This window comes from Pseudorca crassidens, chromosome X, assembly GCF_039906515.1.
Source record: "Pseudorca crassidens isolate mPseCra1 chromosome X, mPseCra1.hap1, whole genome shotgun sequence".
Lineage (NCBI taxonomy): Eukaryota > Metazoa > Chordata > Mammalia > Artiodactyla > Delphinidae > Pseudorca > Pseudorca crassidens.
Genome location: NC_090317.1, coordinates 28,367,905 through 28,656,262, shown reverse-complemented (window position 1 = coordinate 28,656,262; position 288,358 = coordinate 28,367,905). Strand labels below are relative to the sequence as shown.

General features: G+C 38.8%; 1 long non-coding RNA gene across 1 annotated transcript; it reads left to right on the top strand.

The window, feature by feature from the left end:
• Window positions 1-147,373: 147,373 nt before the first annotated feature.
• LOC137217342 (uncharacterized) lies at window positions 147,374-286,731 on the top strand. The gene is made up of 3 exons (XR_010940070.1): window positions 147,374-147,404; window positions 278,656-278,696; window positions 286,596-286,731. It is a non-coding gene; the product is annotated as an uncharacterized lncRNA (long non-coding RNA).
• Window positions 286,732-288,358: the final 1,627 nt, after the last annotated feature.

Below are 288,358 nucleotides of genomic sequence, written 5' to 3'. Positions count from 1 at the left end.
TTGCTGGTCGTTAAGTGAAGCTGGGTGTTGGTGTTGAGATAGAGATCTCTGGGAGATTTTCGCCGTTTGATATTACGTGGAGCTTGGAGGTCTCTTGTGGAGCAGTGTCCTGAACTTGGCTCTCCCACCTCAGAGGCACAGCACTGACTCCTGGCTGCAGCACCAAGAGCCTTTCATCCACGTGGCTCAGAATAAAAGGGAGAAAAAGTAGAAAGAAAGAATGAGGATAAAATAAAATAAAGTAAGATAAAGTAAAATAAAGTTATTAAAATAAAAAATGAAAAGTAATTATTAAGAAAAAACAATTTTTTTTAAAGGAAAAAAAAAAAAAGGACGGACAGAACCCTAGGATAAATGGTGAAAGCAAAGCTATAAAGACAAAATCTCACACAGAAGCATATACATACATACTCACAAAAAGAGGAAAGGGGAAAAAATAATATATCTTGCTCTCAAAATCAGCCTCCTCAATTTGGGATGATTTGTTGTCTATTCAGGTATTCCACAGATGCAGGGTACATCAAGTTGATTGTGGAGATTTAATCCACTGCTTCTGAGGCTGCTGGGAGAGATTTCCCTTTCTTTGTTCGCACAGCTCCCGGGGTTCAGCTGTGGATTTGGCCCAGCCTCTGTGTGTAGATCTCCAGAGTGCATCTGTTCTTCACTGAGACAGGATGTGGTTAAAGGATCAGCTGATTCGGGGACTCTGGCTCACTGAGGCCGGGGGGTGGGAGGGGTGCAGATGCGGGGCGAGCCTGTGGCGGCAGAGGTCAGTGGGACACCAGTCTGAGGCGCGCTGTGTGTTCTCCCGGGGTGGTTGTCCCTGTATCCCGGGACCCTGGCAGTGGCAGGCTGCACAGGCTCCCGGGAGGTCAGGTGTGGATAGTGACCTGTGCTCGCACACAGGCTTCTTGGTGGCGGCAGCGCTGGCCTTAGCGTCCCATGCCCGCCTCTGGGGTCGGCGCTGTTAGCTGCGGCTCGTGCCTGTCTCTGAAGCTCCTTTAAGCAGCACTCTTAATCCCCTCTCCTAGCGCACCAGGAAACAAAGAGGTAGAAAAACGTCTCTTGCCTCTTGGGCAGGTCTAGACTTTTTCCCGGACTCCCTCCCGGCTAGCCATGGTGCAGTAACCCCTTCAGGCTGTGTTTACACTGCCAGTCCTCTCCCTGTGATCCGACTGAAGCTCAAGCCTCAGCTCCCAGCCCCGCCCTCCCCGGCAGGTGAGCAGACAAGTCTCTCGGGCTGGTGAGTGCCGGTTGGCACCGATCCTCCATGCGGGAATCTCTCCGCTTTGCCCTCTGCACCCCTGTGGCTGTGCTCTCCTCCGTGGCTCCTGAAGCTTCTCCCCATCGCTACCTGCAGTCTCTGCCCACGATGGAGCTTCCTAGCGTGTGGAAACGTTTCCTCCTTCACGGCTCCCTCCCACTGGTGTAGGTCCCGTCCCTATTTTTTGTTTGTCTTTATTCTTTTTTCTTTTGCCCTACCCAGGTATGTTGCGAGTTTCTTGGCTTTTTGGAGGTCTGAGGTCTTCTGCCAGCGTTCAGTGGGTAAATTGTAGGACTTCTTCCATGTGTAGATGTATTTCTGATGTATTTGTGGGGAGGAAGGTGATCTCCGCGTCTTACACTTCCACCATCTTCCCCTTCCTTCATTTAGATTTTGACTTTGGAAAATTTGTCAAAAATAACAAAAAGGTTATAAAACACTTGGTCAAATAGGATCTTAGGTCACTGTGAAACAATGCTTAGCTATTCATTTAACCAAATTGACAATAGAAGATGTTAAAGGCAAATACAGAAAAGTTGTAAAAAACCAAAAAACCTTAGGTATTTTAATAGCAAAGTTTCAGTTTTTTGAACACAGGATATTATTTTGACAAAATACAGAATCCTTGTTTTTTTAGGCAGATTATTTTAAAAGGTAAAGCAGTACAAAAAAACCCCAAAGTTAGCAGAAAGGAAGAAATCATGAAGATCAGATCAGAAGTAAAAGAAAAAGAAATGAGGGAAACAGTAGCAAAGATCAATAAAACCAAAAGTTGGTTCTTTGAGAAGAGAAAATTCATAAACCATTAGCTAGACTTATCAAGAAAAAAAGGGAGAAGACTCAAACCAGTACAATTAGAAATGCAAAAGGAGAAGTAACAACTGACACTGCAGAAATACAAAGGATCATGAGAGATTGCTACAAGCAATTATATGCCCATAAAGTGGACAACCTGGAAGAAATGGATAAATTCTTAGAAAAGCACCACCTTCTGAGACTGAACCAGGAAGAAACAGAAAATATAAACAGACCAATCACAAGCAGTGACACTGAGACTGTGATTAAAAATCTTCCAGCAAACAAAAGCCCAGGACCAGATGGCTTCACAGGTGAATTCTATCAAACATTTAGAGACGCGCTAACACCTATCTTTCTGTAACTCTTCCAAAAAGCTGCAGAGGAAGGAACACTCTCAGACTCATTCTATGAGGCCACCTACACTCCGATACCAAAAGCAGACAAAGATACTACAAAAAAAGAAAATTACAGACCAATATCACTGATGAATATATACAAAAATTCTCAACAAAATACTAGCAAACAGACTCCAACAGCACATTAAAAGGATCATACAACATGATCCAGGTGGGTTTTATCCCAGGAATGCAAGGATTCTTCAATATACACAAATCAATCAATGTGATACACCATATTAACAAACTAAAGGATAAAAACCATATGATCATCCCAGTAGATGCAGAAAAAGCTTTCGACAAAATTCAACACCCATTTATGATAACCCTCCAGAAAGTAGGCATAGAGGGAACTTACCTCAATATAATAAAGGCCACATATGACAAATCCACAGCCAACATCCTTCTGAATGCTGAAAAAATGAAAGCATTTCCACTAAGATCAGGCGCAAGACAAGGTTGCCCACTCTCACCACTATTATTCAACATAGTTTTGGAAGTTTTAGCCACAGCAATCAGAGAAGAAAAAGAAATAAAAGGAATCCAAATCAGAAAAGAAGTAAAGCTGTCACTGTTTGCAGATGCCATGATACTATATATAGGGAATCCAAGGTGCTACCAGAAAACTACTAGAGCTAATCAATGAATTTGGTAAAGTAGCAGGATACAAAATTAATGAACGGAAATCTCTGGCATTCCTACACACTAATGATGAAAAATCTGAAAGAGAAATTAAGGAAACACTCCCATTAACCATTGCAACAAAAAGAATAAAATATCTAGGAATAAAACTACCTAAGGAGGCAAAATACCTATATGCAGACAACTATGAGACATTGATGAAAGAAATTAATGATGATACCAACAGATGGAGAGACATACCATGTTCTTGGATTGGAAGAATCAACATTGTGAAAATGACTCTACTACCCAAAGCAATCTACAGATTCAGTGCAATCCCTATCAAACTACCAATGGCATTTTTCACAGAACTAGAACAAAAAATTTCAAAATTTGTCTGGAAACACAAAAGACCCCGAATAGCCAAAGCAATCTTGAGAACGGAAAATGGAGCTGGAGGAATCAGGCTCCCTGACTTCAGACTATACTACAAAGCTACAGTAATCAAGAGAGTATGGTACTGGCACAAAAACAGAGATATAAATCAATGGAACAGGATTGAAAGCCCAGAGATAAACCCACACTTATGGTCACCTTATCTTTCATAAAGGAGGCAAGAATATACAATGGAGAAAAGACAATCTCTTCAATAAGTGGTGCTGGGAAAACTGGACAGCTACATGTAAAAGAATGAAATTAGAACACACCCTAACACCACACAAAAAATTAAGCTCAAAATGGATTAAAGACCTAAATGTAAGGCCAGACCCCATAAAACTCTTTGAGGGAAACATAGGCAGAACACTCTAAGACATGCATCACAGCAAGATCCTTTTTGACCCACCTCCTAGTGAAATGGAAATAAAAGCAAAAATAAACAAATGAGACCTAATGAATCTTAAAAGCTTTTGTATAGCAAAGCAAAACATAAGCAAGATGGAAAGACAACCCTCAGAATGGGAGAAAATATTTGCAAGTGAAGCAACTGACAAAGGATTAACCTCCACAATTTACAAGTAGCTCATGCAGCTCAATATGAAAAAAACAAACAACCCAATCCAAAATGGACAGAAGACCTATATAGACATTTCTCCAAAGAAGATATACAGGTTGTCAACAAACACATGAAAGAATGCTCAACATCACTAATCATTAGAGAATTGCAAATCAAAACTACAGTGAAGTATCACCTCACACCAGTTAGAATGGCCATCATCAAAAAATCTACAAACAATAAATGCTGGAGAGGGTGTGAAGAAAAGGGAACCCTCTTGTACTGTTGGTGGAAATGTAAATTGATACAGCCACTATGGAGAACAGTATGGAGGGTTTTTAAAAAACTAAAAATAAACTACCATACGACCCAGCAATCCCACTACTGGACATATACCCTGAGAAAACCATAATTTAAAAAGAGTCATGTACCAAAATGTTCATTGCAGCTCTATTTACAATAGCCAGGACATGGAAGCAACCTAAGTGTCCATCAAGAGATGAATGGCTAAGGAAGATGTGGCAACTTTATTTTGAAAGCTGGGCATCTGAGAAGATGGTGGATTACATCCTAGAGTACCATCTTATTGGGGTTGTTTACTAGTTTCTTTTATAGAAAAGAGAGGGGGTGGAGGTGAGGAAGTATAGTAAAAAGGCCATAAGTCTTTTTTTTCTTTAAATTTTATTTATTTATTTATGGCTGTGTAGGTCTTTGTTGCTGCGCACGGGCTTTCTCTAATTGTGGTGAGTGGGGGCTACTCTTTGTTGTGGCATGTGTGCTTCTCGTTGCATAGCATGGGCTCTAGGTGCGTGGGCTTCATTACTTGTGGCTTGCGGGCTCAGTAGTTGTGGTGTATGGGCTGTAGGGCGCAGGCTGAGTAGTTGTGGTGCACAGGCTTAGTTGCTCTGCGGCATGTGGTATCTTGCTGGACCAGGGATTGAACCCGTGTCCGCTGAACTGGCAGGCAGATTCTTAACCACTGTGCCACTGGGGAAGTCCCAAAAAGGCCATAAGTCTTGCAAAATATCTACTGGTTTTGGCCAGCCTCAGGAAGGGGCTGTGTTATTTTTTTCTTTTTTGCAGCCATTCACAGGTGGGCAGGGTCAGGGTGTTTCCCTGTGAGCTGAAGAAAGGCACTTTAGTTTAACATTCAGGCAGAGGGACAGGGTTCCCTGAGGTAGGCCATTGTGTATGCTTATACCTGTAGACAGAACCAAAGCAATGGAAAGCAAAGGTCAAAGTAAAAGAAACAGATTCAACATGGAGTCAGATATTTTTCTTCTCTTTTACAATATACCCAAATGTCTTTAGTTTTTCTGTAAGAGGAAGCCACAGAGGATAAACCTATATTTAGTAATTAATGTTTTAGTTATTTTATCTTATTTTTGGATGATCTAGGTATTCAGTAACTTTCCATCATTTAACTTATCAAAACTGTAAAGTCTCAAGTTACTAAAATTCACCTAAAATTCTTTTCTCACTTAAATCTATCTAAATCCCTTGTTCCTAACAGTTATGTTTTGATTACCTGTGAAAACTGCATGAGACATTAGACAAAGTCAGGTATCATCCCGAGCTATTTTTCTTGGTTACAAATTTTGTGACAGAGATAACATGAATTTATTTGACTAATAAATTCAGGTAGAATAAAAGTTGGATGTCTGAATTATATTCAGTGTTGATAACTCTAAAGACATATCTATTTTAATTTATCCAACAGAGTTAAATTAGCCCTTTAATGTTGGGGGACCGACGTGGGGGTTCCCTTTTGGTCCACCCAGCCCTTGATAGTGCTGGTAAGAGTCCCTTTGACACTTCCCTAGGCCCCTTCCCATTCTCTTGTTAATTAACATCATGTAATTATTGGCATTTTTAAGACCCATGGGGGGAAGGTGAGACAGAAAATTTGTTAAGGCTTCCTGAAGTTTTTTTTTTTTGCCGTACGCGTGCCTCTCACTGTTGTGGCCTCTCCCGTTGTGGAGCACAGGCTCTGGACGCGCAGGCTCAGCGGCCATGGCTCACGGACCCAGCCGCTCCGCGGCATGTGGGATCTTCCCGTACCAGGGCACAAACCTGTTTCCCCTGCATTGGCAGGCAGACTCTCAACCACTGCGCCACCAGGGAAGCCCCCTGAACTTCTTTTTTTAATCCAGTTTTCAGCAATAAGTTTATATGGGGTGTCCAGTGGGTAAGGGGGACCCTTAATCCCAGCATTTACCATGATCTGGATAGTGAACTCTAGGGTCTGTATCAACCCAAACATGCTCTTCCACTCTGCAACACTCAAAACCGAAGACACAGCCCCCCAAATAGTTACTCTTCATAATCTGTTTCAGTAAAAGTTCCTGAAGAAGCTGATGATTCTGATTTACAAAATGAAATAACTCCTTCACATTATACCCTTTGGTTTCAATGGTTTCTTGAAGATTTGATGCTGTCCAAGGGACATGAACTCTTTACAGTGGGGGTTCAGGATATATCCACAAAGGACATTACATAAAAAGGCCTGAAGCTGATAGAGCCTGATTATGGAGCCCTGGAAAGTAGGAAGAATTGTAAGGGATAGCGATGTATCCCCTGCTACCCATCTTGAGTGCTTCTACTAAATTCATTTCCTGGCTTTCAGTATTTACATGAGTAACCTGTATACTCTGGGCCTTGAGATTAGGCTGAAGTGCTGTCTGTAAATCTTATAAAGAGAGGGAAGTCAAAAGAGGCAGTTGGGTGTTTAAGGGATTTTTCTGGGGAGGTTGGAGGAGTTTTGGGATCTGAAGAAATTTGATGAGGTGATGGGGCTGTATTTTGAGAGCGAATTTACGTTGGATGTAGACATCATTTTTTGTTCTAAATCCAATTTCTGTTTTTTTACTCTTATTAAGGGGGTCCCTAAGGCTAACTGTTATACTTCTTTGTGTCCTCTTCTTAATTTGATGTTTTCATAGGTACTAATGAGACAGTTGTTTAGGATGAGAGTTCTCTAAGAAAAAGTTTTTTCTTTTAAATATAGCCAGTTCAAAGGATTCATCATCTGGCCATTAATGAGAAGGATTTTATATTAATCTCAATAGTGACTCAAACCAATAAGCCTTTTCATGGCTTAACCAAGTATGCAAGGGGCATCCCTAAAGGAGAGTGCAAAAGATGTAGGCCTCACAATATTCAGAAAGTTCGTTCCCAGTTAGTCTAAGAAAGCAAAGACTGTTGTCACAGGCATTAAGACTGGTATAGGGCAAATGATGTCTCCACTTTCTCATGAGAATGGGAGACACCTCCAGGTATAGACCCACTAATGTGACACTGGGCAGGCCCTACTGGAATGGGACTTTTCCAGCACTAATGAGACAAAGTTGACACGAAAAAGGCCCCTTATGGACTGGGACCCCGTATGACAAACTCTCCTGAGAGCTGGCACAAAGAGAATGCTGAGATACCAGTCACATGCCCAGGTTGTTACCTCTGCTTCTGACCAACTAGATTAGTAGTTCCACAGCTTACTCAACTGTCTGCCAGATGCATGCCAGTACGTACATCCACCAGTTGCCAGAGACCAGAGAGACTGTTCTCACTGACCATAAAGCCAAGCTCTCAGAACATAGACAACACAGGCAAGAGAAAACAATGACCATCTATGGGAGGAAAGGGATCAATAGAAAACAAGAGTACTCATAACAAATTTTTACCAAAGTTGCTATACCTGAGAAATTAGTTCCACAAATATTTTCTTCAGCTAATCTAAATTTAGAAAAATAAAAGGACTGTCACTACTCTTGCTTTCATCAGACCCTGCGGGCAAAGGGCTCTTTGTCAGAGGTCCCAGGATTTCTCAGCTACAGTAGCCTTGGAGGGAGCAGAGTCCAGCCGGGGAAGTTTATCTTGCCGACTACTACATCAGCTGTTGCAGAGGAAATATTTTTCCTTTACACTTCTAGGTTCTTTGGCTAGTCTAATAATTAAGTTGATATAAGACAGATTAACAGGAGAAAAACAAATTTAATGACATGTATATCTCATGTACACATGGGAGAGACCCAGGAAAACTGAGTAACTCTCCAAAATGGCCCAAGCCATCACCTTAAATACTAGTTTTGGCTAAAGATGAAAGATGATGTTGGGAGTGAGGAGTCAGTTATGGGAGGTTACCAGGAAAAGCACAGTAAACAGGGTATGCTTGTTATGCAGATTTAAGTGATTGCCTTCTCCATTGATAACAGGTTCTAGAGATCTTCCTCTTCTTGGCACAGTGAGGGAGACATCCTTACAAGTGGAGATTCCCTTTATAAATGTGAATGTTTCTTAAGAAAGGGTGATTTCTACTCAATTTTCAGAACTTCTGCTGTGTCTGCAGTTTCTTAAAAATAATCAGCCTAAATTAATCCTTATGCCAAAGAGACATATTTTGGGGTGGTATATCTGATCCCCTACAATTATTTGTTAATATTATATAATTATGAATTAATATTACATAGTATGGATATTAATATTTATGGTACATATAATGTATGTACAGTAATTATATATATATATTTATACATATATATATAATTTTTGGCTATGTTGCACGGCTTGTGGGATCTTAGTTCCCCGACCAGGGATTGAACCCTGGCCCCCAGCAGTGCAAGTGTGGAGTCCTATCCACTGGACTGCTGGGGAATTCCCAATACATTAATATAATAATATTGTTATATTAATACATTTTATTATCAGAATTTTAAATTCCACAGATACACACATACTCTTGTTACCAAATTAAGTCATATGGACCCTGCTCAGGCCATAGCCCAGCCAAGGCTCTCTGCCTTGGTGTGTGTGTGGGTTCTTTTTCTGTTTGGGTGTGAGCAGCCAGTAATGAAACCGAAGCCGAGATCAACCGAAGTTTTATCCAGTGGCCAAAGAATGGAGAAGTGGGAAGTAAGTTCACAGATCAACTTCTTGCCTACCCAGCGAGAGATCTAATTTTAAAGAGTAAAAACAAAGGGAGGAGGAGTGAGGCTAATGATGGGGAGGCATATGCACTAGTCTACTGGGGAAGGGGGCAGTACTTTTTCAAGGGAGTGCGGTGTCATGCCCTTTTTATCCTTTCTTGGTGCTTAATGTCTGGTCATGGCTGCTGGTAGGTGTGTCATTCAAAATGCTAATATTAAATCAAAATATAATGAGACTCAGTGTCTGTTGGAGGCCAAATTCATTGCCATCTTGGACCCAGCTGGTTCCAGCTGTTTTTTGTTTGTTTGTTTGTAGTTTCCTTTCTTATCTCTGGAACCTTTAACTTAAAGATTTATGTTGACCCCTGCTAAAGGTGGGTGTTGGCAGGTTTTGAGCAAAGACTTGGAGCAGCTCTGGCAACACTCTAACCCTCACACCGTCATGCCATTTGTGCTTTTTATTGGGATTGCATGTAATCTATTGAATAGATTGAAAAGAATTGATCTATTCATTATATTGCGTTTGGGTTTTGGTCTTTAAAGTACGTGAAAAATCATACTTCTAATTAGGATGTAAAAGGACACAAGACCTTTGCACCTGTTGCTCTGAATCTTATTTCTCTGTCAGTAACTTTCTTTCTTTTTTTTTTTCTCTTTGGTTTTGGCTTTCTGAAATGTCAAGAGGCTATGTATACTTGTCCATTTTTATCCCATTAGTTGGTATTTGGTGACTCCTTTCAATATAAAGTGTTGTTTTGACTCCCTCTTGCGAGAGAACTGGAATCACAACTAACTGCTGAACAGTCATCAACAGGAACACTGGAACTCACCAAAAAAGATAGCCCAAGGCTTCCCTGGTGGTGCAGTGGTTGGGAGTCTGCCTGCCAATGCAGGGGACACGGGTTTGAACCCTGGTGCGGGAGGATCCCACATGCTGCAGAGCAGCTAAGCCTGTGCACCACAACTACTGAGCCTGCGCTCTAGAGCCTGTGAGCCACAACTACTGAGCCTGCGTGCCACAACTATTGAAGCCCTCATGCCTAGAGCCCATGCTCCACAACAAAAGAAGCCACCACAGTGAAGCCTGTGCACTGCAACAAAGAGTAGCCCCTGCTCGCTGCAGCTAGAGAAAGCCTGCGCACGGCAATGAAGACCCAATGCAGCCAAAAAAAAAAAAAAAAAAGATACCTCCACATCCAAAGACAAAGGAGAAGCCACAATGAGACAGTAAGAGGGTCGCAATTACAATAAAATCAAATCCCATAACTGCTGGGTGGGTGACTCACAAACTGGAGAACACTTATACCACAGAAGTCCACGCACTGGAGTGAAGGTTCTGAGCCCTATGTCAGGCTTCCCAACCCGGGTGTCCAGCAATGGCAGGAGGAATTCCTAGAGAATTACACTTTGAAAGCTACCGGAATTTGACTGCAGGACTTCGACAGGACTGGGGGAAACAGAGACTTCACTTTTGGAGGGCACACACAAAGTAGTGTGCACATCAGGACCCAGGAGAAGGAGCAGTGACCCCATAGGAGACTGAACCAGACCTACCTACTAGTGTTGGAGGGTCTCCTGCAGAGGTGGGGGGTGGCTGTGGCTCACCGTGAGGACAAGGACACTGGCAGCAGAAGTTCTGGGAAGTACTCCTTGGCATGAGCCCTCCCAGAGTCCGCCATTAGCCCCAGGAAAGAGCCTGGTAGGCTCCAGTGTTGGGTCGCCTCAGGCCAAACAACCAACAGGGAGGGATCCCACCCCCACCCATCAGCAGACAAGCTGATTAAAGTTTTACTGAGCTCTGCCCACCGAGCAACAACCAGCTCTATCTACCACCAGTATCTCCCATCAGGAAACTTGTGCAAGCCTCTTAGATAGCCTCATCCACCAGAGGGCAGACAGCAGAAGCAAAAAGAACTACAGTCCTGCAGCCTGTGGAACAAAAACCACATTCATAGAAAGAGAGACAAGATGAAAAGGCAGAGGTCTATGTACCAGATGAATGAAGAAGGTAAAACCCCAGAAAAACAACTAAATGAAGTGGAGATAGGCAACCTTCCAGAAAAAGAATTCAGAATAATGATAGTGAAGATGATCTAGTACCTTGGAAAAAGAATGGAGGCAAAGATGGAGAAGATGCAAGAAATGTTTACCAAAGACCAAGAAGAATTAAAGAACAAACACCTAGAAGAATTAACAAACAGAGATGAACAATACGATAACTGAAATGAAAAATGCAGTAGAAGGAATCAATAGTAGAATAACTGAGGCAGAAGAACGGGTAAATGACCTGGAAGACAGAATGGTAGAATTCACTGCCGCAGAACAGAACAAAGAAAAAACAATGAAAAGAAATGAAGGCAGCCTAAGAGATCTCTGGGACAACATTAAACGCAACAACATTCGCATTATAGGGGTCCCAGAAGGAGAAGAGAGAGAGAAAGGACCCGAGACAATATTTGAAGAGATTATAGTTGAAAACTTCCGTAACATGGGAAGGAAGATAGCCACTCAGGTCCAGGAAGCGCAGAGAGTCCCAGGCAGGATAAAACCAAGGAGAAACACACCAAGACACATAGTAATCAAATTGGCAAAAATTAAAGACAAAGAAAAATTATTGAAAGCAGCAAGGGATAAAAGACAAATAACATAAAAGGGAACTCCTATAAGGTTAACAGCTGATTTCTCAGCAGAAACTCTACAAGCCAGAAGGGAGTGGCATGATACACTTGAAGTGATGAAAGGGAAGAACCTACAACCAGGATTACTCTACCTGGCAAGGATCTCATTCAGGTTCGATGGAGAAATCAAAAGCTTGACAGACAAGCAAAAGCTAAGAGAATTCAGCACCACCAACCCAGCTCTACAACAAATGCTGAAGGAACTTCTCTAAGAGGGAAACACAAGAGAAGAAAAGGACCTACAAAAACAAACTCATAGCAATTAAGAAAATGGTGATAGGAGCATACATATCGATAATTACCTTAGACGTGAATGGATTAAATGCTCCAACCAAAAGACACAGGCTCGCTGAATGGATACAAAAACAAGACCCATATATATGCTGTGTACAAGACCCCACTTCAGACCTAGGGACACATACAGACTGAAAGTGAGGGGATGGAGAAAGGTATTCCATGCAAGAAGAAATCAAAAGAAAGCCAGAGTAGCAATCCTCATATCAGATAAGATAGACTTTAAAATAAAGAATGTTGCAAGAGAAAAGGAAGAACGCTACATAATGATCAAGGGATCAATCCAAGAAGAAGGTATAAGAATTATAAATATATATGCACCCAACATAGGAGCACCTCAATACATAAAGGCAACTGCTAACAGCTATAAAAGAGGAAATAGACAGTAACACAATAATAGTGGGGGACTTTAGCACCTCACTTACACCAACGGACAGATCATCTTAACTGAAAGTTAATAAGGAAACAGAAGCTTTATTTATTTATTTAATTTTTTACATCTTTATTGGAGTATAATTGCTTTACAATGGTGTGTTAGTTTATGCTTTATAACAAAATGAATCAGTTATACATATACATATGTTCCCATATCTCTTCCCTCTTGCGTCTCCCTCCCTCCCACCCTCCCTATCCCACCCCTCCAGGCAGTCACAAAGCACTGAGCTGATCTCCCTGTGCTATGTGGCTGCTTCCCACTAGCTATCTACCTTACATTTGGTAGTGTATATATGTCCATGTCTCTCGCTTGCTTTGTCACAGTTCACCCTTCCCCCTCTGCATATCCTCAAGTCCATTCTCTAGTAGGTCTCTGTCTTTATTCCTGTCTTACGCCTAGGTTCTTCATGACATTTTTTTTCCTTAAATTCCATATATATGTGTTAGCATAAGGTATTTGTCTTTCTCTTTCTGACTTACTTCACTCTGTATGACAGACTCTCGGTGTATCCACCTCATTACAAATATCTCAATTTCATTTCTTTTTATGGCTGAGTAATATTCCATTATATATATGTGCCACATCTTCTTTATCCATTCATCCAATGAGGGACAGTTAGGTTGTTTCCATCTCCTGGCTATTGTAAATAGAGCTGCAGTGAACATTGTGGTACATGACTCTTGTTGAATTATGGTTTTCTCAGGGTATATGCCGAGTAGTGGGATTGCTGGGTCATATGGTAGTTCTAGTTTTAGTTTTTTAAGGAACCTCCATACTGTTCTCCACAGTGGCTGTATCAATTTACACTCCGACCAACAGTGCAAGAGGGTTTCCTTTTCTCCACACCCTCTCCAGCATTTATTGTTTCTAGATTTTTTGATGATGGCCATTCTGACTGGTGTGAGATGATATCTCATTGTAGTTTTGATTTGCATTTCTCTAATGATTAGTGATGTTGAGCATTCTTTCATGTGTTTGTTGGCAGTCTGTATGTCTTCTTTGGAGAAATGTCTATTTAGGTCTTCTGCCCATTTTTGGATTGGGTTGTTTGTTTTTTTGTTATTGAGCTGCATGAGCTGCTTATAAATGTTGGAGATTAATCCTTTGTCAGTTGCTTCATTCGCAAATATTTTCTCCCATTCTGAGGGCTGTCTTTTGGTCTTGTTTATGGTTTCCTTTGCTGTGCAAAAGCTTTAAAGTTTCAATAGGTCCCATTTGTTTATTTTTGTTTTTGTTTCCATTTCTCTAGGAGATGGGTCAAAAAGGATCTTGCTGTGATTTATGTCATAGAGTGTTCTGCCTATGTTTTCCTCTAAGAGTTTTATAGTGTCTGGCCTTACTTTTAGGACTTTAATCCATTTTGAGCTTATTTTTGTGTATGGTGTTAGGGAGTGATCTAATCTCATACTTTTACGTGTAGCTGTCCAGTTTTCCCAGCACCACTTATTGAAGAGGCGCTCCTTTCTCCACTGTACATTCCTGCCTCCTTTATCAAAGATAAGGTGACCATATGTGCGTGGGTTTATCTCTGGGCTTTCTGTCCTGTTCCATTGATCTATCCTTTCTGTTTTTGTGCCAGTACCATACTGTCTTGATTACTGTAGCTTTGTAGTATAATCTGAAGTCAGGGAGCCTGATTCCTCCAGCTGCATTTTTCGTTCTCAAGATTGCTTTGGCTATTCGGGGTCTTTTGTGTTTCCATACAAATTGTGAAATTTTTTGTTCTAGTTTTGTGAAAAATGCCAGTGGTAGTTTGATAGGGATTGCATTGAATCTGTAGATTGCTTTGGGTGGTAGAGTCATTTTCACAATGCCGATTCTTCCAGTCCAAGAACATGGTATATCTTTCCACCTATTTGTATCATCCTTAATTTCTTTCATCAGTGTCTTATAATTTTCTGCATGCAGGTCTTTTGTCTCCTTAGGTAGGTTTATTCCTAGATATTTTATTCTTTTTGTTGCAATGGTAAATGGGAGTGTTTTCTTGATTTCACTTTCAGATTTTCATCATTAGTGTGTAGGAATGCCAGAGTATTCTGTGCATTAATTTTGTATCCTGCTACTTTACCAAATTCATTGATTAGCTCTAGTAGTTTTCTGGTAGAATCTTTAGGATTCTCTATGTATAGTATCATGTCATCTGCAAACAGTTACCACTGTACTTCTTCTTTTCCGATTTGGATTCCTTTTATTTCCTTTTTTTCTCTGATTGCTGTGGCTAAAATTGCAAAACTGTGTTGAATAAGAGTGGTGAGAGTGGGCAACCTTGTCTTGTTCCTGATCTTGGTGGAAATGCTTTCAGTTTTTCACCATTGAGGACAGTGTTGGCTGTGGGTTTGTCATATATGGCGTTTATTATGTTGAGGAAAGTTTCTTCTGTGCCTACTTTCTACAGGGTTTTTATCATAAATGGGTGTTAAATTTTGTTGAAAGCTTTCTCTGCATCTATTGAAATGATCATATGGTTTTTCTCCTTCAATTTGTTAATATGGTGTATCACGTTGATTGATATGTGTATATTGAAGAATCCTTGCATTCCTGGAATAAACCCCACTTGATCATGTTGTATGATCGGTTTAATGTGCTGTTGGATTCTGTTTGCTAGTATTTTGTTGAGGATTTTTGTATGTATGTTCATCAGTGATATTGGCCTGTAGTTTTCTTTCTTTGTGACATCCTTGTCTGGTTTTGGTATCACGGTTATAGTGGCCTTGTAGAATGAGTTTGGGAGTGTTCCTCCCTCTGCTATATTTTGGAAGAGTTTGAGAATGATAGGTGTTAGCTCTTCTCTAAATGTTTGATAGAATTCGCCTCTGAAGCCATCTGGTCCTGGGCTTTTGTTTGTTGGAAGATTTTTAATCATAGTTCCAATTTCAGTGCTTGTGTTTGGTCTGTTCATATTTACTATTTCTTCCTGATTCAGTCTTGGCACGTTGTGCATTTCTAAGAATTTGTCCATTTCTTCCAGGTTGTCCATTTTATTGTCATAGAGTTGCTTGTAGTTATCTCTCATGATCTTTTGTATTTCTGCATTGTCAGTTGTTACTTTTCCTTTTTCATTTCTAATTCTATTGATTTGAGTCTTCTCCTTTTTTTGCTTGATGAGTCTGGCTAATAGTTTATCAGTTTTGTTTACCTTCTCAAAGAACCAGCTTTTAGTTTTATTGATCTTTGCTATCATTTCCTTCATTTCTTATTCATATATTTCTGATCTGATTTTTATGATTTCTTTCCGTCTGCTAACTTTGGGTTTTTTTTGTTATTCTTTCTCTAATTGCTATAGGTGTAAGGTTAGGTTGTTTATTCGAGATGTTTCCTGTTTCTTAAGGTAGCATTGTATTGCTGTAAACTTCCCTCTTAGAACTGCTTTTCCTGCATCCCATAGGTTTTGGGTCGTCTTGTCTCCATTGTCATTTGTTTCTAGGTATTTTTTAATTTCCTCTTTGATTTCTTCAGTGATCACTTCGTTATTAAGTAGAGTATTGTTTAGCCTCCATGTGTTGGTATTTTTTACAGATCTTTTCCTGTTATTGATAGCTAGTCTCATAGCGTTGTGGTTGGAAAAGATACTTGATACAATTTCAATTTTCTTAAATTGACCAAGGCTTGATTTGTGACCCAAGATATGATGTATCCTGGAGAATGTTCCATGAGCACTTGAGAAAATGTGTATTCTGCTGTTTTTAGATGAAATGTCCTATAAATATCAATTAAGTCCATCTTGTTTAATGTATCATTTAAAGCTTGTGTTTCCTTATTTATTTTCATTTTGGATCATCTGTCCATTGGCAAAAGTGGGGTGTCAAAGTCCCCTACTCTGAATGTGTTACTGTCGAATTTCCCTTTTATGGCTGTTATTATTTGCCTTATGTATTGAGGTGCTCCTATGTTGGGTTCATAAATATTTACAATTGTTATATCTTCTTGGATCGATCCCTTGATCATTATGTAGTGTCCTTCTTTGTTTCTTCTAATAGTCTTTAAGTCTGTTTTGTCTGATATGAGAATTGCTACTCCAGCTTTCTTTTGGTTTCCATTTGCATGAAATATCGTTTTCCATCCCCTTACTTTCAGTCTGTATGTGTCTCTAGGTCTGAAGTGGGTCTCTTGTAGACAGCAAATATATGGGTCTTGTTTTTGTATCCATTCAGCCAATCTGTGTATTTTGGTGGGAGCATTTAATCCTTTTACATTTAAGGTAATTATCGATGTTCCTATTCCCATTTTCCTAATTGTTTTGGGTTCATTATTGTAGATCTTTTCCTTCTCTTGTGTTTCTTGCCTAGAGAAGTTCCTTTGGCATTTGTTGTAAAGCTAGTTTTGTGGTGCTGAACTCTCTCAGCTTTTCCTTGTCTGTAAACGTTTTAATTTCTCCATCAAATCTGAATGGGATCCTTGCTGGGTAGAGTAATATTGGTTGCAGGTTTTTCTCCTTCATCACTTTAAACATGTCCTGCTAGTCCCTTCTGGCTTGCAGAGTTTCTGCTGAAAGATCAGCTGTTAACCTTTTGGGGATTCCCTTGTGTGTTATTTGTTGTTTTTCCCTTGCTGCTTTTAATATGTTTTCTTTGTATTTAATTTTTGACAGTTTGATTAATATATGTCTTGGCGTATTTCTCCTTGGATTTATCCTTTATGGGACTCTCTGTGCTTCTCGGACTTGATTAACTATTTCCTTTCCCTTGTTAGGGAAGTTTTCAACTGTAATCTCTTCAAATATTTTCTCAGTCCGTTTCTTTTTCTCTTCTTCTTCTGGAACCCCTATAATTCGAATGTTGGTGCGTTTAATGTTGTCCCAGAGGTCTGTGAGGCTGTCGTCAGTTCTTTTTATTCTTTTTACTTTATTCTGCCCTGTAGTAGTTATTTCTGCTATTTTATCTTCCAAGTCACTTAACCATTCTTCTGCCTCAGTTATTCTGCTATTGATCCCATCTAGTTTTTTTTTTTTTTTTTTGCGGTATGCGGGCCTCTCACTGTTGTGGCCTCTCCCGTTGTGGGGCACAGGCTCCGGACGCACAAGCTCAGCTGCCATGGCTCACGGGCCCAGCCGCTCTGCAGCATGTGGGATCTTCCCGGACCAGGGCACGAACCTGTGTCCCCTACATCTGCAGGCAGACTCTCAACCACTGCACCACCAGGGAAGCCCTAGAGTAGTTTTAATTCCATTTATTGTGTTGTTCATCGTTGTTTGTTTCATCTTTAGTTCTTCTATGTCCTTGGTAAATGTTTCTTGCATTTTGTCTATTCTATTTCCACGATTTTGGATCATCTTTACTATCATTATTGTGAATTCTTTTTCAGGTAGACTGCCTATTTCCTCTTCATTTGTGAGGTCTGGTGGGTTTTTTTTCTTGCTCCTTCATCTGCTATGTGTTTTTCTGTCTTCTGATTTTGCTTATCTTGCTGTGTTTGGGGTCTCCTTTTTGCAGGCTGCAGGTTTGTAGTTTCCATTGTTTTTCGTGTCTGTCTCTAGTGGCTAAGGTTGGTCCAGTGGGTTTTGTAGGCTTCCTGGTGTAGGGGACTAGTGCCTGTGTTCTGGTGGATGATGCTGAATCTTTTCTTTCTGGTGGGGAGGTCCACGTCTGGTGGTGTGTTTTGGGGTGTCTGTGGACTTATTATGATTTTACGTAGCCTCTCTTCTAATGGGTGGGTTTGTGTTCCTGTCTTGCTAGTTGTTTGGCATAGGATGTGCAGCACTGTAGCTTTCTGGTTGTTGAGTCAAGCCGGGTGCTGGTTTTGAGATGGATATCTGTGGGAGATTTTCGCCGTTTGATATTATGTGGAGCTGGGAGGTCTCTTGTGGACCAGTGTCCTGAAGTTGGCTCTCCCATGTCAGAGGCACAGTAGTGACTCCTGGCTGCAGCACCAAGAGCCTTTCATCCACATGGCTCAGAATTAAAGGGAGAAAGAGTAGAAAGAAAGAATTAGTAGAAGAAGGAAAAGAAAGAAAGAAAGAAAGGAGGGAGGGAGGAAGGATGGAAGGAAGGAGGGAAGGAAGGAAAAAAAGAAAGACAGAAGATAAAATAAAGTAGGATACAATACAATAAAGTTATTAAAATAAAAAAATAATTAAGAGAAAAAAAGAAAAAAAATTAAAAAGAAAACACAAAACAAACAAACAAAAAATGGATGGATAGAGCCATAGGACAAATGGTGGAAGCAAAGCTATATAGAGAAAATCTCACACAGAAGCATGTACATACCCACTGACAAAAAGAGGGAAAGGGGAAAAAATCATAAATCTTGCTCTCAAAGTCCCCCTCCTCAATTTGGGATCATTCGTTGTCTAAAGGAGGGAAAGAAGGAAAGAAAGAAAGAAGATAATGTAAAATAAAATAAAGTTATTAAAATAAAAAAATAAATAAATAAACAAAAAAAACGGACGGATAGAACCCTAGGACAAATGGTGGAAACAAAGCTATACAGACAAAATCACACACAGAAGCATACACATACACACTCACAAAAAGAGGAAAAGGGGAAAAAGTCATAAATGTTGCTCTCGAAGTCCACCTCCTTAATTTGGGATGATTTGTTGTCTATTCATGTATTCCACATATGCAGGGTACATCAAGTTGATTGTGGAGCTTTAATCTGCTGCTTCTGAGGCTGCTGGGAGAGATTTCCCTTTCTCTTCTTTGTTCTCACAGCTCCCAGGGGCTCAGCTTTGGATTTGGCCCTGCCTCTGCATGTACGTCTCCGGAGGGCATCTGTTCTTTGCTCAGAAAGGACGGGGTTAAAGGAGCCGCTGATTCGGGGGCTCTGCCTCACTCAGGCCGGGGGGAGGGAGGGGCATGGTGTGTCGGGCGAGCCTGTGGCGGCAGAGGCCGGCATGACATTGCACCAGCCTAAGGTGCGCCGTGCGTTCTCCTGGGGGAGTTGTCCCTGGATCCCGGGACCCTGGCAGTGGCGGGCTGCACAGGCTCCCCGGAAGGGGGGTGTGGAGAGTGACCTGTGGTTGCACACAGGCTTCTTGGTGGTGGCAGCAGCAGCCTTAGCGTCTCATGCCCGTCTCTGGGGTCCGCGCTCTTAGCCGTGGCTTGCGCCCGTCTCCGGAGCTCCTTTAAGCAGCGCTCTTTAACCCCTCTCCTCGCGCACCAGGAAACAAAGAGGGAAGAAAAAGTCTCTTGCCTCTTCGGCAGGTCCAGACTTTTACCCGGACTCCCTCCCGGCTAGCCGTTGTGCACTAACCTCCTGCAGGCTGTGTTTACGCTGCCAACCCCAGTCCTCTCCCTGTACTCTGACCGTATCCTGAGCCTCAGCTCCCAGCCCCGGCGGGTGAGCAGACAATCCTCTTGGGCTGGTGAGTGCCGGTCGGCACCAATTCTCTGTGCGGAAATCTCTCCGCTTTGCCCCCTGCACCCCTGTTGCTGCGCTCTCCTGTATGGCTCTGAAGCTCCCCACCTCCGCCACCCGCATACTCTGCCTGCGAAGGGGCTTCCTAGTGTGTGGAAACTTTCCTCCGTCACAGCTCCCTCCCACTGCTGCAGGTCCCGTCCCTATTCTTTTGTCTCTGTTTATTCTTTTTTCTTTTCCCCTTCCCAGGTATGTGGGGAGTTTCTTGCTTTTTGGGAGGTCTGAGGTCTTCTTCCAGCATTCAGTAGGTGTTCTGTAGTTGTTCCACGTGTAGATGTATTTCTGGTGTATCTGTGGGGAGGAAGGTGATCTCCGCATCTTACTCGTCCACCATCTTCCCAGAAGCCCCCCAGGAAACAGAAGCTTTAAATGACACAGTAGACCAGGTAGATTTAATTGATATTTATAGGACATTCCATCCACAAACAGCAGATTACAGTTTCTTCTGAAGTTCACATGGAACATTTTCCAAGATAGATCACATCTTGGGTCACAAATCAAGCCTCAGTAAATTTAAGAAATTTGAAATCATATAAAGCATCTTGTTTGAGCACAACACTATGAGATTAGAAATTAGTTACAGGGAGAAAAACGTAAAAAACACAACCACATGGAGGCTAAACAATACGATACTAAATAGCCAAGAGGTCACTGAGGAATCAAAGAGGAAATCAAAAATACCTAGAGACAAATGACAACGAAAACACGATGATCCAAAACCTGTGGGATGCAGCAAAAGCAGTTCTAAGAGGGAAGTTTATAGCAATACCGGCCTACCTCAAGAAACAAGAAAAATCTCAAATAAACTATCTAACCTTACACCTAAAAGAGCTAGGGAAAGAAGAACAAACAAAACCCAAAGTTAGTAGAAGGAAAGAAATAATAAAGATCAGAACAGAAATAAATGAAATAGACACAAAGAAAACAGTAGCAAACATCAATAAAACTAAAAGCTGGTCCTTTGAGAAGATAAATTGATAAACCATTATCCAGACTCATCAAGAAAAAGAGGGAGAGGACTTAAATCAATAGAATTAGAAATGCAAAAGGTGTAGTTACAACAGACACTGCAGAAATATAAAGCATGCTAAGAGACTACTGCAGGCAACTCTATGCCAACAAAATGGAGAACCTGGAAGAAATGGACAAATTCTTAGAAAGGTCTAACCTTCCAAGACTGAACCAGGAAGAAATAGAAAATATGAACAGACCAATCACAAGTAATGAAATTGAAACTGTGATTAAAAATTTTCCAACAAACCAAAGTCCAGGACCAGATGGCTTCACAGGTGAATTCTACAAAACATTTAGAGAAGAGCTAACACCCATCCTTCTCAAACTCTTCCAAAAGTTTGCAGAGGAAGGAACACTCTCAAACTCATTCTACGAGGCCACTATCATCCTGATACCAAAACCAGAGAAAGATACTACAAAAAAAGAAAATTACACACCAATATCACTGAATATAGATGCAAAATTCCTTAACGAAATGCTAGCAAACAGAATCCAACAACACATTAAAAGGATCATACACCATGATCAATTGGGATTTATCCCAGGTATGCAAGTATTCTTCAGTATATGCAAATCAATCAATGTGATACACCATATTAACAAATTGAAGAATAAAAACCATATGATCATCTCAATAGATGCAGAAAAAGCTTTTGTCAAAATTCAACACCCGTTTATGATAAAAACTCTCCAGAATGTGGGCATAGGGGGAACTTACCTCAACATAATAAAGGCCATATACGACAAACCTACAGGAAACATCATTCTTGGTGGTTAAAAAGTGAAAGCATTTCCTGTAAGATCAGGAACAAGACAAGGATGTCCACTCTTGCCACTATTATTCAGCGTAGTTTTGGAAGTTTTAGCCACAGCAATCAGGGAAGAATGTACAGCAAAGGAAAACATAAAGAAGATGGAAAGACAAGCCTCAGAATGGGAGACACAGAGGTAGACAACAAACGTATCGACACCAAGGGAGGAAAGCTGCGGGAGTGGATGTTGGTGGTGGTGTGCTGAATTGGGAGATTGGGATTGACATGTATACACTGATATATACAAAATGGATAACTAATAAGAACCTGCTGTATAAAAAAATAAATAGAATAAAGTTCAAAAATTAAAAAAAAGATATAAAGTTTGTTTTAAGTTCAGGGAAGTTTTCTTCTATATTTTTTCTTTCATTGCCTCTATTCTTTTATTCTGGACTCATTTTAAATACTTGTTCAGCATCCTCAATCTATCCTTCAGTTATCTTAACTCTTTTCTCATAATTTCCATCTTTCTCTCTTTTTTCTCTATGTCCTTGAAGATTTCCTTGACTTCATTTTTTAGATTGAGTGGTTTCATCTTATCTGTTGAGATGAAAAAGGTTCTAGGGTAATAATAGTTTTAATGTACAAGAACTCTTTTGTTTTTCTTTTTACATATCAGAGTGTGCTCTTTTATGGATGTTATATCTTTTAAAATATCTATGAGGATTATAATTAGAATTTTTAAAGTTGTTTTTATTCTTTGAATTATGTCGTTATCTCAGTTTTCCTTTCTCTTATTACTTTCTCCTCTACGGTGTTCCTTTTTGTTGTTCTTGATCCTTCTCTTTGATGCTTTTTTTTTTCCCAGATGTCTGGCTATCATTAGTTGTCCAATCATATCTACAAATAAAAGGATTATATTGATTAGTACAAGTAAGTTTTCCCCCTTTGTTATCAGTAAACTACTTTGAAACGGATGGCTGATTTGATTCTTTTAAGTGTATATGGAGTATTGATGGGCAGATCTTCCTATAGCACATGGGTTCAAGGGTCAGGCAGATGGATTCACAATGGCTACCCACAATTTCCAAAGTAAATTGAGATTTACTGGGAGTGTGGTTTAAACGATTTAATGATTATTATTCCTGAGTAGAAATAGTTTTCCTTTATTTTCCCTTCCTTTATCAATTGTGTTACTACAGTCTCTAAGCTGTTTTGCTGATAGGGTCTAACACCCAATATTAGGAATGATCCCTATGTTGACTGAGTACTTTTTAAAAGATAGGATTTGGGGGCTTTATTCTAGGGCTCTCAAAGTAAGGTCCCTAAACCAGTATCATGAGCATCATCTGAAATCTTAGCAGAAATACAAATTGTTAGGCCCCATCCCAGACATATTGAATAAGAAATTTGGGGGGATAAATCCCAGAAACTTGTGTTTTAACAAGTTCTTCAAGCGATTCTGATACATGCTCAAGTTTGAGAATAGCTGTCCAAGAAGCAAAAGCTGCTGTTGCCAGTTGCTCTTCTTATATCTGAGAGGCGGGGGTGGAATCCCCTTGATTCAGGTGTTTTGAATGCAATTTATTAAATGAAGTAAACTGATGATTGCTCCTGGGCCCAATCTCTGCCTATGGTTTTATTTTCTCCTGTTTACATTTTCATTTGTGGCTCTTTTTAGAAAAACTACACTTCCTTTTACTGTCCTGGGATGAGGTTTCATCTTCTCTGCTTATCCATCAATCCAGTACCATTTGACTTTTACATTCCAAGAATTCCTTAAAGATTGTCAGTTTATGTCTTGATAAAGTTTTATTCTTTTAAAAAGTCCTTTCAGTTATTTCAGTCAGACTGTGACCAGCTAGGGGAGGGGGTAAGATATTTTTTGCTTCTGATAAAATGTCTTTTAAGTCAAATCCTTTCCAACTAAGGGTCCATTAGGAAATAAAACTGGCTTTCTGGCTCCTTTTGATTTATGTTACAGAATTGTGTAAATTCATAGCCTTAGGTAATTATTAAGCATTAGAACTATAGAACAAATAATGGCAACATTAAGGTTGAATTTTAGAAATCATCTAGTCCTGTACACCCACTTTACATAGGAGGAATCCAAGAGTTAAAAAGGAAGAGTAGCTTGCCCTAGTTCAGATAGCAAGTTATTTCAGAGCTGAGGCTTAAACCTTGTATGGAGTGGTGATTCTCTCTTTCTAGAGGGAATGCAGAAAAAAATAGAAACAGGGCATCTTTCTGGCCTGGACAGATTTAACCCAAGGGTAACTTCATTTTTGAACTGTATTTTTTGCAATAGAGTATCTTCTACATTTACACCGATCCAACTTTTAGAAAATTGGGCTATTAGAAGTCACAGAGGGAATTAGCAACTGTTGTAAGAAAAACCAAAAGGATTGTTGCCAGACTTCATAAATCTTGGCATATTTGAGAAAACATCCCAGTATGTTACATATGCTTATTCATGTGTGTAAACCTTTGGCTATGGTGCTTTGTCAATATAAATACATTTTGTGTTATCATTTGGTCTGAGTGCTGGATTGCATGTTTATTAATTGTTGATAACCTCAGTACCTTCCCCTAGCTCTCTTTGCTTCTTTTCTCCTACTCTTTTGTTCTCATTTCCTCTCTGCACCAAGCAACAAACGAGGTGGGGAAAATGGTCAGGGCTATCAAGAAGTTCACTCTAATTCTTCTCTTCAAAAATGGGCAGAAGACCTAAATAGACATTTCTCCAAAGATATACAGACTGCCAACAAACACATGAAAGAATGCTCAACATCATTAATCATTAGAGAAATGCAAATCAAAACTACAATGAGATATCATGTCACACCAGTCAGAATGGCCATCATCAAAAAATCTAGAAACAATAAATGCTGGAGGAGGGTGTGGAGAAAAGGGAACACTCTTGCACTGCTGGTGGGAATGTGAATTGGTACAGCCACTATGAGAACAGTATGGAGGTTCCTTAAAAAACTACAAATAGAACTACAATATGACCCAGCAATTCCACTACTGGGCATATACCCTGAGAAAACCATAATTCAAAAAGAGTCATGTACCAAAATGTTCATTGTAGCTCTATTTACAATAGCCTGGAGAAGGAAACAACCTAAGTGCCCATCTTCGGATGAATGGATAAAGAAGATGTGGCACGTATATACAATGGAATATTACTCAGCCATAAAAAGAAACGATATTGAGCTATTTGTAATGAGGTGGAGAGACCTAGAGTCTGTCATACAGAGTGAAGTAAGTCAGAAAGAGAAAGACAAATACCGTATGCTAACACATATATATGGAATTTAAGGGAAAAAAATGTCATGAAGAACCTAGGGGTAAGACAGGAATAAAGCCACAGACCTACTAGAGAACGGACTTGAGGATTGGGGGAGGTGGAAGGGTGAGCTGTGACAAAGCGAGAGAGAGTCATGGACATATATACACTACCAAACGTAAGGTAGATAGCTAGTGGGAAGCAGCCGCATAGCACAGGGAGATCAGCTCATGATTTGTTACCACGTAGAGGGGTGGGATAGGGAGGGTGGGAGGGAGGGAGACGCAAGAGGGAAGAGATATGGGAACATATGTATATGTATAACTGATTCACTTTGTTATAAAGCAGAAGCTAACACACCATTGTAAAGCAATTATACCCCAATAAAGATGTTAAAAAAAAGAGGAATCAGAGATCTTTCATTCAGGTTTTGCCTCTGCCATTTAGTAGCTGTGTGACCTTAGGCAATTCATCTCTCTGAGTCAGAATTTTCTTATCTGTGAAGAAGCGCAGAATAAGTCACTGCGAAATACATCTTTTTGGCATAAAAATTATCTTGAGCTGGTTATTTTTAAGAAACAGCAGACATTGGAAAAGCTCTGAAAACTGAATAGAAATTACCATTTTATAAGGGAGATCTCCGTTTGTAAGGGTGTCTCCCTTTCTGTACCAGAAAAAGGAAAATGATTAAATTTGTAGAAACACTTATCAATGGAGAAAGCATTGACTTAAATCTGCATAACAACCATACCCTGGTTTACTGTGCTTTGCCTGATAAGCTCCTACAACTTCATCTCAACCCCCAGTCTTTTTTTGCCTTTAGATGAGTATGGCATATAAAGTGGTGGCTTGGGCTATTTCGGAGAGCTACTCAGTTTTCCTGGGTATCTCACATATATATGGAAGGTATACATGTTATTAAATTTCTGTTTGTTTTTCTTGTGTTAATCTGTCTTTTATCACGGGGCTGGGGGGCAGTTCCAGCCAAGACCCTAGAAGGGTAGAGTGTCAACTACAGTTGGCACTCATCATTGGCACTTGTCATCTACCTCTACAAGGATTAAATCATGTGCTGCTACAGCTGTTGATTTTTAACACACCCCTGGAAGGAGATCAGGAATGAGGCACTCTGTGCTCTGGGAAAAACTGTCAGAACAGGTCTTCAGATAGTTAGATATTTTCAGGAGCCGATTTTATGAGCCCAATTCTTGTATCTCCTCATTTATAGAAAAACAGTAAAATCCTTCATGGTGATGTCTGCTCCTCGTGACTAGCAGAAACCTTCTGCAAAAAATATGTGCTCGATTGCATGTACTCCCCCTTCACCAAAATCACATATATAGTGACCTTCCCCCTCTACCTCTTTGGAGCAGTTTCTCAGAGCTATCTGAAATGCTGTCTCCAGGGCCACAGTCCTCATTTTGCCCCCAATAAAACTTAACTCTCAACTCTCATGTTGTGCATTTTTTTAAAGTCAACAAGAGGGAAAATTATTTTTCCTCCCCTACACCTACTTTGTGCCCTGGGAGGCCGGTCTTAATGGACTGCATTAATGGGCTCCCTTTCCCTCTGCCTTTTGATTTGGGTTTAGCGAAGCGGTGGTGCCAACAGGAAGTTGGAGAGTAGGAGAAAAGAGAGATTGAGATGTCTATTCCAGACTCCCTTCCTGAGATGGTTTGGATTTAACTTTGTTCCTCTACTGAATACCTCAGTTCCTATCTGGTAGCTCTCCCTTGAAATTCTCTACAGATTCTGGTTACTCCTTCCTCCACTGCACCCTTTGATAAGGGTGGTGGTAAAGGCGTCTTGTCTCTGTTGCTAACCTTGAAATGCTTCAACTTCCCTTGTTGATTTCCCTTAAATTTTTTTTACAGCATAATAAATAGTCCCTTTATTAAATTATCCTTTTGAGTGTGCCATCTTTTTCCTGAGGGGGGACCCTGTTTAATTCAGTGTGAGAAAAATGTACCTCATTACGGGAATGCGTTTGCATCTTTGGAAAATATTTCCTAGAAGAAATATGGGTATGTTGTTTCCTCAGGCACATTTGTTATGTGAATAAGGCTGTGACATTGGTATTTATCTATTGACTCTTAAATTTAACTCTGGGCTTTTCTTGCCTTTCACTGTCTGTGGGCTCCTAAGAATGGTAAAGTCTGCTTGGGTGCTATATATACCCAAGATTCACTACTATAGGGCTTAGGGAAATTAGTGGCCAGCCAACTCAGTGATTTGCTCAGTTTGGGGCTAAGGAAGCCATGGCTAAAGTTTTATTTTTGTGAAGGGACAGTTAGGTAACTTGTCTTCAAAAGCTTCAGATGGTACTTGCAACCTTGGTCACAAATGATTATTTTCCAGAGTCAGGGAAAGATGGCTGGCTCCGATCAAGCTACAAAAAATACTTCAGTCTACTGATCTTGGGTCAGTTATGACCTCTTTGTCTAGGAAGAGCAGTGATATTTTCTACAAAGTTAACAAAGAGGCAACTTAAATAATATACCAGACAGACTCTACATGAGGTCTTCCCAAATAATATTTATATCCTCTTTTGGGAAGTGCAGCTTGTTTTTGCCTTTCCTTTCTGACTTGGCTGTCAGGATATGCATTGCTGTATTGAAAACTCAATAATAGTAATGATCTCATCTTTAGTTTCTGGTACAGCTATAACTCCCTTTCTTTTTAATGGTATCTAGTTTCTGTCTGATCTTTATTGAACTATTTTGTGGTTATTTGTATTTTACTCATGGTACTTTACATTCATTAGGAAATAGGAAGTATAAGTACTTGGGGGGAGCTTTAATGAGGTGTCCACAAGAATATGGAAAAATGAAGGGGACACATTGCCCTTTGAAATCAACACGTAGGTCAGGGTAGATCTATACTGTCACCCAAGAGAAGATGTCTAAGACCAGAACTACTGTAATATTGTCTAAATATGTCTAAATAAAGATAAATAAATATGTCTAAATAAAGACCTGTATCAATAAGAGGATGTGATCAATTCCATAAGCATAGAAAAAGGAGACTCAAGAAGCTACATGGTAGCTGTGTCCACCCAAGCATGCTCAGTGCAAGAGAGAGCCTGAGCCAATTTACATCTAGTACTTTGACTTATTATTGACAGCATCCCAATGAGATGGATTCATCAAGCTACCCTGATGATTTTAAGCATTTGATTAACTTTATCCTCTTTGTTACAATTTCAGGCTCATCAGATAACTTTCTGAGTATGATGTGGCTTTCCATGAACCATAACTACAAGGAGAAAAATACACTATTCATATAAACTATGAATAATCTGGTGCCTGTGACAGTTAATTCTCAATGTAAATTTAAAAAAATAACCTTTTATTGTGATTTGGCCATCCATGTGGTGTGATTACTGGGAGAGAATTCTCTCATCATCCTGCCTTGATTATTCCAGTCCATGTGAGAATTATATTTTACTTTGTCAATAAATGAATTGGCATTTTGGTGTCTGTCTTAGTCTAAGGAGCATATTTAGTGTGCATGCATTGTTGAGAGGTGGATGTGCTCTCAGTGAGCTGACAGTATCTGACTTCAGAGGTTGCAAGGCAGAGGGCCAAACTCAGGACTATGGTTAATTTACCAAAGTAATGAGCACCTTCCCGGGGGGCCTCTTAGGAGCCAGCCTGTAGGCATTGTTCGTAATGGCATGCTATGTAACTGAAAATGAGTATGCTTTTATTTTTTAAAATGATAGGGCTTCTAACAGGCTCTTAGCCAAGCTTTGTCTGCCTAAGGTACGTGTTTATGCTTCATCACAAGCCTATGGTAAAATGTGATCACATTAACTTTTTTCCAATGGAAAAAGTTTCCATAATTTTTGTATGAAATATTTGATCCACACAAAAGGATACATGTAACATATATGAAAGTTATTGGTCATAATAATAAAACAACTCTAAACCACCACTTTATCACAGAACTAGCAAATGACAAATACTGTTGAAATTCTCGTGTGTTCTTCCCTGATATCATATCACTGCTGTGTCTCAGAGGTAACTACTGTCCTGAAGTTAGTATTTTAGTATTCCTTTGAATTTCTTTAGAGCTTTCCCATATATGTAGATATTCTTAAACAATTTATTGCTTATTTTTGCTAAATTTTGAGCTTCATAAAAATTGTATCATGCTGTATATATTTTTCTGGGGCATGATTTTTTACTTTATATTCAAGGGTTGTTCTATGTTGTTGCATGTATCTATAGTTGATTCATTTTCACTGATGTATAATATTCCATCATATAACTATGTAACAATTTGTCTATTGTGCCAACGAACATTTAGCATGTTGCTGTATTGGAATCCTGTATATGAATATTGTTGGAAGTGTGAGAAGTTCTCCAGGATAAATACCTAGGAATAGAATTGCTATACAGTAGGATATGCATGTCTTCTACTTTTCCAAATAATGCAAAACCTTTTTAAATTCCAAATCACTGAACATATTTATATTTCAAGCAATGTATGAGAATTTTGGTGTACCAAATTCTTAGGCAATGCTTGGTATTACAAAACTCTTATTTTTTTCTTTAGTGAGTGTATTGTATTAACTCTTTGTGATTTTGCTTTTCTTTGGTTACTGATGAGTTTACGCACTTTTTCATATGGTTATTGGCCATTCAGGTTTCATCTTCTGTGATATGCTTGTTTGTGTCTTTTGCCCATTTTTATATTGGATATTGCTTTAAAATTTATTTTTAGGAGTTATTAATATAATCTCCGTACTAATACTTTTGTTATATGTGTTACAGATATCTTTCTCCAGGTTGTGGCTTATTTTACTTTCTTCATAGTGACTTTTGATCATTAGAATTTCTTGAGTTAGTGTGCTCATATTTATCAGTCTTCCTTTATGATTTAAGCTTTTTGAGTCTTGTTTAAGAAATCGTTCCCTGACACACTAACATTTAATGATCAGATTACCATAGCTTGAACTCCTATTGGCTTGCTATCTTGACCTTAGCACCCATTCTCCTCTCCACATATCTGGGAGTTCCTGAAAGTATCCAGTGAATGTTTTCACAAATCTGTCTGCCCTCTACCACATCACAACTGCTGTGATATTTTCCTTGTGTTCCACCTTCCCCTCCAGCCAATAGCCACTTCCCCTGAAGCATTTTAGGATGCCTTACTGTAGCTTGTATTGGGGTTATCCTTCAGATGATTGTCAGCATCTGTGCCTAACGTGCCATCTTCCAGAGGTACCTCTCCTTGGGCTGTCAGAGGAATGTAGGGCTCTTTGTGTAAGTAGGGAGAATGTCTGTCTCTCTAGCTATATATGAAATTTTGTCCCCTAGGCAACCAAAGCTACATTGCTGCACAGAAAGTCTCATAACATCATCTCTTAACAAAAACAAAACAAAACAAAAACTAAACAAAAAACAAAGTCCATGTTTATTTCTTTAGTCACAAGTAACTGTTCAGGTGTAATACTGTTTCAGTTCATACATAGTCTAGCAACATTTTTCTACTCACCCTTAGGTTGCATAAAGCTTCAGAAATAGTCCTTGCTCAACCATGAACAATTTATACTGCAAAACCAGAACACTTAATGTACATTCAGTTCATTTTCTTTTCACAGCCTTTATTCCATTATGAGATGAAGAAACGATTAGATCTACATACTCTTGTTGGCATGGTTTTGTTCTCCCAATTTCCTGGGAGCAAATATTTGGACAAAAAGACCTACTTAGAATTTCTATGAACAAAAAATAATTTTCAGAGACAATCCAATATAAATTTGTATTAAAAATATTCTTAACTCCAGCTAAAGATATACCCAATTTATTCAGTGGTAGAGTTGAAATTTCCATCTGTAGACTTTGCATGGACCTTAATAGTGACTACACAATTTTCCCCAAGAATAAAATGAAGGCTTCATCTCTAGAGAGAGAGAACTCCTTGCAATCCTTGAAATGACTGAAACTTCTGTCCACCTCTTTTATTCATCAGAGATTTCAAAAAAGATCTTAAAGCCTAAGTTTCATGCCATACACTTCATTTCCATTATTAATAGGCATCATAAAGTATAAAACAACCACCCCAGAGACAAAATTGACTGTGTGGAATAAGCAGTGTAGGACAGGAGATGATCTGAATTGGAATAGATGGCCCCCAGCCCTTTTGGTTAAGTGTTTGTGGGAAATTAAAGATGGCTTCAAATTCTTTGGCATTTTTCCCACCAAGTGTTGATACCTATCTCCCCTATACTTGAATCTGGTCTGGCTAGTCCCTCTTCTGGCTAATGAAATATGTAGAAATGATGCTAAGTCAGTTCTGGGCCTCGCCAGTGAGAGTACTGGCAGCTTCCCCTTTGGTTTTCTGGAGCACTGAGATATCATGTAAAAGGTCTCAATATCCTGCTGAGAGGACATGTGGAGAAGCCTTGAGACTCCATAGAAAGAGAAAGGTGTCCCATTGAGTTGGGTCTTCCAGCCGTCCTCGACAGGGCACCAGGAATATGAGTGAAGCGACCAGTTGAATACCACTAAGTGATCCCAGTTGGTCATGTGGAACAGAAGAACCACCCAGTCAAGCTCTGCTGGAATTCATAACCTGTAAAATCATGAGATATAACTAAATGGTTATTGTTTTAAGTCACTAGGTTTTGGGGGTAGTTTGTTACAAAGCAAAGAACATGGTTGATACCAGTTAGAAAGAGCTAGTGACTGAAATCAGAATCATTTGCATTCTTTGTAGTTCCGTATATCTAGGCATGAGAATTAAGTGTATATTGTTCTCAGTACGGATATTTGGTATAGTCATTCTTAACACATTCCTTTGTTCATTTTCATAAAGTTCTGAGTTAAACAACCCCTCTAACCATTGTTTAATGTAATCTGAATAAAGCTGGCCAGTCTCAATAAAGTGTTACATCCAAAAGAAAACACAAATCCCCACCCTAAGGAAAACTTCAGAAGTATTGTTTTTAGTAATGTTTTTTGATAAGGTACCAGAAACGGATGAAAATTACAGTCCAGAGTGAAACCTCTTAGAATCCTCATTTCCCATCTCTTTTCCGGTAACTCACACTGTATGGCAGTTGCCCTCCATCTCTTGTCTACTCTCCCTGAAATTCCCCAAGATCTGGCTGTCTGTGCTGGCTCTTCCATACCTTGTTCTCTCTCTATGCCTTCCCGGATCTAGTTTTACCTCTATGAGTGAGTGACTGCCCCTTCCAAAATCAAATCTGTCCTTCGACTTCTCCAGTTTAATGTCTTCGCCAAATCAGAAGTTCAGGAGGCAAGTTGTTAAACATAGCTGCATCCTTTGAGGTGGGGGTGAGGTAGGGTATGACTGTGAATACTCAAACGTTTGTATTTTTGTTCTGTAACATAAAAAGAAAATTTCATTTGGGTAGATATCATGTGTATTTTTTGTTTAGTGTTTATTGTGGTAAAATATATATAACATAAAATTTACCATTGTAACTATTTTTAAGTGTACAATTTGATGGCATTAGTTATATCCACAGTGTTGTGCACCCATCACCACTGTCTCATGTCCAAAGATTTTCATCACCCCAAACAGAAACTCTACACCCATCAAGCAATAACTTCTCATACTACCCTTTACCCAACCCCTGGTAACCTCTAATCTACTTTCTGTTTCTATGAATTTCCTATTTCGGTATTTCATATAGGTGGACTCATACAGTATTTGTCATTTTGTGTCTGGCTTATTTCACTTAGCATCATGTTTTCAAGGTTCAACCATATTGTAGCATGTATCAGAACTTCATTTCCTTTAATGACTAATATTCCATTGTATGTAAGTACAGTTGATTTTGATTATTCATGGATTCTGTATTTGAGAATTCACCTACTCACTAAGATTTATTTGTAATCCCTAAGTTAATACTAATGGCATTTTTGTAGTCATTTGCAGAGCAAATTTTTTGTAGAGTGACAAAAAGTTTGAATCTCCTGATGTACATGTTCCCAGTTAAGGTTGAATGAGGTGATGCTCTGCCTTCTTGTTTTAGCTTTCATAAATAAGTGTCTTCTTTGAAGTGTAGTTAGTGCCGTGGTTTTAGTTTGTTTTTTTTTTTCCTTTTGGGGTGATTTTTCTGCTTAAAATTGACACTGAATATAGTGTTGAAATGCTATCTAGTGTTTCTAAGCACAGGAAAGCTCTAATGTGCCTTATGGAGAAAATATATTATTAGATTAGCTTTGTTCAGGTAAGAGTTATAGTGCTGTTGGCTGTGAATTCAATGTTAATAAATCAACAGTATATATTAAATAAAAAACACACATAAGGCAAGGTTGTGTATTGATTGGATGATGAAAATATTGTGATCAGAGGCTTGAGCAACCTGAACCTGAAGTTCCCCTAGGAACAATGGTTTAGGATTTGCTAATTTGGTGTTCACAGCAACCTTATAATAACCATGAATAAAAAGACTAGACTATACCACATTTTGCTTACCCATTCATCTTTTGATGGACACATGGATTTTTTCTACCTTTTGACTATTGTGAGTAATGCTGCTATGAACATTGGTGTGCAAGTATCTGTTTGAATCTCTAATTTTGTTTCTTTTGGGTGTGTGTGTGTGTGTGTGTGTGTGTGTGTGTGTATATATATATATAGGAGTGGAATTGCTGGGTCATATGAAAATTATGTGTTTAACTTTCTGAGGAACCACTAAACTGTTTTCCACAGTGGGTGTACAATTTTACATTCTTCTTCTTCTTCTTTTTTTCTTTTGGCTGCACCCCACGGCTTGCGGGATCTTAATTCCCTGACCCATGCCCTCTGCAGTGAAAGTGTGGAGTCCTATCCGCTGGACCGCCAGGGAATTCCCCAATTTTACATTCTCACCAGCAATGTATGAGGGCTCCAATTTCTTGATACTTTCACCAACACTTGTTATTTTCCCTATTTTAAAAATCACAGCCATCTCAGTAAATGTGATCTCCAGTGAGATGGTTTTATTTGCATTTCCCTAATGACTAATGATACTAAGCATCTTTTCATATGCTTATTGGGCATGTGTATATGTTCTTTGAAGAGATGCCTATTAATGTCCTTTCCCCATTAAAAAAATTTTTTTTTGTTTCAAGGGTTCTTTATATATTCTGGACACTAAACCCTTGTCAGCTATATGATTTGCAAATACATTCTCCCATTCTGTGGATTGTTTTTTTACTCCCTTGATAGTGTCCTTTGCACAAAAGTTTTAATTTTAATGAAGTCTATATTTTCTTTTGTTGCCTGTCCTTTTGGTGTCATATTTGAGAAACCATTGTAAAATCCAAGGTCATACAGACTTGCTTGTATGTTTTCTTCTAAGAGTTCTATGGTTTTAGCTCTTAAGTTTAGATCTTTGATTCATTTGTGTTAAGTTTTGTATATGATGTAAGGTAAAGGCCCAACTTCATTCTTTTGCATGTGGTTATCTAGTTTTCCCAGCAGTATTTGTTGAAAAGACTGTTCTTTCCTCATTACATGGTATCAGCATCCTTGTTGAAAGTCAGTTGACCATAGATGTGAAGGTTTAGTTCCAGGCTGTCAATTCAATTCCATTGGTCCATACGCCTTTACTTATGCTAGTATCACACTGTTTTGATTACTGTAGGTTTATAGTAAGTTTTGAAATCAGGAAGTATGAGTCCTGTATATTGTTCTTCTTTTTCAAGATTGTTTTGGCTATTCAGGGTCCCTTGAAATTCCATATGATTTTTAGGATGGGTTTTTTCATTTCTGTAAAAAAGTCATTGGGATGTTCATAGAGATTGCATTGAAATTGTGATCACTTTGGGTAGAATTGTCATGTTAACAATATTACGTTTTCCAATCCATGAACACAGGATACCTTTCCACTGATTTATGCTTTCTTTAATTTCTTCAGCAATGTTTTGTAGTTTTCAGTGTAAAAGTCTTTTCCTCCTTGGTTAAATTTATTTGTAAGTATTTTATCCTTTTTGATGCTATTATAACTGGAATTGTTTCCTTAATTTTCTTTTTGGATGTTTCATTGGTAGTGTATAGAAATGCAAATGATTTTTGCATATTTTTTTTGTATTCAGCAACATTGAGTTTGTTTATTAGCTGTAACATTGGAATATTTAAGGTTTTCTACACATAAGATCATGCCATCTGTGAACAGTGATAATTTGACTTCTTCCTCTCTCATTTGGATGACTTCTATTTCTCTTTATTTCCTAGTTGCTCTGGTTAGAACTTATAGTACTTTATTGAGTAGAACTGGCAAAAGTGGGCATCCTTGTCTTGTTCCTGATCTTATTGGGAAAGCTTTTAGTCTTTCACCATTGAGTATGATGTAAGCTGTGGGTTTTTCGTTTATGGCTTTTATCATGTTGAGGAAGTTCCCTTCTCTTCCTAGTTTGCTGAATCTTTATATAATGTGAAGGTATAGGATTTTGTCAAATTCTTCTTCTGCATCAAGATGATCATGTGTTTTTTCCTCTTAATTCTATTAATGAGATGTACTGTATTGATTATTTTTTGTGTGTTGAACAACTCTTGTATTCCTAGGATAAATCCCACCTGGTCATGGTGTATAATCCTTTTTATATGCTGCTGGATTCAGTTTACTATAGTTTATTGAGGATTTTGTATCTATATTCATAAAAGATACTGTTCTGTAGTTTTTTGTAGCATACTTGTCTGGCTTCAGTGTTAGATAAATGTTGGCCTTGTTACCGAACCAGATTCATCTGTCTGATGCACAGCGAGCAGACGCTGAGACGCTGAGGTTTGTAGCAGAGAAAAGGTTTACTCACAAGGAAACCAAGCAAGAATATGGGAGAAGAAATCTCAAATCTGCCTCTACCAAGGCAAGGGGCTCTGGATATTTATGGGATGAAGCTGAGGCATGGGGAGCATGGGGAAAGGTGACTGAACATAAGAAAAAGGTGAGGTAATCATCATTCTTCACAGGCACAGCAAACACAGCTAAGCTATAAGCTTCCTCATGGGATGAAAATGGCGGTGTTAGCGTGTTCTGAGGGTAGAGTTTTTGGCCCTCTGACATCAAACGGTCACTGATCAGACACTTGTGCATGCCCAGTTGGAGGGTCAGTGGTCCCAACCAGTCTTATCATGCTCAAGCCCTAACTGGACACAGCTGACCCCAAGATCCTGAAAAACAACTTGGGCAAACAACTTATTGTTTAGACCAAATGACACTTGGAGGACATGTAAGTCTTTGTATTTAAAAGAAAAAAAAAGCTCAGTCAGTGAAGGCAGGTTACAGCTCATTATTTATTAAGTAAGTTATAGTTCAATGAATCTAACTGATGACTACCCTCAGTTTAAGCCTCATAGAGTGAGTTAGGATGTATTCCTATCATTTCAAATATTAGGGGGAGTTTGAGAAGGATTGGTGTAATTTTTCTTTAAATGTTTGGTAGAATTTACCAATGAATCCAACTTGTCCTGGGCTTTTCTTTTGGGGGAGATTTTTGATTACTGATTTAATTTTCTTAATTATAATAGGCCTATTCAGATTTTCTGTTTATTCTTGAGTCAGTTTTGGTAGCTTGTATGTCTCTAGAAATTTTTCCATTCATTTAGGTTATCAAATTGATTGACATATAATTGCTCATAGTAATGTCTTGTATTTTTTGTTTTTGTAAGGTTGGTAGAAATGTCCCCAATTGCATTTCTGATTTTAGTTATTTGCATCTTCTTTTTTTATTCTTGGTAAGTTTATCTAAATGTTTGTTGATTTTTATTTTCCCCCGGATAATCAATTTTTGGTTTTGTTGATTCTCTCTAATTGTTTTTCTGTTTTCTTTATCTTGTATCCCTGCTCTAAATTTTCTTATTTCCTTCCCACTCCAAATTTTGTATTTAGTTTGCCCTTCTTTTTTATTGTTTAAGGTATAAAATTAGATTATTGACTTGAGATCTTTCCCCTTTTTTAAAATGTAGGCACTTATAGCTATAAATGTCCATCTGAGTATGACTTTTACTGCCATCCCATAAGTTTTGGTATGATGTATTTTCTTTTTCATCCATCTGAAAATATTTTCTAATTTCCCATGTGACTTCTTATTTGACCCATTGGTTAAGAGTATATTGTTTAATTTCTACGTTTTTTTAATTTTTCAGTTTCCCTTTTGTTGAGTTCTAGCTTTATTCTATTATCAGAGAAGATATGTTGTACAATTTCAATATTTTAAAGTTTATTGAAAATGGTTTTGTGGCCTAACATGTTGTCTGTAGTGGAAGATATTCCATGTGTATGTGTAAAGAATGTGTATCTTGTGTTTGCATATGTCAGTTAGGTCTAGTTGTTTATTTGTTCTCAAATTCCCTATTTTTTTTTTTTTGCTCTTCTAATTGTTCCATCTGTTATTGAAAGCAGGACATTGAAGTCTCCAACTACATTGTAGAACTGCCTATTTCTCCCTTCCGTTCTGTCAGTGTTTGCTTCATGTTTCTAGGGCTCTGTTTTTAGGTACAGATATGTTTATAATTGTTACATCTGCTGGGTGGATAGATCCTTTTATTGTTATGTATTCTTCTTTTCTCTTGTAACAATTTTGCCTTAAAAGTCTATTTTGTCTGACGTTAGTATAGAATTCCAGTTGTCTTTGGTTAGTATTTGCTATCTTTTCCCATTCTTTCCCTTTTAACATATTTGTGTCTTTGGATCTAAACTGAGTCTCATGTATACAGCATATAATTAGATTATGTTTTTATATCCATTGTGCCACTCTCTACTTTTTAATTGTAGAGTTTAATCTATTTATTTTTAAAGTATTACTGATATACAAGGACTTCTGCCATTTTGTTATTTTCTATGTATCTTATGCATCTATTTTGTTCCTCTATCATTTCATTACTGCCATCTTTTGTGTTCAATTGATGTTTTTTCTAGTGTACCATTTGTATTCCCTTCTCATTTTCCTTTCTATATATTTTTAAGTTATTTTCTTGGTGTATATCCTTGGAATTTCAAATAACATCTTTATAGTGATCTAGTTTAAAGTAATACCAACTTAGCATTTATAGTATACAAACTATCCTCCTATAAGCTCCATTCTTCTTCCTCTATGTTATGTCACAAGTTTCATCTTTTTTTTAGTCTTATAAACAAAGACATTTTTCTACGTACCCAGAAAACAACCATCCAATTCATGAAAATAACATTAATATATTACTACCATTCAATTCATAGGCTCTGTTCAAGTTTCACAAATCGTTCCAATAATGTCAAAAGGGTCCAGTGCATAATCATGTGCTGCATTTAATGGTAATGTCTCTTTAGTCTAGAACAGTTCCTTAGTGTTTCCTTGACTTTCATATTCTTGGTACTTTTTCCCCTCCAGTTTTATTGAGATATAATTGACATACAGCACTGTATAAGTTAAGGTATATAGCGTACTGATTTGACTTACATACATCATGAAATGATTACCACCATAAGTTTAGTGAGCATCCATCATCTCATGTAGTTACACAATTAAAGAAATAGAAAAAAATTGTTTTCCTTGTGATGAGAACTCTTAGGATTTACTCTCTTAACAACTTTCATATATAATATACAGCAGTGCTAATTATATTTGTTATGTTGTACATTACATCCCTAGTACTTATTTATCTTATAACTGGAAGTTTGTACCTTTTGATCTCTTTCATCCAATCCCCCTCCCCTACACCCCACCTTTGGTTACCACAAATCTGATCTCTTTTTCTGAGTTTGTTTTTGAAGTATAATTGACTTATAACACTGTTAGGTCCCAGTGTACAATATAGTGATTCAATATTTCTATACATTTCAAAATGATCATGGTAAGTCTAGTTAGCATTTGTCACCATACAAAGATATTACATAATTATTGACTATATTTCCCATGCTGTACAGTTCATACCCGTGACTCATTTTTTTGTAACTGGAAGTTTGTACCTCTTATCTCCCTCACCTATTTCTTGCCTCTTCCCATCCCCTGCCCTGTGGCAGACATCTCTTTGTTCTCTGTATCTGTGACTCTGTTTCTGTTTGGTTATGTTTGTTCATTTGTTTTTTAGATTCCACATGTAAGTGAAATCATAATGCTTGTCTTTCTATGTCTGACTTATTTTACTTAACATAATATGCACTAGGTCCATCCATGTTGTGTCAAATGGCAAGATTTCATTAATTTTTATGACTAATACTCCATTATACACACACACACACACACACACACACACACACACACATACACATGCATCTTCTTTATCCATTCATCTATTGATAGGCACTTAGGTTGCTTCCATATCTTGGCTATTATAAATAATGTTACAGTGAATATAAGGGTGCATATATCTTTTCTAATTAGTGTTTTGTTTTCTTCCGATAAATAAGAAGGAGTGGAATTTCCGGGTCATATGATAGTTCTGTTTTTAATTTTTTGAGGAACTCCATACTCTTCTCCATAGTGGCTGCATCAATTTACATTCCCACCCACAGTTTGCCTTTTATCCACATCCTTGCCAACACATGTTATTTGTTGTCTTTTTGATAAATGACATTCTGACAGGTGTTGATCAAAATGAGTTGATAGCTCATTTTGGTTTTGATTTGTATTTCCCTGATGATTAGTGATATTCAGCATCTTTTCATGTTCCTGTTGGCCATCTATATGTCTTCTTTGAAAAAATGTCTATTCAGGTCCTCTGCTTTTTTAAATTGGGTTGTTTGCTTTATTCACGTTGAGTTGTATGAGTTCTTTGTATATATTTGATGTTAACCCCTTATGAAATATATTGTTTGCAAATATCTTCTCCCATTCAGTAGGGTGGCCTTTCTGTTTTGTTGATGATTTCCTTCGCTGTGCAAAGGCTTTTTAGTTTGATGTAGTCCAACTCACTTATTTCTGCACTTGCTTCTCTTGCCTGAGAAGACATGTTCAAAGAAGTATTGCTAAGACTGATGTCAAAGAGCATATTGCCTATGTTTTCATCTAGAAGTTTTATGGTTTCAGATTTTACATTTGTCTTTAATCCATTTTGAGTTTATTTTTGTATATGGTGTGAGAAAGTAGTCCAGTTTGATTCTTTTGCATGTAGCTGCCCAGTTTTCCCAGCACCATTTATTGAAGAGGCTGTTTTTTCCCCATTGTGTATTCTTGTCTCCTGTGTCGTAGATTAATTGACAGTATAAGTGTGTGCTCATTTCCAGGCTCTGTCTTTTGTTCCATTGCTCTATGTGCCTGTTTTTGTGCCAGTCCCATACTGTTTTGATTACTGTAGCTTTGTAGTATAGCTCGAAATCAGGGAGCATGATAACTCCAGCTTTGTTCTTCTCTCAAGATTTTCCTGGCTATTCGGGTTCTTTGGTGTTTAACTGTTCAACCTCTAGTGAATATTTCTTCAGCTATTGTACTTTTTAGCACCAGAATTTGTTTTTTTCCATTTTTAAATTTCTGTTTCTTTATTGATGTGCTCTATTTGGCAAGACATTGTTCTTCTGACTTTCTTTAGTTCTTTGTCCATTGTTTCCTTAAGCTCTTTCAGCATATTTAAGACAGTTGATTTAAACTTTTTCTCTAGTAAGTCCAATGTTTGGGCTTCCTCAATGATGGTTTCTTTTAATTTAGTTTTTTCACTTGTACATAGGCCATACATTCTTATGTCTTTGCATGCCTCAATAACTTCTTGTTGTTGAAAACTAGACATTTTGAAAATTAAAATGCGGTAACACTGAATATCAGATTTACCCCCTCCTCATGGGGTTGGTTCATTTCTGTTTGTCATGGGTTGTAGTTTTTTGTTTGTTTAGTGACTTATCTAGTGTATTTTGTAAAGACAGTATATTTGTCCTGAATGGTCACTGAAGTGTCTGTTCCATTAGCTTAGTGTTTATCTAGTGATTGGACAAATATCTCCTTAAACTCCTGGATCAAAAAAAAAGCTCTCTGTCTTTGTAGCTGGGCTTTCTATATGTGTTGGGTCAGGCCTTCTACACTCAGGCATTTTACAAGTCTACCTTTGCCCTCACTTCCTGCTTGTGCAGAGCTTGAATGTCAGCCAGAGGAGAGGGCTTAGGGACTTCTTCATTTGTTTTTGAGCATGCTTTTTATGTTGGGCATATGCATGGCGTTTTAAGTTTCCAGGAGTATGTGGGAACTTTTATTCCCCAAAGCATCTTACTCAGCCTTTCCTTTGGCTTTTCATTGTGTCTTTTGTTTCCCCCAACTGATATCCATTGTCTCAGGTGGAAGATGCTAGTTCATTTGCCTTTAAAATGTTTTTGACAGATGCTGCCTTCTGTGCACTCACTTTTGTACCCTGAGAGAGTTCCAGTTTAGGCAAAATAAAGACAATCTTTTTGTGTTAGCCCTTCAGGGAACCACCAGCCAGATCAAACCCAACAGTCAGAATTCTTTGAGAACGAGGTCCAGTCTGCTCTCTCATACCAGGAACCGATTCTGGGAATGTGGATTGATGTTTTCAAGACCCACACTAAGCTTAAAAGGTGTGGATGCAGCAGGAGTAAGCTAAAATGCCACAAAGCTCTGTTACTGGGTTTTAGTCACCTTTTTCTTATTGAAGTATTTGCTCTGACTGTTTTCTGTAGTTCTGATAAATTTGATTCTGATAGTTTTCATCAGTTTTTATTTCTTTTTGGGGAGAGATGGGCCCTTGGGACCCCTTACTCCATCATTTTCACCTATGTCATCCCCACTATGTGTGATAATCAATATCTTGTTAATTTGAATGAGCAAAAACAGGTCACAAGCAGTCCCAGAGCGACTGAATTCTATCTGGGCATGGACCACATTACACAAAGCCACAGAATAATAGTCAAGATAGAGGAAGTATCAAAAATCAAGTCAACTAACTGCTAGTGGAAGGCTTTTTCCACTATACCAAATTTTCCTCATGGCTAGCTAGAAAGGTTCTGAGTACAGGTCAGTGTTGGCAAAGTCATCTGTATTTTAATTTCAGATTATTGGTAAATGAATTTCTTTCATGATGCCTTATTTTCCAGAGGGCTGTCCCTGAGTAGTCAAAAGCCATATGACCACTTATCCTCATTATAACAATAGGTGTTACCAGGCTGTGAGGCCACTTTCATACTTGTTGTGAACTCAGTCTATTTGGTTTCATCTGTAGCAAAATTCTCTTTGCCTACCACCTTCTCCTCTGACTGAGAATACCCAGGCATTCATTTTGGTCTTGGACACTGCTTCCTGTACTCTCCTGATGCATCATTCCAACTAGAGTTCTTTCCCTTAGAATCTCTGTTGGCTCATTTTCTTTTCTGTTGGTAGAAATTACATTTGTTTACTTCCCCTTAACCCAAGCAATTATATAGTGTGCAAAATCAGTACCCAGAGGTAATCAGTTAAAATGTTCTAAGTCTAGGGCTATTGACTTATCCCAGGTCTGGGTAGAAAAGTGAATGGATAGCAGTGATTTTAGATATTTAACCATTTTCCCTCATAAGTATGCTCATAATTCCCATACTATGTGTCTTGATTTTGGTTTAGAAAAATTTAGTACCTATGGATCACCTTGGTGAATGAGTCAGATGGGACTTTCTGTGTCAGTTTCTTTTTCTCATGAACCTTTGAGAGCTAATATTCAGTGTGCTCTTCCTTGTTATTGATTTCTTTGATTTACTGGGAAATTTGGCTAAGAGCATTTGACTTACCCTTAATGGAAAGAAAATAAATTGGATCTAGTCTCTGATTGTGTGTGTGAGATTTCATTTTCTTAGTGCCTTAAATGAGGAACAGATTTGAGTGTTTCTCATGAAAAAAGTAATAGCAAAAAAAAAAAAAAAAGATGAAGGTGGCTCAAGTAGCCATTAATAGGAACTTGGAGTATGTTTGAGCATAGACATTCTGCTAATATTTGGTAAGAAGGCTAAGGAAGAACCTTACAGCAGAATGTTCTATTCTGTTGTTAATGTGGCTAGTGACACCTCTTTCTTGTAATTTGAATGCCTTGTAACTCTGGATGGTGCTTCCTGGCCTCTTGTTACTCCTGCTATCAGTGAAGGACAAATGGATATCAGCAGTAGTGCTATTTTCTGTACTTTCAGAAAATAGGGCTGAAGGGTTGATAGAGCAGTCTTCCACACTGTGGCACTTGCCTAAGGCTAGTTCAAGACAAATTTAACAATCATATTAATAATAATAAAATAATAGCTATTAGTTATCAAGGCATAACAGGTGACAGTTACAATTTATACATTATTTCTAAATATTGCAGCATTGATATTTTCATCTCTACTTTGTACATGAGGAAACTGAGGAGCGGAGAGGGGAGATAACATGCCCCAGGTTACACAGCAAATTGTTCAAGCCCAGGTCTCCCTGAATGCAAAGCACTCTCTGTCTTTCCACAGAGCACTTGCCTCAGTGCTTTTCAAGCATTCTTGTTTTCTATTGGTACCATATATGCTTCCTTTTCTGGTCCTTCAGGGAGGTACCATTTGAACATCTGCTATATGCCAGGCACTGTATATGCCAGACACTAATATTTTCTTGCAAAGTAAATATTAGTATCCTTATTTTACAGGTGAGATGATTTTCCATTATACCATGCCACGTCTTCTTTCTTTATTTAAGAGTCATCTCTTGCCCATGAGCCAGGTACCTTTGAACCATGCTCTGGCCCTTCCTTCCCTATCCTCATTATCTTCCCAGACCTATGTTCCAGGTGATTCCATCATCTTGTTCCTGCATGCTTGATGGGTGCTAATGATTTCCTATGTTAGCTTTCCTGAATTGTTAGCATTCTCTTAGGGACCCATGGGCTTACTGCTTATTATGAAAACGTAGACTTACCCAAGCTTGGTGTTCCTCAGCTGTGATGGGAATTCACTGCATCTATAACATTTACCTAGGCCTATATCAAATCACCTCCATGGGACTCATGGACAAGGGGAACTGTCTTAATCTGCTCAGGCTGCTGTAACAAATACCATAGACTGGGTGGCTTTTATATGACAGACATTTATTTCTCACAGTTCTGGAGGCAGGGAAGTCCAAGATCAAGGTGCAGGCATGGTCAGATTCTGGTGAGAACCCTCTTCCTAAGTTGCAGACAGCTGCCTTCTCACTGTATCCTTGCATGGCAGAGGGAAGAAAATGAAGCAAGCTTTCTGGTGTCTCTTCATTTACGGACACTAACCCTATTGTGGGAGCCCACCCTCATTACCTCATCTAAACCTAGTTACCTCTCAAAGACTCCACTACCATTACATTGGAGGTTGGCACTTCAACATAAGAATTTTGAGAGGACATAAACATTCAGTCCATAACAGACAACCAACACGAATAAATATGCCAGATGATCATGCTACTTGCTGTTCTGTGAGCAATAAAGTACTCTGTCTCTGACCCAGGAGTCTTTCATCTTTCAGTATCCATGAAACAGAATGTTTTATCTTTTTAGATTACAATTAGGGTGAAATCCCAGACCTTTCACAGTTTTTGACAAGTACTGTACCCCAGGTTTTTCAGTCTACCTTATAGGAACAGGCTTTATTCCTAGCCCTGTGTGAGTGCTGGCTACTGTTCCCTGCAGTCCTTTCAGGTGGTTCTTTCCCCTCCCTTGGTTAGTTTCCTCACATATATGTTCTGATCAATACTCTGCTGAATACTCTGGGGGGACATTCTCTTGATTTCCAGGGTTCTGTCTGCTACTCTCTCCTCTCTGATCATCTGTGCTACAAACTCTAGTCTCCTTGCTCCTCATGTACTCTCAGCTCCTTACGCTCTAACTCAAGAAATCCATTAGGCTTCTTCTCCATTCTCTCTCCCTGCACCCTGCATGTGTCCTGGAAACTCTTTTCAGGCAGTAAACTGGCACAATTGTTTGTTTCAGGGATCACTGTTCTTTGTTGCTTGGTGTCCTGTGTCTTGAAAACACTTATTTTTTATTGTCTCTGATTTTTGGGTTGTTTCAGGTGAGAGGATAATCCAGTCCCTGTTACTCCATTTTGGCTGCAAGTGGAAATTGAATCTTTGTCTTTTGAAAGTGGACTTGATATTTAAAAACAGCCCAAAGAGAGTGGTGAGTAACTTAAATCAATAAGGTTGGCCATCAAGCTGGCTAATTCCTCACAACCCCCTCTTCAAAAAAGATGTGGTGGGGTAGTAAAGTAACCAACCTTTTTCTCCCCCCTGTGGTTTTAGCATTTCTGTGGTTTAGAATTTTTATAAAGAGGAGTTTTAGTGGACTTCCCCACTCTCCCCTCCTAATTTACTTGGCACTGTAACCTATGGAGGGCTAAAAGTTCTGAGAAAAAAAATTAGGGTTATGTTTTTAACCATCATCCACTCTTTCCCAATACTACAGTTAATTCAGAAGACATATGACTTTTCCCCTTTTGGTGTCTTATTTTCTCACTCTCAGTGCCATGACTCAGGCTGAGGCCCTCATTTCCTTTATTATACCCCACTCCTAACTGGTCTTTGTTTTTTTCTATCCTTCACATTAGGTCCAGAGTAACTTTCAGGAAAAAAAAAAGATCTGAGTGTGTCATTTTGCATCTCAGAATGGTTCCCCCTTAAATATAGAATAATTTCTGGCCTGCTTTGTGCCTACAGTCTGACCTCTGCTTATATTTCTCACTTTATTTTACATAACAGAATCCCAACCATCCACAGAATTATAATCCACAAATGGCAGTATTGTAAGGTGCTCTTAGACTCAAACTAAATGAGACAAGTCTCCCTTTCTTGTACAGGTCCAGCTCTGTCCCATCTTGGCACACTTGCTTATTCTATCTTCTTTTCCAGGAATTCCCTGTTTTGCCTGTCTTCAAAGACATTGCTCAAATAATAACTACTCCATAAGGTCTCCCAAGGGGCCTCCAATTGGAATAAATTCCTTTGTCCCTTATTTTCCCATAGCATGTTGGTTGCACTTGTATTAGAGCACTTACCAGACTCTGGTTTACTTGAAAAAATACCTCATGAGTCCTTGGAGCGCAGGTACTTACTGCCTTATTTTTCTTCATATTCATCATAGCATCCATCCCAGGGCATTTTTTTTTCCGGATCCCCCCATTTAGTATATTTTCTTTTTTTTAATTGAAGTATAGTTGATTTACAATGTTGTGTAAGTTTCAGGTGTACAGCACTGTGATTCAGTTATACATACATATATATATCAATTCTTTTTCAAATTCTTTTCCCTTATAGGTTATTACAAAATATTGAATATAGTTCTCTGTGCTGTACAGTAAGTCCTTGTTGGTTATCTACTTTACATACATTAGTGTATATGTTAATGTCAACTTCCTAATTTGTCAACCCACCCTTTCCCCTTTGGTAACCATAAGTTTGTTTTCTACGTCTGTGGGTCTATTTCTGTTTTGTAAATAAGTTCATTTGTATCTTATTTTTTAGATTCCACATATAAGCGATATAATATATTTGTCATTCTTGTCCATCCTAGGGCCTTATAACTAGTCTGTGCTGAATAAATAATCATTGGATTGAAACTGATTAAATCAGGAAACTTTGTAGCACATAAGAATAAATCAATAATACTTTAATTCACTGACATCTGTAGTCTGGTCTGGGCTCAGTGCAACTGCAAGTGAATAATTTGTCTTTGGCCTCTATGAGGACCCAGCTCTTTATTCACTGCCAACCTGTGCCCAGAACTTTTATTCTCTCCCCTGAATGCCTACCTTCTCTAGGCAATACTCTCTGCTAGTCACTTCAGATCTGATTATGTCCCTGGTTCATCTGCGGGAGTTTTTTTTTTTTTTTTTTTAAATACTGCAGTTTCCTGGGTTCTATCCCAGAACTACTGATTTGGAATCTCTGGGGATGGAGCTCAGGAATTTGCATGTTTAACAGGCACCTAGCACTTGGTGACTTAAGCAGTCAGATTTGAGACCCATTGCTCTATACTCTTGAATCTAAATCATTCCATCTACTGACCCTTCTGTCCAAATTTATCTACTCTGAGTCTCCTGCTTTTGGGACCCAGCTTTCACCTAGCTGGCATTTTGAAAAGTGGTTTGATGTACTTTCAAACTTCCCTTCAGTAAGTTACTAATCTCTTATTTCTCTCAAGGGCTTTTACTTTTTAGTAGGGCACTCTCAAAGACAATGTGGAAAACATTGCCTCTAAGAAAGGCAATGTTTAGACTTTTTGGTAGGAACAAAAAAATTGATCCCTTTAAAGATTAGTAATTTTGAAATTGCTCTGGGAAGCAGGTAAGGATTGTAGAAAATGCAGAGTTTTGTTAAATTATTTTTCTGTTAATTACTTAAGCATTAAGATTGGGATAGGGTTGGAAGATATAATTGCCACAGGGAAAACAGGAGGAAACAGGAAAAATCAAAATCCCAATGGACTTTGATTCCTTTTTCTACCAGGGCAAGCAGTTTGCAAATGGCTGTGAACAGGTCACAGTCAGGAGATCAGAAAAAAAAAATTAAAACTCTGTTAAAAGGGATAGAAAACAATTCAAAAGTTTCCTATAGGAGGATACAAAGGAAACCAATAGAGAAGCTGTTTATTTCCAGTTAAAAATCAAAGGATACTACATGCTGCCACAGAGTTCCTTTTTCCTCTTCAGGATTAACCTTAATCTATTACTATATTTCTTGGCTTCTTTTTTTTTTATAAGAATGTGTCATTAATAGGTATCACTATTTTATATGAAGTTCTGTTTCTATAGGAAAAAGCATGATCATGTCTGGAAATATGTACTAGATGCTTGGAGTCTCAGCTAACTATGCTTAAGGCCAAAGTGTGTTTATGAGGCTTACAGGACTTTAATCCAGTTCTCTCCAAACATACTTGATCACCCACCTTTGTCAAAAAACGTATGCATCTCGATAGATGTGCATTTATTTGCAAAGTATTACATACAAAATTGATTTAATATATTATAAACATTAATAAAATATATAGAAATAGAAATAAATAGGTTATTTATGTGGAAGTTTTAACATTCTCTTACCAAACCCCAGTGGATTGATTGATTGACAGTATTCATGGGGTGGTAACTGCAGACCACTTTTGATACCACTACTCTTTTCTGTTTGTTCTCAAACTTGGGTTGAGCATTAGGATCACCTTGGGATAGTCAGAGAGCAGTTAGATTCTTGTGCTCAGGTCTATTAAATTAGAACCTCCATGGCTGGAACTTGGGAGCCTATGTTTTAAAAAATCTTCCCCAGGGAATTCTGATGCCCAGTCAAGTTTGAGAAATAGTGATTTAATACCAAAGGTCACCTAGTGACATTTGCTCTCTAGGACCATGATTCTCAACCTTTGCTACAACTGGAACTACCTGGGGAACTTTAAAAATGCTGATGACTGGGTTCCCACCTCCCTCCTGAGACTTGTAATTGATCTGAGGTGTGGCCTGGGCATTGGGATTTAAAATCTTCCCAGGTGAATCTGATGTGCTGCCCAGGTTGAGAACCTTGTGGTGGAGAGGATAAAACAGGTTTTTGGAAGCTGTACTAGCACTGTTTTGGTTACAACTTACACATACCCAAAATGGCTTAAGCAAAAAGGAATTTATTGGTTCACTTAAGATGTCCAGGGGTTGTCTGATTTCAGACATCTCTGCATTTAGGGGCTTAAACAGTGCAATCAAGGATGTTACTCTCTTTTTACATCTCTTGACTCTACTTTCCTCTGTATGGTTACATTCTTGGGTGAGCTTTCTCCATATGACTGGAAATATGGCCAGAACAGCTCTAGGTTTATATGATCCTCATGGCTTACAGTCCTTGAGAAACACACACACACAAAAACTGTTCACTCTCATAGTTTACATATCAACTCTTAGAGGGAGACTCTGCTTGTTCTAGCTTGCTTCAGGCACCTGTCTCTGAACTAATCATGGTGGCCAGATACATGGGGTAGGCTGGGTTACCTGCCAATTCAAGTGGTCTGGAGGGTGGAGATTATGATGATCTCACTTAAATGTTACGGAATGAGTTGCCCCTAGGTTTGGTTATAAGAAGAAAGGGGAAAGGAATATTATGCTGGGTAGATGATATCACAATCCACTACAGAAGTGGACTTTGTAAGTTTAATCCTGTTGTGATGGTGCCAGTGGCACTGGTTGGAATATTCATAGAGTCACGATGCCCTAAGACAAAAGGAATGTCTGTCCAAGGGTGAGCACTCTGTGTAAGGCTAGTCTTGCCTGAAATCAAGTTATAGATTCTTACATAAGCTAAAAAACAATTTCCCTTTCCAGTGGAAGTATCAGCTGAATCCAACTTTATGAATTGGCTAATTGTTTTCCCTGCTGTGGATATTAACTGCTGAGCTCTTGGAAAGAATTGAATTCTTTTTGGTGAGAGACTGATGAAAATCTTAAGCCCAATGAGCCAGTCATCCAATTGTTTAACATTCAATTGAAGAGAAATCCTTTTTTAGACTGTTGGTTTAAAGATTGATAGGGCATTACTCTTGATACAGTGCTCAAGGTAGTAAAAGTTGTAGAGCTATTAGAATTCTGACATTGTCAGAATTGGTACCGTGTGAGAGCCCAGCCAGGGACCTTCTCTGAGACAGTGTAATATATTCACAGCTGAAACCCTGGCCCTGAAAATCTGGTTGTCAATTGGGAAAAGCACTTTTAGAGTCAGCTTCCTCTATAATTGGTTAACACTTTTTTTCCCATGGAATCAAGTAATAGAAAAATAAATGCAGAGTAAATAGAATTTCATGCTTGTGCAAGTCATTGGCAAAATCATCCTTGGGTCATGCAGGAAGACATGTTCTGTTCAGAGGAAAATTTGGAAGGGAAACATTTTATTTTAATCTTCCTTCTCTTAATTTACTCTATTTGAAGTTCTAGTTTTAAAATGCTGATTCTTTGAAGAGAGATGTACTGGGAAGAGAGGGGACTTTGCACCTGTCCTAGGGATCAAATGAGCTATTGCAGTATTATCAAATGAGTGATTTATTCATGCAGATTTTGAATACTAGAAAACTCCAAGTTTACATATATTAAAAACTGTTATCTAAAGTGTCTACTCATTTTATCTGTTGGGCAGAATAGCAAAGTAGATGAAGTTTGCCTTGGCAGATAAATTACCTCAACTCTGTTGGGTCTCTGTGTGTGTCTGTCTGTTTCACACACACACACACACACACACACACACACACACACACACACGTACATACCATCGCCCCCCCCCCGCCACTGTCTCACCTTATCAGTCTTCCTGCTGTGTTGTATTAGTTTTCCATTGCTGCTATAACAAATTACCGCAGACTTAGTGACTCATGTAATACAAATTTATTATCTTACAATTCTGGAGGTTGAAGAAGTCCAGAAGTCTAAAATGAATCTCACTGGGCTAAAAACCAAGTTGTTGGCAGGGCTGAATTCCTTCCTGGAGGCTCTAGGGGAGAATCTCTTTCCTTTCCTTTTCTAACTTCTAGAGGCTACATTTGCTTGGCTTGTGGCTCCATCCTCCATCTTTAAACCAGCAATGACCAGTCAACTCTTTCTCATGTGGGATTGCTCTGACCTACCCTTCTGTCTCCCTCTCCAACTCTTAAGGACCCTTTTGATTATATTGGACCCACCCAGGTGATCCAGGATAATCTCTACTTAAAAGTCAGCTGATCAGTAACCTTAATTCCATCTTCAGCCTTAGTTCCCTTTTTCCATATAGCCTAGCATGTTCTCAGATTATGGGGATTGGGATGTGGACATCTTTGCCAGGGTTGGGGTGTGTGTTATTCTGCTACCACACATGTCAAGTGCTCCAGGCTTTCTGCTATTCGTTGGCTGCCCAGAATCCCTGATACTCATGTAAGGCTATTATTTCCTAGAGATCTTGGATTATAATGGATAGACAGGAACACCAGAATAGGAGGCAGAAGGCCAGGGTTGGAAGACAGCCTCTCTCTGCTTATGAGCTGTGTAACAAATCACTTAACTTCTTGGAGCCTCCATTTCCTCATCCATGGCCTTTTCCTCCTTCCTTTATCGAAGCATACCCGTACTGTATCCTTTTTAACAGGCCTCAACTGAGACCTCAAGTTAATATGGAAAAGTAATTCAAGCTAAGGCATTAATAAGTGATAATGGTTTCATGCATCACTACTCCCTTCCCTCTAACCCCCATACCCTCTCAAGTACAATTTATAAGATGAATTCACCTGGAAGGAAATCATTTTATTAGGTATGCAGTAAAAGTAAATGGATTAGGCTGCTGCCTACCTTTTAAAGTTGGCTTTGTCCCTGAACATTTAAGAAGAAAATATAGGATAACCAGAGGGTATGGTTTACCCTGGATATTCCAGTTTATGCCTGTTGACTTGTTTTATGCTCAAGTGTCCTTATTTAGATTGTAAATTATATCATCACTGTATTTATTTTGCACTTGTAAATGTCTTGAGTGTATTTATAAAATTCCTCTTTTACCTTAGATTTTCATGAAGACAGGGGAATTTTAATTACTTTTGTAGTTTCTCCTGTAAGTACCCTAGAATCTGTACACCATGGGTTCTGGGTAGCTGTCTCTGACTAACTGTATTCTATATTTCACATTTCAGCCATCATTATTTCTCCAAGTAAAGTTTATAGACTATCTGTTATGAACTGAGTTGGTCCTCACCCCCCATTCATATGTTGAAGTCCTAACCCTCAATTTGACTGTTTTTGGAGATAGGGCCTTTAAGGAGATAATTAACATTAAATGAAGTCATGATGATGGGCTCTAGTCCAATAGAACTGGTGTTATTATATGAAGGGGGAGAGACACAAGGTATGCACATGCACAGAGAAAAGGCCACGTTGAGGATACAGAAATGACACCACGATCTGCAAGCCAAAGAGAGAGGCCTCAGGAGAAACCAAACCTGCCAACACCCTGCTATTGGACTCCCCCCATTCAGAACTGTGAGAAATTTCTGTTGTTTAAGCTACCCAGTCGGTGGTTATTTGTTAGATTAGCCCTAGCAGACTAATATACTATCTGTAGAAGAAGCAGTTAGAGATATTGTTACAAATGCAGTTTCCTGAATGTTATCCCGAACTGAATCAGAATTTCTCTGGTAGGGCTCAAGGAAGCCTTATGTTTTGCTTAGGTGATTCTTATACACATTAAATTTGAGAATTGCTGAAATAAGGACCTCAGAGCACTAAAAGGGCGACGCTTTTTTTTTTCCCACATATCTTTTATCATGTCAAGTTTTTGTTTTCTCTTCAGGGACTTTCTACCTAGGTGTTAGCAGAAAACAGGGATTGAATATCCCAGTTATCTTTGGGATATCTGGAGTTGTCAATGAAGATTCTAGAAAGCCTGGAGGCTATGGGTACTATGTGTTCAAGATGAATCAAGAAAGAGAGTAATATATCATTTTAGGGAAAAGTTAGTATCAAGACTAACCTAGAACTGATTCCTTAAAAAGGTCATTGGGAAGGTCAGAGCAGCATGGACATATATACACTACCAAATGTAAAATAGATAGCTAGTGGGAAGCAGCCGCATAGCACAGGGAGATCAGCTCGGTGCTTTGTGACCGCCTGGAGGGGTGGGATAGGGAGGGTGGGAGAGAAACGCAGGAGGGAGGAGATATGGGGATATATGTATATGTATAGCTGATTCACTTTGTTATACAGCAGAAACTAACACACCACTGTAAAGCAATTATACTCCAATAAAGATGTTAAAAAAAAATGGACTTGACATCTGGCCACTTCTCCCCTTCCTCCTCCTCTGGAGCTAGTGACCGATACTTGGAAATAATGCTTTGCCAGTTTCCTTTGGGGCACTTAAGAAGCTTTGGCTTTCAATTCTTTGTCTCTTGAGCACCTACCTCTAATGTAGATGTACTTAGTCCCCAGAGCTTGAATCCCATCTCAGTGGAAGCTAGATTAGGGACAGGGCACCTAAAAGACATGGATTCAGTAAATATCCTATTCTATAAAGCTTGTGATGTTCATGGCTTAGAAGTTAGGTGCAACCTCAGTGTCAGACCTAGTTGTAATTAGCCTGAATCCCTGCCAATTCCATGGTCTGTGGATGTCCAAAACCTTCCCCTGGATCCCTAGAAATTCAAGTTTCCTCCAGATAATCCACTTACATAAAGTAATACCAGTATAGAATTTACTGAAATTTTGTAGAGGATATGGAGAATAATTTACAAATGACTTTAACATGTACAACAGACACTGTTAGCTACCACACCCCTGTGGAGTTGCACTAACACGTCCTCTGAACCCAGTCTCTTTCTAGCTGGCCAATTTCTTTCATGTTCTCTCATATTCTAAGATAACAGAATTCCTTCCCCATTCCATTTATAGCACATACTTCCCCATCCTAAGACTTGGTGCTACCTGCTTATCCAGGTTGCTTGTTTTTGGGTGGGTGGGGGAGTTGTGAGGAGGGTCACTTTCTATCCTTCTGCTTTAAGCACTTACCAAGGCAGTCTTCCAATCCAAGGCTATGTTATTCTCGAGAGAAATTCTAGTGACCAAATTTGTCTCCATTTCGTTTCACAAAAATATAATTATTGCTGTTATTGCCATGGAGCAGATAAACATATAGGATAGCTAAATGATAAGAATACTGTACCATATGGTCAAGAGAAGAAAAATAAGTTTTACTGAACTTGTTCTATATGTCCAGCACAAAGTAGGTGTTTTATATGTTTTCTTATTTAGTCCTCACAGTAAACATGTGAGGTGGATCATTACTAGTCCCATATTATGAGTGAGAAAAATAGTGATTGGAGAGGTTAAGTAACTTCAGCTGGTAAAAGGAAGATCCAGTATTTAAATTTAGCTCTGAGTCTTAACTTTATGTAATTTTCATTATATCACCATATGCCTCTGAATCTGGAGTCCTGGGTCCAACTTTCTACTAACAGTTTTGTGTGCCCTTGGAAAAGTCATGTTCCCTCTCTGCATTTCAGTTCTGTATCTATAAAAAAGGAAGCCTGGATCAAAGGGTTTCTAAAGGCTTTTTGGGCGCAGGCAATATGTTCTGTGACCTCTCCTTACTCCACTTGACAAGTAAAACTGGAAGCTATAGTATGCTTTGCTTAACTAAGGTGGGACCTCGTTAAGATATAGATTTTGTTTTCTTATTGTCTGGCCCCTGAAGTTGATAAGTTATGCGCATTTTATTTATTTGTATATTGGAGAGTGACTGGATTTTAGATACATGGGGTTCAGAATTTTTTAAAAAGTAGGATTAATTTACTTCAAATTTCATTTTATTTTCCAATTTTTAAATTACTTTCAACTTTGCTTTGAAATGGGAAGGCTCGATGGTCCTTGCAATGTTAATGAGTTATATGGCAACCTTGCCCTTGGTTATAAGAAGCTGTATATGGAATGTTCAGATCAGCAAGTCTCATATCCTTAACTTTAGCTATCAGTTCCAAACTGTGAATGCTGTTTCTCACCCTGAGCATCATGGCCTGAAATGCTGCCATCTCTCCCAGTGGCTGTACTGGTACGGGAGGGAGGGCCAAAGGCAGAGGTACCCGTTGGCATGATAAATACTCAGAGCAGGCTGCATCACCAACAGAGGCCAATATAGAGGAGATTATGTGGTTTTAGGAAGCCTGTATGTGGTGAAAAAAATGTCCCTATATAAGATGCTATTGAATCATGGGTTTGGTGGCTATGTATTGGCTAAGTCATTACCCACACGAAGAAGAGGAGGTAGGAGGGTGGCATATAGAATCCTATTTGGATTTGGTTGAAAATAGAGAAAGAAGAGAAATTTTCTTCTCTTAGGGCTTCTTCTCATAGGGCTTATGCTTTTTGTATAGAACTTGGTTACTTGGGTTATGCTATCACTGTCTGGCTAATCCTCTTCCCCCAAAAAGTAGTTGTAATAGATACCACTTATGTTTATAGTGCTTTGTATGCATTATTTTATTTCACCATCACAGCAACCCTAGCTAGCTAGCTAGATAGATACTGTTGTCCAAATTTTACAGATGAGGAAACTCAATGAGGTTAAATGACTTGCCCAATGTCATATAGCTATTAGGTATATGAACCAGAATGTAAACTCAGGTAGCCCTCTTCTCTTCCTTCCTGCTCCCTTCCCCTTTTCCTACATTGTTTTCACTGTCCCTGCTCAGCCTGAATATCTAGTGATCACCTTGTAATCATTTGTGAAATAGGTTCCAAGAGAGTTAATACCAGTGAGCTAAATAAATAATATTAGACTATTTTTTAAAAATTAATTTTTTAACATCTTTATTGGAGTATAATTGCTTTATAATGGTGTGTAAGTTTCTGCTGTATAACAAAGTGAATCAGCTATACATATACATATATCACCATATCCCCACCCTCTTGAGTCTCCCTCCCACCCTCCCTATCCTACCCCTCTAGGTAGACGCAAAGCACCAAGCTGATCTCCCTGTGCTAGGCAGCTGCTCCCACAAACTATCTATTTTACATTTGGTAGTATATATAAGTCCATGCCACTCACTCACTTCGTCCCAGCTTAACCTTTCCCTTCCCCGTGTCCTCAGGTCCATTCTCTACGTATGCGTCTTTGCTCCTATCCTGCCCCTAGGTTCTTCAGAACCATTTTTTAAAATATAGATTCCATATATATGTGTTAGCATGTGGTATTTGTTTTTCGCTTTCTGACTTCACTCTGTATGACAGACTCTAGGTCCATCCACCTCACTAAAAATAACTCAATTTTGTTTCTTTTTATGGCTGAGTAATATTCCACTGTATACATGGGCCACATTTTCTTAATCCATTCATCTGTCGATGGACACTTAGGTTGCTTCCATGTCCTGGCTATTGTAAATAGAGCTGCAGCGAACACTGTGGTACATAACTCTTTTTAAATTATGGTTTTCTCAGGGTATGTGCCCAGTAGTGGGATTGCTGGGTCATATGGTAGTTCTATTTTTAGTTTTCTAAGGAACCTCCATACTGTTCTCCATAGTGTCTGTATCAATTTACATTCCCACCAACAGTGCAAGAGGGTTCCCTTTTCTCCACACCCTCTCCAGCATTTATTGTTTGTAGATTTTTTGATGATGGCCCTTCTGACCAGTGTGAGGTGACACCTCATTGTAGTTTTGATTTGCATATCTCTAATGATTAGCGATGTTGAGCATCCTTTTAAGTGTTTGTTGGCAATCTGTACATCTTCTTTGGAGAAATGTCTATTTAGGTCTTCTGCCCATTTTTGGATTGGGTTGTTTGTTTTTTGATATTGAGCTGCATGAGCTACTTGTAAATTTTGGAGATTAATCCTTTGTCAGTTGCTTCATTTGCAAATATTTTCTTCCATTCTGAGGGTTGTCTTTTCATCTTGTTTATGGTTTCCTTTTCTGTGAAAAAACTTTTAAGTTTCATTAGGTCCCATTTGTTTATTTTTGTTTTCATTTCCATTTCTCAGGGAGGTGGGTCAAAAAGGATCTTGCTGTGATTTATGTCACAGAGTGTTCTGCCTATGTTTTCCTCTAAGAGTTTTATAGTGTCCAGTCTTTCATTTAAGTCTTTAATCCATTTTGAGTTTATTTTTGTGTATGGTGTTAGGGAGTGTTCTAATTTCCTTCTTTTACATGTACCTGTCCAGTTTTCCCAGCACCACTTATCGAAGATGCTGTCTTTTCCCCATTGTATAGTCTTGCCTCCTTTTTTTTTTTCTTTTTTTTTGTGGTACGCGGGCCTCTCACTGTTGTGACCTCTCCCATTGTGGAGCACAGGCTCCGGACGCGCAGGCTCAGTGGCCATGGCCTACGGGCCTAGCCGCTCTGCGGCATGTGGGATCCTCCTGGACCGGGGCAAGAACCTGTGTCCCCTACATCGGCAGGCGGACTCCCAACCACTGTGCCACCAGGGAAGCGCTCTTGCCTCTATCTAAGATAAACCCACACACATATGGTCATGTTATCTCTGGGCTTTGTATCCTGTTCCATCGATCTCTATTTATGTTTTTGTGCCAGTACCATACTGTATTGATTACTGTAGCTTTGTAGTAGAGTCTGAAGTCAGGGAGCCTGGTTCCTCCAGCTCCATTTTTCATCCTCAGGATAGCTTTGGTAGTTTGGGGTGTTTTGTGTTTCCATACAAATTGTGAAATATGTTGTTCTAGTTCTGTGAAAAATGCCATTGGTAGTTTGATAGGGATTGCATTGAATCTGTAGATTACTTTGGGTAGTACAGTCACTTTAACAGTGTTGATTCTTCCAGTCCAAGAACATGGTATGTCTCTCCATCAGTGTGTATCATGTTTAATTTCTTCCATAAGTGTCTTATAGTTTTCTGCATATAGGTCTTTTGTCTCCTTAGATAGGTTTATTCCTAGGTATTTTATTCTTATTTTTGCAATGGTAAATGGGAGTGTTTCCTTAATTTCTCTTTCATCACTAGTGTATAAGAATACAGGAGATTTCTGTGCATTAATTTTGTATCCTGCTACTTTATCAAATTCATTGATTAGCTCTAGTAGTTTTCTGGTAGCATCTTTAGGGTTCTCTATGTATAGTATCATGTGATGTGCAAACAGTGACAGTTTCACTTCTTCTTCTGATTTGGATTCCTTTTATTTCTTTTTCTTCTTTGATTGCTATAGCTAAAACTTCCAAAACTATGTTGAATAATAGTAGTGAGAGTGGGCATCCTTGTCTTGTTCCTGATCTTAGTGGAAATGGTTTCAATTCTTCACCATTGAGAATGATGCTCGCTGTGCGTTTCTCATACATGACCTTTATTAAGTTGAGGTAAGTTCCCTCTGTGCCTACTTTGTGGAGGGTTTTTATCAAAAATGGGTGTTGAATTACTTTTTTTTAATTTTTGAATTATATTTATTTTTTTATACAGTAGGTTGTTAGTCATCAATTTTATACACATCAGTGTATACACGTCCATCCCAATCACCCAGTTTAGAACACCACCATCCCCACCCCCCTGTGGCTTTCCCCCCTTGGTGTCCATACATTTGTTCTCTACATCTGTTTCTCAACTTCTGCCCTGCAAGCTGGTTCATCTGTACCATTTTTCTATGTTCCACACACATGCGTTAATATACGATATTTGTTTTTCTCTTTCTGACTTATTTCACTCTGTATGGCAGTCTCTATATCCATCCACGTCTCAACAAACGACTCAATTTCGTTCCTTTTTATGGCTCAGTAATACTCCATTGTATATATGTACCACATCTTCTTTATCCATTTGTTTGTTGATGGACATTTAGGTTGCTTCCATGACCTGGCTATTGTAAATAGTGCTGCAGTGTACATTGGGGTGGATATGTCTTTTTGAATTATGGTTTTCTCTGGGTATATGCTCAGCAGTGGGATTGCTGGATCATATGGTAATTCTAGTTTTAGTTTTTTAAGGAACCTCCATACTGTTCTCTGTAGTGGCTGTATCAATTTACATTCCCTTCTACAGTGCAAGAGGGTTGCCTTTTCTCCACACCCTCTCCAGCATTTGTTGTTGGTAGATTTTCTGATGATGCCTATTCTAACTGGTGTGAGGTGACACCTCATTGTAGTTTTGATTTGCATTTCTCTAATAATTACTGATGTTGAGCAGGTTTTCATGTGTTTCTTGGCCATCTGTCTGTGTTCTTTGGAGAAATGTCTATTTAGGTCTTCTGCCCATTTTTGGATTGGGTTGTTTGTTTCTTTAATATTGAGCTGCATGAGGTATTTATATATTTTAGAGATTAATCCTTTGTCCGTTGATTCGTTTGCAAATATTTTCTCGCATTCTGAGGGTTATCTTTTCGTCTTGTTTATGGTTTCCTTTGCTGTGCAAAATCTTTTAAGTTTCATTAGGTCCCATTTGTTTATTTTTTTTAAATTTTCATTACTCTAGGAGGTGGATCAAAAAAGATCTTGCTGTGATTTATGTCAAAGAGTGTTCTTCCTATGTTTTCCTCTAAGAGTTTTATAGTGTCTGGTCTTACATTTAGGTCTCGAATCCATTTTGCGTTTATTTTTGTGTATGGTGTTAGGGAGTGTTCTAATTTCATTCTTTTACATGGAGCTGTCCAGTTTTCCCAGCACCACTTACTGAAGAGACTGTCTTTTCTCCATGGTATATCCTTGCCTCCTTTCTCATAGATTAGTTAACCACAGGTGTGTGGGTTTATCTCTGGGCTTTCTATCTTGTTCCATTAATCAATCTATCTGTTTTTGTGCCAGTACCATATTGTGTTGATTACTATAGCTTTGTAGTATAGTCTGAAGACAGAGAGTCTGATTCCTCCAGCTCCATTTTTTTCCCTCAAGACTGCTTTGGCTATTCGGGGTCTTTTGTGTCTCCATACAAATTTTAAGATTTTTTTGTTCTAGTTCCGTTAAAAATGCCATTGGTAATTTGATAGGGATTGCATTGAATCTGTAGATTGCTTTGGGTTGTGCAGTCATTTTCACAATATTGTTTCTTCCAATCCAAGAACATGGTATATCTCTCCATCTGTTGGTATCATCTTTAACTTCTTTCATCAGTGTCTTATAGTTTTCTGCATACAGGTCTTTTGTCTCCCTAGGTCGGCGTATTCCTAGGTATTTTATTCTTTTTTTTGCAGTGGTAAATTGGAGTGTTTCCTTAATTTCTCTTTCAGAGTTTTCAACATTAATGTGTAGGAATGGCAGAGATTTCTGTGCATTAATTTTGTATCCTGTAACTTTACCAAATTCACTGATTAGCTCTTGTTTTCTGGTGGCATTTTTAGGATTCTCTATGTATAGTATCATGTCATCTGCAAACAGTGACAGTTTTACTTCCTCTTCTCCAATTTGTATTCCTTTGTTTTCTTTTTCTTCTCTGATTGCCATGGCTAGGACTTCCAAAACTTTGTTGAATATTAGTGATGAGTATGGACATCCTTGTCTTGTTCCTGATCTTAGAGGAAATGCTTTCAGTTTTTCACCGTTGAGAATGATGTTTGCTGTGGGTTTGACATATATGGCCTTTATTATGTTGAGGTAGGTTCCGTCTGTGCCCACTTTCTGGAGAGTTTTTATCATAAATGGGTGTTGAATTTTGTCAAAAGCTTTTTCTGCATCTATTGAAATGATCATATGGTTTTTCTTCTTCAATTTGTTAATGTGGTGTATCACATTGATTGATTTGTGTATATTGAAGAATCCTAGCATCCCTGGGAAAAATCTCACTTGATCATGATGTATGATCCTTTTAATGTGGTGTTGAATTCTGTTTGCTGTATTTTGTTGAGGGTTTTTCATCTATATTCATCAGTGATATTGGCTGCAATTTTTTTTTTTTGTAGTGTCTTTGTCTGGTTTTGGTATCAGGGTGATGGTGGCCTCATAGAATAGTTTGGGAGTGTTCCTTCCTCTGCAGTGTTTTGGAAGAGTTTGAGAAGGATAGGTGTTTGCTCTTCTCTAAATGTTTGATAGAATTCAACTCTTAAGCCATCTGGTCCTGGACTTTGTTTGTTGGAAGATTTTTAATCATAGTTTCAATTTCATTACTTGTGATTGGTCGGTTCATATTTTCTATTTCTTCCTGGTTCAGAGTTGGAGGGTTATGCCTTTCTAAGAATTTGTCCATTTCTTCCTGGTTGCCCATTTTGTTGGCACAGAGGTGTTGTGTTTGTAGTAGTCTCTTACGATGCTTTGTATTTCTGTGGTGTCTGTTGTAACTTCTCATTTTTCATTTCTGATTTTATTGATTTGAGTCCTCTCCCTCTTTTTCTTGTTGAGTCTGGCTAATGGTTTATCAGTTTTGTTTATGTTTTCAAAGAACCAGCTTTCAGTTTTACTGATCTTTGTTATTTTGTTTTGTTTCTATTTCATTTATTTCTGCTGTGATCTTTATGATTTCTTTCCTTCTGCTAACTTTGGGTTTTGTTTGTTCTTCTTTCTTTACTTCCTTTACGTGTAAGGTTAGATTGTTTATTGAGATTCTTCTTGTTCCTTGAGGTAAGCTTGCATATCTATAAACTTCCCTCTTAGAACTGCTTTTGCTGCATCCCATAGGTTTTGGATTGTCCTGTTTTCATTGTCATTTGTCTCTAGGTATTGTTTGATTTCCTCTTTGATTTCTTTAGTGATCTCTTGCTTATTTAGTAACGTATTGTTTATCCTCCATGTGTTTGTGTTTTTTACGTTTTTTTCCCTGTAATTCATTTCTAATCTCATGGTGTTGTGGTCAGAAAAGATGCTTGATATGATTTCAATTTTCTTAAATTTACTGAGGCTTGATTTGTGACCCAAGATGTGATATATCCTGGAGAATGTTCCGTGTGCACTTGAGAAGAAAGTGTAATCTGCTGTTTGTGGATGGAATGTCCAATAAATATCAATTACATCTATCCGGTCTATTGTGTCATTTAAAACTTCTGTTTCCTTATTTATTTTCATTTTGGATGATGTGTCCATTGGTGTAAGTGAGGTGTTAAAGTCCCCCACTATTACCTTGTTACTGTCGATTTCCTATTTTAGAGCTGTTAGCAGTTGCCTTATGTATTGAGGTGCTCTTTTGTTGGGTGCATATATATTTATAATTGTTCTATCTTCTTCTTGGATTGATCCCTTGATCATTATGTAGTGTCCTTCCTTGTCTCTTGTAATGTTCTTTATTTTAAAGTCCATTTTATCTGATATGAGTATAGCTACTCCAGCTTTCTATTGATTTCCATTTTCATGGAATACTTTTTCCATCCCTTCACTTTCAGTCTGTATGTGTCCCTAGGTCTGAAGTGGGTCTCTTGTAGACAGCATATATATGGGTCTTGTTTTTGTATTCATTCAGCAAGCCTGTGTGTTTTTGTTGGTGTATTTAATCCATTCACGTTTAAGGTAATTATCGATATGTATGTTCCTGCGACCATTTTCTTAATTGTTTTGTTTTTGTAGGTCCTTTTCTTGTCCTGTGTTTCCCACTTAGAGAAGTTCCTTTAGCATTTTTGTAGAGCTGGTTTGGTGGTGCTCAATTCTGTTAGCTTTTCCTTGTCTGTAAAACTTTTGATTTCTCCATCAAATCTGAATGAGATCCTTGCTGGGTAGAGTAATCTTGGTTGTAGGTTCTTCCCTTTCATCACTTTAAGTATATTATGCACTTCCATCTGGCTTGTAGAGTTCCTGCTGAGAAATCAGCTAACCTTATGGGAGTTCCCTTTTATGTTATTTGTCGTTTTTCCCTTGCTGCTTTCAATAATTTTTCTTTGTGTTTAATTTTTGCCAATTTGATTACTGTGTGTCTCGGCGTGTTTCTCCTTGGGTTTGTCCTGTATGGGACTCACTGCACTTCCTGGACTTGGGTGGCTATTTCCTTTCCCATATTAGGGAAGTTTTCGACTATAATCTCTTGAAATATTTTCTCTGGTCCTTTCTCTCTCTCTTCTCCTTCTGAGACCCCTATAATGCGAATGTTGTTGCGTTTAATGTGGTCCCAGAGGTCTCTTAGGCTGTGTTCATTTCTTTTCATTCTTTTTTCTTTATTTTGTCCCGCAGCAGTGAATTCCACCATTATGTCTTCCAGGTCACTTATCTGTTCTTCTGCCTCAGTTATTCTGCTATTGATTCCTTCTAGGGTAGTTTTCATTTCAGTTATTGTATTGTTCATCTCTGTTTGTCCTTTAATTCTTCTAGGTGTTTGTTAAATATTTCTTGCATCTTCTTGATCTTTGCGTGCATTATTTTTCTGAGGTCCTGGATCATCTTCACTATCATTATTCTGAATTCTTTTTATGGAAGGCTCCATATCTCCACTTAATTTAGTTGTTTTTGGGGGGTTTTATCTTGTTCATTCATCTGGTATATTGTCCTCTGCCTTTTCATCTTGTCTGTATTTCTGTGAATGTGGTTTTTGTTCCATAGGCTTCAGGATTGTAGTTCTTCTTGCTTCTGCTATCTCCCCTCTGGTGGATAAGGCTATCTAAGAGGCTTGTGTAAGTTTCCTGATGGGAGGGACTGGTGGTGGGAAGAGCTGACTGTTGGTCTGGTGGGCAGGGCTCAGTAAAACTTTAATCCACTTGACTGTTGATGGGTGGGGCTGGATTTCCTCCCTGTTGGTTGTTTGGCCTGAGGCAACCCAACACTGGAGCCTACCTGGGTTCTTTGGTGGGGCTAATGACAGACTCTGGGGGGGGCTCATGCCATGGAGTACTACCCAGAAGTTCTGCTGCCAGTGTCCTTGTCTCCACAGTGAGCCACAGACCCCCCCCCCCGCCTCTGTAGGAGACCCTCCAACAGTAGAAGGTAGGCATGGTTCCATCTCCCCTGGGGTCACTGCTCCTTCCCCTGGGTCCTGATGCACACACTACTTTGTGTTTGCCCTCCAAGAGTGGAGTCTCTGTTTCCCCCAGTCCTGTCGAAGTCCTGCAATCAAATCCCACTAGGCTTCAAGGTCTGATTCTCTAGGAATTCCTCCTCCCGTTGCTGGACCCCCAGGTTGGGAAGCATTATGTGGGGCTCAGAACCTTCACTCTAGTGGGTGGACTTCTGTGGTATAAGTGTTCTCCAGTCTGTGAGTCACCCACCCAGCACTTAACAGGATTTGATTTTACTGTGATTGCGCCCCTCCTACCATCTCATTGTGGCTTCTCTTTTGTCTTTGGATGTGGGGTATCTTTTCTGGTGAGTTCCAGTGTCTTCCTTTTGATGATTGTCCAGCAGGTAGTTGTGATTCTGGTGTTCTCACGAGAGGGAGTGAGAAACCGTCCTTCTACTCCGCCATCTTGGTTCCTTTCATTCTGTCTGCCCTTCTGACAGCTCACTTGGCAGGCTGCCCTGGTACCACAGTCAGGTGTTGAATTTTGTCAAAAGCTTTTTCTCCATATACTGAGACGATCATATGTTTTTCTCCTTCAGTTTGTTATTATAGTTTATCACATTGATTGACTGGCGTATACTTGAGAATACTTGCATTCCTGGGATAAACCCCACTTGATCATGGTGCATGATAATTTAATGTGCTGCTGAATTCTGTTCACTAGTATTTTGTTGAGGATTTTTGCGTCTATGTTCATCAGTGATATTGGCCTGTAGTTTTCTTTCTTTGTGACATCTTTGTCTGGTTTTGGTATCAGGGTGATGGTGGCCTCGTACAATGAGTTTGGGAGTGTTCCTCCCTCTGCTATATTTTGGAAGAGTTTGAGAAGGATAGGTGTTAGCTCTTCTCTAAATGTTTGATAGGGGAGACCTTCAAGACGGTGGAGGAGTAAGACATGGAGATCACTTTCTTCCCCACAAATACATCAGAAATACATCTACATGTGGAACAACCCTAAAGCACAGCTACTGAACTCTGGCAGAATCCTCAGACTAACCAAAAGGCAAGAAACTCCCCACGTAGCTGGCTGTGTGGCTGAGAGGGTCTTGGTGCTCCGGTGGGGTGTCAAGCCTGTGCCTCTGAAGTGGGAGAGCCAAGTTCAGTATAGTGGTCCACCAGAGACCTCCAGGCTCCGCGTAATATCCAATGATGAAAGCTCTCCCAGAGATCTCCATCTCAATTGTAAGACCCAGCTCCACTCAACGACCAGCAAGCTACAGGGCTGGGCACCCTATGCCAAACAACTAGCAAGACAGGATCACAACCCCACCCATTAGCAGAGAGGCTGCCTAAAACCATAATAAGGTCACACACCCCAAAACACACCACCAGACGTGGTCCTGCCCACTAGAAAGACAAGATCAAGTCTCATCCACGAGAACACAGGCACAAATCCCCTCCACCAGGAAGCCTGCCAAACCCACTGAACCAACCTTATCCACTAGGAGCAGACACCAAAAACAATGGGAACTATGAAACTGCAGCCTGCGAAAAGGAGACCCCAAACACAGTAAGTTAAGCAAAATGAGAAGACAGAAACACACAGTAGATGAAGGAGCAAGGTAAAAACCCACCAGAACAAACAAATGAAGAGGAAATAGGCAGTCTACCTGAAAAAGAATGCAGTGTAATAATGGTAAATATGATGCAAAATCGTGGAAATAGAATGGAGAAAATACAAGAAACATTTAACAAGGATCGAGAAGAATTGAAGAGCAAACAAACAATGATGAACAAAACACTAAATGAAATTAAAAATTCTCTAGAAGGAATCATTAGCAGAATAACTGAGGCAGAAGAATGGTTAAGTGACCTGGAAGATAAAATGGGAGAAATAACTATCGCAGAGCAGAATAAAGAAAAAAGAATGAAAAGCATTGAGGACAGTCTCAGAGACCTCTCGGACAACATTAAACGCACCTACATTGAAATAAAAAGGGTCTCAGAAGAAGAAGAGAAAAAGAAAGGGACTGAGAAAATGTTTGAAGAGATTGTAGTTGAAAACTTCCCTAATATGGGAAAGGAAATAGTCAATCAAGTCCTGGAAGCACAGAGAGTCCCATACAGGATAAATCCAAGGAGAAACACGGAAGACCCATATTAATCAAAGTATCAAAAATTAAATGCAAAGAAAATATATTAAAAGCAGCAAAGGAAAAAAATCCAACTAACATACAGGGGAATCCCCATAAGGTTAACAGCTGATATTTCAGTAGAAACTCTGCAAGTCAAAAGGGAGAGACAGGACATACTTAAAATGATTAAAGGGAGAAAGCTACCAAAAGATTACGCTAGCCAGCAAAGATCTCATTCAGATTCAACAGAGACATTAAAACCTTTACAGACAAGCAAAAGCTAAGAAAATTCAGCACCACCAAACCAGCTTTACAACAAATGCTAAAGGAACTTCTCTAGGCAGGAAATACAAGAGACGGAAAAGACCTACAGTAACAAACCCCAAACAATTAAGAACATGGTAACAGGAATATACATACTGATAATTATATTAAATGTAAATGGATTAAATGCTCCAACCAAAAGACATAGACTGGCTGAATGGATACCAAAGGAAGACCTGTATATGTGATGTCTACAAGAGACTCATGTCAGACCTAGGGACACATACAGACTGAAAGTGAGGGGATGGAAAAAGATATTCCATGCAAAGGGAAAGGAAATAAAGCTGGAGTAGAAATTCTTATATCAGACAAAAGAGACTTTAAAATAAAGACTATTACAAGAGACAAAGAAGGATACTACATAATGATCAAGGGATCCATCCAAGAAGAAGATATGTCAATTGTAAATATTTATGCACCCAACTTAGGAGCACCTCAATACACAAGGCAAATGCTAACAGCCATAAAATGAGAAATCGACAGTAAGACAGTCATATTAGGGGATATTAACACCTCACTTTCACCAATGGACTGATCATCCAAAACGAAAATAAATAAGGAAACACAAGCTTTGAATGATACATTAAACAAAATGTACTTAAGTGATATTTATAGGACATTTCATCCAAAAACAACAGAATACAATTTCTTCTCAAGTGCTCATGGAATATTCTCCAGGATAGATCATATCTTGGGTCACAAAGCAAGCCTTGGTAAATTTAAGAATATTGAGGGCTTCCCTGGTGGCGCAGTGATTGAGAGTCTGCCTGCTGATGCAGGGGACCACGGGTTTGTGCCCCGGTCCGGGAAGATCCCACATGCCGCGGAGCGGCTGGACCTGTGAGCCATGGCCGCTGAGCCTGCGCATCCGGAGCCTGTGCTCCGCAATGGGAGAGGCCACAGCAGTGAGAGGCCTGCATACTGCAAAAAAGAAAGAAAAAAATATAATATTGAAATCGTATCAAGTATCTTTTCTGACCACAACGCTATGAGACTAGATATCAATTACAGGAAAGAATCTGTAAAAAATACAAACAGTTGAAGGTTAAACAATACACTGCTACATAACCAAGAGATCACTGAAGAAATCAAAGAGGAAATCAAAAAATACCTAGAAACAAATGACGATGGAAACACAACGACTGAAACCTTCGGGATGCAGCAAAGCAGTTCTAAGAGGGAAGTTTATAGCAATAGAATCCTAGCTTAAGAATCAAGAAACATCTCAAATAAACAACCTAGCCTTACACCTAAAGCAATTAGAGAAAGAAGAACAAAAAACCCCCAAAGTTAGCAGAAGGAAAGAAAGCATAAAGATCAGAGTAGAGATAAATAAATTGGAAACAAAGAAAACAATAGCAAAGATCAATAAAACTTAAAGCTAGTTCTTTGAGAAGATAAACAAAATTGGTAAACCATTAGCCAGATTCACCAGGAAAAAAAGGGAAAAGACTCATATGAACAGATTTAGAAATGAAAAAGGAGAAGTAACCAGTAACACTGCAGAAATGCAAAGGATCATGAGAGATTACTACAAGCAACTATATGCCAATAAAATGGACAGCCTGGAAGAAATGGACAAATTCTTAGAAAAGCACAACCTTCTGAGACTGAACCAGGAAGAAATAGAAAATATAAAGAGAGCAGTCACAAGCACTAAAATTGAGACTGTGATTAAAAATCTTCCAACAAACAAAAGCCCAGGACCACATGGCTTCACAGGCGAATTCTATCAAATATTTAGAGAAGAGCTAACACCTATCCTTCTCAAACTCTTCCAGAATATAGCCGAGGGAGGAACACTCCCCAACTCATTTTACTAGGCCACCATCACCCTGATACGAAAACCAAAGATGTCACAAACAAAACTACAGGCCAATATCACTGATGAACATAGATGCAAAAATCCTGAACCAAATACTAGTGAACAGAATTCAACAGCACATTAAAAGGATCATATACCATGATCCTTTTAAATAAGGATAAATAAGGATAAATCCTTTAAATAAGGATAAATCCCTGGGTTTATCCCAGGGATGCAAGGATTCTGCAATACACGGAAATCAATCAATGTGATACACCATATTAACAAACTGAAGAATAAAAACCATATGATCATCTCCATAGATGCAGAGAAAGCTTTCAACACCCATTTATGATAAAAACTCTCCAGAAAGTGGGCGTAGAGGGAAGCTACCTCAACATAATAAAGGCTATGTACGACAGACCCACAGCAAACTTTCTGAATGGTGAAAAACTGAAAGGATTTCCTCTAAGATCAGGAACAAGACAAGGATATCCACTCTTGCCACTAATTCTCAACATGGTTTTGGAAGTCCTAGCCACAGCAATCAGAGAAGAAAAAGAAAGAAAAGGAATCCAAATCAGAAAAGAAGAGGTAAAATTGTCACTGATTGCAGATGACATGATACTGTACATAGAAAGTCGTAAAGATGCCACCAGAAAACTGTTAGAGCTAATCAGTGAAGTTGCTAAAGTTGCAGGATACAAAATTAATGCACAGAAATCTCTTGCATTTGTATACTCTAACAATGAAAGATCAGAAAGAGAAATTAAGGAAACAATCCCATTCACCACTGCAACAAAAATAATAAAATACCTAGGAATAAACCTACGTAAGGAGGTAAAAGACCTGTACTCAGAAAACTGTAAGACACTGAGGAAAGAAATCAAAGATGACACAAACAGATGGAGAAATATACCATGTTCTTGGATTGGCAGAATCAATATGGTGAAAATGACTGTATTACCCAAAGGAATCTGCAGATTCAGTGCAATCCCTATCAAATTACAAGTGGCATTTTTTACAGAACTAGAGCAAAAAATCTAAAAATTTGTGGGGAGACAGAAAAGACCCTGAACAGCTAAAGCAATCTTGAGAAAGAAAAACAGAACTGGAGGAATCAGGCTCCTAGACTTCAGACTATACTACAAAGCTACAGTAATCAAGACAGCATGGTACTGGCACAAAAACAGAAATATAGATCAATGGAACAGGATAGCAAGCCCAGCAGTAAACCCACACACTTATGGTCACCTTATTTTTGATAAAGGAGGGAAGAATATACAATGGAGAAAAGACAGCCTCTTCAATAACTGGTGCTGTGAAAACTGGACAGCTACATGTAAAAGAATGAAATTAGAGTACTTCCTAGCACCATACACAAAAATAAACTCAAAATGGATTAAAGACCTAAATGTAAGGGCAGACACTATCAAACTCCTAGAGGAAAACATAGGCAGAACACTCTATGACATAAATCACAGCAAGATTCTTTTTGACCCGCCTCCCTGAGAAATGGAAATGAAAACAAAAATAAACAAATGGGACCTAATGAAAGTTAAAACCTTTTTTTTTTTTTTTTTTTTTTTTTTGCGGTACGCGGGCCTCTCACTGTTGTGGCCTCTCCCGTTGCGGAGCACAGGCTCCGGACGCGCAGGCTCAGCGGCCATGGCTCACAGGTCCAGCCGCTCCACGGCATGTGGGATCTTCCCGGACCGGGGCACGAAACCGTGTCCCCTGCATTGGCAGGCGGACTCTCAGCCACTGCGCCACCAGGGAAGCCCACTTAAAACCTTTTGTACAGCAAAGGAAACCATAAACAAGATGAAAAGAGAACCCTCAGAATGGGAGAAAATATTTGCAAATGAAACAATGATAAAGAATTAATCTCCAAAATATACAAGCAGCTCATAGAGCTCAATATCAAAAAAAGCAAACAACCCAATCCAAAAATGGGCAGAAGACCTAAGTAGACAGTTCTCCAAAGAAGATATACAGATTGCCAACAAACACATGAAAGGATGCTCAACGTCGCTAATCATTAGAGAAATGCAAATCAAAAACTACAATGAGGTATCATGTCACATCAGTCAGAAGGGCCATCATCAAAAAATCTAGAAACAGTAAATGCTGCAGAGGGTGTGGAGAAAAGGGAGCCCCCTTGCACTGTTGGTGGGAATTTAAATTGATACAGCCACTATGGAGTACAGTATGGAGGTTCCTCAAAAAACTAACAATAGAACTACCATATGACCCAGCAATCCCACTACTGGGCATGTACCCTGAGAAAGCCATAATTCAAAAAGAATCATGTACCACAGTGTTCATTGCAGCTCTATTTACAGTAGCCAGGACATGGAAGCAACCTATGTGTCCATCAACAGATGAATAGATAAAGAAGACGTGGCACATATATACAATGGAATATTATTCAGCCATAAAAGGAAATGAAACTGAGTTATTTGTAGTGACGTGGATGGACCTAGAGTCTGTCATACGGAGTGAAGTAAGTCAGAAAGAGTAAAACAAATACCATATGCTAACACATGTATATGGAATCTAAAAAAAAAAATGGTTCTGAAGAACCTAGGAGCAGGACAGGAATAAAGACGCAGACGTAGAGAATCGACTTTACACGGGGAGTGAGAAGGGTTGGCTGGGACCAAGTCAGAGAGTGGCATGGACATATATGCACTATCGAATGTAAAATAGATAGGTCGTGGGAAGCAGCTGCATAGCACAGGGAGATCACCTCAATGCTTTGTGACCTCCTAGAGGAGTGAGGTACGGAGGGTAGGAGGGAGACGCAAGAGGGAGGAGATATGGGGATATATGTGTATGTATAGCTGATTCACTTTGTTATAAAGCAGAAACTAACACCATTGTAAAGCAGTTATACTCCAATAAAGATGTTAAAAAATATTTAATATATTTCACCTGTGGAGCCATCTGTTTCTGGGCTTTTGTTTGTTGGAAGATTTTAAATCACAGTCTCAATTTGAGTGCTTGTGATTGGTCTGTTTATATTTTCTGTTTCTTCCTGGTTCAGTCTTGTAAGGTGTGCTTTTCTAAGAATTTGTCCATTTCTTCCTGGTTGTCCATTTTATTGGCATATAGTTGCTTGTAGTAATCTCTCCTGATCCTTTATATTTCTGTAGTGTCAGTTGTTACTTCTCCTTTTTCATTTCTAATTCTATTGATTTGAGTCTTCTCCCTTTTTTTTCTTTATGAATCTGGCTACTGGCTTATCAATTTTGTTTATCTTCTCAAGGAACCAGCTTTTAGTTTTATTGATGTTTGGTATTGTTTCCTTCATTTCTTTTTCATTTATTGCCGATCTGATCTTTATTTTTTCTTTCCTTCTGCTGACTTTGTGTTTTGTTGCTGTTGTTCTTCTTTCTGTAATTGTTTTAGGTGTAAGGTTAGGTTGTTTATTTGAGATGCTTTTTGTTTCTTGAGGTAGGATTGTATTGCTATAAACTTCCCTCTTAGAACTGCTTTTGCTGTATCCCATAGGTTTTGGGTCATCATGTGTTTTTTTTTGTTTTTTTTAAATAAATTTATTTATTTAGTTTTGGTTGGGTTGGGTCTTCGTTTCTGTGCGAGGGCTTTCTCTAGTTGCTGTGAGCGGGGGCCACTCTTCAACGTGATGCACGGGCCTCTCACTGTCGTTGCCTCTCTTGTTGCGGAGCACAGGCTCCAGACGTGCAGGCTCAGTAGTTGTGGCTCATGGGTCCAGTTGCCCCGCGGCCTGTGGGATCTTCCCAGACCAGGGCTCGAACCCGTGTCCCCTGCATTGGCAGGCAGATTCTCAACCACTGCACCACCAGGGAAGCCCCATCATGTTTTCATTGTCATTTGTTTGTAGGTAATTTTTGATTTCCTCTTTGATTTCTTAGTGATCTCTCGGTTATTTAGTAGTGTATTGTTTAGCCTCCATGAGTTTGTATTTTTTACAGATTTTTTCCTGTAATTGATATCAAGTCTCATAGCGTTGTGGTCAGGAAAGTATTTGGTACAATTTCAATTTTCTTAAATTTACCAAGGCTTGGTTTGTGACCCAGGATATGTTATATCCTGGAGAATATTCCGTGAGCCCTTGAGAAGAAAGTGTATTCTGGTTTTTTTTGAGGGAATGTCCAAAAAATATCAAGTCCATCTTGTTTAATGTATCTTTTAAAGCTTGTGTTTTCTTATTCATTTTCATTTTGGTTTACCTGTCCTTAGGTGAAAGTGGGGTGTTAAAGTCCCCTACTATTACTGTGTTACTGTCTATTTCCCCTTTTATGGTTGTTAGCATTTGCCTTATGTAATGAAGTTCTCCTATGTTGGGTGCATAAATATTTACAGTTGTTGTATCTTCTTGGATTGATCCCTTGATCATTATGTAGTGTCCTTCTTTGTCTATTGTAATAGTCTTTATTTTAAAGTCTATTTTGTCTGGTATGAGAGTTGCTTCTCCAGCTTTCTTTGGATTTCCATTAGCATGGAATATCTTTTTCCATCCCCTCACTTTCCATCTGTATGTGTCCCTAGGTCTGAAGTGGGTCTCTTGTAAGCAGCCGGGTGTTGTTTTTGTGTACATTCTTCCAGTCTGTGTCTTTTTGTTGGAGCATTTAATCCATTTACATTTAAGATAATTATCAGTATGTATATTCCTGTTACTGTTTTCTTAATTGTTTTGGTTTTTTTTATTGTAGATCTTTTCCTTCTCTTGTGTTTCCTTCCTAGAGAAATTCATTTAGCCTTTGTTGTAAAGCTGGTTTGGTGGTGCTGAATTCTCTTAACTTTTGCTTGTCTGTAAAGGTTTTAATTTCTCTGTCAAATCTGAATGAGATCCGTGCTGGGTAGAGTAATCTTCATTGTAGGTTTTTCCCTTCATCACTTTAAATATGTCCTGCCACTCCCTATTGGCTTGCAGAGTTTGTGCTGAGAAATCAGCTGTTAACATTATGGGGATTTCCTTGTATGTTATTTGTTGCTTTTCCCTTGCTGCTTTTAATAATTTTTCTTTGCATTTAATTATTGATAGTTTGATTAATATGTCTTGGCGTGTTTCTCTTTCCATTTACCTATATGAGACTCTCTGTGCTTCCTGGAGTTGATTGACTATTTTCTTTCCCATATTAGGGAAGTTTTCAACTATAATCTCTTCAAATGTTTTCTCAGTCCCTTCCTTTTTTCTTCTTCTGGGATCCCTATAATTCAAATGTTTGTGTGTTTAATGTTGTCCCAGAGGTCTCTGAGACTGTCCTTAATTCTTTTTGCTTTATTCTGCTCTGTGGTAGTTATTTCCACTATTTTATCTTCTGAGTCACTTATCTGTTCTTCTGCCGCCTCAGTTATTCTGCTATTGATTCCTTCTAGAGAATTATTAGTTTCATTTATTGTGTTGTTCATCACTGTTTGTTTGCCCTTTAGTTCTTCTAGGTCCTTGTTAAACGTTTCTTGTATTTTCTTCATTCTATTTCTAAGATTTTGGATCATCTTTGCTATCATTACTGTGAATTCTTTTTCAGGTAGACTGCCTGTTTCCTCTTCATTTGTTTGATCTGGTGGGCTTTTACCTTGCTTCTTCATCTGCTGTGTATTTCTTTGTCTTCTCCTTTTGCTTAACTTACTGCGTTTGGGGTTTCCTTTTCGCAGGCTGCAGGTTGGTAGTTCCCCTTGTTTTTGATATCTTCCCCTAGTGGGTAAGCTTGGTTCAGTGGGTTGTGTAGGCTTCCTGGTGGAAAGGACTGGTGCCTCTGTTCTGGTGGTTGAAGCTGAATCTTGTCTTTCTGGTGGCAGGACCACATCCAGCGGTGTGTTTTGGGGTGTCTGTGAACTTTTTATGATTTTACGCAGCCTCTCTGCTGATGGGTGTGGTTGAGTTCCTGTCTTGCTTGTTGTTTGGCAAGGGCTGTCAAGCGCTCGAGTTGGCTGGTCATTGAGTGGAGCTGGGTCTTTGCATTGAGATGGAGATATCTGGGAGAACTTTCCCCGTTTGATATTACATGGGGTCTGGAGGTGTCTGATGGTCCAGTGTCCTGAACTCGGCTCTCCCACCTCAGAGTCTCAGGCCTGACCCCCGGCTGGAATGCCATCACCTTGTCATCCACATGGCTGTTAGTGTTTGAGGGTCTCCTGCAGAGGCGGGGGTGGCTGTGGTTCTCTGTGGGGACAAGGAAACTGGCAGCAGAAATTCTTGGAAGCACTCCTTGGTGTGAGCCCTCCTAGTGTCCACCATTAGCCCCACCATAATTTATTTTTCATTTATTTATTTTTTTGGCTATGTTGGGTCTTCATTGCTGCGTGCGGGCTTTCTCTAGTTGCAGTGAGCGGGGGCTACTCTTTGTTGTGGTGCACGGGCTTCTCATTGTGGTGGCTTCTCTTGTTGCAGAGCATGGGCTCTGGGCCCCTGAGCTTCAGTAGGTGTGGCATGTGGGCTCAGTAATTGTGCCTCGTTGGCTGTAGAGCATAGGCTCTGTACTTGTGGCTTGTGGGTTCTAGAGTGCAGGCTCAGTAGTTGTGGCTCACGGGCTTAGGTGCTCTGCAGCATGTGGGATCTTCCTGGACCAGGGCTCGCACCCGTGTCTCCTGCATTGGCAGGTGGATTCTTAGCAACTGCACCACCAGGGAAGTCCAATAATGGTAGACTGACTAACCGTTCAAGTCATTATGTGTTAATTGAATGCTTACTGTGTGTGGGCAGTGGGGATACAGTGTTACTGAAACATCAGAATTATCCTTGCTCTCTTGAAACACAGAATCTAATTGCAGGCGCTGTCCACAATGATAGCCACTAGCTATGTGTAGCAATTTAAATTTAAGTTATTTAAAATTAAATAGTTAAAAACGCAGTGTCTCAGTTACATTAACAACATTTCAAGTGCTCAGTAGCCAAATGCAGCTAGTGACCCCTGTATTGGGCAGCTCAGATATGGAACATTTATTTTCCATTATCTTCAAAATTTCTATTGGACAACACTTAGAGAATTAATAACGATTGTTTTGAGTGAGAAAGAAGACAGATGAGGTGTTTAAGAATTATTTAATGGGTGATCTAGTCTGGGAGGCTTTCCTGAGTAAAGTGACATTTGAGCTGAGCTTTCAGTCTGAAATAACTAAGCCAGTATTGCCAGGTGAGGAGCCTTCCACAGATACTCCCTGCTGTGAGGAAAAGTAACTTTCGGGGAATGACAGCAGTGGGGTGGATTTGTTCAACTTGTCCAAGGGGTAAAGGCATCTATCTTCTGCCTTCAATGGACCCAACCTTGGCCAAGCAAGAGAAAGCAGAATAGAGGAAGGTACAGAACTATCTCACATCTGTGTCCGTTAAAGTCAGGATAGCAGAATCTGAGGCCATGAATTACTTCAGGTGAGGTCCTGCATTCATTTTTGGTGCTTTGTAAAACAGTTATATAGCTTTCTTTGAAATACTGTGGGGAGATCCAAGCCTGGCTGTCAATATTGTTTGATAGAACAGTGATATGATTCAGAGTGTATCCTAGCAGGGGAGAAGGTGTTTGTGCTTGGATGCATGTGCTGGGTCAGGAGCTACATGCTCCATGAGCCTCTCTAGCCTGCAACTGGAGAGGTGAAGGGTATTTAGACACCCACACATCTACAGGCTGGAAGTTCAGTTAGGGTTTATAAGCTAGCTAAGGTGCAACCTTGTGGCATTTGCTCTATCTTCAAATTAATTAGAATGGAATGTGATTGCAGTCTGTCTCCATCATCATCTATCTATATCTGATCATTTATGTGTGTTATCTATCTCTGTCACCTATCATTATGATCTGTTATATATCTGTTCTCCAGGAGTCTCAAGCAGAGTCTTCAATGCTATACAAATCCTAAATCCCTCCTTTCTGTGTGTTCCACTCAGGCCCAGATTCTTTCTTTGACCAGGGCCCCATGGAACGAGATGTGGGAGAGCCAGGCTGTTCTCTCCAATGTCAACATCATGAACTAGGAATATTTTGTATCTACTTTGCAGAGACAGAAAATAAAGTCTCCAAAAGATGAATTTGACTTAATAGATAACATGATATCACCACAATTGGTTATGTCAATAAAAACTATCTATTGGTATCATAGAAATGGGCAAAAAATCAGGTAGATTCTATGAACGTCTCAACTCTCAGCCAACCATATTAGTATCATATGGGTGTCCCAGTACTGGGAATTGGAATGGTTCAGTTCTCCAAATGCTTCCCAATTTTTAAACCCCAGAAACAACTATGTCAGCCTTTGCACATCTGCCTGCTGTTTGTCTCACTTCCATCTTACAGTGCTTTTTTAATGCATCCCATTGCTACTGTTTTTTTGGAGGGAGTGCTGTTTCTGTAGATGGTAGTCTCTTTAAAAAATACTGCTTCTTCCTCTCTGATTTAGCTTCCTGCTTGCAGCTGCCCTCAGAGACCTTGACTCACTGGATGTGGCTGGAATCCAGGTCCTGTCTCTTTCAGTTTTCATTGCATGTTCTGAGCTTTGTCAGAGCTATTCTATATTTGATTTATCTTCTGCTAGGATGGTGGCTCCATATTCAGTCTGTGTGCCAAGTGCTTCTGAGGCAGGCTTTCAAACCAGATAATTTAATTTCTCCATTTTCGGAAAGCAAAGAGCAGGCTACCTTATTAACTGGGAATGTGCTTATTTGGTGCCTTGTGGGGGCTGACATCCCCCTGAATCTTAGGAAGCTCATCTTGTTCCTGAGGTTTAATTCTCCTTCTTAAAAATCTCTGCATCTCTCCCACCCCCCACCCCCACACATATTCTCAAACACAGACATACATACGTACTTCCAACTTTTCAAGTTCTATCAGTTCTTTGAGGCTCAGTTTAAGTCTCATCCTCTCCATGTACTCTTCTCCAGTAAGGGAACCTGCGTTGTTTTTTCTCTTCTCCTATGACACCTATTGTCTGCAATATACAATTTAACATGTGCTTATTATACTGTCTTCTACTATCCGTTGAACTTTAGGTTGCATGCAGTGGTGGCAAGCCATTGTAGAATTTTGTGTGGAGTAGTTACATGGCCTGATTATTGATTAAAATAGATTACTCTGGTGGCATGGAGGCTGATTAGGAGGTTGAGATAATGGGGGACTGATGGAGCGAATACCATGGCAATAGGAATTGAGAGTAAGCACAGATTTTAGAGGTGTTAGGGAGCAAAATTGTTAGGACACAGTGATTGATTGGATGAGAAGGGCCAGAGGCAGGGAGGAGAAGTGTAGAAGGACTCTCAGGTTTCTGGTTTGGATCATTGGGTAGGTCATGGTGACACTCACTGAGGCAGGAAACAGAAGTAAGCCCACTCCCTCATTGATCTCTCCTTCCCTCTGCAATCCCATATGGGTCCCAATAGGTGCTCAAAAATGCATGATATTTATTTAATTTTATTCTGTTAAGAGACAAGAGAAAGTCTTGCCTTTTCTTTGTGTCCTGCCTTAGCTTATGTAAGATACTTCCTGCCGTGGACGGCATCTTAGTTTCATGGCCTCTTTGTTGTTGCTACTTTATGACTCTCCTCTCTGCTGCTATGATCTATTTTTGTATTTCTGTGGTCTCTGGTGCAGGTTCTGGACTCACTGCTCGGCTTGCTCTTCTTGTTAGTGCTACATACTTCTGATCTTTGTCCACACAATGATTTAATAATAGTAATCACTTACATTTGAACAGTGATTTGGAGTTTAGAAGGCATGTTCAGATATACTTTATCTCCTTTGATCCCTATTACTACATGTGAGGTAGGGAGTGAAGTAGGTTTAACTGTCCCTGTTTCATAGATAAAGGAGTTTAGGTGGCAGAGATGTGACCCATCAAACATCACAGATCTGGTAAGTGGTATAACTGGGACTCTGCCTCCACATTCATTGTACTTTAATTGTACAATTCGATTCTTGCCTTGCTCTCTGGTACCCATGTGCTTCCAGACTCCTCATGGCCTGTCTGATTTCTACCCTCTGCCATGTTATGACCTCCAGTACAAGTCCACTGTGACCTCCTGCTTTCAGTTTACCTCCCTTGCTCAGACCTATACCTTGCCCTGTATACATACATCTCTTGCTTTGGCTTTCCCAGTCCAGGCATCTTGCCCTATCCCTGTATTCCTTGTACCACAGTCCTGGCATTGACGCAGCAGGACTTGCAGATGGATTTGTGGCACTAGAACTTTTCTTCCCAAGAACATAGAGGAACACCCACTTTCAGTCTGTTGGAAGGAAACCTGACCTGAGGAAATATTGGCCTTTGGACTCTGTTACTTGCAAAATGTTAAATTTGTGGATATGAGCAGTGAAAGAAGACATAATAAGTGAGGCAAGTTTTCCAAACCACATCCTGCTTCCTCCAACACAGATCTCCTTTAAGGGTTTCAATGGGCTACATTGCCTGAGCCTCTGTCTCCCTGTGAGTATGTGAATCTCCAGACTCAAATGTTTGGTACTGCGCATTTTGGACCATTTTTCATAAATATGATAGCAACAAACAGCTCTGAGGAGTGTATAAATTGTTGGTAGAAATTGTATAAATTATTCTCAACACTGAAATTGTTTTTAATGGGTGGCCCTCTTGGTACATGAGTCTGTGGACCCAGTGGGGGCCAGTGTTGCTTAAGCTTCCTTAGCACTTCAGCATTTTATAGTTGAGCAGCAAGTACTTGTGAAACACCTACTGTGTAACAGGGGTGTTATAAACAGACTCCTTGCTCTTGAGCCTACCATCTAGTTGGGTAGGCCTTACATTTTTTCCACCGTGACTGAGCAACACACAATTATAAACGTATGCTAGGAAGATTGGGACAGAAAGTGAGATATGCACCAGGCTACTTAAAAAAGCTTCCTAAAAGAGATGACATTTGAACTGATGCTGAGAGAATGGGTAAGGTTTTGATTGCAGCGTGTGTTAAGTTAGTGTTGGTGCTGATATTCTGGAATGGTGGAATGGCGTGATAGAAACCCTATATTTAATTTTTTATCAGAGTATCTCTCTCCATCTCAGGTGACAAGTTCAGGAAGGGGCCTGTCAAAGAAAATTTTTTTTTCCCCACGATGCCAAATCTTACACTCTGAGTTTCCCAATTTTACAGTTTGGTTCTTTTGAAATATGATTTTAGGCTCTGGTATAAACTTGGTCCAGGAGACTCCTTTCCCAAATCAGGTTTCCTTCCACTCTAGGTGAAAACTGAGTTTGTACTTTTGAGATAATTGTTCTAAGAAGACAGTGCTGCTAAAATACAGGCTAGAATAGAAAAGTTAACTTTGTATAGCTCCTAGATGCAATTTTCTCTGTTCTTCCTTGGCAAAGATGATGCTGTGACTGGGGAGCCTTCTCAGAGTGACAGATCTGTGTGGGCTGAAGCCCTAGTTTGATCATGAGGGGGCAGGAGATGGAAATTTTTTTCTCTTCTCTATGATGGGTTCTGATGCAGGCGACTATATGCTCTGGGAGCTATTGTTGAGGGCATGATGTAGGCCTTGTTTCTCAGTGGAACATTATGGAGCAAACAGCATCTGAAACGTGTTGCAAGAAGGGCAGAGGACAGGATATGCTAAGCAGAGGAAATAATAATTTTTTGCATAGAACAGATTTGTCGGAGCTGTGGCCTGCAGAAATGTTGCATCCAGTATCAAACCCAATTGCTTCACCCAGTGTTTCACTTTTTCAAAGATTTTCCTAGATGATAGGGTGGATTGAGGTAGGATATTCCATATCTCAATTTGGGGGAGGGGATTGATTGTTAAACAAAAATGGGCTGAAATAGTTGGCCCTAGGCCAACTGTGAACTTGGAAAAATATATCTAATTTCCTACCTTTCTATTGGTTTTTCCCACTTCTCTCTTACTTTTCTCCCCTGGGGAATCTAGAATCCCCCTCTGTTAAGTCTATACTGAAACCTCAGTGGTAACTTGCAGGGAGAGGGGAATATGCCTGGGATGCAGGGGTGGTGACAGGACTGCCTCATCTAAAGGACTCTGTCTCCAGAAGAGTAGGCAGCAGTCTAAGCATGATGCCTTAAGGATGTAGCAAATTCTTGTTCATTATGGGCCGTTGTCTACGTCCAAGGTTAGGAATTGATCAACCTAGGAATTATCTAATGAAAGATGATCAAGTCTTCTGAACAGAAACTATAAATTTTGGAAAGAAAAGAAGTAAGTGGGGGCATAATATATTTATGGTTTAGAAGTCTCAATTTTTTAAAGACAGGGATAGAAGGTGCCTTTCAAGGATAGAGAGTGGCTACCGCCATTTCCTCTATCTAGGGTGGGCCCTAATGGCCAGAGGGGCCCCCTCCAGTCTCTGGAGAGGCCTGCACTTTGATCCACTGCCTGGTCATCTGGGATTGTTTTTATGAGTTCTGGATTGGATTGTCTCTAAACTGCGCCCCTAACTGTTGGGTAACTTCGGACAGCCCTTTGGACTTTCGTTTCTTAATTTACAAGATGGAGAAAGCTGCACTCATAGATGTCAAAGTTATCTTCCAAGTCAAAATGTCATGGAATCTTGGACTCTTTTTTACTGGAATCTAAGTCATAATGGAATCAAGCAAAAAAAGAATGCAGAGCACTGAACCCAGCATTTCATCTGAGAGTCATGCAGAAGAAGCTGCCCTGTCTCTTTCCCGCTCAATCTCCTCTTCATCATACTTTCCCCTCTGCCCTAGCTTGGCTTTCGGCTCCCTCCCTTCCTTCTGTTCTGCCTCTTGTCCCTATGACTTCCCTGTCTCTTCATTCTGTGCCTGCTTCAGTCACCAGTTACTCAGACCAACCTGGTCCTCTTCTTACCTCATGCCCAGACTGTCTCCCTCTTCTTATCATTTTCACCCCTTCCCACCTCCCTGCCTGGGTCACTTCTACCCTTGCCTGTCCTGTCTGCTCTTCCTACTACTTGCCTTCCTGCTCTTTCTCTCCCTTCCATTCGGCACCCCTTCTGACTTGGTTGCTTCTTCTCCCACACCCCTCCATTACCCCTGCCCCTCCTCTTCATTCTGGTTCTTCCCCCGCCTACATGGGCCTTGGGCCCAGATAGGCCCCCCTGCTCCTGCTCCCTGCTCCTTGCTCCAACCAGGCCTGATGATTCCCACACTCCATCATGGCGGCCTCATGTCCCTACCAGTGGGGCACCTGGCCCATCCCAGAACTCCTGGGAATACAGTACCCAGCATCCTGGTGACCTGGTGGACATGGGGACCACTGGATGATGACCAGCAGATGTATGACCTGGAGAGTTACGAACCTCAGATAAGGGCCTCTTTCCCAAGATGGGGTGCTCTGCTACCCTCCATGTCTTGGTTATCTTGCTGCCTGAGTTCAACGTATGCTTCCATTGTCATCTCTTATATCAAATATAAATGGAGATTTTATAGTTTTTACATGAGAGACTCCATAGGGAGTGAAGCTTAGGGCAAATTGCAGGTGGACTCTGAATTCTAATCCTATTCATCTCAACACTTAAGTCATGGACACTGATACACATGCGGACACATACTGTCCTATACCAATAATTTCTGGTCATCATAACCCTGTACAGAGATCAGCTTGGAAGTGTGAGGGAACTTTGGTCTGATGATGATGTGAATGGAATGCTCCTGAGATATTCTATCTTCGCAGCCCTTTTGTACAATCCAGAAAACTTGGTTTGGATCTCTTGGTTTGCTTGTATATCATGTTGATCAGTTGAGGTCCATTTGACTATAGAATACATTTTAGAATTCTCAGTGTTTTAAGATGTCAGTTTTTCCTAAATCTATCTATAGGTTGAGTGAAAATCTAATCACTACCTCAGCTTTTTTACATGGAAATTGATAAGCTTTTTCTAAAATTTATGTGGAAATACAAATACCATAAAGTACTTTAAAAACCTTGTAAAAGAGTAGTTAGAGAACATATGCTATTAAATATCAAGGTTTATAAAGTCTTACGGGCTCCTGTGAAACATGGAGTGGTATTGGTCAGGAAGGGAGAAATAGACCTACGGAACAGAAAACAGAGTCCAGAAACAAACTCACATATATGGAACTTTGATGTATGACAGAGTTGGAGTGGAGATCACTGGGTTAAGGAGAGGCTATTAAATAAAAGAAGCAGGAAACGTTGGTTACTCAGTATGGAAACAATATGGGTTTTTACCTCTCACATTATATATAAATGTTAACTTCAGAAGAATTAATAAGTTAAATGTCAAAAGCAAAACTACATGCTTAAGTAAAAAACATCGGTGAACATCTTTTTGATCTTGGGGTAGCAAACTATTTCTTAAAAAGACATAAAGTACAATCAGAAAAAACTAATAAGCCTGGTAAAATAAATCACATTCAATTACAAATTTTTGTTAATGAAAATACCACTTACCAAAAGTGAAAAGACAAGCTACAGGCTCTGAGAAATTATTTGTAACACAAAATCAATGCAATGTTGGTGTCAAGAATATGGAAAGAACTCATAAAAGATAACCTAATAGAAAAGTGGACAAAAGACATGAATATTATAGATGAAGAAATAAATACAGTTAATAATATATGAAGTACTCAACCTCACTGATGATTAGGAAAATCCAAATCAAGACATGAGATAATATTTTTTTACCGCTCATTTGAAAATGATTAAGAAGTTTGACAATGCCAAATATTAAAGGAGAGGAGGATAAACAATATCATCTGTATGTTGATTCTGGAATTATAAATTGGTACAACTACTTTGGAAAACAACTTGTCATTATCTTGTAAAGTTGAATATTCACATTCACTATGACCTAGCAGTTCCACTCCTAGGTATATTCCCAAGAGAAACATTAGCAACTGTAAACCAGGAGTCATGGCCACAAATATTCATAGCAGCATTTATTATAATAGTAAAAAACTAGAGGTCATCCAAATCCTCATCAACAGGAGACTGGGTAAATTGTGATATATTGACATAATGGAATATTATAAAGCTTTGAAAATGAATGAACTACAACATGCATTAGCCTGGATAAATCTTAATAGCATAAATTGGACTAAAAGATGTAAGTTCCACAGATACTCTATACAGTATCGTCCCCTTTGTATAAAGTGCAAATCCAAGCAAAATCAAATATCATATGGCTTAGGTGTATTACACACACACACACACATACACACACACATGATAAAATTAAAGAAAAAACCAACTCAGTAAAAATAATCCTAAAATTTAGTATGGTGGTTATCTCTGAGGGTGAGGCAGGAGAGTGGAATGGGGAGGAGCACATAGGTATAGGTTATTGGCAATGTTCTAGTTCCTAAATTGGGTTAGTGGGATTGTGGGCTTATAATATTATTAAAATAATGAATTAATAAGTAAATAAAAGAGTACCATGTGTGGACCAACCATGATATTGTGTTGTGATTAAGGACCCATTTTTGTGCATCTAAGATAATCCAAACAAATGAACCCCAAACTAGTAGGATTAAGCAATAAGTACATTTTTGTAGACTATTTCCACCAGGTTGTTGGCTGGCGAAAAAAATATGGAATTAACTATCCTCCACATATTTTACTTCAGCTTTGAAAAAATCCATTGGAAGTTACTAAAAAAAAAAAATAGTAACTACTTAAAAAAAAAGTAACTACAGGGCTTCCCTGGTGGCGCAGTGGTTGAGAGTCCGCCTGCTGATGCAGGGGACACGGGTTCGTGCCCCGGTCCGGGAAGATCCCACATGCCGCGGAGCGGCTGGGCCCGTGAGCCATGGCCGCTGAACCTGCGCGTCCGGAGCCTGTGCTCCACAACGGGAGAGGCCACAACAGTGAGAGGCCCGCGTAGCGCAAAAAAAAAAAAAAAAGTACAGAGAAACGAAATTAAAGTGTACACTGCTATCTGATTAGATAGTGGCTAAAATATACATGTTAACAGGTAGGCAATGAAAATGCTCTGAGAACCCTACAGGACCACTCTTTGTGAAGGAATGGCTGGCTGTGTAAATGCAGGGGTGTATTAAGTACTTAAGTGCCCATAGCTGCTTTGGCTGAGGGAAGGAGAAACTGTGGAATTCCAGCCTGTTCAGTATATATTTTAAAAATTCTCTTGCTCTGAAAGCTTTTTTCTGCTATGTAGACAGTCACAAAAAGTGAACCCAAACATTTGATTTGGGATGGAAACACAGTATAGCTGCATTCCAGCTTTTTGCCTGAGAATATAACTCCACCTTTTTGTGAAAGCTTAATGGTACTACCATGTATTCATGGAGGATTGTTTGAAAGATACACAGTTCCTCAGGATCAGTCCTTCTAAAAAATTTGGAGGTCCAACAGCATCAGCATCAGTTGAGAGCTTGGGAAAAAAAAATGGAGAATCTCAGGACCCATTCCAAACTCACTGCATCAGAATCTGCATTTTAACAGGATTCCCTAGGTGTTTTGTATGCAACGTTAAAGTTTGAGAAGCAGTAGTTTAGAGCAGGAGTCCTTACCTGAAGCTCAACAGGGGCTGGCCTGCAGGGAGTCGGTGCACGCATTGAAATTTTATGCAAAATTTTGAGTTTTTGTGAATAAATATTTTTCTGGGTTTTGTTGTATGTTTTACTACTGGATCAGGCCAGATCGTTGGAAAGCAGTGTACTTAGTTCCCAAGCTTTGGATAAATTGTTTCACAGAGCATGCTTTAGTTTTGTGTCTCATTTACTTGCGTTGAAGGGCACTGTGAAAAGCAGCTGTTGAAATTCATTGCATTTACTGCTGGATACTACTGAGAATATTATACACTACCCAGGTGATTTCAAGGCCTGATTGCACAAAAGAATCATCTGAGGTGTCTGTAAACTACCGATCTGAAGTACTGCCTGGGAATATGTATTGTTAACAAGCACTCATGATGATTTTGATGAAACAAGTCCATGGAATAGTGGTTTGGGAAGTTTTACTATACTATGTAGTGTCTCTTTCTTAAAATCTACAAGGGTATTTTTTTCTATCTTTAGTAGCAGGGAAAGCCTTTATTTCTTCTGGGTAAATGATATGCAGTTGTCATATGGATAGTATAAGTTTATAACTTAACATGTATCACTTATAAACTCACAAAATCCACATTTGTGACCTACTTTTGATAATTATATAGAACCTTCTGTTATATATTTTTGTGTTTGTAAAAGTTTTGTGCTACCTTCGCCTTCATTTTACTTTGTTTCCAAGCTGAGCTGATATAACTGCTGTTGAAGATAAGAAAATTGATGTTTTTGTAAATTTGAATAGTCTTTTTGTAGGGGAAATTATGATATGTATCAGGCTGTTGGAAGTAGTAAAAGAGATCACAGATTTTTATTACTACTGTTATGGAACCCTGGGTGTTAGGAGTCCCTAGATGTGAACCACTGCCTTAAAAAAATTATTCTAAATTCAGGACATAATTTACATTTTAAAATCCAACAGTTGGCCTACGCATTAGGAGATTTCTATTCTAGGTATAGTTGTGTCAATAATGAATTCTATGACCTTGTTCAAGATAAATATATTTTTTTGTTGGCCTCTATTTTCTTTTTTTTCCTATTTCCTCTTGATCTTATTTTTAAAATTTAATTTTATTTATTTTTAAACAGCAAGTTCTTATTAGTTATCCATTTTATACATATTAGTGTATACATGTCAATCCCAATCTTCCAATTCATCCCACTACCACCACCCAACCCCCCCACCACTTTCCCCCCTTGGTGTCCATATGTTTATTCTGTACATGTGTGTGTCAATTTCTGCCCTGCAAACTGGTTCATCTGTACCGTTTTTCTAGGTTCCACATATATGCGTTAATATATGATATTTGTTTTTCTCTTTCTGATTACTTCACTCTATAGGACAGTCTCTAGATCCATCCACATCTCTACAAATGACTCAATTTCGTTCCTTTTTATGGCTGAGTAATATTCCATTGTATATATGTACCACATCTTCTTTATCCATTTGTCTGTTGATGGGCATTTAGGTTGCTTCCATGTCCTGGCTCTTGTAAATAGTGCTGCAGTGAACATTGAGGTACATGTGTCTTTTTGAATTATGGTTTTCCCTGGTTACATGCCAAGTAGTGGGATTGCTGGGTAATATGGTAGTTCTATTTTTAGTTTTTTAAGGAACCTCCATAGTGTTCTACATAGTGTCTGTATCAATTTACATTCCCACCAACAGTGCAAGAGGGTTCCCTTTTCTCCACATCCTCTCCAGCATTTGTTGTTGGTAGATTTTCTGATGATGCCCATTCTAACTGGTGTGCGGTGATACCTCATTGTAGTTTTGATTTGCATTTCTCTAATAATTAGTGATATTGAGCAGCTTTTCATGTGCTTCTTGGCCATCTGTATGTCGTCTTTGGAGAAATGTCTGTTTAGGTCTTCTACCCATTTTTGGATTGGGTTGTTTGTTTTTTTAATACACAGCTGCATGAGCTGTTTATATATTTTGGAGAGTAGTGCTTTGTCACTTGCTTCATTTGCAAATATTTTCTCCCATTCTGAGGGTTGTCTTTTCGTCTTGTTTGTAGTTTCCTTTGCGTTGCAAAAGCTTTTAAGTTTCATTAGGTCCCATTTGCTTATTTTTGTTTTTATTTCCATTACTCTAGGAGGTGGATCAAAAAAGATCTTACTGTGATTTATGTCAAAGAGTGTTCTTCCTATGTTTTCCTCTAAGAGTTTTATAGTGTCTGGTCTTATATTTAGGTCTCTAATCCACTTTGAATTCATTTTTGTGTATGGTGTTAGGGAGTATTCTAATTTCATTCTTTTATATGAAGCTGTCCAGTTTTCCCAGCACCACTTATTGAAGAGACTGTCTTTTTTCCATTGTATATCCTTGCCTCCTTTGTCATAGATTAGTTGACCATAGGTGTGTGGCTTTATCTCTGGGTTTTCTATCCTGTTCCATTGATCTGTATTTCTGTTTTTGTGCCAGTACCATATTGTCTTGAATACTGTAGCTTTGTAGTATAGTCTGAAGTCAGGGAGTCTGATTTCTCCAGCTCTGTTTTTTCCCTCAAGACTGCTTTGGCTATTCGGGGTCTTTTCTGTCTCCATACAAATTTTAAGGTTTTTTGTTCTAATTCTGTAAAAAAATGCCATTGGTAATTTGATAGGGATTGCGTTGAATCTGTAGATTGCTTTGGGTAGTATAGTCATTTTGACAATATTGATTCTTCCAATCCAAGAACATGGTATATCTCTCCATCTGCTTGTGTCATCTTTAATTTCTTTCAGCTGTGTCTTATAGTTTTCTGCATACAGGTCTTTTGTCTCCCTAGGTAAGTTTATTCCTAGTTATTTTATTTTTTTTTGTTGCAGTGGTAAATGGCAGTGTTTCAATAATTTCTCTTTCAGATTTTTCATCATTAGTGTATAGGAATGCAAGAGATTTCTGTGCCTTAATTTTGTATTCTGCAACTACCAAATTCATTGATTTGGTCTAATAGTTTTCTGGTGGCATTTTTAGGATTCTCTATGTATAGCATCATGTCATCTGCAAACAGTGACAGTTTTACTCCTTCTTTTCCAATGTGTATTCCTTTTATTTCTTTTTCTTCTCTGATTGCCGTGGCTAAGACTTCCAAAACTATGTTGAATAATAGTGGTGAGAGTGGATGTCCTTGTCTTGTTCCTGATCTTAGAGGAAATGCTTTCAGGTTTTCACTATTGTGAATGATGTTTGCTGTGGGTTTGTCGTATATGGTCTTTATTATGCTGGGGTAGGTTCCCTCTATGCCCACTTTCTTGAGAGTTTTTATCATAAGTGGGTGTTGAATATTGTCAAAAGCTTTTTCTGCATCTATTGAGATGATCATATGTTTTTTCTTCTTCAGTTTGTTAATATGGTGTATGACATTGATTTATTTGCGTATATTGAAGAATCCTGCTTCCCTGGGATAAATCCCACTTGATCATGGTGTATGATCCTTTTAATGTGTTGTTGGATTCTGTTTGCTAGTAGTTTGTTGAGGATTTTTGCATCTATATTCATCAGTGATTATTGGTCTGTAATTTTCTTTTTTTGTAGTATCATTGTCTGGTTTTGGTATCAGGGTGATAGTGACCTCGTAGAATGAGTTTGAGAGTGTTCCTTCCTCTGCAAACTTTTGGAAGAGTTTGAGAAGGATGGGTGTTAGCTCTTCTCTAAATGTTTCATAGAATTCACCTGTGAAGCCATCTGGTCCTGGACTTTTGTTTGTTGGAAGATTTTTAATCACAGTTTCAATGTCATTACTTGTGATTGGTCTGTTCATATTTTCTATTTCTTCCTGGTTCAGTCTTGGAAGGTTATACCTTTCTAAGAATTTGTCCATTTCTTCCAGGTTGTCCATTTTATTGGCATAGAGTTGCTTGTAGTAGTCTCTTAGGATGCTTTGTATTTCTGTGGTGTCTGTTGTAACTTCTCCTTTTTCATTTCTAATTTTATTGATTTGAGTCCTCTCCCTGTTTTTCTTGATGAGTCTGACTAATGGTTTATCAATTTTATCTTCTCAAAGAACGAGCTTTTAGTTTTTTTGAGTTTTACTCTTCTTTGTGTCTATTTCATTTATTTCTGCTCTGATCTTTATGATTTCTTTTCTTCTCTAACTTTGGGTTGTGTTTGTTCTTCTTTCTTTAGTTCCTTTAGGTGAAAGGTTAGGTTGTTTATTTGAGATGTCTGTAGTTTCTTGAGGTAGGATTGTACTGCTATAAATTTCCTTCTTAGAACTGCTTTTGCTGCATCTCATAGGTTTTGGATCACTGTATTCTCATTTTCATTTGTCTCTAGGTATTTTTTGATTTCCTCTTTGATTTCTTCAGTTATCTCTTGGTTATTTAGTAACGTACTGTTTATCCTCCATGTGTTTGTGTTTTTTACGTTTTTTCCCCTCTGATTGATTTCTAATCTCATAGTGTTGTGGTCAGAAAAGATGCTTGATATGATTTCAATTTTCTTAAATTTACTGAGGCTTGATTTGTGACCCAAGATGTGATCTATCCTGGAGAATGTTCCATGTGCACTTGAGAAGAAAGCGTAATCTGCTGTTTGTGGATGGAATGTCCTATAAATATCAATTAAATCTCTCTGATCTATTGTGTCATTTAAAGCTTGTGTTTCTTTATTAATTTTCTGTTTGGATCTGTCCATTCGTGTGAAGTGCTTAAGTCCCCCACTATTTTTGTGTTACTGTCGATTTCCTCTTTTATACCTGTTAGCATTTGCCTCATGTATTGAGGTGCTCCTGTGTTGGGTGCATATATATTTATAATTGTTCTATCTTCTTCTTGGATTGATCCCTTGATCATTATGTAGTGTCCTTTCTTGTGTCTTATATCATTCTTTATTTTAAAGTCTTTTCTACCTGATATGAGTATTGCTACTCCAGCTTTTTTTAAATTTCCGTTTGCATGGAATATCTTTCTCCATCCCCTCACTTTCAGTCTGTATGTGTCCCTAGGTCTGAATTGGGTCTCTTGTAGACAGCATATATATGGGTCTTGTTTTTTTACCCATTCAGCGAGCCTGTGTCTTTTGGTTGGAACACATAATCCATTCACATTTAAGGTAATTATCGATATGTATGTTCCTGTTACCATTTTCTTAATTGTTTTGGGGTTGGTTTTGTAGGTCCTTTTCTTGTCTTGTGTTTCCCACTTAGAGAAGTTCCTTTAGCATTTGTTGTAGAGCTGGTTTGGTGGTGCTGATTTCTCTTAGCTTTTTCTTGTCTGTAAAGCTTTTGATTTCTCCATCGAATCTGAATGAGATCCTTGCCGGGTAGAGTAATCTTGGTTGTAGGTTCTTCCCTTTCTTCATTTTAAATATGTCATGCCACTCCATTCTGGCCTGTAGAGTTACCACTGAGAAATCAGCTGTTAACCTTATGGGAGTTCCCTTTTATGTTATTTGTCATTTTTCCCTTGCTGCTTTCAGTAATTTTTCTTTGTCTTTAATTTTTGCCAATTTGATTACTGTGTGTCTCGGCATGTTTCTCCTTGGGTTTATTCTGTATGGGACTCTCTGCACTTCTTGCAGTTGGGTGGCTGTATTCTTTCCCATGTTAGGGAAGTTTTCAACTATAATCTCTTGAAATATTTTCTCTGTTCCTTTCTCTCTCTCTTCTCCTTCTGGGACCCCTATAATGTGAATGTCGTTGCGTTTAATGTTTTTGCAGAGGTCTCTTAGGCTGTGTTCATTTCTTTTCATTCTTTTTTCTTTATTCTGTCCCGCAGCAGTGAATTCCACCATTCTGTCTTCCAGGTCGCTTATCCGTCCTTCTGCCTCCGTTATTCTGCTATTGATTCCTTCTAGTGTAGTTTTCATTTCAGTTATTGTATTGTTCATCTGTGTTTGTTCTTTAATTCTTCTAGGTCTTTGTTAAACATTTGTTGCATCTTCTCAATCTTTGCCTGCATTCTTTTTCCGAGGTCCTGGATCGTCTTCACTATCATTTTTCTGAATTATTTTTCTGGAAGGTTGCGTATCTCCACTTCATTTTGTTGTTTTTCTGGGGTTTTATCTTGTTCCTTCATCTGGTACATAGCCCTCTGCCTTTTCATCTTGTCTATCTTTCTGTGAATGTGGTGTTTGTTCCACAGGCTGCAGGCCTGTAGTTCTCCTTTCTTCTGCTATCTGCCCTCTGGTGGATGAGGCTATCTAAAAGGCTTGTGCAAGTTTCCTGATGGACTGGTGATGGGACTGGTGATGGGTAGAGCTGGCTGTTGCTTGGTGGGCAGAGCTCAGTAAACCTTTAATCCGCTTGTCTGCTGATGGGTGGGGCTGGGTTCCCTCCCTGTTGGTTGTTTGGCTTGAGGTGACCGAACACTGGAGCCTACCCGGGCTCTTTGGTGGGGCTAATGGTGTACTCTGGGAGGGCTCACACCAAGGAGTACTTCCCAGAACTTCTGCTACCAGTGTCCTTGTCCTCACGGTGAGCCACAGCCACCCCCCGCCTCTGCAGGAGACCCTCCAACACTAGCATGTATGTCTGGTTCAGTCTCCTATGGGGTCACTGCTTCTTCCCCTGGGTCCATTGTGCACACTGCTTTGTGTGTGCCCTCCAATAGTGGAGTCTCTGTTTCCCCCAGTCCTGTTGAAGTTCTGCAAGCAAATCCTGCTAGCCTTCAACGTCTGATTCTCTACAAATTCCTCCTTCTGTTGCTGGACCCCCAGGTTGGGAAGCCTGATGTGTGGCTCAGAACCTTCACTCCAGTGGGTGGCCTTCTGTGGTATAAGTGTTCTCCAGTTTGTGAGTCACCCACCCAGCAGTTATGGGACTTGATTTTATTGTGATTGCTCCCCTCCTACCATCTCATTGTGGCTTCTCCTTTGTCTGTAGATGTGAGGTATCGTTTTTGGTGAGTTCCAGTGTCTTCCTGTCGATGATTGTTCAGCAGTCAGCTGTGATTCCGGGTCTCTTGCAAGAGGGAGTGAGAGGACGTCCTTCTACTCTGCCCTCTTCTAAGAGTCTTGGTCTCTATCTTCTCATCTTCAAAATGGGCACAGTAAGTCCTTTTCACCTTACAGGTTTATTATGAAAATCATATGATAAACTTTGAGCACCTGCTTTGTGCTCGACACTTTTCATAGACGTATATGTATTCGTTCATTTAATTCTCTAAAGAACCCAGTGAGGTAAGTATTGTTTTTGCCCAGTTTACAAATGAGGAAATTAAGCTCAGTGAGTTTCCATAATTTATTTAAGATTTTACATCTGAAATGGAATTTGATCTTTTTGATTTCAGAGCCCAAATTTGTGATCATTAAGTCTGTACTATTTAGTATGGATCATCGTGTTGCAGGAACAAACAACGCTGAATCTTATGGCTTAAAATCACAAAAGTTCTTTCATTATTTTCGCTTCATATTTTTGGTTGCTTAAGGGTCTGATTCATGACATCATCTTTGTAGGACCCAGCTTGATGGAGTAACTGTCATCTCTAGCATTGTTGGTCACCTTGACAGAGGGAAAGAGTGTGTGATGCATTATGCACTGGCTCTTAAAGCATCCACCCAGAAGTGACACATATCACTTCCACTCATGTATCGTTGACCAGAACCAGTCAGATGGCTGTACCCAGTGTTTGTGTATAGGGAAAGCAGTCCCATTATGTGGTGGAAAGGAGGAGAAAAGTGAACATTTGGTGAGCAGCAGTAAAGACCACCACATTTTTCTAATGTACTTATTGATATAAAACTATTATTATTATGACTATGAACACTGTTCTTACCTAAGAAGCAGTGAAGGTGGGTTCATGTTTACATTTTTTTGAACAATCTCTCTTATAAGTCATACTATAAAGGCTGCTTATATGCTACAATTAATGAAAACAATAAATAAATAAGTTAGAATCTGAGCTGTTTAAGCTGGAATATTTTTATGTAGTTTTCTTCTCATAGAAGAGTATGGTTTTTAGCTTACCGAAATATATTAGAAGAAAAAAAAAAACGGAAGAAGTGAAAGCACAGCAAATGGGTTGTATATTAATTGGAACGAATGCCGTGAACATTTAAAGAGGTTTGCTATGCCTTTTGAGCCTGGCTGATTTGAGAGAAATTTAATGCATGTGATTGTTACGATGCCTAACATAGCCATTTATCATTCTCAAAGTGCTCCTACAAAATTAAATGAACTAATGCATGTGAAAGAGCTTTCTGTAAATTGTAAACGCTTTTTGCAAATGTAGCATTATTATTGTCACATGATCTCACTTGATCCTTAAAATTACCTTGTGAGGTAGACCCAATACTTTTTTTCGTTGTTGTTGTTTCCATTGTCTTTATTTACAGTAGAGGAAACTCAGAAGTATTGAACCACTATCCATGACTATATGGTTAGTAAATAGAGGACTTGGGACTAGAACTCCAGTCTGCAACTCCTAGCTCAGCCCTTTTCCCACTGCGCAGCACTGCCTCTTCAGTCAAATTCTTGGGTGTAACTGAAATGCAGCCTAGAGAAATTAAAAACGACCCCCTTGGAAGAGGCAAAGATAATTCTTAATTTCCCAAGATACGGCTGGCATTGTGCTTGCAAACACGCTGAGGGAACAGAATCCGCTACCTTCTGATAAGGAGCTCCTGAAAGGACAGAAACATTCTAAGGCCTAACATTAATAGTGAGAAAACGGTCTTTCCAAGGGGCCAATTAGAGGCTTGGTGGCCTGAAGTATTCTTCAGAATGTCATAGCTCAAGGAAGCTGAGGAAAGGTAGTTATGCCTGCCTTGAAGAATTGTGCAAAGTAGGTTAGCAGCATTGCTTCCTTTTTTGTGAAAGAGAATGCCTTTCTAATTTTAGAGTCTTTCAAGAGGTGGGTAGGCTTTTGTGTGAGGGGAAGCTTTTCTCAGTGCTCATTTCCAGAGGTACCTGCGAAATCATTTTATATCCTGTTTGGAAAAGGAAGACAATGTGGTGGAAATGAAAAATGAGTTTGCATAAAAAGTTATCTTCCCCAGAAGAGACGGTGGAAATAAGGCTCCACAGTCATACTTATTACTTTTTTCCCTAAGTTATAGAGATGTTTGTTATCAGTTCAATGCAGGTATTGGGCTCCTTTAACTGTAATGTGTCTCCTGATGTTAAATAGTAGGAACTATTTATTTAGAAGATCATTCAAGAAGGGGCAAAGACTTTTTTTTTTTTTAACTCCTGGAGAGTGTTGGGTTTTCCCTAGCTTCTCATCTCCACTGTAATTTATTTTGTAAGTTCAAATTTTCAGAGTGTTAAAATGTAGCTTATAAAATGACTGTTTACTTCATAATCGATTTTTCCTTTGGTAAAACAACGAATATTCCACATGCAAATATCCGCTCAAAAGAAAAGGGTTTCCACCAAGGACTGGAGTCTCTTTATGGGTTGGCAATTGTGTGTACCTTTAAGTAGCTGAGGTTGAAATATGTCTTAAGAAGCCATTTTTCAAATTTTGTTTTAACCAAAGCATTTACATGTAGTAGTAGTATTTTTTGGAGTTTTATTTTTTTCCTTTCAGTTTTGAGATATAATTAACATACAACACTGTGTAAGTTTAAGGTACACAGCATAATGGTTTGACTTACATACATCATGAAATGATTATCACAATAAGTTTAGTGACCATCCATCACATTATAGATACAAAATTAAAGAAATAGAAAAAAAAATTTTTCCTTGTGATGAGAACTCTTAGGATTTACTCTCTTAATAACTTTCATATATAACACACAGCAGTGTTAATTATATTTATCATGTTGTACATTACACCGCTAGTGCTTTTTTTATCTTATAACTGGTTGTACTTTTTGACCACCTTCATTCCCCCTACCCACCCTCCCACCCCCCTCCACCTCTGGTAACAATTTTCTATGGGTTTCTTTGTTTTGAAGTATAACTGACCTGCAACAGTGTTAGTTCCTGTTACACAGCATAGTGATTTGATATTTCTGTACATTTCAAAATGATCACCACTATAAGTCTAGTTATGATATGTCAGCATACAAAGATATTATAGTTATTGACACCATTTCCCACACTGTACATTTCATACTCATTTATTTTTAACTGTAAGTTTGTACCTCTTAATCTCCCTCACCTATTTCTTTCTTCCCCCCAACTCCCTGATGCTCTGTCAACCACCTGTTTGTTCTCTGTATCTATAACTCTGTTTCTGTTTTGTTATATGTGTTCATTTCTTTTGTTTTCTAGATTCCACTTATATGTGAAATTATACAGCATTTATCTTTCTCTGACTTATTTCACTTAGCATAATACCTTCTAGGTCCATCCATGTAGTTACAAATAGCAAGATTTCATTTTTTTTATGGCTGAGTAATATTCCACTCTATAAATATACCATGTCTTCTTTATCCACTCATATATTGATGGGCACTTAGCTTGCTTTCATATCTTGGCTATTGTGAATAATGCTGCTGCTAACATAGGGGTGCATATATCTTTTCTAATTAGTGTTTTCATTTTATTCAGATAAATAACCAGAAGTGGAATTGCTGGGTCATATGGTAGTTCTGTTTTTAATCATTTGAGGACTTTCCATACTGCTTTTCATAGTGGCTGCAGCAATTTATATTCCCACCAACAGTGCACAGGGGTTCCCTTTTCTCCATATCCTTGCCAACACTTATTTTTTGTTGTCTTTTTAATAGCCATTCTGACAGGTGTGAGGTCATATCTCATTTTGGTTTTGATTTGCATTTTCCTGATGATTAGTGATGTTAAGCATCTTTTCATGTTCCTTTTGGCCATCTGTATGTCTTCTTTGGAAAAATATCTATTCAGATCCTCTGCCCATCTTAAAATCAGATTTTTTTTGATGTCGAGTTGTATGAGTCCTTTGTATAGTTTGGATATTAACCTCTTGTTGGATATATTATTTGCAAATATCTTCTCCCATTAAGTAGGCAGCCTTTTCGTTTTGCTGATGGTTTCCTTCACTGTGTAAAAGCTTTTTAGTTTGATGTAGTCCCATTTGTTTATGTTTTCTTTTGTTTCCCTTGCCTGTGGAGACATATTCAAAAAATATTACTAGGACTGTTGCCAGAGAATATACTGCCTATGTTTTCTTCTAGCAGTTTTATGGTTTCATGCCTTACATTTAAGTCTTTAATCCATCTTTAATTAATTTTTGTGCATGGAATGAGAGAGTTGTCCAGTTTGATTATTTTGCATGTGGCTGTCCAGTTTTCCCAACACCATTTATTGAAGAGGTTGTCTTTTTCCCATGTGTATTCTTGCCACTTTTTGATTAATTACCCACATAAGTGTGGGCTCATTTCTGGACTCTGTCTTCTGTTCATTGCTCTATATGTCTGTTTCTGTACCAGTCCCATACTCTTTTGATTACTGTAGCTTTGTATTGATGGTATATTTTGCAGTCATGCTCATGGGAACATGAGACCTCCAGCTTTGTTCTTTTTTAAGGTTGTTTTGGCTATTCAGGGTCTTTTGTGTTTCCATACAAATTTTTGAATTCTTTATTCTAGTTCTCTGAAAAATGTCATGGGTATTTTGATGGGGCTTGCATTGAATCTGTAGATTGCCTAGGTAGTATGGTCATTTTAACAATATTAATTCTTCTAATCCAAGAACATGGTATTTTTTTTCCATTTTTTGGTCATCTTCAATTTCTTTTTTCAGTGTTTTATAGTTTTCCTATTACAGGTCTTTTATGTCCTTAGTTAAATTTATTCCCAGTTATTTTATTTTATTTTATTTTTTTTGATGTGATTTTAAATGGGACTGTTTTTTAAATTTCACTTTCTGATAGTTCCTTATTAGTGAATAGAACCACAACAGATTTCTATATATTAATTTTGTATCCTGCAATTTTATTGAATTCATTGAAGATTTCTAGTAGTTTTTTGGTGGTGTCTTCAGGATTTTCTATGTATGGGATCATGTCATTGGCAAGCAGTGACAATTTTACTTATTCCTTTCCAATTTGGATTCCTTTTATTTCTTCTCTGACTGCTATGGCTAGGACTTCCAATACTATGTTGAATAAAAGTGGTGAGAGTGGGCATCCTTGTCTTGTTCCTTATCTTAGAGAAAATGATTTCAGCTGTTCATTGACTGTGATGCTAGCTTATCATATACAGCCTTTATTATGTTCAGGTATGCTTCTATACCCACTTTGTTGAGAGCTTTTATCATAAATGGAGTTTGAATTTTGTCAAAAGCTTTTTCTGCATCTATTGAGATAGTCATATGATTTTTATTCTTCAATTTGTTAATGTCATGTATTATATTGATTGAATTGTGGATATTGAATCATTTTTGCATCCCTGGGATAAATCCCACTCGATCATGGTGTGTATGATCGTTTTAATGTATTCTTGAATTTGGTTTGCTAATGTTTTGTTGAGGATTTTTACATCTGTGTTCATCAGTGATACTGGCCTCTAATTTTCTTTCCTTTTTTTTTTTAAATACCTTTGTCTGGTTTTGGTATCAGGGTGTTGCTGGACTCATAGAATGAGTTCAGAAGCATTCCTTCCTCTTCAGTTTTTTGGAATAGTTTGGAAAAGAAGAGTGTTGGCTCTTCTCTAAATGTTTGCTAGAATTCACATGTTAAACTGGACTTGTGATTGTTGGGATTTTTTTTAAAATTACTGATTCAGTTTCATTACTGGTAATTGGTCTGTTCATATTTTGTATTTCTTCCTGATTTGGTCTTGGAATATTTTCATTTCTTTCAGAATTTTTTCATTTCTTCAAGGTTGTCCATTTTATTGGCATATAATTGTTTGTAGTACTCTCCTGTGACCCTTTGTATTTCTATGGTGTCGGTTGTAACTTCTCCTTTTACATTTCTGATTTTATTGATTTGGGGCCTCTTGTTTTTTCTTGATGAATTTAGCTAAATGTGTATCAATTTTGTTTTTCTTTTCAAGGAACCAGCCCATAGTTTCATTGATCTTTTCTATTTTTTTAGTCTCATTTATCTCATTTATTTCTACTCTTATCTTTATGATTTCTTTCCTTCTATTAAGTTTGGGTTTCATTTGTTCTTTTTCTAGTTCTTTTAGATGTAAGTGTAGGTTGTTTGAGATTTATTTTATTTACTGAGGTAGGCTTGTATAACTATAAAATTTCTCCTTTGAAATGCCTTTGCTGTGTCCTATAGATTTTGGATCATTGTGTTTTCATTTTCATTTGTCTCCAGGTAGTTTTTTGATTTTCTCTGTCACCTTTCACTTTGATTTCTTCAGTAACCCATTGGTCGGTTAGTATTGGGCTGGCCAAAAAGTTCATTCGGTTTTTTCTGTAACTTGAAAAACCCGAATGAACTTTTTGGCTAACCCAATAGAATATTGTTTAACCTCTTCGTGTTTGTGTTTTTTGCAGGGTTTTTTTTTTTATAGTTGATTTCTAGTCTCACAGTTTTGTGTTTGGAGAGGATGCTTGATGTGATATCCCTCTTGTTAAATTTACTGAGACTTGTTCTGTGGCCTAGCGTGAGGTCTGTCCTGGAGGATGTTCCATGTGCACTTGAAAAAAATGTGTATTCACCTGCTTCTGAATGGAATGTTTTATATATGTTTATTAACTCCATTTGGTCTAATGTGTTATTTAAGTCCACTGTTTCCTTATTGATTTCCTGTGTGGATCATCTCTCTGTTGATGAAAGTGGGGTGTTAAAGTTCACTTTCATTATTGTGTTACTGTAAATTTCTCCCTTATGTCTGTTAATATTTGCTTTACATATTTAGGTGCTCCTATGTTGGGTGCATACACAGTATATTTACAATTGTTTTATCTTCTCCAGTTGATCCCTTGATCACCTTTTTTGTCTTTTGTTACAGTCTTTGTTTTAAATTCTATATTGTCTGGTGTAAGTATTGCTACCCCAGCTTTCTTTTTATTTCCATTTGCATAGAATACCTTTTTCCATCCTCTCACTTGCAGTTTGTGTGTGTCTTTAGGTCTGCAGTGAGTGACTTATAAGCAGACATAGATGGGTTTTGCTTTTGTGTCCATTCAGCCACTCTGTTGATTGTATCATTTAGTCCATCTACTTTTAAAGTAATTATTGATAGATATTTACTTATTGCCATTTTGTTAATCATTTTTGGGTTGTTTCATAGCTCGTTTTTGTTCCTTTCTTCTTTTGCTATCTTCCTTTGTGATTTGATGACTATCTTTAGTGTTAAGTTTGGATTCCTTTCTCTTTTTTTGTATCTGTTGAAGATTTTTCGTTTGTTACCATGAGGTTTATATATGGCAATCTTTATATATCTATGTATCTATCTATAGCTATCTCTATATCTCTCTATATACATGATTGTTTTAAGTTGTAGGTTTCTTAAGTTGAAATACATTTTACCTAACAACCCTTCATTTTTACTCCCCCTCTGCACATTTATGGTTTTTGACCCTTCAGCAACACGGGTATAAACTGTTTGGGTCCATATATATATGCATTTTTTTTCAAAACTAAATACTACAGTACTACACGATCTGCAGTTGGTTGAATCCTTGGGTGCAGAACTGTGGATGCAGAGGAACCGTGGATATGAAGGGCTGACTATAAGCTGTATGCAGATCTTCAACTGCGTGGAGTGTTGGCATGCCTAATCCTTGTACTGCTCAAGGTTCAACTGTAATTACACCTGCAATGACTATTTCCAAATAAGGTCATATTCTGAGGTACTGAGGATTAGGACTTATCTTTTTGGGGGACACAAGTCAACCTGTAACATGTTCTAACAATTGCCCTGTATCATTCTCCATCTCTTATTTCTGTACTTGCTGAATGAGTTATCTGTACTCACTGTCTATGCTTTCACGCCTCATTGCACTTAAATAAGTGCCTATTATCAGCACTCCTCTAAAGCTACTTTTACTAGCCTCCTTGTACAGTGTCCAGTGGAAACTTCTGTTTTTTATCTTATTTGCCCTCCTAGAAACATTTGACATTGCTGGCCACTCCCTCCTTAAATTTCTTTTCCTGTGACTGAAATCTTTCTTTGCTTACTTCTACTTCTAGGAACTCTTTCTCCTTGTTGCTGCCTCTTCTGTCCATCTCTTAAATGTAGGTGTTTTTCAGGGTTCTCTTCTAGGCCCCCTTCTCACTCCACATAGTTTCTCAGTCTTATCCATCCTGATGGTTTAAGTTACTAAATGCATGCAGATGATTTTGAAATCTCTATCTTCAGCTCCTGTCTCTTTCCTGAGTGTCACACCCATCTTAGGTGCCTCCCCAGTAGATTAACTTGGATGTCCCACAGGCACTTCAAAGCTAAAATCATCTTCTTTCCACAATACCTGATCTCTCTTATTTTTTGTGTTTTAAATATTTCAATCCAACTGATTTTATTTAAGGAATGGCGTAGGGTGGCAGCCTTTCTTATATTTCACATGATTAGCCAGTCGACACAAACTTATTTATTGAATAATCTCTCTTTTCCTCACCAACTTGAAATGCCACTTTTATCTCAAACTATTTCTATATTTGGTTAGGTCTATTTTCATTCTATCTAATCTTGTTCAGTGATCTATGTATCTGTTCCTTCTTTATTACCAAAAAGTTTTAATTATTGAAGCTACATAATATGTTTTAATAGACAATGACTGTGCTCTTGAAAATTTGACCTATCTCCCCTTTACTGTTTTGGTTTTTCATTGTCAGTAGAAACCTCTTACCTTATATGATTTTCATGAGTGCCACACAGTACCCTAAATTTTTCATGCTTATTGTGATTCTAGCATTTGGATAGACACTAGGCTGTTAATTCTAATGGAAATCTTGGCAGAAGGAGAGAATGGCTTCTACCAAAGCCTCAGTTTTTTCAGCCTAATCAATTAGAAATGCTCTGTGGCTGCTACTCTGGATGGGATGGAAATTTGCAATTATCATATTCCCAGCTCTGCAATACACCATGCTGCAGCCCTGCCTCTCACCTTCAGAAATTTCTAAGAGCATCAGAAACCCAATTTTACCCTTTGTTCCTAGTGAGGAGAGTACAGAGACTACTGTAATTTAACCTGGAAGCCTTGGGAAAGCCTTGGGCTTTCTTGTATATCCCCTGTCTTTTTAAGGGGAATTAGCTAAACTAAAAACCCTTAAAACATTTTAATGTATATCTAGGATATAACACTTCTATTTTTCTGCCAACAAAAAGCAAACTGATCTCCTTGGCCCCAGTCTTTGCACTCTACAAGTCATCCTCTTCCTTGTAGCCATTGTGATTTGACTCCCTGATCTCTATCTCCAGCCTAGGTTTTTGGGCTGAGCTACTGACATACCTATACCTATACCTTCTTTTGGATATTTCAAATACAGTGTCTTTAAAATGAAAGTCATAGTCCTCCCTCTGAAACCTATATTCTTTCAGAATTTGTTCTTTTGGTAGATGACCACCCACCTCCAGAAATACAGTAATCAATCTCAGTCATTTCCTCAACTATTTAAACAGCCTCCTAACTGTTGTTCTTGTTTCCTCTTCAGTTCCTCTCCCAACTATTCTCTACTCAGTAGTTGAAAGAGCTTTCTAAAGTACAAATCTTATCACAGCAAATTCCTGCTTAAATCTATTTAATGGCCTCCCATTGCTGTTAGATTAAATATAAATGATCTTACCATAGCCTGCAAACTGTGAATAGTCTGCCCACCTCTATACTTTCTTTTTGCTTTTTTCCCCATATCCTGTCCACTGACAGTCATGATATTTTGCCTTCTAAATACGTTCTGAATGTATCTATAGATCTCCATCTCTAGTATCATTACCCCATTTCAAGCCACCATTTTTTCTTTACTTCATGTTCCTTTTTTAGGTGACTAACTGGTTTTCCTGATTCCATTCTTGTCTTCCTTCAATCCATCTCCACACAACAGTTAGAGTAATCTGTTAAATGTTAAATATAGATATGCTCCTGTAACTGCTCTGCTTTTAACTACTCTTTTATACACAGCATAAAATGCCATCTTTTTAGTATAACATACAAGACCCTCCATGATCTTACTTTATCCCTATAATTTTCAGCCATGCCTCAATATTCATCCTCCTTGTACTGTAGCTTTAGCAATAATTATGATAATAAAAACCATAATCATCCCAAATATTACTAGCAGTTACCAATTATTAACCATCTTCAATATACTAGCTCTGTAAATATCTTTAATTCTCAAAACAATCTTTCTATTTAGGTATTATAGAATCACTGATATAGCTTCACTGTTAATTAGGATCCTGGCTACTGGTTTGAGATAAAAATATTCTTTATCATGTTAAATGATTATCCTATTTCAAGTTTACTAAGAGATTTTATTAGGAATGCAACATAGAATTCAATAAATACCTTTAATATATATTAAGATGGTCATATAGATAATTTTTCATTGCTCTGTTGATATGGGATGTATTATGGTTGTAGATTTCTAATATTAAAGGAATTTGAGGACTTAATTGTATGGTGTCATGGTATTTTAATATACTGCTATATTTGATTAGTATTTTATTTAGCATTTTTAGACCTATATTCATAAATGAGATGGGTCACTATCTTTTGTATGTGCTTATGTGTGTGTGTGCACATGCATGTATGTGCTGTCTTTATCAGCTGTTATATCAGAATTGTGCTGCTCTCATAAAATGGTAAATTTATTTAATATTCTTCAATTTCTTGTTTTATATCTGTCTCCCTCATTAAGTTATAAGCTCCATGAGGGCAGGAATCATGACTAGGGATATTCCTAACATAGAATATTATAATCAATCTATAAATATTTGCTGAATGTTTGAATGAATCCTCATGTTACAGATAGAAAGCTGAGACTTAGAGTGTTTAATCAACTTGCCCTGAGTCATACAGTTAGAAAATGGCAGAGCTGGTCCTAGGAATGTAATAGAACCTAATGGCCCAGACTTGAGTAGGAATATAGTATGCCAGGGTTGGAAATATGACTTTGCAATTAGAATTTTTAAAATGGAAAATCAAGTCTCAAAGTAGTCTAGTAACTATCTTCTCTTGTCTTGGTTCAGACTTACGGGCACCATTCTGACTCCAGAGTCTGTGCAACTGCTTCTTTATTATGCTGCCTCTCAAACTACTTGCAGTTCCTCATATATGCAGGGTTATTGCATAAATGTTTTGTCCAAACTGGGACAATTCTGAGAATGAAAGGGGCTGCTATTTATAACTATGCCTGGATAACAGGAGTATTTGGGACTGTCTTGGATACTGGGAGGTATGGTCTTCCTACACATACATGTGTGATGTGTTGTCTCTCATATCTACACCTTTGCCCATGCTGTGTCTTCTGCCTGAAATGCCATTTCTCCTTTGTCTAAGCCCACTCTTACTAATCGTTCAAATGTTTCCTGCTCTGGGAAGCCTTGTCAGGCTCCTCCTTTCCTCTGGACTTAATCAAATGTTTTACCCTTGTGTGTCTTCAGCACTTTGTGATTATTCCATTCCAAGATTTATCATACTCTCCTGTAACTATGTGTTCATCTTCCTGATAGATCATGAGCTGCCTGAGGGCAGGGACAATGTCTTTATTTTCCCCTGGTGCCTAGCAGTGCTTGGCACTCACTAATTATTTGTTGAATATGTGAATGCATAAATAAATGAATGAACAGCAAAATCAAATTGTTCTCTCCATACCAGAGAACTGCTATCTTTTGTGAAGGGAGTAGTGCAGGAAAATATGTTCATGGTTTTCACTTGACATGCATGACTGAGATCTCTCCACTGTTAGGCCTTTAGGAAACATTAGGGCAGGAACAGATGGCCTCACCATGCTATGAGGTTTGCTAAAAGAGGGCCTAAACAATACAGTTTCCACTAGTGTGCCACATTATCTGGAATGCCGCCATCACAGCCATCCCTTTAGGGTGAATACTGTCTCCAGATGGCCACTCCTAAAATGTTACATATATTATCTGAGAGAAGTAGCCCTTCTAAATGATCCCTATTTCTTCTACCCACTTAGATTTTTCTGGGAATCAGATATAATACGTGGAATGGGTGAATTTGGGTGGCAGTTTGGGAGGTCCAGTGGATGGAATTTTTCTTGTCTGTAAATATTTATCCATGTGATTGATGTCTGTCTCCTCCACTGTACTGTGGCCACTGTGAAGGCAAAGGTGTGTCTTCTTTGTAAACCAAGGCACCCAGCATAGTGCCTGACTTATAATAGGTGTTCAATAATATTTACTGACTAACGATTCTGGCCCATATACCACTTTGTATGTATTTATAGGCCTTATATCATCGAGTCTTGTTTATTTACATATTGTTAGACCCTGCTTTTATGCAGCCTCTCTAGAACTGACGTACAGTAAACTTGTGAGTTCAGCCTGCCCAGCCCAGCATCTAAACTGACCACTGCAGGATCTGTGTCACCAACTGGAGCGTAATTTCTTTTACATCCCCAAACCTGGATCTGGTAATTTGTGTGTGTGTGTGTAGGCCACGCCTTAGGGCCCTGGGTGTTTAAGGAACCATAGCCTTCCTGCTAACTCTGTTCTGAACTTAAGATAACCCTGACTGCTTCTTGCCAATTCCCCTTCTCCACCTTCTTGGGGTTGGATAATGCTTCTTGTGTGCTCAGGGTTCTGGCTGTGGCTCTCAATCACAAGATTGGATTATAATTCTCAGTTGAGAGTATGAGCTTCTTGACACCTTGTTTTGTTCATTGCTATACTTCTGATATCCAGGATATTTCTTGGCACAGAGTAGGTTTTCAGTACATTCCCAATGAATGAATGAATAATGGAGCCCTTTGCAGTGAAGGCATATCTGCTGTTGGGAGGGGGATGGTCTTGGACAGTAATAGTAATAGCCACCATAGCTACAATTTATTATTTGAGTATTCTGTGTCAAGCCTTGTCCTAAGCATTTTAAGAACTTTTTTCTAATTGGCATAATGATGTTATAAAGCAGGTAGTATTATCTTCTTTTTACAGATTACTAAACTGAGGCTCAGAGAGATTAGCAACATGACTGAGATCACATACTAAGGGGTGACAAACCCATATTGTTGATTTCAGAACCCCCATACTTTCATCATATGAGAGAGTACTGCATAGGTGGCAGTGGGGTGGCAATTCGGGGGGCACAGATGGGTTAGGGAGGTGGTATGGATACTAAAGATAGAGTCCATTGCCTGACATGTTTGCCAAATACCAGCTCTGTTGCCCTTTGAATCTGAAATTATGCTGTAACCAGAAGAGTCAGGCTGTCCATCTCTGAGAAATCTGTGGCTCAGTAAGCACTGAGAACAGACAGGGCACTGAAGGTGGGCAGCCATCAGTTGTCTGTGCTGGGAGGTGGTTCTCTGTTATTCACTACTGCTCTGTGCAGACTGGTCAGGGTGCTGGAGTTAGTGCTTACATAGGATTTTAAGCTGAGGGAAATAGTTTAATTTTGGATTATCTGTTTGTTTCTCTAAGATAAAACCTCAGGTTGATTCATGCATGAAATTTGTTCTTCTCTCCTTCTCTGTCTCCCACTCCTTCCTCCCCCCTTTCTCTCTCCCCTTCTCCCTCTCTCTTTCTCCCTCAGCAATAAATCTGTTGAAAATCTTTTGCGGTAATTTATTCTGTTTGGTGGAATTTGAATGGAAGTGAACAGAAATACAAAGGTAATTATGTTAGACTTTAAAAAAATCCCTGAAACTCAAAGGAAGTGCTGAATTATGGGGAGATCACTCACACACTTGTGCCAGCTTTGGCTGATTTGGAGGTGGTGGATATTATGGTTTACCTAGAAGTTTATAAAGATTCTAGCCTCTTGCTTTTTACCCAGGATGCTGGGGACTTCATCTGTCTGTAATATATTTCAAGTAAGATTGGGCCAACCTACTGTGACTTGAAATTGCAGATAGTGTTTAGGGTAGTGGGAAACTTATGCCCTCTAGTCCAAGGAGAAGTACCTGGGGGCAATCAATTCACTGATCAAGATTGGTGGTGAGCCTGTCATGTCTTGAATGTGTTTTCCAAAATCAGTGGTCATTTGCCTTTTTCAAAGGCACCAAGAGGGAAAACTGTTGGAATTACAGAAGAGTAGGCATGTGGTATTTCAAAGTTTTGACTCCTTAACAGGAAAGTAGTTACTTGGTAGCAAGTAACTATTGCTATTCTCCTTGTGTATCAAAAGGTGTCTCATTACACCCAACATATTCCTTGTGATCCAATCAGACTGGTCAGTTTTCGCTCTGCCTGCTCATGCTTGTCTTTGTATCTTTGTTTATGCTATACTCTTTGCCTGGATTACCTTTCCTATTCCTGTATAAGTAAGGCTTCACCTTTCTCTATTTCCTCCTTTTCCTCTTTTTTTCTCCTCAACCTCCTCTTCCTCTTTCCCTTTTTCCTCCTACCTCTCCTTCTCCTCTGAATAACCACAAAACACCAATGATAATAAAAAGCAATGGCTTGCAATTAATGGTTACTTAAAGAATTGCAACAAAGTCCCTATATGCGCTAAATAGAAGCTCCCTGAATGATCTCTCTTTTGAGGAAAAAGTTTTATAATCTCATGCATAAGGAGTCTGTATAACAATAGTTGAAGACCCAAAATAACTCTCAGGTACTACTTAAATGATTTTCAACCATTAACAAGAAGGAATATTCCAGAAGACTGAAAAAGAATTAAATTTGTGCAGTGGAGGGGAGTATGCAGATAATGTCTAACTGGAATGCACAGGAACTTGTGGCTACCCTATATAGAATACGACAAGCACTGTGATGTTTTCTTTAATCTTCATTATCTTGATTAATCCTCCCAACAACCCAATGAGGAAGATAGTATTCTTAATCTTCATTTTAAAACAGATGGGGATACTGAGGTTCAGAAAGGTTAAGTAACTTGCTCAAAGTTAAGTAGCTAAGAAACAGTGGAGCTAGGATTTGAACTCATGTAAGTATTATTCTGGAGGCCACTTTACATACCGTCCTCTAGCTACAGCTCATTAAATCTACCTTTACAACTCTAGTTCAATAAATTGGCTAATAATCTGAAATACATACGCACAGTCTGAACTACTGAATCTAAAACTTGAATAAACTGTTGAACCTTGAACAACACAGGTTTGAACTGAGCAGGTGCACTTATACACAGATTATTTTTCAATAAATATGTACTATGGTAGTACTACTACATGATCCTTGGTTGGTTTAATCTGGATGCGGAACCGCAGACACAGGGGCTGACTGCAGTTACACGTGGGTTTTCAACTGTGTGGAGGGTCTGTACCCCTAACCCCGGCGTTGTTCAAGGCTTGACTGTACACTCTCACAGGTTATCCTTTTTTTTTTTTAAATCTTTATTGGAGTATAATTGCTTTACAATGGCGTGTTAGTTTCGGCTGTATAACAAAGTGAATCAGCTATATATATACATATATTCCCATATCCCCTCCCTCTTACATCTTCCTCCCACCCTCGTATCCCACCCCTCTAGGTGGTCACAAAGCACAAAGCTGATCTCCCTGTGCTATGTGGCTGCTTCCCACTAGCTATCTATTTTACGTTTGGTAGTGTATATATGTCCGTGCTACTCTGTCACTTCGTCCCAGCTTTCCCTTCCCCTTCCCCGTGTCCTCAAGTCCATTCTCTACGCCTGCGTTTTTATTCCTGTCCTGCCCCTAGGTTCGTCAGAACCATTTTTTTATTTTTTAGATTCCATATATATGTGTTAGCATATGGTATTAGTTTTTCTCTTTCTGACTTACTTCACTCTGTATGACAGTCTCTAGGTCCATCCACCTCACTACCAATAACTCAATTTAGTTTCTTTTTATGGCTGAGTAATATTGCATTGTATATATGTGCCACAGCTTCTATATCCATTCGTCTGTCGATGGACACTTAGGTTGCTTCCATGTCCTGGCTATTGTAAATAGAGCTGGAATGAACATTGTGGTACATGACTCTTTTTGAACTATGGTTTTCTCAGGGATATGCCCAGCAGTGGGATTGCTGGGTTGTATGGTAGTTCTATTTTTAGTTTTATGAGGAACCTCCACACTGTTCTGCATAGTGGCTGTATCAATTTACATTCCCACCAACAGTGCAAGAGGTTTCCCTTTTCTCCACACCCTCTCTAGTATTGATTGATGGTAGATTTTTTTGATCATGGCCATTCTGACTGGTGTGAAATGATATCTCATTGTAGTTTTGATTTGCATTTTTCTAACGATTAGTGACGTTGAGCATCCTTTCATGTGTTTGTTGGCAGTCTGTATATCTTACTTGTAGAAATGTCTGTTTAGGTATTCTGCCCATTTTTGGATTGGGTTGTTTGTTTTTTGATATTGAGCTGCATGACCTGCTTGTATATTTTGGAGGTTAATCCTTTGTAAGTTACTTCATTTGGAAATACTTTCTCCCATTTTGAGGGTTATCTTTTTATTTCCATTTCTCTAGGGGGTGGGTCAAAAAGGATCTTGCTGTAATTTATGTCATAGAGTGTTCTGCCTATGTTTTCCTCTAAGAGTTTTAGAGTGTCTGGCCTTACATTTAGGTCTTTAATACATTTTGAGTTGATTTTTGTGTGGTATTAGGGAGTGTCCTAATTTCATTCTTTTACATGTAGCTGTCCAGTTTTCCCAGCACCACTTATTGAAGAGGCTGTCTTTTCTCCATTGTATAGTCTTACCTCCTTTATCTAAGATAAGGTGACCATATGTGCGTGGGTTTATCTCCGGGCTTTCTATCCTGTTGCATTGATCTATCTTTCTGTTTTTGTGCCAGTACCATACTGTCTTGATTACTGTAGCTTTGTAGTATAGTCTCAAGTCTGGGAGCCTGATTCCCCCAGCTCCGTTTTTCATTCTCAAGATTGCTTTGGCTATTCAGGGTCTTTTGTGTTTCCATACAAATTGTGAAAATTTTTGTTCTAGTTCTGTGAAAAATGCCATTGGTAGTTTGATAGGGATTGCATTGAATCTGTAGATTGCTTTGGGTAGTATAGTCATTTTCACAATGTTAATTCTTCCAGTCCAAGAACAAGGTATATCTCTCCATCTGTTTGTATCATCTTTAATATCTTTCATCAGTATCTTATAGTTTTCTGCATACTGGTCTTTTGTCTCCTTAGGTAGGCTTATTCCTAGGTATTTTATTCTGTTTGTTGCAGTTGTAAATGGGACTGTTTCCTGAATTTCTCTTTCAGATTTTTCATCGTTAGTGTATAGGAATGCAAGAGATGTCTGTGCATTAATTTTGTATCTTGCTACTTTACCAAATTCATTGATTAGCTCTAGTAGTGTTCTGGTAGCATCTTTAGGATTCTGTGTGTAGTATCATGTCATCTGCAAACAATGAGAGCTTTACTTCTTCTTTTCCAATTTGGAATCATTTATTTCTTTTTCTTCTCTGATTGCTGTGGCTAGGACTTCCAAAACTATGTTGAATAATAGTGATGAGAGTGGGCACCCTTGTCTTCTTCCTGATCTGAGTGGAAATGGTTTCAGTTCTTCACCATTGAGGATGATGTTGGCTCTGGGTTTGTCATATATGGCCTTTATTATGTTGAGCTAAGTTCCGTCTGTGCCTACCTTCTGGAAGGTTTTTATCATAAATGGGTGTTGAATTTTGTCAGAAGCTTTTTCTGCATCTATTGAGATGATCTCCTTCAGTTGCTTAATATGGTTTATCACATTAATTGATTAATTGATTTGTGTATATTGAAGAATCCTTACATTCCTGGGATAATCCCCACTTGATCATGGTGTATGATCCTTTTAATGTGCTGTTGGATTCTGTTTGCTAGTATTTTGTTGAATATTTTTGCATCTATGTTTATCAGTGACAGTGGCCTGTAGTTTTCTTTTTTTGTGACATCTTTAGTTTTGGTATCAGGGTAATGGTGTCCTTGTAGAATTAGTTTGGAAGTGTTCCACCCTCTGCTATATTTTGGAAGAGTTTGAGAAGGATAGGTGTTAGCTCTTATCTAAATGTTTGATAGAATTCACCTCTGAAGCCATGTGGTCCTGAGCTCTGTTGTTGGAAGATTTTTAATCAGAGTCTCAATTTTAGTGCTTGTGATTGGTCTGTTTATATTTTCTGTTTCTTCCTGGTTCAGTCTCAGAAGGTTGTGCTTTTGTAAGAATTTGTCCATTTCTTCTAGGTTGTCCATTTTATTGGCATATAGTTGCTTGTAGTAATCTTTTATGATGCTTTGTATTTCTGCAGTGTCAGTTGTTACTTCTCCTTTTTCATTTCTAGTTCTGTTGATTTGAGTCATCTCCATTTTCTTCTTGATGAGTCTGCCTAATGGTTTATCAATTTTGTTTATCTTCTCAAAGAACCAGCTTTTAGTTTTATTGATCTTTGCTATCATTTCCTTCATTTCTTTTGCATTTATTTCTGATCTGATCTTTATGATTTCTTTCCTTCTACTAACTTTGGGATTCTTTTTGCTCTTCTTTCTCTAATTGCTTTAGGTGTAAGGTTAGGTTATTTATTTGAGATATCTCTTGTTTCTTGCGGTAGGATTGTATTGCTATAAACTTCCCTCTTAGAACTGCTTTTGCTGCATTCCATAGGTTTTGGGTGGTCGTGTTTTCATTGTCATTTGTTTCTAGGTATTTTTTGATTTCCTCTTTGATGTGTTCAGTGATCTCTTGGTTATTTAGTAGCATATTGTTTAGCCTCCATGTGCTTGTATTTTTTACAGTTTTTTTCTTGTAATTGATATCTAGTCTCGTTGTGTTGTGGTCAGAAATGATACTTGATACAATTTCAATTTTCTTAAATTTACCAAGGCTTAATTTGTGACCCAAGATATGATCTATCCAAGAGAATATTCCATGAGTACTTGAGAAGAAAGTATATTCTGCTGTTTTTGCATGGAATGCCCTATAAATATCAATTAAGTCCATTTTGTTTAATGTATCATTTAAAGCTTGTGTTTCCTTACTTCTTTTCATTTTGGATGATCTCTCCATTGGTGAAAGTGGGGTGTTAAAGTCCCCTTGCATGATCGAGTTACTGTAGATTTCCCCTCTTATGGCCGTTAGTATTTGCCTTATGTATTGAGGTGCTCCTATGTTGGGTGCATAAATATTTACAATTGTTATATCTTCTTCTTGGATTGATCCATTGATCATTATGTAGTGTATTTCTTTGTCTCTTGTAATAGTCTTTATTTAAAGTCTATTTTGTCTGATATGAGAATTGCTACTTCAGCTTTCTTTTGATTTCCATTTGCATGGAATATCTTTTTCTACCCCCTCACTTTCAGTCTTTATGTGTCCCTGGTCTGTAGTGGGTCTCTTGTAGACAGCATATGTACGGGTCTTGATTTTGTATCCATTCAACCAGTCAATGTCTTTTGGTTGGAGCATTTAATCCATTTACATTTAAGGTTGTTCTTGATATGTATGTTCCTCTTACCCTGTTTTAAATTGTTTTGGGTTTGTTGTTGTATGTCTTTTCCTTCTCTTGTGTTTCCTGCCTAGAGAAGTTCCTTTAGCTGTCTTTGTAGAGCTGGTTTGGTCGTGCTGAATTCTCTTAGCTTTAGCTTGTCTGTGAAGATTTTAATTTCTCTGTCAAATCTGCATGAGATCCTTGCTGGGTACAGTAATCTTGGTTGTAGGTTCTTTCTTTTCCTCACTTTAAATATGTGCTCCCACTCCCTTCTGGCTTGCAGAGTTTCTGCTGAAAGATCAGCTGTTGACCTTATGGGAATTCCCTTGTATGTTAATTGTTGCTTTTCCCTTGCTGCTTTAAATATTTTTTCTTTGTATTTTATTATTGATAGTTTGATTAATATGTGTCTTGGTGTGTTTCTCCTTGGATTTATCCTGTATGGGACTCTCTGCCCTTCCTGGACTTGATTGACTATTTCCTAACCTGTATTAGGGAACTTTTCAAGTGTAATCTTTTCAAATATTTTCTCAGTCCCTTTTTTTCTCTTCTTCTTCTGGAACCCCTGTAATTTGAATGTTAATGTGTTTTATGTTGTCCCAGAGATCTCTGAGATTGTCCTCGATTCTTTTCATTCTTTTTTCTTTATTATGCTCTGTGGTAGTTATTTCCACTATTTTAACTTCCAGGTCACTTATCCGTTCTTCTGCCTCAGTTATTCTGCTATTGTTTCCTTCTAGAGAGTTTTAAATTTCATTTATTGTGTTGTTCATCATTGTTTGTTTGTACTTTAGTTCTTTTAGGTCCTTGTTAAATGTTTCTTGTATTTTTTCCATTCTACTTCCAAGATTTTGGTTCATCTTTACTACCATTACTCTGAATTCTTTTTCAGGTAGACTGCCTATTTCCTCTTGTTTTGTTTGGTCTGGTGGGTTTTTATCTTGCTTCTTCATTTGCTGTGTATTTCCTTGCATTCTCATTTTGCTTAACTTAAAGTGTTTGGAGTCTCCTTTTCACAGTCTTCAGGTTCGTAGTTCCTGTTGCTTTTGGTGTCTGCTCCCAGTGGGTAAGTTTTGTTCAATGGGTTGTGTTGGCTTCGTGGTGGAGGGGACTTGGTCCTGTGTTCTGGTGTATGAGGCTAGATCTTGTGTTTCTGGTGGGCAGGACCATGTCCGGTGATGTGTTTTGGGGTGTCTGTGAACTTATGATTTTAGGCAGCCTCTCTGCTAATGGGTGGGTTTGTGTTCCTGTCTTGCTAGTTGTTTGGCATAGGGTGTCCAGCACTGTAGCTTGCTGGTCGTTGAGGGGAGCTGGGTCTTAGCGTTGAGATGGAGATCTTTGCTAGAGCTTTTACCTTTTGATATTACGTGTGGCTGGGAGGCCTCTGTTGGACCAATGTCCTGAACTTGGCTCTCTCACCTCAAAGGCTCATGCCTGATACCCAGCCAGAGCACCAAGACCCTTTTGAGAAGTCTCAGGTCTTCTGCCAGCGTTTAGTAGGTGTTCTGTCAGAGTTGTTCCACGTGTAGATGTAGTTTTGCTGTATTTGTGGGGAGGAAGGTGATCTCCACCCTTTACTTCTCCGCCATCTTGAAGGCGCCCCCTTCTCCAGGCTATCCTTTAATTGTTTTGCATGAATAAGCTTGACTTTTACCTCTAGACTTAAGGTGTTTTTTTTTTAATACAGTGCTGAGTGTATAGTAGGTATATAAGACATACAGTTCATCTTTTGTTGTGGCTCTGAGTTTTGTCTTACTTAGTAGCGGTATATATTTGCATATTATGAAAGCCCAGACAGCCGTTACTATCCCAGCCTGTGAGGAAAACCAGGTTCATCAAATCAATTGATTAGCAGCCTTTAAAAAAGTTAAACTCACCAAATTTATATTACAATTGATATATTAATTATTGAATAATGGGAGAAGTGACAGTTCATGTTGAAAAGAGAAACCAAGCTGTGGTTCTAAAAGTAGAGATTCCGTGAACAGGGAGTCTTTGTTTACTTAAACCCAGAACAACTGGATAAAACGTAAAAACAATCCAAATAACTGTTGTGTATGGGTTTGTCTGGAAAGAATTGAGGTGAGGTGAGGGAACTAAATCTAGACAGTGCAAGAAGGGTAATTTGGTTGATTTTTCTCTTCATTGACCAGTTGATGTTGTAGTGACAGATCTCAAACACATAAAGGTACATTGACTAGTTTGGCTGAATTGTTCAGGTAATAACCCATCATAGAGTAGATAAGATAATATCTAGATAATTAAAGTTGGCTTTATAGATGGGCCATATTCGATAAGTTGATCAGTTCCTGAGAAGTAGATGTTGATGCAAACCCTCTCTTTCCTCTTTAACTTGGGTTATTGGTTCAGATGTGCTTTGTCTTCACCTGGCACTGATGTATAAGATGTTAGCTTTAAGTTTTTATCTTGCTCACTTTCCTGTCAAATACAGGTGGCTTCTTTAAGAAGGCCTAAATCCACAAAATATTGAAATAGGGGGCTATACCTATTTGCATTATGAAATCATTGACAAGATTTCTACCCATATTTTGCCTTAAGTATATTAACTAGTATTGAATTTATAAAATTTCCATTGATATATGTGTATAAAATATAAAGAATATATTTATAAATATATTATGTGAAGGAAGGTATAATTAATCTATAAGCCACCTATAAATGTATTGAGTTCTGATATTGAAAGGACCCTTTGGTGAAAGCTTTTTGAAAAGGAATTATCACCTGTTATTTTTTGGCATTTGTCCCTGGAGTTTTGCTCCACTTAGTTCTCATAAAGTGGAGGTTTCCTCTATGCCAGGTTTTCCCAGCCTCAACCCTGTTAATATTTTGGGCCAGATAATTGTTGTAGGGGTCTGTTTTGTGTATCGTAGGATGTTTAGCATTGTCCCTGGACTCTACGTCCTAGATACCCATAGCATCTCTTCCCCTCTTTATTGGTGGCAACCAAAAATGTCCCCACACTTTGCAAAATGTCCCCTGAGAGGCAGAATTGTCCGAGTTTGAGAACTACAACACTATACAGATCTTGAGTATTAAAAAATACTTATATATTAAAATAATAATAGCAATACTTGTATAACGTTTGCGGCCGGGAACAAGTGTTCTGCACGTATAACTCATATAATCCTAACAATTCTGAAAATAGGTACTCTTATTATCTCATTTTAGAGATAAGGAAATGGAGGCACAGAGTGATTATTTGTTCAAGATAGTTGTTGTGCCAGGATATGAATCCAGGCTGGCTGGCATCAGAATCTAGACTCTGAAACGCTGCACTACAACCAGAGTTCATACCTGTACAACGGAATGGCCAGACAACAGAATTTTTTAGGAGACACACTGTTTGCATTCTTTTGTAGTTATCCACATTGACCATCCAGAGCAATGTTGTGCATGGCCAGCAGTGGGCCTGCTATGTAGAGGACTTCAGATAAAGGCTAAAGTAGTATAGTTTAAGAAAAAGCTTTTTTAAATTAACTTTTTAAAATATGAACATTTATAGGTGTCCTCTTGGTCACTAAGCACTTCTGATTGAGTCAATGAATACTGCTATTTGACAGACTCTATGTGGCATATGTGCAGGCAGGACCCATCTTAGCACTGAATCTAGGGTGAAACACTGATAGCACATTCTATGTCAGTAGTTTCATGAAAAATAATGTACTTTTAGCTGAGCTTGATAGGCTCACATTGCCCAGATCTTGATCACCCAGCCTGAAGTGTGAGAGTAGTTCCAAAATGCTAGTGTATTCTTGGTGGACAGTTACGCAGAATTTTCAGGTATGAACTTTGGGTAGTTTGCAGATCAGGGAGAGACTGAAAATGTAAACTGGGACTCTTTTCTTGAGTGAATAACAGGTGATATTGAAAGTCTATAATTTGATCTCTTGCTTTTGACATTGGGTCTGATTATTCTTTTACAAGTAGGTAGCATCAAACCCTTGATCAGTCACAGCCTAAAGAAGTGCAGATGGCTGGAAAGCCTATATCAGTTAAGACAGTACTAATTAATTAGTTCATTCATTACATTCCTTCATTCACCATTTATTAAGTCATTATAGCATAGTTATTAAGACCACTGACTCTCAAATCAAATTCTACCTATGACACTAATTAGTTGTATGACCCTGAGCAAATTACTTAATCTTGCAAAGTCTCAGTTTCCCATTTGTAAAACTGAGACATTGTGAATAGTATTTACTTCAACTTAGTTGCTTTAAGGATTAAATAGCATAATATATATAAAGCCCAGTAGGTGTTAGCTATTCCTAGTATTGTGTACCTAGTATATGTCACTATGTGTGTCTACTAGGGGAGAGAAAACAAAGACATAAATAAATACAGCACAAGGCAGAAAGTGATATGTCATGAAAGGAGGATAGATAAAATGCTCTGGTAGTTGAAAAGAGTATGGGAGTACTTCTGGATGAAGAAGCAAGGAAGGAATCATAGAGGAAGTGACAGCTAAGCTGAGCCTTGAAGGAAGCATAGAATTAAGGCATACAGTTGTGAGAATGCTATTTCTAGAGTCAGCTATAAATACCTACTGGGACTGGACTGCAAATGATGACTCATCCTTTTCTTCTTCATCATCCTAGCAATTTGCAGAGAGTAAATCCACAATGGTAGCAAAATCCTGCCTACTGATGTGCCTCCTCCTTTATTTTCTATGGAGAACATAGTAAGGCATTCTTATTTTCTGCTGCAATAATAGAGGCACTAACTTCAAGGTCATTCAGCCTTAAATGAGACACAAGTCCGTGAACTCTCTAAGCAATCAAGCACCATGCACATTTTTATTAGGCATTTACTCTAACCCCAAATTATGTAGTGCTTTGGGGTACAGGAGAAATATGCCCTGGAAGAAATTACTGTCACAATGGGAAATATGACATAAATACACTAAATGGTATTATAAAATAATGTAGAATCCAGAACTCAGCTATGTGGTGTGGACTCTAATAGAAGGTATGAAAAAAAGATTGATCAGTGGAACCTGGGATGATTTTAGAAAGGAGGCGTCATAGAGGGATAAGAACTTGAGTTTTAGATTGGGAGGGGAGAGGACAGCTTTTGAGATGGGGAAATTTATTTAGCAAAGATGATAACTCATGTATGAATGAGTGAAGATAATGTCTTTTAATTCATAGCTTAAAAGTTCAGTGGTGTCTGCATGTCCTCAACTGAGTGATATTTGCAGAGATGTGTTTGGATCTGCCCTGTCCTAATGCCCTCCACTCCAGGTGAATTATAAACCGTGCATATAGTTGGGGTACTTTCTCAGACTCCTGCTCTTGCTGATTCTTTCCGCTATCCAGAAACTGTGCATGCATGAGCTAAACGAATGTCATGTCATTGACAGGAATAATTTTCCATTTCTAGACATTTTGAGAAAATGAATAATATTGGCTCATTTCAAAAAGGGGTCTTTCAAAGTCAGCACATTCTCTGACATTCTTCTCCCTTCTCCCCCCACTTCAGTGTGTGAATCCCACTGATTTCTTAGGAAGGTGCACTGGTTGTCATGGTAAAAACCATGCTAATTGGCTTCCTCTAGTTGATGTTCTGTCAAGCTCACTGCCCCACTGAGGATTTGGAATAGAGCACTTAACTTTTTACTTCTCACAGAACATATTCCCAGCAAGTCAGCTGCCTCGGCAGAAAATGGAAGGTATTTGAAATGTCCAATACGTTATCTGAATATCTCACCCTTCATGGGTCCAGACACGCACAGTTTCACTTTCATTTGGTATCTTCTTTACATAGAGAGTGCTGATGGAGACCCAGCTGGAGATTTTTAACTGTGTTAAGTGGATTTGGGGGATTTGTAAAGAATGAAAGCATGTCGGCAGACCATTAATTGGAGAATGGAGACCTGAGTTCAAGGCAGGACTGGTCTTAAGCAAACTGTGAAGTAGTCCTCTCTTTCATTGTCGTCTTGCCCTGTTTTCCCCACTGCTAGAAGGATTGAAGGCAGGAAGAAGGAAGGGCAGACAAGTCTAGTACCTCCCCCAAAAGGTGTGGTCTCAACTTCAGACGGTTCCTGACTTCCCTTCTCTTCCAGTCTTTCAAATCAAAATGTAGCTAACTGTTTTATCATTTCACCAGGGCATTTTATTTTGGGGGGAACTTACTATAGGAAAACCGAAACTGTGTTTTTCATGGCTCTGAATGACTTAACATAACACATAACTTATTATTTGAAATTGCCCTTGATGACCATTAGGATAGATGTTTTGGTATATTCCTTATGTGAGATCAGGTAAATAGGTGCCATCATCTACATATTGTTTTAGTTTTGTCCTAGATTTTCTTGGTAGTAGTGACTCACTGAGAAATCCTGAGTATCCTGTGTAGCGCTATGCTTCAGTTTGTGAGGCTGATTCCTCTTACTTTGGAGTAGCACATGCCTAGGTGGTATGATGTCAGGGGTTCCTGGAGGTCTTTTTCCATCTCCTGGAACACTTTTAGTGATGTTGCAAACTCATGTGAAGACCCTCTATCCCATCTATTTCTTTAAATCCACTTTTAACTGTCACTGATCCTCTATACCTCAGTGTGAATGGGTGTCAGAGAAGGTTTTGGGCACTGGCCACCTGCGGGAAAACACTGGGAAAGAAAAGTGTCCATTGGTTGTTTGAGGCTAGAAAACAACTTGACAATTTTGCCTCAGGCTGGTAGTGGGGATAATAATGATAATTATCATCATCAGGATATGGTGCCCAATTAAGTGCCTAATTGGGCATGGTGCTGTACTTAGAGAACTTCATAGACCTATCATCCGTTTCTGCACTGAGCCTAACACACTGTTATAGAGACTGGATTGTTGGATGCTGAAGTGTTAAGTCAGCCAGTGCAAAATGTGTGGTCCGCATCACACACAGGTTAAAAATCAGGTCATTTGGGGGCAGTAGAGGGCAGTGAGATTAAAAATATGAAGGGAAATGGAACATGAATATTGTTTTGGCTTTATGCCATCTCAAATATTTATGTTTGAGTTCTCTTTCCTGCTTCAGAAAGTAATGTTACAGATTCTTTGTTGATAAAGGAAGTCCTTGCTAGGCATCGGGAACATTGTTCAGAGTAACAGATCACTGTCTACTTTGGGAAATGGGGATGCAGAAGGTGAAGGTTGGTGGGTACTCACACCAAAACGTCCCCTGAAAGATGGTTTGGGGTGACCTTATAGACTAAAGAGTATAAATATATGCTAAGATTTATTGAGTTATTAACTAAGTTCCAGGTGTTGTGTGAAGCACCCTACATTAGCTATCTCATTTAATTCTGCTAACAACCTAGTGTTATAGATGAAGAAATGGAGGAACAGAGAGTATAAAGAAGTTGCCCAAAGTCACACAGCTATACCCGCCTTCCCCCCACCCTCTGCCATATACTATACTAAATTTCTGTGATGTTTTTTCTTATCATTGCGCACTCTCTGTAGAAGGTGGAAGCATTTAGTTGAGGGCTCCATTTAATTGGATTCTGGTTAATTGAGACTTGGCTCTTTCATAGGACGTTGCAGATGATTCCGCTCGGGCATAGATTAGCCCCTTACTGTCCACAAAATAACCAGATCTCATGGTAGTTTATTGCTGGAGATTGAGGAGGCTAATATTTATACACCAAAGAAAATTGATCTATCAAAGGAGAATTAACTGAATTAACTAAAATATTTCAAAGGACCTGGAACTCTGTTGAATTCATGCTGTTCTTCTAATCCCATTGTTGTTAAATCCCTTCCCAATAACCCACCAGCCACCCATCCATAATGGCTTGTTTACATAGAGTTTATTTTAAAGGGAAAAAAACGCTTTGCAGCTCATAGGGTGGAGGTGAAGCCTGCCTATGCTGTAGTTCCTACAGTTTGCCCTTACATGTTTCCATAGAAACAGAATTGTTGCTTGAACTGAAAATTTTTAGATTTGTTTTCCTTTTTTTGTTGTTTGAAACTTGTTCTCACTTTATCAAAACTGAGGGAGAGATTTATGGCTTTCCATTCTACTTGCAATTAGTGAAGCCTGTGCACTCAGAGGAGAAAGAGGGCACTCAGGACTTTTTAGTCAGATTTGCATTAACCCTTGATACTGGTGAAGAGAGATATACATGGGTATGTGAATCCCCTTCCAACATCTTTTCCAACTCAGTCTTTCCATTCAGTTTAGCCATCTTGCCCCAGGGCAAAGGATCATTTTGGAGGAAGAGTGTAGTTAAGAGCATGGGCTCTAAAGTCAGGCTGATTTGGGTTTTACTTCTGGCCATGCTACATATCACCTTATTTAACTTGTGGGCAAGTAATTTTTTTTTTTTCCGTATGTGGGCCCCTCACTGTTGTGGCCTCTCCCGTTGTGGAGCACAGGCTCCAGACGCGCAGGCTCAGCGGCCATGGCTCACGGGCCCAGCCGCTCCGTGGCATGTGGGATCTTCCCGGACCCGGGCACGAACCCGCGTCCCCTGCAGCGGCAGGCAGACTCTCAACCACTGCGCCACCAGGGAAGCCCTGGGCAAGTAATTTAAACACTCTGATCCTTAGATCCTCATCTGTAAAATGGGGCATTATACTGATACTTGCTTAAAAGGAATAATGTGAAGGCATAATGCCTGAAACATGGTAAATACTCAATTAATGGTAGGTTTTTAAAAAGTTATAAAGTATAATACTTGTACTCCCCCTGAAACCTCTCCTGTCTCTCCTAGTCTATCACACCTTTGAAGGCTTTTTCTTGAACCCCATCTCATATTGCCTGCTTTGATGTCACGTAGCTTTGGCACTTTTGCATTGATTGGCAATGGAGTTCTAGTTCTTTTGTTATAGATGGGAGTTGCCTCTTAGATCACCTAGCTTGTAGTCACCTGAGAGCTGAGCACCTGGGAAATACTAATTAAATACTCAAGGGAGTAAAGACTGGGCTCTGGGCTTCACCATCTTATCCAGAGACTGTTTGGAGTTGACTTTTTGTCTCCACAGGAGTCCAGGTAACCACTCTCTTACCTAGCTTTTGCTGCCTCACTAATACAATCTGGTAAGACATGTCCAATGTGACCAATGTAATAGGTTCCACCTATGAGGACCGATGAACATGAAAGAATGCTACCGTACACCCTAAGGCTTCTCTGCCTGGAGTGTCCCTGTGCCTGTGGCTCATTTTACCTGAGGCAAACACTGTATTCAGTTTGGTCAGCCTCAAGGACAGCCACTGGGGGCCTCTTATTGGGTGTGAACTGCAATGCCTCCAGCCAGGCTGAGCTGAGATCAAGGTTAGCTTCACTTTAAGATTTTCCTACCAATCACTATTGGGTAGCGGTATCACTCAGACTGAAGGTGTTAATCTTCAGCCTGGGCTATTTTTCTCAGATATTTTGCATTTAAAGATGATATCTAAGGGGAAAAATCAGTTATGGGAAAGTGCCCAAGTTAAGTGGTGAGCTACTTGCAGGCAGCCTGCTGGAACAGAGAGGGAGACAGTAAGGAATTATTAAGGAAAAATCAAATGTTTACCAGCGCTTTGTAAAATAGAGAGGGAAAGGAAAGGAAAGTAATGAGATTCCCCTGCTTAAAACCCTTCAATGTTTTCTATTAAGCTGAACATCAAGTCCACACTCCCTGACATGATGTACAAGGTCCTTCACAATCTGTCTCTTGTCGTGATCCATCTCCCCTCTTCCTACTTTCTGCCCCACACTTGATGCTACAGTAATATTGAATGACTTACAGATCTTTCTATCTCAGCTCCCCTACTACACACTTTACACACAAAAGGCTGGACCATGTCCTTGCCCTTGCAAATCATTCTGCCTGCGACACCATTTCCACATTCTTTACTAGTTCCTGTTCATACTTCAAGACATAGCTCTGATATTACCTCCTCTAAGAAGCATTCTCCAACCCCTTCAGATGGGGCTGTATTTCTCCTCTGAGTTCCATGGCACCTGTGCGTACCTCTGTCTCATCATGTACCCCATTATATTGAAATTATTTACATATCTCTCTTCCCCACTAGACTACAACCTTCTTAAAGATGGGGCTAAAGGCACTCAGAATATTTCAAATGGTGGAGAGTGGTATATAGAGGACGAAGGCAGTGGTCTAAATTTTCTGTCAGAAGCTGCCATGGTTTGGGCTTCCTTCCTGATCAGCAGATGCCTGCTTTCTCACTGGCTTACATATTTGTGAAAAGTTGTCCATGCAATTATTCAAGAACTCCTAGCTCTAGGAAATGTTTGCATTTTAGATGGGTGTCCTTAGTGCCTTACCGTTAGGGAACAGTGGAATTTCATGTACTAAGGCAGGCTAATGTAGAGACATATTTTCCTTGGCCCTCGTACCACATGGTATAGGCAGCTGTCCATTAAGCCTGTGTTTAGGGTTAACCCTGAGTCCAGTGCCCACTGATAGATCACCATAGTGATCTGTTAACACTTGGTTAATTAGTCTCTTTAAAGAAATGTGGGCATATGGATTCTGGGGCTCTAGCTAGAGTGTGAGCTCCTTGTGTAAAGGGACTGTCTCCAACTTGTCTGGGGTTTCCCAGAGGGCTCTATAACATGGGCGAGGGCTCTGAGGGGATTCTGGCCAATCTTGCTGATTTATGGGGGCTTTCCCTTTTTGCATTATGTCTAAACCAGAGTGAAAGGTAACACTGTAATACAGTTCAGTCAAGGTTGAGTGTCGTGTGCTTCAAATCCCAGAATGCTATCTTCACGAAGTCCAAGGCTTAAATAAAAGCTAGTGCAAAGGAAGCGAAGGATAGATGGAAAACAGCTTGGACTATCAAACTTGGCTGCTCTCATCACACTCATTTCTCAGAAATTTCAAATGATTCTTATCATTGAAAAATGGAAAAAAATGAAGGAATCACATCTTACAGTATCTGTAGGAAAATGCGCTTTAAGTAGCAAGATCCAGTCTGTCCTTATTGGAGAGATGCCAGTTCTACTGATAGAAAAGAATTTCTCAGACCATCTGTCAGTTATTATAACAGTCAGTGTTTAACCCCTTCTGTACTAGCATAAAAAAATTCACTAATCTAGTAAGTCACTGCATTGGGTGCTGTGGGGGATAAGACATGGCACCTCAGGAGGCTTAAAAATTTAATAGGAGAGACAAGAGATATACATGATGATGTACAAAGCAGACCAAATATACTGTCATAAGGGAGCTACCAAATGTGGTGGAAGCACCAATGAGAGGGATATTACTTTTGGCTGGGGTCAGGGAAGTCTCCACAGAGGCGTGTGAAGGCAAGGGGAAAGGGCACAAATTGTGGGCATTTTGGGTAGAGGGACTAGCATGTTAAATGCCAGTAGAGGTGGAAAAGTCCAGGATAGGCCTGTACAATGGGAATTGTCTGGTTTTATAGAAGTATAGAGTGTAGAAATAACAGTAGATAAGGTTTTATAGATTGGGGGTCAGATGAAGGAAGCATTTGACTGTCAGATTAAGAGGTAGGTGTTTTATTCTACAGACAATGGGTTGTTGGTGGCAGGTTTTGGAGTAGCCAATACCTTGCTCAGAGCTGTGCATTAGGAGGATTGTTTGGGCAGCCCAGGAAGTATGGGTTAAGTACTGAACTATTTATTTCCTCTAAACTCAGGGGCGATAGAAATGGATTTGTAGCTTCTGCTATTCAAGATGTGATGCATTGGGTTTTGGAGACTTAGAACTAGATTTGTCTTTTATTAGTTGCTATTCGATTGATGGCCCTGAGGTCACTGCTCATGCCAAGACAGCCCAGCTGGGATGGGAGGGTAGATATTTTTTGTCAGACTTTGAACCTATGTGAACTTTGTAGGTTTTGAGTTAAAGCTGGGCCATTTTTTTGATATCAGTTTGGTATTCTTTGTTTTTTGAGTGCATATGTATGTGTGTATATAGTTTTGATGTCAAGACAGTTTTGAGACTCAGTTTTTCTGTATCCCATGGAATAAAACAGGTGGAGGTTGAGGGTGGTGGTGAGGATGATATGGGGCCACATCTGAAATATATGTACATTTATTCTCCAGGTTCCTTCTGGCTTAGTGCTATCAGGAGGCTTATGGGATACATTTGTGGTTGCAGTAGCACCAGTGTTTCCTCAAAGTATGACTGTCTTTGACCACTTGTAAAAGAATTCACCTGGGGAGGAATCAGGTTAAAAATCAGATTTGGGGCCCTGCCCCAGATGGGGCTGAGCCAGAGAATAGGGATCTGCCTGTTAAACAAACTCTCCAGGTACATGAATTCAGATTCTTGCTCAGGTGTGAGGACCACTCAAGTAGGAAAAGATTAAAAACCAAGAAATGGAGTTTTGAAGTTAAAAGGTAAAATTAAAAAAGGTAAATCATAAGGCTATTAAAAGGAGTTTTGAAAAATCTAGAAAACTTGGCCTTTGGATTTTTTTCTTTTAATTCATCATGCTAGGAATTTTTGGCTCAAAGAAGAGAAACTTGTTGTAGAAGGACCTTCCCATTTTGGAATGGTCTTTCTCCTTTCTCCCTCCCTGTACAAATCTGACCCATTCCTTAAGGCTCATCTCCTCTCATGTGTGTTCCAGAACCACTCAAGCCACTGAAGATTTTCTTGGTTTTCAGAGCTTCCTTCACTTCCTGGTTGCCCCTTTCATTTGCTGTCCAGCCTTGGGGTCTGTTGTGTGTTATCAACTTGTCCTTGAATTGGTGGTGACTTCACCCTTGAATTGGAGTTTACCTGCTTCATGCCTGTTGATGTTTTCCTAGTTCATCTCTAAATTCCTTGAGGGCTATGTCTTTTATTTCTTTCTACACTCTGCAATCCTATAGCATCTGACACCATGCTTGTCACCAGTAGGAGCACGATAAATGCTTGTAGAGTGAATGGAAGGGTTTCAGAGGACATGATGGAACTTTGCTTTAGAAACACAAATACCAAAGCTACATTGAGGGATAAAGGGGAAAGTGAACCTAAAATGCATGCTTATAGTCACTAAAATAGTCAAGTACTTAAAAATGAAGCGTTCAGAGTTCTTTGTCTTCCCATTAGCTTTTAGAGAATTGCAGTGAGCCAAAATTCTTTATTTTCCTTTATGAGAAACAAACCCATTTCCATAACTCAACTTCCATTTTCAACACTTTCTTTCAATTCCAAACTGTGACTCAGGCTTTCTTTATTTCTGGCAGCATGTCGTCTTTTAAAGGGGAGTGAAAAGAACTTGGAACAATGACTTCAAACTTCCCTAGTCCTTCGATAATAGTTGCTCTTAAGTGCTGAGGGATAGCTGTTTGTGCATTCACTGATTACATCAGCCAATATACTGGCCCTGCCATGGGATCCTTTTCTTTCTTTTTGGATTCGATAACTGACCCTATAGAATTTCACTTGTCAAATGCATCTTACCCATTTTCCCTTCCCCCTCATTCTTCCTTTGAAGCCATACCTTTCCTCATTTTAGAGTGTGGAGGACTAGGGGTGGGTGGGAATTGATGCCTGCCTGGCCTTTTTAAGTGCCAGCAGCAACATTATTTCTATATTTTTCTGCCACTGAAAATGCCTCAGCCCACATGTAACTAGCTCTTATTCTTTTCCTGTTCCCCCACCCACAGCATCCTCCTGCTCCCCCTTAAATGCCTGCCCCACTTCTCAGAGGCCACTTTCCTTCACAGTTCCAGAATGGTTTCATTCATCAATGTCACAGTCCCTGTCGATGGTAAACTCTTCCATCTTATCTGCGACCACCAGTAAATGAGTTTGCATTTGATATTTTAAAGAGTTTTCTTGGTTTCTGACATTTCTCCACTCACTGCTACTTGCACTCATGTGGCTTGCATTTACCTTTTTCTCTGCCAGTTCGTTGGCAGGAACCAGTCTTCCCCAGAAAACGCAAGAGGATCACCCTGTCACTCAGGAAATCTAATTTTCATCTGGCATTGGTTACAAGTGCTCACTTTCTTCTTTGAGTGAGAAATGCAGACTTAGGAAGAGGAAAAACTTAAGAAGTTGGCAGAGGAGGCTGAAAGTTGCAAATGATTGGGCTGGACACTAGGAAATTTCGGATTGACCGACTGTCAGTTCTGTGTAAATTACTTACTCTGTGTCCTTTCTGTGCTATTGGGAATGATGTTAATTTCTAAACTGAGAGGAGGTGTGAAAGTTATGGATATCGTGTTTTGAAAATACAAAGAGCATTGACAAAAATGATATCACTTGTTGAAAGCTTGCTGTGTGCAGGGATGCTAGGTGACTTGCACACATGATTTTTACTCCTCAAGACAACATTGAATAATTTGAGGCCTTAAGATACTCAGTATATTGCTCAAGAGCACACAGCTTGTAACGGAGGAAAACAAGAATTTTAACATAGATCTGTTTGGCTCCAGAGTTCACACTGTTATGATGACTTTGATGTACAAGAATCAGGGTGACACTGAGCAAGATTGAGTGTTCCCAGTGATTTCTGTCTCCTCTTGCCTTGCTTTCCTTTAGGATGTTCGCTGATATTGGGCTGATACATGTCAAGGAGTGTCTGGGTTTGAATTTCAGCTCAGCCATTTACTAGCTATATAACTCTGGGCCAGTTATTTAACATCTCTGTGTCCGTTATCTGCATGTGTAAAATTGGGCTGACAAGGGATGATAACAACCCCTATCCCATAGGTTTGCTGTGAGGCTTGACAAGTTAACATATATAAAGTACTTTTGCTTAATACATTGTAAACCCTCAATGATGGTTAGTTATCGCCATTGTGAACCACAGCATTATTTCCTCACAGTGCTTCTCTCCAGACCTGCTCTGTTTGGCTGATTGGCCATGCTTCAGATAAATTCTTCCTTGCTCCCTTATTTAAAAAACAAAAAACAAAACCAAAAACAAACCTTATTCTGTGCTTTCTTTTCAGAGGGCTTTGCTACCTTCCAAGGTGACTGATAGTTCCAAGACGAATTAACTCATTCTGGGTTATTAGTAGTAGATAATTTACTTTTGACTTAGAGTTTCTGATGACCCTGTTCTTTAACTCCCAGAGCTAAAATAATTTAGTGTGGATTTCAAGTTGTGATGCTCTGAGCCTGAATGAAATAAGGCGTGGGGTGGGTTGTGGTATAGTTAGGACTATAGCATGTTTTATTCAAATTGAGTAGGACCACTTTTATAACTTCCTGCATTACATTAAGCTTCCTGGTAAAATTCTGTTGGAATTATAATAGCAGACACTTACATAGTACTTACTTCTTGCCATACATTGTTCTCGATACTACATATTATTTCATTTAATCCTCAAAACAACCTAAGAAGTAGACATTACCCTCATTTTACAGAAGAACTTAAAGCACAGACAAGTTAAAGTAATTTGCTCAAGGCTAAACAACTAGTATGTGGTAGATCTGGGATTTGAGCCTAGGCTGTATTCAACTACCACATTATGTTGCCTGTATTTGAAGAAAAGGTTGTCTTGGCTTTTTTTTTTTTTAACATCTTTATTGGAGGATAATTGCTTTACGATGGTGTGTTAGTTTCTGCTTTATAACAAAATGAATCAGTTATACATATACACATGTTCCCATATCTCTTCCCTCTTGCGTCTCCCTCCCTCCCACCCTCCCTAGACCACTCCTCTAGGTGGTCACAAAACACAGAGTTGATCTCCCTGTGCTATGCGGCTGGTTCCCATTAGCTATCTGTTTTATGTTTGGTAGTGTATATATGTCCATGCCACTCTCTCACTTTGTCACAGCTTACATTCCCCTTCCTCAGTTCCTCAAGTCCATTCTCTAGTAGGTCTGTGTCTTTATTCCGGTCTTGCCCCTAGGTTCTTCAGGACCATTTTGTTTTCTAGATTCCATATATATGTATTAGCATACGGTATTTGTTTTTCTCTTTCTGACTTACTTCACTCTGTATGACAGACTCTAGGTCCATCCACCTCACTACAAATAACTCAATTTTGTTTCTTTTTATAGCTGAGTAACATTCCATGGTATATATGTGCCACATCTTCTTCATCCATTCATCTGTTGATGGACACTTAGGTTGCTTCCATGTCTTGGCTATTGTAAATAGTGCTGCAGTGAACATTGTGGTACATGACTCTTCTTGAATTATGGTTTTCTCAGGGTATATGCCCAGTAGTGGGATTGCTGGGTCATATGGTAGTTCTATTGTTAGTTTCTTAAGGAACCTCCATACTGTTTTCCATAGTGGCTGTATCAATTTACATTCCCACCAACAGTGCAAGAGGGTTCACTTTTCTCCACACCCTCTCCAGCATTTATTGTTTGTAGATTTTTTGATGATGGCCTTTCTGACCGGTGTGAGATGATATCTCATTGTAGTTTTGATTTGCATTTATCTAATGATTAATGATGTTGAGCATTCTTTCATGTGTTTATTGGCAATCTGTATATCTTCTTGGGAGAAATGTCTATTTAGGTCTTCTGCCCATTTTTGGATTGGGTTGTTTGTTTTTTTGACATTGAGCTGCATGAGCTGCTTGTAAATTTTGGAGATTAATCCTTTATCAGTTGCTTCATTTGCAAATATTTTCTCCCATTCTGAGGGTTGTCTTTTGGTCTTGTTTATGGTTTCCTTTGCTGTGCAAAAGCTTTGAAGTTTCATTAGGTCCCATTTGTTTATTTTTGTTTTTATTTCCATTTCTCTAGGAGGTGGGTCAGAAAGGATCTTGCTGTGATTTATGTCAGAGTGTTCTGCCTATGTTTTCCTCTAAGAGTTTGATAGTGTCTGGCCTTACATTTAGGTCTTTAATCCATTTTGAGTTTATTTTTGTGTATGGTGTTAGGGAGTGTTCTAATTTCATACTTCTACATGTACCTGTCCAGTTTTCCCAGCACCACTTATTGAAGAGGCTGTCTTTTCTCCACTGTATATTCTTGCCTCCTTTATCAAAGATAAGGTGACCGTATGTGTGTGTATTTGTCTCTGGGCTTTCTATCCTGTTCCATTGATCTATATTTCTGTTTCTGTGCCAGTACCATACTGTGTTCATTACTATAGCTTTGTAGTAAACTCTGAAGTCCAGGAGCCTGATTCCTCCAGCTCCGTTTTTCTTTCTCAAGATTGCTTTGGCTATTCGGGGTCTTTTGTGTTTCCATACAAATTGTGAAATTTTTTGTTCTAGTTCTGTGAAAAATGCCAGTGGTAGTTTGATAGGGATTGCATTGAATCTGTAGATTGCTTTGGGTAGTAGAGTCACTTTCACAATGTTGATTCTTCCAATCCAAGAACATGTTATATCTATCCATCTATTTGTATCATCTTTAACTTCTTTCTTCAGTGTCTTATAGTTTTCTGCATACAGGTCTTTTGTCTCCTTAGATAGGTTTATTCCTAGGTATTTTATTCTTTTTGTTGCAGTGGTTAGTGGGAGTGTCTCCTTAATTTCTGTTTCAGATATTTTGTCATTCGTGTATAGGAGTGCAAGAGATTTCTGTGCATTAATTTTGTATGCTGCTACTTTACCAAATTCATTGATTAGTTCTAGTAGTTTTCTGGTAGCATCTTTAGGATTCTCTAAGTATATTATCATGTCATCTGCAAACAGTGACAGTTTTACTTCTTTTCCAATTTGGATTTCTTTTATTCCTTTTTCTCCTCTGACTGTTGTGGCTAAAACTTCCAAAACTATGTTGAATAATAGTGGTGAGGGTCGGCAGTGTTGTCTTGTTCCTGATCTTAGCGGAAATGGTTTCAGTTTTTCACCATTGAGGACGATGTTGGCTGTGGGTTTGTCATATATGGCCTTTATTATGTTGAGGAAAGTTCCCTCTATGCCCAATTTCTGGAGAGTTTTTATCATAAATGGATGTTGAATTTTGTCAAAAGCTTTTTCTGCCTCTATTGAGATGATTATATGGGTTTTCTCCTTCAGTTTGTTAATATGGTGTATCAAATTGATTGATTTGCGTATACTGAAGAATCCTTGCCTTCCTGGGATAAACCCCACTTGATCATGGTGTATGATCCTTTTAATGTGCTGTTGGATTCTGTTTGCTAGTATTTTGTTGAACATTTTTGCATCTATGTTCATCAGTGATATTGGCCTGTAGTTTTCTTGTTTTGTGACAAGTTTGTCTGGTTTTGGTTTCAGGGAGATGGTGGCCTCATAGAATGTGTTTGGGAGTGATCCTCCCTCTGCTATATTTTGGAAGAGTTTGAGAAAGATAGGTGTTAGCTCTTATCTAAATGTTTGATAGAATTCACCTGTGAAGCCATCTGGTCTGGGCTTTTGTTTGTTGGAAGATTCTTAATTTCAGTTTCAATTTCAGTGCTTGTGTTTGGTCTGTTCATATTTTCTGTTTCTTCCTTGTTCAGTCTCAGAAGATTGTACTTTTCTACAAATTTGTCCATTTCTTCCAGTTTGTCCATTTTATTCTTATAGAGTGGCTTGTAGTAGTCTCTCATGATCTTTTTTATTTCTGCAGTATCAGTTGTTACTTTTCCTGTTTCATTTCTCATTCTATTGATTTGAGCCTTCTCCCTTTTTTTTTGATGAGTCTGGCTAATGGTTTATCACTTTTGTTCACCTTCTCAAATAACCAGCTTTTGTTTTTATTGATCTTGCTATTGTTTGCTTCCTTTCTTTTTCATTTATTTCTGATCTTTATGATTTCTTTCCTTCCGCTAACGTTGGGTTTTTCTTGTTCTTCCTTCTCTAATTACTTTAGGCGTAAAGTTATGTTGTTTATTTGAGTTGTTGTTTCCTGAGGTAGGATTGTATTGCTATAAACTTCCCTTTTAGAACTGCTTTTGCTGTATCCCGTAGGTTTTGGGTTGTCGTGTTTTCATTGTCATTTATTTCTAGGTAGTTTTTTATTTCTTCCTTGATTTCTTCAGTGATCTCTTGCTTATTTAGTAGCATATTGTCTAGCCTCCATGTGTTTGTATTTTTTACAGTTTTTTTTTCCTGCAATTGATATCTAGTCTCACAGCGTTGTGGTCAGAAAAGATACGTGATATGATTTCAGTTTTCTTAAATTTACCAAGGCTTGATTTGTGACCCAAGATATGATCTATCCTGGAGAATGTTCCGTGTACAGTTGAGAAGAAAGTGTATTCTGTTGTTTTTGGATGGAATGTCCTATAAATATCCATTAAGTCCATCTGGTCTGATGTGTCATTTAAAGCTGTTTTTCCTTATTTATTTTAATTTTTGGTTGATCTGTCCATTGGCGAAAGTGGGATGTTAAATTCCCTACTGTGATTGTGTTACTTTCGATTCCCTCATTTATGGCTGTTAGCATTTGCCTTGTGTATTGAGGTGCTGCTAGGTTGGGTGCATAAATATTTACAATTTTTATATCTTTTTCTTGGATTGATCCCTTGATCATTATGTAGTGTCCTTCTTTTTCTCCTGTAATAGTCTTTATTTTAACATCTATTTTGTCTGATATGTGAATTGCTACTCCAGCTTTCTTTTGATTTCCATTTGCATGGGATATCTTTTTCCATGCCCTCAGTTTCAGTCTGTATGTGTTCCTAGGTCTGAAGTGGGTCTCTTGTAGACAGCATGTGTACGGGTCTTGTTTTTGTATTCATTCAGCCGGTCTATGTCTTTTGGTGGGAGCATTTAATCTGTTTATCTTTAAGGTAATTATCCATATGTATGATCCTATTACTATTTTCTTAATTGTTTTGGGTTTGTTATTGTAGGTCTTTTCCTTCTCTTGTGTTTCCTGCCTAGAAAAGTTCCTTTAGCATTTTTTGTAAAGCTGGTTTGGTGGTGCTGAATTCTCTTAGCTTTTGCTTGTCTGTAAATTTTTTAATTTCTCTGTCGAATCTGTATGAGATCCTTGCTGGGTTGAGTAATCTTGGTTGTAGGTTTTTCCCGTTTATCACTTTAAATATGTCCTGCCACTCCCTCCTGGCTTGCAGAGTTTCTGCTGAAAGATCAACTGTTTTCCTTATGGGTGTTCCCTTATGTGTTATTTGTTGCTTTTCCCTTGCTGCTTTTAATATTTTTCCTTTGTATTTAATTTTTCATAGTTTGATGAGTATGTGTCTTGGCATATTTCTCCTTGGATTTATCCTGTATGGCACTCTTTGCGCTTCCTGGACTTGACTGACTATTTCCTTTCCCATGTTAGGGAAGTTTTCTACTATAATCTCTTCAAATATTTTCTCATACCCTTTCTCTTTCTCTTCTTCTTTTCGGACCCCTGTAACTCAAATGCTTGGGCATTTAATGTTGCCCCAGATGTCTCTGAGACTGTTCGCAATTCTGTTCATTCTTTTTTCTTTATTCTGCTCTGTGGCAGTTATTTCCACTATTCTATCTTCCATGTCACTTCTCTGTTCTTCTGCGTCAGTTATTCTGCCATTGATTCCTTCTAGAGAATTCTTAATTTCATTTATTGTGTTGTTCATCATTGTTTGTTTGCTCTTTAGCTGTTCTGCGTGCTTCTTAAACGTTTTTTGTATTTTCTCCTTTCTAGTTCCAAGATTTTGGATCATTACTCTGAATTCCTTTTCAGGTAGACTGCCTATTTCCTCTTCATTTGTTTGGTCTCGTGGGATTTTGTTTGATCCTTCATCTGCTGAATATTTTTCTGTCCTCTCATTTTGTTTAACTTACTGTGTTTGGGGTCTCCTTTTTGCAGGCTGCAGGTTCGTAGTTCCCGTTATTTTTGGTGTTTGCCCCCGGTGGGTGAGGTTGTTTAAGTGGCTTGTGTAGGCTTCCTAGTAGAAGCGACTGGTTCCTGTGCTCTGGTGGGTGGGGCTCGATCTTGTACTTTTGGTGTGCAGGACCGCATCTGTTGGTGTGTTTTGGGGTGTGTGTGAACTTAGTGTGACTGTAGGCAGTCTCTCTGCTAATGGGTGGGGTTGTTTTCTTGTATTGCTGGTTGTTTGGCATTGGGCTTCCAGCATTGGAGCTTACTGGATGTTGAATGGAGCTGAGTCTTAGAGTTGAGACAGAGATCTCTGAGAGAGCTCTCCCCGATTCATACTACATGGGGCTGGGAGGTCTCTGGTGGTCCAGTGTCCTGGACTCAGCTCTCCCACCTTGGAGGCTAAGGCCCGACACCCAGTTCGAGCACCAAGACCCTGCCAGCCACTTTGCTTGGAAGAAAAGGAAGAAAAAAGAAAGCAAATAAACAAAAAACCGAACAGAGAGAACCCTAGGACAGATGGGAAAAGCAAACCTAAATACAGAAAATCACACAAAGAAGCATGCACACACACACTCACAAAAAGAGAAAAAAGGAAACAAAATTTAAAAATTAAATAAAAAAAAGGAAGGAGCAACCAAACCAATAAACAAGTCCACCAATGATAACAAGCACTAAAAAGTAAACTAAGATGAACTTTACAGCAAAAACTAATCAGATGGAGAAAGCAAACTCCAAGTCTACAGTTGCTCCCAAAGTCTACTGCCTCAATTTTGGGAACATTCATTGTCTATTCAGGTACTCCACAGATGCAGGGTTTATCAAGATGATTGTGGGGATTTAATCTGTTGCTTCTGAGGCTGCACGGAGAAATTTCCCTTTCTCTTCTTTGTTCACACAGCTTCTGGGGTTCAGCTTTGGTTTTGAGCCCACCTTTGCATGTAGGCCTCAGGTGTCTGTTTCCCTCCCAGACAGGAGGGGTTAAAGCAGCACCTGATTAGGTCTCTCTTGCTGACTCAGGCCAGGGAGAGGTAGGGGTATGGTAGTCATAATTGGAATGCAGGGCAAGCCTGCAGTGGTAGAGGCTGGTGTGACATTGCAACAGCTTGAGTCACACCGTGTGTTCTCCCGGGGAAGTTGTCCCTGGATCATGGGATCCTGGCAGTGCCGGGCTGCACAGGCTCCCAGGGGGTTGTGGGTAGTGACCTGCACTTGCACACAGGATTCTTGGTGGCAGAGGCAGCAGCGTTAGCGGTTCATGCCTGTCTCTGGGGCCCAAGCTGATCGCCACAGCTCATGCCCATCTCTGAGGCTCGGTTAGGTGGTGCTCTGCCTTCTGTGGGCACATAGAGCAGGAATTCCCTCTCCTCACGCACCCCGAAACAGTGGCCTCTTGCCTCTTAGGCAGTTCCACAGTTTTTCCCAGAATTTCTCCCAGCTAGCCGTGGCGCACTAGCCCCCTTCAGGCTGTGTTCACGCAGTCAGCCTCAGTCCTCTCCCTGGGATCTGACCTCCGAAGTCCAAGCTTCAGCTTCCACCTCCCACCTACCCCCGCGGGTGAGCAGACAGGCCTCTCAGGTTGGTGAGTGCTGGTCGGCACCAGTCCTCTGCAGGAATCTCTCTGCTTTGCCCTCTGCACCCTTGTTGCTGTGCTCTCCTTCATGGCTCTGAAGCTTTCCCCACCACCCACCCCGCCTCCCCACCAGTGAAGCGGCTTCCTAGCGTGTGGAAACTTTTCCTCCTTCACAGCTCCCTCCCAGAGGTGCAGGTCCCATCCCTATTCTTTTGTGTCTGGTTTTTTCTTTTGCCCTACCCAGGTACGTGGGGATTTTCTTGCCTTTTGGGAAGTCTGAGGTCTTCTGCCAGCATTCAGTAGGTGTTCTGTAGGAGTTGTTCCACATGTAGATGTTTTTTTGATGTATATGTGGGGAGGAAGGTGATCTCCACATCTTACTCCTCTGACATCTTGAAGGTCTCTCCACATAGTTTTGTTAAATAAAGAACTCTTGTTTCTGTGAGGAGAGCGGACTTCAGTAAGAGCTCTTAGAATATTTTTTTCAAGGTAATGCTGAGACAGATTTGAGGGTAGAGACGCTGTTTCCTCTGTCTCTTCTGATGTAGTATCAAATATTCCCTCAATTTATAATTTGTCAAATTTCAGTATCCCCTGACAGATAGAAGAACACTTTGATGAAATGCTTAACGAGTGATGGTATCCTTTGTCAGACTGGAAGCTATTGAGATTTTAAATAATTTAAGAAGTCACCCTTAGAATTATACAGTAGTTTGTTGGTTGAGGAACCTTCAATATATTGTAGATTCTGTTTTATTAAGAGTCAAACCAACTTCTCCCTCACGCATCCTCAGTTTTTTGTTAGATAGTTTCTTCTTATCTAATATGCATGGTAAATATTATGTCCCTCCAGACTCACATTAGAAAGGAGAAGTAGATGTGTCATCATTTTTTTTGACTAACCATACTAATGAGTCATGGTTTATAAAGAGAAATTAATCTATCAAAGCAAACTCCATTTTATTGAGGGTTCACCCAAACTATAAACCTTTACTTGGAACTGTTAAGCAGCAGCCCATGTTTTTCTACTTGGAGGTCACACGTTTTGTTTTCCTGCTTGCCACCTAGTCTGGAGGCTAAGGAAGCAAAGAGCAGATCAGGGAAGAAGCAGCCTGGAGCCCAACTAATATCTGATTGTTTAAGCCGCTCCTGAATACATGAGAAATAACTGAAGAATCCACAGAGAGCTGCTTTAAGGGAGAGATGATTTTGTTTTTTTATCACTGGTTGCATACTGGGGTTTGGAAAATAGAGGAGGTGGCGTTATAATAGCTGCTGGAAGTGGTATTCCATTTTTTACATGAGTCGGTTGAGAGAAGCCAGCTGCTTCTGAAGTACTTTTACTCTTTCCTGCACCTGTGATAAGGAAACCTCTATTAACCCGAATGCTGGGGTGTGGGAAAAAGGAAAGCATGGAAGGTTCCAATTAGTGTGATTTTTCAGGATTACTTGTAAATTATGTTGTTTTCTCTCTTTTGGTTGAAATTATTTCCAAAACGTTTGAATAACTACTATTTATTGGGGTCCAACTGGGTCATTGTTTACCTTATAACTACCCTGGAAGGTAGGTGGTGTATGTAATTCTGATTATACAGTTGAGGAATCTGGAATTGAGAGAGCTTAAGTACATTTTCCAAGGCCATACAGCAAGGAAATAGAACAACAGTGGTCTGAAGCCAAGAGGTGTCACTCATGCTCAGTTTTCTTTGTCACTTGAGGATCATATTAAGCCTTAGGGCTCTATTTTGGTGTCAGGAACAACCTGAATGCTGAAGTTACTGTTCCCTGTTTGAGTATCCTCCACAGTCAGGTCATTGAATAGAGACTGTTCATAGAGGGTTGGTTGCTTCCTAAAAGGTGTAAGAGTCAAAGATTGTTGTCATTGGGGACATTATTGTCTAATAGGAACAGGATACACATATACACTTTAATATTAAAGAAAATCATTGACTGTGCCCTGTCAATAGACAAGAGCAAATCCCCACACTGGTATAACAGTATTTCTCTCTAGGCTTGCAAATTCTACTTTACAAAAGTCCAATGACCACTTAAAGCTAAATACCCTTTCAGGGATGCTTTAAACAGAAATGAAAATGATTTCACTAAGAAGCTGAGGCCTGCTGCAGGAAATACCATGAGAATACCTAGAGACTTCCCAATGCTAGCCAATCTCATATTTTTTTGTACATTGTATGATGTATCTGTGTTCCAGATGCATGTTGATGGACACAATAGAAATGTTCCTGAGAAGTTAACTAGTACATACCAGTTTTTGTAAATTGAATTATTGTCAACTTGTGCTTATGAAGCTATTATAAAAATCCTGTGATTAATCCTTTTTATAATAAAGCAAATAAACTCCCAATTGAGTTATTTTCATAAGTTTTAGTTTTTGTCTCTTGAACAGCTTAAGGTGGAGCAGATCAACGCATACAAACTCAGGAAAATTACTCAATTATTGCAGTGGGGTTTGAACTTTATTTCAGACTACAGTCATAAATGCTAAGGGGCTTTTGGAGGAAAGAAGAGCAAGGTTCTAGGAGAGACTGTCTTTCCTCTGCAATGTGAACAGTAGAGCTTGTCTGTTTTCTTCTTAATGAGAAATAGCAGGTGAAGTAACTTGTGGTGTGCTGGATTTCTGAGAAATACCGTGGGGATTCTCATTGTAATTCAATTAGGTCAGGCCAATGAAGCATTTTGTGTTTAAAAATACAGTGCAGGGTCCCTGAGTAGAGTGTGTTGGATGAAGGGGAGTGTTTAAGACCTGGTTTAGTAGGAAATTCCAAGGGGCATCCTTTAGTGAAACTGTGGACAGTCGCCCCCTTCTTTGCTGGAGCCATGTATTTTGGTGGCTACCTTTGGTAATTGTGGGCCAAGTCCTTAATTGAGAGCCTGTATAATTGTAGGGGAATTCAGGTTTTCATTTTGGTTTCCATGGCCATATTAAATATGAACTCGCTGATAGAATGAAAGATAAATAAGATTAAATTTATTGTATTTTACCTAATTATGTAATGAGAAAAACTGCATAATTAATAAAGGAGTCCTGGATGCATAACTATATAATGATACTTAACCCTTATAACTTTGAAGCATTTTGTAGATACTAATTTTCATAGCAGTACCATGAAAGAGGAAAGTAACTATTATTTTAATTGATAGGAAGCACTCAGTAAGATGTCATGAAGGGTATCTACATGTAGGTTTCAAAATTCTCTTTTGTCCCTTTGGACACATCTGGTAGAGCATTAGCATCAGTTAATGTGTTCAGCAAAGAACAAAAGCAATCAGTAAATTCTCTAGTCAGAGCTTACCATTTGTTTTAAGGGAAGTAGAGATTCAGTGTTCTTCAAAACAGTCCATTCAGAAGGAAACAAAAGTATGTCTGAATTTATCCATATGTGTTAGTAGTTTATGCAAGCCAAGTGTCTAGCACTGAGTCGGCAAACTACAGTCTGTGAGCCAAGTTTGGCCACCACCTGTTTTTGTGAATAAAGTTTCATTGGAACACAGTCACACTCATTTGGTTAGGTATTTTCTATGGCAATTTTCATGCTATAACAGCAGAGTCAAGTAGTTGCAACAGAGACTGTATGACCTGCAAAGCTTAGTATATATAGGTACTCTTTGGCTTTTTATAGAAAAACTTTACTAATCCCTGCTATATAGTATTGATATTTCGTAGAAGGATCCATGCTGAGACAGCATTCATTTGCTGACCTTTGTGATTATGAATGCATTATTTCTTAGAGTAAGAAATTATATTCCTTTACAATAATAATACCTAACTTTTATTGAGGACTTGCTCTATTTCAGATATTCTATGAAGTTCCTCACATGCATCGAAGTTTCGAGAACTTAACTACCTCAATACTTTTTTTTTTTTTTGCGGTACGCGGGCCTCTCACTGTTGTGGCCTCTCCCGTTGCGGAGCACAGGCTCCGGACGCGCAGGCTCAGCGGCCATGGCATCTTCCCGGACCGGGGCATGAACCCGTGTCCCCTGCATCAGCAGGCGGACTCTCAACCACTTCGCCACCAGGGAAGCCCCTACCTCAATCCTTTTATAAGAGGTGCTAAAAGATTGAATGACTTGTTCGAATGCATACATTTAGTGGTGGAGCCAGTATTCAAACCCAAACCTTTTTTGTTGTGGTAAAATATTCTAGTTTTCTGAGAGTTTTTAACATGAAAGGGTGTTGGATTTTGTCAAATGCCTTTTCTGCATTAATTAAGATGATCATGTGGTTTTTTTCCCCTTTATTAATGCGATGTATTACACTGGTTTTGTTTTGTTGAAACACTCTTGCGTTCCTGCGATAAGTTTCACTTGGTCATGGTGAATAATCCTTTTAATATGCTGTTGGGTTCAATTTACTAATCTTCTGTTGGGGATTTTTGAATCTATATTTGGTATATGGATCTGTGATTTTTTTTTTCTTGTGATGTTTTATCTGTCTTTTGTATCAGAGTAATGTTTGCCTCATAGAATGAGTTACAAAGTATCCCTTTCTCTTAAGTTCATTTTTGAAAGTTTGAGAAAGATTGGTGTTAATTCTTCTATAAATGTCGGATAGAATTCACCTATGAATCTATCAGGTCCAGGACTTTACTTCTTCCTCATAGTTCAGAAGAGTTGTTCTAGCTGTAGACATCATGGACACTTTGCAGTCATTTGGAAAGAGAAAGTGTTGGGAGGACATTTCTATTCTCATCCTGTGGAGAGAACTTAAGTCATGTGGCCATACCTAGCTACAAGGGAGTCTGGAAAATACAGTCTTTCCTCATTATAGCCATGTCTCCAGCTAAAAACTAGAAATTATATTTCTAAGAAGAAAGTAGAGCAAGGATATTGGGGAAGAACTAGTCTCTGCCATGGTCAATAATAAACTGAACTAGTGGCTTTTTTTTTTTTTCTGAGTAGACTCTCATTGGTCAGTTAAGACAGAACAATTCATTTCCCCCACTTTTAGACAGAACACAAATTTGGCACTGAGATTCTTAAACCATTTCATGGCAAATGTAAAATAGTTAATTGCTTCAATTTTTTAAAGATAGGGCATTCATAAATACCCTGAGGAGAGTTGCTGGATTAACCAGCAACTAATATGTATCTCTTTAACACCAAATAATTGCCTGGCTTGATAGCAAGTACACATATGTGCTAGAGGAAGAAGGTTAATATGCATGAAGCAAGTAGAGAACAATAAAAAATTTGTATTTCTTTGGCATTTCCCACTTCCTACCTCACTTTATAGTCATACATATATGTATACATATGTATATGTGTATGTATACACATATGTGTGTGTGTGTATGTGTGTGTGTATATATATATATGTAAAATCTCCTATATCCTGTCTCTCAACTCTTTGACTTTTGGGGCTACACATGATTCATCAACTTGATCTCTTCAGCACTCAGCATAGTGTTTGGGTGGCGGGGAAAAAAAAACCCAGTGGGGGCTTCCCTGGTGGCACAGTGGTTGAGAGTCCACCTGCTGATGCAGGGGACACGGGTTCATGCCCCAGTCCGGGAAGATCCCACATGCCGCGGAGCGGCTGGGCCCGTGAGCCATGGCCGCTGAGCCTGCGCGTCCGGAGCCTGTGCTCCGCAACGGGAGAGGCCACAACAGTGAGAGGCCCGCGTACCGCAAAAACCAAAACCAAAACCAAAAAAATCCAATGAACTATAATTCGGTTTCTCAAGTTAAAATCAGGAATCCTCTATAAGGCCTTGCTCCCTTATTCCTTTTATCCAATTCATCAGCAAGCTTGTGTGCTGTACTTCTAAAATATATCTAGGATCTCTGTACCCTTCTTCACTTCCATTCTTGCTACCCAATCCAAGCCGCCATTCTCTCTAACCCTGGACTTCTGCAATAGCCTTCTAACTGATTTTCTCATTTTCATTTTTCTTTATAATCTTTATAATCTTTTCTCTTCACAGTAGCTAGAGTCATCTTGTAACAATCTGAATCAGATAATGTCACTGCCCTGCTTTATTAAATACTCTAAATAATTTCCAAATATACATAGAATGAAACCCAGATTCCTTACCATAATCTGGCCCCTGGCCACCTCTTCACCTTCGTCTCTTACTACTTTCTTCTTACTCCAGCCACATTGACCTTCTTTCAATTTCAAGAACATGCCTAGTTCATTTGCACAGTAAGACCTTCGCATTTGAGGTTCCATCTGCCTGGAATGCTCTTAAAGTATATGTTTATATGGCAGGCTGTTTCATACGTCACTTTCTCATTGAGGCCATTTGTGACCACACAATCTAAATTAGCCATAACTCCAGTTCAACTTCTATCATGCCCCTTTATCATTTTTTCTCATAATATTTATCACTGTTTGAAATATTGTTTATTCATTTGTTAATCTGTCCATTACCTGTGTCCCTTCACTAAAATATAGGCTCCATGAGAACAGGAACTTTGTCTTGTACAGTGATCTATCCCCAATACCTAGAAAAAGTCCTTAATGAATATTGATTCAATGAGTGTTTAATGAACTAGAATGTACTGGACATTTCTTTCATCATTGCCTGTGTTTTCATGGGTTGGGTTCCCTAGGAAGCAACTCTGAGATGGCATGTAGATCATAGGATATTTTTTTAGGAGTCCCCTTGGGATCAACATGTATGGAAAGGGAAAGGAAAGAAGCAGGAATGGATAGATAGAGAATCTGAGCTACAGGCTTATAACAGTAGCCTTAGCTAATCCTTAGCTAGGGAAATCTGGAGCTAAAAAATGTCCTTCACAGTTTTCCTGAGTTGGGCCAGAATGGCCAGGCCTTTATACCCCTCATCAGTCAGTCACTGGATGTGGGCTGCCCCAAGAAGGATCACGACTTTGGGCAAGATGGCTCTCTCTAGTTGAGGTAATCTCTGAAGGGACTAATAGCTGAAGGATGTCTGCCAAAGTTGCTCCAGCAGCTGGAACAGTAGATACTTCATGGGAGGGGGATTTGAGCAGTGTGTCATAGTGTTTGTCCCTTGCTGGCTTAGATCCAATTCTTCAAATGTATTTTGGGTGCAAATTTTCCAGGATTCTATAGACCTCTCTTCCTGGAGAGAACTTAGAAAAGGAAGGTTAGTGGAGAAAATTACAGCTCCCACAACTGCAGATGATCTCAGGGCTGCAAGTGATACTCATCATCTCCCTCTTCCATTGTCAATTCTAGATTTCCCTCAACCTCAGTTAGCACCCCTACTTGTCTTGGTTGCTTACCTGGTGACCAGACCCTCTCCCCAGAGGGGGGTCTTTGGTGGTGTCTCAATGTGTTCACCATTGTGTACTCTTTCTGAGTATTCTTCTCCTTTTAAAATTGTGTTGAGGTGCCTCAGTGGTTAGCTCAGGTCATGCTTGCCCTTTAGGAGGCAGAGGAAACCTCAACATGTTTTCTTCACAATATGGAAGCAGCAGCAGCCTTGGAATTGAAAAGCTAAATGTGTCATTTAAACAAATTAATGGTTGATGAATTTTTTATAGAAATGTTTTTAGGTGCTGAAAGAAAACTGCCCCATGGCCCCTTTCCTAGCATAATAAGGCAGGAAGAAAATATCCAAATTCTCAACTAGCACTGTCAAAATCTGCAAAGCTTAATTTAAGGCTCTATATAAACTCTGAACTTAAGGAAGGCAGAATGCCTCAAAAAGGCTATCACTACATGTTTCTAAATTCTTAAAATTTTACTACTCCTGGCCTCTAATAACTTTTTGCTATTTGAAAATTATGCCTCTTTTCCTTATAGAAATTTCCTCCATTTCTGTTTGGAAATGAAAACATGTGGCTTTTCATTGGTGATTTATAGGGAGCTAGAGAAAGCCCTTTGCTTGCTTCCTGGGTGTCAGCTCAGCCATAGGAACAGCTAGGGTACTTAATCAACAACTTTTTGCTGCTACAACCGGAAAGGAAAAGTGGGCCCACGGATAGGCTCAGGGCCACTTTAAGGCAGCTTGTATCATATCATATCACATGTACTTTCTTTGTGCAAATCTCATACATTTCCTAAAGTCTCAATGAGGAATGAGTTGTATTATGTCCCCCATCCCATCTCACCTCCCCTTATTAGACACTAGGGGCCTTGATTTCAAAGTTCCTGACCCATGTCTTTTCTTCTTCCTTTCCTATACTCATTTATATTCTCTTAGTGAATCATAGTAATAATAATAGCTATAAATACTGAGTGCTTATTGAGGTACTTTTCAAGGACCTTACATGTATTTACTCACTTAATCTTCACTGCAACTTTATGAGGTACGTAGCAGTGGTCTCCTCATTTTTCAGATGAGTCAGCTATGGCACAGAGAGTTTATATAACTTACCTAAGATCACTTATTTGTTCACCAATTACTCCCTGATCACTTTTTAACTTCCAGGAACAATTCTAGGTGCTGGGGATATGACAGTGAACAAATCAGATGGTACGTCATACCCTAATTTAACTTATATTCTGGTGTGTACATCTGGAGATAGACAATAAACAGAAAAATAAAATTTATAGTATGGTGGAGGAAAATAATTGAGGGAAGGTATATCAAAGGCTGGGATGGAAGGTACAGTTACAGTATTAAATAGGGCTAGGTTAGGCCTCACTGATAATTATGTTGAATATTTGTGTAAAACCTGAAAGAGTTGAGGGAAGGATCTATGTAAATATGTGGAATCAGAGTTTTCCAGGTAGAGTGAACAAAAAGTGTAAAGCTGAGGTGGAATCTTGCTTGGTTTGTTCAAGGAAGAGCAAGGAGGCCACCATACTTAGGGTGGAGTGAGTCAGGTGGAGAATAGTAGGAGATAAAGTCAGAAGGTAACAGTGAGGGAAGGAGAGCTCTTTGCAGGCCTTGTAAAGATTTAGCTTTTACACTGAGTGAGAAAGTCATCGAAGGATTTTGAGCTGAGGAGGGATATGATCTGACTTACATTTTAATAGGATCCCTAGCTTCTGTGTTGAAAACAGACTGTGGGGGACAGTGACAAAAGCAGAAAGATGTTAGGAGGCTATTATAAATAATTCATGTAAGAGATGATGGTGGCTTAGACCAGGGTGGTGTTGTAGAGGACTTGAGAAGTGGTTGAATTTTGGAAATATTATTATGGTAGGCCAGTGGGATTTGCTAACCAAATGGATTGGGCTATGAGAGAAAAATAGGAGTTAAAAATGACAACAAAGTTTTGGCCTGAGCAACTGGAGGGAAGTTGCCAACAGCTGAGATGGAAGATACAGTGGGTGGAGCAGGTTTGAGAGGGAAGAGCTGGAGTTTGGTTTTGGATGTGTTAGGTTTTAGAGGCTTCTCAGACAGCCAAGTAGGAGGTATTATGGAAATGGTTGCATATATACATCTGGAGTTCAGGGGTGGTGCACTGGCTGGAATTATAAATTTGGGAGATATAAATGATTAGATGCAATGAGACTGAATGAGATCAGCAAGAGTGAGTATAGAAAAAGAGAAGAAATTTCAGAACCAAGTCCTCAGATATTCAAGCATATAAAGATTGGGAAGAGGAAGAGAGCCAAAATGGGAAACTAAGGAGAAGTCAGTGAGGTAGGAGGAAAACCGGGCGAGTGTGTTGACCTGAAATTCAGGCAAAGAATACTTCAAGTTGGAGAGAAATAATGGTAAATACTGCTGAAAGTCAAATAAGGTGAGGACTGAAAATTTACCATTACCATCGATTTAGCAACATGGAGCTCATACTTGACCTTGACAAGAGCAGTTTTGTGAAGTAGTGATGGCGAAAGCTTGACTGGAGTGGATTTCAGGGAATCCTCACAGATAAGAAGTGGTAAGGATTCATTGGACTTGTAAACTCAGGCAGCCATATTCCAGAGCTCATGCTCGTCATCACTACCAGATGGATTTTTTTTCAGTAGATTTTAGCATCATGCCCTCTGCTCATACAGATTTAAATACGTCCCTTGCCCTCAGATAAGAGGAGAATCATTGCCTTAAAGTTTTACTAATGTCGGAAGTTTCAGGCACCATTAAAAGCCAGTGTGGGAGTGTTGCCAGGATTTCACAAAATATACCATATAGCCTTTGAAAGACAATGTGGAAATGTTTAGAAAATTTTGTATGGTATCAAAACATAATTTGTCAAAACAGCCTGTTTCAATCTTTGCTCTTTTGGATTGCTTCCTTAGCTGGTTTTGTGTGTGTGTGTGTGTGTGTGTGTGTGTGTGTGTGTGTGTGTGCGTGCGCGCGCGCGCGTGTGTGTGTGTGTGTGTGTGTGTGTGTAGCGGTGGGGAGGTGAGAGGAAGCAGGGGTGGGGTGGGGAGGGGAGTGAGGGGAAATGATGAGGTGGGGAGACGAAGTGGGGAAGATGCGGGGAAGGGGAGAGAGAAGAGAGGAGAGGATAACTCAATTGTCCATGCTCAGGCAAGGCACATAATCTGGTAATCTTGTTGGGGACAGTTGAGTATTGTCTATAGGTCACGTTGTTACGCTGATTGCTTTCTCTCATGCAATTTCATTTTGTATATTGTGTCTTCCAAAGTAGTTTATAAATAGCTCTAGGCTAGGGGCCCAGACTTTTATTTCTTCATATAGTAAGCCCTCAATAAATACCTCTTTGCCAGCTAGAGGACAATTCACCTTTGAACAGAAGTTTACTCCCCCTAAACACATTTGGGGTGTACATTCTGTCCTGGTGATAGACTTTTCTGTGATTTGATACTCATAGTTTACTTTTGTTTCAAATTTCAATCATAACAAAATTTTCTGTTTATATAGTTATGAAGCAAATAGAGGTAGAATTTGTTTCACAATTATATAACTGATTTACTTAATGTTTTAAATCTTTTGGATGGTTACAAAACTGTTTCTGTAGGTTATTGGAATGTTTCACTGCATTGTTCATATGTTGGGTAGGGGTGGAGACATGTGCTTCTGAGCCTCCTGATTCTTCGCTGTGGTCTCTGAACAAAATCTCAAGCGCTGCATGTTTTTAATGTATCCAAATGCCACAGCCAGTCCTTGATTCCCAGTTTATGTTAATGCATGAAGGTTATTCAGATACATGTGCTCCAGCAGGTAATGGAATGTCAATCTCAGCAGATGCCAATTAGAAAGTCCTGGGCCAGTAGGCCCCTAAGGCATCCAGTCTTGTATAATATAAAATTATAATCAGCTGGATGGATCAACTGAGTTCAAGAGCCATAAATCTAGCTAGAAATACCTTCTCAGTATCAGATGGCCACTTCAGGAAAGGTGTAATGGATAAGGTCCTTTTGAGATGACCAGTGAGCGATTCACAATACTTCTGAAGAAGATTTTAGATATGTGATCCATAGTGTCCCCAGGAGACAATAACAACAAAAATATTGATGTATTTAAAACTAGCTTTCTTTAAAATTATTGCTAGTCAGGACTGGCTTTACGCATAACAGGAATTGAGGGAAACCAAGAAAGATAAGTTCCTGCTCCTCAAACCTTTCACCTATGGTTCATTTGATGCCTGCATTTCTGTCATTTTAGAGTCATGACTTGGATGGTTGGGGTATTGCTGCTCTGGGGAATTGAGTTGGTTATGTAAATGGTCCTGAGAAGGGCAGTGCTTTGCAACATTACCAGTCATTGCTGCCTCTGCATGAAGGGTTGTTTTTATTTTTTTGGTTGTTGTTGTTGCTGCTGTTGTTTTTAATCAGAGATGTGTTTTGGCAAAGAGTTATAGGATATTTAAGGAAATGTAATATTGGATAGGGACTTCTTCTGGACCAAGCAGAATGTATCTTGGTGTTCATATTCCTTGGCACTGGCAGCAATGGCAACACCTGCAGAGGATAGTTGAAATAGCACTAGACTGTGAGTTGGAGACCTAGGTTCAAGTCCCATCTCTGCCACTAATTAGATATGTGTGTACCTTAAGTAAATCCCTTCTTTTCTCTGAGCCTTAGTCTCCTTATTGAAAAAGGAGGGAATTTAGGAGTTCTCTCAAACTTTAAGATGCAATAAGAACTATGCAAAGGAGTGTTTTAAAAATTCAGAATTGGGGTCATCCTCCTGTTTTTATCCTTTGATTCAATAAATTTAGATAAGGCCCAGGAATCTTCATATTAAGAAGCACCTCAAAGGGATCTATATGCTTTAACGTTCACTCTTGAGAAACTGGATAGGTGCTTTCTAGGGTCTTTAACAGCTCTAAAAGTTATTTATTTCTGGTGGCTTTACTTGTGTTTCAGAATGGGAACAACTCATTTTTGTATGTTCATCTTCTTTTCTCTCTTCCTCTTTCTTTGTTCATATTCTTTCCTTCTCCTCTTACCTTCTCCCTTTGTCGCACTGTCTCATCTACAGGGTAACAGTTGGGTTCAGTGGGAATGGGAATGATTCAGTGAACACTAACTCTGAAAGTACAGGTAAGATCCCTGTTGGCATAGTTTGAGAGACAGGGACACTAAGCCACATTCCCTGGTTTGGGGTGGAGAAATGCTGTGTTCACCTCCTAGTGATACATGACACTTGGGATGCATGTTTTAATGAGAGATACATACTACGGGGAATGGGGAGTGTCACAGGGAGCAGAGAGAGGTTAAGGGACTTCTGATGGGTAAATGTGAAATGCCCTCTTTTTTCTACCCTCTCACTTGTGATCTATTGGATACCACTAGCAATTGGAAGAGCTGAAAGAACACAAGTAGCGAGAGATGGTATTCAAATCAAACTTTGAGGTGACCATTAAAACCAGTTGCAGATACAGTTGTTCTCAACCTGGCTGCATATTAGAATCTCCTGGGCAGTAGCTTAAAAGATTAACAATGTCTAGATCGTGCCATAGAGTAATTAAATCCAAACCTCTGAGGGTGGGTGTGGGTATTGGTTTCTTTTAAAATATTACCAGATTTTAGGGCTTCCCTGGTGGCACAGTGGTTGAGAGTCTGCCTGCTGATGCAGGGGACACGGGTTCGTGCCCCAGTCCAGGAAGATCCCACATGCCATGGAGCGACTGGGCCCGTGAGCCATGGCCGCTGAGCCTGTGTGTCTGGAGCCTGTGCTCCGCAACGGGAGAGGCCACAACAGTGAGAGGCCCACGTACCGCAAAAAAAAAAAAAAAAAGATAATAATAAAATAATTAAAAAACCCAGGTTTTAAAGTGCAGCTAAGGTTAGGAACCACTGCTATAGGAGGGTTACTTATAGAAGTGAGAGAAATAAGACTTAAATAACTGATCTTCTAGCACATTGCTAAGCTGCTGGCCAGTACTGTCCTAGTAGGGTAGGCCTGGAAGTTTGTTTTTGGTGTCCCCTTTCTCCATTTGGCACCTAGCACTTCTCAACTGTGGGTTCTAACTTATCTTAACAAAGCATGTGCTTATGATGTGAACCTCCATCTATACATCTAGGCTCTGTTGTCTGTGCCTCCTCTTACCCAGGCTCAGTTCTCTGCTTCCAGCCATGGTAGAGAACACTCAGTTTGAGTGTCTGCATGATAAAAATTTGCTTTAAAGAATCAAGAGGGCTTTGGCTTTTATTGTAGTTGGAGGCTTTGAGGCCACTCACTGATGTTGTCTCAATTTTAGCTTTTTTATGTCTTATCAATTCCAGCAATAAAAACCAAATATGTGAAATGAGAACTTTCTCTGATTTAGCTTGAGTCTCAATTTCTTTCAACTCCCAATTCTGGTTCCCACTCAGAAGAACATTTTGGTCTATATTGACGGTCTCCTTTTATATGTTGTTATCGAACATGCCCCTTTACACCTTGTCTTTGGAAACAACAGAATCTCTGGCATGCTCAGTTTTTTTGCTTGCTTTCAGCAGTGAAGTGGTCAGAAGGTTTTTCTTCCTCTCTGGTAAAGGTTATGTAAAACAATTTGCATTATACAATGAGCTTTCCAAATTCTTACTTTCATTTGATCCTTACAGCAAGTCCTTGGAGTAGGCTAGGCATGAGTCATTAGCATTCTTTTAAAAATGAGGAGATTAAGGTGCAGAGAAGTCACTTGCCCCAGGTTTTTTCAGTCAGACTCAAAACCTATTTTCTGCATAGCACATATCACTAGAATATATCGTTCATATTGTTTGCTTATTCGTTTGGTCATTATCTGTCTTCTCTGCCATTAGAACGTAAGTTCAGTATGAACAGGGCTTTTATCTGTCATGTTCTCCTATATATTCCCCAGAGACTAGATTAGTACATGGCATATAGTGAATGCTTTTGTTGAGTGTTGAAAGAAACCTCAGTCTTCTTGTCCCAAATCCTGTGGTCTTTTAAATTCTTTATGGCTCCTCTTCTTTTGCCAGTGTTCAAAGAGATAGATGGGAAAATGCACAAATGGTCATGCAGCTAGTAATTAGTGGAGCTGAGACCAGAACCCAGGTTGTTTAATTCTCAGTAGAGTAGATTTGTGTTACTTTATTTTATTTTTGGATACTGGCAGATCTAATGGTATGCTATCTTTTTTGAAATATCCTTGAATGATGATGTGCATACTGTAAGGCCATGGACAGAACCATGTCTACACATTCACCTTCCCCTATATCTGAGCTGAAGCTTTGGTAGTCAGTGTTCTGAGGTTACTTAGTGTTTCCACCATGGGGCCCCACCCTAGCCTGCCCCACAGTGTTCAGGGTCTTTCCAAATTCCTTCTCTCCTATGAAATTTTCACTGTCCTTTGACCCATTCTTAGTGCAGATGTCAGTTGCTAGCTGGATGGAGTCACCTTACCTCTTTGGGTCTCAATTTCCTTACCAAATAACAAGGAAAATAATATTTCCTCCTTACCTGTGTCATCTGAGTGGTATGAACATATAAAGTAACAATGTGTAGTTTATAAAGTGTTTTATAGTTATGAGGTATTACTAGTTTTTTTCTAGGGAACTGCTTAATATGGCAAACAAATCCCTTTAGGGCCCTAAGGTTTTTTATAATGGTTTGAGTTACCTTTTCTGGGTTTCCCAGTTAAATTTTAGCAAAGACATTCAGTACCTTCAACCTAACAGAGTAATTCCTGTGGTGGGAATTTTAAGACTCTTGGCAGAACTGTGAGGAACAGATTTTTATTTGGGTATGGGAGAAGGAGAGGTTTTTAGGGCTTCACTATTCATTCTCTTTCTTTGTAATGTGGCTCACCTTAACTCTTTGTTCATCCTATGTAGCTGCTCCCTGTGCTGAGTCACAAATTGCTCAGGACTGCCAATACCTTGTGATGGCCAGTTTGGCTTGAAATGATTCGAACTGATCCCAGCTAGTTATAGTTCATTTGGTTCACTTCCCGAAGGTTTCTCAGTATAGTTCTCCTGTGCTGAAGCCCAGTAGGCAGCAGATCTCTGCTGCGCAGGTACAGTTGAATTGGGACAGTGTTTGATCGCCTGCTGATGTGTGTGACTGGGGGACCTATGCCAGTGAGGTGAAAGGTGAGGGTTAGATAGTGTACAGAAGCCCTCATTTGAAAAAGCTGGGGCCAAACAGGAAGGTGTCTGATTCATATGGAAACTTGCCCCAGTGTGTACTCAATGGGGCCCTTTTGTGAAAGTCTGTCAACAAGTGCCTTTTGCAGAGTTGTGAGAAACAGAGGTTGGTGTCTTTCCAGGCATTTTCTTGTCAGAGCCATCATTCCAGAAAATTATAGAGTGTGGATTGAAACTAAGATTATAGGTTTAAACAGCCCTCGCCTCTCTCTAACTAGGGACAGCCTAAGCAATGCCCAGAAGCTAAATTTGGTCTTAGTCATTATGAAAATTGAAAGTAATGCTTTACAATTAAGAGTTTGAAAACAGCCTTTAATTTAAATTCCATAAAATATTGATGGGGTGGGAGAATGTAATGCTGAGGGCTCAGGGGGCCTGTATTAAAGATAAGTAAAGGCTTTTAAAGCTTTGTCACTTGTTTAAATGTGGTTCAAGGGCCATGGCAATCTCAAGGCTTTGAGATTGGTTGGTTATCTCAGGTCCTGTGAAATGGAGTCTTCAACATCCTTGTAGCAAGAATCACTAGAATCACTGCCTAGAAAGGCAAAATGGAGGCTAGGATTCTAGACAGGTAAGGTGGACTTTAAATAAATGAAGCTTAGAAATAAAGAAAAGTAGGTTTAAGAAATAGGGATATTCTGGAAGGACTGAGGAAATTTAAAAAATATAGAAAACCTGTCTTATCCTGAAATGTAAAAAAGGAAGGAGTAATCAAGACAGAGTGCAGGTGGGACCAAGAAAAAAAACAAGGAAAAGCATTGGAAGACATCCTGTAACTCCCCACTCAGCAAGAGAATCCCAGCCTCTCAAGACATTGAAAAAATCCTGGACATCACAATCTCTCCCTAATTTGGAAGAGCCAGAACTAAAAGGGAAGGTAGCAGGACTCTGATGTAGAGACTATCATATTGTGAAGGAGGCTGATCTGAGTCTGGCCATGGTGGAGAAATTTCACTAAATAGAGGAAGTAGAGAAAAAGTTCCTTTGCCAGCATTGCTTGTGGCTCTGGCTTCCTCTTCTTTACCTTTAGGCTCTTAGATTACTGGAAACTAGCTTATGCTGTGTATGTTTGGAAGTGTGAGTGTTATATTTATGTTTTCTTTTTGTTTTGAAGTTTGCAATGTGTAGGTGTTTTATTTATTTATTTTTTATACAGCAGGTTCTTATTAGTTATCTATTTCATACATATTAGTGTATATATGTCCTTCCCAATCTCCTAATTCATCCCCCCCCCCATATTTATGTTTTCTAAATGGTGTATATGTGTGTGTTTGGGGATGGAGGAAAATGGAAGAAAGACGCATCTAAAGTCCTACCATCCTAAGATAACCGTTTTAGAATGACCATCCTTTTGTGTGGCTCATAATGTGTATATATATATATATGTATGTTACTTTTTGTAAATGGTATAATAGTCTAAGCTTTATTGTTTAAGGACATCTTTTTTTTTTTTTTTTTTTTTTGCGGTACGTGGGCCTCTCACTGTTGTGGCCTCTCCCGTTGCAGAGCACAGGCTCTGGACGCGCAGGCTCAGCGGCCATGGCTCACGGGCCTGGCCGCTCCGCGGCGCGTGGGATCTTCCCGGAGCAGGGCACGAACCCATGTCCCCTGCATCGGCAGGGGGACTCGCAACCACTGCACCACCAGGGAAGCCCCAGAAGGACATCTTTTGAGGGACTTGTCCTTACCCTCTTCTCTTCCTTCTTGTTACACTCCCCCAAGATGACCAAAGTTAACAGCCTGACATATATCCTTCTATACATTTCTCTAGATTAATTTCATATCATTCAAACACACACACAGGTTTGTTTGGTCATTATTTTATAAAACTGGTTAGTATGTTATACATTTTCTGTATCTTTTATTTATTAATCAGTACCTAATGGATTTGGTGAATTTTACACAATTCTCAATGACAGCACAGTAGCTCATGATATGAATAATGTACCACAGTCTATTCGATCATTTCCCTATTAATTCATTGTATTTCTCGTTTGTTGCCGTAACCATTGGTGCTGCAGTAACTATTCTTGTATTAGTTTAAACCATATGAAATTGCTATTTTTGTGTACCAAAAATAGCCAACCATCAATAAAAAATACTAGAATGTAAAAAAATAAATCAGAAGCAGTAGGGATCAGGTTTGAGAATGTGGCAAATAAAATCATCAATTAATGCAGAGAAAAAGAACAAGGAGATAAAAATATGAGAAAATCAATAATAAATATAATAGACTAGAGAATGGAGAACCAACATGTGGCTAATCTGTATATCTGAAGATAAAGAATAAATGCAATAGAAGCAATAATAGAAGAAAACATCTCCGAAATAATGACTGAATCTGCAGATCAAAAGGGATCACCAGGTACCAGTCAAACTAATAAGATGTGACTGACATCTAAATAATCCTGGTAAATGTCCTGAATTTCAAGACAGAAGAAGAAAATCTACAGGAACCCACTTAATAAAAAAAAAGAAAGCAAAAAGAAACAATAAAACCCCAAAATAAACAGGTCACCTCTAAATTAAAAAAATAGGATAACCCTAGATTTCAACATGATATTAAATGTCATAAGACAATGGAGTGACATTTACATTTTTTATAGAAAAATATTTTGACCAAGGAGTTCTCTACCCTGACAGTGCAACATAAAGATACCTTCAGAAATGCAAGAGCTCAGAAAATGCACCCTCTGTAGAATCCTTGGAAAAGGAAGGGGGCAACTCAAAATAGATTCAAAGCAACTGAAAACAGTGAAAAATAAAGACTTTAAGAATGTGGACTATGTTATAAAAAGATTGATGCATACATTGACTCCATTTAAACATAGAAGTATTGTAAAAAATTTTGTAGATAAGGTGATAACAAACAGAATACAGAAATCATTAATAATCCTTGAAAGAACAGACAACATTTTAAACATTGAAAATACAAAACTAAGTCTAAAATCTCATACTATGCCACCATTACCTGGAAGAAATGGGGATGGGGAAGGAAAGTACAGAAGGAATTAGTAGATACTGTTTCAAGGAGAACTATAGATTCAAATTATTTTAGTTTTAAGGGTAACCTCTTGCAGAATTAAAAGCAGAAAGTATACTTTCAAATTGCTAAAGCAGAAAAAAATCAAAGAAAATCCACATTAAAAAAGGAGATAGGAAGAAAGCATAATTCAAATACAACAGCAGAAGTAAGACCAAGCGATGCCAATAAATGTGTGTGAGTAGGACAGAGATTCTCAGATGGACTTAGGAAACAATATTCAACTACAGTTTCTGTAGTTTGTGAAAGACACATCTAAAAGTTACTATTAAGGGTGAAAGGTAGAAAAATTATGTATATGTATAATATATATATATATATATATCAGCAAATCAAAATAGAAAGAAAGCATATAATAAAGTGGAATCTAAAGCAACCACATTCATAAGATGAGGCAGTTAATTTATTAATTTAGCATTGCTATAATAAGGTAGTCACTAGCTACAATGTGGCTATTTGAATTTAAATTTAATATAATTAAAATTAAATTGAAAACGTTCTGTTCCTCAGTAATACTAGACACATTTCAAACGCTCAGTGGCCACATGTGTTTAAGTGCTCAATAGTCAGAACATTGGACAGCACTGACATGATTTCATCATCTCGGTTCAGTTAGAAAGTACTGGTAAGGAGTACACTGTATATTAAGAGTGTAACATTTATGAACCCTAATACACAAAATATGATCCATTCAAATGTAATAATTTAATCCTGACAGATACAAGGAGAAACTTACAGAATGCCAGTGGTAAAAGGGGACAGAATGTGTATCTTTTTTTCTATGACAGATAAAAATGCAAAATGTATATAATAATATAGAGGGTCTGATTATTTTAATTAATAAAGTTGAAGTAATCAATTCATGAAAAAATTCTTTTTCCTAAAGAACTATATCTTATTTTGTAGTACCATGTGACATTAAAAATGTAATCACATATTGACCACAATGTAAACCTCAGCTCCAAAAATCAAAGATAGTACATCATTCAGTAGTATTTGCAATTAATAATAGATGTACAAATGGAAACCTTCCACATAGAAAATTCAAAACACGATTTCAAAAAACTTCTTGGTTTGAGAAGGAAAACAGAAGCCACAGTATCAAAATACTTAGAAAAATAACAATAATGAGAATACTATGTGTCCAAATCTAAGAGGGATTGACAAGCTTTAATCAGAGGGAAATTCATAGCTCTACAAAATTTCTTTTATTAAATGTTAAAGTTCCAAAGTTAGAACATCATAAATATAAGGGAAAATATGAGGAAGGAATTAATAGGGCTATAAGCAGATATTAATGAACTAGAAAAAAAGAAATCCAGTGAAACCACATGCAAATCTGAATACTTTTTCTTAAAAAAAATGTAGGGGGGACAAAATCCTAGCCTAATAAACCTAAGAGGGGAAAAATCCTCAAAATTAAAAATGGAATATAACTGAAAATATGGAGGAGAGTTTCAGAATTATACAGAAGTCATGTACAACTTCATGCTTTTAATTTGAAGATCTCAGTGATAGATACTTTTTTCAAAACATAAATTACTAAAATTGTTCAATAAGTAGAAAGCCTTACAGATGGGATAAGCAAGAGGTAGTACCTATGGGTATAACTTTCCAGATGAAGTGTGTTCTAATTCTTTATTTTTATTTTAAGCATTAATTTTTAAACACTAATTTTATTTTTATTTAGCTAAAAAACACAACTTAAAATTTACCAGTCTAATCATTTCTAAGTTTATTTAGTTCAGTACCATAAGTCTATTCACGGGATTGTGCAACCAATCTCTAAAACATTTTCATTTTGCAAAACTGCAACTCTGTACCCATTAAACAATAGTTTCCCTTCCCCACCCCACCGTGACTGCCCCCTGCCCCAGCCCCTGGTAACCACGATTCTACTTTTTGTTTCTATGAATTAGACTCCTTTAGATACCTCATATAAGTGGAATCATACTGATTTGTCTCTTTGTGGCTGGCTTGTTTCACTTAGCATGTCATTTCAAGGTTCATCCATGTGACAGGATGTTCTTCCTTTTTAAGGTTGAATAATATTCCATGTACCACATTTTAAAAAATCCATTTATCCATTGATGGACATCTGGGTTGCTTTTTAAACTTTTACACATATTTCATTTACAAAAATAATATTTCATAATGCACAATGTTCTGCATCTTGCTCATTGATATAAAATATTGAGTATGTAGGAAAAGAACTTTTCTTCATTGGACAGTGGATACATTATCAGTAACTAAAGACTTATAGAATGTATCCATCAAACCTGTCAATTTAGATGTTTAAAAACAATGGAAATCAAGAAGAGTGTATTTTAACTAAGCAGACAGGTCTGGGGGGCCCAGTATCCTTGATATGGATTTATTCAGATTGTGATGAGGGTGGAATTTGTATAGGTAATAATTAGAATTGTGATGGAAAGTACTCTTTTTATCCATTGCTTAATAAAGGCCTGCTTAAATTAGGGATCATTGTGAAGTGAATTCAAACCACATCTCAGCCTACTTACTTTATGTGTACACTGGGAAGATAACTTTCTTCCCCAAACCTTAATTTTCTCATATTTAAAAAAATGGGGTAAAACCTACCCATTTTTTCAGCTTTGTGAGGGAAAATGTGACAAATTGATTAGAAAATATATTTGATACACAGTAAATTTCTTTTACAATTCAGGTTATCCACTAGATTTTCTTTACCCAAAGAGGATCTTGTGTTTCTTTGTTCAATAAAAAAAGTTATTGAGCAGTAATTTACATACAGTGAACTGCATATATTTAAAGTGTACAGTGTGTTGAGTTTTGACATATTTATGTATCTATGAAATAAGGATACGGAATGTTTCTATTACCTCAGAGTTTCCTTGTACCTCTTTACGGTTCATCTCTCTCTTTACCCTTTCCCTCAGGTAGCCATTGATCTCCTTTTTATCATTATAGGTTAGTTTGCCTTTTTGAAGTTCTAAATTAATCTTATGATCTATTCTTCTTTTTTGTCAGTCTCTTTTTACTCAGTGAAATGATCTTGAGGCTTATCCCTGCTGTGTGTATCAGTACTCATTCCAGTGTATTGCTGAGTAGTATTCCATTTATCCATTCACCTGTTGATATACTTTTGGGTTGTTTCTAGTGTTTAGGGATAATGAATAAAGCTAGTATGATCATTTATGCACAAGTTTTGGACATAAGGTTTTTTTTGGGGGGGTGGGTAAATATCTAGGAGTGGAATTGCTGGTCATACAGCAGTTCTATTTTTAGTTTTTTGCAAAATCTCCGTACTGTTTTCCACAGTGGCTGCAGCAATTTACATTCCCACCAACAGTGTATGACGATTCCCTTTCCTCCACATCCTTGCCAACAGTTGTTATTTGTAGACTTTTTGACAATGGCCATTCTGACTGATGTGAGGTGATATCCCACTGTGGTATTAATTTACATTTCTCTGATGATTACTAGTGTTGAGCATCTTTTTATGTATCTGTTGGCCATCTGCATTTCCTCCTTGGAAAAATGTCTATTCAGTTCTGCCCATTGTTTTAATTGGGTTGTTTGTTTTTTTTGATGTTGAGTTGTATGAGCTGTTTATATATTTTGGATATTAACCCCTTATTGATCATATCATTTGCAAATATTTTCTACCATTCAGTAGGTTGCCTTTTCATTTAGTTCTCCATAAGTATGTGCATTTATTTCTGGGCTCTCTATTCTGTTCCAGTGATCTATGTGTCTGTTTTTGTGCCAGTACCACACTGTTTTGATTACTGTAGCTTTGTAGTATAGCCTGAAGTCAGGGAGCATGATTCCTCCAGCTCTGTTCTTTCTCAAGTTGTTTTGGCTATACGGGGTCTTTTGTGTTTCCATACAAATTTCTGAATTCTTTGTTCTAGTTCTGTGAAAAGTGTCATGGTTATTTTGATAGGGATTGCATTGAATCTGCACATTGCCTTAGGTAGTATGGTCATTTTAACGATATTGATTCTTCCAATCCAAGAACACCATATATCTTTCCATCTGTTTGTGTTGTCTTCAGTTTCTTTCATCAGTGTCTTATAGTTTTCTGAGTACAAGTCTTTTACCTCCTTAGGTAGGTTTATTCCTAAGTATTTTATTCTTTCTGAGGCAATGGTAAATGGGATTGTTTCTTTCATTTTTCTTTCTGATAGTTTGTTGTTAGTATATAGAAATGCAACAGATTTCTGAATATTAATTTTATATTCTGCAACTTTACTGAATTCATCGGTGAGCTCTAGTAGTTTTCTGGTGGCATCTTTAGGATTTTTTATGTATGGTAAGTATCATGTCATCTGCAAACAGTGACAGTTTTTTTTTTTTTTTTTGCGGTACGTGGGCCTCTCACTGTTGTGGCCTCTCCTGCTGCGGGGCACAGGCTCCGGACGCGCAGGCCCCATGGCCATGGCTCACGGGCCCAGCTGCTCCGCGGCATGTGGGACCTCCCAGACTGGGGCACAAACCTGTGTCCCCTGCATCGGCAGGCGGACTCTCAACCACTGCACCACCAGGGAAGCCCAACAGTGACAGTTTTACTTCTTTGTTTCCAATTTGGTTTCCTTTTATTTATTTTTCTTGTCTGATTAGGATTTCCAATACTATGTTGAATAAAAGTGGTGAGAGTGGGCATACTTGTCTTGTTCCTGATCTTGGAGGAAATGATTTCAGCTTTTCACCATTGAGTATGTTGTTAGTGGGTTTGTCATATATGGCCTTTACTATGTTGAGTATGTTCCCTCTATGCCCACTTTCTGGAGAGTTTTTATCATAAAAGGATCTTGAATTTTGTCAAAAGACTCTTCTGTATCTGTTGATGATCATATGGTTTTTATTCTTCAATTTGTTAATGTGGCATATCATATTAGATATTTAATATTTTAATAAACTTTTAAACTGTGTTCCAAAGCAGTTGTACTGTATATTTTCCACTAGCAGTATATGAAAGTTTTAGTTTTTCCACAGCTTCTCCAACTCAGTGTTGCCATTCTTTTTATATTTAGACATTACAACGGGTATTTGGTGTTATCTCATCATGGTTTTAATTTACATTTCCATAATGATCAATGAGGTTGAGCATTTATATATTTTTTGGCATTTATATATCTTCTTTATGAAGTGTCTTTTCAAATATATTGCCCATTTTTCTATTGTTTGTCATTCTAGCATTGACTTATAAGAGTTCTTCATATATTCTGGGTAAAAGTCATTTGGCTGATATGTGAATTGCAAATATTTTCTACCAATCTATAGCTTGCTTTTTAAAACATTTATTTATTTATTTATTGTATTTATTTTTGGCTGCGTTGGGTCTTTGTTGCTGTGCGGGCTTTCTCTAGTTGCGGCAAGTGGGAGATGCTCTTCATTGTGGTACACGAGCTTCTCGTTGTAGTGGCTTCTCTTGTTGCAGAGCCACTGCATTGTGGGCTCTAGGCATGCGGGCTTCAGTAGTTGTGGCACACGGGCTCAGTAGTTGTGGCTCACGGGCTCTAGAGCACAGGCTCAGTAGTTGTGGCATACGGGCTTAGTTGCTCCGCAGCATGTGGGATCTTCCCGGACCAGGGCTCGAACCTGTGTCCCTTGCATTAGCAGGCAGATTCTCAACCACTGCACCACCAGGGAAGCCCCTATGGCTTGCTTTTTAGAATACACTTTATTCATGAATTTAGATAATACATATACTCAGTACAAAAAAAAAAAAAAGAATGCAGTGTATACAGAGTACAAAATAAATTTCCCCCTTCACCTGTCTCCTGGCTCCCAGATTGGTCTATACTTCCAGAGATTGTCAGAGCAAGCATTGCATAAGTGTTTCTGCAGATGGATTTGGGGCATTAAGAGGGAGAGTTGTCATGGTGTCATCTTGGATCCTGTACAGTGGAGCTGCACAGAGGGATGTGGAAACCTAAGCAGAAATACACAGGAGGTCTACTGCCAGATGCCCAAGGGTTGAAGATAGAGTCCCAGTTAGCAATCTAAACTCCTGGTCCTAGAGCAACGAGAGCTGCATCTGCTGGGTCATGGGAACAACAGAAGAGATGGCCCGTTGAAGCAATCCAGGAGATATGGTCCACTTTAATTATCTGCCAGGTTCTAGGCCCAGACTCAAAAGAGCCCTGTGTTAGTCAAGTAAGAACTATTTTATCCCTCAACTGCCCCCACCTCTTTGACCTGGAGCTTCCACTATAAGGGTGTAGGAGAGAGCACGATCAGGGAGAAAACATGCTAGCAGAAGGAGCTGCTACATTGCAACCTCGCACCCTGAGCTAGGAGAGATTTAATTTAGGTAAAGTTGGGATTTTTCATTATTACTGGAAATGATTGAGCTGAAAAGTCATAGGCCTATTGGAGTTTTTATCCATGAACAAGGGAATAGTCCTCTCATTGAATTAAATTTTATTGGGATGTTGGGAGAAAAAATTGCATTTTGATCAGAAGACACATTTCCAGTCAGTGTACTAATTTCATAAGTACAAATGTGTATATATAATCTCTTCACACACATGCACACACACATTTATACCATACCTACCATTCTGCACTTTGCTTTTATCACTTAAAATATATAGAGATCATTTTATACCCATATGTAGATATGCCCTACTAGTTTTTCTTTCGTTATGGCTTCATAATATTCCATTTTATGGATGTACCATAACTTATTTAAGCAGTCCTCTATTATGGACCCCTAAGTTAAAACTCATCTACTTCTATATAGCAGAGGAAATTATCAACAAAATGAAAAAGCAACTTATGTAATGGGAGAAAATATTTGAAAACCACATATGATAAGGGGTTAATATCCAAAATAATTAAGGAATTCATACAGCTCAATAGCAAAAAACCAATCCTATTAAAAATGGACAAAGGACTTAATAGACATTTTTCAAAAGAAGCTATTCAAATGGCCAACAGGTACAGGAAAACATGCTCAACATCATTAATCACCAGGGAAGTGCAAATGAAAACTTCAGTGAGATATCGCCTCACACCTGTTAGAATGGCTATTATGAAAAAGACAAGAGATAAGTGTTGGTGAAGATATAAAGAAAAGGGAGCGCTTGTACACTGTTGGTGGGAATGTAATGGTTCAGCCGTTATGGAAAACAGCATGGAGGTTCCTCAAAAAACTGAAATCAGAACTACCATATGATCCAGCAACTCCACTTTTGGTTAAATACCAAATCTGAAGGAAAAGAAATCACTGTCCTGAAGAGATATCTGCATATCTGTGTTCATTGAAGCATTGTTTACAATAGCCAAGACACAGAAACAACCTAAGTGTCCATCGATGGATGAATGGATAGAGAAAACATGAAGCGCGCGCGCGCACACACACACACACACACACACACACACACAGAGGAATATTATTCAGCCATAAAAAGAAGGAAATCTGCCTTTTGTGACAACCTGGATGGACCTTGAGGGCATTATACTAAGTGAAATAAGTCAAAGACAGATACTGTATGGTCTCACTTATGAAATGTGGAATCTAGAAAAACCAAACTCATAGAAACAGAGAGGTGGGGAGTCGGGGAAATTGGGTGAAGATGATCAAAAGTTACAAACTTACAGCTATAAGTAGATCCTTGGGATGTAATGTACATCATGATGACTATAGTTAACAATACTGTATATTTGAAAGCTGCTAAGACAGTAGATCTTAAAATTTCTCATCATAAGAAAGCAAATTTATAACTGTGAAGTGATGAATGTTAACTTATTGTGGTAATCATTTTGTAATACATACATAAATCAGATTGTTATGTTGTACACCTAAAACTTATACAATGTTATATGTCAATTATATCTCAATAAAACCGGAAAAAGTAGAACTCATCTTTTTTTTTAGTTGTATGTAAATTTGTTAACCATAATAGAATTGTAGAAAAGCCTCAGTGGTTTAGGTATACTTCTTTTAAAAGGAGGAAAAAGCAGTATATATTTTGGTATAGCCAGATGTGATATTAGTGGTGCTAATAGGAAAAATTGTAAGAGTTAATAGCTTGAGGTCTATTTCTATTGTAGTTGTAACCAAAAATTGGTTAAAATTTAGTCTCTGTTCTTTTTTTTAAATTGAGATATAATTGACACATGATTAGCCATAGTGTGGACCCTAAACCAGGTACCAGGTACACATTATAAATCTTCATGTTTACTTTAAACATGCTGACAGCCTAGTTCATCTTGACCCACTGCCTTGGGATTGTAGAATAACATCATAATCAGTAACTATGTAAACAGTCCTATAGTTTAGTTCTCAAAGTTTGAATAAGGGTCATTGTCATGGGTACAGACATCCTCTTAATCCTCCATTTTTTGAAGCTGGTCTGTTGACTCTGCATGAGTAAAGACAAAATAAATCTACGTCATTTTACTCCTACCGCCTTTTTCTGCCATCCTACTCTTTCTTCTCCTAATTGTAGTTAGTTATATTATTTTCTTGCTTATTTGTTTAGCTTTACACTTTTAAATATGCCTATACATTTGATTTGATTTATCAGTCTTAGATGATATCCTTTGGTCACCAACTTTAAAGTATGAAGAAATCAATACACCCTACCTTTTCTCTCCCTCCCTATCTTTATTTTTTTAGTTATATAATATTTTGCATTTTCATTTATAAGATTTCTACCTTACTCTGTAACCGTAATTTCCAGGGTTATTTTAATCTTAGTCCTGTAGTTAAGTGGTTTCCGTGCTCAATGTTAATGCTCTTGCTAGAGAGTCTCCATCCATCTTTTGAATAGGCTGACATTTGTCCTGCAGCAGTTTTTTCAAGGTGCGCTTACTGGAATGTTATTCTATAAATTCTTGTATAATCTAACACATTTGTTACTTTTGTTCATGAAAGACTATGTAGCAGATTATGGCTGACATTTTCCTTTTTCTGAAGATTTTGTGGACAGACATTCCTTCACTTTCTTGTAGTGTTGACTGTTGCACTGGAGACATCTGAGGCCAGCCTAATAATATTCCTTATCAGTGTCTTTCTCTTTTTTTTGTCTAGATACCCAAAGCGTTCTTTGTTCTTGAAATCTAGTTATTTTACTAAGATATATTTTAGTGTTGAGTGTTCTGTGTCAATTTTTCTAGGGTCATGGTATGTTTTTTCAATCTATATATTTGGGTTTTTTGTTCCTGGGGAGATTTAAATATTTTCTAGTCCATGTTTTGTTTTATTTTTTATGCTCCTCAGTTGTATTTGTTTTGGATCTCCTTTGTCTATCTTTTACGTATCTGTTGTGTTATTTTGAATCCTGTTAAACTTTTTGTTCATTTCCATTTTTTTAACCTTTTTTTATCCTGTATACCATATATTTCTTACCAGCTTTTCAACAGTATTAATTCTCTTTTGTGTTATTTGCAGTGTGGTTTTATTTTCTTCTTCCATTGTCTTTTTTTTTTTTTAGTTTATCAGTAAAAAGTTTTATTCTTATATATCATTTTCTCTAGGAAACTTTCTCTGACCCCTCAATTGCAGCTCTTACAGCCTTCGGTGCTTTCCTGATTATAGCACATCACACAGATTTGAAAACTCCTGTTTGTTTGTCTGGAAACTAGACTCGAAGCTTTGCGAAGTCAGGGACTGTGTTTATTGTTCTTGTTCAGTGATGCATCCCCAGCATCTGGCTTGTAATAACCCTGCCATTTATGCCCTGAATTGTCTGGAAGGGCTTCGAGATGAAGCTCATCACCAGAAAGAACACAATCTTGTGAGTCTCTAATTATGAACATGCACTGAATTTTTAGCATGGTGCAAAAAAGAGTTCTGTACTTTTTCCAGTTGTTCAACTTACAGTTCTGAGTTACATGAATGCTCTAGGAGTCCGTTCTTTCCCTAATGACCCTCCAGCTTCCATTTTCTATCTTTTGCCTTCCCCCAGTGTTCTGGCTCTTTATCTAATAATCAAAGCCATGGACTTTCATTTGAGACTTTTTTCAGGGAATATTGAGGATGATTTTGTAGAATAGTTGATTAAAGTCTTTCTTGGAAGCAGGCTTAAATCCTTCAGTTGCTTCTGAGTGGTACGTGTATGTGACAGATATTTTTCTTATTAATATTGGTGGCTCATTATTTTGCTAAAGTTGTCACTCATCACTAAAGATGCTAATAAGAAAGAAGGTAGATAGGGATGAGGGGTGAGAAATTCTGCTCTGCTAATTCTAGGAGGTGCTCAGTAAATACTTCTTGAGTGAAAGAATGAGTAGTGTAACTAGGAGTGATGCTTGCTTTCTTTTTTCTGTGTGTTTGCATGTGTGCACACATGTGTACACATTTTTCAAGTATTCGTCAATGTGTATATAAAAAGTTTGCAATAAGAAACGTTGTTTTAAATTTTAAAACTTAAACTGTAAAGAAAGACAATTTAAGTGGGGCTTATTACCATCCCATTACCACCTTACATGGTATGAACTGAGAGACTCTGAAAGATGCCTCTTACCAAACTGATCTTCCATACTTGCCTCAGGGCCTGCAACTCCACCATCCTTTGGGCTGAGGTGTTAAGACATTTGAATGATTACCGGTTATATCCTGGCTTCGTGTAGCAACCCCTGCCCATTTAAATACTTTTAACATGTTATGATTCTTTTTCCTTTTTCATACCCTTCTTGTATCGTCACCCGTTTGCCCCTTTCGGTTAGGCTGTTGCTTTCTTAGTCACTTTATTGTTTTTAAGCTATCCAGCAGGAATTAGAGAAACAAACAGCAACAAAATAAAACAAGTGGGCAGGGACTGGAGGGCCTAACATTTGGAGTGTCAAGCTCTGCTTACTAGCCCCAGACACATGAGCTGAAGCCAAACAAATAACAGTTCTTAGGTTGACATTCAAGTCCTATAACCCTAATCTGCAGCTCCCTGAATATTACCTTTGGTCTCTCCTATGTTTGTGCTTCTCTGAAAAACTGTGCATCTTGTTGTGGGTAGCTTTGTGTGGGGGATTGTGATGGAGATGCATTCAGACTTCTTAACCCTCTCCAGCTCTGCCCTGGAGAGTCTGGTAGCTGCTGCTGCTGCTGCTGCTGCTGCTCATGCAAGTTGTTTCAAAGGGAATGCCTTCTTCCTAGCTTCTCGAAATCCTACAGTTTTTAAGGGTCTAGCTCAAATCCTACCATCCCCATGGTGTCTTCTGTGAATTCCTCAGTGTTCTTTTGGTCTCTGAACCTGACTATCTGGATTCAAATCCAAGCTTCATCACTATGAGAAGTGTGACCTTGGACAAGTTACTTAAGCTCTCCGTGCCTTGGTTTTCTCACCTATAAAGTGAGAATGGTAATAGTGCCTACTTTATCAAGTTGGCTGTTGTGAGGATTAAATGGGTTAATATAGGTAAAAGACTGTGGACACTACCTGGCAAAAAGAATAGCTCCTGCTCAGCAATTATTAGATATTATTGCTATTATTCTAATGTGGTTTATAACATACAGTTAATTTTTTGGTTAGGTTTTTATGGCTCTACTTTATCTTCTTAAGTGATCTTGGGGTAATGTAATATAATGGAAAAAGTGTGAATTCTGGATCCAAACTGCCTGAGTTTGGGTCCTAGCTGAGGTACTTACTAACTCTCTCTCTCTGATCTTGGACAACTTTTTAACCTTTGTGAGTCTTGGTTTCATCATTGTATAATGAGGATAATTATACCAACCTACTGCAGAGAATCTTTGTGGGGATTAAATGAGATAATGCTTATAGAGTACCAGATACAGTAGATGCTTCCTAAATGGAAATGCTATTATTATAAATTTTAGTATCCATAGTGCCTAGGCCCAGATTAGGCACTCATTATATGTTTTCTAAATGGTCTAAAAGTGAAATATTCTGCTTTTTCAGGCATCTGTCTTTTGTGTTATTCAGGGACAGAGTGAACAGAAAGAGATGACTGCATCTTTGAGCTCTTAAAGTTAACTCCAAGCTCAGTATCTTTCCTACCTATCAAGCTCTGGCCCTTTTTCTTGTGTTAGGTCCAATGATGATGATGATGAGGAATAATAATAAGAGCAACTACTGTTCATTGATTTCTAACTATGTGCAGTGTATGTGCTAAATGCTTTACATAAATTATCTGTAGTCTCATTTCCCTGCATGCTACATTCTCTCCCTAAGTATTCTCATCCATTATCTTGTCTTCAAATACCATCTATGCCATCTATGTGCTGATGACTCCCAAATTCCTATCTTTACTCCTAGACATGAGGAGCTAGACCTGTATAGCTCTTCTGAGCTCTAGACCTGTATATCTAACTGAAAATTTGACATTGGTGTTTGGATATTTCAGAGGCAACTGAAACCAAATGTTTCAAAAGTGAACTGTGCCTCCTACAGTGCCTGCCACCTCAATTCCATTCTGCTTTTCCCTCTGTGTATCCTGTCACTACATGGCACCACCAACTATTCAGTTGCATCCCACATTCAGAACCTTGACAAATTCTGTTAGTTTTTCTCCCAAAATGTATAATAAATCTGTCTCTTTCCTTCTTCAATATCACCATCATAGTGGAAGCTACTGTCATTTTCTCTGCGGATTATAATAGCTTTCTAACTGGTCTCACCTCTCACATACTTGTTCCGTTTTAATCTGCGTCTATACCTTGGTCAGATTTTTTCTTTTTACTTTTTTAAATGAGGTATGACATACATATAGTGATATGTACAAAGTGCATTAATCTCAAGTGTATAGCTTGATTAATATTTCCATATGTATATACTCATGTAACTATTCCCTACATCAAAATAGACTGTTTCCAGCACCCCAGAAGGCTTCTTTGAGCTTCCTCTTAGAGGTAACTGCTATTCTGTAGTCAGATTTCTAAAAGTGATCATTTGGGGGAAAGAAAAAAATGAACAAATCTTGAACTCCAGTTAATGATATGCATGGTGAAGTATTTAGGGTGAAGTGTATTGAAGACTGCAACTTACTTTGAAATGCATATGAAAATAAGGTGGACTGGATGCATAGAAGGATGACTAGATGAACCCACAGGTGATAAAACAAGTCTAATAAATGTAAATTATAGACTCAGTAGGTGGTATGTGGGTGCTTACTGTAAAATTCTTTGAATATTTTGGTAACTTTGAAAATGTTCATTATAAAATATTGGAAAAGGGGGATCTTTTGCAAACACAAAAGCACCTTGTTGTAGTACCTAAAACTCTTCAATGGCTTTCAATTGTACTTGATATAAAATATATAATCTTTAATATATCCTGAAAGGCCCAATATTGCTCCTAACAGACCTGTCCACTTTGTTCTCCCTCCACTCTCCCATCTCCCTCACTGTTCAAGCCACACTTGCCTTTTTCCAGTTCCACCAATATACGATGCTGAATGAGTGAATAAAAACAGCAAAGGTGTCCTAATAAGCAGCACACAACAATGAAAGCAACCTGGAGAGAGGGCAATTTTTCAGAAATACGGTCTCAGGCAGGTAGTATTGTGGTTAAAGGTGGGCAAGAGGCCTAGTTTCTAGTTGTAAAACACATCCAGCCATCAATTATTACTGCCCTGCTGTAAACATGAAGTCAAGTTATAGCATAGAGGGGACACTGTTGTCTCCCCCTTGTGACTGTAAGTTCCATGAGGGCAGAAGCCATGTCTAGCTTTTTCTCTGATGTATCTGTAGCACCTAGCACAGTCTCAGCCAGCTATGAAATAGACATTCCCTAAACATTTGTTGAATGAAATAATCTCATTATATCCTTATAACAGACCTATGGGATAGTTACCAATTTGACCCACATTTTTAGGTGAAGAATCTGAAGCTCATCCAAGGTAAATACCTCTCTCAAGCCCACACAGCTAGTAATAGAAGAGCTAGGATTCATACCCAAGTTAGTGTGACTCCAAAGCCCAGGCTCTTAGGTGCTCTTTGCCTTCCCTAATGTGAATATTCTACTCCTTGTGGAAGTCACCCTGAGAGTGAAAAGGGCAGGGCTTGAGAGGGCATAGGAGAGGAAAGGGTGGTTATTTAGGTGCCACTGGGGTGATTTCCCTCCCCCATAAACTCCGTTCTATTGGCGCTGGAAGCTGCAGTTTGGAGTCCACACCTGGAAGTGAGCAGTGCCCCTGCTGAGCCAGCACTCCTCCTTAAATTGGTGATTCATTTTGGCTAATCACCTTAGTTATATTCATTAGTTTTCTTTTCGTTAAGCCAAATGTAATAACTGCCATTTTGGCTGGGTGTGGGGTTACGGTTGTGTAAAGCACTATGATGGAAAAATTGCTAGCATAAATGAAAAAGAATCTTCCCTAACCAAACCAGTTTGAGAAACTTACAAAATGAGGAGATCCATAGGCAGTCTCTGTGGCCTGACTTTGCACTGGCCTTTGGACCAAAGCACTCTCTGGCCCTGTGCCTAGGTGGAATAAATAGCTGCCCTCCTGCTGTGAAGTGAGGGGGGGGGTGCTTAGAAGTCCTTGATTACCATCAAGTCTTCCCCCTTATATGTGCCACAGTATTTGAAACCTTCACTGCTTCAGGTTAAGGGACCTAAGGCCTTATTAAACTTTAAATGTATCCTCTTGGGCCACCCGAAGTCACTATCAGCCATTACCATTTTATTAGCAGCTCTTGCCCTATTTCTTTATTATCCCTCTTCCTCAGCTTTTCCCAGCTGAGCCCATATATATCCAAAAGTACAGATTTGGTCATGCCTCCTGAGCCAGTCCTGAATGAGAAAAGAAGTAATAATCACAATTGTTAACATTTATTGAGTGCTTATTGTGTGCTAGGTACCCTATTAAGTACTTTACATGTATTATATCAATTTAATTCTTAGAACAACTCAGTGAGATTTTTATCATGCTCATTTTGTGGAGGGTCAAATAGAGGCACAGAAAAGTTAAGCAAATTGCCTAAGGTTACATTTGGTTTGGACAAACTAGGATTTTAATCCAGATGGTTTGATCTCAGAGCTCAGTATCTTAACTGTCATGCAATATGGCATTTGTCAGCCTCAGTCTGACCATTTGAAATTGTCTTATTGTTTATCTCCAAATGTGGTATACTTGTGAACTCTGAACTCCTACATGATCTTTAAGTCACAGCAAGAGAAGAACAGAGGCTGAGGAAAACAAATGGGTTTCAGAGTTGGCCTAGTGGAAAGCAAGGGTAACCAAGCAGTTGTGTTGCAGTTTTCTAAGTAATTATTATAAGAACTAACACTTATTGTGGACTTATTCTGTGCCAGGCACTGTGTTATGTTCATTATTTGTATTAACTTATCTGGAGGCAATAGTTTCAGAGGTCTAGCCTAGGTCTGTCTCCATCTTATCATTATCATTACCATCTAGGATAGGATCCTATCAGGAACACTGACTCAGTTAACTAGGGCTCTAATACTCTAAAACATCTTGCCAGTACCTTCTTGGGAGGTAAGAAACTGCTCTCTTTTGGTTAGCTGCTGGTTTGGGGACTTGTTATATATGGAAGAATCAGATAGAACCTGACTACTGACTAAGTGTTTGATTACTTCTTGGATTATTTGCTGACTTAGTCACCGACCTTATTGGATAGTAGACCAATGTTTTCAGGTTTAGGACAGAAACCATCATATCCTATGGGAGACTGAGTTGCCCTCTCGTAAACTGGCCTTTGGGGCCAATTTCCCAGTCTCTATACAGACTAGTCTTATCATCTTTGCAATTCACAAAGGTGCCTTCTTGGCAAGGCCCCAGCCTGCCTTGGGCCTAAGCCTCCTTGAGTTATGCCAGTGACCATTCAAACAGAAGACAGCTACTTAGACCTTTTTCTTGATGGAATTTTTAATTTCTTTTATGCTCTTTAGTGGAAATCAGAGAAGAATTCAGAAGTCCAAAGAATCATATGAAAAATATATTTCCATTTAGACAATAAAAACAACTATTGCATTTTGTTTTTATTGAGGTATGATTGACAAATAAAATTATATATCCAACTTTTGCATTTTGAAGCTACCTTGGCAGAGTGCTCTCCTCCATTTTACATCCATCCACAAAGCACCACTAACCACACTTTTCCTCCCTACTTGACTCAGTTAGAAGGATGCTTTAGCATACTTATCTAAAGATACAAAAGGTGGCACATAACACCATTATGTTTGAATAGTCTCAGGTAAAAGGTCTGGTTTTACTTTATTTTTAAAAAAAGGTAGTAGTCCTACCCATTCTTATTAAAACATGTGCTCTACATCTTCATTATATTCACATAGGTGGGATATCTTGCACAGAGCTAGCCACACACTGATGCCTAGCCCAGTTATATTTGCTCATTGGTGAGCTGGGGGAAGGGTAGAGTCTGTTAAGTGATGGAGAACAGCTATATAATTCATATGTAGATTAAACTCATAACCTTGGCCTCATGAGCTTTATGCCTTAACATACTGAGTTAACCATCAGGTTTACAAACTTGCTCATATATGCAAATTACATTCTCTTTACCCTGTTCCTCCAGTGCCAATTTGCAAGTGCATTTTGAGTCATGTGCAGAAACTACCTTTATGCAGATGGCAAGAGCTCTGAGACCAAAAACCATGAAGTGCCTTCTTAAAATGTGAGGTGTCATAAAATTTTGACACAAGGGTGGTTAGGTATACAAAAGAAGTATCCTCTGTCTTGTGATTTGCAGGACAAAAAAATAATGCTCATTTTATACTTGGAAATTTGGCTTTTATGAAGTCAGAAAGATAGGTAAAGGAAGAACTAGCTCCATCTTAGGCCAGATTCGTTCAGCATGCCATCACTCAGCAATACCAAGGGATCAGGATTGTATCTCAGTGTGTACATGAGCCAGTTTCTTCAGATGAACCCAAACTATTACCCTTGACCCTCAGTGGGATTTCCCTGAACAGCTCTAAAGATGAACAAATTGTATGTGACTTACTAAACCTGTTTCTAGATCAGTGTTTCTTAAAGTATGATCTATAAACCACCACTATCAGAACTGTATGGGGCATATGTTGAACATGTAGACTTCTGGACCTTACCCTAGACTTATGAGTCAGAATCTCTGGAGGTAGGGTCCAGAAATCTGCACATTTAACACATGCTCCTTTTCTAACTACTGCTCAACACTTTATATAGTTTTGCCTCATTTTGGAATGCTTTTTCCTTTATCCTTGCCTGTGGAACTCCTGCTCATCTCCCAAGACCCAGCTCAAAGGTTGTCTCCTCAGGCCATGTTGGTACACTTCCCTCATTTCCACCAGATAAGTTGGCTATGGAATGGGGAACATGGGGCATCAGAACTAGGGTCCAAGGAAGAGTTGAGAGAACTGAAATGGGATAGTATGGGAAGAGTTGGAAGATGGACTTTGAGTTTTACAGGGAGATTCTGCGCTGGGTTTCACGTGTACTGCAAGGGAGAGAAGTTGGATAAACCAGCAGCAAAGTAATAGCAGATATGATTGGTCAGAGCATTGAATTCCAGTCACATAGCAACCATGTTTGAGGGGGAGGCTTGGTGGCCATATCAGGACAAGGAAGTAGGAGGAAAACAGAGACAAAATGCCCACTTGACAACAGCCTCAGGAGTAGGGAAGGATAAAATTATTTTAAGGACTTCAGAAAATACTTGTATGAAACTGGATAAATATATTACTTGCACATGTATGTAGCCTTATTGAATGTATATATCCTGGGATTCAGTTACTATTTGTCACCATGTTTTCTCAACCATCAGTAGTGAAGTATAGCTATTGTCATGTGGAAGTCTGAGAAAATGTTTGATGGTAAAGAGGGGTTCCCATATTTTCTGAAAACAACTAGAAACTGTTAACCTAGTGTTGCAGTCAGTTTGGGCTGCTATAAAAGAATACCATGACTGGGTGGCTTATGAACAACAGAAACTTGTCTCTCACGGTTCTGGAAGCTAGAAGTCTAAGATCAGGGTGCCAGCATGGTTGGGGTTCTTGGTGAGGGCCTGTTCCCTGGTTCTTCTTGCTGTGCCCTCACAGTGGTGGAAGAGGTGAGAGAGCTCCGTGGGCCTTTTATAAGCATATTAATCCCATTCGTGAGAGCTCCATCCTCATGAACTAATCACTTTCCCAAAGCCCCATTTCCTAATACCATCACAGTGGGGGGTTTAGGATTCCAACATAGAATTTTGGGGGGGGACACACAAACATTTAGTCCCTACACCTAGTTATAAGATACCACAGTGTACAAAGTTTAAGTCTGCCGAAAAGAAAGGTGGAAGCCAGTCATTGCTGGCCAGTTAGCTCCTCAGGTAAAAGATAAATACCAGCAGGACTGGGCTCGGCTATGGTGAGAGTAGAAGCAGCTTACTTTCTCCTCCAGGGTCACCATTCTGGGACTCTTTGTCTTATGTCCATGCTTGTCCTTCCACACATGTCATTCCTCTGGTACCCAGCAGCGCCTCTATAGGTGGTGGACTGTGATCTCTTACTGCCATGGGACATGACTCTACCAGAGAAACTTTGGTTTGTGCACGAGTCTTTTTACCTTGAGCTTTTACTCCTTTCCTACCAAGCTTCTGTCATGCTAAATGAGGTACCTGACATCCATGAACATTAGGCCTATCTCCCAGCAGTTATAAGGAGACAAAAGAAATGACAAAAGGTCACATATTGGTAAAAATAGCATTGGGTGTCATAGTGCACATTGCTTTGAAATACCAGAGCCTTTATATTTTTCAAAAGCCAGTTAATGATCTGCCTCATTTTAGGAAGAAAGCATCTAATTGGACTAAAAGGACTTGACAGAGAGAGACTTTCATCTACAGATAAACTACTTTGTGACATGGAATGATCTAGTTGCCTTGAGCTCTCATTAATCTGTGTTACTCAAACTCACCATGTACGGACACGATAAATAGTTTTAGTTTTTGGGAAGTGCAGCAGCTATGTAACCCCTGAGGCTCTTAGCGACTACCAGGGTTCTCATGCAATCATAGAATGACAGAGCTCATTATTTTCCAAAACCCTCATTTCATACTTGGGGAGACTGAGGCCTGGAGAGGCCTCGAATCGTAAAATATCAGTGTTTGAAGCCATTCTAATCTAGTCAAGGAGCTAGCTCAAACTCACCCAGTTAGTTAGCAGATGAGGCAGGACCACATTCCTGAGAGAATATATCATCATGGTTATGTTTAAAGTTTTGTACTTACTATGTTCCCAGCACTGTTATAAGCTCTTTATAAATGTTAACACCTATGAGGTGTTCACAACACACCTATGAGGCTGGTAATACTATTTTCAGCTCCATTTCACAGAGAACAAACTGAGTCACAGAGAATAAGTAATTTTCCCATCATCACCCAACTACCAAATGTTTTTTAAACCTAAATCTCAGTGTTTTGAGATTATTGGAAGGATTAACAGAAATCATACCTGTGAGGTTAGTAGTAAAGGCTTCGGATGAGTGTAAACTCTCATAATTATGGTTATTTTTACCACATGTTGTAGTGGCAAAAAGTAGATTCTGAAGTTAGACATATCTGAGTTGCAATTCAGGCTGTGCCACTAATTGGTTGAGTGATCCCTGAGAGCCTCACTTTCCTCATCTGTGAAATGAGTATGATAAATATTTTACAGGGCTGATGTGGAGATGAAATGAGATGATCTGTGCTAAGCATCTGATGCAATACGTGGTATACAGCAGATGCTCTCTTCGTTTCCTATGGCTGTTGTAACAAATCACCACAAAGTTAGTGGCTTAAACAACGCAAATGTATTATTTTACAGTTAGAGAAATCAGAAATCTGAAATGAGTCTTACAGGGCTAAAATCAAAATGTCAGTGTGGCTGGTTCCCTGTAGAAGCTTCAGGGAAGAATTCATTCCTTGTTTCTTCCAGCTTCTGGTAGTTGTTGATATTCTTTGGCTTGTGGCCACATTAGTTCAACCTCTGCTTTAGTTGTCACATCGCCTTCTCTTCTCTGTCGTAGTATCTCCCTCTGCATCTCTCTTCTAAGGATATTTGTGATGGCTTTTAGGGCCCATCTCAAGATAATCCAGGACAATCTCCTTATCACAAGATCCTTAATTTAATCATACCTGCAAAGTCCCTTTTGTCATATAAGGTAACATGCGCAGGTTCCATGGATTAGGACCAGATATCTTTGGAAGACCGTTATTCAGCCTACCAGATGCTTAGTGATTCTTCTTATTAGAACCCAGGTCTTCTCAATACAGGGATGTTTCCTTTACATTTCACTTTCTTAGATCAACTTCCCATGGGCACTGTCTATAGAGCATTTAGAAACAATAATGAAACTAAAAGTTGATCTGCATTTTATCACCATATAGCAAAAATTCTAAACAACATCAATGATAAAATATTCTTTCCAACTGGGCAGACCTCTTGCTGCATCCCCCACTTTTGGCATATAGCTCCTCAGGACTGACTGTGAAGTCCTGGGAACCAGAGATAAGGAGCGATTTGGGCACAGTACTGTCTCCTGTCCTCTACTTATTTCACCATTTATTCTTGTACCCAAGTTCTCTTCTATAACTGAATGGGGTGTCATCTTACCCCTTATCCAAGGGTCCTGAAGGATGCTTTGAGGATAACTGGCAGGTGAAACGGGATGGTGTCCTTTACAACATTGGACAGCAGTCCCCCCCACCATTCTCCTTACAAAGGGCCTCACAAGAAAGGTTTAGGAGATGGATTCAGAGCTTCCCATAGCTCTTAATTTAGAATAAAAGAAATTATTCTTTATTGCCAGGAAATGAGGCAGAGATTGCCTGGTGGGAGGGTACATAAATTACTGTTATGACAAATGGAAAATGAAGGCACAATTAGAAGATGAAGGAAAGATACAAGGAAAGGAAGACTTACTCAGTCCCTCTGTGGTCTTTGTACCTATAGCTGAAATCTAGATTTTCAAAAAGAGTTTTAGAACCAGAGACTATGAGAGCTGCAAGAGACCTCACAGATCATTCATACTGAAGCCATCATTTTCCCTTTGGGGTAGATGAGTCCCCAAAAGGAGAAAAGACTCATCCAAAGTTCCACAATGAGGCAGGGGCAGAAATGTATTATGTTTTAAGAGGCAGATCACAATTTGCACAAGACGTCTCTCTTTCTCTCTCACACACACTCACACTTGCAGTCATACACACTTGTTTCCTTCCCCTTGTCCATTAATTGATTTTTAAAAAATTATTCTCCAAGGATGTAGCAACCATATTTTACTTATTTTTATGGCTGTACTTTGGCATTCTTTTTACTGTGGCTCAGAATGCCAAATGTAAAGAGTGGCAGTCCTAGTGATAGAATAATCTGCAGCTACTTACCTCAGTTGATTGGAACACACCTTTTTAAACTACATGCAGAAAGCCTATGAGGGCCATAATTGTGGCTTAGCACCTGTCAGGAACCGGGTAGTTTAAGTCTGTACCAGGGTCTCAGACCGTATCCTTATCTTGGGCATCCTTTTGATAAAAGCCTTTTGTTGGACTCAATTAGATAGAGTAAATACACAAGCATATATACTGTACTTCACTTTATTGTGCTTTGCAGATATTGCACTTTTTACACATTGAAGGTTTGTGGCCACCCTGAGTTGAGCAGGTCTGTTGGCACCATTTTAGCACTTGCTCACTTCATGTCTCTGTGTCACATGTTGGTAATTCTCAAAATATTTCAAACTTTTTTATTATTACTATAATTGTTATGGTGACCTTTGATCAGTGATCTTTGTTACTACTGCAAAAAGATTATGACTCGCCGAAGTCTCAGATAATGAACGGCATTTTTAGCAATAAAGTATTTTTTAACTAAGATATGTACATTGTCTTCTTGGACATAATTCTATTGCCCACTTAATAGACTGCAGTATAGCATAAACATAACTTTTATATGCACTGGGAAGATAAAAAATTCATGTGAGTCACTATGTATTGCGATAATCACTTTATTGTGGTGGGCTAGAGCCTAATCCGCAGTGTCTCCTAGGTCTGCCTGGATGGAAATCTCTTCCTGCACCTGGAAGGGCAACTTGGTGCTCATATTAGCTTGCCAGTAGCCCTTTAGTGCCAGCTTTAGAGGTGAAGGCAGATTGCCAGTCTCCTGGGGGCATGTTAACTTAAGCATCTGGCACACTGCTGGGTATTTTTAACCACACAGCCACCCAATCCTTATAGGTAATCCACATTCTTGAGTCCATCACTACACTTATAGCAAAATAGTTACCATTGTGCTCAACAAAGCTTGGTCTGAGTGTGTGGTCTGGGAGGTAGCAGTATAGGAAGGCAGCTGGATCTATACCTTCTCTCTTGTTATTCATTCAGCATCCCTCTTACTGGAACCTGTGCATGCCTAAGTCTTAACCCTTATTTCCTAATCTTTTGCCTGATTCCTTGGCCCTTTATTGCTTTGCTCTGCCTCTAGGCCAGGTTCGCTGCTGGCTGAGGCTTGACATCACCAGCTCTTAAGCTGGTGGGTATCCTGGTCTTCCACACTTGATTCAAGGAGAGCCACTCTGCTTATATGTTTCATGGACCGAGTTGCTATGTAAGATATTTTTTGTTTCAGGTTGGGTTGAGGGGAAAGTGCATATTTCACTGCTAGAGAAAAAAGATCAGTTTGAATGTCACTGGCCTACTGGATGGGTAAGGGATCTTGTATGATTCTGTTTTAGGTATGTATTGGAGCCTCAAACATTTCTCAGCATGTTTAATGTTTGATACGGTCTTTTTTTGTCAAAACACTCAGACATAGAGGGTGAATTTCCAGGAGGTTTTTGGAATAATAAAGGTCTGGTTCCTTTGACGGCCCATGGAGAAATGTTTTAAGCATTTTCAAATTATTTTGTTGCAAGACTTTTAGAAGTATTCTTATCTAGGATGGGATGGAAGAGTCAGATTAGGCAATAACCAGTAGTAAGATCCGGTGCATTTGTGAAAGCCAAGCCATTCCACTTGCTGGCTGTTTACCTCTGCTTCTGCTGTATTATTTACAAGTCGTAAAATGGCATTAATATAGAGAAAGTTGATAATAGTGGTGTCAGAAATGATCAAAGAACACAATAAACAAATGACAATAAGAACATTAAAGTTTATGAGCTGGTGGAGATTGAACACATGCTTTCAACATTGAAACCTCTTTTTGTTTGAAGAGGAGATTAGGGATAATTGTTTTGTTCTTTAAAAACGACACTCTTTAAACACCACAAGTTTCTCAGCCTGTTTGCTTGAGTGAAGTACATGGAAATTGAACACTAATGCTCAGAAATGCTTGGAGTAGGTGATAGGTGGTGTAGGAGGGAAGATGGCAGAGGGGGAAAAAGATGTTGTTTAAGGCTTTATGAGCAATTCAGTCTTAAAAGAAATTTGCATAAAATGTCTTCCCTAATACATGGCATGCTATGGTTTATCTACTTTATAGATCAACTGTATATTATTTTGGTCAATGAGCTGGTTGGAATAGCTGAAAACAGAGCAAACCAAGGAAATTAAATTCTTTATATGTGTTTGAATTTATATTGGCATTCTAAAAGCGATTCCACCCTTACAGCTTTGTAGAAGACGGAAGATTTCTCTACTAATTTGTAGTGATAATTTCCAAAATGGTAAAGCTTTGGAGTTAAAGTTAATAAGGGATGCTGATTGGAACACCGTGGGGACTATTGCATTAGTCCACAATTTGAATTTGAGTAATAAAATTTCAGTGTTTTAAAAATATTCTATTGGGCTTCCGTGGTGGCGCAGTGGTTGAGAGTCTGCCTGCCGATGCAGGGGACGCGGGTTTGTGCCCCGGTCAGGGAGGATCCCACATGCCGCAGAGCGGCTGGGCCCGTGAGCCATGGCCGCTGAGCCTGCACGTCCAGAGCCTGTGCTCTGCAATGGGAGAGGCCGCAACAGTGAGAGGCCCGCGTACCGCAAAAAAAAAAATATATTCTATCACCTTCAAATACACTTAGTGATATCATCTATGCTCTTACTTATTTAGCAACTATTTATTAAACATCTCTACATGCCAGCTTGTGTTCTAAGTGCTGAGAACATAGCAGTGAACAAAATAGATGAAACCCTATTATCATCAAGCTTGATTTCTAGTGGAGGGAGAAAGACAAAAACAATTAAAATATTATAAGAATTAGAAATATTAAACAGTATAGTTTAATAGGGTTTCTTAGAGAAACTTCCTTAGTGAGTAGGTAATTATAATTTTCATATCTTTTATTTGCATATCTGTTATTGGCAAACAATGGACTTCTTTTAAAATGCTTGAAATTGTTGGTTAAAAGTATAAATATGTTCCTTGAAATTTTGTCCATGTTATAATTTTTCATACCAAACTTTTTTCAAATGATAACAAATTTCACATTATTGTGGTCTAAATTAATAAGGTTCTTTTACAAACCAATCTGTAGATTTATATTTGTCTTTTGTCTCATAGTATCTTAAGGAGAAATCTTAACTATTGACCTTGGCATTAGATGAAATGTCAATAGGTTTAAAGTATATAAGGTACTTTCTTCAATTTGCTAAACAAATACAAAATAAAAGCAAACCTGGTTTAGACAAGGCTTTGGAAGAGGCATATTATCGTTGTGATTAAGAGAGACAAAAATTGATTGCCTGTGGTGCCTTTTTATCATAGGCCAGAATAGAATGACTTTCTCCATGTACAAATAAAACTTTAAAATCTATTTTCTAAATCTGTTATTCCGTAGCCATTGACTGCACATGCATTATTTGCAAAGCACTGTGCAGTAGGAGAGAGAGAGACAGAGTGAGAAAGAATGTGTGTGTGTGGGGGGTGTGTGTGTGTGTGTGTGTGTGTATGTGTGTGTGTATGTGTAAAGGGGGGAAAGAAGAGAAGGAACAAGAGGGGGAAGTAAGAGAGTGCAGGAATTGAGTCAGTTCTCAGTATGTGGGAATACATATGCACAGGTAAATAGAATAAAAACATTAAAATGGTAAGTTCCCTATAAAAAATTTAAAAGAAAGTTCTATGTGAGTTCAAGGCAGGGAGTTGTCATTTCTGCCTGATGACAACTGGAGAAAGTTCCACACAGGAGGATGTCTGAATTTACTTATCTTTCCTTTGATGTTTTATTAAAATGAGACCAGGGTCTTGTATATTATATAATATGATGGGCACTGAAATGTCCACCTGCACAAAAATGTATTCCTCCCTGACCTTGCTATAGGACCCCAAACTCCCATTGTTATTTGGTTCTTTGGAAGTTTGTGTTATAGCCCAATTACGATAAGATGGATGGAAGAACATCCAAAACCATTTGGCCTCCATCAATGCCTTAGTTAGGATTTGTTTCTGAAATAAACCATAAAGAGAAAATTCCTGAGGAAATAGGACACAGAATTGGGAGGTTCTACTTGTCAGTGTGATGAGAAGAAAAAAGGGGTCAGGAATAGTCTAGAATGGTAGGCTAGGAGACGGGTCTTGGCCTGGATAAGCAGATGACTGCATAAATTTCCTGCGTACTTGGTGCTGAGGAGTTCTGAAGGACGAAAGGCAAACTTACATCTTTGCGTGAACACCTAGTGGTCTTCCAGTGTTACCCATTTCAGCAGATGGCAACTTCACCCATCCATTTGTACCAACTGGGAAACCACTGGTAGTCACGGACTGGAACCTGACATGCCTCTGTCTTTCTGTTTCTCTCCTCTGTTTGCCATGGAGGAGAGGAAACACAGATTGAAAGCTTAGGGCATGGGTGAAAACAGCTGCAGTCTCTCTTTTAAGATATTGTAATGGGCAGCTAAAAGTCAGTCTTTCATGTGAGAAAATTCTAGAGTGAACAAGTTCTTTATGAGGGTTGTCCTACAGCTCCAAATTACTGCAGTAAACCTCACATACACTCAGGAGCTCCAGAAAGCTTTTTTTTTTTTTTTTCGCAGTATGCGGGCCTCTCACTGTTGTGGCCTCTCCTGCTGCGGAGCACAGGCTCCGGACGCGCAGGCTCAGCAGCCATGGCTCACGGGCCCAGCCGCTCTGCGGCATGTGGGATCCTCCCTGACCGGGGCACGAACCTGTGTCCCCTGCATCGGCAGGTGGACTCTCAAAACCACTGCGCCACCAGGGAAGCCCTCCAGAAAGCTTTTGATTCTATGAAAGAGATTCAGGGTATCTGGAGGATCATTTTTCACATCTCTCTCATAGGGAGTCAGAAATTATGGATCACAATTGAGAGTTTATGAACCAAATGTTTTTATTTCTTTAAGTCTTACTCTAAGGTAGAAACTTTTTTTGGTAAGTCTTGTTACTTTAGTGAAATTATACTTTGAAGGAAAAAAGAATGTTAGAGAATACATATACTAAGCGATCTTTGAATCAGTTTCCCACACCTTAGGTGAGATTAGCTAATTTGTCAAGTCAGTATAAACCAGACACCAATGTAGTTACCCAAATTGTAAGCATAGTGCTAAAGAATAAACGAATAGCTGGTGAACCTGGCAACACATTCACATTGAGTGTTAGTGAAAGTCATTACACCTATAGTGACATTTACTTGATTATAAAGGACAATAATTCTAAAATGCAAGTGAATTATCTGTTACTGCAATTAAAAAAATAATATTATATCATTGTTGTATTCATATTTACATAGCCATAGATTTATCTGGGATTTTCTTTTTTTCTTTTTTTTTCTTTTTTTTTTGCGGTACGTGGGCCTCTCACTGTTGTGGCCTCTCCAGTTGCGGAGCACAGGCTCCGCACGTGCAGGTCCAGCGGCCATGGCTCACGGGCCCAGCCGCTCCGCAGCATGTGGGATCTTCCCGGACCGGGGCCCGAACCCGTGTCCCCTGCATTGGCAGGTGGACTCTCAACCACTGCGCCACCAGGGAAGCATTCTTTTTTTCAAATTGGAAGTTGGGTGTAGTATGAGAGATGCTTTTTTAATTTTATTTATTATTATTATTTTTTATTTTTGGCTGCATTGGGTCTTGTTGCTGCACGCGGGCTTTCTCTAGTTGCGGTGAGTGGGGACTACTCTTTGTTGCAGCGCTCGGGCTTCTCACTGAGGTGGCTTCTCGTTGTGGAGCACGGGCTCTAGGTGCGCAGGCTTCAGTAGTTGCAGCACGCGGGCTCAGTAGCTGCAGCACGTGGGCTTCAGTTGTTGCGGCTCATGGGGTCAGTAGTTGTGGCTCACAGGCTCTAGAGCGCAGGCTCAGTAGTTGTGACACACGGGCTTAGTTGCTCTGCAGCATGTGGGATCTCCCCAGACCAGGGATCAAACTCGTGTCCCCTGCATTGGCAGGTGGATTCTTAACCACTGCACCACCAGGGACGTCCCTATCTGGGATTTTTGAAGATGAGCTGGAGTTGCTCATTATACCTAAGCCTGTAGAAATCTACATTGGGTAGTACTTAAGACAACAAATTGTAGATATTTTAACATTAAAGTTCAGCCTTTTATTGATTGATTGAATAAATAACAAAAATAAATGTACTGCAGCATGATTTTTTTTTTTTGGCGGTATGCGGGCCTCATCACTGTTGTGGCCTCTCCCATTGCGGAGCACAGGCTCTGGATGCGCAGGCTCAGCGGCCATGGCTCACGGGCCTAGCCGCTTCGCGGCATGTGGGGTCTTCCCGGACCGGGGCACGAACCCATGTCCCCTGCATCGGCAGGCGGACTCTCAACCACTGCGCCACCAGGGAAGCCCTGCAGCATGATTTTATAACAGTAAGGACATTAACATAGTGCTTCTTGTGCCAGATATTATTCTAAATGCTTTTTATATTATCTCATTTAACTCTTACAACAATCCTTTGATATAAGAGTATGATTACCTCCATTTTACAGGTGAGGAAACTGAGGAACATTAACAGTACTAAATTTCACAGACCCTTGCTTCTACCTACGTATACAAGACCTCTAGCTCTTTGCAAAGCCCTTCTCCCCTTCTTGCTCTTCCCTATCCTCTGCCTAATATTTCTCAGGGTGTCCAGATACAACTAGTGAACCCACACAGCTTATGCTGTGTGCTTCTGCTGGGCACTTCTCCTTCTGTGCTATCTTTTACCTGGCACTAGTTTCCCACTGGATACTGCTGTCACTGTTAGGTACTGTAGTCTACTGTTTGTGTGTGGTGGGGTGGTACTTGGTACTTGTACTCTACTGGCTCTTAGGGGCCGCATCATTGCTCTATTACCCCTCAGGGGAAATGGCAGTCTCCTGCTGGTTGCTGCCATTCTTCCCTTGGACACTACTGCTGCTCCTCTAGACACAAACACTCTGATAATTCAAAGCACTGATGGTGGAACAGATAAACAGTTCTCTGTGGCAGAGAGACCTCTCTTTCATTTTGTCCTGTGTGGTTAGCGGAGTTCCAGAATAATATGCTTCTTTCCCAAAGTATTAGAGCTTTTTGTTGAAACAGCATTTTGCAACTTACACGTACAATATTCTCTCTTCTTAGAACTCAGACATGTATCCATGGGGGTGGGCCAAGGACAAGAGTTGAGCAGTAGTCATTTGCTAAATGTGGAGTCACTTCTCCCCTCAGAACACTAAGACTTTGTTGCAGGGTCAAGGTTTCTGTTTTTTCCCATCTGGCTCTCTCTCTTCCTGTAGGAATAAACTTCTTTTCTCCTAGGCCCAGCCTACCAGATTTGTTCAAGAGTTTCTTAACCAGAGCAATGGCAGTAGTTGAAGCTCATGCTTGGCTCACTTTGACGGAGAAGCAGCCATTTGATTTTGTAGTACCCAGTGTACCCTCTTCAAGGTGTAGTACTCAACAGTGGTGTAGTTCTGAATAGAATCTGATTTTCCTTTAAAAAAAAAAGTGGTTTAAGCTGATGAATTAACCAATAGGAGCTATCAAACTGTGTTTTTAAAATGAATTTTTACATTTCAAGCTTTTTAAGAAAGATTGCTTAATAAAAGAATACCCATCAGTACCCAAAGCCCCAACTACTACCTCTTTCCTCTTTTGGATTTATGCTACACATCATTATTATTTCTTTCATGAATTCTGTCAGTATATTAGTAAGAGAATGTGGCCAAAAGAAATAGCTCTTGATCAAAATTAAGCAGCTTTGCAAAGTCACACTTCCACCTGGATATATTTTCAAAATGCATGGCTACAAAGAAAACTCACTCTGTTGTTGAGATCAAAATCTTTTAGTCTCTAGTGCTTGAGTGTTGGTAATGATTGAATTTAAATTAGAGAATTTCTGGTGATTTCAGAGAGGTTATTTCAGTAATATTCCAAGCCTTAACATTTTTTATGGGAGGGTTTGAGAGTTTAGGGTCAGATTTGGGTGATTTAGACTAATGCTTATGTATGGAGCCTCCAACAGTATTGCTAAAACAAAGCTAATGTAGTGAAATAGAAGATTCTTTGAAGAATTGCAGCCCAGCCCAATTTCCAAAGTTTACAAACGAGATAAATTTGGAAGAAAGAGAGTTTATCAGGTAATATCCAAAATACAAGCCAAATTCAAAGATTACTAATTTAAAATATAGGCATTTCAACAGTGCAAACAATGCAGATGAAATGCTAAAATCATTCCTTGTGTACAAAGGAAGACACATTTTGGTCTGATTCTATGAACATTCATTATTCACTTTCTATGTGTTAGGCATTGTGTTAGATGCCTGCAATACCTTAATAAAATACTATTTACAGATGTCTGTGACTCTAAAAGCCACTTCTTTAAGTACTCCTCAGTACTTGTACACAGATTTTAATTATTTTTATTGAAAATAGCTTAATAATTACAAAACGTGTTTATTGTAGAAAGATTAGAAAATATAATCAAGCGAAAAGTTTCTAAAAATCACTCATAATCCTGTTATCCAGAAATAACCATCATATCAGCTGGGTGAACGTCTTTTCAGGCCTGTTTCTATGCATATACTTCATTTTATAGGGATGTATTTCTGAAACAACTTACTCTCTTCCCAGCTTTCCTTTTTCTTAAGTGTAGTATGCTAATTATTATTTAATTTCATCATGATTACTCAAAGTTAGGATTATAAGCATCAATTATTGTTCTTTTCTTTTAATCTAAGATTGCTATATGAAGTCTTCATTCTGGAGGTCTGGGAGAGGCAGCTGAGAGGCTACTTTTAATCTAAAGAGAGCTCCAGGACTCAATGAAATCAATACCACAATAGAACAAGGGTACACATGTTCAGAGATTGTTCTGAATTACATATGGACTGTCACCTGCAGAAATGGCCTTCATACTTCATGCTTGATAGGGTCTTTTGAGAGAATGCTCCAGTCCAAGGGCGGGTATAAGCATAGTTGTTTGATGAGGTGATTTGAAAGAAAATTTTGGGTACAAGTTTAGCTTTTGTTACTAGTATGAAATCTAGTTGATGGCTTACAGGTTATGATTTGAAGAGTATTAGAAAATATCTCAGAGATATCTCTCCAGAGATATCTTTCATCATCTATAAATTCACCATTAGAATTACTTCCTAGGTATAGGGTATTCAAGGTCACTGTGAAAATGCAAATGTCTTATCTTGGAGGGGGAGTATTGTAAACCACCATCATATAAAAACACCCGAGTTTGAAGGAGAAATGGAACTCAGCAAATAGCAGAGTACCTGGCATACAGTACCTGCATGATAACTAAATTTGTTACTTGAATGTTGCATGAAAGGGTACAGAGGTTTTGAGATAAGCTTGAACAGAAACAGCCCAGAAAGTAGGACAGAAGAACATCAAATACAAATAATGGTTCCTCTGCTGGTCTCAGTTTATGGAATATCCAGTGTTCACAACTTGTGGAATGGTGAATATCCTAAATAAAATAGATGAGAAAAAATATGTTGTACCTTTTGCTATTCTAAAAAGACATGTAGACAGGAGATTGAATTCCCTAATCCAAGTTGAGTTGAATATTATTCCCAGGATGACCAGACAAGACCTAGGTATCTTTAAGAGGAAGGAAAGATAACCAGTTTTCTAGATTGAGTGGAAATTATTGCCAGGTTCCAGCAAGGCAGTTCTCACCTAAAGGTATGAGACAACCGTTATTTGAATGACAAAACAAACCTCTTTCATAGTTGACTTCATTTATGGCTGGAGCTTCAGATCAAGAGTTTGCTCATCTCCTTCCAGTGCTCTATTTATAGGAAAATTATTCTAGAGCAAATAGAGTATAATGCTGAACTTGATAGTAAAGTTAGACTGCCTGGCTTGGGAGCCAGAATCTTTGTACCCTATCTGATGAGCCTGTTACCACCCAGAGACACATGGAAGAGTATAGAATTATGAAAAGACAAGAAGTTGAGCAAAGTTTGGTTAAGAAGGAAATTCAGGTGCCTGTGGTGCCATTTTGGTTAGGCATCAGGAAAGCGTCCTGCTTAGGGCTCTGTCCAAAAGGAAAGAAGTTAGGAAAGCTTGAGAGGAAGGAGGTGGAAAGGCATGAAAGGATAAGACTGAATTTGTGTCATTTTACCATGGCTGGCAGAGTATTCTCAGTCCCATGAGGTATAGGAGACGTAAGAGCGTTTAGATATTACATGGCGTTTGCTCTTGTTTTCTCTTTCCACTCCTTGGGTTTTATACTATCTTTTCTCTCTGTCCCTCCACATTGGCTAGAACATTTTGTAATAGCTTTGGATGATGAAAATAGGCTGTAAGTGTTAAAAAATGCCAGAAAGTCAAAATTTACCTTTCTGCCTTCAAATTTTCTATCTACGAGTGGATATTTTAGTTATGAAAATTCAAATTATAGTAAGGATGTCAGGGAAAGCCCAGTAAAGGTTATCTAATGCACTTTCATATATGCTCAAATTTAATGCTTGCAATTTTAATTTTAGAAACATACTTAAAATATGTGGCTGCTGTCTTTGGTGAGAGAGAAGTGGAAAAAAAATCTTTGCATTCCAGGAAGCAGCCCAATTTTAATTAAAAATGCCGGGCTAATTTGTCTCCCTCCCAGAGCCACTGATATTTTGCCTTTGGGCTGTTGTGTAGACTTGTCTGCCATTTGTCTGAATATAAATAACTCTCATTTTCACACTTGTCTTTTCTTGTAGTTTGTCAAAATGGTTGCTTATAGCAATAAATTAATTTCCTATCTGGTGAGCATATATATATATATATATATATATATATAGAGAGAGAGAGAGAGAGAGAGAGAGAGAGAGAGAGAAAGAGACAGACAGACAGACAGACAGCAGACATAGGCAGAGAGAGAGACAGCTCAAGCACACAATGATACAAGAGCAAGCTAGCACACAACTTATCAACAAAAGACTATTTTATTGGTTGTATGAAAATAAGAAAACATAGTTGTGTCAAGACAACTCTCTGGATGATTTGCCAGAAGGACTCATAGAACTTAGAAAAGCTGTACTTGCCGTTATGGCTCATTATAGTGAAAGGATACAAATTAAAAGCAGCAAAGGAAACAAGGCACATAGGGCAGAGTCCAGGAGAAACTGGGCACGGGCTTCCAGTTGTCCTCTCCCAGTGGAGTTATAGAGGCAGCATTTAATTCTCCCATTAACAAAGTGTGATAGCACATGAAGAGTGTTGCCAACCAGTAAGCTCATTGGAGCCTTGGTGGCCAGGGTTTTATTAGGGGTCAGTCGTGTAGGCATGGAGCTCCACATGACTGACCTTAGCTACTCAGTCTCCAGCACAGGCCCGCCACTGCCCCCCCACTTCCTCCGTGATCAAACTCCAGTGTGGCCCAGGGTAACAAAAAGCAGTGTTCAAGTTAAATCACATTGTTAGCATATTCTGTCTGGTGTGGTCCAAGGCCCCAGGTATACAAAGACATTCTGATCAGGCAGGATGTTCCAAGGGTTTATAGGTTATTTCCCTGTAGCCTGTTAAGGGTCAGCCCTGAAGACCTTTGGAATAACCAGGCCTTCTGAGTTAACCCTTTACTGCACACGGTGGTGCCAAATACAGAGGTGTTTCACACAATTCTGAATGCTGAATTAACTTCTTTTGGAAAAGTGTGAAGGCAGCATGGTTCCTTTGCCCTCAAAATGTTGAAGGAAGTGGACAATATTGCCTTATGTTGAAGGGCTTCTTCTGTAGCGTACATGTTCTAACGGGGGATTAATTAGCATTGTGGCAGCCAATACCAGAGACTTGTGGAGTAGTCAGTACCACTAGTCATATGTGTGTTATACTTGTTTCCAGAGACCCCTTGTAACCATTTAAAAATATTTCCTAGAAGGGGAAATACCACGTGGTTAACTATTCTTGCCTCTACATAAATTTCTTTATCCTTTTATGTAACATATCATGTAGCAGAGGAGAAACCATAAGGGAGTGGTGGATGGAAACATTTTTTATTTGGAAAAGTAGGAGCAAAGATCTGGGCACAGAGTGCTAAAAATGGTAAGCTCCTGACCTTTCATGGGGATTCCTGAGAATCAAAGGAACATTCTGATGACAGAGGGTACATGGGGAATTTTCAATATGAATTCAATATGAAGATATATTTCTCTAGCTTCCCAAAATTTTTTTGAGGGCAGGCCCTGGGGATATGATGTGTTTTTAGGCTTTGTGTTTACCTGTCAATCTCACTTGGTTTCAAACATTTAGAAGAATAATAATGGATATGTAGGGTATATGGGTATCCATGGCTTATATCAAAGACCTCTTACCCATGGTAACAAGATTAGTTCCAGACCCCACCTCTGGGTAGAACAAGGATGGCAACAGTGGTGGGAGTTCAAAGGAAAGCCCTGGCAGTTTGCTGAAGGTGAACTGGAGTATAGGGTAACATACCCGATCTCATTCGACATAGATATGGTTTAGTGAAAAGACCAGTATACTTTTATGTTATGAATGTATAATTTTATATCTAAATAATTTGAGTTACCTAGAAAATACAAAATTGTTAATCACATGGTATTTTAGAACCAAACTGAGTCCTCTGTTATTTGGATCCTAAATGTATAATAGGGCACATTTGGTGTAATGTGTAATAGGGGGCGTTTGGTAAACACAGATCTGAATAAACTTGGGCCTCGAGTATTAATTGTGATGCCTGAACATGTTTAATACACAGAAAACTTAATGAGAATAACTTATCACAACAGTAAATTATACTAAAAAAATTTTGGAGGGGCCTTAACTGGTAGTTCAGTTTTATGTTGGTCTTTGTCTCTTATGGAATATAGAATTTCTTGTACTTCAGATTCTGCCAAGTTGTTTGTATAAAGGACCTCCTGAATTTTTTTTTGTAATTAAGTTTTGAAAATGTTTTGGATTTTGTTAAAGAGGGATTGATTTGATATTTGTTTTGTTTTCCAAATGTATTTTACTTTCAAACAGTACAGTTTAAACACTGTGTGATTTTTACTTAAATAAGGAGCTGCCTAATTCTAATTTTTCTACCCTCCATTTTCCCCTCCTTTCTTTCCTGTTGCTCTCATTTTTGCCCTCCTCTGCCACCTTTTCTCCCTTCTATTCATCAATCCAGCTATCCCTGGAATATTTACTTAACACTCTCCTATTTACAGGTGCAGTACTGGTTACTAGGGACAAAGAGATGAGTAATCATATCTTTTCCTTAAGAATTCCACAGCCTCACTTATATTTAGTGTTGTCAGTCTTTTTAGTTTTAGCCATTCTTGTGGCTGTGAAGTATTATCCTCTTTTGGTTTTAATTTACACTTTTCTGATGATTAATGGTGTTGAGTACCTTTTCTTGTACTCATTGGCCATTCATATATTGATACCTTATTTTGTGAAGTGTCTAGCTCTTTGGCTATTTTTTTTGGATTTTTGTCTCTATTATATTGTGGGGATCCTAAGTTCTGAATACAAGTCCTTTTTTAGATATATGCATTGAAAACATATTCTCCCAAGTCTGTAGCTTTTCTTGTTACTCTTTTAATGGTGTATTTTGATAGAGAAATTAATGAAGAATTCATCAATATTTCCTTTATGTTTAATATTTTTGTGTTACAAGAAAAATCTGCCTGCCCAAAGTGATAAAGATATTCACCTATGTTTACTTCTAGAAGCTTTCCAGTTTTAGCTTTCATGCTAAAACTGGATCTGTTATCCATAAACAACTAAATTTTGTTTATGCTGGGATGTAGAGGTAAATGTCCATTTTCTTTCTATTTTAATAGACTATTTTTTTAGAGGGGCTTTAGATTCCAAAATCAAGCAGAAAGTATTACTTAACTATTCCTCTCACCCCTGCCTCCCCCACTACCGTACATCCCAAATTTTGTGTAGTGTGTGAGGTGGAGGTCAACGTTATTTTTCCCCCCATTTTAATAGATTTTAGACCAGTTTTCGATTCACAACAAAATTGAATGGAAAGTACACCTTGCCACCACACATGCACCACCTCCCCCACCCTCCACATCCTACGCCACAGTAATACATTTGTTACAGCCTACGAACCTACATCATCATCACCCCAAATCCATAGTTTACATTAGGGTTCCCTCTTGGTGTCATACAGTCTATGGGTTTTGACACATTTATAATGACATGTATCCTCCATCATAATATCATACAGAATAGTGTCACTGTGCTAAAAATCCTTTGTGCTCTGCCAGTTCATCTCTCCCTCCTCCCTAACCCCTGGCAACCACTGATCTTTTACTGTCTTCATAGTTTTGCCTTTTCCAGAATGTCATATATTTGGAATCATACTGTATGTAGCCTTTTCAGATTGACTTCTTTCACTTAAATATGTATTTAAAAGGTTCTTCCATATCTTTTCATGGCTTGATAGCTCATTTCTTTTTAGTGCCGAATAATATTCCATAGTCTAGATGTACCATAGTTAATTTATCCATTCACCTGCTAAAGGACGTCTTGGTTGCTTCTAAGTTTTCACAATTAAGGATAAAACTGCTATAAACGTCTATGTGCAGGTTTTTTTGTAGACATGTTTTTAACTCCTTTGGAGAAACACCAAGGAGTGCAGTTGCTGAATCACATAGTCAGAGTATGCTTATTTTGGTAAGAAACTGGCAAACTATGTTCCCGTGTGGCTGTACCATTTTGCATTCCTACCAGCAGCAAATGAGAATTCCTGTTGCTCCACATCCTTGTCAGCATTTGGTGTTGTCTGTGTTCCAGAGTTTGGCCATTCTAATAGGTGTGTACTAGAATCTCATTGTTTTAATTTGCATTTCCCTGATGACATATGATGTTGAGCATATTTTCATATGCTTATTTAACATCTGTGTATGTTCTTTGGTGGAGTATCTTGTTAGGATCTTTGGTCCGGTTTTTAAATTGAATTGTTTGTTTTCTTCTTGTTGAGTTTTAAGAGTTCTTTGTATATTTTGGATAACGGTCCTTTATCAGATGTGTCTTTTGCAAATATTTTCTCCCAGTCTGTGGCTTGTGTTCTCATTCTCTTGGCATCATCTTTTGCAGAGCAGAAGTTTTTAATTTTAATGAAGTCCAGTTCAGTTATTTCTTTCATGGATCACGCCCTTGGTGTTGTATCTAAATAGTCATTGCCATACTCAAGGTCATCTAGATTTTGTCTTATGTTACCTTCTAGGAGTTTTATAGTTTTGCATTTTACATTTAGGTCTATGATCCACTTTGAGTTAATTTTCATGAAGGGTGTAAGGTCCGTATCTAGATTCACTTTTTTCATGTATAGTTGTCCAGTTGTTCAGCACCATTTATTGAACCATTTGTTCATTTAAAAAATATGATTGTCCTGTAATTCCTACAACATATGTTGAAAAACCTTTTCCCTAATTGAAATGTTTTGGTGCCTTTTTGAAAATCAGTCGACCATATCTATGTGGCTCTACTTTTGGACTTTTTAGTCTGTTAATCTATTTGTCTGCTGTACCAATAACCGTGTCTTAATAATTATATTTTTACATAGAATAAGTCTTTAAATTAGGTAATGTAAGTCTTCTGACTTTGGAGCTGTAGCTCAAATTGGGGAGAATTGATATTTTGAAGTCTTGTAATCCATGAGCATAATAAATATCATACTCTTTTTACATATCCTTTAATTTCTTTCATCAGTATTTTATAGTTTTCAGTAGATACCTTATACACATCTTTTATTAAATTTATTTTATAAAATTATTATTTTGATGTTACTGTGAATAATAATGTAGAATTTATTTTCTAATTTGCTTGTACCTAGGGTAAAAAACAATTGATTTGTTTATTGACTTTAAAATTAATTAATAATTTAAAATATTTCAAGGGTTTTTGTGGCTTCCTTAGAATTTTCTATGTATACAGTTATGTCATATATGAAAAAAAGTTTTATTTCTCTTCCTTTCTAATATTTAAGCCTTTATTTCTTTTTCCTGCCTCATTTCACTCATTAGGACCTCTAGGTCAGTATTGAAGTGCTGAGAGTGAAATGCTTGTCTGATTTTAAACTTAAGGGCCAAATGGCCACTATTTCACCATTACGTATGATTTTAACTGCATGTTTTTCTTGTGGATGCCATTTATCAAATCAAGAAATTTTATTTCTTTTCCCAATTTGCTAAGAGTTTTTAGCAAAAGGAGGTGTTGGATATCATCAAATACTTTCTCCACATCTACGAAAATGGTTGTTTGATTTTTGACCTTTATTCTGTTAGTGTGGTAAATAACATTGTAAAATCAATGTTTAAAAAAAAACCTGTTTTATTCTTGGAATAAATTCACCATGGTCATTTTTATATAATATGGGGTACAGTTTGCAATCTTATATTTAGGTTTTTGCACCTATGTTCTTGAATGATTTTGGCACGTAATTATTCTTTCTAATAATGTTTTTTTTTTTTGGTCAGGTATTGGAGTTAAAATTATGCTGACTTTATTAAATAATTAAGGAAGTGTTCCGTTTTTTTAAACTTAAACTCTGTAAGAGTTTAAGATTGGTGATATATTATGTTCATGAATCCTGTAATATTTGATAAAATTCACTAGAAAAGACCTCTGAGACCTCTCATGGATCCTGTAATATTTGATAAAATTCACCCAGAAATCTCCCACTGTGGTTGTGGATTTGTCTGTTTCCATTTTCTCTTGTGTGTGTGTGTGTGTGGTCTCAGCTTTTTTTTCCAGTTTTATTGAGATATAATTGACATGCAGCAGTGTACAGGCATAACTCATTTTATTGCGCTTTACTTTATTGTGCTTCTCAGATACTATGTTTTTAACAAAATGAAGGTTTGTGGCAATCCTGTGATATTAGATGATGGTTTGCATTTTTAAACAATAAAGTATTTTTAAATTAAGCTATATACATTATTTTTTTAGACATAATGCTATTGCACACTTAATAGGCTACAGTATTGTGTAAACATAACTTTTATATGCACTGGGAAACCAAAAAATTTGTGTGAGTTGCTTTACTGCAACATTTGCTTTATTGCAGTAGTCTGGAACCAAACCTGAAATATCTCTGAGGTATGCCTCTATAAGTGTAAGGTGTATAGCATAATGACTTGTCTTACATATATTGTGAAATGATTACCACAATAAGTTTAGTTAACATCTGTCTTCTCATATAGATGCAAAAAAAAAGAAAAACATGTTTTTTTTCCCTTGTGATAAGAACTCTTAGGGTTTGTTCTCTTAACAACTTTCAAACATACTGTACAGCAGTGTTAGCTATAGCCATCATGTTGTACATTACATTCCTAGTACTTACGGATCTTACAACTGGAAGTTTGAACCTTTTGAACAGCTTATTTCCATTTTTAATCCTGTATAATTTTTCCTTATATATTTCAAAGATATGTTATTAGGTTTATATAAATTTAGAATTGTTTATCTTCTTAATGGATTGATCCCTTTATCATTACAAAACATCCCACTCTGTTTCTAGTAATGCTTTTTGCCTTAAGGTTTACTTTGTCTATTAGTCTAGCTTCATCATCTTTCTTTCAGTTGGAGTGTGCATGACATATCCTTCTATCTTTTTAGTTTTAATTTTCCATATTCTTATATTTAAGATGTGTTTCCTGTATGAAGCATATATATTTGTATTTAGTCTGACAATTTAATTGGAGTGTCTTGTTCATTTACATGCACTATAATTAGTACATATATTTGCATTTAAATCTATATTGCCAAATCCTTCATATGTTTTCCATTCATTCTAAGTTCATTTTGTCCTCTCTTATCTTGCCTTCTTTTGGATTGACTAGTTCTTATTTTTTCACCTTGTATTAGCATGGTAACTACATACTCTTCTATTATCATTTTAGTGGATGCCCTAGATATTATAGCGTGAATCCTTGGCTTCTTCCAAGCTTCAAACACAGTAACTCCATTTTAACCCCTTCTCAAATTATATGCTATTCTAATTGTATTTTAAATCTCTATTTTTTTTTTTTTTTTTTGCGGTATGCGGGCCTCTCACTGTTGTAGCCTCTCCTGTTGTGGAGCACAGGCTCCGGACGCGCAGGCTCAGCGGCCATGGCTCACGGGCCCAGCCGCTCTGCGGCATGTGAGATCTTCCTGGACCAGGGCATGAACCCGTGTCCCCTGCATCGGCAGGCAGACTCTCAACCACTGCACCACCAGGGAAGCCCTCTCTATATTTTAAACCCCACAAGAGATTATTATTATTGTTATTGTTGTTTAGAGTCAATACAGTTGACCCTTGAGCAACATGGGGGTTGGGGCGCTGACCTTCTGTGCAGTGGAAAAGCCACATATAACTTTATAGTTGGCTTTTGTATCCATGGTTCTGCATTCAGGGATTCTGCCAAGAATGGATTGTGTAGTATTGTAGTACATATTTATTGGGAAAAAAACGTGTATAAGTGGACCCTAGTAGTTCAAACCTGTGTTGTTCAAAGCTCAACTGTATTCATCTGGATTTACCCATAAATTTTTTTTTCAAGTAAACAAATTCTTTAATTAAAAAAATCAATGTTTTATGGGAAAAATGTAAATAAAACCACTGATGAAGTAGCCGCTTTAACAGGGATTAAAAAAGAAAAGATCCAAGGGTAGGTTATGAAGTGCCTCACATAAAATTCATTCAGTACATTATTTGTAAGCAAGTTAAGTTGAAGAGAGAAGCAAAATAAATGGAAGACAGAAGCGTAAAAGTGCTGCAGGATGTCATCAATATGGTTAATTTTATAAAAACTCACATTTAATATATACTGGAATCTATAAAACATGTTGCAATGATATAGGGAGTGCAGGGGGCCAGTCAGAGCATGTGCTTTGTTGTGTAACTGGCCTCTGTCCTAGACCTGGCTGGACCTGCTCTACAACCTTAGTTATTCACCTAACATCTCTAAGGCTCAGTTTTCTCATCTGTTAAAAAAAGGATAGTTAAGCCTACTGTGAATGATATAATACATAAAGCACTTAATTGTACAGAGATTTTTTTAACACCTTTATTGTAGTATAATTGCTTTACAATGGTGTGTTACGTTCTGCTTTATAACAAAGTGAATCAGCTATACATATACATATGTCCCCATATCTCCTGCCTTTTGTGTCTCCCTCCCATCCTCCCTATCTCACCCCTCTAGGTGGTCACAAAGCACAGAGCTGATCGCCCTGTGCTATGTGGCTGCTTCCCACTATCTATCTATTTTACATTTGGTAGTGTATATATGTCCTTGCCACTCTCTCACTTCGTCCCAGCTTACCCTTCCTCCTCTCCGTGTCCTCAAGTCCATTCTCTATGTCTGCGTCTTTATTCCTGTCCTGCCCCTAGGTTCTTCAGACCGTTTATTTTTTTTTTAGATTCCATATATATGTGTTAGCATACGGTATTTGTTTTTCTCTTTCTGACTTACTTCACTCTGTATGACATCTCTAGATCCATCCACCTCACTACAAATAACTCAATTTCGTTTCTTTTCTTTTTTTAACATCTTTATTGGAGTATAATTGCTTTACAATGGTGTCTTAGCTTCTGCTTTATAACAAAGTGAATCACTCATACATATACATATGTTCCCATATCTCTTCCCTCTTGCATCTCGCTCCCTCCCACCCTCCCTATCCCACCCCTCTAAGTGGTCACAGACCACCTAGCTGATCTCCCTGTGCTATGTGGCTACTTCCCACTAGCTATCTATTTTACGTTTGGTAGTGTATATATGTCCATGCCACTCTCTCACTTTGTCCCAGCTTACCCTTCCCCCTCCCCTTATCCTCAAGTCCATGCTCTAGTAGGTCTGTGTCTTTATTCCCGTCTTACCCCTAGGTTCTTCATGACCTTTTTTGTTTTTCTTAGATTCCATATATATGTGTTAGCATATGGTATTTGTTTTTCTCCTTCTGACTTACTTCACTCTGTATGACAGACTCTAGGTCCATCCACCTCACTACAAATAACTCAATTTCGTTTCTTTTCATGGCTGAGTAATATTCCATCGTATATGTGTGCCACATCTTTATCCATTCATCTGTTGATGGAAACGTAGGTTGCTTCCATGTCCTGGCTATTGTAAATAGAGCTGCAATGAACATTGTGGTACATGACTCTTTTTGAATTATGGTTTTCTCAGGGTATATGCCCAGTAGTGGGATTGCTGGGTTGTATGGTACTTCTATTTTTAGTTTTTTCAGGAACCTCCATACTGTTCTCCATAGTGGCTGTATCAATTTATATTCCCACCAACAGTGCAAAAGGGTTCCCTTTTCTCCACAGCCTCTCCAACATTTATTGTTTGTAGATGTTTTGATGATGGCCATTCTGACTGGTGTGAGGTGATACCTCATTGTAGTTTTGATTTGCATTTCTCTAATTATTAGTGATATTGAGCATTCTTTCATGTGTTTGTTGGCAATCTGTATATCTTCTTTGGAGAAATGTCTATTTAGGTCTTCTGCCCATTTTTGGATTAAGTTGCTTGTTTTTTTAATAGTGAGCTGCATGAGCTACTTGTAAATTTTGGAGATTAATCCTTTGTCAGTTGCTTCATTTGCAAATATTTTCTCCCATTCTGAGGGTTGTCTTTTTGTCTTGTTTATGGATTCCTTTGCTGTACAAAAGCTTTTAAGTTTCATTAGGTCCCATTTGTTTATTTTTGTTTTTGTCTCCATTTCTCTAGGAGGTGGGTCAAAAAGGATTTTGCTGTAATTTATGTCATAGAGTGTTCTGCCTATGTTTTCCTCTAAGAGTTTTATGGTGTCTGGCCTTACATTTAGGTCTTTAATCCATTTCGAGTTTATTTTTGTGTATGGTGTTAGGGAGTATTCTAATTTCATTCTTTTTTATGTAGGTGTCCAGTTTTCCCAGCACCACTTATTGAAGAGGCTGTCCTTTCTCCACTGTACGGTCCTGCCTCCTTTAATAAAGAAAAGGTGACCATATGTGCGTGGGTTTATCTCTGGGCTTTCTGTCTTGTTCCATTGAGCTATATTTCTGTTATTGTGCCAGTACCATACTGTCTTGATTACTGTAGCTTTGTAGTATAGTCTGAAGTCTGGCAGCCTGATTCCTCCAGTCCCGTTTTTCTTTCTCGAGATTGCTTTGACTCTTCGGGGTCTTTTGTGTTTCCATACAAATTGTGAAACTTTTTGTTCTTGTTCTCTGAAAAATGCCCTTGGTAGTTTGGTAGGGATTGCATTGAATCTGTAGATTGCTTTGGGTAGTAGAGTCATTTTCGCAATGTTGATTCTTCCAATCCAAGAACATGGTACATCTCTCCATCTGTTTGTATCATCTTTAATTTCTTTCTTCAGTGTCTTATAGTTTTCTGCATACAGGTCTTTTTTCTCCTTAGGTAGGTTTACTCCTAGGTATTTTATTCTTTTTGTTGCAATTGGATTTACCCATAAATTTAAGCTTTGTAGTCTACTGCTTTCTTCGCGCATTTCTATGTTTGCATCTGGGATTGTTTTCCTTCCTCCTGAAGAACACTCTTTTACTATTTCTCTCAGTTTGACTCTAGGCAGTGAAAAATATATTTTGGTTTTGTTTAACAGCTACTTTCTTTCAGCACTTTGAGGTTATCATTCAGTTTTTGTTTTTTTCCTGGATTCCGTTGTCTCTGTTGAGGTAAGCAGCAAGTTTAATTAATATACTGAACATAATCTATCTTTATTCTCTGTTTTCTTTTTTTTCTTTTTTGCTTTTTTTTTTACTGAGATAAAATTCACTATTTTAAGCATTTTAAAGTATAGAATTCAGTAGTTTTTAGTATTCTGATTTCTTTTAAGGCTTTCTCTTTGTTTTTCATCAGTTTTACTATGATGTGCCTATGTATGGTTTTAATGATTTTATTTCCTGTTTGGGGTTTATAGGGTACCTTGCATCTTTCATTTTATGTCTTTCTCCAGTTTTAGAACCTTCTCAGTCATTATCTCCTCAAATATTACCTCTCCTACACTCTTTTTCTCTTTTCCCCTTTTGAGACGTTTTTCCTCCACACTTTTCTCTGCTGCTTTCTGTTTTTTTCTGGCCTATTTTCTAGTTCACTAAATTTCTCTTCAGAGTTATTTAATATTCTTTTTTTTTTTTTTTTTTTGGCTGTTTTGGGTTGTCATTGCTGTGCGCAGGCTTTCTCTAGTTGTGGTGAGCGAGGGCTACTCTTCATTGTGGTGTGTGGGCTTCTCATTGTGGTGGCTCCTCTTGTTGTGGAGCATGGGCTCCAGGTGCACGGGCTTCAGTAGTTGTGGCACGAGGGCTCAGTAGTTGTGGCTCATGGGCTCTAGAGCACAGGCTCAGTAGTTGTGGTGCATGGGAGTTGCTCTGCAGCATGTGGGATCTTCCTGGATCAGGGCTCGAACCCATGTCCCCTGCACTTGCAGGCGGATTCTTAACCAGTGTGCCACCAGGGAAGTCCCTATTTAATATACTTCTAAGTTCATGGGTTGAATTCCTAACTGTGGTTATTGTATTTTTAATTCTAGAACATTGTTTCTTTTTTATAGTTTCTAGTGTTTTTTTCAAGTATTTATAATCTTTTATTTCATTGCATATATTTACCGTGGTTATTTAAAAAACCCATGTATGATATCTCCATTATCTTTATCTTCTGATGTTTCTTTTGGTTTTCTATAATTATTATCTTGTCTGTGTACTCATTTTTGATTTAGTGCTGGGTATAATAAAAATATTATAGTAAGAGTTTGAGTCCTAGTATGACAGTAGCTTCCTAAAGAAAGGATCATACCCTTTTTCAACTGACAAATGTCTGTGGGAACTCACAGTCCTGGATCACCTTAATGCAGTTTCAGTGACTACTATGCATAGTCCCTGAGTGAGCTGGTCTTTACCAGTCCATCCTATTCTTAGGACATAAACCCTTGTGGCCCCAACTTAAAGCATTTAGCAGCATGCACCCTCTCCTCCCCAGCAGACTCTGGATTTCAGTTTTTCTCCCCTAACCTCATCAGATTTTCAAATTTATTGTTCAGTTTCTTAGTCTCTCATCTGCTTATTCCAGAATGAAAGATCCAGCTTAACCTTCCTTGGTTTCCTTCTCCTTTTATATCTTTACAAGCTTTTGCCATCTTTTTAGTTCTCCACTGCCTTCATAGAGACTTAAATTTCGTTATTTTGTAAATAGAATTGGTTTTTTTTTCTTTCTTTTTCAGATAATAAACTTTTAAAATATTTATGCCAAGTTTTCTAGTTGTTTTGGGGAAAAGTTGGTCTTTATTTCTTATTACCTAGTTCACCTTTATACAAAGTAGAAATCTACTAGTTGGTTTTAAAGTGTCCTTATTTGGTCAAATAAAATTTTTGCAACCTTTTATCAGATCCCCAGAGTCTTTTTGTGAAGATTTTACTTACCCATGAAGTCTCTAGGTTTAAGAGCCACTGATTGAGGGGATACAAAAGAAATAAAAGCTCTCATCCTTGTGATTAAGGAACTTATATGTAGTTAGTAAATCATATTTACCATGGATGAAGTAATTAGTGACTTGTAGAATACTGTTTTTATACAAGGCTTTGATTGGGTAACATGACCTACGATAGCAGTTCAGAATTCACCTAGAAGATAGGGCTAGAGCTAGGGTTTGAAGGATGGAGATTGCCAGAGGGAGGGGGAAGGGTATTTTGGACATGGAATGACATAAACTAAGTCTTAGTCACCATTGAACTGATTTAATTCATAGCATGATGACTGAATAGTTTATCCCTTAATCCTTCTTTCCCTTGGTATGTTGTTAATAGTAATCAGGCTGGGCTGAAACCTTGGGAATTCATTGGTGCACACTGTGATACATGTGTTAATTTGATTGCCTGTGATTTCTGTAGCAGACCCAGGGCTGCAGCAAACATGCAGGTAATTGTATAAAGTCTGCATGGTCCCCCAGCAGGGTGTTTTACAATCAGCTCCACCTCCGGAGAATTTCAGCTAATCCAGCTGTTTTCTTCTAATGCTCAGTTTGGGGACTCCCCTGTACTCACTCCCCTGCCTTGCTACCTGAGTGAGACATGTGTGACTATAAGCCTAAAGTATAAAAGTAAAGATTAAGAAGGACCCACATTGCACCTGCCTATTCAGGGTGCTGATTTCACGTGACTGAATGACATGTTTTTGGAACTCAATATTTTTTCCTGTGAATCTGCTAAAGATGCATGAAGCATCTTATACAACTCCTGAGGTCACAGAGCCTCTATCTTTTAGGTATTCAGTGGGTCTGAATTGCTGGCAGGAGAGTTGAGAAGGTAGTGTTATGAGCATGAATTTAACTTCATAAACTCAGATGCACAAGAAATATTTTATATGTTTTCTCTAAATCAGATTTAATCTGCTCTGAGCCCCCAGTTTATCAGGCTAGTTGGAAATTCAATCTCAATTATTATTGGTCCTTTTTCCTATCCCCATGCCTCCTACATCGTGCAGTGATCCTGGGAGTCTAGCACAGAATAGGACGTGCCGGGAGGGCTCTTTGTTCTTTGGTTCATACTGATCACCACTGACGTACTCCTCATCCAAGCCTGCACAGTCCCTTGAAGGTAAGTTCTGCTGTGACTTCCATGGATTTTTGCTGAGTCTTTGTGCCCCAGGGCCCAAGATGTAGCCTCTCTGGATACCGTCATGCACCCATGTTCCTCTGAGGCCCTGCCACCATCACAGGGTGCTATGAGGGGGAGAGCATCTAAACACAGTTCCCTCCTTAGCCTTTTAGAATCTTTTCTTCTTTCACAGAGGCAGAGGTGAAAGTGTAATGGCAAGTACTCTGAACTTACCTTGAAACTATGCTACTAGTAGACATCACTGTCTTCCACTGGGTGAAAGGGGGTTGTGGGAACCTGGCAACTATGAGAAGCAAAGGGACTTTACAATCATCACTTGATTTACCGATTACCTATTTACCTCTTCATTACCTATGCAATGATTAAGATCTAGTCTGTTTCCTCAGGTTCTGTTCTAATGGAGGATGAAGATGTAGTAGGAAAAGGGGCCCTTATTGCTACTGACTTCAACTTCTGAGGGGAACATCTTACCTCTTAGGTCTCCAAGTGCCGTTTTCAGTTTCATTGGTAATTATGAGTCAGTCATTTTTTGGGGCTGTTTGGCCTGTAACTGTGGGAATGGATGAGTGTGCCTATTTTTGCACTAAGTGCTCCTGGGCTGTGGCCTCAAAGCCTGGAACTGTGTGGCTCAGGCACTTTTCTGAAATCTCTGGCTTTACAAGACTTCCTGCTGCAGATAAGGACACTGACTTCTCTTATCTGCTTGTTCCTAGTTGCTTCTCTGGAGAGATACTGACTTTACCTGCAGAGCTATATTGCTTTTATCCCTGAACTATATACTGCAGACACTCGAGATTAGTGCCAGGAGAGGAAAAAGGGTAACCGTTTCTGGGGAAAGGAATTGTGTAGGTGGTAGTTGCTTTAAAAAACTGGGGGCTAGAGTGGTATTTAGTCAAATATGGCTGCCACACAGCAGTGAAAGAGCCTTTTGGCATCTTTTTCAAAGAGCTCTACACTGACATGCTTTGTACGCTGACAGTTATTCTAGGAAAGAGTGTTTAAAATGTTTCAGCCTTTTAAAAAAATCCCTCACCTGTTTTAGTTGTATATCACGTTTTTGTTGAGGCTTCTGGAATACTAACGATGTCAGGTTTTTATTAATTCAGTGATGCTGCATTGTAAACCAGAAGGTTTATGTTCTTGGCCCATACTGTTTTAATTTTCTAACCATCTGAGCAAACTGCAAATATTACTTGATAAGTATCTGAATGCTCTTCTTGTCAAGTATTTATTTATCCCCAAAATCTTGGTCCTGGAGAGAGAGCCTTTTATGTGCAATTTTGACTTTACATTTTGTAAACCTCTATTGATTTTTTTTCATCTCCACAGAAGTGGGGTTCCTATTCAGAGTTTTATCCCCTTTAACAAATGTAAGTGAATCTAAGTGGAACTTCTACAGAGAGCCTTTAAAATTGCCCTAATGACTTAGGGGTATCAGGGTTACAGGCATTCTTTTTTATTTAGGCAGAAAGGAGTTAATTGTGAGGAAAAAACATGTTAAACCAAGTTCTCCCAGCAGAAGAGAGGGTAGTTCCTTAAAAATCTGTCTTCCTGTCACTTGAGATCTATCTGTATGAGAGAAGGAAGGGCAGCAGGCATAACTGGAGAGTATATAAAGTAGATCACCTAGTTCCCTGATTTTTTTTCCCCCACTGGATGATCCCTCTCCTTAGCTTGTTTGGAGACCCCCCCATGCTTTCTATACCCTGACAAAACTTGGTCTTAGGAAGGAATAGGAAACATATTCACAGTAAAGTCTGAATAACTTAAAGGCTTAACTTGTCACTATCCTAATACATTTGCATTTGAATAAGCTGGCAAAACTCAAAAGAAGGCCTCTCATAGGAGAGTTTCAGACGTCAGTCCTTCAGTGGAAAGGGTATTCTTTTGGTGAGTAGTACCTTTTTGCACCCCACCCCCAGCCATCAGAATATCCGTTTGGGGTCTCCCTAAGCTTTGTTCGTAAATCTGATTCTGACTAGTAGTATCCATGCTGAGTGGCAGTTGAACTGTAGCTGACCAAGTCTCTGACTTGATCTTTGACACTGTGTGGGGGTGGTGGTGGAGGTGGTGGAGGATAGAGACGTCAAGAGGAAGAGCAGTGCTAAGAAGGGAAGCAAGTCTGCCATGCACGTGCATCCTCTGTGGGCTCAATGAGGCTATATGTTGTGGAAAGATGGAAAAGCAAGCATAATTCCTGGTTCTTAGAGTAATAAGATAAAGGTGTATAATTTAATAAACTACATTTGGAGTCATGCCAGTCTGGGATTGTATATATCATCCTAACTTCTTCTTAACTGTATATTCTTGGATGAATTCTTTTCCCTCTCTAGCCCCAGATTCCTCAAATGTAAAGTGAGACTCATGCCTACCTGCTGTTCAAGGATGCCAGGAAGAACAAATGAGATAATAGATATAAAAGCATTTTGCAAACCCAAAGCTATAAAGTGCAGTTTAAAGCTGAGATGTTTGTAACTGAGGATAATAGTTTAAGAATATTCAGCTGATGTCTTTAACCCCCTTCTGCCTGCTTTTTGCTGCAGTTGCATTACCTTTCACTTTCTTGGTTGGGAAAGGCCACACCAGTATAAAACTGGTGGCATAGCATGGTTAGACAGAAATACTCTAGTGCTCCTGGGCAGTGATAGAGGGCCCTGTACTCAGAAGGGCCCTGTACTGGGCTTAATGCTCTGTTCTCCTCACCTTGAAATTATTATTATTATTATTTTTTTTTTTTGCGGTATGCGGGCCTCTCACTGTTGTGACCTCTCCCGTTGAGGAGCACAGGCTCCGGACGTGCAGGCTCAGCGGCCATGGCTCATGGGCCCAGCCGCTCCGCGGCATGTGGGATCTTCCTGGACCAGGGCACAAACCCGTGTCCCCTGCATCGGCAGGCGGACTCTCAACCACTGTGCCACCAGGGAAGCCCGAAATTATTAATTTTTGAACAAGGTGTCACACATTTTCATTTTGCACTTAATCCCGCAAATTACGTAGCTGATCCTGGCCCTGGGCTGCTCTCTGTTCCTTTGTGGAGTTGGAACTAGAAAGAAGTTTCTTTATGACTCTGCTGGGAGGAGCATATGGAAGTTAGTTAGCTGAGATTCTGGCTGGTGGGTTTCCTGGAGGGGGTTCAGTTACAGGAGTTAAGCAGCTCTCTAGATGAGCCTTGTGGGGTGGTTAGCCTGGGCTAAGGACCAAATGTTAATTCCGAGCCAAACATCTGGGTGTCCATTGTGTTAACAAGTGCCTAATCAGCAGCAAGGACCATCAGGCCATGACCATGATAAAAGAAAACTTAGAATTTACCAATCCCTGGCTTTAGCAGCAAATGCCAAGAGAGTGAGCGGTGACTAGGCAGACAAGTCACATTGCCACAGAGCCCCAAGGAATCAGAGTTAGAGGACAGTCACAAGAATCCGTGCATGATTGTGAGCTTGCCTCCCATTTCCTTCTGCTACAAAGTTATGTAATGGTTACAGTGAACACGTAGAACTTAGTAAAGTGAAGTCATAAAGCGCCTGCACTCTTCCCATCTCCCTCACTGCTTGCTCAAACCTGCTTGGTGATTTGGTTCTTTCTTTGCCACAGGATGAAATCTTGGCAGGTCCTAAAGCTTTTGGATGATTAAAAGTCCCCTGGTCACATTTGCCCCAAGAATTGTCTCTTTTCAGTAATGAAAATTTCAAATCCTATGTAATAATTAATATTCTGAACTTCATTTGAAGTTAAAGCTTCTTCCCTCCCTGAGAATGGTTTGTTTCAGACTTAACTGTAGTATAAAAGGGGGCATATTTTTATATTCTTTTCTCCTTTCATTGTGCATCTCCTTTTATCCCTTCCCCCAATGTGATAGCCACATTTTATGAACTCTGTCGGTCACAGTGGGTAGAAGAATGAGAAGTAAGAAATAAGAAAATCTTACCTGAAAGGTCTTATTGTGGCTTGACTTTGATGTATCTGTTTGGCAGGTATTAAACCTTACTCTTGAGGTGTCATCTTTAGTTATTTGGTGATCTCTTACCTCCACATTCTTTAGCAAAGTTAGCCTGTCTTCTGGATGGCTATTAAGGAACACGCTCCCATTCCTACCCACTCCTAATTTTGATGATGTATCTTCAGGCTCTTTCTGCTGAGGTCCCATTGCTCTAGGCTTAAAGCCCTTTTGAGATGGAGGATTTAAGAAAGCTCACTCTGGTCTGTGGTAGACTGAATAATGGTCTTTCAAAGATGTCAGTGTCTGAATCTCTGGAACCTGTGAATAGGTTACCTTACATGATAAAAGGGACTTTGTGGGTGTGATTAAGGATTTTGAGATGAGGAGATTATCCTGGGTTATCTGGGAGGGTTTGATATAATCACAAGGGTATTTATAAGAGGGATGCAGATCAGAGGGGAGAGAAGACAATGTAATAGTGGAAATAGAGATTTGAGTGATGTGGCCACAAGCCAAGGGATGCCAGCAGTCTCTAGAAGCAGGAAGGGACAAGGAATGGATCGTCCCTTGGAGCCCTCAAAGGAACCAGTCCTGCTAACACCTTGTTTAGTCCTGTAAGACTCATTTTGGACTTCTAACCACCAGAACTATAAGATAATAAACTTGTTTTGTTTTAAGCCACTTAGTTTGTGGTAATTTGTTACAGGAGTAATAGGAAAGAAATATATGGTCCAAAAGAGATACTAATGTGTCATTTATGTGGACAAATTCTGGGAGTGTAGGCCACTGTCCATGCACCATCCTCTCTTTACTCTCAGAACAGCTAGCCAGCCACAACCTCTTGCCCTTTAGATTTCCAGATAGACACTAGGCTCCTGTTACCCCTAAATGGCAGGGGATAAAAAGTAAGCCCTCTGAATGTTCTTCTTGAGGGCCCTCTCAGTTGAATTAAGGTAATGGAAAGACATCAACTCCCTTCTCCTATGGGGAGAAGGAAGAATAATATTACTAGAAGTCAACAACTGTTTCTTTTTTATTGAAGTATATTTGCTGTACAATATTATATAAGATACAGGTATATAATATAGTGATTCACAGTTTTTAAAGGTTATACTTCATTTATAGTTTTTGTAAAATATTGGCTATATTCTCAATGTTGTACAATATATACTTGTAGCTAATTTGATACCTAGTAGTTTGTACCTCTTACTGCCCTACTTCTATATTGCCCCTCCTGCCTCTCCCCACTGGTAATCAGTAGTTTGTTCTTCATATCTTTGAGTCTGCTTCTTTTTTTGTTATATTCACTGGGTTGTTGTATTTTTTTAGATTCCACATATAAGTAAGATCATTCAGTATTTGTCTTTCTCTGACTTATTTCACTTAGGGTAATGCCCTCCAAGTCCATTCACATTGCTACAAATGGTAAAATTTCATTCTTTTTTATGGCTGAGTAGTATTCCATTGTATGTATGTATGTGTGTGTATATATATATATATATATATATATATATATATATACCACATCTTCTTTATCCATTCATCTGTTGATGGACACTTGGGTTGCTTCCATATCTTGGCTATTGTAAATAATGCTGCTATGAACATTGGGGTGCGTGAATCTTTTCAAATTAGTGTTTTTGTATTTTTTAGGATAGATACCCAGGAGTGGAATTGCTGGATCATACTATAGTTCTATTTTTAGTTTTTTGAGAAACCTCCATACTGTTCTCCACAGTGGCTGCACCAATTTACATTCCCACCAACAGTGCAAGGTTTCCCTTTTCTCCGTATCCCTGCCAACGTTTGTTATTTGTGTTCTTTTTGATGATAGCTATCCTGACAGGTGTGAGGTGATATCTCATTGTGGTTTTGATTTACGTTTCCCTGATGATTAGTGATGTTGAGCATATTTTCATGTGATTGTAGGCAATCTGCATTTTGTCTTTGGAAAAATGTCTATTCGGTCCTTCTGCCCACTTTTTAATCAGGTTGTTTGGTTTTTTGATTTTGAGTTCTATGAGCTTCAACTATTTCTGAAAGGAATTGTTTCTTCCATTTTCCAATCCCTCCTCAACCTCAACTCACTTATACCGGAGGTGGATATTGCACTAAGGGTTGTGAAACCTTTAAAGGTTGTTGGACACCACCTTCAAAATTCTTGCATTGGTGGTTCAAGAGCCTGGCTTTGGAATGGAAGCATACTTGTGAATAATTTTTTTATTCTTAATCTTTTGAGGTATAAGATTAAATAGATTGAAAAGACTCCATTTTAATATCTTCTTATATTCATGAAAGCCCTTTCAGAATGCCCAAGTGTGTCATCTTAGGGATGAGCAGGGGGATGGAAAGCACATTTTAAAAACTGAATTTATATAAAGAGACTGTACCTTAGAGTTTAAATTATTAGATTGGGCTAAAATGAACAAATTGAGCTAGGTAAAATTTTCTCTTCTATCTTTTTTATCTTCTATCAAGTAGGTGAGGGTTTATGAGGAATATCAGATCAGTTATAGAATAAATGAATAAGCTACACTTTCTTTATGCATCTGAGTGCAGTATGAGTGGATTTTTTTCCTGCTACATGCTTGGTTTTTGAGTACCTAATGATTGGCAAAGTCAGCAACGCTTCTTCCACGTCAGGACTATTTTAGGGACTACCTTAGTGATTGCTACGGAAATTGGTTACCTAATTTAATTAAAGGTCTTTATTGAGTCGTAAAATTAGAGAACTCTCCAGGTGTAGTACCTGGTCCCTGGTGGAGGAAAGAAGACCCATCCATAAGTCTTCAATATTTCTAGTATACAGATTACTGTAGTGGGATAAAACATCTCCAAAGAATAGATGTAGAAAGGAAAATTAAGAATTACATCCCTGAACCTTAACCCAGCTTGGAGGACTCTAGGTTCTAGCCTTCATACCCTGCTGTAAGGAGAGTTATCTGTCAGTACGTGCAGTGCTTGATTACTGCATGTAATATCTCAAGTGAGAAAAAAATTATAAAACTAAACACCCAGAAACATCTGTTGGATCTGAAAAAGCACAATGCTAATTTACGTCCAGAACCATCATCTGCTGAGAAACGAATTAACAGTATGGCATGTTTAATGCATAGTATACAGCATCTTAGTTGCAAGTGTCTCATCTTCAAACAGAATATAAACTTGGCTATCACACCTATTGCTCAGATGGTAATTAAGCAAATAAAGCTTATGCTTAGATTGTGAGTGATTGTAGGAAGCTAACAATATAATTTTAGCTCTATAAAGTGAGTGACCTCATGTGTTTTGTTAGAAGTACATGTGATATCATCCAAAAAGCATGGAGTAGGGGTTAGGAAGCAGAGGTTCTAATCCCACCATTGACATGTGTTAGCTATTTGATCTTAGACAATTCACAACTTATCTGGGTTTATTATTTTTCATCAATTAAATGTAGGTAATATTCCCTACCCTGTCTATTTCATAAGGTAGTTGTGAGGCTCAAATGAAGAAATACACATGAAAGAGCTTCATGTAATATAAAGTGCTATACACATGAAGATTATTATGTTAAGCTTTAGAACGACTCATGTATGTGGTGTCTTTATTGAATTCCCATTACCTCTCGCTTTCCCTCTAAGGAATTCCCATCACTGTCTCAAGGATGGTCTATTTTCAGTGGGCCATCTTGAGTGTGGTCTGCTATTTTAGTTTCTCAAGACATTTCCCTTTGTATTTAATGAGTTTCCATTACAGGGAGGGATGGTGAGAGTCTGTTCCTGCCACCTGAAATTGTTTCAGAATTTATCTGTTTATTTTTTTATGTTAGAATTACTGGAATTGCTGGCATATATCTCCCTTTTTGCATGTTCTTTTTCTTTGTTCATAGTTCCAATGTTTAAATACAAGATTGCTTTTCTCTATATTATTTCATTCTTGGTGGAATGTTAATTGCTAGTAGCAATTAGATTCGAAGCTTTGAAGAATGGGTCAGAGCAATTTAAGGCATATAAACTATGTTGATTATAGTAAACCAAGTCGTATTAGTCAGGATAGGCTAGATTATGCTGCAAGAACAAAGAACCAATGAAATCTCAACGGCTTCAAACATAAAAGGTTTATTTCCTGTCTGTTCAAGCTGTGCATCCATCTCAGGTCTTTGGGGGCTGGGCTCTGCTCTGCATTGCCGTCACCTTCACTCTAACCTTACTCTATGACTCAGGCTGATGGAGAAACAACTATAGGGAGCATTGCTAGTCTTTGTAGCAGAGGGAAAAAAAGAGACCTTTGAAGGTCCTTACAGTAACAATTCTCTGGTTCATAATCAGCATATGTCACTTTCAGTAACACCCCATTGGCCAGAACTAGTCATGTAGAACCTCAGAAACCACACGGAGACTAGGAAGTGCAATCCTACTACATGCCTGGAAGAGGGAAAATTTAAACATTTTGACAAGTTTAACTAAATTGCTCACACTTTTTTGAGGCCTCTGATCTGCAAGAGAGGAGATTGGAATCATTTGTTGGTTTTGCTGTGGACAGTCTTTCTGGTGTCTGGGTCATTGTTAATTTGCCTCTGAGATCTGATTTATACAGTTAAATTCCTTGATAAAGTCAACACAAGCATTCTTAAGTCTTTCTTTGGTTTCAGTGTTGCCACTTGTTATGTTGATGGCAGGATTTGGTAATCTCCAGCCCTCCTATGTTTCTTCTTCTAAGTGGTATTAGTGAAAAATGTCACGTCTTAGCAGTGGTAAGAAACAGAAGGATTCTAGTTTGTTTATGTGACTGTTTTTGTTAATGCTTCAAGTTTCCTATCATGCATTCATTCATTCATATCCATCCGTCCGTTCAACTAACAGACTTTTGCTGAACACCTCCTGTATGCCAGGCTCTGTGGTAGGTGCTGAAGATAAAAAGTAGAACTAAACATGGTCTCTTTTCCAAGGAAATTTCTTGTTTTCTAATCCATGCCCCTCTGATAAACATGAAAATGTCATACTGTTAATGTTTTGAATTTCAAAATGCTGTGACTAAAAACACATCAAAGAAATGACCATTTTAGAATTTCTTTTTAAAAACCACCCACATAACTCTTTCCCCAGAAGATTTTATGCTCCATTCCTCACTGCTCCCTGTCTCTGTAGCACTCTTTCACCTCCACTCCCACCCCAGGTTGAGAATGTGTTGTCTAATTATGTCATTTGCACTTATATCCATTGTTAGAATGGATATTGGGGAGCTTTCAGGCCGTGTGTATGAGCCTACAGTGACCTTGAAGGATGAAAAGACTTTGGGTGGTCAAATTCAGGTGAGAAGAGATTTTTTAACTGAATTATGACACATTACATTATGATTCTTATTCCCATTCTATTTCTGTTTTTAGTTTCCTTTGTATACCTTCACAGTACTGTGAACATAGTAGATGCTTCTTCTACACTTGCTTGTTCTGTGGATAAAGGAGTTAACCTACCCTAAAACTCTTGTTTGGAAGCTCAGGTATTGACAGGCAGGTAGCTGTAAAATGTATTAACTGCAGCAGAAACAAATTCTCAAATATTAAAGCCTTTCAACCTTTCACAAGGTATTCTAAAAGACTGTAATAGCCTGGATATAGACAGAGACTTTGGGGAAGAGAAACTCAAGTTCACTAATTGGATGATTTAGAGACAGAGATATATAATCTGGGACTCCAGAACCTCCCACTGCTCCCCAGAAACAGCTAGTCCTTGGCCATGGTGTGAGAACTTTGTGTTGTTCTGATTTAGCCTTGATTCTTTAGGTCCTTATTACCTGGTTTGAAATCCCCATCTCTGATCTAATTTTGCAAATAAAGACTTAGGGCATTGGCTCTGCAAGACCAGCGTTAAAAGTCAGAGATATTTCCTGAGTATGCATCCCTCACCATATTTTTTTTTGGATGTCATCTTGGATGTCACAAAATGTCTTTCCCAGAAACCCCAAAGGGAAGCAAGAAGGGACAGTGGGAATGAGGGCTTCATGAGAATACCTAGGAAACTCTGAGTGTCACATTAACTCTGCTGATGCCCTTTACCAGTTTGGACCTGTCTCCATCTTTTCCTTCATTTTCTCTTTGCCATCGCCTTTCCTTGCTCCCAGGCCACCTGACTTTACTGCTAGGTTGGCTTCCTTCCAAACTGTGCAGCCCTGCTGGTTTGCCTAAGGAATGGCCTTCCTCACGCTACTTTACAGTTTCACTCTGATTTTTACCAAAAGATAGAAACCTATTATCAGCACTTCTTGTCTTCACCTCCAGATTTTACTTTGTGTAATTGCCCAAGTGAATTCCAGGGGGTAATTGCCATGGAACATTTGGTTTATTGCTTTTTAGAAATTTGTTGTTATCCATGTTGTTGTTGTTGTTATTATTATTGTATTTGCAGCAAAGAATGATTTTATAAATCTAACAGTTGACTCAGATAATCTCTTATGTAAAGGGAAAAATAAATCACACGTCAGGTTTCCTTTAAGCGAGACCTTCCTGTCATCACAGACTTCCTGCTGTTCCTTTTTCTGCAAAGCGGTCCTTCTGTTACTGTTCTGGGAAATTTCAGTGGGTTGTCTTTGGGAAATGCAAAAGGACAACAACCTAATATTCACTTCAAAGGGTAATGCCTTCTTCAGGACATGGCCACTTTTCTTTTGTACTTCAGATAATCAGCAGCTCTGTATGCTATAGAATGAGACACGTGTAATTTAAAAACCATTTCCTGCATCTTAATATCAGACTTTACCAGGAAACCAAAGTCCTGTTTCTCCCCTTTCTCCATCCCTTTGCCCTTCAGAGCCAGTATTCCTTGAGGCTAAATGAACCCGGACCGTTTATTTTTGCCCCTTTTCTCCTCTCTCGGTTCTCCTGGAGGATCAGCATTAAAAATATTATATTACTGTTTAAGTTTTTGCAATGTGTGTTTCCATTCCCTGAATGCAAGGCTCCTCAACCAGATCAGGTACCTGATGCTTTTATTTCCCTGATCACCTTCGGCATTTCATGATTTCTAGCTTTGCCTTGTGTATAAAAACATGAAACTCAGAAAAACTGTGGATCAAGGCCAGGCCCATCTTCTATTTATAAGGTTTTTCTTCCCAGTGTATTTTCTAGCTCTTGGGAAGTTGCATTCATAAAAAGTTGTAAGATTCTAATTGGAATTACTAAACTGCCCAGGAAGAGCCCTATGAGGTGAAGTTGAGAAGGGAAAGCAAACTTGATACTGACCATACTGAGAGAGTTCTAGGAACATCAGCTTGGAGAGGCTTTCATTTTATAGACTCTATGGTGATCAACATCCAGGACAAACCCCTTTAGATAAATAGTCTTCATGGTAAAGATTAATAGTTTAAAGTATCAGAATTTTGTTCCAATTACTTTGTTACTAACCCATGGTTAAAAATCCCAATTGCAGTTTGCATCCTCTGGGTAGCCTTCCTTGATGACTCTAGACCAAATACATTTTCTTCTTTTCTGAACTCTTAGCAGTTATCTGACAATTACATATTACTCTGCACATGAATTGTTGTCTCAAATTGCTATTTTACTCTGATATTATGATTTAAATGTTTTAAAATATGTGTTAATATATCTCTTACCCTCCCATCTCCCAGAACAGACTTTGTATACTTTATTGTAGCTCCTAAAACACTTACTGTCATCCTTTGTAGAACCCCTGTAATGCTTTTTGAATAAATGAATGTATTAAGTGACAATTCCATTTTAAATTACCAGTGAACCATAAATTATTCCAGGCGGATAAGCATATCTTTTTTTAAGACCATTCCAGCCTTAGCTTGGGCATGCTCTTTTGTGATTAATTTGAATCCTTTTTATTGCACTCTAGTGTAACTGTTCTTAAAGAGAGGTGCTACTTATTCTCTCCGTACTTCTTAAACACTTCCTATGCTTTTCCTTATCTTATTCCATCATTATGGTTGTTCTCCCAGCTCTGTTATTCGTCCTCTGTTCTCCTGATACATTCATCCTCTTGGCAAGTTCATCTACTATCTGGCTTCAACTATGATTTCCTTGTAGTTACTTCCCAGATCTACCTTTCCAGTTCTGTCCTGTGGACCTTATTAGTACAATGTTGTCACAATGGGTGGACTATCACTTGGGCATATTTCAATTACCTAAAAATCAATGTTTTATAAAAGAAATGTATTATTTTTTCTACCACCCAGCCTCCCTACTCTTTCTAATATCCTTCTCCATTCTTGCCGTTTGTGCATACTTCCAGCATCCAAGTCTCCTGGGCCTTGGGATCTTCTTTCTCACTCCATTCTTCTTCAGCCTTCATGTGCAGTCTATCCCCAAATCCTGTCGAATGTCTCCTTGGAATGTGTTTGAGAGTCAATTCCTCCTCCGTGTGGCCTCTATCTAGGCCTAAATAATAGATTACTTCTAGATTACTGCCACAGCTTCCTAATTACTTTCCCTGGTATTATTGGTAATGATGATAATAATGATAATTTTAATATAAATGCCTACTTATTAATTAGTGTATGCTCGGCTAGGCATTGTAATAATGTACTTTATGAAGATTATCTCATTTGATTCTCACAACAACCAGATGAAGTATATATTACTATTCACATTTTAGAGACAAAAACATCTGTGGCTCAGAGGGGTTGCATAACTTGCCTATGGCCTCATAGGTAATGAGTTGAAAAAACTGGGGTTTTAACTTTGAAAGCCATGCATCAGTAACAAATACCCTGCATATCACTGCTGGACTAGTGTACCCTTTTCACTATGCCACTCAGCTGTTCAAGAACACATGGATATTCCCACTGTCTATAAGAAGAATGAACTAACTCCTTTATCTGATTCTAAGGCCTTCCATGATCTTATACCACCATATCTCTCCAGTCTTATTTCTCATGACTCTCAATATCTACCCATTGCTCCATCCAGGCTGACTTGATCATTGTTTCCCACTCTCTCCCCAATGCTCAGTTCTGCTTAATGATTTCCTCTAGACCTGCGATACCCTTCCCTCAGCTCTTCAAATCCTGCCTATACTTTTAAGGTCCAGTTCATACCCTACTTCTCCATGAAGCCTTCTCAAAATAGTCCAGCATACAAAGAGATCTTGTTTCTTTTCTTAACTGTTCTGCCAGTTATTGTGTGTACCGTAACACTTAGCACTCCATGATGTACTCTTATGATACTTTGTAGTATGAGATGATTCAAGGGAACTTTTCAAGTTTAGTACAATTTGCCTTTGATACCCATTCTTTTCTTCTTACCTCCTCACCATTTTTCCTGCATCTAGTATCTTCAAGTTCTTCTCTGAATTTCTTAAGTCCTTACCCCTACCCAAATGCTGACATACCCTGCCCAGACTGCTTTTAGGTCTTCCCAGCTAGAAATAACCTGTCAGTCATCGACCTCTCGTAATGTCTTTTATTTAAACTCAGCTAGATAGGTATAAAGAACCTATGTAACGGTATTTGTGATTGTCCATCTTTCTGAAAGGGTTGCATTTGAGTGGTAATTGCTTGTGAAACCATGTCTGCTTTGGTTGTTGGAATTTCAGAAAGTTGAGAGTGTGGAGTATGGCAGAGGGAAATAAAAGATCTCAGGGGGTGGGGAAGGGAATATATTGGGGCAGGTAAATATTCCTGGAATCCAGTAAAACGTATCATATAGGTCACCTCCAATTCTGCCAGAGTATAAAGTTGGATCTGGCTGCAGTGTCTTCAGGTTTTTCCTCTACAGCAGTAGTTCTGACTGTGACCTGCAGCTATGAGGTATTATATAAGCATGCTTACCAAGAACTGTCTTGAGATTTAAATAAATGATTTCTTAAAAATGCATACATATAATTTTTCAGATTCATGTGTAGGCTTTATTTAAATACAAATGAATTTAAGAGCATAACTGAATTCATAGCAGCTTTTGATTATTTATTGATTTTCATAATCAGTGAACACTAAAAGTATAATTGATATGAGCAGATCCACAAAATATTGTGATGTTTTACAAGGATCCTTTTAAAAGGATCTATAGCTAGAGGTCTATCAGAAACTCTTGGAGGGCAAAGACTGTATCTTCTACTTTGTTTACATTTCCCAGAACATGCTACAACACCAGTACAACAGGGCTTTGAGACTCTTGAATGAATGATGGAAGGAAGATGTTGGATGAGGAATTTCTATTTTTATGTCCTAGTCCCTTCGTTTGTCAAATAAGAGTTTTATATTAGGTGATTGATATCTGAGTTTCTTTCTAGCTGGTAGCACATCCTAGGTTGGTATATACTTGGATATAATCCAAATGCTTAACAGGTTCCTTGGCACTAGGGAAGGTTTGAGAGAAGCTGGCTTTTCCTAGTATGACTCTTGGTATCCACTGGAACTTGGTTTATTCATTCCCCGAAGTGTTATGAATCACAGAAAATTGATGAAAGGTTTTAGAAGTTTTCTGAGTTTTCACTACACAGCTCTATTGTTTGGAGTGACCAGTTAAAGGTAAGCCACAGATTAATTTACTGGCAGTCGGTGACTTGTGAATTATCCTTCTCTGTGGAATAAGGCCTCAACCTTCTCCTTAAGCACAGAGTCTCAAGAGTTCAAAGTATTACTATCTCTCTGATAATGGGAACCATTCAGTTAGAGGGGGAGTAGAAGAAAATGACTTCTCACAGGTGTGGTTTTATCTTGCCTAGCCACAGCACTACATTAAGTGGTCACCACTCTCTAATTTTGGTATGGAAAATAACTTCTTGTTCATCTGACAAAGGCAGCAGCTCTGACCAAGTAGTATCTTTCGTTTCTCCCTTACTTTCTAATAGCTAGTTACAATCCAGATTCTGTATCTCATTATCTATATGATCTTCGGCAAGTACTTTTACTGTTCGGAATCTGTTTCCTTTTCTGTAAAACTAGTCTAGTATTGAAAGGATTAGAAATAGTGGCATATTAAAATGCCTAGAGAAGTATCAGGCATATAATATGCATTCAGTAAATGGAATTGTCACTGTTATTCCCTTTTTTTTTTCTCCTTTACTTTTTTTTACTTCCCTTGCCTCTTATCTCTGTCTTGAGAAATGAGCTTTACCTACTTAGAACAGACTTACCTGGCAAGTGGAAATATCAGCCTCTCATCCTGGGTATCTAGTTTTCCCCTGGACTCTTTCCCCTTGTAATTTGGGATTTCAGGCTTGAAACTAGGGCACTAACTGTGAGTGCTTGATGGCAAGTAACAGTTTGGGAAGCAATTAATCCCAGGCCCATTGCTGCTTCTCAGTGGGCTCAGTCCAGGGGATCTGGGCTAGGAATTGGATCTCATGTGGGTTGTCGCTGCATAGTTATTTCTGAATCTTCTAGATTTACAAATCATTTGGTACCCAGCTGTTATGCTACGTGATTCACAGTTATGGGTGCCTTGCTTCAAACGCTTGTCAGCAGTTTCTTCTGTGTGATTGCCTTGTGATTCAGTTGTTTTCGGGGTGGTGTGCATCTCCTCACATTCATTTGGACTGTGCCTCCCCCACCTTCTGTCATGGAACAGATGAGTCAGTGTCTAATGGTGCCGGCTTGCCATCCAATTACTTTGTTTCCTCTGGTGGGTGGGCACCAGAGAAGATGGTGCTGGTTCATAGAGGGGGCTGCCTGTCCTGTTGCCAAACTGCTCTGAGAAGGGGGAAACGAATGGCCACATTTCCCAGAATGAATATTCAGGAAGCATTCAGGATAGACAAGGCCAAGGAAAAGGGCACTCTTGTTCAGTAGGTGGCAGTGTGGTCTGGCTTGATGAAGCACAACAAATTCTTGCATGTATTTGCAGTGCTTTACTCTGATGCCTTTGACAGCTCTGCTTGAGATTTTTATTCTGAGTATTTTAGTACCTTTTGTCAAGTGCTCTTTTCTCAAAAAACAAACCCCCCCCAAAAAACCCACTTCATTTCTTTAGGAACTTCTCTTGGTAGTGGGTGGCATGTGTTTGTGGCAAGTACTGTGATCTGAAGCTTTGGGGAGCTCAGTGGCTAATTGCTTAGTTGGAAATCTAGCCAGGTAGGCTGGACTTCTGTTTCCTAGCTGTGGTGGTGGGAGTTCTTTCCTAATGGATGCAGTCGTTATTTCACTGACATTAGCAGTGGGGAGCACTTTTCTGCAGCCCCTAGAGCTGACTGGTTTCTCTGTTGGGGAGGGAGGGTTCTGAGACCCAGTGTGTCACCTCTCTCAGGGCCCATTCAGCCTTCAGGGAATAGCACACTTGGTCTGGATGAGTTGGGACTGCGATAGCATGATGTCCTCTGTCCAGCTGAGCACTGAGACAAATCCTATACTCTGTTTTTATACCTTGCCTCCCACTGCAAAGCCCTTTACCAGAATGGCTTATTTCTCAACAAAAGTAGAAATCTTTGAAAAGCTTTGTTTTTAAGTAAGAAGCCTACTCTCCAGCATGAGGCCTGAGCAGGAAGAAGAAAGTATGTCTAACTAGGCCACAGGCAATGTCATCCTTGGGAAGATTGGTGGCTGTTTGGCTGGGATTGAAAAGCCTGAGCAAGGGCTTGGATTCGCTGGTCTCCCTGTTTCAGAATTATAGATACTCTATCTTGAGGAGGCTAAGTTTGAGACCTTAGAGTCTCTGTTTATGTGCCTCTGTTCCTTCTCTGCCGTGCTGCGGCCCATGTGTGTGTAGATGTGTGCACGTGAGCTCCAGGAAGCCAGGGTGGGATCGTAGATGTTGAGCAAGGACCCCTTTCACCTCAGACAGGAATAGGAGATTCTCAAAGTATATACAGTTGATTCTTGTTATTCATGGTAGTTATGTTCTATAAAGTTGCCACAAACACTGAATTAGGTTAGGTTAGGTTCCTGTGAGCTGATTTGTCAACTGATCAATACATAACCTGGTTTTATATGTGTCTGTTTAAAGACACCTTATTTAATATATATTGTTGATTCATTAACATTGAACTCATAGCCAACAGCACAGTATATAACTCATGCCTGAATGAAGCTTATCTAACACACGTATTTTCTCCATAAGGCTCATTGAAGCCTCTTGCACTTAGAAACACCAGACAGCACTTCAGCACTGTCCTTGGGAGCCATTTTAAATAGTGAAATCATCAAGAAAAAATACAAAAATGTGGCACTAAATAAACTGTGAAAAGGACACTTGTTTAAGGCGGAGGATTCCCTTGTTCCGTCTCAACTGGAAATGTGCACACTGTGGAAATTCAAAACTTTCTCCACGCTGCACATTTGCATGCCCATGAATTACTGTGGAAACACCATGAGTATTGATCTAGGGATTACAAATACATTTTAGGGAGAGGCAATTTTGCAAATATGGAATTCATGAATATTGAGGATCAAATGTATCTGCCCGATGATAGGTCCACAGCATTTTCTGTATTTTAGCTGTTAGAATTCTTCATCTTATCCACATTCCTCCATTATGGTAAACCAGGCTGATATGAATTAGGTGGTGGTCAGTTAATCAGATCATGAGGACTGGATTCTAAGCAACTAACTAGGGTGAGCAGACTTTTTCAAATAGCATTGATCTGTTGGTTTTTCATATATATTAGTTAGCAATTCATTGGTTAGCAATTCTATGGACTAGGTAGGTAGACTTAAAGATAGAGTTGGAGTAAAAAAATTCAAATCACATTCTGAAACTCAAGCAAACTACCACTTTACATATATATACTTGAGTTTTGGTGTTTAAGGTCAAAGTTGTAATTTGAATTCAAAAGGTAAGGATGATGCCCTGAACCTAAATGGTCAACCTGATGACCTCTAGTAAGCCAGAAGGCCTTCCTGTTCTTCTCTTCTTTGTACAAGGAAAACAAAAGCACAAAACTGGCTTATCTGTTGATGATCAATAAAAGAAAATACTTCTACTAGCAAGACATTTATGACTTCCCAAGATAACCCCATTCTCCTGATGGACTGTAACAACCCTGAGAAAAATCTTTATTATTTTTAGTTAATATCTGACACCCTACAGCTTCTGTCCCTAGAGCCAAATAGATTCTTAGAATAATATCTCTTCCACATGATTACCCTTTAAACATCTTAAGGTAGCGCTGAAGTCATTTATTTATCTTTTCCTCCATTAATTCATTCATCCATTTATTCAACATATATTTATTGAGAACCTACTATATTGGTAGGTGTTGTGGTAGAAAGTGGGGATATATGGGTGATTAAAAGACACATAATCCCCGAGTTCATGGATCTTATGTCCACCTAAGTTTTTTTCTCTTCATGATGAATATCTTTAGTTTCTTGAACTTTTCCACATGTGGCATAGTTTGGAATCCCCTCACGGCCTTGGTCATCTTCCTCTGTACATGCCATCAGTTTCTCCCTGGGGGTGTGGGTCTTGAATCAGGAGTGATCTGACAAATGATTGGCATATCTGGGTTCAAATAGCAGCTGTGTGTCTTACTGTGTTATATTGAGTAAGGTATTTAACCTCTCTGGACCCCCATTTCCTCTTCTATAAAATGGGAAGAATAATAATTGCCGGGATGTTTGTGAGGATTAAACAAGATAATATACATAAAAATACTTAGCATAGTACCTGGCATGTAAGTGCCTAATGAAGCAGAAAACATTATTCATATTTGTTAAACTGCCTTAGCTGGCATTAGCATGTTTGGCAGACACATTCCACTGTTATTGCCTCCTGAGGTTGCAATCACCCTAAACCCCCAAGTCATTTTTGTCTTCCTGGGAAATTACTTCTGTCTTCTAGAGCTGTGCTCAGATGTCAGTCCTCTATCACCTTGTTGAGACGCATTTTGACCAACTCTGTCTGTTTGACTGGCTTATGTGTCATCTTCCTGAAAGATGGATGTAATTTCAGTGCCAGGATCCATGTCCTTGACTTGACTTTTCTTTATCTCTGGGTTTGCTATGCATATGGAAATGTGGCTTGTGGCATCCCTCAGCTTTAGAGTCTTTTCTGTGTAGATGAACAGATCATAAATATAACACTTCAAGCAATTGGGGGAAAATGTTGCCCATTCTATTTGTGCCTTGCTTTATTACATTTAGTCAGTCTTTGATAAATATACCTTTACAAGATGATTGTTGAACAAAATGAATCCCATTTCTTAATGTGATGCATTTAATGATGGCCTGGCTGCCTTTGCCTGCTCCATCATTTTATTCTTGGAATTTACCTGGACTGCTATTTATTATTTTATTTCTTGGATGCACACAAAAACACACGTATAACTTTTTCCCTCCCCTCACTGTTCTCCAGAAATCTTTGGCAATAATTCAGAGGAATTATTAAGGAATCATGAGTGGGAATGGGGGTGGAGAGAGGATTTGAGTTGTGGCTTATATAGATTACATGAATGAATATAACCCTATGGACAAGGATTTTTTTCACTGTTTCTGAGCCAGACATAAATCAGGAGCATAGGAACCAGGGAACTGGGGTGTTAGACGCTGTTTGAGCACACTGGTGTGAGAGAAAGCAGTACAGAAGATGAAACAGTGGAGGTTAGAAAGGAGATCCAGAAATAAAGCTCATTTAATTACTTAGGGCCTGTCCAATCTTAGACCTGGGCAAGGGGTGCTACTGCCCTGGGCTCCATGCTCTAAAAGGTCCATACTCTGGCCCTCCTTTGGCTGCCCCTCTCCATAGGAAGAGAACTTAGTGCTGCCAATGTGTTCCCCTTTAGGCCTGAAGGAAACTGTGGAAGGGAGTATAGTCTAGGGTTGCCAGATAAAATGTATGACACCCTATATTTCTGTTTGCTGAATCTGACAACCCTAGTACAGTCAGAACTTGGATTTGGGGGCTGGAATATCTACATGCATGTGTGCAAGGCCCTGCACTCTGTAGAACAGAGCTTGGAGTGGGAAGAGAAGGGAGCAGGCCAGTGACCTGGGGCCACTGACATATTCTGGTGCAGAGCTCTGGGGAATCTGAGAATTCAAAATTTGAACCTGGCCTTCAAAGTTATGAATTATATTTTTCAAGGTAGGAGGAGAGAACATATTTTATTTAACTTCTTAAATTTTGATTTATATTTTTAAAATGTGTAGACGCCTGGTATGTGGGCCTCCATTTGTGCTCTTGTCTCAGCCTCCACAAATACTAATGGAGGGCCTTTAATAATGGCAACAGATTACCAAATCAAGCTCTGTGCCGTATACTTTAGATCCAAAATTGTATTTAATCCTCATAACAACTCTGAGAATTTTGCACTGTAAGTGTTCCCATTTAATGGATAAGGAAACTGAGGTTCAGTGAATTGAGATAGCTTATCCAAGGTCAAAGAGAGAGTGAATGGCAGAACTGAGATTAGACCTCAAACCTTAGTCTATCTGGATGCATATAATGAGCTTTGGATCTAGACTGCTTGAGTCAGAATCCTGCCTCTGATACTTGCTAGCACTTTGATCTTGCCTCAGTTTCTTGAGCTGTAAAATGTAGGGTATATTTGATAATAACAGGTCAGGGATCATTGGGGGCTGGGGGGGTCATCTTTGAAAGCTGCCTACCAAAAAGCATGTGGCATTATGCCAGCGTGTATGAGGCTCCATAGGATAAACGTGATGCGTCTTCTTGGAGAGGCAGTTTTACTTACGTGGCAAATGCAACTTAATGTCAAAATGCAGCTGCACTATGTAATAGATGGCAAAATTCACACAGATTAAAAATAAATAAAAGCATGAAATTCTAAAGATGTCTTATGTTTGTGGTCACTGCTTTGACTGTACTGCCTTCCTGCCTTCTGTCGATTCTACTGCACTGATTTTCAGATCACAGAAAAAAAGATTCATTTTGAAAAGGCTTGTTGTTAGGGTGTATGCATTTTCTCTATGTGCCCCAGCGTTCTGTTCCTTCTGGAAGAAGCTGAGCTAGTCATCTCTGTTGCCTCACTGCTGTAAGATTTGAGGGAGGTCAGGGAAATACAGTGTCCAGTGCAATGGTCTTCAACCTTGGCTGCATATTAGAATCACCTTGGAAATTTTTGAAAAAAAGGATGAGGTTTGAGCCTCATCTCCAGAAATTGTTGTTAACAAATAATGTCTAGGAGAAGTTATATCACATGTTAACTATGTGTTTATTAGAATGATGGAGGGGTTGATTTGCTTGTGCTCTTGTTGCCTTTCACCACTGATAATAATGTTAGTTAACATTTCATGTACTTATGATATGCCTGGCAGGTGCTGTACTAGGAGCTTTGTGTGTCGTACCTTCCTCAATCGTCACAAAAATATTATTATCCCCATTCTGCAGACAAGGAACTTGAAGCTGTGTTAAGTAAACTGTTCAAGATTACAAAGCTCACAAGCAGTAGATAATTGTAGCAAATACTTATATAATGCTCACTGTGTGACATTCACTCTCCCAAGCATGATTTATAGGATCATTTAATCTTCACAGCAGCCCAATGGGAGTACTATTGTTATTGCTGTTTGACAGATGTGGAAACTAAGGCACAGAGAGATTAAGTGATTTGAGTCCAAGATCACACAGAATATAACAGAGCCACTATTTAAGCATAGACTATCACAGGGTGTTTTCAGAATCCACCCTTCTAACCACCTTGCATACTGTTTCTTGTATAATAGTCAAACCCACGTAACTTGAATCAGAATCTAAACCAACTGCCATGCTACACTGCCTCAAAATACTGGTAGCTAGTATTTACTGAGCTGTCTTGACATGATGGACACAAAGTAAGGCCTTCATTTTGATCATCTTATTTAATCTTTATGATAGCCCTGCTATATTAGTACACAATAGAAGCAGGTAGTAAAGCCTACCAACCATATCTGGCAGGTTCCAAAGGCCAACTTACCTCCTACCCACGGCTCAAAGAATCTGCCTCCAGAGATTGAGTTCTTGGCCTACCTCTCTACTAGTTAACTATGAAACCTTAAGTAATTAACACAGCACTTCATATGTTTGGAAAGAGTTATTATTCTTTTTCAGCCCCCTTTTTTTTCTTCCGGGCTAGATATTCTCAGTCATTTCCACTCTGCCTCTTATGACTTGGTTCCTAGACTCTTCCCAATCCTGGTTTCTCTTGCTAGTTTAATGTTTCTCATTGGGGATGGATGCTGTTTATATTTTAGACAAGAAAGTTCTGTATACATGTAGGATCCTTTTGCACATTTGCAAGATTTTTAGCATCTCTGGCCCTTACCCAATGGATGCTAGTGGTTCTCCTGAGTCATTGTGACAACCCCAAATACCCCCAACACATTTTCATATGCTCACTGGGGGCACTACTGCCTCTAGATAAGAATAAGCATAACCAAACCCAGAATCCTATGAAGAAGAACAGCTCTATTTTTTGTATCAATTGCCTATTGCAGCCTATTTATTGGCTTTGTAATGACTGATAGTACATTTCTCTTAATGCAGTTATATTGGCAGTTTTGAGGAGCCACAGCACTCTGTTGACTCAACAGAATTTGTTAACAGAAACTTCTAAAACATTTTCATGTGTCAGATCTCCCTGTCTTGAACCTATACATTTGATTTTTGGGACACAAGTGTGGTACTTTATTCCTATTCTGTTTTGACTCCTTATGTCTTGATTCTGTCAACCAGTGTATTTGCTGTTCTTTTAAACTACTTGTCACCTGGAATTTTGACCAACAGGCTCTCTATATCTTCATTCAAGTTACTGATTACCATGTTGTATAGGATTGGGTGAAGGTTGACATTGAGCCTTTTGGCAGTGTCAGTTAAGGTTGCACCTCACTGTATTGTTATCTAGACATTCCGCATTTCTTTATCTTGCCCATAAGGATATCATGGAATTCCTTTTTAAAAATTCCTTGAAACAATCAAGAATCACTCCGGCCACAGATTTCCTTTGATCTACCACCTCAAAGTACTTTGCGTGTAGCTATCAACTCTAAGGGTCATTATTTTATAGGTCAGTTCTATTAGCAGTTAGAAATGGAAATGGAAATAAGAAATTTGATACGCGATTTAGGGTTTAGTGATTTTATTGCTTCCAACATTCATGAGTAATATCAAGATGAACCTTACCTGCCAGGTCTGTACTTGGAATCAGTCCCAGTTTTGGATGGATTCTCTGACTTCAGGGCACAGGAGAAGGGTTGTAATTCCCCTCACCCCAAATTGCTCACTAAATCCAGAAACCCTTTCAATAGGAGATGACAGAGCCTGTCATTTGACAGTGAGAGAGGCCTTGAAATTTACCCACTGCTGGGAAAAGAACACAGTGTCCTATCCTAATAGAGGTATTAATGACACTGCAGTTTTTTTAAAATAATAAAAGTAAATATTGTTTATTGTTGAAAACGTGCAGAATATAGGAAAGACAAATGTAAATGTATACCTCATTCATAATCCCACTACTCAGGGATGCCACTGTGAACACTGCCTGGTTTATATATGTATTGCTGCATAATTAGAATCCTGCAGTTTCTTTTATGGGAGCAGAATTTGATAAAAGGAGGGGAGAGAGGATGAAGACACTGGTTACCTGTTCAAGATAGATTTTAGAGGGTAGGCAAGCAGGAAGAACAAAGTACAGAAACGAGAGGCTGAGACCATAGAATGTTTCTCTGTTTGGCAGTCAGGCCTTGGATCAGTTCTGTCCTCTACCAAATTTCTGTGGAGACTGAAATTTCTACCTTTTGGAATTACTTTTTGAAGGTGTTTTCAAAACGTGCCTCTTCTCTGGTTAGAGGTGTCTGTTTATCTGATTCTGACCTGCAGTCACCTAGCAGAGAGCAGATTTTGAAGCCAGAGGGCTTCCTGAAAAGCCAGGGGACAAGCAGCAGGAGGACAGTGAATACTTGGGGTGGGGGCTGGGAGCCCAAAGGGGTTACAGGGATACAGTAAGAGGAGCAGCTGGGTTGCTGAACACCCACATTTATCTAATTAGCGATTTCAGGCTTTTGCCCAGAGCGTGTCTGTCCATATGGCTAGAACTGGCACCCCTCATCCCATTTGGACACAGATCTAGGCCTGGAAGCCCCTCTAACCCCTTCAGGTGCTTCTCTGCCTTCAGTTTTTCTCTAGTTTGCATTTTTGCTTTTGCAAGCTTCTGTACAATGCTTTATTGGCGATGTGGTTTTTGCATCCTTCTCTAGAGACTGGACATTGTTGAATTTAGCTGTACTTCTTGTGGTACATGCAGGATTAATCTGCCTGTGTGTCTTTTTCCTTTTTTCCCTTCCCTTTGAAGTTTGAAGTTGGTCTGCTGGCTGAGTGGCAGAGAGGGTTCTTCCATCCTTTTTTTTTTTTTGAATTTTATTTTACTTATTTTTTATGTAGCAGGTTATTATTTATCTATTTTATACATATTAGTGTATATATGTCAATCCCAATCTCCCAATTTATCCCACCACCACCCCTCGCCCCGCCACACCACTTTCCCCCCTTGGTGTCCATACGTTTGTTCTCTACATCTGTGTCTCTATTTCTGCTCTGCAAACCAGTTCATCTGTACCATTTTTCTAGGTTCCACATATATGCGTTAATATACGATATTTGTTTTTCTCTTTCTGACTGACTTCACTCTGTATGACAGTATGTAGATCCATCCACGTCTCTACAAATGACCCAATTTCGTTCCTTTTCATGGCTGAGTAATATTCCATTGTATATATGTACCACATCTTCTTTATCCATTCGTCTGTCAATGGGCATTTAGGTTGCTTCCATGACCTGGCTGTTGTAAATAGTGCTGCATTGAACACTGGGGTGCATATGTCATTTTGAATTATGGTTTTCTCTGGGTATATGCCCAGTAGTGGCATTGCTGGGTCATATGGTAATTCTATTTTTAGTTTTTTAAGGAACATCCATACTGTTCTCCATAGTGGCTGTATCAATTTACATTCCCACCAGCAGCGCAAGAGGGTTCCCTTTTCTCCACACCCTCTCCAGCATTTGTTGTTTGTAGATTTTCTGATGATGTCCATTCTAACTGGTGTGAGGTGATACCTCATTGTAGTTTTGATTTGCATTTCTCTAATAATGAGTGATGTTGAGCAGCTTTTCATGTGCTACTTGGCCATCTGTATGTCTTCTTTGGAGAAATGTCTATTTAGGTCTTCTGCCCATTTTTGGATTGGGTTGTTTGTTTTTTTAATATTGAGCTGCATGAGCTGTTTATATATTTTGGAGATTAATCCTTTGTCTGATGATTCGTTTGCAAATATTTTCTCCCATTCTGAGGGTCATCTTTTCATCTTGTTTGTAGTTTCCTTTGCTTTGCAAAAGCTTTTAAGTTTCTTTAGGTCCCATTTGTTGATTTTTGTCTTTTTTTTTTTTTTGCGGTACTAAGGCCTCTCACTGTTGTGGCCTCTCCCATTGCGGAGCACAGGCTCTGGACGCGCAGGCTTAGCGGCCATGGCTCATGGGCCCAGCCGCTCCACGGCATGTGGGATCTTCCCAGACTGGGGCATGAACCCGTGTCCCCTGCATCGGTAGGCGGACTCTCAACCACTGCGCCACCAGGGAAACCCTGGTTTTTGTTTTTATTTCCATTACTCTAGAAGGTGGATCAAAAATGATCTTTCTGTGATTTATGTCAAAGAGTGTTTTTCCTATGTTTTCCTCTAAGAGTTTTACAAGGTCTGGGCTTACATTTAGGACTCTCATCCATTTTGAGTTTATTTTTGTGTATGGTGATAGAGAGTGTTCTAATTTCATACTTTTACATGTACCTGTCCAGTTTTTCCAACACCACTTATTGAAGAGACTGTCTTTTCCCCATTGATTATCCTTGCCTCCTTTGTCATAGATTAGTTGACCATAGGTGCATGGGTTTATATCTGGGCTTTCTATCCTGTTCCATTGATCTATACTTCTGTTTCTGTGCCAGTACCATATTGTCTTGATAACTGTAGCTTTGTAGTATAGTCTTAAGGAGACTGACTTCTCCTGCTCTGTTTTTTTCCCTCAAGACTGCTTTGGCTATTCAGGGTCTTTTGTGTCTCCATGCAAATTTTAAGAGTTTTTGTGCTAGTTCTGTAAAAAATGCCACTGGTAATTTGATAGGGATTGCATTGAATCTGTAGATTGCTTTGGGTAGTATAGTCATTTTGACAATATTGATTTTTCCAATCCAAGAACGTGGTATATCTCTCCATCTGTTTGTGTCATCTTTGATTTCTTTCATCAGTGTCTTACAGTTTTCTGAGTACAGGTCTTTTACTGATTTAGGTAGCTTTATTCCTAGGTATTTTATTCTTTTTGTTGCAATAGTGAATGGGATTGTTTCCTTAATTTCTCTTTCTGATCTTTCATTGTTAGTGTATAGGAATGCAAGAGATTTCTGTGCATTAATTTTGTATCCTGCAACTTTACCAAATTCATTGATTAGCTCTAGTAGTTTTCTGGTGGCATCTTTAGGGCTCTCTATGTATAGTATCATGTCATCTGCAAACAGTGACAGTTTTACTTCTTCTTTTCCAGTTTGTATTCCTTGTATTTCTTTTTCTTCTCTGATTGCTGTGGCTAAAACTTCCAAAAGTATGTTGAATAATAGTGGTGAGAGTGGGCATCCTTGTCTTGTTCCTGATCTTAGAGGAAATGCTTTCAGTTTTTCACCCTTGAGAATGATGTTTGCTGTGCATTTGTCCCATATGGCCTTTATTATGTTGAGGTAGGTTCCCTCTATGCCCAATTTCTGGAGAGTTTTTATCATAAATGGGTGCTGAATTTTGTGAAAAGCTTTTTCTGCATCTACTGAGATGACCATATGGTTTTTATTCTTCAATTCGATAATATGGTGTATCACATTGATTGATTTGCGTGTATTGAAGAATCCTTGCATCCCTGGGATAAACCCCATTTGATCATGGTGTATGATCCTTTTAATGTGTTGTTGGATTCTGTTTGCTAGTATTTTGTAGAGGATTTTTGCATCTGTATTCATCAGTGATATTGGTCTATAATTTTCTTTTTTTGTAGTGTCTTTGTCTGGTTTTGGTATCAGGGTGATGGTGGCCTCATAGAATGAGTTTGGGAGTGTTCCTTCTTCTGCAGTTTTTTGGAAGAGTTTGAGAAGGATGAGAGTTATCTCTTCTCTAAATCTTTGATAGAATTCACCTGTGAAGCCATCTGGTCCTGGACTTTTATTTGTTGGAAGATTTTTAATCACAGTTTCAATTTCATTACTTGTGATTGGTCTGTTCATATTTTCTCTTTCTTCCTCGTTCAGTCTTAGAAGGTTATAACTTCCTAAGAATTTGCCCATTTCTTCCAGGTTGTCCATTTTATTGGCATAGAGTTGCTTGTAGTAGTCTCTCATGATCCTTTGTATTTCTGCAGTGTCAGTTGTTCCTTCTCCTTTTTCATTTCTAATTCTATTGATTTGAGTCTTCTCCCTTTTTTCTTGATGAGTCTGGCTAATGGTTTATCAATTTTGTTTATCTTCTCAAAGAACCAGCTTTTAGTTTTATTGATCTTTGCTGTCGTTTGCTTCATTTCTTTTTCATTTATTTCTGATCTTATCTTTATGATTTCTTTCCTTCTGCTAACTTTGGGGTTTTTTTGCTCTTCTTTCTCTAATTGCTTTAGGTGTAAGTTTAGGTTGTTTATTTGAGATGTTTCTTGTTTCTTAAGGTAGGATTGTATTGGTATACACTTCCCTCTTAGAACTGCTTTTGCTACATCCCATAGGATTTGGATCGTCATGTTTTCACCGTAATTTGTCTCTATGTGTTTTTTGATTTCCTCTTTGATTTCTTCAGTGATCTCTTGGTTATTTAGTAATGTATTATTTAGCCTCCACGTGTTTGTGTTTTTTATGTTTTTTTCCCTGTGATTGATTTCTAATCTCATAGGGTTGTGCTCGGAAAAGATGCTTGATATGATTTCAGTTTTCAGAAATTTACCAAGGCTTGATTTGTGACCCAAGATGTGATCTATCGTGGAGAATGTTCCATGTGCACTTGAGAAGAAAGTGTAATCTGCTGTTTTTGGATGGAATGTCCTATAAATATCAACTAAATCTATCTAGTCTATTGTGTCATTTAAAGCTTGTGTTTCCTTATTAATTTTCTGTCTGTATGATCTGTCCATTGGTATACGTGAAGTTAAAAGTCCCCCACTATTACTGTGTTACTGTCAGTTTCCTCATTTATAGCTGTTAGCAGTTGCCTTACGTATTGAGGTGCTCTGATGTTGGGTGCTTATATATTCTTGGATTGATCCCTTGATCATTATGTAGTGTCCTTCCTTGTCTCTTGTAACGTTCTTTCTTTTAAAGTGTATTTTATCTGATATGTATATTGTTACTCCAGCTTTCTTTTGATTTCCATTTGCATGGAATATCTTTTTCCATCCCCTCACTTTCAGTCTGTATGTGTCCCTAGGTCTGAAGTGGGTCTCTTGTAGACAGCATATATATTGCTCTTGTTTTTGTATACATTCAGCCAGCCTGTGTCTTTTGGTTGGAGCATTTAATCCATTCACATTTAAGGTAATTATTGATATGTATGTTACTCTTACCATTGTCTTAGTTGTTATGGTGTGTTGGGTTTGTTTTTGTAGGTCCTTTTCTTCTCTTGTGTTTCCCACTTAGAGAAGTTCCTCTAGCATTTGTTGTAGAGCTGGTTTTGTGGTGCTGAATTCTCTTAGCTTTTTCTTGCCTGTGAAGGTTTTAATTTCTCTGTCGAATCTGAATGAGATCCTTGCGGGGTAGAATAATCTTGGTTGTAGGTTCTTCCCTTTCATCACCTTAAACATATCATGACAGTCCCTTCTGGCTTGTAGAGTTTCTGCTTAGAAATCAGCTGTTAACCTTATGGGATTTCCCTTATATGTTATTTGTCATTTTTCCTTTTTTGCTTTCAATATTTTTTCTTTGTCTTTATTTTTTGTCATTTTGATTACTTTGTGTCTCAGTGTGTTTCTTCTTGGGTTTATCCTGCTTGGGACTCTCTGTGCTTCCTGGACTTGGGTGGCTATTTCCTTTCCCATGTCAGGGAAGTTTTCAAGTATAATCTCTTCAAATATTTTCTTGGGTCCTTTCTCTCTCTCTTCTCCTTCTGGGACCCCTATAATGTGAATGTTGTTGCGTTTAATGTTGTCTCAGAGGTCTCTTAAGCTGCCTTCATTTCTTTTCATTCTTTTTTCTTTGTTCTGTTCCGCAGCAGTGAATTCCACCATTTTGTCTTCCCAGTCACTTATCCGTTATTCTGCTATTGATTCCTTCTAGTGTATTTTTCATTTCAGTTATTGTATTGTTCACCTCTTGTTTGTTTGTTCTTTAATTCTTTTAGGTGTTTTTCTTTAATTCTTCTAGGTGTTTGTTAAACATTTCTTGCATCTTCTCGATATTTGCCTCTATTCTTTTTCTGAGGTCCTGGATCATCTTCACTATCATTATTCTGAATTCCTTTTCTGGAAGGTCGCCTATCTCCACTTCATTTAGTTGTTTTTCTGGGGTGTTATCTTGTTCCTTCATTTGGTACATAGTCATTTGCCTTTTCATTTTGTTTGTCTTTCTGTGAATGTGGTTTTTGTTCCACAGGCTGCAGAACTTTAGTTCTTCTTGCTTCTGCTGTCTGCCCCCTGGTGGATGAGGCTATCTAAGAGGTTTGTGCAAGTTTCCTGATGTGAAGGACTGGTGGTGGGTAGAGCTGGGTGTTGCTCTGGTGGGCAGAGCTCAGTAAAACTTTAATCTGCTTGTCTGCTGATGGGTGGGGCTGGGTTCCCTCCCTGTTGGTTTTTTGCCCTGAGGCGACCCAGCACTGGAGCCTACCCAGCTCTTTGGTGGGGCTGATGGTGGACTCTGGGAGGGCTCACACTAAAGAATACTTCCCAGAACTTCTTCTCCCAGTGTCTTTGTCCCCATGGTGAGCCACAGCCACCCCCTGCCTCTGCAGGAGGCCCTAAAACACTAGCAGGTAGATCTGGTTCAGTCTCCTATGGGTCACTGTTCCTTCCCTTGGGTCCTAATGCACACACTGCTTTGTGTGTGCCCTCCAAGAGTGGAGTCTCTGTTTCCCCCAGCCATGTTGAAGTCCTGCAATCAAATCCCACTAGGCTTCAAAGTCTGTTTCTCTAGGAATTCCTCCTCCTGTTGCCAGACCCAGGTTGGGAAGCCTGACGTGGGGCTCAGAACCTTCACTCCAGTGGGTGGACTTCTGAGGTATAAGTGTTCTGCAGTTTGTGAGTCACCCACCCAGCAGTTACGGAATTTGATTTTATTGTGATTGCGCCCCTCCTACTGTCTCATTGCGGCTTCTCCTTTGTCTTTGGATGTGGGGTATCTTTTTTGGTGAGTCCCAGCGTCTTCCTGTCAATGATTGTTCAGCTGTTAGTTGTGATTCCGGTGCTCTCACAAGAGGGAGTGAGTGCAGGTCCTTCTACTCTGCCATCTTGAATCAATCTCCTGTTCTTCCATTGTTGAGCAGTGCTTGAGGGAACATGATTTGGTCTGCATCTCCTCAGCCCTCAGCCCTCCTCTTCCTTGCTGCAACCCTCTGCTTGTTCAGCTGCCCTGCCTGCTGGGACTGAATTATGGATTCTAGTCAAGGGAGTGACAAATAAGCCTCAAAGAAGTGAAGTGAAATTAGTGGTGAGCCTGGTCTGGAACCCAGGTCTCCTGACCCCAGTCCATAGCTCTTTCTGTGGCACCGTTCTGCTGGGAGCATTCATGGGAATGTTTCTGATGGTGCCATGTTTGTCTTCTATATCTTTTGCCTAGTGGTGCTGCTACCATCAGTATAAGCAGGCAACCAAGAGAGAAGACAACAGAGATGATAGCACGGGGGATTTATTGACTGGATAGCCATACTTCCTGGACAATTATTTTTTCTCGTATGGGGCATGCTTGCTGCAAAGAAGTCAAGAATTTCAGTTCTCTACCACTTGCTCCCATTTTTCTTTTAATCTGGCTTCATCATAACTGTCTTCATCTTATGCCCATACACAGCCTCAGGCTACCACTGGGCTAACGTCCCTGTATTGCTGTTCTCCTACCCCAGCAGTACCTCAAGTTCCAGTCTTCCTCTTCCCTCTATTTCAAGCAAAATCCTACACACAAAATCAACTTATCTCTTAAGATCACTGTTTTAAAAGAGCCATTAGGAGGTCATGGGTCAATATGTTCATATTATGTGGTTTTTATAATGGGCTACTGGAAGCAATAGCTTACCTGAAGGCATCAGAACCATTCAGAGTACTTGATAACAATATGTACATTACTAGGACCTACCACAGATTTTCTAAATTAGGAACTTAGGGGTTTAGGACCTGAGTGTCTACATTTTGATAAAATTCTTAGGTGATTCTGAAATATACTAATAGTTGAGAATTAATACACTTTGTTGAGCTTAGAATTAAAGCAGGTGCATAAACATGTTAGCAGGTAGCAATGGTCATTGTTGGGCTAGCTCATGATATCTTGCCTTGAAAATTACATTTCATTTGTTACTCCCCCACCCCCTCCCAAATACATACGGTGGACCAGAATCTTTCTCTGAGTCTGGATTTGTCTTCCCAAGAATCTTGGGCTTCTTCTCTTGTATGCTGAAGGTATATGCATAACCTGTGACCTCTGTAATGATTTTTTTTCTGGAAAAAATTCTAATTTCCATGTCTAGCTACACTGCATGATATATTTGATAAATATCTATTGAAAGTACAACTGTGTGTTCCACATGGCAGAAAGCACTCTATTTCATCATAACAAGGGAACCCAATTCATTCTTCCATGATTTGAAAGCAGCTATGACATGAAAGAGGGAGATTGGTAGGTAAATGGGAAGTCTTCAAAAGATGACTGTATTTATTTCCCATCTTGTAGTCTTGTTCTCCTCTCTGGAGAGATTCATGCTTCATGTGTGTCCTGGAAAGTGAGATAGGAAAAAGAAGAAAATAAGAATAGATTATAAAACTCTTTCTCCCTTGGGCTCCAGTGTAATCTCTTCACATGGGCAGATATTTTAAAACCCAGGTATCTGGATTCACTGAAGAGATACATAGTAAATAAAAATATGACTCAAATGCCACCTTGTAGCCAGGGGGGCTGTTTTCTGCCTGTTCTCAGAATTGGTGCCATAACTTATCTATTGAATTTCATGTTCATGCAATGAATAGATAGTCTCTGATTGCACAGATGCCAGGCTTAGCTAAGTAAGGTATCTCTGCTCTTGATATAAACTGCAGAGCTACTCTGTGGCCGTGCTGCTCCTTGTGCAAGTGTGATCAGTGATACCAAAGTCACATCCTTGGTCCGTTTCACATCATTTGCAAGACGGGGGCATGCTTTTTGTCATTCCATCCATTACCCATCAAATAAGATGATTGCTTTTGAATTTGCGAGAAATATCTAAGTTCCATGTGTTTAGTAGGACCTTCAAAACTCTCTACTGGGAAGATTTATTTCAGTCTTAGATTCACTCACACTGCAATACTGATTTTGACCACGGGGGTGAAACTGGTGATTGCCCTGGTGGATATAGGAAGGGAGGTGGTAATATGTGCTTATCAAAGCTCAACTGGAGACACTGACCCATTTTCAAATAGGTCTGTCCTTTGGCAAATTCACTCAGTTACTTATACATAGAAAATCTTCCTTTAAGGTTTAAGAATGTCACATTAAAAATCAAGTTAAAATGTTTTTTTCATTTAGTTCATTGAGTTTAAAAAGCAGGGACTTCCCTGGTGGTGCAGTGGTTAAGAATCCGCCTGCCAGTGCAGGGGACATGGGTTCGATCCCTGGTCCAGGAAGATCCCACATGTTGCGGAGCAACTAAGCCCGTGCGCCACAACTACTGAGCCTGTGCTCTAGAGCCCGCGAGCCACAACTACTGAAGCCCGCATGCCACAACTACTGGAGCCTGTGCTCTAGAGCCCGCGAGCCACAACTACTGAAGGCTGCGTGCCACAACTACTGAAGCCTGTGCACCTAGAGCCCACGCTCCACAACGAGAGAAGCCACTGCAATGAGAAGCCCACACACCGCAACAAAGAGCAGCCCCCGCTCACCGCAACTAGAGAAAGCCTGTGTGCAGCAACAAAGACCCAACGCAGCCAAAAATAAATAAATAAATTTATTAGAAAAACATAAATTTTCAATTAAGTTAACTTTTACAAATATCTGAAAGCATCATTTTTTGCAACTTTATTGGTTTTTCAGTGGCAAATGGGGACAGGTAAGGTAAATGGATTATAGAGGCGCTCTCTCTCTCTCTCTCTCTCTCTCTCTCTCTCTCTTTTTAAACCATGAATCATGCAAGCCAGAGAAATAGAAAGGCATTAGTAATGTTCAAGTTTTTCCCTTACCACTAGTTATAGGTAAGGAACCATGCCCGTTCTCTCCCTATGATGCAGAGTCATCTCTCTCTCTGTTACAAATAGACAACCTCATTTGAGCTTTTGGGAAGAGTAATTCTGCTTTTAATGAGACTCTAATGAGGTGACAGGTTATTTATGTAATTTTATAGTCCTCACACTTCTACATGGAAGTGCCAGCCGTTTTCTTTACCATCACTATAATCATCTTAGTGAACTTGATTCATTCACATCTGAGAAGGAGCATTCTGTCCGACTCTCACACAATCCTGTTCTCTTTACTATGGCTGATATTTATATGGACATCAGATTCTCCAAGAACTGTGGAGTTGAGATTACAAAGACTGAGTCAGTTAGACTGTTGAGTCATGAACATGCACAAGTTGGTTAGCAGGAAAATAATAAGGCAGACATATAGAGAAATGGAGGTGGGTGACCACATGGCCTAGAGGTGGTGGGTGGGGAGGACAGGGAGACAGAGAAGCTGCCTTTTGACTTTCTAGTTCCTGTAAGGTCCAGTACTTCTTACAATAGTATTTTATGGAAATGTTCTGCATTCATAAAACAAGTCTCCTTTTCTAAAATAAATCTACTTTCAGCAGGTCTCTGCTCCTTGCAACCTATAATCCATGAGAAGGAATATTTTTAACTTGGTACACAAAAGTTGATAGTATATTTCCAAAGGGCTTTCATATCTATTATCTCGCTTATTTCCTCTAACAATCCCATGTCAGAAATAGGGTAGGAATGATAATTGCTTTGAAAGCTAAAGAAACTGAGGCCTCAAATCGGAAAGGGGCTTAAGTCACACAGCTACGTTGAGGCAGAGCCAGGCCTAAAATCCATGTCTTCTGGCTCCCAGGCCTGGTGTTGGGCACTTCGTAGGCACCCAGGGATTGTTTGTAGGTTGATAGATATATCCAAAGGGTGATTCCAGTCAGAAACAATGATAAAGTAGCTGGTCTTTTAATAGACATGAGTAATATTCTGAAGGAACCTAACAAAGGAAAGCCTCTGAAGTCTCCAGCAAATTTTCCTACCTGAACCTCTTCACTTAAGGAAAAACAGTGTATTTTCCCCTTGTGCCTCTGCAATAGAGTGCAAATCAGATCTTGCCTTTGAGAATGCTCACCCTACCTCACCTCTCTGCAGCTGCTGCCACTGGAGGTGCCAATTATGTGGCTCTATTTGGTGGTTTCTACCTCAACATTTAAAAAATAAAATTGCCCCTGGGGTGAAACTTTGAATGCCAACTCAACTAGAAGCAACTTTCCCAGGCAAATTAGAAAGCTCTTGGAGATCATCATTTAGAACCAGAGTCCTGACAGGACCTAGCTACTAATGGAATATTTAGAGTTGCAAATAGATGTATCCCTTTAAGTTTAACTGTTAAGCAGTTGCAACCTTTTCAAGCAAGGCCTGATAGGGCCTGGTTTTAAAGTATTATATATGTTTCAGTGACACTGTTCTATTTTATTTTCCAAGTAATGACTGATGTAATTTGTCCTTCCAAAAATAAATAATGAGATGTGTGTGTCAGAAGGAGTTGTAGGGCATGGATTACAGTTCTATTTTATGATACCTTAATAGGTGTTAAATAGACCAGAAAATCCATCCTCTCTTAAGAGCATACGGGTTTGACTCAGTATTTCACATGGTCTCTGAAGGTTTATGTTGCCCATTTAAATAAAAGAAAACCAATCAGAGCATGCAACACAAGGTTATTCTGTACTTTTTATTTATAAACAAAGTAGCATTGAAGAGTGATGCTAAGGAAAGAACCGTCTTAGAAGCATGGCCCAGTGAGAAAATCTGGATTATGAAACAGTGGTTGTCAAAGAGGAGGTTATTATAGGTTATGAGAAATCCTTAAGTAAAGAAGCCTGTTTTAACGTTTTTTCAATCAGTGAAAAAGGGTCCTGGAACCTTTACTTCGCATAACGCCTATTAACATATCATCTCCCATTGAGGAACACTGGGTTAGACTGTGGCTTGCATAAGGAGGTAAGGTGAGAGATAAGACTACAAATATAGATTGACAACATATTATAGATGGTCTTGAATACTATGCTGAGAAGATTTGGCTTCATTGTAAAAGCGATGGCATAATTATTTAGCTTTTTTTTTTCTTTAATAGTTTCACCACTTGTCTCTGTGCTTTCATTGATACTCCTTTTCAGTCCATCCTGAATAGCACTGCTACACTAATTTTCCTAAAACTCTTTCCATCATTTGTCTTCCCTACTTGAGAACCTAAATGGTAATTTTTAGGACCCTACATTTTGTTATCTTTTCATCTTCAAACAGATTTTTTTTTGCACCAAATTCAAAGGTTTATTTCCTAACTACCATTTTTTTTTAACATCTTTATTGGAGTATAATTGCTTTAAAATGGTGTTTTAGTTTCTGCTTTATAACAAAGTGAATCAGTTATACATATACATATGTCCCCATATCTCTTCCGTCTTGCATCTCCCTCCCTTCAACCCTCGCTATCCCACCCCGCTAGGTGGCCACAAAGCACCAAGCTGATTACCCTGTGCTATGCGGCTGCTTCCTAGTAGCTATCTGTTTTACATTTGGTAGTATATATATGTCCATGCCACTCTCTCACTTCGTCCCAGATTACCCTTCCCCCTCCCCGTAACCTCAAGTCCATTCTCTAGTAGGTCTGCATCTTTATTCCCATCTTGCCACTAGTTTCTTCTGACTGCTTTTATTTTCTTTTTAGATTCCATATATATGTGTTAGCATATGGTATTTTTTTTTCTCGTTCTGACTTACTTCACTCTGTATGACAGTCTCTAAGTCCATCCACCTCACTACAAATAACTCAGTTTTGTTCTTTCTTATGGCAGAGTAATATTCCATTGTATATATGTGCCACATGTTCTTTATCCATTCATCTGTTGATGGACACTTAGGTTGCTTCCATGTCCTGGCTATTGTAAATAGAGCTGCAAGGAACAATTTGCTACATGACTCTTTTTGAATTATGGTTTTCTCAGGGTATATGTCCACTAGTGGGGTGGCTGGGTCATATGGTAGTTCTATTTTTAGTTTTTTAAGGAACCTCCGTACTGTTCTCCATAGTGGCTGTATCAATTTATATTCCCACCCAACAGTGCAAGAGGGTTCCCTTTTCTCCACACCCTCTCCAGCATTTACTGTTTGTAGATTTTTGATGATGGCCATTATGACCAGTGTGAAATGATATGTCATTGGAGTTTTGATTAGCATTTATCTAATGATTAATGATGTTGAGCATTCTTTCACGTGTTGGTGTGCAATCTGTATATCTTCTTTGGAGAAATGTCTATTTAGGTCTTCTGCCCATTTTGGGATTGGGTTGTTTGTTTTTTTTGATATTGAGCTGCATGAGTTGCTTGTGTGTTTTGGATATTAATCCTTTGTCGGTTGCTTCATTTGCAAATATCTTCTCCCATGCTGAGGGTTGTCTTTTTGTCTTGCTTATGGTTTCCTTTGCTGTGCAAAAGATTTGCAGTTTCTTTAGGTCCCGTTTGTTTATTTTTGTTTTTATCTCCATTTCTCTAGGAGGTGGGTCAAAAAGGATCTTGCTGTGATTTATGTCATAGAGTGTTCTGCCTGTGTTTTCCTCTAAGAGTTTGATGGTGTCTGGCCTTACATTTAGGTCTTTAATCCATTTTGAGGTTATTTTTGTGTATGGTATTAGGGAGTGTTCTAATTTCATTCTTTTACATGTAGCTGTCCAGTTTTCCCAGCACCACTTATTGAAGAGACTGTCTTTTCTCCACTGTATATTCTTGCCTCCTTTATCAAAGATAAGGTGAACATATGTGCGTGGGTTTATCTCAGGGCTTTCTATCCTGTTCCATTGATCTATATTTCTGGTTTTGTGCCAGTACCATACTGTCTTGATTACTGTAGCTTTGTAGTATAGTCTGAAGTCAGGGAGCCTGATTCCTCCAGCTCCGTTTTTCATTCTCAAGATTGCTTTGGTTATTCGGGGTCTTTTGTGTTTCCATACAAACTGTGAATTTTTTGTTCTAGTTCTGTGAAAAATGCCCTTGGTAGTTTGATAGGGATTGCATTGAATCTGTAGATTGCTTTGGGTAGTAGAGTCATTTTTACCATGTTGATTCTTCCAATCCAAGAACATGGTATATCTCTCCATCTATTTGTATCATCCTTAATTTCTTTCATCAGTGTCTTATAATTTTCTGCATACAGGTCTTTTGTCTCCTTAGGTAGGTTTACTCCTAGATATTTTATTCTTTTTGTTGCAATGGCAAATGGGAGTGTTTTCTTAATTTCTCTTTCAGATTTTTCATGATTAGTGTATAGGAATGCAAGAGATTTCTGTGCATTAATTTTGTATCCTGCTACTATACCAAATTCATTGATTAGCTCTAGTAGTTTTCTGGTAGCATTTTTAGGATTCTCTATGTATATTATCATGTCATCTGCAAACAGTGACAGGTTTACTTCTTCTTTTCCAATTTGGATTCCTTTTATTTCTTTTTCTTCTCTGATTGCTGTGCCTAAAACTTCCAAAACTATGTTGAATAAGAGTGGTGAGAGTGGGCAACCTTGTCTTGTTCCTGATCTTAGTGGAAATGCTTTCAGTTTTTCACCATTGAGGATGATGATGGCTGTGGGTTTGTCATATATGGCCTTTATTATGTTGAGGAAAGTTCCCTCTATGCCTGCTTTCTGAAGGAATTTTATCATAAATGGGTGTTGAATTTTGTCAAAAGCTTTCTGTGCATCTCTTGAGATGATCATATGGTTTTTATTCTTCAATTCGATAATATGGTGTATCACATTGATTGATTTGTGTATATTGAAGAATCCTTGCATTCCTGGAATAAGCCCCACTTGATCATAGTCTATGATCCTTTTAATGTGCTGTTGGATTCTGTTTGCTAGTATTTTGTTAAGGATTTTTGCATCTATGTTCATCAGTGATATTGGCCTGTAGTTTTCTTTCTTTGTGACATCTTTTTCTGGTTTTGGTATCAGGGTGATGGTGGTTTCGTAGAATGAGTTTGGGAGTGTTCCTCCCTCTGCTATATTTTGGAAGAATTTGAGAAGGATAGGTGTTAGCTCTCCTCTAAATGTTTGATAGAATTCGCCTGTGAAGCCGTCTGGTCCTGGGCTTTTGTTTGTTGGAAGATTTTTAATCACAGTTTCAATTTCAGTGCTTGTGATTGGTCTGTTCATATTTTCTATTCCTTCCTGATTCAGGCTTGGCAGGTTGTGCATTTCTAAGAGTTTGTTCATTTTTTCCAGGTTGTCCATTTTATTGACATATAGTTGCTTGTAGTAATCTCTCCTGATCCTGTGTATTTCTGCAGTGTCAATTGTTACTTCTCCTTTTTCATTTCTAATTCTATTGATTTGTGTCTTCTCCCTTTTTTTCTTGATGAGTCTGGCTAGTGGTTTATCAATTTTGTTTATCTTCTCAAAGAACCCGCTTTTAGTTTTATTGATCTTTGCTGTCGTTTGCTTCATTTCTTTTTCATTTATTTCTGATCTGATCTTTATGATTTCTTTCCTTCTGCTAACTTTGGGGTTTTTTTGCTCTTCTTTCTCTAATTGCTTTAGGTGTAAGGTTAGGTTGTTTATTTGAGATGTTTCTTGTTTCTTAAGGTAGGATTGTATTGCTATAAATTTCCTTCTTAGAACTGCTTTTGCTGCATCCCATCGGTTTTGAGTCATCGTGTTTTCATTGTTATTTGTTTCTAGGTATTTTTTGATTTCCTCTTTGATTTCTTCTGTGATCTCTTAGTTATTAAGTAGTGTATTTTTTAGCCTCCATATGTTTGTATTTCTTACAGATTTCTTCCTATAATTGATATCTAGTGTTATGGCGTTGTGCTCAGAAAAGATACTTTGTATGATTTCAATTTTCTTAAATTTACCAAGGCTTGATTTGTGACCCATGATATGGTCTATCCTAGAGAATGTTCCATGAGGACTTGAGAAGCATGTGCATTCTGTTGTTTTTGGATGGAATGTCTTATAAATATCAATTAAGTCCATCTTGTTTAATGTATCATTTAAAGCTTGTGTTTCCTTATTTAGTTTTCATTTTGGATGATCTGTCCATTGGTGAAAGTGGGGTGTTAAAGTCCCCTACTCTGATTGTGTTACTGTCAGTTTCCCCTTTTATGGCTGTTAGTATTTGCCTTATGTATTGAGGTGCTCCTATGTTGGGTGCATAAATATTTACAATTGTTATATCTTCTCCTTGGATTTATCCCTTGATCATTATGTAGTGTCCTTCCTTATCTCTTGTAATAGTCTTTGTTTTTAAGTCTATTTTGTCTGATATAAGTATTGCTACTCCAGCTTTCTTTGGATTTCCATTTGCATGGAATATCTTTTTCCATCCCCTCACTTTCAGTCTGTATGTGTCCCTAGGTCTGAACTGGGTCTTTTGTAGAGAGCATATATATGGGTCTTGTTTTTGTATCCATTCAGGCAGTCTGTGTCTTTTGGTGGGAGCGTTTAATCCATTTACATATAAGGTAATTATCAATATGTATGTTCCTATACCATTTTCTTAATTGTTTTGGGTTTATTATTGTAGGTCTTTTCCTTCACTTGTGATTCCTGCCTAGAGAAATTCCTTTAGCATTTGTTGTAAAGCTGGTTTGGTGGTGCTGAATTCTCTTAGCTTTTGCTTGTCTGTAAAGCTTTTAATTTCTCCATCAAATCTGAATGAGATCCTTGCTGGGTAGAAAAATCATGGTTGTAGGTTTTTCTCCTTCTTCACTTTAAATATGTCCTGCCACTCCCTTCTGACTTGCAGAGTTTCTGCTGAAAGACCAGCTGTTAACCTTATGGGGATTCCCTTGTGTGTTATTTGTTGTTTTTCCCTTGCTGCTTTTAATATTTGTTCTTTGTATTTAATTTTTGATAGTTTGATTAATATATGTCTTGGCGTGTTTCTCCTTGGATTTATCCTGTATGGCACTCTCTGTGCTTCCTGGACTTGATTAACTATTTCCTTTCCCATATTAGGGAAGTTTTCAACTATAATCTCTGCAAATATTTTCTCAGTCCCTTTCTTTTTCTCTTCTTCTTCTGGGACCCCTATAATTCGAATGTTGGTGTGTTTAATGTTGTCCCAGCGGTCTCTGAGACTGTCCTCAATTCTTTTCATTTTTTTTCTTTATTCTGGTCTGCAGTAGTTATTTCCACTGTTTTATCTTCCAGGTCGTTTATCCGTTCTTCTGCCTCAGTTATTCTGCTATTGATCCCTTCCAGAGAAGTTTTAATTTCATTTATTGTGTTGTTCATCACTGTTTGTTTGCTCTTTAGTTCTTCTAGGTCCTTGTTAAACCTTTCTTGTATTTTTCCCGTTTTATTTCCAAGATTTTGGATCATCTTTAGTATCATTCTGAATTGTTTTTCAGGTAGACTGCCTATTTCCTCTTCATTTGTTTGGTGTGGTGGGTTTTTACCTTGCTCCTTCATCTGATGCATATTTCTCTGTCTTCTCATTTTGTTTAACTTACTGTGTTTGGGGTCCCCTTTTCGCAGGCTGCAGGTTTGTAGTTCCCATTGTTTTTGGTGTCTATCCCCAGTGGCTAAGGTTGGTTCAGTGGGTTGTGTAGGCTTCCTGGTGGAGGGGACTAGTGCCTGTGTTCTGGTGGACGATGCTGGATCTTGTCTTTCTGGTGGGCAGGTCCATGTCTGGTGGTGTGTTTTGGGGTGTCTATGGCCTTATGATTTTACGCAGCCTCTCTGCTAATGGGTGGGGTTGTGTTCCTGTCTTACTAGCTGTTTGGCATAGGGTGGCCTGCACTGTAGCTTGCTGGTCTTTGAGTGGAGCTGGGTCTTGGCCTTGAGATGGAGATCCCTGGGAGATTTTTGCAGTTTGATGTTACATGGAGCTTGCAGGTCTCTTGTGGACCAGTGTCCTGAACTTGGCTCTCCCACCTCAGTGGCACAGCCCTGACGCCTGGCTGGAGTTCCAAAAGCCTGTCCTCCACACGGCTCAGAATAACAGGGAGAAAAAAAAGAGAGTAAGAAAGAGGAAAATAAAATAAAGTAAAATAAAATAAAGGTATTAAAGTTAAAAATAATTATGAAGAAAAAAAATTGTTTTAAGTAAAAAACAAGAAAAAAAATTGACAGAACCCTAGGACAAATGCTAAAAGCAAAGCTATACAGAGAAAATCACACACAGAAGCATACACATACACACTCATAAAAAGAGAAAAAGGGAAAAAAAAATATATATTGTTGCTCCCAAAGTCCACTTCCTCACCTTGGGATGATTTGTTGTCTATTCAGGTATTCCACAGATGCAGGGTACATCAAGTTGGTTGTGGAGATTTAATCCGCTGCTCCTGAGGCGTCTGGGAGAGATTTCCCTTTCTCTTCTTTGTTCGCACTGCTCCCGGGGTTCACCTTGGATTTGGACCTGCCTGTGCGTGTAGGTCACCTGAGGGCGTCTGTTCTTCGCTCAGACAGGATGGGGTTAAAGGAGCAGCTGATTCGGGGGCTCTGGCTCACTCAGGCCGGGGGGAGAGAGGGGTATGGAGTGCGGGGCGAGCCTGCGGCAGCAGATGCCAGCATGACGTTGCCCCAGCCTGAGGCCTGCCGTGTGTCCTCCCGGGGAAGTTGTCCCTGTATCACGGGACTCTGGCCGTGGCGGGCTGCACAGGCTCCCGGGAGGGCAGGTGTGGAGAGTGATCTGTGCTCGCACACAGGCTTCTTGGTGGCGGCAGCAGCAGCCTTAGCATCTCATGCCCGTGTCTGTGGTCCGCACTGATAGCCGCGGCTCGTGCCCGTCTCTGGAGCTCCTTTAAGCGGTTCTCTGAATCCCCTCTCCTTCCGCACCAGGAAACAAAGAGGCAAGAAAAAGTCTCTCGTCTGTTCGGCAGCTCCAAACTTTTTTCCCAGACTCCCTCCCTGCTAGCCGTGGTGCACTAACCCCTTCAGGCTATGTTCACCCCGCCAGTCCTCTCCCTGGGATCCGACTGAAGCCTGAGCCTGAGCTCCCAGCCCTCACCCGCCCAGGCGCGTGAGCAGACAAGCCTCTCGGGCTGGTGAGTGCAGGTCTGCACCGATCCTCTGTGTGGGAATCTCTCCGCTTTGCCCTCTGCACCCCTGTTGCTGCGCTCTCCTCCATGGCTCCTAAGCTTCCCCCCTCCGCCACCCGCAGTCTCCGCCCGCGAAGGGGCTTTCTAGTGTATGGAAACCTTTCCTCCTTCACAGCTCCCTCCCACTGGTGCAGGTCCTGTCCCTATCCTTTTGTATCTGTTCATTCTTTTTTCTTTTGCCCTACCCAGGTATGTGGGGGTTTCTTGCTTTTTGGGAGGTTTGAGGTCTTCTGCCAGCGTTCAGTAGGTGTTCTGTAGGAGTTGTTCCACATGTAGGTGTATTTCTGATGTATTTGTGGGGAGGAAGGTGATCTCCACGTCTTACTCTTGCGCCACCTTGAAGCTCCTCTCCAAACAGACTTTTTGATAAAATATATTTTATTGCTCTCCACTGTTACCCATATATCTGCCATTTCATCAGATAGGTTCTACTCATTAAAATCTCTTATAAAGTGGTTTTCAGCCTTGGCTGTATGTTAGAATGACCTAGGGATCTTCTCTGAATTCCTGTGCCCAGACTCCAACCCTGACTGATTATATGAGAATCTCTAGGGGTGGGGCTCAGGCATTAGTTATGCATAATACTTCCCAGGTCATTCCGATGTGCAGCCACATTTGAGAACCAGTGCCTTGTAATCTGGCATGAAGCTGAGCCCATACTATATACTCACTTCAGACTTGTTGAAGTCACATTGGTTGTTGGTATCACATTGATCAATTTCAGTGGAACTTACATTTATCAAGAGGAGACTAACTCTCCTGTGGGAAAATCAAAGCTGTCAATTTTGTGCTTGGAAAGAGGAGATGACTTTATTAATAAATATTCTCATTTTTTGAAGCAAATCATAAGTACAACAACAGGAACTTCCAAGACCAAAGTACTACTGAAGTTTTTCCTGGTAAACTGATTGCAGATATCTTTGTCAGTCAATTTGATTGATTACAGCATACACATACACATTGAAGTACTCTTCAAGCAGCCATTTGTCTGATGCCTTGCTGATAAATCTCTTGTAAAGTAATTTAAGATTTAACCTCCAGAGATTTCTGAACTGCTGTTTGAAGGCAACAAGTTCTATTAAATATCTTATCACTGCATAATATCAGAGAAATCAGATGAACATTCAATTTTGGCATTTAATGATCATAACAAAGGTAGTATGTTCAGAAAGATTGCCTTTTCCCATTTTCCAAGCTTGCCTTTTAGCAGAAAGGACGCCAGGGGAGCCATACAAGAGCATAGGCTGTCTAGGCATGTGGTACTGAGAGAATGGGGGGAGCGAGGGTTAAGCCCCAGGGTATGTGCAGGACTCCTTAAAGAGGGATGAATCTAAGCTGTCTTTGAACTGGCATTTTTTACCCTGGCTAAGCTACATTATTTGACAGTCCTCTTTTCCAGGTTTGTCCATATGGAGAGCAGGAAGAGCACCCATCCACCTTATAAGCATGGGAAGGGGTTTCAAGTTAATTGGTTCTGGATAAATTCTACTTTTCTTCCCAAGAGTTTCTTAATTCTGGTCTTCCATGGGACCCATTTTCCCTTGTTTCTTACCCTAGATAATAATCCCTCCACCCACCAGATGGTTATTCTAAAAGTGGTAAAACCTGGGCTTCATCTTGGCCATCCCTGTGTCACTCACTTTCTGTTTCCTCCAATAAATCTACAATTTCTACAATTCCTGTAGATGAGTGGTTCTCAGACTTTAGTGTGCGCCAGAACCACCTAGAGGTCTCGTTAAAGCACAGACTGCTGGACCCTGCTTCCAGAGTTTCTGATTCAGTAGGTCTGAAGTGAGGCCTGCGAATTTGGATTTTTGACCACTTCCCAGGTAATGCTGATGATCCGGAGGGCCACACTTTGATTTTGAGCAGACTCTCTGCTCTAGTGCAGTGGCTGTTCTTAGCCTTAGCTACACATTGGAATCACCTGGAAAGTTTTTAGTATATATGTATGCAAGTCCTATTCCCCAGTGGTTCTGATTTATTTGGTGTGGGTTGGGACCCAGGCATGGTTGTGATTTTTTTTAATCTCTAATGTGTAGTCAGGGTTGATAATCATTGTAAATTTTACCTCTCAAATACCTTTCGATTTCTTGTTTCCTCTTTTGTTCTTGTCACCTTTAAATGTTTTCCCACTGCCTGCAGAATATAGACCATACTCCCTAGCATGGTTTATAAGGTCCTTTATGATCTCATTATATTCATTCATTCTTTCAAAAAATCTGTTGATAATGATGGTTGTACAACAATGTGAATGTACTTATTGCCACTTAACTTTCCACTTAAACGTGGTTAAAATGATGAACGTTATGTGTATTTTACCACAATAATAAAAAAATTTACTGAGCACCTTCTAAGCATCAGGCATCTCCCAACCTCGTAAAGCCTCTTGCTTTTTCCTGAACATACCAGGCTTTTTCATATTCAGTCCCAGCTATTGAGAATGTCCTTCTCTTCCCTGACTGGTGAACTTCCCTTTGACATTAAAGATCTAGTAAATAAGGGGCTTCCCTGGTGGCGCAGTGGTTGAGAGTCCGCCTACCAATGCAGGGCACACGGGTTCATGCCCTGGTCCGGGAAGATCCCACATGCTGCAGAGTGGCTGGGCCCGTGAGCCATGGCCGCGGAGCCTGCGCGTCCGGAGCCTGGGCTCCGCAATGGGAGAGGCCACAACAGTGAGAGGCCCGTGTACCACAAAGAAAAACAAACAAAAAACAAAACAAAACAGACAAACAAACAAAAAAAAGATCTAGTAAATGTCCCTTTCTATATAAAGCCTTCTTAAATTGCTAGGTACAATGGAATTTACCACATTAAGATTATATTGAGGTTATTGAGTGTATATACACTCTATAATTGGGTGTATTTCTTCTTACACTCTTTTCCTTATAGAGGGGACTGTTTCCTCTATCTTACTTAATTTTTTTTTTCTGTCTGATTTCCACCTTTGGGTGAGTGGGTTAGGCAGACTTGACCAGGTGCTGGGATTGGAATTTGACTTCTGAGGGTCCAGTGCTGGAGCAGGCGGCCAGGAAACAATAGGTATCAAAGGAATGGGCCAAACCAGAGCCTGAAGGGGAAAGCTGGGGCTTAAGAGTCAGGGCCAAGTCACAAGGAACAAGTGGCAGTGAGTTCAGAGTTGGGTGAAGATGTGATCCAAAATCTTTCTCCCACTGACCTGCCACAAACAGCTAAAGTCCCTATTGTTAGAGACTTTTTGTTGTACTCAAGGTATAGTGCCTCCTGGAAATAAACTCTTGTGAAAAATATCAATAACCACAGGATATTGTATCACACTGACTCTCCTTTGACACCTCAGCAGAAATGAGTTTTCAGTGATGACTTTGGAAAGTGATGAATAAGAGCCTGAGTGATGTTTCCGGAGGAAAGGGAAGAGTTTTCCATGCTCGAGTAGCTCTAGTAGCAGATTTGGGTGACTCGGGCAGCAGAAAAGCAATGGATTCCTAGGACTGTTGCTGACAGAGAGAATAGAGATACACTTTACCTTTGTCCAGATCCTGTTCCAAACTGAATCTGTATCCAAAGGAAACGTGGTTCAGTCTCTGATCCCTGGAAATTTGGTAGCTATGTGCATAAAATGTGGATATTTTAAAGGAAATGAAGGCCAAAGAAAAGTTGGGATATGACTATTTTCTCTCAGCAGCAAACGTAGAAGAGAAGAAAGATTGAGATGGATTCAGTGCTTTAGTATAGGTAGTGGGATAAGGAAGGAAGCTGCTTACTTTTGCCCCTAGCTGGCCCTTCTCTTGAGTGTCCTGAGAGCCTAATTGTTTACTTGCTTGTTTGCTGTACATAGTATGTTCATTGTATTCTTCTTCCTGACTTCCAACTTACTGTTGGCATCACTTTTAGTAATTGCGGGTGTCTATGGGAGCAGGAAATGCTCCTCTGGCTTGCTGCAATTTTAGATGCTCCCTTGTTTCCTGCTACGTGGCCATTCTTAAATTAGACTGTTTATACTTGTGCTCAACGAGTGTGCTATCTGCTGTAAATGACCCAAGAAGTGAATGTGTGTTGGAATCAAGTCTATACTTGGAATGTACTTAGTTGCTATAGTTTGTGTTTTGTGCTTGGGTGAGGGGGGGGCTTGTGCAAATGTCTCTTTGTACATTTAAATAATCACAACCAAATCTGTAAGTCATGCCTTGCAATGCTCAGTAGGAAATTCAGGTGCATGTCAAAGCACTTTGAAAAGTATAAACCACTTTATAAATTGAAAGGATGCTGACAAATACCTAAACACATTGGATAGCCCCTGAAAGTTCCTCATTAGCAAGCAGGCTGAGCCTACTGGGCCAAGTGCAGAGATAAAAGAGCAAATTTATTATTATCTCTATCCACTGGAGCATAATATTGGCACAGTTAATCCAAGAGCAACAGATAATCTAGGCATCCTTGATACTTGAGTTAGAGGTACATCATATTACAGATTAACTTTTGTGTTTTATTGAAACCAATAGAAATACCAGTTGTCTGTCTCTGAGCTTGAGTACATAGGATATGGAGAATTGATAGCTTAGGAATTAAACACTCCCTTGACTAATCCACAGAATGGTTATTTCTCATAAAAATACCAATTTTGAGACCTGAGATTATTCCATGTGACACCTGAGTCTATATTGCCTTAAAGTGTTCTCCGTTTATTTCTAAGACATGTGGTTTATTGCTCTAACTAGATTATATGTCTTAAACACAAATCATTTTTTATGAAATGAAACTTTCGTTTATTGAGAAAAATTCTATGTGGTGATTATTTTGCTAGGGTCTTTCACATACATTATCTCATTGACTTTTCAGAACATTCACGTGAAATGGAACTTTTATCTTTCTTTTCTTTTCTTTTCTTTTCTTTTCTTTTCTTTTCTTTTCTTTTCTTTTCTTTTCTTTCTTTTCTTTTCTTTTCTTTTCTTTCTTTCTTTTCTTGCGGTACGCGGGCCTCTCACTGCTGTGGCCTCTCCCGTTGCGGAGCACAGGCTCTGGACGCACAGACTCAGCGGCCATGGCTCACGGGCCTAGCCGCTCCGTGGCATGTGGGATCTTCCCGGACCAGGGCACGAGCCCGTGTCCCCTGCATTGGTAGGTGCACTCTCAACCACTGCCCCACCAGGGAAGCCCCTTTATCTTTATTTTTATAGATGAAATGCTGAGAGCTTAAGTAAACCTGTGCAAGGTCACACTGCCACTCAATGATGAGCTGGAACTCAGAGCCAGGCATTTCTATCACACGTCACTGCTTTTCCATTTTTGGTACCCCTTAGTCTCTTTTATCTGGCTCTATGATTTCCCTAAATGTTTGGAAGAATATGTCTATTCCCTATATCTCAGTTGATGGAGAAGTGACTCCGAGTCTCTTTGTTAGTTAGCAGTGTTAGAAAGGATCACAGTTCTTTAACTGGAAACAAGAGGGGCTTAAACCTCATTTGAGACCTTTCTAATTTAGAAACCTGGAAATTATCATGATGTTTTTCACTGTTCTGTGGTGTACACTTGAGGAGACTTTTGGGAAGCACACTTTGAATCTCTTACTTCATCTGTGAATTTCAAAATGTGCATGGAAAATGGTATGATTGTCAGGGGAACAGAGAGGTAGCTATTTCTCCATAGGCGCTAAGCTGTCTTATCCATTTTTCACCAGTCACTCATTTTCTAAAAATGAATCTGCCATGTTTTTTTTTGTTTTTGTTTTTTACAAGATGGAACGGAAACTCATTTATGTTAACTTTTCAGCTATAAAATCCACTTTTAGTCTTTCACTGGAGTACTTGTATCTCAGTCAGGAGAAAAAGATCTCATTAAAAAAATGATATACAGTGTCTGTTAATCAATTGGATGGAACTACTTTATGCCCTGAATGCAAAATGTTGAAATGTATCTCTTAAGGATCAATATTGTTTCTAAGTAACTAAAGCTAAATCAATACCAGCTCCACACTTCACTTTGGTAACAGATGATTAGACTCTCGTGTTTCTGAACCTGTAACTACAAATATAGAGTGCCCAGAAATAGTTTTCAGACTAAATTTTTCCCCATTTGTCTTTTTAGATGTTGATTTATTTGTGGTTTCTGTGTTTAGTGAAATCCTTTTATAATATTACTGTTGAGGTAAAGCAAATTCTCTTACAGAAATTGTATTAAACTTTATTGTATAGGGTTTTTAAGTCTCAAAGGGCTTCCTTTGACCTATGTATGTCCAAAATCATGTAATAACAGTGTTCAGCTGTATTTTGTATTATTGATTTTTGCTTACTCATTTTAGTTTTAATGTACACTGGACTTAGAGGGAATTAATGAGTTCTGTGTTAAATGTTTAAGGACAAAAGGGCAAATTCTAAACCATAGCATTACTGCATTTCAGGATTAAAGAAAACCCTAAAGGTATATGGTTCAACCTCTTAGGTGAGGCTTCCATCAGTACCCTGTACAGGATCCCAGCAAGCTAATTCACTCTTAGGTTGGATTAAATCAAGCATAAAATTTAGAGGGAAGGAGATTGAACCATTCACATCCCTGGCAGGAAAAAGATTATACCCTCTAAAGGCAAATTTGAGAAGCATTTTATTAAGGGGGTATTTACAGAGGTATGGGGAGGGCTATAGATACTAATAAGAGATAAGTGAAACACTCAGAGGCTGGCAATAATATGGAACCGTGGGGGAGGAAAAATAATTTTCCCTCTACCCTTTAGGTTCTTGGCTGAGAATGCCCTGTAATAAAAAGATTAACAGGAGAAAAACAAAAGTTTAATAACATGTATACTTCCTGTATACATGGGAGAGACCCAGGAAAACTGAGTAACTCCCTGAAATGGCCCAGGCCCAAGCTGCAACCTTACATCCCATCTCCAGCCAAGGACAAAAGAAGATGTTGGGGGTGGGGTGCTGTTGAAGGGAGGGGAAACCAGTTATGGGAGGTGACCAGGAAGAGCACAGTAAACAACGGTAAGGTTATTATGCAGATTTAAGTGGTCACAGTCTCCACTGACAAGATTTTCTAGAAATTCATTCTCTTCCTGGTAGAGGGAGACCCCTTACAAATGAAGATTTCCCTTATAAATGTAAATATCTCTTACAAAAGGGTAACTTTTACTCTGTTTTCAGAGCTTTTCCAGTGTCTACTCTTTCTCAAAAATAATCAGCCTAAAATATTCCTTATGCCAAAGAGGCATATTTTGAGGTGGTATATGCTACTCCTCTTCAGAACCATTGCCTTTCTTAGACCTGAAGGAGCAAGGAGGGGAGAGCAGTTCCTGGAACTCCAGGAGGGTAGTTCAGAGAGAGCATCTACTGATAGGAACTGTACCTTGGGTAGAGAAACACAACTACAGCCAACCTGAGACCCAGCAGGGGTGAGTGCCAGGGGAATAAAATACCTTCCTCCTCATCTTCATGTTCCTCCTCCATTCTCTCTCCGTTGATTTCTTTAGGCCAAAACGAACTGAGAGCCATAGGGCAAGAGAGCCTAGTTAATGAAATACAGAGAGGTCAGCCTTGTAGGACACAGAGCAGAGAGTAAATTGGAAGAGGTAAACAGAAGATATTCAGCACGGAGATGACAGCCCCCTTCTACCCAGACTCCATCAGAGCATATCTAGAGGGCAGTTATTAGTTCTGAGCAAAAGGGCTGTAGTCAAGCAAATGTGTTCAAAGAAAGAATACCAATATAATGAGTGAATTGAAAAGCTGTCCATATAAAAATGTTTAGAGGAAGTAGGATTGTTATTTCTAGAAAAGATTTGAGGGTCAATATAATATGATAGTTGAGTACAGACTCTGAAGGCAGCTCTGAATTTACTAGCAGTTTGACTTTGGGCAAGCCACTTCACTTCTGTTTGCTTCAGTTCTCTTATTTGTAAAATTGGGCATAATAATAATAATATCTACCCCATAGGGTTGTTATGAGAATTAAATGATTTAATACTCAAAGCACTTAAAACAGTGCTTGGTATACAGTAAATGTTACATAAGTTACATAATTGAGGAGGGGCACAGTTAAGAAATTTGTGTGGGTCTTGAAGCAGTTAAATTAAGTCCAGTGGGTGAAAACTCTAAGATGACAGATTTTCATTCAGTACAAATATAACTTGCTTTATAGACATAAAAAATGATCTTATATGGTAGTGAGTTCTCCATCCTACAGGTAGTCAAATTTAGATTAAATAACAAATTATACAGAGAGATTCAAGCATAAATTGGGAGGTTGGATTAGAAGACCTTCAGAATCCATTCCCGGCATATCTATGATTCTTCAGCAAAGTCATGTGCATTACCACTGAATGTGTAACCGTGTTAGGTAAACCTCTGCCTTGAAGAGCCAATGATTGCTTTGTAGATGTTGACCTAAAACGAATAGACTGCCAGTTATTTCTCCAGCAAAAATGGGTTTATTCAGGATCAGCAGAGAATTACAATTCTGGGTTTGCAACCATGGCAAGCCATGTGCAAGCCCCCAGTAAAAATGGAGAGGAGAACTCTTATAGGGGGGAAAGGGAACTTGGGAGGGCTATAGTAATCAGAGTCCAGGACTGTTCATCGGCTGAGCTGTTGCCAGTGTCAGGGAAGAAGAAAATGTTCTCTCCCCTTCTAGGTTTTTCTGGCTGGTCTAAGAATTAAATTGACATGAAACAGATTAACAGGGGAAATTCACACAAAATTTTAATAACATGTATACATGGGAGAGACCCAGGAGAACTGAGTAAGTCACCAAAATGGCTGAAACCCTCACCTTGAATACCATCTTTAGCTACAGGCAAAAGAGGATGTTGGGGGTAGTGGTTTGGGACTTCAGAGGGGAAGAAAGCAATTCACATGGAGATGGAAAAACAAGTGTTTGGTAAATAAATGTTCCTGGGCCAGGCAGGCAGAGACAGTGGGACACAGAGTAGACTCTGATCTTTAAGCCCTGCCTAGAGTTTCCCCCAGCACACCTAGCCCATATTCTTTGCAGATAGCTCTGGTGATAGCTTTATTCTAGGAACAGATCCTCTATCTAAATTCTTTAGGTAGCTAAGGGGGAGGTAAAAAAGAAAGATTTCCTGAGTCTTCTGTTTTTTAAAAATAATCAGCCTAAACTAATCCCCATGCTGAAGAGACACATTTTGGAGTGGCAAATAGGAGGAGGTCTTTGCTGTTGTCTCAGGGCATGAGAACTCCCCGTTCTGGTCTCCCAACTCTATTTAATTTAGGTTTCTGTTTATTAATTTTTACATAGGGCACACATTGCCCAGATATCATTCTTGACCTTTAGGTAGTGCATGAAAAGCACATTCTTAAGGCTGTTTGTGATTATATTGTTTTCCACCCTCCATCATCTTGCAACCATCTCTCTCCAGTTCAGTTTTCTTCAGTGAAAATAAATGAAGCAATGGTCAGTTTGCTGTTTAAGATTGTAGGCTCTACAGTTATATAATTTAGATTTAATATTTAAGATCAGCCTTCTACTACATGTGTGATTTTGTACAGATTAGTTAACTTCTTAGAGCCTGGATTTTCTTCACTGTAAAACACAGATAATAATGAAACCGCTGTCGGTTCCACGGGTCTCCAAAGAGCCCAGTCCTTCATATCTCATCACAGAAAGAATTCAGCGAGAGGCAAAGTGATAGATAAGAAGTGATTTATTAGAATAGGACGCTTGTGAAGCTTACAAGCGGGTGGGTGAGAGAGTGCTGCACCCTGAGAACTTAGTGGGCTACAGTTTTATAATCAAAGGAAAAGGGGGGGGCGTGAAAGACTACTTTCTTCTTCATTCTTGAGTAGACGTCATGCTTCCATCATCGGCTCCTCCTCCAGGTTGGGCAGGGGAGTATGCTTTGTCCCTACATGGTCAAGCCAGGACTGTAAAAATTATTTGAGGTCTCTGTACAATGAGCACTTTTCCATAAATTATTGTTTTTTATGTGTGCAGAGAGCATGTCCTAGGGATCATCAACTTAGCTCACTGGGTAGGATGTGGGCCTCATGCCACCATTGTTTTATTGTTTGGGGGCATGTCTCATGCTTCTGTCTCATGGTTTTGTGGCTAGGCAAGCCTGCTTGGTTTTGTGGTTAAGTAAACCTGCTTTCTTGAGTAATCATTAACTTACAGGTGTCTCCCATATTTTTCTACTTACAGTCCCCTAGCAGGATTAACTATTTAATCACCTACTTTGTCCCTTTACTCTGTCCCTATCAATAATACCCTTTATCTCACAGGCTCACTGAAAAGATTAAATGAGTTACTCTTTGCATGCAAAGTTCCTGGCATATAGTAAACTTTCAATAAATGTTAGCACTTGTTATGCTATATTTTATCATATATTAATGATATATTATGTCATATGTTGTTATTATAAAACTATTTCCTGAGATGCGTGGTTACCTTGTATGCAGCAGATTTTCACACTCCCTTTGAAAGGAGCCTGCACTCTCCAGTTAATTCTGGAGGATTTCTACAGGGATTTGTAAAGCTGCTGGGGAAAAGGAAAAGAGGTAATTTCTCTTTCAATGAGAGACATCTTCCTCCAAGGCCATCCCCATTCCAAAGTCATGAGTCATGAGGAGCTGTATTCAGCAGAAAAGCAGTCCGTGCAGTTCCTCCAGCTGTATGGAGGAAACCGTGTCAAAGAAGGGATTCTTGCCTCTCAGCAGCCAAGCATGAAGTTTATATTTAGATTTTCATACGAATAAAACTTCAGAAGTTAGAAGGGGCCAGCTGCAAAAGGCCTAGTTGCTCTTTGATCTGTGGAGTAAGAGCTCAAAACAAAGAAAAATAAGAGAGAAATACCACCTTCCCAGTCTTTGTCTATGTAATGAAAGGAGTTTTCAAACTTCCTTTAGCTGCAAATAATTTTAATTAGCATTTTAGAGGGGACTGAATGTAAATACCAATTCTGCTTAGGCTGGAGCCAGTTGATTAACCATTGTATGAAGTGCTAAAAGCTTCTGGTTGGGGGAGGAGGAAAAACAGACACTCTTGTTTGGCATTCTGTTCTGGTCCCCACCAGAGGCTTTGAGTCTTATCCTCCCTCCTCTCTTATTCATCTACCTACCCCCAAATGCAAATTGATTTTTCATGGGTGGCATCTCAACGCTAGGATGACAAGGAAAGGACATGTAAGGGCAGGATGACAGATTCATCCTAGTTTGTTCATCCACTTTTAACCCTGAAAGTCTTGGGTATACCCTCAGTTCTGGGCAAACCAGAATGAACACTATCAGGAAATATTATTCAGAAAACCATGGGTTAAGTCCCCTATGAAAAACCTTGACAGGCTGAAGGGTAGTATCTCCATTTCAATAGATACCCTAGACCACAGTGAAAGTTCCTGAGACTCAGTGAATAAGCTGAAACACACTAATTGGAGGAAAACCAATATTAATAATGAGGAGGAAGAAAAACAAGAGGAGGAGGAGGAGAAGGAATCACAGCTAGTATTTATTTAATGCTTTCTACATGCCGGGTTCCACGTTGTTATTTTATAGATACCACCTAATTCAATCCACTATTATTATGCTCATTTTATGGATGAGAAAACTGAGGCTCCATGATCCTGTGACTTGCAAGGTCAAGTGGAGCCAGGATTCAAATCCATGTCTAACTCCAAAGTGTACACTCTTAACCACCATATGATATTGTCTTATTTACTGAGAACTTGCTATATTTCAGGCACTGTGCTAGGCCTCTGGGATAGAGCAGTGAGCAAAGCACACATGATCCCTACCCTCATGGAGTTTCAATCCATGTTAGAACGACCCATATGAAAACTGGATTCTTTTGTTTTGATATCATTGCAGTTACATGAGTGCCACTTCTATCTTACCAGAATTCCAGAGAGAGAGAGGTGTGCTGTTTATTGATGTTCACGCCTAAGCAATTACAGAAAATGACTAGACTAGCTGTTGACTAGCCTTAGAAGGATGAGGCCTTTGTTTTAGGAAGCTAAATTAAGTATGCCAGGATGAGCAGCTACTGATGAAATAGGAAAGTAAAGGTGATTGTTCTTTATCAGTTTCCTACTATATATCAAACAAAAAGGAAATGATTGAAAACATTTATTCATGGTGTTTCTTTGGAACCAAAGAATACCTGTTAATATGGATCTCCTGCCAGTTGCAAGTTTGTTTCTTTCTTTTTTTTTCCTGCTGTCAGTAACTGTCAGAATTAAGATCTCATATTTAGAGCTGCTATTGTGGGGGTTTGTGACTCTCCAGATCTGAACCTTACAGTATTATGAGACATGGCACCTCAGGTGACCTTGATAATTGGTGTAGCCTATTAAGTTCTGCCATTATCCATTTCTGACTCTACAGGATCAATATCAAAGTCAAAATATATATCACCTCCTTTTAGGATCTGCTTGATCCATATCTAGGTTAGGAATTGGCAACTATGGTGTCAAGGCCAAATCCAGTCTGTTGCCTGTTTTTGTGTAGCCTATGAGCTAAGAATAGTTTTTACATTTTTTAAATGGTTGAAAAATTCAAATGAAAAATAATATTTTGTGACATGTGAAAATTATATAAAATTCCAATTTCAGTGCCTATAAATAAATTCTTATTTGATCACAACCACCCACATTCCTTTATATATATGGTCCATGGCTGATTTCCTGCTACAGTGTCGGAGCTGAGTAGTTACTACAGAGAATGTGTGGCCCACAAAGCCTAAATATTTACTATTTGATCCTTTATGAAAGAGGTATGCTGACCCCTGGCCTAGAGGAAGGGACTGATCCTGTTTATAGAACATGTACATGAGAAAGCTCATAATTACAGGTAAAGTGAACCATCATTGCTTTGTTTTGGAAGAAACAACAATAACAGCAAACATAAGTTGACCCAGTAGTTGCAAGTCATGTGGAATCTATGTAAGTTAAGAAAAAACTTACATTATATCTCTAATCATAGTCTTCCTAGATATTTCTAAAAACTTCTCTTTATCTTGGTTATGTTCAATAGCTATTGGTCACTGATAAGTAGAAGCTACAAGCATTTACCTTAAGATTCATATTTTAGCTGACATTTACTTACGTAGTACATGTATAATATATATATATATATATATATATATATATATATATATATATATACACACAGTGTAAATACTTTATATGTCTCTGTTCATTTGAGTTTGGCTTCTGGCTTCATTATGACTGGTGTTAACCCTGGAGACGCCACTGAGTCAAATGATGTAAAGACATGATTTACTTTTTGTTACCTGTTTCTCAGAGTTTCTTAGTAATACTTCTGACTCAGAATTGTGGTGCTACTTTTTCCTTCAAAGCAAAGAGAGGGAAGATTTTCTCCCTTGTTCTCTTCTCCCTGGCTTTTTTTTTCCTGCAGCAGTACCATTACCTGCTATGCAGAGATGATGAACTCAAAAATATTCAGCTAAGATATCACTGTCAGTGTCGGTTTAATAAATCAACACTTGAAATTAAACGATTAATTTTTCAGAACATTAAACAGCAAAGGAGCACCAGAAGAAAGATGAAGGGAATAGGAAATTAGCACCTAAGAAATATTTACCCTTCATGGTAGCCATTGTATAACATTGCAGATTGAGATTCTGACATTTGTAATTGAATAACATAGCAAAGGAAACAGGTTGTTGTACATCTTTTTCAGAGCTGGCCTGGGTTCTGGGTGAGTGAGCAAATGAGCAGAGGTCTAGGGACTGAGTAGTCCAGGTCAAAGGCTACTGTAGTGAAATATGAAACAGACTCAGATGTTTTCATCATACTGAGAGAAGCTGATGGGGTTCAGGGTAGGCCGCCCCAGAATGTGCCACTTTGGCACGTGGATTATTATGAGCTGAAAATAATCAAGGCCCAACAGACTCAAGAGGAGCTTTTTACCTCCCCCTTAACTGCCTAAAAGAATTGAGATAGAGGGCCTGGTCCAGGAAGAGGACTATCACCAGAGATAACTATGGGCTCAATGTGGTAAGCTGGGGGTAGCTCAACAGGACTTGTTTGTTCAGATGCCCCATCATCTCTGCATGGCATGGCAAACATTTATTTACCCCAAATTTGCTCTTCCCATCTTCCTGTGAATTGTCTTCCTCCCCTTTGAAGTTCCAGACTCCATCCCCGTCTCCTTAGCTTAGGATGCGTGTAAGCCTTAATTGCCTGACTGTCTTTGAGCCTTTCATGTCTATGTGAGACTCTCGGACCTACAAAGTTAAATTTGTTTTTCTCCTGTTAATCTGTCTTATGCAAGTTTAATTATTACAACAGCTAACAGAACCTAGAAGGGTAGAGGAAAAATTTTCCTCCCCTACAAAGCACAGTGATTGGGAGCATGGACTCTGGGACCAAATGGACTTGGGTTTGAATTCTGGTGCTGCCATTTACTGGCTGAAGGGTCTTAGTCAGGTGATTTAATCTTAATGAACTTTGATTTCCTCATTTGTAAAATGGAGATAATAAGACTACTTCCTTTTTAGGGTTGTTGTGAGAATTGAATGAGATGTACATAAATGTGCTTAGCAATGGGCCTGGCAAAAGTACTCAATGTATGTTTGTTATTTTTATTGTTAGTATGGATTCTAAGTGAAATTGTACCAGAAATCATTGCAGTAACTAGCCAATACTTTGTTAAATGGCAAATCTCTGCCTACTCATGTAAAGGAAGGTAGTGAAAGGAATAATGAGTGGAAATTAGGAGAGCTGTGCTTTAGACTGAAAAAATGATGACAGCAACAATAAAAGGTTAGGATTTATTTGCTAAGTGTTTAATACTCACAACAACCCTAAGTATGTAATGCCATTATCCCCATTTTAAATATGGGGGAACTGAGGTTTAAAAAGACTTGGCTATTGTATAAGGTAACACAGCTAGCTCTTAGCAGAAGTGGGATTTGAACTCAGGTAGGTTGTCTCTACATCCTCCATACTTAACCATGAACCTTCTTGGTTCTACAGTTAGCTAGCTCTATGACCAAGGGCCTACAGGATACACACATGGTTGTACAGGTTGTGCACTGCACAATTCAAGGGGGGGTATTCTACTCATATTGGGTACATGTAGTGAATAACCTGCACACTTATATGGGTGGCCGTGGCTTAGTTCCTTAACATATCTGAGTTTTAGTTTCCTTGTCACTAAAATAAAAGGTTTGAACTAATGGTCACTGGGCCTCTTCTAACTGAGGGTCTAGTATGAATGTGTGGATAATTTAAAAATAATTTCTAATTTGTTTTGGAGAGTTTTATATTTGAATTTGTCAGTATCTGATGAAATGAATTCCTAGAATAAACCAAATAAAGCCACAGCACTGGGAAGACCTGGAGCTGGCGGATTAGGGGAGCTGCCTAGTCTTCCTGTCAGGTTCCCCTGCTCAGGTTCTCCATGCCATGTAGAGACAGTTCATATCTGCAGCTGATGCAATGAACAGCAGAAACCAAATGTCCCTTTCGTAGATATCCCCAGGATTGGGATATGGTTAAGTGAATGGATTTGCAAGACTTTCTTTACTATGCTGTGAACTGCATGAAAATTAAGTGTAAATAGCATCATAGATTTGAAAGCAAATATTCAAGTAAATTAGGTGTTGTCTACAAAAACCCATTGTAATGAAGCAATTAATTAAGCAAGAATTTTATGTGCTACTTATCAATAAAGGCACAACTTGGTTGATAATATTGTGAATCTATACATATGTACAGATAAATTAGCTTTAGGTATTGGGATATCACTAGCACTATAGTAAGACTCAGACTATCCCCTCTTAGATATTTGCTTTCTTTCAGTTAAATGATGCTTTCTGTAGGCATGCTTAACTGAAAAATAGATTAGCATGTTCTTCTACTCAATTGTATTCCACCCCTAATTAGAATTCTTTTTTAGTAGTTTACACATCACCATTAAAGATATATAGTTAAAGTAAATAAAAAATAGTATAGCAGTCTTGTTCTTCTCGTCCTTCCACCTGCCCCATCCCCTACACACCGCCCGCCCTCCCCACCAAGCAAGGCTTCTTTCTAACTCTTCTTAGAGTTACAATTTCTCCCCATTCCTAAGAAGCTTTCGTGGCTCTGGCACCTCACCAAGTGTCACAGCCTCTGCAGCCTGTCTTCCTGTGTAAACAGTCAACTTAGCTCCCCTATGAGAAAGATATCTGCTTACAGCTAACCAAAGGTCAGGAATTCCTTTGCCATTTCTAATGTTCCTTAAGCTTTAAGGTGACTTATTGTTCCCTATTCCTGTCATACTGGTTTATTCATCATTCCTTGGCGCCATCCTTCTTCTTCCTCCCTCAGAGCTTTTGCTTAGGCTGATTTCCTTTGCCTGAAATTTCTCTCCCCTTTACTCATTTCTGCCTGTCACTCTCCCTGTTCAAAGCCCAATTTAAATTGCAGTTCCTCTAATAAGTCTTTCCATCTTCTGTACCCCACAGCAATTTGCTTATACTTTAGTTATAACTACAGTGACTGCATTTGCTGAACTGTAAAATCAGGACACATGCTTTGACAACTATAAGTATACTTATAGGAACAATGTGATAGATTATTTGAAATCAAGATGTTTCCAGAAAATTCAGAGTGCATGTTTTCCTTAATTATAGCATTCATTACAGTCTGCCTTGTGTTGGCGTTAATTATGTATTTGTTTGGATCCTTTCTGATGTTGTGAGCAAGAATTGTGTCATATGCATCCCTGTATCACCCCACACCTGTCAGATTCCTTTGTCTACAGTAGGCAATCTTTTTTTTTACACAGTCATCAACTACTTATTAAGCTCATATGATGTGGCAGGCACTGTGCTAGGTGCTGGAGATGAGATGAGGTATTTTCCACTATGAAGTAAACTACCATGAGATGAGTGCCATGTTAGGGTAGACCTGAAACACATAGAGGTCCCCCTCACCCAGACTTGGAGAGTTAGGGAGGTCTTGAAGGAAGTGGTTTATAAGCAGAGAACTGAAGGATGAGAAAGATTTTGTCAGGGAATGATAGGGCTTAGGGACTGCGGATTACAGAGATGACAAAGATATGGTCCTTTGCTCTCAGAAATCTTGTAGAGAGAACAGTCTGTGTAATAAGTCCAAAGATAAGAGAGAGAGCGGCCTATTGCAGAAATTCAATTATTTTTCTTCAGTCCCATTTGGAGTGTGGAGTGTGAAGCGGGGAATAAGAGAAGAGGCTGAAAATGGAAGCGAGCCAGGTGCTAGGGATATAGGCATGAGTAAGACATGGCCCCTTGTCTCCCAGAATTTACATTAGAGGAGAGGTTCCCCTGTACTGTAGGAACATGTATTAAGGCACCTTACCCTTCTGAGGGTAGGGGAGGTTTACCCCAAAATGTGAGCTCTAAGTTGAAATCTAGATCACTTAGTGCAGAAGGAATTAAATTGCTAGTATTTAGCTACTTTGCCTTTTCTGCTTTTCTGAATTTTAGCATGAGATGGAAACTGTCAGGGAGTAAGAGAAGAACAGCATCTCCTCTCTGCTTCCGTACTACTACTAGCTTTCCTCTCTACATACATGCTGAAATAGAGAGATTGATTACATAAAACATAATCTGTTTTTTTTTTTCCTTCCAATCAGAAAGCAGTTTCTCCAGTCACTTTGTTACTTGGCTTGAAGCTTCTTCCCTTTTTTCCTGATCAATATTTTAATCGAGTCTTATGTAAAATGAAATTTACATTTAGGTGTTCCCTTAGCAACCATAACATAAAATCAAATACATCTGCTTTCAGAATCAGTTCATCTTTTGAAAAAGCTTGTAGTTACCCAATTTTGTATTATTAGCAAAATTGCTTTCTAAATGGGCTAACAAAGCACTTTAAGAACCATATTTAAATAGAATTTATGAGGTTTTATAATAGAGATAAGAAGTGGCTTTACCATTTATTTAATCAATCTGTCAGTCAATCAATAAATATTTATTATTACCTATAGGTGCTATGTTAGGTGCTGTGGATTACAAAGATGACAAAGATATGGTCCTTTGCTCTCAGAAATCTGGTAATAGGACAGACACCTACAGCAATAACTGTAATACAAGGTTTAAAGATGAGGATACAGATTAAATATGGGAGCATGCACATATGAGTTTGTTTTAATAGGATTTGTTAAAATGATCTTTAATTTCTTTTGAACTGAATTTGAGAGATATCAGCTGTCAGCTCCTAAAGCTCTAGTTCCAGAAGTAAATTCTAAAGATCTAAAAAGTCCTTGCATCTCAGAGTTCTCACATTGTCATAGGAATCTGGGAAAAAATATCCTAACGTGCCATGAGAAACTGTCAGAAACCGTTTGCTACATTAAGTTGATGTCAAGTTCACAGAGGGATTTCTGGACTCTAATTTTGCAGTAAATGTGGTGTCCTTGCCAAGGAAGAACATGGAAAACTGAAAGGATGTAAAATGTTCAAATATTCCTATGCTTAAAATAATATTTAAAATAACCTGATAACCTGAGCTAGGCTCACCAGCAATTTAGACTTGCAGTTGTCCAACAAAGGATTCTGACCAGGATTACAAAAGACTGAAGAGCCAATGAACGTGGATTCTAACAGTGGTTTAAAACTCCATAATGTGGAATTAAGCACAGTCTCTCCCTTCATCCTTTTTCCCCCAGTTTTCTTGGGAAATAATTGACATACATTACTGTATAAGTTTAAAGTGTACAGCATAATGGTTTGATATACATAATATTGTGAAATGATTGCCACAGAAGGTTCAGGTAACACCTATCTTCTCACTTAGATACAGTAAAAAGAAAAGAAAGAAAAAAAAGGAAAATAATTCTCCTTCTGATGAGAACTTTCAGGGATTACCCTCTTAAGTTTCCTATATATTATCAGCAGTGTTAGCAATAGTCATTACCTTCTACAGCATTGTTTCATCTTGCTAGCCTCCCTCCTCATGCTCACCTGTGTTCCAAAGCCTGCCCTCCAAACATGTGATCTTCCGGGCATCATTTTAGCTCTCTGGAAAATGTAGGATAATCACTCTCCATCCAACCTACTCGCTACCCTGAATGTTTCTTTTGTGAAGAGTAGTCTCTTAGGGCCCATCTGCTTTTCCCAATTCCTCCAGAAATTAGGGAAATACTTTTTCTTTATCTTTTTACGCCTTCATCATATAGCTCTTAAGGTTACATTCAAATGGTTTGCTTACTTGTTTCTCTCTTCCACTGTAAGGGTGGAAGAGACCACATTTGTGATATTCATTACTGTGTCTCTAGGGTTTAGCACAGTATTTGACAGATAATAGATCCTTAATGTATGTATGGTAAACTGTCTTTTGAACACATTTTGGAAAGCTTTGAGTTAGTGCTCATGCTAATGTGTTCAAGGTTTGTAGGTTTGGTCTCTGGGTAGGGCATTTTCTTTTGTTTAGTTCCATAGTCAAATTTATACCACAAAGTCATGTTAACTGGTACTTTGTAAACAGACACTGTATCCTATACTGTGTACTAAAAATAGGTTAAAAGAACGAATAAAAGCTACCTAATGAAAACTGGCACTGTTCTAAGCACTTTATGCATAAATTACATTTCACAACAATCTCTATGAAGTAGATGTTAACATCTCCATTTTCCAAATGGAAATTGAGGCACGGTAAGGTTAAGTAACTTGTCCAAGGTCACGCATCTAATAAGCAGAATAGCTGGGATTTTTGCCTAGGTAGTCTAAGAACCTGCTCTCTTAGTCACGGTATAATGCTACCTTGAGAGCACAAGGATAAGATTGTCATGTACAGATTGTAAAGTCTGTAAGCATTAGAGAAGAAAATCTTCTCAAGGGATGGAATAATCACCAAAGTCTGCATGAGAGAGGTGCACATTGCAAGACAAATGGATATCTATTTTTTATTCAACTCTAATTGGCTAGAATTGTTTTTGCCACAACCAAATTAATATAAAGACTATAACCTTTGGATTGATGGTCAGCAAAAGCCAAAGCTGTTGGCACTGGATGGGCCATTTGACGTTTCTTCCACTGTGTGAGTTATTTCAAATGGCCAGTATATTCTTGGGATTGGCTTACTAGTAGTAGGTCACCTGGTTTGTTTGAATTGCACAGGAATTAGAAATGCCTTGGTGTTGACAACTTAAAAACATAATTCACACCAATGGCCTGCTACCTTTTTTGTGAATATAATTATCTGGGTTCAGATTTTAGTGCCCAGAAATTTAGAAGCCTTGTGTCCTCAGAATTATGTGCAATTCCTGTAAAAAGATGCCCATATTCAAAAAGTCCTTTTTTTCTTAAATATTCAGCAAAATACTTTAAATTGTAACAAGTATTTTGTAATTAACTCTTAAAAGCTGTAATGAAACTCATAGATAATATCTTTATCTAGGCATATGTATATATTCATAAATATACTATAAATGCTAAAGGAGAAGAAATAATTTTTAATAGAATATGTATTTGAATATGTATATGCTCAGGTACTACTATTGATATATATGTTATAATAAATATTTCCATTCACACATTGAACTACTATGAATACAACTTCTATAAATGTAGGGTGGTGTGTTGATGACTTAAATGCAGTGATATTTATTGCCATTGGTGATATAATTATCTTAAATGGTGAACAATTCTTGCTTAAGTTGTGAACTTATATAAGCAGAACAATCTTCTGCTTATATAAGTAGATGCTTTCCTGGAAAATTCAGTGTATATTAAAACCATGCAAAGCATTTTATATAAAATGAAGTTGAGATCTTGGCTCAGATAGTAATAAACAGATTTTTCACCTGAATAAATATCTGGTGGGGCATCAAAGATTGGGAGAAACATGGTCACATTAAGTCTTGGTTGTATGGTTGCATTTAGGAAGTCTAGCAACCCTAGACCTCTCCTGGTCAGTATCTCCTCCCATGCCAATAATGTAGACTTTAAGGCAAAAAGAATTACGAGGGTGTAAACCAGACTGTATATAATAAAAGTTTCAGCCACTCAGGAAGAAAACAATTATAAATTTGTATGCACCTAATAACATAGCCTCTAAATATATAAAGCAAAAATTGACTGAAATACCAGGGAAATTTGGCAAATCTGCAATCAAAGAGATTTTACACACCTCTCTTGCTAAATAATAGGAGATAAATATCTTTGTTCAGGCTGCTATGGCAAAATACCATAAACTAGGTGACTTATAAAGAACAAAAGTTTATTTCTCACACTTTTGGAGGCTGAGAAGTCCAGGATCAAGGCACTGGCAGATTTGGTGTTGGCTGAGGGCCCACTTCCTTATATATGGCCATCTTCTAGCTTCAATCTCACATGGCAGAGGGGGACTAGAGAGCTCTGTGGGCTCTCTTTTTTAAGACCACTACTCCTATTTATGAGAGCTCCACCCTCATGACCTAAGCCCCTCCAAAAACTCACACCTTCTAGATTTCAGCATGTGAATTTGGGGACACAAATATTCAGTCCATAGCAATAAATCAGTCAGGATATCAAATATTGAACTATTCAACTGATAACTTGATCTAATAAGACATATATACAGTGATAAAGTAGCCCATACTGACTTGTGAGAGTCACATGTGTGCATCAGTGATCTCATGTTGATTGCTTGCAATTGGATGGTGAGAGTATTCACATCATGGAAATTGTCCAGCAGTGCACATCTGGGTATCTGAGAGTCAGTTGTTAAACATTTACCAACATACCACTGCATGTACAGAGAACTACATCTAACACTTGCAGATTATACATTTTTTTCAATTGCATACAGAAATGTTCCCAAATTGACCATATGCTGGGCCATAAAGCAAATCTCAATAAATTTTTATGGATTTAAGTTACGCAGAGTGTATCATTTGGCTGTAATGGAATCAAGCTAGAAATCAATAGCAAAATCATAACCAGTAAATTATGAAATATTTGCAGAATTACCAGTATACCTCTATATAATCCGTTAAGTCAAAGAAAAAATTATAATGGGCATTAGGAAATGTTTTGAATTGAATGATAAAAATATATATCAACACTATGGGATGTAGCTATTATTAGAGGGATATTTGTAGCCTTAAATACATTAGAAAGAAGACAGGCTGAAAAGTGATGATACAAACATCCATTGCATGAAGTTAGAAAAAGCAGCAAATAAAATTCAAGAAATATAGATTGGGAGTTTGGGATTGACATGTACACACTGCTATATTTAAAATAGATAACCAACAAGGACCTACTGTATGGCACAGGGAACTCTGCTCAATATTCGGTAATAACCTAAATGGGAAAAGAATTTGCAAAAGAATAGATACATGAATATGTATAACTGAATCACTTTGCTGTACACCTGAAACTAACAACATTGTTAATCAACTATGCCCCAATATAAAATAAAAATTAAAAAAGAGAAAGTCAATTATCTTCTGATAACCAAAAAAAAAAAAGAAAGTAAAGACAAGAACAGATATGAAATAGAAAACAAACCTACAGTAGAGAAACTCAACAGCGCCAGAAGTTGGTTGTTTGAAAAGATTAATAAAATATATAAACTTCTAACAACATTGTCCAACTAAAAACCAGGGAAGGCACAAATAACCAGTATCAGGGATGAAAAGGGGAACATTCCAGTAGATTTTTAAATGTAAAAAAGATATGAACAACTTTACGCTGGTAAATTTGAAAATTTAGTTGGTATGGACAAATTCCTAGGAAAATACATCTTACCAAAGCTGGCAGAAGAAATAGAAAATTATAAATGGTTTTATACCTTTTGACATGGTTGTGTTGTTGTGTACTTACTATTTTGTGCTCTAATTTTTTTTCACATAACAGTTTTACATATTATATATAACAAATTCTTCTCATTTGTCACTTTTAATTTCTATAAAAGATCTCTTTGTTACATTATCAGTAATAAAGAGCATTTGGACTCTTTCTTAGTCTTTATATTGGGTTGGCCAAAAAGTTCGTTCGGATTTTTCGTAGCATCTTACAAAAAGTTGAATGAACTTGCTGGCCAACCCAGTAGTTGCACAGAGCACTGCCATGAGAATCATAGTACAAATCATGTTTTCCTGTCGGTTATTTCCTTAGGGGTGTACTCCTTACAATGGAATTAGTAGGAGGAAAATTATGAGTGGTTTCTTTATTCTTTTTTTTATAGCCAAATTACCATCCTGCAAAACTGAATCAATTTACAGAGCCAATAGCAATGTATAAGCGCACCCATTTCCCAAATTCCTGCTAGCAATTGACTTTATAAACTGTATGTGTTTATGTTAGTTTAATAGATAAGCAATGGAACTTTTTTTTTTTTTTTTTTTTTTTGTGGTATGCGGGCCTCTCACTGTTGTGGCCTCTCCCGTTGCGGAGCACAGGCTCCGGACGCGCGCAGGCTCATCGGCCATGGCTCACGGGCCCAGCCGCTCCGCGGCATGTGGGATCTTCCTGGACCGGGGCACGAACCTGCATCCCCTGCATCGGCAGGCGGACTCCCAACCACTGCGCCACCAGGGAAGCCCAGCAATGGAACGTTTAAGTTTTAATTTGTATTCATTTAATTGCTAATGAGGCTTTTTCTTTTTTCACATGATGATATCCTATTTCAGTTCTTTTTATATAAACTGCCTGTTCATCTTCGTTAACTTATCAAGTAGAATCTAAGTATTAGCCTGATGTATGTGCATTAATTTTTTATTTGAGTTGGATAGTGAGCCTTTATCAGTTACATTTTTCTCATGAATTTTTCCCATTATGATACTTCCTTTTGATATTCATTTTATTACATTTCATAGCTTAACAGCCCTTTTATTTTTAAGGCATTTGAATACATTTATGTTGTATGAGATGGCATACTCTATTTCTTTAAAAGTCAGAAATATATCTCCCTTCCACAGCTGCAATAAAATTCCATTTCGTAGTGAACTATCTAGTTCACTATCCCCAAGCTCTTTAAATCCTCACAGTTAGAACCACTTAACCTCTACTTGTATACTAAGCCTGAACTGGATCAATCCATTTTCTACTAAATTGGTTTCTGCCTCATTCCTTGTAATTGTGTTTATACTTGTACAGCAGTTCTGTGACAGGGCCTCTGCTTTGATAATCTACCTAGTTTCTGATTCTTATAAGACTGGGGCTTTGGGGACTTCCCTGGTGGTCCAGTGGTTAAGAGTCCACTTTCCAGTGCAGGGGATGTGAGTTCGATTTCTGGTCAGGGAACTAAGATCCCACATGCTGCGGGGCAGCTAAACCCACACATTCTAGAGCCCGAGCCCCACAACTAGAGAGAAGTCTGCAAGGAAGAGCCCACGCACCGCAAAGAAGACCCAGTGCAGCCAAAAAAGAAAAGACTAGGACTTTGCCTTTTCCTCCCCTGTTCTTTCAGGAACTTGAATTCTGATTCTAAGTCCCAGACTAGCAACTGGGACTGCAGAACTTGCTGCCACAACTCTGGACATTTACTGCCTAGCCAAATAATGCCTATCTTCATTGCCACTCACATTGTTCTTTACTTGCCTACCACATCACCAACAGCTGCCCCTTCTTCTGGCCTTCCCTAATGCTGACTGCTTACCTGGACTGCCATCTCTTATGCCCAGATTCTCCAGGCATTGGCCTGCTGGGCTGGACTTCTTCCCCATTGCCTTTAGCTGAATCCTTCTTGTCCCAATGTAGTGAATTTGTTTTTATTCTCAGATACTAGCTTTGTTTGACTTCTCCTGACACTGAATTTCAATTCTTAAAACATAACTTAACTTTATAACTTAACAAAATACTTTGTCATTAAAGCTTTGACTGTTATCTGGAATTTGCTGCAAATCTACAGTGTAAGGCGTGGGTCTGACTGAGTTATTTATTTATTTATTTATTTTTTACATCTTTATTGGAGTATAATTGCTTTACAATGGTGTGTTAGTTTCTGCTTTATAACAAAGTGAATCAGTTATACATATGTTCCCATATCTCTTCCCTCTTGCGACTCGCACCCTCCCTATCCCACCCCTCTAGGTGGTCAAAAAGCACCAAGCTGCTCTCCCTGTGCTATGTGGCTGCCTCCTACTAGCTATCCATTTTACGTTTCGTAGTGTATATATGTCCATGCCACTCTGTCACTTTGGCATGGCTTACCCTTCCCCTCCCCATATCCTCAAGTCCATTCTCTAGTAGGTCTGTGTCTTTATTCCCGTCTTACCCCTAGGTTCTTCATGACATTTTTTTCTTACATTCCATATATATGTGTTAGCATATGGTATTTATCTTTCTCTTTCTGACTTACTTCACTCTGTATGACAGACTCTAAGTCCATCCACCTCACTACAAATAACTCAATTTTGTTTCTTTTTATGGCTGAGTAATATTCCATTGTATATATGTGCCACATCTTCTTTATCCATTCATCCGATGATGGACACTTAGGTTGTTTCCACCTCCGGACTATTGTAAATAGAGCTGCAATGAACATTTTGGTACATGACTCTTTTTGAATTATGGTTTTCTCAGGGTATATGCCCAGTAGTGGGATTGCTGGGTCGTATGGTAGTTCTATTTTAATTTTTTAAGTAACCTCCATACAGTTCTCCATAGTGGCTGTACCATTCACATTCCCACCATCAGTGCAAGACTGTTCCCTTTTCTCCACAACCTCTCCAGCATTTATTGTTTCTAGATTTTTTGATGATGCCCGTTCTGACCGGTGTGAGGTGATATCTCATTGTAGTTTTGATTTGCGTTTCTCTAATGATTAATGACGTTGAGCATTCGTTCATGTGTTTGTTGGCAATCTGTATGTCTTCTTTGGAGAAATGTCTGTTTAGGTCTTCTGCCCATTTTTGGATTGGGTTGTTTGTTTTTTTGTTACTAAGCTGCATAGACTGCTTATAAATTTTGGAGACTACTCCTTTGTCAGTTGCTTCATTTGCAAATATTTTCTCCCATTCTGTGGGTTGTCTTTTGGTCTTGTTTATGGTTTCCTTTGCTGTGCAAACGCTTTGCAGTTTCATTACGTCCCATTTGTTTACTTTGTTTTTATATCCATTTCTCTAGGAGGTGGGTCAAAAAGGATCTTGCTGTGATATATGTCATAGAGTGTTCTGCCTATGTTTTCCTCTAAGAGTTTGATAGTGTCTGGCCTTACATTTAGGTCTTTAATCCATTTTGAGATTATTTTTGTGTATGGTGTTAGCGATTGTTCTAATCTCATACTTTTACATGTACCTGTCCAGTTTTCCCAGCACCAATTATTGAAGAGGCTGTCCTTTCTCCACTGTACATTCCTGCCTCCTTTAATAAAGATAAGGTGACCATATGTGCGTGGGTTTATCTCTGGGCTTTCTATCCTGTTCCATTGATCTATATTTCTGTTTTTGTGCCAGTACCAGACTGTCTTGATTACTGTAGCTTTGTAGTATAGTTTGAAGTCAGGGAACCTGATTCCTCCAGCTCCATTTTTCGTTCTCAAGATTGCTTTGGCTATTCGGGGTCTTTTGTGTTTCCATATAAACTGTGAAATTTTTTGTTCTAGTTCTGTGAAAAATGCCAGTGGTAGTTTGATAAGGATTGCATTGAATCTGTAGATTGCTTTGGGTAGTAGAGTCATTTTCACCATGTTGATTCTTCCAATCCAAGAACATGGTATACCTCTCCATGTATTTGTATCATCTTTAATTTCTTTCATCAGTGTCTTATAATTTTCTGCATACAGGTCTTTTGTGTCCTTAGGTAGGTTTATCCTAGATATTTTATTCTTTTTGTTGCAGTGGTAAATGGGAGTGTTTACTTAACTTCACTTTCAGATTTTTCATCATTAGTGTATAGGAATGCCAGAGATTTCTGTGCATTAATTTTGTATCCTGCTACTTTACCGAATTCATTGACTACCTCTGGTAGTTTTCTGGTAGCATCTTTAGGATTCTCTATGTATATTATCATGTCATCTGCAAACAGTGACAGCTTTACTTTTTCTTTCCTGACTTGGATTCCTTTTATTTCCTTTTCTTCTCTGATTGCTGTGGCTAAAACTTCCACAACTATGTTGAATAAGAGTGGTAAGAGTGGGCAACCTTGTCTTCTTCCTGGTCTTAGTGGAAATGGTTTCAGTTTTTCACCATTGAGGACGACGTTGGCTGTTGGTTTGTCATATATGGCCTTTATTATGTTGAGGAAAGTTCCCTCTGTGCCCACTTTCTGGAGAGTTTTTATCATAAATGGGTGTTGAATTTTGGCAAAAGCTTTTCCTGCATCTATTGAGATGGTCATATTGTTTTTATCCTTCAATTTGTTAATGTGGTGTATCACGTTGATTTGTGTATACTGAAAAATCCTTGCATTCCTGGAAAAAAACCCACTGGATCATGGTGTATGATCTTTTTAATGTCCTGTTGGATTCTGTTTGCTAGTATTTAATTGAGCATTTTTGCATCTATGTTCATCAGTGATATTGGCCTGTAGTTTTCTTCCTCTGTGATAAACTTGTCTGGTTGTGGTATCAGGATTATGGTGGCCTCGTAGAATGAGTTTGGGAGTGTTCCTCCCTCTGCTATATTTTGGAAGAGTTTGAGAAGGATAGGTGTTAGCTCTTCTCTAAATGTTTGATAGAATTCGCCTGTGAAGCCATCTGGTCCTTGGCTTTTGTTTGTTGGAAGATTTTTAATCATAGTTTCAATTTCAGTGCTTGTGATTGATCTGTTCATATTTTCTATTCCTTCCTGATTCAGGCTTGGCAGGTTGTGCATTTCTGAGAATTTGTCCATTCTTCCATGTTGTCCATTTTATTGGCATACAGTTGCTTGTAGTAATCTCTCATGATCTTTTGTACTTCTGCAGTGTCAGTTGTTACTTCTCCTTTTTCATTTCTAATTCTATTGATTTGAGTCTTCTCCCTTTTTTTCTTGATGAGTCTGGCTAATGTCTTGCAATTTTCTTTATGATCTCAAAGAACCAGCTTTTAGTTTTATTGATCTTTGCTGTCGTTTCCTTCATTTCTTTTTCAGTTATTTCTGATCTGATATTTATGATTTCTTACTTTCTGCTGACTTTGGGGTTTTTTTGTTCTTCTTTCTCTAATTGCTATAGGTGCAGGGTTAGGTTGTTTATTTGAGATGTTTCCTGTTTCTTAAGGTAGGATTGTATTTCTATAAACTTCTCTCTTAGAACTGCTTTTGCTGCATCCCATAGGTTTTGGGTCATTGTGTCTCCATTGTCATTTGTTTCTAGGTATTGTTTGATTTCCTCTTTGATTTCTTCAGTGATCACTTGGTTATTAAGTAGTGTATTGTTTTGCCTCCATGTGTTTGTATTTTTTACAGATCTTTTCCTGTAATTGACATCTAGTCTCATAGCGTTGTGGTCGGGAAAGATACTTGATACAATTTCAATTTTCTTAAGTTTACCGTAGGCTAGATTTGTGACCCCAGATATGATCTTTCCTGGAGAATGATCTATGAGCACTTGAGAAAAATGTGTATTCTGTTGTTTTTGGATGGAATGTCCTATTAAATATCAATTAAGTCCATCTTGCTTAATGTATCAATTAAAGCTTGTGTTTCCTTATTTATTTTCATTTGGGATGATATGTCCATTGGTGAAAGTGGGGTGTTAAAGTCCCCTACTCTGAATGTGTTACTGTCGATTTCCCCTTTTATGGCTCTTAGTATCTGCCTTATGTATTGAGGTGCTCCTGTGTTGGGTGCATAAATATTTACAACTGTTATATCTTCTTCTTGGATCAGTCCCTTGATCATTATGTAATGTCTACTTTGTCTGTTTTTTTTTTTAACATCTTTATTGGAGTATAATTACTTTACAATGGTGTGTTAGTTTTTGCTTTACAACAAAATGAATCAGTTATATATATACATATGTTCCCCTATCTCTTCCTTCTTGCATCCCCCTCCCTCCCACCCTCCCTATCCCACCCCTCTACATGGTCACAAATCACGAGCTGATCTCCCTGTGCTATGCGGCTGATTCCCACTAGCTATCTACCTTACGTTTGGTAGTTGTATATATGTCCATGCCTCTCTCTTGCTTTGTCACAGCTTACCCTTCCCCCTCCCAATGTGCTCAAGTCCATTCTCTAGTAGGTCTGTGTCTTTATTCCTGTTTTACCCCTAGGTTCTTCATCACATTTTTTTTTCTTAAATTACATATATATTTGTTAGCATACGGTATTTGTCTCTCTCTTTCTGACTTACTTCACTCTGTATGACAGACTCTAGGTCTATCCACCTCACTACAGATAGCTCAATTTCATTTCTTTTTATGGCTGAGTAATATTCCATTGTATATATGTGCCACATCTTCTTTATCCATTCATCCGATGATGGACACTTAGGTTGTTTCCACCTCCGGACTATTGTAAATAGAGCTGCAATGAACATTTTGGTACATGACTCTTTTTGAATTATGGTTTTCTCAGGGTATATGCCCAGTAGTGGGATTGCTGGGTCATATGGTAGTTCTATTCGTAGTTTTTAAGGAAACTCCATACTCTTCTCCACAGTGGCTGTATCAATTCACATTCCCACCAACAGTGCAAGAGTGTTCCCTTTTCTCCACACCCTCTCCAGCATTTATTGTTTCTAGATTTTTTGATGATGGCCATTCTGACTGGTGTGAGATGATATCTCATTGTTGTTTTGATTTGCATGTCTCTAATGATTAGTGATGTTGAGTATTCTTGCATGTGTTTGTTGGCAGTCTGTATATCTTCTTTGCAGAAATGTCTGTTTAGGTCTTCTGCTCATTTTTGGATTGGGTTGTTTGTTTTTTTGTTACTAAGCTGCATAGACTGCTTATAAATTTTGGAGACTACTCCTTTGTCAGTTGCTTCATTTGCAAATATTTTCTCCTATTCTGAGGGTTGTCTTTTGGTCTTGTTTATGGTTTCCTTTGCTGTGAAAAAGCTTTGAAGTTTCATTAGGTCCCATTTGTTTATTTTTGTTTTTATTTCCATTTCTCTAGGTGGTGGGTCAAAAAGGATCTTGCTGTGATTGATGTCATAAAGTGTCCTTCCTATGTTTTCCTCTAAGTGTTTGATAGTTTCTGGCCTTAAATTTAGGTTTTTAATCCATTTTGAGGTTACTTTTGTGTATGGTGTTAGGGAGTGATCTAATCTCATACTTTTACATGTGCCTGTTCAGTTTTCCCAGCACCAATTATAGAAGAGTCTGTCCTTTCTCTGCTGTACATTCCTGCCTCCTTTATCAAAGATAAGTTGACCATATGTGCATGGGTTTATCTCTGGGCTTTCTATCCTGTTCCATTGATCTATATTTCTGTTTTTGTGCCAGTACCATACTGTCTTGATTACTGTAGCTTTGTAGTATAGTCTGAAGTCAGGGAGTCTGATGGCTCCAGCTCCGTTTTTCGTTCTCAAGATTGCCTTGGCTATTCGGGGTCTTTTGTGTTTTCATACAAACTGTGAAATTTTTGTTCTAGTTCTGTGAAAAATGCCAGTGGTAGTTTGATAGGGATTGCATTGAATCTGTAGATTGCTTTGGGTAGTAGAGTCATTTTCACCATGTTGATTCTTCCAATCCAAGAACATGGTATATCTCTCCATCTATTTGTATCATCCTTAATTTATTTCATCAGTTTCTTATAATTTTCTGCATACAGGTCTTTTGTCTGCTTAGGTAGGTTTATTCCTAGTTATTTTATTCTTTTTGTTGCATTGGTAAGTGGGAGTGTTTACTTAACTTCACTTTCAGATTTTCATCATTAGTGTATAGCAATGCCAGAGATTTCTGTGCATTAATTTTGTATCCTGTTACTTTACCAAATTCATTGATTAGCTCTAATAGTTTTCTGGTAGCATCTTTAGGATTCTCTGTGTATAGTCTCATGTCATCTGCAAACAGTGACAGCGTGACTTATTCTTTTCCGATTTGGATTCCTTTTATTTCCTTTTCTTCTCTGATTGCTGTGGGTAAAACTTCCAAAACTATGTTGAATAAGAGTGGTGAGAGTGGGCAACCTTCTCTTGTTGCTGATCTTAGTGGAAATGATTTTTGTTTTTCACCATTGAGGACAATGTTGCCTGTTGGTTTGTCATATATGGCCTTTATTATGTTGAGGAAAGTTCCCTCTATGCCCACTTTCTGGAGAGTTTTTATCATAAATTGGTGTTGAATTTTGACAAAAGCTTTTCCTGCATCTATTGAGATGATCATATTGTTTTTATCCTTCAATTTGTTAATGTGGTGTATCACGTTGATTTGTGTATACTGAAAAATCCTTGCATTCCTGGAAAAAAACCCACTTGATCATGGTGTATGATCTTTTAAATGTCCTGTTTGCTAGTATTTAATTGAGCATTTTTGCATCTATGTTCATCAGTGATATTGGCCTGTAGTTTTCTTCCTTTGTGATATCCTTGTCTGGTTATGGCATCAGGGTGATGATGGCCTCCTAGAATGAGTTTGGGAGTGTTCCTCCCTCTGCTATATTTTGGAAGAGTTTGAGAAGGATAGGTGTTAGCTCTTCTCTAAATGTTTGATAGAATTCGCCTGTGAAGCCTTCTGGTCCTGGGCTTTTGTTTGTTGGAAGATTTTTAATCACCATTTCAATTTCAGTGCTTGTGATTGGTCTGTTCATATTTTCTATTTCTTCCTGATTCGGTCTTCGCAGGTTGTGCGTCTCTAAGAATCTGTCCATTTCTTCCAGGTTGTCCATTTTATTGTCATAGTGTTGCTTGTAGTAATCTCTCATGATCTTTCGTATTTCTGCAGTGTCAGTTATTCTTTCTCCTTTTTCATTCTACTTCTATTGGTTTGCGTCTTCTCCCTTTTTTTCTTGATGAGTCTGGCTAGTGGTTTATCAATTTTGTTTATCTTCTCGAAGAAGCAGCTTTTAGTTTTATTGATCTTTGCTGTCGTTTTCTTCATTTCTTTTTCATTGATTTTTTATCTGATTTTTATGATTTCTTTCCCTTTGCTAACTTTGGGGTTTTTTTGTTCTTCTTTCTCTATTTGCTTTAGGTGCAAGGTTAGGTTTTTTATTCGAGATGTTTCCTGTTTCTTAATGTAGGATTGTATTGCTATAAACTACTTAGAACTGCTTTTGCTGCATCCCATAGGTTTTGGGTCGTCGTGTCTCCATTGTCATTTGTTTCTTTGTGTGTTTTGAATTCCTCTTTGATTTCTTCAGTGATCACCTCGTTATTAAGTAGTGTATTGTTTTGCCTCCATGTGTTTGTATTTTTTACAGATCTTTTCCTGTAATTGATATCTAGTCTCATAGCGTTGTGTTTCGAAAAGATACCTGATACGATTTCAATTTTCTTAAATTTACCTAGGCTAGATTTGTGACCCCAGGTATGATCTATCCTGGAGAATGATCCATGAGCAGTTGAGAAAAATGTGTATTCTGTTGTTTTTGGATGGAATGTCCTATAAATATCAATTAAGTCCATCTTGTTTAATGTATCATTTAAAGCTTGTGTTTCCTTATTTATTTTCATTTTGGGTGGTCTGTCCATTGGTGAAAGTGGGGTGTTAAGGTCCCCTACTCTGAATGTGTTACTGTTGATTTCCCCTTTAATGGCTGTTAGTATCTGCCTTATGTATTGAGGTGCTCCTATGTTGGGTGCATAAATATTTACAATTGTTGTATCTTCTTGGATGGAGCCCTTGATCATTATGTAATGTCCTTCTTTGTCTCTTGTAATAGTCTATTTTAAAGTCTATTTTTGTCTGGTATGAGGATTGCTACTCCAGCTTTCTTTTGATTTCCATTTGCCTGGAATATCTTTTTCCATCCCCTCACTTTCAGTCTGTATGTGTCCCTAGGTGTGAAGTGGGTCTCTTGTAGACACCATATATATGGGTCTTGTTTTTTTATCCATTCAGCCAGTCTGTATGTTTTGGTGGGAGCGTTTAGTCCATTTACATTTTAGGTAATTTTCGATAGTATTTTCCTATTCCCATTTTCTTAATTGTTTTGGGTTTGTTATTGTAGGTCTTTTCCTTCTCTTGTGTTTGTTTCCTAGAGAAGTTCCTTTAGCATTTGTTGTAAAGCTGGTTTGGTGGTGCTGAGCTCTCTCAGGTTTTGCTTGTCTGTAAAGGATTTATTTTCTCCATCAAATCTGAATGAGATCCTTGCTGTTTAGAGTAATCTTGGTTGTAGGTTTGTCTCCTTCATCAATTTAAATATGTCCTGCCAGTCCCTTCTGGCTTGCAGAGTTTCTGCTGAAAGATCAGCTGTTAACATTATGGGGATTCCCTTATGTGTTAGTGTTTTTCCCTTGCTGCTTTTAATATGTTTTCTTTGTATTTAATTTTTGACAGTTTGATTAATATGTGTCTTGGTGTGTTTCTCCTTGGATTTATCCTGTATGGGACTCTCTGTGCTTCTTGGATTTGATTAACTGTTTCCTTTCCCATATTAGGAAAGTTTTCAACTGTAATCTCTTCAAATATTTTCTCAGTCCCTTTCTTTTTCTCTTCTTCTTCTGGAACCCCTATAATTCGAATGTTGGTGCGTTTAATGTTGTCCCAGAGGTCTCTGAGACTGCCCTCAGTTCTTTTCATTCTTTTTTCTTTCTTCTGCTCTGCAGTAGTTATTTCCACTATTTTATCTTCCAGGTCACTTATCTGTTCTTCTGCCTCAGTTATTCTGCTATTGATCCCTTCTAGAGAATTTTAAATTTCATTTATTGTGTTGTTCATCATTGCTTGTTTCGTCTTTAGTTCTTCTAGGTCCTTGTTAAATGTTTCCTGCAGTTTCTCTTTTTCCAAGATTTTAGATCATCATTACTATCATTATTCTGAATTCTTTTTCAGGTAGACTATTTCCTCTTCATTTGTTAGGTCTGGTGGGTTTTTATCTTGCTCCTTCATCTGCTGTGTTTTTTTCTGTCTTCTCATTTTGCTTTTCTTACTGTGTTTGGGGTCTCCTTTTTGCAGCCTGCAGGTTCGTAGTTCCCATGGTTTTTGTTGTCTGTCCCCAGTGGCTAAAGTTGGGTCAGTGGATTGTGTAGACATCCTGCTGGAGGGGACTAGTGCATGTGTTCTGGTGGCTGAGGCTGGATCTTGTCTTTCTTTTGGGCAAGTCCACATCTGGTTGTGTGTTTTGGGGTGTCTGTGGCCTTATTATGATTTTAGATAGCCTGTCTGCTAATGGGTGGGGTTGTGTACCTGTCTTGCTAGTTGTTTGGCATAGGGTGGCCTGCACTGTAGGTTGCTGGTTGTTGAGTGGAGCTGGGTGTTGGTGTTGAGATGGAGATCTCTGGGAGATTTTCGCCGTTTGATGTTACGTGGAGCTGGGAGGTCTCTTGTGGGCCAGTGTCCTGAAGTTGGTTCTCACACTTCAGAGGCTCAGCACTGAATCCTGGCTGCAGCACCAAGAGCCTTTAATCCACACGGCTCAGAATAAAAGGGAGAAAAAGTAGAAAGAAAGAGGTTAAAATAAAATAAAGTAAGATAAAATAAAATAAAGTTATTAAAATAAAAAATAATTATTAAGAAAATAATCTTTTTAAAAAGTAAAAAAAAAAAACAAAAACGTACGGACAGATCCCTAGGACAAATGGTGAAAGCAAAGCTATACAGACAAAATCTCACACAGAGGCATACACATACACACTCACAAAAAGAGGAAAAGGGGAAAAAATAATAATCTTGCTCTCAAAGTCCACCCCCTCAATTTGGGATGATTTGTTGTCTATTCAGGTATTCCACCGATGCAGGGTACATCAAGTTGATTGTGGAGATATAATCCGCTGCTCCTGAGGCTGCTGGGAGAAATTTCCCTTTCTCTTCTTTGTTCACACAGCTCCTGGGGCCCAGCTTTGGATTTGGCCCCACCTCTGCGTGTAGGTCACCAGAGGGCATATGTTCTTCGCTCAGAAAGGACAGGGTTAAAGGAGCAGCTGATTCAGGGGCTCTGGCTCACTCAGGGCAGGGAGGAAGGGAAGGGCATGGAGTTCGGGGCTAACATGTGGCGGCAGAGGCCGGCGGGACGTTGCACCAGCCTGAGGAGCGCCCTGCGTTCTCCCTGGGAAGTTTTCCCTGGATCCCAGGACCCTGGCAGTGGCAGGCTGCAAAGGCTCCCCGGAAGGGAGGTGTGAATAGTGAGCTGTGCTCGCACACAGGGTCCTTGGTGGTGGCAGCAGCAGCCTTAGCGTCTCATGCCCGTCTCTGCGGTCCGCGCTGTTAGCCATGGCTCGTGCCCATCTCTGGAGCTCCTTTAAGCAGCGCTCTTAATCCCCTCTCCTTGCGCACCAGGAAGCAAAGAGGCAAGAAAAAGTCTCTTGCCTCTTCGGCAGGTCCAGACTTTTTCCCGGACTCCCTCCCGGCTAGCCTTGGTGCACTAACCCCCTTTAGGCTGTGTTCACGCCACCGACCCCAGTCTTCTCCCTGGGATCCCACCGAAGCCTGAGCCTCCGCTCCCAGCCCCCTCCCACCCCGGCGGCTGAGCAGACAAGCCTCTCGGCCTGGTGAGTGCCGGTCGGCACCGATCCTCTGTGCGGGAATCTCTCTGCTTTGCTCTCCGCACCCCTGTTGCTATGCTCTCCTCTGCGGATCCGAAGCTTCCCCCCTCCGCCACCTGCAGTCTCCGCCCACGAAGGGGCTTCCTAGTGTGTGGAAACCGTTCCTCCTTCACAGCTCCCTCCCACTGGTGCAGGTCCTCTCCCTATTCTTTTGTCTGTGTTTATTCTTTTGCTCTACCCAGATACGTTGGGAGTTTCTTGCTTTTTGGGAGGTCTGGGGTCTTCTTCCAGCTTTCAGTGAGTGTTCTGTAGGAGTTGTTCCACGTGTAGATGTATTTCTGATGTATCTGTGGGGAGGAAGTGATCTCTGCATCTTTCCGCCATCTTGAGAGCCCCCCTCCGAGTTATTTATTTTTAACCATGTATGTAACCACCTGGTAAAACATTTATAAATGATTCTCTTCTCCATTTCTGTATTACTTATATTGTTTACAATATTTTTAGTTATTATAATAATTATTTGAGTGAGTTTCTGCACATTCTATACCACTGATTAGTCTCCCTCATTTAGTTAAAATATCACATAATTCTGACAACTGTTGTAGTATGTATTTGTGAGTTTGAGTACTCTCATTTTTAATCTTTCTAACAATAAGGAAGGTACATTTCTTCATTTATTTAAATCTTCCACTTTTCACTCATTAGGGTCTCAATTTTCTTTGTGTCACAAAGTTAATGCACTGGCATTAATGTTTCTAGTAACTACTGTGAATGTAATCTCATTTCTTTTTTGAATTATTCATTGTATTTTCTGTATTATTAGTATATAGGGATGCATTTAATTTATTTTTGTGGGCTTACTTCACTCCACAATTCTGATGGACTCATTTTATTACCTCAGGTAATTTTCTGGTTAACTTCTTTGGATTTTCTGAGTACTGTATATTCATGTCATAAGCAAGAAATGATTTTTAGTATCTTCCTTTCCTAAATGTACCTTCAGTTCCTTTTTCTTCTCTCTGATAATCTTAGTCAATATTCTATTAAAAGAGAGTGGCAACCAGGAAAAAAAAACCCAGCATTTGTGGGGTTCTCTTTTTGCCTGTTCTTGATTTTAGAGAAAGTAATTCCGATCATACTTCTCTGTTAAAATATATTATTGATTCTGTTTTTTAAATGTGTCCTTTTCATGTTAGGAATGAAAACGTGTAGTTTTGTTAATCAAGAAAATATGTTGAATGTTACCAGTGTTTCTTGGCAGCTATTGAAAAAATAATTTAATATATTTTCCCATTAACGCATTATATTAGCTTGTATTCATAAAATAAATAGTTATAGTTGATACTTTAAAAAATTATGTCCTAGTGTTCTGTTTCTTAAGACTCTAGGATTTTAGTCAGGTTATACACACATACATAGCTTAAATAATATATAATAATATATATGATATATGTATATACAAACACACACATTGTTTGAGCAAAAGTGAGATCAGCCTAGAATGCCCTCATTTGGTACTTTTCTTCTCAATTTTAGAATAAAACCATATCTGCCTTATACAATGACATGGGTAGCATACCTCCTTTATCTGTATTTAAAAATAATTTGAAGCAAAAGAATGTGTAGTGTAAGAAAGTTTGAAAGAAGTTCTACTGAATCCATCAGTTCCAGTTGACTTAAGCATTTGTCTTAAAAAAATGTATTTTTCTATTGTTGGAGTATATGCATCTCTATTTCTTATGGTGCTGATTTTAATTTTTTTATTTTAGTAGAAATTTATTCTTTTTTAATGAATGATTACCAAATTTATTTGAAAATACCCAAGAGGATTTAAGTTTTCCTCTTATTCTGATTAAAACATGTGGTTGAATATATTTTTTGAGCACTTACTGTGTGCCAAGCGTGCATTCAGGCACTAAGGGTGAAGCAGTTAAAAAAAAAATAGATAAAAGGCTCTGTCCTCATTTATAGAGCTTGTAGTCTAGTAGACAGACCTGGTCATGTGGGTAGGGTGGTCTACTTTAGATTGCATTATCAGGGAAGGCCTCTCTGAGGAGGTGATTTTTAAGCTAAGTCAGTCAAGGAAAGGGCTGGGGGAGGAGTATTCTAAACAGGGGGAACAATAAGAGCAAAGACCCTGAGAATGGGAGAGATGGTATGTCTGTGGTTTGCATTTTTCCTCTTTTTAATTAATTGGTGTAATCTTTTATTTGCCAGTTGTACTATTTTTCCCTTATGCCCAATCATTGGCTTTATTTATTATCCTGCCATTTTTTTCTTTCTATATTTTGCTTCTATCTCAGTGTTCTTGTTTTCCGTTTCCTTTTTTTTAATTTTTGGCTTATAATACGTGTTTCTCTTTCTGTTCCTAAGAAATTGGATTGTTTTTTTCTTTACTGAACAGAAACAGGACTCATGTAACCCATTGGACCTCCCTGTTTGTATCAGTTGCTGGGATGCCCTAAACTAAATTTGTGACCATTCTCTAGGAAGTGGAAAGACATTATAGTGTGCATTTTTGTACTAACCTCACTGCTAGTTTAATCTGAATTGTACTGCCCATGTGTTTTCTCTGCTATGATTTCCTTACTCACTTTTTTGGGGGAAGGAACTTCGATCATCACAATTTATTACATTGTTATTTCAAATGATAGCACTTATTTTTAAAATGATTATAAAATTTGTTACCTTTTGCATTAGATCTATTTGTAGCCATATCCCCTCCTTTTTTGAAACAAGATAGGACTAAAAAATGCGAATAGTTTCATTATAAGTGAGGCTTTTTTTTAATTAAAAAAATTGAGGTATAATTGACATACAGTAAAATTTGCCCTATTTAGCATACAGTTCTGTAAGTTTTGACAAGTGCAAACCAACAAAATTAAGATACGAAACATTTCCAGTAGCCCCCTCATCTCTTTTCCATCCCTATTGTTTTCCCTTTTCCAGAATGTCATATCAATGGAATCATACAGCGTGTAGCCTTTTGTGATGGCTATTCAGTTATCGTAATGAATTTGACATTCATCCATGTTGTTACATATCTGTGGTTCATTCCTTTTAATTGCTAAATAAGCTTTGAGATTCCATTATTTGATGTGATGCACTACAATTTATTTATGCACTAGTTGATAGGAATTTTTCCCCAGATTTTGATGATTAAGAATAAATCCTGCATAAATACATGCATGTTTTTGTGTGAGCATAAGTTTCATTTCATTTAGTTAAACACCTAGGAACATAATCAGTGTGTCATATGGTAAATGTATGTTTTTTATAAGAAACTGACAAACTATTTTCCAAAGTGGCTGAACCATTTTACCTTCCCACCTAGGTAGAGATTTAATTCATTACATTTCTCTTTTTCAGGTGCTACTCATATTTTTATTGCTTTTGGCCAATGGTAGTTGTAAGGTTTTCAAAGCAAAGAGAAGATATGGTGTGTAATATTTAAAATTAGCTATAATTTTCAAAACAAAAACTAAAAGCATGTCACAGGTAGTATGTTCATTTTGATTTCATAAAATGTCAAATCCATTCATTGATTTTGTTTTAATCTTGCAATTTTCTTTTGGGCTTATGCTGCTTCAAATAAGTGATGACAAGTCTAAGATAGCTCTATTTTGTATGGAGTGTTGTCCTTTAGCAAGTAATGTATTGAGAATGAATTAAAAATGGGATATTTATTTAAGAGTGGAATAGCATATTGAAAGCCTTCTATTTTATTTTTCTGTAACTTTACATTTATTTACTTATTGAACAAATATTTGTTTAGTATTATGTGCAAGTAACTGGGCTATGTGTTGTGGGCAATACAAAGATGTGTGAGATAGAGTCCCTGCTACCAAGCAAACTCCCATGGGGTCATTTTCTCAATCTCTTTCCCAGATTCAGCTTCTCCATTTGATATATAAAAGGTTGTATTATGTGTGCAGTTGTTGCTGTCTTTGTAATATAACAAAACCAGACTCAAACCCTGACTCTGTTACTTACCAGATGTGTGACCTTGAGAGCAAGTTGCTTAATGTTTCTAAGCATCACTTTCTTCATCTAATAAATGGGCTGATAATACTTTCTTTACATTTTGCTATAGGATTAAAATTTAAATTCAATAATATATTTAAAGTGGTCATAGAGTAACTGATACATAGTAAGTGTTCAAAATTGGTACCTTTAAAATTATTTCTATGACATTTACAATTTATAATCTAGTAGTCAAGATAAGATGTATATACCACTATTGTAGTTTAATTGCCTTGTATAACCATGAAATGGTTCTTTGGTTGCAAAACACAGTCTGCATCAAAGGTAATTGTGATTAAACAAGCCCTGGTCATTTTACCATTGTTAGAATATTCTTATTTTAGATGTATGGGATATATACTAGTGCCAAATGAGGAGCAAAACTCCAGAGACTGTTCATTTTCTTAAAAAAAAAAAGTTACATATAGTTGGTGCTTTGGCAACTGAGAGGCAAATTGTAGTTAACTTACTGATAAAGAGGCAGCTTACAAGTTTGCAAGTTTTAAAAATGGGAAAATCTCTATTGAAATAGTTGAATCAAGGGCCAAATATGCAGAGTGTGACAAGCAGAGAGGTGTGAGCTCTCAAAATATGCATGTTTTGACCTTTTTTCCTTTGTTTTGGCTTTCAGCCCTGCAAACTATTAGAAAATGGAGGACCTTGGACATTTTGGTAAGTTGGGATGGACTTTCATTTCAAATCGCTTTGATCCAATACCAGTTTCCTTTTTGGATATGGTTTCGTGCCTGTGAGTCCAGGGAAGCAGTCGTTGGCTTGGACAGATTTGTGGCCTGGTGCTGAGGAAATGTAGAGCTGTAGAGCCATGCCCAAAAGAGATGTGCAGGGCCAAGTAGTTGGTAGCTGTGAACAAGGAGAATTATTTCATGCCAGGGAGAATTCTTCAGCATTTTATGTCTTCTCATTCCAGGGTCAGAGTTTCTTTTCTTTCTAACTTTAATTAATGTCTTAATTACATTGTTCTTTTTAAAAAAATGAAACATTATATATGAGACGGTAGACCCAACTCCAGTCTACTCTTTCTTCTCAGAATTGACTATTTCCATGAGTTTGATTTTATCCTTCCAAAATTTTGCCAGGCTTTTTCATACTTCCATATGTATGCTCCTATTGGGGTGTGTCTGTGTGTGTAGGTGCCTGTGTATTCCTGTGTGCATGATCACATAATTGGTATTTTTCTGTACAAAGTGTCTTGCAACTTGTGTTTTCTTCACTCAACAAAGTGTCTTGGGAGAGTATTTGTTGCTGCATGTGTAGCTAGCTCATCCATTTTACTAGCTTTGTATTGTCCTATAATATGAACACTCCATAGTTAATTTAGCTATTCTCCTTTTCATGGGTTTTTAGGTTGTTTCCAAATTGTCAGTAGTAGAAACAGGGCTACAATGAACAATTTTGTATATGGCTTTGTGTGTACAGGTGCAAGTGTTTTCTGTAGCGGTAATGGAGATGATTGAATTTATTTTATCTTTGGGTACAAGCAATCTTAATAACTATGTATTATCAAATTGCCCTACAAAGCTCTTTGTGGCATTTTCTTCACATCTTATGCAAATATTATTAACAAAATAAGACTTTTAAAAATTGAAGTGTAGTTGATTTACAATATTGTGTTAGTTTTAGGTATACAGCATATTGATTCAGTATTTTTGCAGGTTATAATCCATTATGGGTTATTACAATATAATGGCTATAATTCCCTGGGCTATACAGTAAATTCTGCTTGCTTATCTATTTTATTTATAGTAGTTTGTATCTGTTAATCCCATATCCCTAATTTGTCCCTTCTCCCACCCTCTCCCCTTTGGTAACTACAAGTTTATTTTCAATGTTTGTGAGTCTAGTTGTTTTGCATATACATTCATTTGTATTATTATTCAGATCCCACATATAAGTGATATCATATAGCATTTGTATTCCTCTGTCTGACTTATTTCACTAAGCATAATATTCTCTGGGTCCATCCATGTTGCTGCAAATGGAGTATTTCATTTTTTTATGGCTGAGTGATATTCCATTGTATATATATTCCACATCTTCTTAATCCAGTTGTCTGTTTATGGGCACTTGGGTTGCTTCCATGTCTTTGCTATTGTAAATAGTGCTGCTGTGAACATTGCGGTGCGTGTATCTTTTTTTTTAACATCTTTATTGGAGTATAATTGCTTTACAATGGTGTGTTAGTTTCTGCTTTATAACAAAGTGAATCAGTTATACATATACATATGTCCCCATATCTCTTCCCTCTTGCGTCTCCCTCCCTCCCAGGTATGCTTCTGGAAAAAATGAAAACACTAATTTGAAAAGATACATGCGTGGGGTGCATGTATCTTTTCAAATTAGTGTTTTCATTTTTTCCAGAAGCATACCTGGGAGTGGAATTGCTGGATCATATGGTAGTTCTATTTTTGTTTTTTTGAGGAATCTCCATATTGTTTCTCATAGTGGCTGAACCAATTTACATTCCCACCAACAGTGTACAAGGGTTCCCTTTTCTCCTTATCCTCGCCAACATTTGTTATTTGTAGACTTTTTGATGATAACCATTCTGATAGGTGTGAGGTGATATCTCATTTTGGTTTTGATTTGCATTTCTCTAATAATTGGCAATGTTGAGCATCTTTTCATGTGCCTGTTAGCTATCTGTATGTCTTCTTTGTTCCAAAGTCTATTGAGGTTTTCTGTCACAAGTAACACCTAGATTAGCAAAGTAGGTGAGTACTATAGTCTAAGCAGGTTGCCACAAAATTAACCATTACAAGTAGTTAAGTGGAAGAAATGGAATTGTGAACTCTTTCATGATTGTCTATAAAGCCTCCACATATAACCACTGGGATCCTGTCTTATTTTCCTGTATCTGAGTTTTTAGAATAAATAAATAAAATTAATTAATTAATTAATTTTACTGGATGAATCAGTAAAATCAGCTACCTCAATAACTGAATTTCTTGACTTTATGAACCCCAGTCTTTCTGGGACTCAGCATATTTGCTTTAGGCTGTACGCTGTTCCAACTGACTGCCTGTTTGGCCTAACGATTAACTGAATATCCAGAATTGTGGGATTACTTTCCACTGCCCTACCTATCCTTTCTCATACCTGGTTTTGGATCTCCCCATGCCTGTCTATCAAAAGTAATATAACTGACAGTGTTTCCTGGATCAGATGCCTGGCTTTTTTGGCCCTAAATTCCAGGACCCAGGCTTTCTCAGAATCTCCTGTCCTCTTCTAACCTAAACCACAGTTCAGGACGTTAAGGGTATCGTGGTATAAATCAGTGATCATGGTCCAGGATTAGTATTAACAAGCAAGAGACTGGGCTGAATCTGTACCGACCTCAGGGCTTTTCCTAGAATTTGGCTTGTTACTACTGATGTTTTTAATAAACCTCTGACACAAGTTTATCCTGTGATAATAATCTTTCTACTAAAATGTGAACACAGTGGGGAAAAACAGTTTAATTGAAAGGACTGTTAGTTGGATTCCAATTAATTGAGATTTTATGGTATTTGTTTTTGATAATGTAACAGTTATCCTGGCACTATCTTATTTAATATCTGCTAAAAACTTCATTGAAAAGTGAATTAAAATAAATGACAAGGAAGTCCATTGCCAGTCATTGACTCTTATGAAAGAGTGAGAATGTAAACAAGCATGGTGGCAAATCACAGCTCCTACTTACCCGAATAGAGTGTAATTTATTTCAAGTAGTGTCACTTTCTCTACAGTATTTGGACATCAGAAAGTATCCTGTGCTGAGTTGTAAGAAATCAGTGCTTGCTTTAGCTCTCTAGACTGATTGTTTCCTGTGAAGTGAGGTGAAACCACTAGATTTGTACATACTCATATTTAACAGTTGTAAAGAAATTTATTCTTAAAAGGGACAGAGGAAAATAAATCCTTTCCACAGGGCCAGTTTGGAGTACTTATTTGTGAAAAGGGCTGGTTTGTGATAACCTCATGTAAGTTGTTCCTAGCATTCTCATTATTGTTCTCAAGGGAGGATTTCCTAGATGCATTCCTGGAATAAGCCTGGCCCACAGGATCATTCCCTAGCTCTGAATTATTTCAGCACTTACATTGCTTTGAAATATTCACGAGTTGTAAGAACTTGATTATAATTCAGTCATTTAACAAGTATGCCTACTGTGTGCCTACGGAGCACCTACTATGTGCCATACACTGTTCTAGGCAATTGAGGATAAACGTATGAATGTAATCGTAGAGTCTTTAATACCTGCTCCAGCTAGCCCCACACAGGGTCAAACCTACCTTGGTCTTCTTAACTAATGTTGTTGCTTCAGCTTCAGTATCCCTGACTTACTGAGCTCTGGATTTCTTTCTCCTTGGTTCCTGAAGACCTGCCTGATCCTGGGGTATAGTGGAGTCAGAGTGGATTCCAGACCTGATTCTGTCAGTTTTCCTAAAGAGTATGCATTATTTCCTTTCATCTCCTTCCCTGCAGTTCACACAGACCTTCACAGAATCCTATATGTAAGAGATTGGAGGATGGTAAAATCCTGGGCCTTGTAAGCAGCAAAATGTTGGCTGTGTCACTTTACTGGGTGTATGACCTTGGCCAAGTTAATCTTTCTGAACATTAATTTCCTCAACAGTAAAATGAGAATAACATCAGTCACATAGAAGGGAGCTGGGAGGAAGTTTAATAATATTATTTTGCAAGTAAGATGCCTAACATATAGTGCTAAAGAAATGGTATCTTGTTGTTATTATGTTATTGCACGTACCCCAGAAGACAATAATGATTTTAAGGCTTGATGTATTCAAACAGCACAGGGTACTAAACAAGCTAATCAGTACAGCCAGACTCTCCTCTGCTTCTTTCTCCTCTTTATCCCGAATTTCTGGATTTTCTAGGCCTTACATCTCTTTATCTTAGTGACAAGGCATCTGGGCTTAGCTTTGGTTTCTTTATCCTGCTGTGGCCTATATTAATGCAAAATGCTGAAAGTGCTGAATTATTCAAATAAGTTAAATAGCATCCTAACAGAAGCTTAGTGGCCAGGAACTCTTTGGGGATATGTGGTCCTTGGAATATGAGGGATTTTAGTGAGATGTAGGAGAGAGACGTGGGGATAAAGGTAGCTTGTCAGATTCAAGTTTTTTAGAGGCCTTTAGGTAGTCCCTGTTTAGGTAAAAAATTAGTTTGCTTAATTAGGTAATTCTAGTTGAGCCCACATTTCTATCAGTCATGTTTTACAGTCATGGGATAGAGGGAAAAGAGAACAGTAAAAGAAATTAAGAGGATTGAAGTCTCATTCTTTTTTTAAAAAATATTTATTTATTTAATTTATTTGGTTGCGCCGGGTCTTAGTTGCGGCTTGCGAGCCCCTTAGTTGCAGCTCGCCTGGCTCCTTAGTTGCATCATGCATGTGGGATCTAGTTCCCTGACCAGGGATCAAACCCAGGCCCCCTGCATTGGGAGCACGGAGTCTTAACCACTGCGCCACCAGGGAAGTCCCGAAGTCTCATTCTTTATTTGTCACTGAGTATGGTATATGATCTTAGGTTGGACATTGAGGAATAATCGAGGAATATTTGGGTTAAAGAAGAAGATTTAGTTCAGACACAATCGCTGTCCTCCAACATGTAACTTCTACTAAGTGGCCTCAAGATGTAAGAGCTAAGACCAATGGATAGAAGCTATAGTAAATATAGACTTTGACTTAATATGAGAAAGAAGTATTGAAAAAGGAAATAAATGTCCTTAATGAGCTTCCCATAACTGGGAGTTTTCAAGTACTTGGAGTTGCAACATCTAATGGAGAGTTAGGTAACAAGACCCTAAGGATCTTTTCAATCCCGAGATTACATTTTTTGAGTCACTTTATTTCTGTGGACCTTAGTTATTCCATCTAAAATGAGAAGCATGAATTATATGATTGTGTGGTTGCTTTCCACCTTTAACAGTCTACAGTTTGTCTAATGAGCAACATGTGGAGGAAGTTCGAACTAGATTTCTTTTTTATTGCTCTTACCTGAGGTTTGCTTTTGTGGGTCATGAGACAAGTCAGTAGACAAATACGGTAGAAGAGGACCAGTAGTCTCAGTCTGGCGGCTTCGTGTGTCTAACCAATGCTTTAGCACTGTAAGTCTCTTATAAAAATTATTTTAGTTTATCTTTTTTCTGTGGTAATTCATGAATTTTGCCAATTATGGGGGGAAACTGTTTTATTTCTACTCTGGCGATTTGTACATACCAGCACTATAAAGAAATTCAAAGCAATGTATTACTTCAATTTCCTGTATTTTCCCTTGGAGGAAGTTATTATTAGTCAGGTCTGCTCATTATAGCAAAGTATTTAGCTGTATGGGAATTTTATCAAAGGGGAGAATAAGCTGTGACATTCACAATCTATAAGACTTGCACATGAACAACGGCCTCTTTGTAGTGACCAGGCATGTAGAAGGAAATGTTTCAGATAAAGAAAGGAGGGAGTTTTCTGATAACTAGCACTAGTTCTATTGTTCGTCTTCAGGGATTGCATTACAGATGAAGACAGGCTGCTAAATTTGAGGGGTCCAGTACAAAATGAAAATGTGAGGCCTCTTGTTCAAAATGCAAGGACTACGTACCATTAAAAAGTACTAAAATATAGTTTTTCCCTTGCATTCTTCCTTGATGTCTGTCTCTCTCCATCTTTCTCTTTATATCTCTCTCTCTTCTGTTATGGTATTTTTATTTATTATATAAATATAATATATTTTATTATATAAATCTTATTCAAGCAGTGTTTCCAACTTCACAGAAGTTTCGGGGATAAGGTTGGCATCATGATTATGAGCTGGAACTGGTAGTTCAGAGGAAAGCTCACAGTATGTTGTGCACACATTGTAGAACATCAACTACACCTAACAGAGCTAACAAGTACACATGTTCTCTGACCCCTCCATTTTAGCAGGGTAGGTATGGGCGGATAAACAGAAGAGGGGGATGAGGTATTTTTGTTTACTCAGCAGTGTAACCAGGGGCCATTAGAGAACATAGAGAAATTCAACAGTGTTCAGCTCTTGATACTTAGAATATGATTCTTTTCTTAAATTCCGTTGTACTTTCCAGAAGCACCTTTCTTCCCTAGAATTTTTACTACTAATTCTAGATATTCTGGCAATGATGGCAAAACATGACACCTGTAGCTAGAACTAGGAAATTTTCCACCTTGACTAATTAATAGCACTTTACTTTTTAGATTTCTTTTTCTTGGTATTGTACAGTGCTAGAGCCTGGCTTCCTTCTGCCATCACAGATTTACCCAGGAGATAGACCAGTTGGCAGGAGAAAGCATACATTTGGTTATCTCATCTGCCATTTGATCGTTAGGCAGGTCAAGAGAAGATGAGTCTTTTCCACTGACTAATGCACACTAGTTGCACCCTCCCCTTTGTCTATAATGCCTTCTCTCGCTGTGTACTTGGTGAACCAACACTCAAGGTCATCTCATGTGTAAAGCTTTCTCTGACCCTTTCAGCCAAATAAATCACTCTCTTTTATTCCTTAGTATTTTTTTAAAACCTAAATCTCTTATAGAATTCATCATGTTGTATTAGGGTTATGCAATTCAGATCTCAGCCTTGAGTTGTGTTTACCAAAGCATTCAGAAAAGTTTTGGCCCACCAGAGATCTATTTGTGTGTAGGATTAAGAACTTCTGGGGAACAGCTTATCATAGGGGTAAAAACAATGAAGTTAATAAAGTGACTTCCTCGACCCTAGGAACTTAAGGGCTGTTTTCTGGGGATAGTAGGTTATTACTCAGACCTTCTTTTTATTGCATGCCTGAAATAAGTGTGACTAGAATTTTGAAGAGCTGTTTCTTTTCTTTTTTTCAGTAAACACGTGAGCTCCTGAGAGTTTAAAATATCAACAGTATTGGTGGCAATAGTGTCCTTAATGTATCTTTGCCATGGAACTTAGGTGTTCATGGTACAGACATTGGTGCCATACCCTTTGCACAGAGTTGAGTGCAGCTGACTGTGGTATCTTTGGTGGGCATCAATCACGTGACTGCCACTTTTGTCTTTGGCAGCAATCAGGCATTGCCTTTGCTAGCTGAGCAGGACAGGAGAAAAATGTCAGATGCCACATGGTGGTTGAGAAAAGCAGATCTCAGAGGCATTTGAGATACCCGCTAAGGCTTCAGAACTCTTTGAGGGGAATTTTGGGGAAAGGAGGGGTCAGTCTGGAGTTCTACAAAGTAAATGAGTTAGAGTCAAAGAAATGTGTAAGGTGGTAAAAGTGAGTTTTGGCTGTTTTTTCCTCCCATGTATCTCCCTTACTGGGCTGGGAGTTGTTTATGATAGGGACCATGTGGATAGATTGTATTATTTGCTTACAGTGCTTCCTTTCATCTTTACCCTCATTGTGGCTTACTGTGGGCACAATATATTTTCCTATCCCATTGATTTTGGACTTGGTCATATGATTTTGACCAATGGAATATGAGTGTATATAACAGCCTGCCAACACACCCCTCTTGAGCTTCTGACTTATGCCATGAGAAGAACATGACCCAAGTATCCATTCTTCCTTCAGCCTAGGTCCAGGGATGAAGACTGGAGCAGACGTGGACCTAACCTGAAGTCTAGAGTCCAGTCTACCTTAGATGAGCCCAGCTGAGATCAGTCAAACCCCAGCTATCCCACAGACCCATGAATGTGCAAAATAAATGTGATAGTCCACTGAGATTTTGAGATTATTTGTGATACAACATTATTGCATCAGAAACCTGACTAATACAGATCATATCTTGGAGTTTGTATATCCATAATACCTAGGTCAGTGCCTAGTAGATAGTTGCTGAATGAGTGAAGGAAAGACTTTATGAAGTTTGGACTGATTATATTGCCTCACTTATTACCTCAATGGTATTTCAGTTGTTAGAGCAGGGTACTTGGGGGAGTCAAATCCTGCATTTATGGACTAGTTTTCTTCACTTCAAAATCTAAGGCAGATGTCTCAATAATACATAAGCCTTTCAACGGATATCAGTCTAGCTGGAGGGGGGAAAAATGAGATAATACACAGCCACATTACTACCAGAAAAGCACTACACACGTCTTGCTGCTGGTGGATCAAAAGGACTATCTCTGCATATGAAGGTCAGCTCTGAATGAAACAAATAATCCTTGCTAGTTTATCCTTTTTAGTGTGTGGTTTTAGATTAGCTCTTAGGAACACCAAGGGTTTGGAATTTGGATATCTGAAGGGTTCCAAAGGAAATGGAAGTGGTATGGTTTGGGGTTAGTAACAAGCAAAGAGAGGTAGCAGAAGTGAAGAGGAGCCTTAAAAGGAGTGGAAACCTTGAAGAAAGAATTGTCAGGATGGAGGGGGAAGGAATTACACATGAGAATATGGGTGCCCTTTGGGGATGCTGTAAGCAGGGTGGTCTGGGGGTGGAAAGAGAGATGGGGTTTTGCAATAAGAGAGAGTGATACAGGCAAGCAGATGGACTTGTTGCTGAGACAAGGGAGGTCCTGGATAAAGATGGGGGATCAAACTAGCATGGGTATCTTGGGTTAGCTGCCAATAATTAATTTGGGGCATTTTTTGAGATTCTGTAACCCAAAGAACTATTTATTTTTAGTGAAAAATACTGCATATTCTGATTTTCAAAAAATTGAGTAATAGTCCTTGAAAACAAACAAACAAAAAAACACTTTTAAAATCTGTTTTTCATTGCTGTTCTAATCCTAGTGGAAGAAGCGCTGCTTTCCACAGTTTAAGGAGGATTTGGAACTCAGACAACTATTGATTGATTTTCTCTGGGATAGAGGTTGGAATTAGGTCTGATTAGCCTTTTGATCACTCTAAAAATATGTACAGCATTTTATTTTCTTTTTGTGTCTTTGAGACTAAGGAACAAGGAAAGAAAAATTATGCCCTGAGTAATGGAAGCTATTACCAATCAGATTGCTTGGTGGTGGGGAGGAGGAGGGGCTCAAAAGCAGGTTCTTTCAAAACTTTTTTTTTCCTTTTTGCTTACAGGGTTTGGAAAATGGTTATTTTTGTAAGAAAAATAATTTTATTGGACTTAGTGATTGATCACAAGCAAAGTGCTTATTAATGAGATTTTGATTCTTTGGCATTTCTAGTCAATAATACTTGAAACATAAGAAAGGAGTCAGATTTTAGTTATCTTGGGCTTAGTTATTTCTTGAAAAGGCAATTAGTGACGCTTTGTTGTGAATGCATTTTTATCAAAGGGTATGACGTCTTATGGCTCAGTGGTAAATGCCTTCAAGTTGATAGCTACAGTTTGAGTATCCACAGTAAGTGTTCCAGGATTTTTTGAACAT